General features: G+C 38.7%; 2 protein-coding genes and 1 long non-coding RNA gene across 8 annotated transcripts; 2 read left to right on the forward strand and 1 right to left on the reverse strand.

The window, feature by feature from the left end:
- Positions 1-40023: 40023 nt before the first annotated feature.
- Positions 40024-134784, reverse strand: ZDHHC14 (zinc finger DHHC-type palmitoyltransferase 14). 6 transcript variants are annotated; one of them, XM_033056535.2, is made up of 10 exons: positions 134229-134784; positions 132734-133270; positions 81389-81561; positions 71603-71761; positions 61704-61841; positions 57234-57282; positions 53507-53609; positions 51695-51804; positions 49171-49273; positions 40024-41264 (listed from the first exon to the last, which is right to left on the reverse strand). In XM_033056535.2, exons 2-10 carry the CDS (start codon positions 132982-132984, stop codon positions 40863-40865), a joined length of 1488 nt encoding a protein of 495 aa, XP_032912426.1. In that variant the 5' UTR covers positions 132985-133270; positions 134229-134784; the 3' UTR covers positions 40024-40862. The 6 variants fall into 6 exon arrangements, with proteins under 6 accessions (XP_032912426.1, XP_032912424.1, XP_032912429.1 ...); XM_033056533.2 differs by having other exon boundaries at positions 132734-133525; XM_033056538.2 differs by lacking the exon at positions 134229-134784 and having other exon boundaries at positions 40024-41219; positions 81401-81561; positions 132734-133525.
- LOC116994660 lies at positions 134138-142596 on the forward strand. Its single transcript, XR_004417544.1, has 2 exons — positions 134138-134194; positions 141992-142596. It is a non-coding gene; the product is annotated as an uncharacterized LOC116994660 (long non-coding RNA).
- Positions 142597-155669: 13073 nt separating this feature from the next.
- On the forward strand, positions 155670-179064 carry TMEM242 (transmembrane protein 242). The gene is made up of 4 exons (XM_033056540.2): positions 155670-155843; positions 157570-157670; positions 162276-162413; positions 177876-179064. The coding sequence occupies exons 1-4, from the start codon at positions 155714-155716 to the stop codon at positions 177972-177974; spliced, it is 468 nt and encodes a 155-aa protein (XP_032912431.1). The 5' UTR covers positions 155670-155713; the 3' UTR covers positions 177975-179064.
- Positions 179065-216609: the final 37545 nt, after the last annotated feature.

Raw genomic sequence — 216609 nt, forward strand, 5'->3', positions numbered from 1 at the left:
GATAGGAGCTGCCACATGCGTGAAACCTAGTGTTATCTGCACAGAGCAGGAAGGGAGCAGCTGGTGAATCCCATTTGTGCATTGCTCTGTTCAGCAATGTCCAGTGGCATCACTTGCAAATGTGTCTGAAAAATACATTTAACAAAATGCAAAATGTGTTCCAAGGAAAAAAAGCACTATTATTTTCCTTTCTTTTATGTTGGGAGCTTTTGGACACAAAGGACATGAAATCTTGAATCATATGGCATTTGCAGGAAAGCACAATTTTACTCTTCATTTACCCAGAACTGTGCGTGGCAGTTTAAAATGATGCTCAGGAGATTAGAGACACGCTTTCCAATCTTACTCTGCACCTGGTGCTGGAAGATCACTATCAAAACAGTAAGGCAGCCAGCCCTGAAATACTGTTGGATTTTAGGTCCAGAATTTCTTGGAAAAGCTGCTTTGGAAAATTCCACCCAAAATTGCACCCAAATTCCTGTGAGTTTTCAGCCTCTGAAAATCTCTCTGAATAAGCAGTTCTGAGAAAAACTGTGCTTCATGCATTTGATTGTGAATCAAGGATTTTATCTTCTCAGAGCTGATAATCCAATATCATTATTATCTGAACTGTGGTATATAATGTGGGACCTTTTCAAGGTAAGTTGTTTTTATATAGTTATATTTCTAATAAACACACAGCCAAGACTGGTTTTGTGCCACGTATGGATATGCTGTTTTCTTTACACTGTGGGAAAAGTGCAATGCCATGCTATGCCAAATTCTTTACTCTCAGGGTATTGGGGTGTTTTGGGGTTTTTTTAACACATCTTTGTGAAGCTAACAGTTTGAAGTCATGGTGGACTGCCTGGACTCAATTTTCTGTTAAAAATCTGTAAAAACAGCTGCTGGCCATTGAAGATGTGAAAAAGCTACTCTTAAAATAATCTTTAAAAAATTATGAAGAAAACAAGAAAAGGAAAGAAAAGAGAAAAAGAAAGGGTGTGTGTTGCAGAGACAAGATGTCATGATGTGCTTTCAGACATGGTGAAATTTTTGAAAGCACTTTTTTTCCTTTTTTTTTTCTTTTTCTTTTGTGAAGTTGATTGCAAAGGTCATATTTTGGAGCAACTTTGATCACACTCAAGGGAGAGGGAGATGTGTGAATTAAATACCTAGCACAGAGTGTTATGGATGAACACCATGGCTGCAACAGTTTGGAGCTTGCTTAGTCATAATGATCTGTTCTTTCTTTAGATAATAGTGGGGGAACCAGTTTTTTTCTCCCTTTTTCCCTTAACTGTAATCAATGTTTTGAGCAATTCTGGTATTATTTTTCTCACTTTTCAGCAGAATAATCAGTGATAGATGTATGTAATTTTTAGCAGTATAAGCTTTGAAAGAAATTTACAAAAATCATGCTTTCTTGTGCAAGGGATAAAACATTTCTCAAAACACCGAACACTAATAAAATTCTTACTTTTTTACATTCCCTTCTGAGCTGTACACTCTTGGTATTAGAGATGCTTACATGTGGGATAGGATACTTGTACCTGCATATATGTCATGCACTTTAGATGGTTTTATTTAGATTTTTTGTTCATACTTTATACTCGTTTGTGTTTCAATGCAAGGCCTGCTGAGATCAGTAGGTTTTGAATTCAGCTTTCCTGAAAAATAGAATACAATTTAGTAAAAAGTATATTTAAAAAGGGATAAATGCTTCAATTTTTCTTCTTGCTAGCTTTAGTAAAAGTGATATACCATTAGCACTATTGATTCTTACCACTACTGACCCTTTCCATCTGGAGTGCTGACTGCCTGTGGCTTATTTCCATTTTTCCTGTTATGGTGGAAGGGCTGTGCCCTCACATCTCGGGGGACTGCAGTTTCAACAAGCAAAGCAACAGGAGTGTGATTCACTATGCATTCACCTAAATGTACAAGTGCATAAGATCCTGTCAACTTTAATAAGCTTTTGCTTCTTAAAATTGCACACAAATTGCCTTCCAACACACAAGATAGCTGACTGTGCTACAGATGTAATTGATTACTTTCTGCTGACATCTTTAGATGAAGGTCCAGCTGTTTGTCCTCACTGAGTAGCGCACTGAGAAGAAAGCTACAGAAGGCTGCAGGACAAACATGGTCTGAGCCTTTCTGCACTTGTCTCTGAGTTTCTTTGGAGGGGAGCAGAGGCACACTCTGAGTCTGCCAGTGTAGCACCAGGCTGCAGCTTTTTGAGGTAGCTTAATGAAATTAAGATCAAATCTGTGGACATATATCTGTGGGCATTTATATCTAAATTCAAAGGGCAGTCAGCATCAAACCTTTGTAAGGTATTCTGCATTGTGACAGTGAGCATAGAAAGCTGCAGACCCCATGGATAAATGCTCTGTTATGAGTATATGCTTTTAAATGTAAATAAACTAATTTGTTTGCTCTCTTTATAAAAACAAGAATTATAATTTCACCTGACCAGCACAGATTTCAAATGTATTGTATCCCCGGTTTACTGTTTGCCTCCCAGTGTGCACAGCTTTCATTCACAATTTTCCCCCGTGATACAGACAGATGTTTTGGAGCGATACAACTATGACTTTTAAAATAGTTTGTGATTTTCCATTTCTAACAGTTTATTACTTTGTTACATTTTTTTCTATTTTCATCATGGAAATGTTGAGGATTTCAGGGTCTCTAGTTGACTGTGTTTCCATATACAAGGAATTCAGCCCTGTAGCATTTGTATTATGAGATCACCAAACAACTAAACCAGGCCTTGGTGTCCTTTAACCCTCAAATATGATTTTGAACCACTGATCCCTTTAGAAATAATTGACAGTGAAATTATTTCACAGGAAGAAGCTGCTCATCAGCAGCTTCCCCTGCATTCATAAACCCATCTTTAATGAACACAGGTCAAGGTGAAGAGAAATGCTTCAAGGCAAATGCACAGCAATATTACAGTAATTTCACGAATACAAGCCGCACGGATTATAAGCCGCACTTCCGGTGCCTCGACAATGTTGCTGTCTTTGTCAATAGATAAGCCGCACCCCGAATATTAGCCGCACTTTCGTTCGTCGCGAGAATCCGTGCGCAGCTTTCACAAATTGGCCAATTAGTAACAGGATCGCGGCATAGCGGGCTTTACTGGCTCGGGGCGGGGCCAGGCAGGCTCGGCCTGCTCATGGTTGCCGACGGGGCCGGGTGGCCCAGCTCAGCGCCACGGCTCGGCAGGGCTGGCCGGGTGGTGCTGCCGCTGCCGCCGGGCTCGCTGGCCCCCCTCTCCCGTCAGCACCGCCCCGCGCCGCGTTTGCTAGCCCTGCCGGCAGGCTGCCGCCGCCGCCGCCAGGCTCGCCGGCCGCCCCGCGCCGCGTTCGCTCGCCCGGCCGGTAGGCTGCCGCCGCCGGGCTCGCCGGCCGCCCCCTCCCGTCTGCACCGCCGCCGCGTTTCCTCGCCCTGGCCGGCACTGCAGGCCCCCGCACTGCTGGGCTCCCCCACGCTGCTGGCCCCAATTCTACTGGGCTTCCCCCGCTGCCAGGCAGCCCCACCCATCGGCCTTCCTGCTTCTGCCATGCTCCCCTGCACTGCTAGCCCCAGTTCTCCCGGGCTCCCCCGCCCTGCTGGCCCGGGCTCTGCCGCCCCCCTGCCCCGCCCTGCTGGCTCAGGCTCTGCCGCCCGCCCCCCACACTGCTGGCCCTGCCTCTGCCAGGCTTTCCCACCTCTGCCGGGGCCGGCCGGGCTCCAGCTTGGCTTGGGGCTGCCGCGGGCTCTCACTTCCGTGTTGGCAGCTTTTAGAATTTTGTTAATGTATTAGCCGCCCCGGAATATTAGCCGCACTTCCGGGTTTCCACCAAAATTTTGGTCAAATTGGTGCGGCTTGTATTCGTGAAATTACTGTAATTTCCACTAGCTGTTTTCTCTAGTAGGGTTAGGGTGTCCTGCAGCAGGAGAAAGAGCTATGAAGCCTCTTTCTAGTGCGTATATATTTCTCATTCGTGTCAACCCATGTTAGATCTCCAGTGCATAATCTGTCTTCTAGGCCAGAAAAGCCCAAGAGGGGATAAAACAAAGGGAGAAAGTAGAAGATTTCATGAATTTCATTATACTATAACTAGATGTAGTCCTTTTATAAGTTTATCCTGTCTTGCGGGAGGATCTTGGAATCTTAAGGTCCCTTTGACCCTTCTTTTTGTGATTTGTTTCTGAGCATTGTAGCCAATAAAGACCATGCTATTCCAGTACAGAGATAATAATGTAAGAAGAAGAAAGAGAAAAGCCTGTGGCTAGATGATGGGCTATAAAAGAGGCTTTTTAGGCTGCATATCTTGCATTACTGCTGAGTAAATTATGTGACTGTGGGCAGGTCAGAAAATTTCAAGTATCTAAGGAGTTTTTTTGTAAAACTGCCTCATATTAGGTTTTGAAGAAAAGCATTTTTCTTTGGTTGCAGGGTACAAGATCATTCATTAGAAGGAGTATTAAATAGTTGGCAGTTCCAAGATACTTTATACAATTAAGTATTCAAACCTTTTTTAAAAATCCAGTATTACTAGTAAAACCAATGAGTCTACTCAAGCATTTAATTTATTACCAGTGTTAAAATAAAAATGATACCTTAGGGGTTTAAGTGCTTCACTTCTTTCTGCATGAGAGATTTTAATTCTAGCTGACTCTTCTTTTCTTCAAATTATCAGAAACAGCCCTAGGGATAGGTCTTGCTACCCAGGAAAGGAAGATGTCAAAAACCCTACAACTATTTCCTGGAAATCTGACTCTTACACTGAGATTTAAGACAGAAGACCGAAGAAAGCAAATTCAGCTTCTTCCTTTTCCAGAGTACAGATTTTCTTATTTTTTTGATAGAGGGTAAAATTTGGAGCTTGCTTTGATGAGGAGCTCTAAACACATTCTGTAAAGTGAAAGTTCCTCTTTAAGTTTACAGAGTATTCTTTTTCGAACTGTTTTAACTGAAGAGGAACATAGCAAATGCAGCACCACACAGTCATGTGTCCTGTTTGTGGTTAGTCACACAAAGCCAATTTTCAGATGCTAAGCTCTTTTTTAAATAAAAAAGACTGAGCACAGCTGCTCTTGACATCAAAACCAGTCACTGAACAAATAAAAAACCCCACTATGCTATCAAAGTAACAGCTGAGATTTAGAAATTACTGCAGAGAGCTTACCCGAGAGATGCTGAAGACCTGCTATATGATGAAATACCTTTTCTCATTTTCTTGAACCCAACCTGTGTGTTTTTTCAGGATATCACATAATTCAGTTTGTCTCTGGTGATGTGTTTAGTGTTAGGTGTTCTTTATTGGGAGGTTGCTGTTGTTTCCTGTCATTGCTACATCAGTCCAAGGTGTTTAGAAGAATTAAAAATAGCTGCTTCAGACCATGTCACAAAATTAGTTTAAATTGAAAAGAGATTCCTTAAAATAATGATAACAGATGGAAGAGGAAATGTGACTGTAATACGACATTTAAAAAAACGCAAATATAAAACTGCTTAAGCACCGCAGTAAGTAATGAAACCTAATGTTTTCAGTCTCTTTTTTGAATCTTATATTTCCAAGCCTTGTTTTCCACCATAAACAATGCAGGATCCACCTTGCACCTGTGTGAGATAGGACTGGTGGCAGTCTCTGGCCATCCAATCTGGTGGCCTTCTGTATGAAGGACTGTACCCACACTGAACAATTTCCCCATATTTCTAAATAGTTGAATTGTCAGGTTTCCTGACCATCTCCTTCTTTGCCTTATAAGGCAAATTCAAAGCTTCAATTCCACATCAGATTCGGAGATATTTTTCCCTGGAATTTTTGATGGCAGTGAAATTGAAGAGTTTCCTAGCACCTTTTCAGACCCACAGTGTCTCTGCACAGAAGTGACACTGCAGACCACCCTCAAGGAGGGAGTTGCAACACAGAAAAAAATCTGGGCCTTACCTCATCCTGGTCCCTATAGGTGGTTCCTAACCTGCCAATAAGTTTTCCCCAGCCTACAGAAACTCACTTTTGAATGCATCCTCCAAGCCACTTCTCTTACTGCTAACCTCTTCACTGTTTTCCCTAGCGATCCCCAACCAAACCCTGCTGAGCTTCTGCTTTGACCCCAGCTGGCCACAACCTTTTCTTGGCTGTTTTTTTGTTTGGTTTTTTTCCTCAGGCTACAGCTGCTCAGCTGTTTCCTTGCACAAAAGTAGTTCTAACTGCAGAATTCTCCTCAAGGACAGATGACTTAAACTCTCCAGCCTCTCAGTCACATGATTTGGGGAAGGATAGGGACAGCCAAGGTGGAACTTCTGCAAAAAGACTCTTCACCTGGAGTTGAGTTGTTCCCTGACACAGGCAAACCTATATGTGTATCCTATGCCCAATGAGATATCCAGATATGCTCCTTTTAAACAAAAAGGATTGTTCTTTAACTCAGCCATCAGAATATCCTGATCTGATCCAGCAGGGATATCTCTCAACCATTCAGATGCCATTATTCCATTCATATGGGCTGACTGCCTGGAAACTTCTCTGCAGCCAAATCTACAGTAGTGTCCCCTGCAGCAATTGCTGCTGGCTCACTGTCCTCAGCCAAATGCCTCTGGCTGTGCTACAGCCTTGAATTTTGTATTCTGAGTAATTTCCTCTCATTTGTTTTACTGTAAGATGTTGAGTCTCCCTTAGGAGTGTGTTTTTCTGAAGGGAAGTCTTGACTCCTCTTATGTTTAATTACAGAACATGTGAGAAGGGACACTTCAGGTTGTTTTTTACTGGGTTCTTCTGACACCAGCCCTGCTTCAGGTATCTCCATTAACTGGCAGTTTTTGCCTCAAGTGTCTTTCCAGTATAAATGAGCCTGATAGCTGTTATTCCAACCAGTTGGCTTCTGGGAAATGAATGCCAACAGACAGTTCAGAGTAACCTAATAGCATTTATTATTTCTCCTACCTGCTTTGCAAAGTCCAGATTTCACAGTGTCAAAATAATTGGAATGTTACTATCCATAGAAGTTAAACCAGCGGATTTTGCCATGGGCTTTCAGTGAGCCAGTCAGTGGAGGAAAGAGGGTGCAGTCTTGTTTTAAAGCATTGGTAGATGAATTGCTGTGCAATGAAAGTCTCTGTTGGCTCAGTGACAACCTGAATCAGCAGAGAGCTGGGGCCTGGCAGGGATGATGCTGCCACTGCTGCTGCTGCACTTTGCTCTCTCTAAGGCTCATTCTCTGCCACCAGTGGCAGAAGTGTGTGGGGAAGCGTCCTGACTGTTCTATGGACTAAAGGTCATTTTAAATAAAAGCTGTATGTGTAATACCTTTTCTGTGCCAGCTTTCTGTTCTTGTATCATTATTTGGCCATTCTTTCTCTCAAGTAGAAAATTGTCTCCACTGATAAAGGATGTCACAGTGTATTCCTGTTTAAATAAAATAAGCATCTTATTTGTCAAGCAAGATGAGAGCCACTTGTTTTACTGTGTAATCCTCATGGCAGAACAGCTTGTGTGGTGCCCCATAACTTCAGCATAAGTGCTGCCAGTGACAGGTACTGATCCTCCTTTCTGATACCACATGGCCACAAAATCTCTGGCAGTGGCGCACTGCTGTTGTTCTGGACAGCCGTCCATGCAGGAGATACCTGTGCTAATGCCAACACAACAGAACCAAGTGTTGGCAGTACTGCTTGGATCACCAGAAATCCCAGCGGTTTGCTGATCTTCTGCGGCTGCTTGTATTGGTAGGATAAAGGCAGACACTGACATTGGTAAACCACGAGGTTTTTCTCTGGCTCCATTTTGGCCTGGGAACATCCCCAGGCACACTGGATTTCCTAGGGCATACACTTTACTGGCTTATACCAGCGTACACAACCTATGACAGCAGAGATGCTGACCAGGAAAACCCAGAAATAAGCTTGAGTTTAGACAAGGAGTAGGGTAAAATTCTTGAGTAGTCTTAGAGTTTTGCAAGAGTTTGAGTGGAACTGCTCACATCTTAGATGCTTCCTTGTTTACCTACTGCATTCTGACTACCAGAAATTCCTCTAGACTAACTAATGAAGACCTTAGCTGAAGAGGGGGAATCAGATTTTATGTTTACTGGTGAAGGAATAAGTGAGATTTGTCTAGTATGTCATTTGAATAGTTGGAAAAACAAAACTTAACTGGGTGCTTATTCTATGGGTCTTGATAGGGTAATTATCTTGAAAGTTATGGTGTGTAAAGACATGCAGAGGTCTTTCAGACTGGGTGGAGATTCTGGATTCAGCAGCTTAGACTTTAGATTTATGAACTGATGGATACAACTGACAGGAACAAAGTACGCAAATGAACAATAGGATTTAGGGCTTCTCAAGACCAAAAGTGACACAATAACTTTAATTAGCAAAGTGAATATGTGTCCTACAAAATGTCCTAGGTTAGAAAGCCAAAAAGAAATATATACTAACATCTATGCTTCCACAAAATTTCAGAAGCTGTTTGAAGTACTGTATATCTATTTTCAAACACATATAGTTCAGTAGATAAGGGTGTACTTGCCAAAGCCTATGCAAAAAGCTAGAAAATTATTTTGTAAAGTTATCCTCCTTTGAAATAAATTTAAAAGGAATAAATTTACAATATATTAAAAATGAATCAATTTGTATTAAATTACAAAGGAATGCTAATTGTCACATTTTTATTACAAAGCTTGGCTTGGATATGAGTACATGAAATAACTTAAAATAGCTTTTCAGTCATTTCTTTGGTGATCTGAGCTTTGAGACCTGCATAATTAAGTAGGAAAAATCTGAAAAGCTGATATATAATTTGTTTTAACTAAGACAAGTTCCATAAATTTGCAGAGCCAATTTTTAGAAGAAGCTAAGATTCTGAGGTTTTGGGGGGGCTTGATTGTTTTTCCTTGTTTTGGGGATTTTTTTGGGAGAAGTTTAAAAATACTGGCACTAAATTCTGTTAAATGAACGAAATATTTGACTTTTTTTGGTAAGAAAATATCTCTGCTTGTAAGATTTTGGAGACTTCTCAGCTCCAAATCCCTTATAAACCAAGAATTTCCTCATAACAGTCTTCCAAAATACATTCTTAGCTGAAGTTTTTGAATCTGTGGGTACTGTTGCTGGATTTACATTTTCAGAAGCTGTTCCACTGATAGAAATGAACAGGAAAGCTTATTATGCAGCTACTTACATATAGGGGGGAATATACTAGAGCAATAACAGAAATTTAATATTTGGGTTGCTGAGATAAACAGAGTAATAACAATATTTAGCATAAATGTGGAGGAAGTAATAGTTCAGAAACAAGGAGGTAGTATAACAGGGTAACAGATATGCCACAGCCCAATGGGAAAGGAAAAAAATGTTGATTCTTTACCATAAATCTTTGTATTTTTTCTTTATTAAACAATGTGCTTACACTCCCATAGCATAGCATTTCCTTTTACATGTGCCTGAAAGCAGCACAGGATGGGGATTGAGGTTTCAGAAGATAGGAAGAAAGGCTGTATAAGGCCAATTTTAAACAGAGGAAAATGGAGGAAGCAGATAATTATAGTCTTTTCAGTAGGAGGAAACCACTTGGAAGAGTCTTGGCCCTTTGGGAGAGACTGGGAAGCGAGGTAGCTGTCAGGACGGCTTTATGGAGAGTGCTCCCAGCAGACAAAGAGCATCTGTCTAGGCAAGGAAAGGAGGTCACATTTGAAAGCAAGGTATCTGGGGTAGAGACAAAGGCTGATCCTAATCTCTTAGATATGTTAAACCGTTTTAAGTAGCATTTATCATTGGTTTGTTTGGGGGTGGGGGTGCTAACAGCATGCTACCCACTTCTTTTTCAACATGACCTGTTTTCCTCATCTGGCAGAGACAACATGGAAAATTTTTTTTTGTCAAAGGGAAACAAACAAACAAACAAACCCCTATCAGGAAAACTGGTAATTTATGTCAGAAACAGATATTTTCTGAATGGTTTTTGGCTAAGTCTTTTAGTAACATATTTCAAAGAAGATTAAATATTTAAATATGATCATAATGCTTGATCTGAGAGAGTTCTTTCTGCAGAAGGCCAGGTGGGAGCACAGCTCAGAGACAGTAACTGGGCCTTCACCCAGAATATTTCACACATGGGAGGAAGTCTCCTGTTTGGGATTTCAGAGAGAGTATTATCAAAACTACTGAATATCACAACATAAGATGGGTGATCTCAATAGGTTCATCCAGTCATTCTGCTACCCTTCTGCAGTATCTTTCTTCTTGAGCTGCTAAGGTATTTTAGCTTGCACTGCTCATTAAGAAAACAAAATAATAGTATTTCCTAGTAGTTAACCCACGTGCAGAGATGTTATGTGCAAGATTTTGTGACCTTTGCTCAGCCTGGTGATTGCTCACTCACGTGTCTCAGCCAGAGTAGTCAGTGGGACTGCTCATGCGTTTTCCACGGTCATAACCATGAGTAAGGATGATACTTCCCAGCCTAAGTGCATGGGAAGTATGTGGAAGAGCTGTCAGAATGCTCCTGATTCCAGTACCTCTGCTGATCAAATAGGCAAAAGTTCATTGTTATTAAAGTAGGAAGTTCTCTACTATGGTAAAATCGATTTGCAAGTGGTAACATGTGAACACAAAAGAAAGAAAAAGGGACCTGTGGACAAGAATAGCCTAGAAGTATAGACCCTGTGTAGGGAGACAAAATTTAGTCCACAAAGTCCTTTCAGTGACATTAGTGGTTTTATTGGGTGGAGGAGCTGTTCCCACAAACTGTTCTGTGGCATCCTATAGCCAGAGCAAGACTTTTAGGGGCAGAGGTCAATGGACCAGGAGAAGAGAAATGGGATGGCTGGTTTTTAATGAATTAAAATGTAGGTGGATGGAGTCTATCTCTGAATAAAAATTCTTGGATTTGACCTCTTTAACTAAGCCTAAGAAGTAAACAAAGCCTAATGCACATAATTAATCATGTGATATTTTATTATAATATTGGATTAATATATTTCCCAAAGAAAAAGTGTCTATAGGACTTCATATTCTCAGGGACTGTGGAACTTGTAAGTGGGAGGAAAATACTGTAAAAGTGACCATATTTAAATTCAAAGTGCTAACAGATCAGAGAGTGGTTTAGCCACCAAGTTGTAGCTATCTCACTAAGTGCTCTCTACCAGCTGCACCCTTCCAGCCATTTCTTTGGACTCATGGCAGATAATTTTCCCCCACAAAAGATGATGCCCCCAGACCAGATCTGCTCCCCTCTTGACACTTAAAATGCTAGAGCAGGTGCTGGCGTGGGAGGCAGCAGCTTTTTATCTAAAGCCATCTCTAAGAGGGTGCAGTCAGCACAGCATTCTAACTTCCATTTTCCCTGTTCTCAAGTGCATTGGGTATTTTTAAGTTTATGCTAATGATTTCTTGAGCAGGCTTTTAAAACTCAGTCACTTTTTTGTCCAATGCCAGACTGAAACAAGGCAATATTATTTGTGAGATAAATGCTAATCATTCATTAGTAAAACTTTCTGCCACGTTCCAAACCCTTTTGGCTTTGCCTCAGCTGATGGAATGTGTACATTTGGATTTATAAAAGCAGAGAGTGTTTTTGACTATAGGAAATTTCTTTTAGCACTTAAATAGCAAATCAAGACAAAATAAAACTTTTTTACATTGTCTCAAACTTTAGGAAATTGTAAATTCATTTTTTTTCCCTCTCTCATTTTTTATCTTTTCATAATAGCATAAATAAAGCTGAAGTGTTTGCTGGGGTTTTTTTTGGTTTTTTTGTTTTTTTGTTTTTTTTTTTTAACAGAGACTTTACAGCCTGGTGAGCAAAGGAGTTCTTGAATTAACTCCATTCAGCAATCTACTGGCACTGACACTGCTCAAACATCACAGTCTACACTCCTCATGTTGCTTCTCAAAACTAGACACTATGTGTTCATTTTTGTAGCCAGAGAGCCCTTGCACAGATTTATCTCGATACTGGGAATCCTCACAGAGTTTTAGTCTCACCAAAGCTGAGAGACACCCCTTTACTGACCATGGACAAGTTTTGCATCAAGTCTTATGTTGAGCCACAAGTCAGAGCTGTGGCTGGGCAGACCTCTTTTCGTGGAAGGGAGCGTGACTCAGTACAATGAGCAGGCAGTTGTTGCCTGCCAACAGGCAGGGCTGTCCTTTTATAAAATTTAAATTGATTGCCCCTTAAACCCACCAGATTTGGAGAAGGCTGCAGAATTGGGTTGTTGCTGTCCATGTATTCTCCTACATGGCAATCTGGGAGGTGAAGAGGAATAAGTCTTTTATTTCCTGTCTTCTTACAGTTCCTAAAACAATGAGTAGCAGCAGTGATTTGTCAAGCTTTAATGCAGTTTCCCCCCACTGCGCTCCTCACCCAGTCCTTGCCGGGGGGAGAGACCTGGCTTGCTGCAGCAACAGCAGTTCTGCTCAGACAACAAACTTCTGTGAGCAATAAGGTAATAGAAACTCGTGACATCCAAACCCTCATTTCTAGCAATGCTGATGGCTGCAAGGTGCCAGCCCTCACTACAATTACAGCAGTGTCTGTCTGTCTGTTCTCCTGGAGCACAGGAGCACTGTTTATGCAGGGACAGGTAGTTTTGCTGGCTGTGCTAGCTTGTCTGTACTTCTTTGCTTTTTTGATAACTTATTTTTGAAGGTACTTACGCCATGACAAGATAACCTATTTTACAGAATATCCCAGAATTATCACAGCGAGCTATTGAGTATGTACTCACAGCTACCCAAACTTACCTGGTCAAAACGTCATACGTGCTTTCAAAACTCTGGAGCATATTAAGATTTCTTAGGCATTCTGCTCAAATACTATATTTTAAGGTGGATACACTGTTCTGTGATCACAGAAATATGACTGAATCCATGCTTAAGGTATTTTCATTGATTTTGATGGGTCTAGAACAACACTATATTTGATCACAAGTCTCCAAACCCAAAATCTGAATGTCTCTCCATCAGCACTTTGCAGTGACAAAGAAGGGAGAAAACGCTCACTTTTTTTTTTTTTTTTTTTTTTGTCCAGTCACTGCTACCTTTAAAATTTAATTTCGCTTCAGCTCAGGTTACTTTTCTTTTGAAGATAGCATGTATAATTATCATTTGTTGACCTAGATGCTAACAGCACCTATCTGGCCTCAGACATGTAATAGAGCTGTGCTTTTAAATCTTCACAAATCATTATTTAATCCTAACCTTACAATTAAACTCTACTTGTGTGCTCTGTGTTGCTGGCCCACTGTCTTTCTGCTTTAGAACAGCCCCTGATCCACTGTGCCAGGCGAGCTTGTTGTCTAGGTCACTTCCACTATGGCCAGCATCTCCTCACCTGAGGGCTCACACCCAGAAAAACACTCAGTGATTCATCACTGCAGCCTGAGAAGGCTGAATTATCCACTTAGGGATTCCTAAGACATGAGTTTGCTGCTCTTTCATCACGTGCTCTGCTCTGGATTATAGGCAACTTCCTTTTTCCAGCTCTTTAAGCCTGATGGGTCAGCAGGTGTTTAATACCCTCTGCTATTCATTGTTTACATATCCTCCCCAGATATGGCTGCACTCTGTGTGTGTGTGCGCGCGTGTGTTTTAATGATTCGCTGGCCAAATTTCTTCACAAAGTGAATCATGTTCTTTTGCCAAATCAGTCCTCCACCCATCAGCAAACAGAGCCTATCACACTGTTCTGATGCTATAACCACAAGTAAGGACCATGTGATGAGATTCAGGAAGAGATTGAATCAAGAAGAGATTCAGTGACAAGACTGTGTCTCTGAGAAGCAGCCTATGCTGGAGCAAGGCAAATGCACAGGGCTGGTGCCCCATACACATGCTAGTGCTGAACTTCATCATCGAAACAATGTTGGCTGTGCCCTATTTTTTCTCCAAGTTCCTTGTATTCTCACCCCTACAGACAGACCTGCTGAAGAAAATGACACAGTAAACATAAGCAAACCCAGAACTGGCTCTGTATAAGTTGCCTGTGTGGATTATCTGTCTACTTTTTACAGCATAGTATAAAATCTCTGAACAAACACAAATTCAGCTTACATGCAGGCATTAAGTGAGAATTTTTTTCTGAAGAATCTTGTACTCAGAGCACAGAAATCTTGGAAAAGCCAGCCCTTGATAGCTGCTATGATGCCTGTCACAAATACTTGGGAGGAAGCAGCAATTATTGTACAGAATAAGAATTTATATGATTTAGATTATAATTAGATTTACAACAGAAGAAATAGATTTAACACATATTCTTGGGCAAGACACAATATTTCTTTTCTACTAGATCATATAGCAACTATCAAGGTTGCATCCTGTAGAGGCAGTAAGAACATAAACCAACACAAATCTTGAATTTCACTCTAATGACCTACATACCTTTAATCAACCTTCACGGCTTTATCTGTATGCATCTGCTTCAGACTGGATTTATGCATAATTTAAAAATAATTTACAAAAAGACCTTCAAAGAACTTCATAGTATCTTAGCATATTTAAGTATCTCAGAAGTCCTGACTAGCAAATGACATAATTAGACCCAAACAGGAGCGAAATTCAGGATGCTTGAAAAAATATTTCTTTTTCACTAGCCTCTGGAGGAAATTCAGTGTCAGATGCATCCTGAGAAGATGGATGGTATCCTGCAATTAAGAGGCCTCTATCCTACAAAAAAGGCATTTCCCTTTCCTACCTTCTCCACTCACCAGAATGGTATTGCTTAGTTAGGGAAAAAGAATTGAGAGACAGGGTTATTTTTTGAACAATATCATGCTAAATTTAGGTTAATCTCCTTGTCTGCCTTAGGGTGATATGCCAGAGGGATCAGGAACTGTTATCACCACATTGCTACAGAGAGGGCAAAACATGCTGTGGTGACAGATGGATTCAGTCTGAGGCAATTTTTATTTTGCCATCCCCTGGCAGAGTGGAGGACATTCCTGTGTGTAATGGACTGGTTCACCCTTTCCCCAAACAAACTGGGCAGAAGCAAGGGCTGCTGTACTGAAGTAATTCCATTGTTTTGTTAGGAGCGTTGTGAAACCACTTCATGGTGAATCCAGGAACAATCCTTTTTGCTGTCCCACTACTGCTTCTGTCTAAAAAAAACCACACCATGGGTATCAACATACATCACCACATAGAGATTTTAGTTCCTGTACCCTTCTGCCCTGTGTCCCAAGCTGCTCATTGAATTTCCTGAAAACCAGTTCTTAAATCCAAATTTTTATCTTGCCACATTACACTGTAACTAGAAGGCATTCTTGCATGCTATGCAGAATTCCCTGTCAAGCCACCTGCCCAAATTCCAACAGATCAGAGTAATTCAAGCCATCCAACATCCTGAAAGTGTACTACTAATATTGCACTTTGTGTTACTTGCAAACGAAGTGCCATATCTCCTCTGAAGTAATTCTTGCCACTGCTTGCTATGCCCACTACAGTTTGGCTGTAATTACTGGATTCATTATTAGAAGCAGATGATTATTGATATGTAAATGGAGCGTATACCTCAAGAGTTAGATTTCCTTTTCAACTGATGAACTGAGATAGGTGGTTTTTTGTTTATTTATTTATTTATTTATTTAAGATACCAGAATTAGATTCTCAGATACTGTAAACCCTAAGAAGAATGGTGCTAGAAAGCATTTTCAGCCCTTTCCAAAGTCATACAGCCATGCTGATGCTGATGTGAATTTCTCTGGATTAAGCTACACTGGTGATTATGTTTTGTGTTTGATATGACATAATTTTGAGTTCTCAGATTTTATACTCTGTTAAAAAAATTTACACTTTAAAAAAAATTACACTTTAAAAAAATTTCCCATTGTTATGTAGAGTACAGATTACAGTGAAAACACTCCAGATAGACCTATATAAGGTCTGAAAAAACCTATCCAGTTGCACAGAAGGCCAGCTGGAAAGAAGCAGCTGACTTACTGGAAAACCGGCTGCATGTGATCTTGAGATAGACTGCCAGGGGAAGCAAGAATTTCCATCTTGAATGCAAGGAAACAAAAGTAATTTGGGATAATGTATTGTCTGTACATTGAAGTCCCATTAAATAGATACCAAAAGTATCAGTCTATGAGATAATAGATACTGACATATTTAAGCACATCCTAAAAAATTTAAGTTTCCTGGTTTTGTTCAATCAAAAAATGTCATAATTTATTTGGACTAGAACTCTAGCCATTGATGTTTTTAATCAGATGCACACAGCTGGACCAGACTTGTTTCAGAACAATATTTTCCATTTGCCTCACATTAGTCACTTTTGGGAAAGATCAGCTTTCTGAGACTTCAGACCATTTGTTCCAGGGTCATCTCTTACTGACATGGAGTCTGTTTAGACAAAGGCTTTTTGGACACAAATATTGCGTAAAGCATAAATATAGCATGACACTCTCAGTGATTGTCAGCTCCGTGACAGAGCTGGATGCTTCTGCTAAACAAAGCCAGGAAACAGTCAAAAGTATCTTGGAATAAAAAGGCAGGAGGTCAGTGAAGGTGACCTTTTAGTCACCTTATATTGGCAGGGCCAGGAATGCAACAAATCTAGCTTTATTTAATTCAAGCATCACAATATCCTCTGACAAGTTCACTAGATTTATATTAGACCTACATTAAAATTGTAGAGCAGTTAAGTTTTAAAATTTTATATGCACATTAAATGACACCGTAAGAAAATTATTTCTAATATTGCCATTCACTGCATTTTAAGGTCTATTGCTCTTTCCATGAGCAACTCCCTCAAGGAGAGGATAGATTTCATTTGTGAAAGTTCCAGTCTGGAATGAAATCTGGCACAAAACCATCCAGATTCCTAACTCAAACCATCTGGATTCATAGCATTAATAATACTGATCAAAAGTATGCAATGCTTTCAGAAAAGCTATTTTCATCAACACTGTAACACATTTGCCTGTGCTTGTCACGCTACCGGAGGTGGCCAAGGACAGTGCCCAGAACTGGGATGTCAAGTGGATCGTGGTATTTTGTAGGTTCCTCAAAATTCCCCAAATTCTGGAGGCTGGAGGAGCACCCTGCCAGCCACCTGCAGGTGCAAGTCCTCCTTGCCAAGGCAGGAGCCCTCCCTGGCCCCAGGGAAAGCTGTCCCAAGGAAAGCTGTCCCGGCGCTCAGCCGGAGGTGTCCCCTCCTGGCCAGCCGTGCCAGCCTTGGGGCCACGCTCCTCCGGGCAGCACAAAGCAGCTGCAGTGCAGGAGAGGATCTGGCTCTCCAGTTTATGGCAGGAGCACACACTGGACTCCTTCTCAGCGCCCAGGAGCAGACAGACGAGGTTGTGTTCGGTGGCGCACAAGCGAGTATTTATTCCGGCCTCCGCAGGCCGCCTCTCTCCCCGGCGCCCGCCTCTCGGCTTCCCGTCTCCTCCAGCAGGACAGAAAACACGGGAGCACAAGCCAAGCACTCGTGAGCTCCAGTTCGGCTGCTGCGATTGACTCATTGTTTGGCCTTACTCACTCATTTAACCTCTCTGTCCCTAGTTCCCTCCCAGGAAAAGGACAAGGCAGCTGGATTTGCCTGGCAGGCCGGCTCTCCCCGGGATACCAACAGGGTATTCCGGAGAGAGCGGGATCAGCGCTCTCCCTGGCACAGCCAGCCCGCAGCCGGGGACAAAGTGCAAGGGGCAGAGCCGTCCTGGGACTCGAGGTGTGCTGCTGCTAATCTTTAACCTCGGAGAGCCATTTTCCTGAGCTCCAGCAGCGCAGATCCCTGCAGCTGCTATAACATAATGTACAACGAGCTAAACTCTGTCCTTCTGACAAAGGAAAACATGGCTTATCTCTCTTACCAACAGCGTGATCCCCTCTGTCCAGACATGCTGGCTGGTTGCCACAGTCCCCTTGGAAAGAGAGCACACGAAAGGCTGCAGGTAGGACTAACAGCCCAAGCCTGGGACACAGAGAGGCATTTGAAGGAAGGGAATTGCTCTACCTTGGAAAGTACCCACATGTCCTTGCTGAGAGTGAGGGACCTTGTAGATACCAGCCATTACACCAACAAACCCACTGCATGAGAGGCAAGTAGTGCTGCCCAAATGGCTGAACCAATACAGCATGAAGATTTGTACCAGTGTGTTAATGCCTGGAGAATTTGCTCTTAGCAAAATTTTAAATTTCTCTGACCTTTGGTAAGGGTTATTCACTACCACATGTCTCACACACAATGCGACAAGCAGTGTAACATCATGGTTTTACTAACAACAACAAATAATGACTTTCCCCCCTCCCCCTAATTTCTATATTTTAAAATTCTGATGTGGTGGCATTTCTTTCTCAGCCACAAAAAACCCCCCAAAACCCAAGGCTACAGGTTGTCATTTATCATTTGGCTTCAGGAGCTGAAGCTTAACAGAGCAACCCAATGGCTTCTGACAAAAGTCAGAAAGCTGCCAACACAGGCACTTGCCAATATTAACAGATAAAAGAGATAGGAAAATATCTCAAAGCACCAGAGAAGATGTTGGAACACTCTTTAACTGAGAGGTGTCTTTGTACATTTATTCAGCCAGGATGAAGGCAGAAGAGGGAGCTGTGCAGTTCTGGCCAACGTATCTACTCTAAGCAAAGCTTGAATACTTGCCAGGGCACCAGCTGGCTGGCTGCTTTATAATTCCTTTTGCTCTTGCAAGGATGCAGCATTGAAGTGCCCAGCAAGGGGGAAACTTGGGCATGTGTGCACCCTGCAGATCCCACGCTTGCAGGGCAGGATCTGTAGGCAGGTGCAATGATGGGCTCCCATCCACCAGGCAAGGACTGTGCTGGGGGCTTGCCCTGGGGAGGAAATGCAGTTGGAATGTGCCAGGAACAGAAGACTTGACTTCCTTTTTCCTCTCCAGAAGAGGTCAGAAGGAGTAAGTCATTTGGCCTTGGAAGGCACGCTTCAACTCCCTGCTCTAACACAGCCTTACTCAAATGCTTCACAGCAAGTCTTCAAAATAATTTAAGCACCAATCTTATTTAAGTGCCTGCACTCCTAAAAAAACTGCCAAAGCAGGTAGCAGGTGCCAACTATCTTTGGAGAACTGGTCTTTACCAGCTGGGCATGACTGTGCTGGTGTAGAATCAAAGCAGTCCATCTCCAACACTCGAAAGGAGATTGTGGAAGAGCACAACCATACCCATCACCTCAGCCTGGGGCCACAGGCAGCTGGAGCATGGCTAAGGTGCAGTGTGCTATAAGCAGGTGCCAGCACATATCCTGGGCAAGTGCAGGACATGTGCAAAGTGCTCAGATGTGACAGCGACAGGTCCTGAGGCAGCACCTCAGATAACAGTAACAGCCCCATACTGATGGATAAATATGCCAAGGCAGCTGCAGCTCAGGGAGTTGCCATGGGGCAAAGCTCCTACACAGAAGCACAGAATCCTGCACTAGGTCTTGTAAGGTGCCAGGTTTTGCCATCCCTTGGGGAGGTTCCTATGGTACATCAGTTCCTGCCCCAGAAGTGCAGTCTGCTCACAGAGATTTTGTCCCCCAGCTCCCCCAGGCCTCTTTTTGCACAAGGAATGATCTGGTCCCAGGTAATGTTTTAGATCTCATGCCTTGGCAAAGAAAAGCTGAAGTGTGCTGCTTTGACTAGGAAGTCACATGTCACATGTCACACTCACTGTCTGTTTCAGAAGCAGGGTTTGGGCAAGCTGTTCTTCACAGAGGCTATACTGCACTAAAGGGATTTAATTAATACTGCTTCCACAGTAATAAGTTATGTGCATTAAACCCCATTAATTTTATATGACAAACTGTATACTACCCCCTAAGATCATATATTCGTGTCAAGTACACAGATAATTATGTGAAAGAACCTGGAACCTGCAATATGAATGTTGTCCAGCCTCATGCGGAAGGACATTCTGCTTCACAGTGGGTTTGCAATCTGTTAGGACTCAGGTTGGCTCTGAAGTGCTAGTTACTTAATAGAGTTTACCATTTGGGAAGGCAGGAACTGCAGCAGGAGATGACAGCACAAAGTTTGGCAGAAAAGAAAATGAAATTCCAGGTTCAAAAATAAAATGGGATAAACTAATGATCCTACTTTGTTAATCTGAAGTTCTTTCTTGTGAATACACCCTGAAGAGAAAAGACTGAACCCTTTTCAGCATCTACAGCTTGTCAACTAGAGAAGGTGGAATCCAAGACTTTCACCATTAGATAAATAAGCTCAGCTTTTTTACTGTCTCACAAGAACCCAGAGGTAGTTTGGAACAAGTCCTCAGACATACCTTACTGAAAGTGATAGGGAAAAAAGGTCACAAATCAGTCCTGGTAAAAGTAAAGCTGTTTCACAGCACATGGTTTTGGGTGCTTTGCTGAGGGAACACCACCTGCACAGACACTTGATTGAACTAACTTGGGAAAAAATGGTTGTATTGCATGGTTAGTGCTACACACAACCTAAACCACTGGCTTCTGCTGAGAATACATTGGGAGCACCCATTTATTCTGCTTCCATTCACCAAGAAAATTACTTGTTCAAACAAAACTATTTGGTTCACTGGATAGTGATGGAATTAGTCCAGCTGGATATCTGTGCAGAAGGCAGCAGAAGATACCCCTTTTAAAAAAATGCAATGCAAAAAAGCTGGCAAGTGTAATGCATAAAGGTTAAGAAAACACAGATTCAGGCAATCTCTTTGTTTTTTAAAAATTGCTTTGAGAGATCAACAACACGAGCAACCACAAGGCAGCCAAACTCTTCTTGCCCCAGTCTCTTTCTACCCTGGGAGGAAAGCCTGAGTATTTCTCCCAGAGCCTCCCAGCATTGGTGTCAGCCTTTCCTGCCCTCCTGATCACAAGGTCTTATTTCGCTAAAAACAGGCACCAGGGGGAGAGGAAAAGCATGGGCATAAAAAGCTCTCTGGAATTCAACTACAGTAATTTCATGATTATAAGCCGCACCTGATTATAAGCCGAACGTTACAATACAGAGTGTGATAAAAGGTATCTGTTCTATCACCATCTCTTGAGGGTAGGGGCAGTGATCCTTATCTCTGCAGCAGATATTCTGCTAATGGGCCATCCATTGAAACCAGACAGTGCATTGTTCTTTATCTTTTCACAACCCATCCTTCCTCAGGCGAGTCATTTTCTGCTAATGACCCACTGAGTCTCACTGTGTGACTGATAAAATCACTTCATCCCATTGGAAGTTGCTCCAGCTAGGGGGAAGAGTCCAACATTTCTTACCAAAATAAAAACAGAGGTTTTGGGACACTAAGGGAGCCCCTTTCTCTACTGGACCTTTAGAGGAAAACTGCACCTTGTACAGGAGCACTGCTCCAACTGAACCACATCTGTCACTGCAGGAGGATGCAGCCACCATTTAATGGGACTGCTACCAACACCCTGCCTGACAGGGTGTCAGGTTGTACTCTGACTTTGTCAGGGTTTGGAGTTTGTTTCTTTGTAATACTGTATTTCTATTTTAATTTCCCTAGAAAAGAACTGTTATTCCTAATTCCCATATTTTTGCCTGAAAGCCCCTTGGTTTCAAAATTATAATAATTTGGAGGGAGGGGGTTTACATTCTCCATTTCAAAGAGAAGTTCCTGCCTTTCTCAGCAGACACCTGTCCTCCAAACTAAAACAGCAACTTTTCGTTCTTTGTCCATATATAAGCCGCACCTGATTATAAGCCTTACTTTGGGTTCGGACCAAAATTTTAGTCAAAATGGTGCGGCTTATAATTGTGAAATTACTGTACATTACCGGCACCTCTGTGGATGTATGGAAGTGTACTCTGAGAGCAAATAACACATCTGAGGCTGAGCACAGGGCTCAGGGTGACAGATACCGGCTGTTGTCATCACTGCACAAATATCAGAGGGCCAGAAGTCAAAATGACATTTGCACGGTTTGTAGACCCTAATTAACAGTGCAACTTTCCCATGCAGGCACTGTGAAAGTGCATGCAAAAAGCCATCTGTCCATGTTAGGCTGAAAGATGTTCTATAGAGACATAAATGTATATATTCTCTCAACCTCTGCTGAAGAGAGCTTTGTACATTGCTACATTTAAATGCACACTTGGATGGTTAAAGCTCCTCAGTTACTTGTACTGCCAGGCAGCTGCACAAAATGAGGTACCCCAGTCCAGCTCCAGGGATTTAACTGGAGGCAAGTCCTGGAGAAAGTGGTTTCTGGAGACAGCCCAGGGGGTCCTGAGCTTTGCTCTGAACAGGAATGATCTGCAAGCAGTGCTGCTCTCCAGAACTGGCCCTGTATCTGTCACTATGTGCAAGTAAATCACAGTAAACCTAATGCACTGATGACCTTGTACCATAGACAAGCAATGCTCCTGTTTGCTTTGCCTCAGAAGGCAAAGGAGAAACCAAACCAAACAACAGAATATTTAATATGGGGATCAAAAGTAAGAAAAGTGTTTAAAAAATTATTTTTGGGGAGGAAACATGTATTGACTAAGCTGGGAAACCCATTACCACATGTATCACAAATTCCAATATCTAAGTGGGAATAAAAAGCATTGGAAATTTCTAGGGAAACACAAACACACTTTTTTGTATTTTTTTTAAATGGAAAAAAAAAAAACTAAACAAAAAAGCCCAAAACAACCCCACAAGAACACCACCATCCTGGATGTTATGAAATGGCTAAAAGTCATCAGGTTTCGTATCTTGGGCCTGCCCTTCCTCTGAGAGATTATTTCCTCACCGCTCATGGCAGAACATAGTGCATCTTCCCTCTGGCCATTGCAATTAAATGTGACTGGACTAAACAGATCAGTGACCTGTCAACTGCTCTGGTTCTATGTTATATGTGTAATTAAGACTAAAGAAGAGGCAAAGTTTAAATTTACAACTTGAAGTAACACTTAGTTCTACTTCTGAAACTTGCTCTATTTTATTAATTGTACAAAGACATCTCTAAATGATTAAAATAATCATGAATAATAAGGAAATAAAGAAGTCAACCAGCTCCAGGAACCTTTTTCTGTGAAACCAGTCCTGTCTGAATTAATCTAAATGATTTATTAGGACACTACAGATGCCACCCCTTCTGCTCCCAGGGAATTAAATATAAATAAATACTAAAATTAATTTCATGTTGAACAGATTTGCTCTGCTAGTGGATTTTTAGGGAACAAAACTGTGATATTAGTCAAAATTTTTTACAGAACAGCTTTTACTTTTATACTAGTGCTAGTGAAAAGGAGCAATTAAAGCTATTATTTTCCTAAAGTTTGTTGAGATGAATTTATACAGGTTCATCACAGTCTTCCAGACTTCTCAGTAAGAAAGAAGTTATTCATTTCTGTAAGATAATTTGTACAGAGCAAACACTTCAGAAAGAAATAAAACTCACTGAGCTGTTGGTATCTTGTTGATTTGGGCATTGGCAGAGCAGTCGCAAGCCAAGCAGATACAGCTGGTCCTCATTCTCCAGTGTTTATTGCAGGCATGTATCAGTACCTTTGCCTGACTGAAATCAAACCCCCTCCTCCTGTTGTAATCTATTGGCTTATCAAAATAACCCAAACAACCAAAAAACCACACTCCAACAACAAACCACAGAAACAAACAGACCACCCCAGCTGCAACCTGGAAAACAGCCATCCAAATCCCAGTATGATTTAATGATAAGCTGAAAATAACATATATCTACCCTTCAAAGGTGTATAATTTTAGCTAACGCAACTGTATCTGAATCATCTTGAAAAATGGGTTAAAAGGACGAAAGAAGGTGCAGAAGAAAGACTGTGCTATGGATATAGAACCATGCACTGTGTTGACATGCAGATCACAGAAAATGCTGGCTTACACACTCCTAGGAAACAATAACAAGGGTTGAGAAGGCTAATTAATAACAGGGGTAGCTACAGCACAGGCCCATAGTCAGTTCTGGATAACCACAATGGTAAGGAAGGGGTCATAGTTAATGGGATACTTGAAAACTTGCTGTCCATATTGGGGGTAGTGCTAGACTGCAAGGGAAAGAAGTTGGAAGGACATTTATCTTCCCTTTCCTATTTTGCATCCAGTAAGGACAGCCCTAGCATTGGGACACCGTTTCATCCCTGCTTCTCAAGTCTCTCAGCATACATGTCTGCCACAGCCCAAGTGTAAGAAGTTAGAAAATTTCCTCTCCCCTTCAACTCCATGTGCTTAAAAAGGGACTGGCCTAGATTCTGGCTTGCATGGTCACTGCTTTGAACTACCCTGGCAGCACTAAAAGGCTCCAAGGCTGATGTCATTGCAAGGTCTCCACACTGGAGAGTAAATCTCCAGTGGCACCATGACTGTGCAGCATCTCCACTGCATTCCTCTTGGATGAGGAAATGTGGATCCTCACACTCTGCCAGCTCTTTTCTGCTGCATTGGATTCCTACAGAAATTATCAGACAAGTCTGAGCTGCAGCAATTTGTAGGATACCAACCTGCTACTCAGAGCATTAGGAGAGCTCATAGCTGTTGCTGGTTGGGGCAGCACAGAGAGTAAAGAAATTTTTGTGCAGTCTCCCCCCAGAGCTGTACCATCCTGTCTATGACCAATGTGTAGGTTCCATAAATAATGACCCCATAAAAATGGTTTCAGGATCTGGAAGGTGGCAGGAATATGCCTCAGGAAAGTGCTTCTGTGATGCCTTGGAGAGACAGCTGAGGGAGGAAAGACACAACTTGGCATTTCAACACCTTGGCATGTCTGAACTCCTGCACAACTCTCGGAAATCGGAAGGACAGATTTATGATGAAGCAAACAAAGATGCACCAAGATCTTCTGAACCTGGACTGCAATCTGTCCATGCAGATTCTGGAAGAGCAGGAAAAGTTTTCAGCTTGGTACAGAATCATGTGGCTTGGCAGCCACTGCAGAAACATTGCCTGGAGAAGTCTGGCAGAGCCAGAGGTTTTCAGTTGAGTTCCTAGACTGAAAACGATTACTCTTCCTTCTGCTAGTGACTGATAACATCTTTATGGCAATAACAACCATTTTTTTCTTAGTGAGGCAACAAATTAAAAAAACAAATTATAAATTTTGGCTTCTGTCAAGTCTAGTACAGCAGCAACAGCAAACAAAAACAGCTCATTTTTAAATGGACTGCTAACCGGAAGTTCAACAATTGCAGGTAGTCTGAAAAACAGACTTTAGAAACTATTATTTTAGCAATCATTAGATACAGGGGTATAGCACTTAACAGATGGTCAAAGTTACCACAAGCTTTTGCTCAGCAGCATACCATAGGAAACAAGTTTCACTTTAACAAATGCCAATTTGCACTAATTAACAATATAGCATTTACTTTATTTATTGATTTATTTCTTAGTAAGTACATAATAATAAAGCAGACTTCAATTGAAATGCAACACTGTTGCATTTTCTCTCCCTATAGAACAAAGCATCCCTGAAGGGAGGCAGTTTAATATCTGACAGTAACTCAGGAAGGAGAGTAATTTTCTTCTTTGCTGACTGTAATGTGCCATGACTATCAATATCAGAACATGTTTATCTACACACAAATATAGCTATTATAATGTGTTTAGGTGTAGGTACATGTGTACATATGCAAGTAGTAAATTTATATAGTAAAGGTCTGTGTGAAAAATACTTGATCCCTGACAAGTCCATAATGTGCTATAATACACACTTAAAGCACATCACACTACAGCACATATTATTCCAACAACCTGGAGCACCTGGGGACTGCAGAACATGAGGAACTCAACTCCAGAATTTTCAAGTTCAAAATCACTGGTAAATATTTTCATTGAAGTAAGCAAATTTAAGTAAATACAATTCCTCTCTGGAGGGGAGGGAGGGAGCAAGAAACCACATTTTACGTATGAGGAAACAGAAGACTGTGAGAAATTGCTTTTCTGCCTGGGAACTGCATCTTTGTATTGTAACACAACATTAGTTCCCAAAATGAACTCAACCAGTCTGTAGAACATTTGGTACAGTAAACATGATGACAACAAACAACTTGCTTGAGATCACACAAAGCAAGTCAGCCATCCAGCTTCATGAATCCTGCGACTCAGTCGTGAAGCATAGATCTACATGGCACACTTGCTCCAGATGACTGGCTCTGCTGACTGAACATCAAGATTAATTAGCCTATGATTACTGTGCTGATGTGCCTTAAATGGTTCCCAATCTTACAGGGGAAAAAAACCCAAACCCCTTAGCGCTATTGCCTTGTATTCAAAAGAGGGCTTTCATCTCAACAAAAAACAATTTGGAAAGATCATGAGGTTTGAGTGTTTGTGAAGCATCAAATTTTCATAGCAATGACTATTATAGTTTTGTGTTTCCTACTTTTTTTTTGTTTCCAATTCCCTGTGAAAGTGATAGCTTCAGTGAAGTGGCCAGTTCAGAGCTCTGCTATTTCCAGGCCACTGATGTTTTTATAGGACTTCTCGATGTTTTTTGTGAGGACTGTTCTTCACCTCTGCTTGCTGAGATGCCAGGCTTCTCAGGAGTTTTCTGCCAAGGGCTGAACTGAACCAGAACCCAACATGCATTCTAGGTTCTACTTCTCTTTCATACTTTACTCTTCCTCTACAACTATCTCATCAAGCCATTTCTAAATAATAACTGAAATTGCTTTGGAAAAGAGCAAACTGTTGGAAGTGTAGTTGCGCGTTTAGGGCAGGAGGCATATGTAACCAAAATTTCTTGCCACACCCCTCACCTGCTCCTTAGAGCTCCCTTTCAAATCCTCTGAACACACTTAGAGCATGAGGCACATGCTACCTGCCAGTGAACAGTAGCACCCTTCTGGCCCTACACAGCCTCTCATCAAACAGCAAACATCAGCAATGCTGCCGCTGAGGTTCTTTATAAATAAATAGTTCATTATAAATGAATAAATAAACACAGCAGTAAATCTCTCATACAAACAGGCTGCATTTCAAGTATGTGAGAGAAGGGAGCTAAGGACCCCTGAACTGACCAGTCTGCATGCTCAGACTTCTGCTGGGGCAGCTGAGCCCCAGGATATTTCATATCAGAACAAGTGGACTCAGCAATTACTGCAGAATTACTGGGGAGCATTAGTGCTCCCCATGACTGAGAAGGGAGCCCGAGGGACTAAATGAACACTGCAAATCCACAAATGCTTTGCAAATGGTAGGTGGCTTCAAATTACACATTATGTTCCATTTGGTTAGGTATTTGCTATTTATGCTATTTTCTCTGGAGTGAGAGCAGGGAATGTGCTGCTTTTAAGGCCCTTTCCACAGAGCAATCAGGAGGCAGCTGCTGGAGCATAAAATTTGTTTACTCTGTGCTAAGCAAGCAGAACTTGCATGTAAAAGCAAAGCACAGACTCCATATGTCCGAATGATTTCATCAGAACACATCCTGAAGTGCAGAACTACGTACAAATAACCTTCTTATTTAGACTTAAACCAGTTTCATGCCTGTAGAAATACATGCTGTTGCTTTACTCCATTCCTTTCCTTCTCTCCCTCTCTTTCCCTATCCATCTTCCAACAGACCTCCATTTTTGAATGATCTGTGTTGTACCAAAACTTTATCAGAACTGTATTACAAAGACAAGTTTTCTTTCAAAAGAACTATACCAATTATATGAGGAATTTCAGATGAAATGGCATCAACAGACTGTCACAGTGCAACCACTGAAATGAAGTTATTTAAAATCTCCATTATCTTCCCCATGCTTTTAGGTAAGATAGTAGGATCTAAGTACTTGTCCAGATTTTCTTCATTTTTATTGCATCTTAAGAAAAAATATCAAAATAAAATCAAATCTAGTCAGATGTCCTGAATCTCCTGTAAGATGTCCATTGAAGACCTTCAGAAGCAGAACTAATAAAATCTACTAATAAATACCTACAGTTACTTGTTTTACAGAACAGCCCCAAGTGTCCCACGGAAACAGAACGTGGCTCAAGCAAGCAGAACTGGCGGGTAGCAATTCCTCAGTAAATATTAAGGGCTCAGAGTCTTTCTCTGGGGTTTCCATGGGGTTGCTGCTGGTCCAGTGAGAGGTGGGAGAAGGGGAATGAGCAAGGTCAGAGAGCTGGAGCCTCGCCAGAGCAAACCAGCAGCACCTTTGCACATGGAGAACTCAGGTGCCAGTGCCAAGAAAAGCACTGCCTGCCCAACATGCCCCCAAAGAGCCAAGAGACAATGGGAACCAGTCACCTTGTGGGAGATTTAATCCAGACTCTAAGAAAACATAATTTAAGATTTAATTTAGACCCTAAGAAATGAATGAATTCAGTGTCTAATGAATTCAGGCTGCTGAAGCAAAAGAAGGTAGAGCCTAGAGAGTCTCCCTCATTAAACATGATACAAGCACAAACAGTTGAGGTGTGACTGAGACAGGTATTTGTATGTTTTGGGACACAAACATGGACTAGAAGTTTTCGGGGTCCTTTCCAGCAATACTTCTTCTCAATAACTATTTCCGGAATTTGATCTGGGGTTTAACACTCAACCCATATATTTGGTTTTCTGGGAGATATAACCTACTGCAGTACTGATATCTGTTTAACGACTTGGCTGGGCTACACACCTCTAACTTAGTTTCCTCACTTAGTGAAAATGGGAGTAGGAAACAAAAAACACTCTTAAAAGCCATATTTCACTTCCATGTAGAGCTAAACTTTCCATTCCCAGAGCCTAGAACAAAGGTTAAGTTAGAACAAATGACACCAATTTTAAGACTGGAAGGCTTAAAGCAGAAAAAAAATCCCCAGCTAATTTCCTGAAAGACACAAAAGCTTCTTACTTTCTTGGAAATTATACGAGACAAATAAAAACTCCAACTCCCAGAATTTACCGAAGGCAACATTAAAGCAGCAAATGAGAGGATAACAAAATGTAATCTTTTTGCTAGGTCACACATGTATCTAACTCTAATCACTGCAGAGCACCACTGATTCTACAATTTAAAAACTGAACCCTGCATCGATGTAAACCTCTTTACTTAATTGTTCTTTTAAAACATTAACCTGAGGCAATGGTGACTCAAAGCTTGGTGGATAATGCAATAAAGAGATCAAATGAAAAGGGATTTTCTTTCCACTTAATCTTATTTAAATCTTAGCTGATCAAACCACTGGATGACGAAGTTTTGTATAATACCATGTGTAACTAGTTTCCAACTTTTGGTACATGCAATAGGTAAAACTATCAATTGCTTAGCCAATTTTGCATCATTACAAGTATACAGGAAAAGACTTTCAGATTATCTTGACTGCAGACAAAATTGGGAAAGTGGGGTCCTTTTTACCTTATGGGAATTATTACAAAACTCTTTCCTATTCACACCATTTTGCTAATTTTGTCTACATCACCTGAAAAAAAGCAATTATTTTGCTTTGATTGATAAATATATTAATTCTCAATGAAACTCCCATTTCAAGAACAAGGTCTTCACAACATAAAGACATAGAGACCACAATTTTGCACAGGTGCCATATGTGAAGTCACACTTCACAGTGGTTTTTCTTCAGTTTCACAAAAAACTACACTACCATCTTCCCATATTATTTTAAGTGAGCATAACTATTGCATGGAAACTTTCCTTTTTAAAAACACCCCAGCAGCTATAACTTATACTACAGTAAATTAATGGAAACAACACATATTAAGATAATCAGATAACACATTTGTCTATAGCACAGATCCCTTCTGCAAATATGTATTTTCACAGGAAAAGAAACAGTAAATTTTCTGGAGGACTGAAAGAGCACATCACTGAACCCAACTGCACTGAAACAAGCAGTTATTCTGGAAGAAAAAAGAACAAACATAATTTTTTTTATAATCCAGTAGGTTTTAAATGCTACAATTAAACAGGGCTGTTGTTGCTCCTGTTACCTACTAGATCTGGGTGCATAATCCTTACTTTATTTAATGTAGAGTGAGGAACATTGAACAATGATGGAGAAAAATTACATCTGAAAACAACAGATTTACTTTAATACTGGGTGAATCATGTTTCTTTTTGTATGTGCCTGTTCACTCAAGTGTTAAGTATTTTCTGAATTATAGAACACATAACCTGGCTTCAGCCCTTCTGGAAAGACAGGTACTAAATAATTTACTGGTTGAGGACTCCACCAAACCACTTCCACAAAGTAATCTGCTATCTTGAAGCTTTCAGCAGACTTTCAAATGAGCTCAAAGAATTACTTTAGATAAAACTCAGGAACACAGGGGAGTTGCAGAAGTATACTGAAAGAAGTTCTTCTCTAAGGTTTATATTCTTTGAACAGGAAAATAAAACCAGATATTAGTCAGCACTGCATGTGTGTGGATCAAAGTCCATGCTATGGTGGACTGACCTGTAAAGGAAGTCAAAGCACAGAGCAAAATTGAGCAGACTGTTTAGAAGAGTCTTCTAAAGAAAATCAGACTCAAGCACTCAGCCTTAGCTTGAGGGTGTGGATCCTCCTGAAACCCTTGAAGCTACCAGAGAAGGATGACAGCAAGCTGTTGTATGGGGGTGGAGATGGGCTTCTGCCAGTGTACTGAGGGAAGGGCTGCCTGAGGAGCCTGAGGCAGCGTGGAGGACTGGCAGCATCCCTGTGAAGTTCAGCAAAAGCCAACATAGAGCATGGCAGCCGGAGCACAATAAACCCCTGGAGCAATACAGGGAGCATGCATGTGTGTGTGTGTATCTATATCTGTATCCATACCTACATAAACATTACAAGGCTATGGGACATGGTCATGATGCTGTGGCAAGAGAATCATAGAAAATATGAGTCTTGTGCAGGAAACCAATACCCTTAAAGTGCAAAGAGTGAAGCAATATATTCTTTCATCACCTAGCTCAGAGTCAAAATTGTTGTGTTCCTAATTTAGAAAGCAAATGCAAACACAAAAATGAGTAGTGATGACAAGTGACTGTTAAATGTAAGTAACAAAGGTTATGCATCACTAGAAAAAAAATTCAATTTGCTTACTCACTTGATCATAAATATAATTGAATCTTTGTTAATCCTGTAAATTCCTATGTTCACTGAGGAAACAAAAAAAGATCTACACAAGCAGGGAAAAAGTCCCACATATAAATTCCTGTCTCAAACAGAAGACACTTGAGGCACAGTGGAAGGCTACAGCCCTCACCAGCTTCCAATCTAAGAACTCAACTTTTGAAACTCTATTTATAGCTAATTCCTCCTTGAAAGAGGTGCAACTAAAAATCAAAAGAGAAATACAGCTAAATGTTTCACTAGATTAAAGTTCCTAGTAGAACATCTTATTCTAGAAACAAATCATAAAAACAAGAGCAGGACAGAAGAACATCTACATTCCTAGAATAAGGAAGTGCAAAGTTAAGTATGAAACTCAAGTAGCAGAAAAAAAGCCTGAGAAGATTTCCTGCTCCTTGATAGGGGCACAACTGTAGGCAATTGCATTATCCATCAGAAAAAGTTTTAACATTGAGCACTAAATAAAGCAGAACACTCTCTAAACCTGTGAGAACAGAAAAAGTACCTCAGATCTACATGATGATAATGACCTGGGAAAACATCAGGCTCTGTGAAATCAGCTAAACACCTTACCGAGACATCAAACCTAGTTACTTGTTTGATTTTTGATATGGGTTATACAATATCAAATATAATAGAGTACTGGGAAGCTGTGTTAAAAAAAAAAAGTAAAATCAAACAGACTTTCTATACTCAAGAATAGTACACTGGTCTTTTAATCTATCTGGCTCATAATATATGGCTCATTTAATTACAAGAATCTGCATGTAAAGAATATTATTACACTAACAGTATTTGCCATTTATGTAACCCCTGAAATGATAAAACTAAAATAAATACAAAGCCTTTAATTATGTGAGGCTGCCTGAACTAGGTCAGGGATTTTGGCCTCTGAGCCATATTTTTCTTTCAGAAATTCCACTTCTTATCTAAACTTACCAGCACTCTCAAGACAAATATTCAAAACTGTGATTTCACATGAAGACATGCATGTGGTTATATTTCTAAATTCCTTACAAATTGTAAAATTAATCTTAGTCACTAATCATGTCACAGTGCATGTCCTTTAATTCATGTTAGTGCTCAAACATTTTGGTTATGTAAAACTGCCTAATTATAAACCTGGGGAACCCTTTGGAAAGGTTGTTTTTTGGTTTTTGGGTTTTTCTTTTCTGAAATAAACAAAATGTAGCTTCAGGAAAAATCAAGAAGCTGATGTGTTTTGAGACCGATTACTTACAATGTGCTTTGGTACAGAATTCTCAGTATGAACAAATTGTTTCAATGTAGATTTTCAAGCATGGATAACAGCAGCACACTGGGTCAAAAGCTAATCTCTAGATTAAGACAAAAGTACTAACCAGTTGAGAATTTTAGGCTTGTATGTGTGCTTGATTTGCACACAGTCCTTGTGAACCACGTACCAGGCTGCATGCAGCATTCGTCTCATTTCCTTTAATGAAATGGCAGCACATCTGTCACTGAACCGGTGCTATTAACCTCAGTGGAAAGACACTGAATTAAAGACTTTAAGGCTACCTCTTCACACTCACATTGCTTTCCCACAAACTTTAGTGTGACCACAGACAAATACAACTTTGTGTGAATGTGATACTGCTCGAATGAGACTAGATACAATCCAAGATGCCATGTTTTGTTTTCTCTAATGCTATTCAATATTCTTTCCTTACAGTCAGTAGGAGAAATGCACCTCCTAAGGAATTTTTAGGTATGTAATCTAATCAGTGTTCCTTAATTATCTTTAACATATGTGTCAGTAAAATTCTGTAGGATGCTACTGTCATTACAGCCAGCAGAAGCATGTAGGAAGAAAATATGCATGTCTTAAAACATGAATCCATTCCTTAATAATCAGGATCACTAATTACTATGTCAAGGATGTAAGATCAGAGCAACTGCCTATTGAGCAGAAACACAAAACTTGCCATAATTCAGCAACAACATAAATAGTTGAAATAATACATACTTCAAACTCTTCAAATAGAGTTGCATAAATTAAAGCAGAAGCTATCTCCTTATAATAATTCATGTCAAGGCTCACCAACTAACCAAACTGATACGTACCAGAAAAGAAGCCACAAGATTTCTAGACAACAGGGTGTCAGAGTGAATAGTCAGCTTACAAAGGAATATGATGCTACTGAAAGCTCATCCCTGAAATGCATGTGTTAGTCTTGCATTTGACAAATTTCCAGGAGTATTTTTTGGGCACGTTGTTCATGTATGAATTATTTTTTATGTTTTAAAGAAAAACAACTTAAGAATTTATAAAAGCTAATTTTGACAGATACTAGTTCTTGGGGTTTTCCTTTGGGGTTTTTTTTTTCAGCTAAGAAAGAACACAACTCAGCAGTATGAACCAGAGGAACAACACAAGTCAGTTGGAAAATCAATCTATGTTTATATCTACTTTCACGAGCAGTGAGTTTAATATGCATAGATTTCTGCAGCAAGACATTTGGTGCTGTTCACCTCCTGTCCACACTGTACTTGTTTTAAGGACAGAAATTCTGGACCAGCTCCAGTCTGGTCCTTTGAGCATTTGGATTACATTAGGTATGCTGCTGGAACTTACCTTCTGGTTTATTTTCTACTTAAAAGAAACCCAGCTTGTTTCACAAGACTGCTCCATGGAATGAGTCTAAGTGCTAAGCAGAGGTAACAGGAAGACAAATTTCCAAAGTGCATTAAAATACTTATGTGGATAGATACTCAACCAAAGGCCAGAACAAACTCAGTCTCAGGTACTTATATCCAGAACATTCTAATTAAGACTTCTTGCCCCTCCTCATCCATATATTCCTCACCTGTAACATATTTTAGGCTGTCAGTGCAAAGTATTTGTTTGCTTTTTTTTTCCCCAGTCTAGTTTCCTAATGTATGGCCAGTATGTGGAAACTAGAGCAAGTAATCTCATTTCAACTGCAATAATGCTATTGTAAAGTCTTGTGATAGACTTAATAAAAAAAAAAAATTATTTTTTTCCCTGATTTGTGTAAACTGTTTTTAGTAGTCCTGACTTATCCTATCAGAAGTTTATTAAATAATTAAAAAACCCAAAGTACAATGTGTTACAGAACATTCATTTACAGATGGAAGAAAATTTTAAATTTTCACGAGAGAAGAAAATATTCAAGAGTAAGACAAGAATATTAGAAAGAGCTGCTACACATGTAATTATGGAATAAATCATTTAAGCTTGTTTTCTTCTTCACGTATATCTGTAGTAAAAGTGTGTACTTGCTCATGGCAGAGGGTTTGGAACACATGATCTTTAACATCCCTTCCAAACCATTTTATGACATAGAAGAATTTTGAGATTATTTTTTAGTATTTCAATTTCATATATGTAATAAAATAAACATTAAACACCTACTGTTTATTTAAAAAATCAAACAGCATTTGTGTTCCAAAAGATTCTTCAGTTTTAGTCTCCAGACCCTGTGAAACTTTTTTGAACTTTATTGTTTCCATTTAGGAAGAAAACTAAGGTACATAAAAATATTAGGTATCTTGCGCATGCTAGAAAATTAGCAACAGCACTACAGAGCATGCTTTTAATTTTCTGTGACCAGCATAGAAGGAAACTTAACATTTCACTAAAAAAAGAAAGTTTGTCTAGCTGTGTCCTTCCCATTCCAGCCAACAACCATCATCAACTGCTCCACTACCACAAAGCAAGTAGCAGGGCAGACACATTAGAAATCCTGCAAACAATTTTTTGTTTATCACAATGAAGTTGTGGTTTGCCTGCAAAACCATGACATCCTTGAATTAGCAATTGTTTCCAGCACAAATCCAAAACTTAGCCTCATACTAGCTACTATGAAGGACACGAAATAGAGAACTGAACTTTCCTGTGTGAACCCATCATGCACTAGCACTCTCTCTGATGACAGAAGACTCAGGAAGCAGGTCCCAGGACTTCATATCTTTGCCACCAAATCCCTCACACTTACTGACACACACCACAGGAACTGCTCGCAGCCTTCACACGAACACTGCTGGAACTGCAGTGCCACCACACTTTGGGGTTTTGGATATTGTTCAGCTGAAGTTCTCCCTCTCCCCTAAAGCTCATTCCCTAGCAAGTCCAACTTCTAAGTAGTCCAGCTCATTTCCACCTCTGAGCTGGCAGTCCCCAGGGCAGTTGGATCCCTGTAGATTGCCATGGACAGACTACAGAGCACAATCCCCAAGTGAGACGCTTTTGAGCCTGCTTTTCTCAGTTGTAGATGGTGCTTTTAAGAGGAGCTAAAGAAAGGCTACAAGAGTTCTCCTCACATCATGGATCATTCAGCCAAGTTGTTTTAAGGTGGTCCTTTCATGTCCTTTCTGTAACTGCACCTAAATACGCACAGATAAGTTACAGCAGCTGTTACCAGCTTTGGGTTTGAGGAGATTTAAATAATAGTTGGATTAAACTTAGTTCTGTTTTTCCAGGTTTTCAGAAGTGGCAGTATAACTAAAGTTGGGAAGCACATAAAATACATCAAGATAACACTGTTATTAACATTTTGTTGCCAGTGGAACTGACTTCATTATTTACTGCAAACTAAATATATCTCTGTGGGACAGATCTTTCCAGTTTTCAAACCACAAACTTTATCTAGCCTATCGTCTTATATATGATTTGCACAAGAATCACAAAAACTATGAATTCCAGGCTTCATGTTAAATTGGTGAGACTACTGCTTAGGGAAACACTTCACTAAAGGATGAGCAAATTTGATGAAGGCATCACCAAGAAACACTAAACCATCCCACACCTTTCATTTTTCTAAGGCAATGGCACTTCTGGTATGGAAATACAGAATGCTAAAATGATTAACGGTATGGAAATTAAAAATGCTAAAGCAGTTGCCATTTTTATCATAGTCAATGTCCCTAGATTCCTGTCAACTTCTAAGGAGCTAAGACTTCACTGTTTTTATATCTCCAGATGTATTTTCAGAACAGAAATAGAAAAGGATGTTAAGGGAGAGGAGATTGAGGGCAATCTAACTTCTCACATTTTCTGTACCATCTTCCTACAATTACTTTCTCTCAAAAGTCTGACTTTTTTTTTTCCTAGAATAACTTTTAAGAAATTTCTCATTAAAAAAATATGAATACCAATGAGTAATTGTTGTTCTGGGTTTTTAAAAAATATTGTTTGATCAATATTGTCAGCTGTCCTAATTTTTTTTCCCATGAGGCTTTTTTGTTTATATCCCCTCCCTTTTCCTCCACAGCCTACGGATAATTCTTCTTTTCCTCCATGTCACCTGCTAATCTCTGTTCTGCTTTCACTCAGTCTTCTCCCTTTCATCTTCTTACTCTTATCCTCTCTGACCTACCTTAGAAACAAACTCCTATTTAATCTCCTTAGAACATCCAAAACTTGTTCTCCTCCCCAACTTGTCCTGTTTGTGGTGAACTTTCAAATTGTATAGTTGAATGTTAACAGACATCTGCCTTCTGGTGATGAAGCTGAATTGCTGCAACAGCTCGTAATTTATCTACATATCCACAGGTTTAAATAGCTCACTTAATCTTATGAGCCTTTTGGTAGCCCAGGCAGTGCACTCAAATGTCAAACAGCAACATCTTTGCAGGTAAGCAGTCAAAATCAGGGAGCCCTGGCCATGATGAATGCTGAAAACTTGAATTTAAGTAAGCTAAATCCACATGCAACTGTCTAAAACACATTTCATTCATATTTTGGGCATAGGAGTAATTGAAACTGTGTTGAAGTATACTACTTCGTTTTATGTCAGTCCCTGAAACAGGATCATTTGGGCAGCAACTTGCTTTTAAAACCAAGCTCAGAATGGCCCATGGTCAAGCACATCACGTTCAGCTTCAGAGCACCACTGCTGATAAGGAGGGGAAGGGAGAAAAGGAATAAGTCAACAAATATATGACAGTTCCCACATATCATTTAAACCAGAATATAACTAAAGTAAGGATTGGATCTCTCTACTACATTGTTGAGTTGTTCTTCAAACTGTACTGAATTTGGGAACTAAAAGACAAATAGAAGCTCATTTTTGTTGGTCCTCCAGTGAAGCCCCTTTGTTTAGGATTTTAAATATTAGGCAGCCATTTAGTTAATGTGAATTGTTACAATTACTAAATACACTGAAAAAAAAAAAAATCTGCATTACCACAAGTTGGTCATCACACTTTTAAGATATGTCTTGTAAATTTGTCTTACCCATGCCCTATGTCTCTGGGTTTATGAAATCAGTTTGCTTCTTCTGGGAGCATTCACTAGAATCCAACTGCAAAAGAGCTGATCTTCCATCTAGAAGATTGTTTTTAAGGAATGTAGAAATACATCTTCCTGTATCATGAGTTCACAGAAAGGGATGAAAAGTTGCCAAAGGATGTACTATAATACAAAAATACAGTCACGCTTGGACATTAATGTAATAAATGTTTAACTGTTGTGAATGTAAAACTCCCTTTCAAGACCGAAATGTCTTTGAGAAATTACAAAAATAAAGAGCTTTTAAAAGTTTTTATGAAGCACTGTATTTCATTCTACAAAGATTACATAGACAACTAGAAGGGGAAAATATTAGTTAAAAAAATATATATCCAAAGCAGAATAAATACTTTAAATCAGATAAACTAAGCAGTTTTTACACATTCAAAGATTTAAAGAAAAAAAATATTTATTATTCTGAAAATACCAATTTTTATTCTAGATTTATCAATCAAACATGGAAAGAGCCATTTAATAGTAGTATACTGTCACAGAAAAAAAATAGAAAAAGCCCTGTGCAGTACTCAGAAGGATTATAATTTTGGATCCTTAGTGTGCATGCTCTGTAATCATACTTCCAAATAGAAAATCAAGAAGCAAATCTGTAGAGAAGGTGATGAATAGTTACTTTGCTGACTCATTCCAGATACAAACACAAGTTCCAACGGAGGGAATGCCCAGGACTGAAGACAGGTGTGATGGGGGTGAGGGGAAGGGACCAAAACCCTGGTTAGAGGTACCTTTTTGATCAACCTGCTGCTGAATCACTGACTGCTGTCAGTCAAAGGCTGCATTACCGATCTGGATGGGTTAGGACTTAGTTCCGAAGCCTTCCAGCAGATGTCCTCGCAAGGCAGGCATGTCTGAGAGGTTCAAGATGTCACCATTCAAAACAGACAGATGGGGAGGAAGAGAGACTTAAGAATAAGGGTGATATAAACGTATAAATGAATTTAAAGTATTCACTGTATTCTCAAGAGCCAAATTTTAAAATATAGGCAGCACATCTAGAAAAAAGGAGTGTCATCTTAAAAACTAAAAGTCACCCGAACAATTACGTTTGAAGCAGCACATCTGTTTCCAGCAATGTTTTGTAATTCTTACACTTCACATGTAAACAAAATAGAAGGTTCAAAAAATGATGATGAAAAGTAGGAGCACAAGGCAAACAGCATAAAGACTCTAATCCTGTCCCCCTCCCGTCTCTTTCATGTTAAAACTGACACTGATTTTATTGTGCAGAGAGCCTTCTTCACTACTCCCTAGTGGCAGTGACATACAAATGTTGTCACGATGTTGGTATTCTTGGAAATATAAAATCCGTCAGCTATTTCAGAGAAACTAAAAAAGAACAGTTTCCTTAAAATAATCATTCTCATCATGACTTGTACAAATGGAAAGTTTTGATACCACATTAAAAATATTTGACTTGCTCTTCTAAGTAGTGAGTAATGCATTGACAGTTAACTGCCCACAGACACCTATGACAGAAGAGAATGATTCATCAAGCACTGGTCTACTAACCCAAAGCTGGGACTCTTTGCCCAGGTCTATCAGACCAGTATCTCCAGCCTTCAATCCACTGCCTGCTTTAATGCAGATGTTCATGGCTTCATACCCAAGAAGTTCTGTCAGGGAAAGGGGAAATCAAGAAGATGAGCATCACTGACTTCTTCAAGGCAGACATAGACACGCTGAAACTCACAGCTTACTGGGAGACCAGCCAACTGAGACATGTCAGTCACTACGCTCTGGCTGGTGGAAAGAACTCTAGACTGTCCCAGCTTCTGGAAAATGCTGGGAGGGTGGTTATAATAGCTGGGACAGACTTGTCTGCCAGACCTTCTTCAGTGGCTCAAATAACTGGGACAGTTTTGTCTGCCAGAGGTTCTTTGGTGGATCCATTATGGCACTTACAGACAGAAAGCATTGCTATGTTTTACACACTGAATTAGGTCCAAGATAACATCATCAATTTTAGAAACAGACTGCTCATGAAATCTTACAGGAGTAGGGATTTTGTCAGTATCTTGTCTGAACCTTCAACAGCATGGATGAATGATTTTCTGCAGGCTGATTGTTCACAAATTCAACAACAAAAGTTAAAAGAAAAAAGATTCTTAGCTTGGAGTCAGTGAATGACCACATTCAACAATACAGAACTATTACATTTCTTAACTGACGAATGCTCTCATGCCATAGAAACATCAGATAAAGCCCATTTGGCATGTAATTTGTCCTAGGAAAAGAAGAATCCTGGTTCCATACCTTGAAAAGCAGGTAAATACAGTATTAAAGCTATTACAGTTTTTTCAGCTTAACTAAGGTTCTCTTCAGCTGTCACAAAAAATACATTTAAAATTCTTTTTAGCCTCTTAGTTGTGCTTTACTTAAATAACCAAATGAAAAGCACAGAAGAATTCAATAAAATCAAGATTTCCATTTAAAATATCAAAGAAACACAAATGATGAACAATGACTGGGAAACAGTTACAGACTATTAATCATTTAAGATTATTTCTCTAAGCTCTTTGTCTTGAATCTTAAGCCCCTCACCCTTCAGCCACACTGAATTACAGTGCAAGCAGAGGTTAATTCTACTGGTTCCAAATAAAGACCTCCTATGCGAACAAATAAACAGCTCAAAAAAAAACATTAAAAAGGTGAAGCAATCCAAATTGTAACCAGCTATTCCTCCACAGCTCTAGTTTTATCATGTACACATATTCCAGTCAAGTCTTTATGAACTATGCCAACAAGTCATGATTTTCCCCCTCTTTCCCAATGATAACTGTACACGTCCACGAAATAGAGGATGTCATTTTATTGGAGGTCCACAGGTAATTGTATCACATTAGGGAGTGGAAGAATCTCGTGGTATGGCACAACACAATACCTCACTTAAACACTTAAACAGAAGGTTAAATGATATGCAACATGATCAAATCAGTAATTCATCATCTTCTAGGCACCACTGATTAATTTAAAATAAAATTTAATAAATTGAAAAAATATAGTCCATTAATTTGTTGTACTGTCTTTAAACGAAACAGCACTTTGAAAGTCACAAATAAAAAAGCAGCACTTTCTCTTAATACCAACACCACTGTAACACATACTGTAGCGTGGCATGCAAATCCACATCTGCAGTCTTTTGTTTTGTTTTGTATTAACAAATGGAATGGTAATTTTCTATCTCAAATATTGGTAGCATAACAGCATAACAATCTGTAAGTGCAGATCATTCTGGCCACAGGTGTGGTAAGCCGTAACAAGTGTGTATTACAAGAGCATAGAACACAGAGCATGACACTTACATCCAAGAATCTCTCTCTTTTGCACTGTACATGGTGTTTGTTACAGGCTGACTTCCAACTTGCTTCAGGAAACAAGATTATTGACCTTTTCTGGTTTTATTTGAAAGTGAAATGCAGTCACCATCAAAGCACAACCGTTAACAATCTGGTCAAAAAAATGCCATAGCTCCATTGAAAAAAACCCAACTTGTCCTTTTAGTAGATTCCATTAAGTGATAAAGTTTCCATTACAGGCATGTTACAAAGCCTTACAGTGGTACTGCAGTGTCATTCCTGTTAAGCACAGATTTGTATAGACACCAGGAAATGGTGTGATGTTCAGAAAAGCTGGTCAAACTGAGCTAAGCTTTACGAGACCACGCACTGAGTCTTCATGCAGTGAGTCCTGGCTGGCCAGACTCAGGACGTGCATTGTATGGCTGTGTGTAATAGGACTTCCACTTGGCAGCATCCCAGGGGGTGATGGAGCTTCTTCAGGAGTGAGAAACTGATGGCCTTCGTGCTCGTCTTTTAATGGTATGATGTCTGTCAAACCTGAATCTGATGTGAGATTTGGCATAGAAGATGGTGGTGTCGGCTGCCCTAGAGTCAGAGTTGCACAAGGGCCACTGATAGAAGTCTTTCCTGGTAAAGGGAGCTCTTCACTAGTTATGCTTGGCTCACTCTGTAGGAGAGGGGTGGCAGCAGCCTGCAAAACGAATTTAGTGCTCTGAATGCACTGATCTTGGTCACACTGTAGAATGGAAGGGTGTCAAAATCATATAAGGCAAACAAAACAGAGAAAAAAAAGAGAATATGGATAAAAAGGTATGGAAATGAATGGGATGTGAAGAGAAAAAAAGAAAGTCATTAGTATCATTCCATGGTTAGCCACCCGAACATCCCATTGCATGCTGCCCAGGAGAAAAAAAAAAAAGAAAGGCATGCATCAACTGAGCCAATGCTTTGGATTATTATCAAATTATGATATACATTCACAGTGTTCATTTAAAGGTTCTTTAAAAAACACTAGGCAATTTTCTTCTTTTAACTGGTCTTCACATGTAGGAATTAACCTACCACAGAGGTTTTCCAGAGCAAGAATTCTTTTGACATAGATTTTTTTCACCCTCATGATTTAATACATGATACATAAATTCTAGAGAATGTCCTATACTATACTCCATACTCCAGATGATGTGTAGAAACCAGGCACCGCTGCAGAAGCATCAAGATCAACCTTAATGATTTTTAGGCTGTTTCTTGATTAGTCCTGACAATGTGATGAATCAAGGCACAAAACACAAGTTTTCTGGCAACCACTGTCTCAGTAACAAGCCAAACTCAGCATTATATAAATCCAGTTAATTCAGTGAGTGTTACCAGAAATGGGTTTTTTTGGTTCTACACCATTCCTAAGAACTGTTTATAAAAATTAGCCCCTGTTCCCTGAGATGACAATACAGGTATGTATTTCAATAATGTCCAGCTAGTTAAGTGGGTAGTATACCTACTGCCAAATTAAGTTTCTTTAACATGAATTGGCATGATTTTTGAGAGCTTCTAAGAAAAAAAATAATCACTGATCAGTGATAAGCCTGATCAGTTATAACATTGCAGTTTTTCAAAATCTCATTAGATTCATTTGCCACAGTACTGTTCTGCTAGGTAAGAAAAACACTACAATCAGTGAATACAACTACAAATGCAATGAAGGACATTTGGAGGCAAGCAAGCAGAATAAAAGATCTATCCAAAGGTAAGACATCCTATTCACTGTTGTTATTTCAAGTATTCTGTTAAAGCAGTATATTTGGCTCTAAGACTAACTTCTTAGATTTTTATCCAATTACTACATAATACAGATCCATCATCTATTCAGATATTTCTGATCATAAGCATTGTTACTAACATTACAGCAATTCCCTAAAATGTCCATTTTAGTTTAATAAGCCACTGTGACACAGTCTCTGAAAACTTATGGGAAGAATTCTGCCTCCTTATTGCATGATGAAAACCATGATTAACAATGCTTCCTCTGTTATTTTCAGGTTCTCCAATTTCACCACTGAGTAGTTTAATGATGGATGCACACACCTAACATTCAGCAAGTGTGCAAGCAGACTGCTTGGTCATAACAGATAGGCAGTGTTTAAAATGCATCTAAGTGGTTTAGGACCCCTAGACCAACTACTTTTGACAGTCAGAAGTTCAATCCTTATTCAGGTACGTATTTCCAAGACTTCTGCTTTCAGAAAGATAAATGGACTGAGCTCTTGTTACATAAACTGAGTTCATAAAAATTGCAAGCAGTCTTCCCCCCATAAAATTATGAACAACCCCAGCCAAACAAGTGTGAAGTGGTTTCCCTATCATTTCAGAAGGATTACTCACAGGCTTAAAGCCAAAACCTTGCTTAAGTACCTTACTAAGGAGAAAACTGTCAGCACTTTTTAAAGTCAAGCTTTCAAATAGTAATTCAGTGTGAATAACACATTCTTGATTAATAAGCAGGTTATTCACACCTGCTTACTTAAATTAAAACTTCAACCAACCTTACTATTCAGACCTTAAAAATATGTTAACTGAGTTTTCAAACTTCAAAAAGACCCAACACAACCTATCTTCTCTGAAAGGCAGTAGTCAAAGAATAAGTTAAAGGACAAAGGAATGCTTACAACCACTGGGTACACTGAAAACAAATAATGTTAACAGCTGACTTATTGCTCTAGTGAACCTTCAGCTCTGATCTTCAAAAGGAAACCATTAACATGTTCCAGGCAGTACAAGTACACTGCTTTGTATTAGCTGAAGATAATTTACTTGAACTCATTTTATAGCCTGAATTAATTTTGTTCCTATAGAACTCTACTGCATTTCAGTTAAATTAGTATCAAAAGATAAAGTAGCCTCATAAAGCTCCATTAAACAGTGTTATAAACTTCAGGTGCTATATATCTCTTCATTTTCCATGCACTTGTCACTTCCCTAAAGCCTCTCCTTTCATTTAGATAAATTTCAGGTTTTCTTTTTCTTGTCTGTTCAACAGTGATCAGCATGAAATCCTTAGGAAAATACAGGCTGTAAAGAGCTTTTGAAAGGGAACTATTGCACGGTCTACGCCAGAAAAAGTGTATGTGTTCTATGAGGCTCTCAAAAACATCTGATTAAAACAACACGTAATATACAGGTAGACTGTTCTTGAGTCTAAGCAGCCAACACAAAACTAAACCAAGGAAATCAGATTTGTTCTAGGGTTGGCATGGTGCTTTTTCCTCGAATTCCTTATTTCACTCTTGACTGAATGAAATTTAGGGCAGGAAATCTTAGCTGCTATGAATCACATGAATTATCCAACACCAGAATTTCAAATGAAACTAAAGAGCCTATGATATTAAGAAAAAGGAAGCTAAGCATTGAAATCTAAACAACAAAAAACTACTGCAAAAATTATTCCCTCAGCATCTTCTTATTTCAGATATGTTGATTTTATTTTTCACTTAAAATTTCCACTGCTACAGAGAAATAGCAGATTCTGAAGATAGGACAAGTTTAATAAGTTCTACAAGTACAGAAGTTCAACTATACATATGCACAGAAATTTTTAGATATCTATTTATTTCCACATAAAATGGCACAAATCAAAGCAAATTGGACAAAACCTAGAATTCTGCATTTATTTCACAAATAATAAAAACAAACAACTACGGAAATTATTTTTCCTGAAGAAAATCTCCTTTTCTAAGCTACAAAGAAAATACATTATAACATTGTACATGGCAATATAATTGTCACATTTCTAAATGTGATTATTTTGAAATAATCAGAATTATTTACTTTCAATATTAAATACACTTAGTTTAAAATTTCCTAAATGCTGGTAACATTCAAGAATCATTACAGCTCTCAGAAGATGGAGAAAAGCAGGTAGAATAGTCTCACAATCTCTGAATAAAGTACAAACAACATGGAGTTCAGAGGACTTTACAGTAGTATGCAGATATAGGAAGGATGCTGAAATACCATATTCTGGATACAACAAATGGGTAAAGAGTGGAGGGACAGAGCTGTGTAACTGTTCCCAGCAGGTGCAGGATTTCACAATCAAAATCAATGTATTGCAGATATTGTTCAACAAGTGAGTCACAAACCCCAGCAAGTCAATGGCTTCACTATCAAGCAGTACAGTGCATGAGGAATAGATCTATGAAGGGAAACTGAAGCCAAATGGGAAACTACACTTGGCCCAAAGATTATACTTCAGATTGGAGACTGTTTGTTCTTAGGGACTGAAAATATGAGAATGCTTAGAGCAACTTGGGTGCATTCCAGGGGTGTATCTTCTAAAATAGATCTAGTTTATGTGCTCCAACACTGCTCTGAGATGTGCATAAAAATGCAGTAAACATGCACTATCAAAAGAATTGTTCTTAAAACATATCTCAACCCAAAGCAAAATGCTGAAATGGATTTATTTGCATGTGCCCATAACTGTGAAGTAAAATGCATTAATGAAAAATGACTGTGGTAATGTTGACTTGGTAAGAATCCTGAATTCTGTTTTGGGCATCTGGGAAGTACATCAGTAAATACACAAGGAAACACACTCGCAAAATTCCCAGCAAAACGGGGCTGAGGTCCTTGCCAATTCTGTTACTGTCATGATAGAAATACTTACTCCTAATCACGAAAATATGAAAAGCAAAGGAAAAAGTACACTAGGATGATCAGAGTTAATGTTCCCCGAGTCAGCTGGAGAGAGGAGTTTCTGCACTTACCACTGGTAATAAATGTTGTGCATGCACTGTAGTTCCTACAATTTTCAGTAGTACATACATCTAAGAAAACACTTTAAAGAATTTGCATCCAGGAAAAAAAATGGAAAATTAGAAACAAGGGAATTTGGAACTACCTATACATTGAAGAAGAGATGCCTAGGAATGCAGGAATATAAGCAAATTTCTTAAAAACAAGGAAATAAACGTGTCCTGACATAGAGTCAAACAGAAGCAAAGTCTATCATTTTATAAGGCATAAGAGAATTCCTAGAGATGTCATAGTAAATATAAACCAAACTAATTCCTCTAAATAATTTCATAGAGTGAGATTCTGTATTTCCTCCTAATGGATTACTAAAGAATAAAATACCCTATATCAAACCCCAATAATCAACTGCAGCTTTTAAGATAAAGTTAAGTACTACAGTGGTCCAGACCCAAGTAGTGGTAACTGATGGGTGTATGAGTAAAAAAAAACTTTTTTCAGAATGCAAAGAAAATAAACTTTAAAGTGAAAGAGAAAGAATAAATTACAGAGAAAATGATTATTTCATAATGGGCGAGTACTGCTCTTCATACAAAAAAAAATTCTTAAGGAAAATACTTGGGTAATCAAACCAATGATGAGCTCATAAAAATAATCAGCAACAAAATGCAACAGTACTTTCGAAATTACCAGATCTACAGATTATGAGCTCCAAGCGAACAGGGTTTTCATGTGGATAAAGATATTAAGAAGCTGGCTAATGAATTTACCAGACTAATTTCAAATTATACTGGAAAAGAAATTAAAAACACTGGGAATGCACCAGGAACATAATTATATGTGCTTCCAGCCTTCATGGAAGTAAATATAGATTCAACTTTTATTAAAACAAGGTAGATACTATGGAGAAAACATGAGAAAAACCTCTTCTATAAAGATCTAGAAAAAAAAAATTAAAGTGCAGGTCTATCAAGCACTGATTATAGCTAAAACTCTGACTTTCTGAGATTGTGACAAACTGGGTCACTACCACAAGTAGGGTAGATAATGCACAAAATATTCAAAGTCTCAGAGGCAAAATTACCACAAAAGCTGCTAAATACAGAAAGAGTGCCCCACAAATGGTATCCTGAATAACAGACAATGTATTGCACTGAAAACCAGTGTCTGGCAACCTTACTTAGCCGAATACTTATTTTGAACTAACAGCAAAATGAGACTGTGCTAAAAGATTCATTAAAATAAATGAAAACAGCGTATTATACTAAGTAACCCACAGAGACTTAATGAGGGACAAGAGACTCATTCGGTGTAGCACAAAGATTCTATTTAGAAAGCCACAAGTCACTGATGCCTGTGAGGAGTTGCTGAGGTTGTTTAGCCTGAAGATGAGGCTCAGGAGACCTCATGGCTCCCTACAACTCCCTGAAATAAGGTTTTAGCCAGGTGGAGGTTAGGCTCTTCTCCCAGGCAACCAGTGACAGGACAAGAGGACAATGTCTTAAGCTGCACCAGGGGAGGTTTAGGTTGGACATTTGGAAGAATTTCTTCACAGACAGGGTGACTGGACATTGGGATGGGCTGTCCAGGGAGGCAGCGGAGTCACCATCCCTGGAGGTGCTTAAGGAAAGACTGGATGTGGCACTGAGTGCCAAGGTCTAAGCGACAAGGTGGTGTTTGGTTATAGGTTGGACTTGATTTCAAAAGTCTTTTCCAACCTAGCTGATTCTGTAAAAGATTAGAGGGAAGAAAGGGAAATGAAAGAGGAAAGGAATAAGAGAAGACAAGTGTGAGAGAATATGCTCATTTAAATCTTTATTTTGTATCAATGGTGAGAAGAGATGTTTTAGCACACTGTGGATTAAGCAGGGTAACATCTAGACATGAAGACCTCATGCAATACATTCTGCAATAAAATCAAGAGAGACACACTACAAAGGTGTACTGAAACACACTTCAGACTTCTAGTAATTTATTTCTTGTAATCAAAAGCATTAAGCTTGCTATAATAGTATAAATATCTCTGATCATGTATAAATGGCCAATTTATACATCTGACATTTCAGAAGTACTGTGGTCTACAGTTATGATCTACACATACTCCTTTAAGTCAAGGAATTTCACTTTGTCTGTCTTTAACCAGCTTCAGTACCAGATATATCCCCTTTAACAGGGAAGGTAAAATAGTGTTAGAGAGACAGGTAAACTAAGCCAGTCTTTAACAGTTTACAACAAAACTCAAAGAAGAAATTTTAATGCTGATAGCCAGCAGTCCTTAGAAACCAATTGGTCTTGGATACAGACCAAGAGAAAAGATGCCCTGAGAAAAATGGCATTACAATCTTAAGAAATATTCCTTCAAACCAAACAAGACATACTAAATTTTTCAAGTTTTTTCTAAGAGGTCATTTTCAGGAATGAAATCTGCACATTTCCTAGTGACTCTGATAACTGTTAAAGAAACCAGGCTTTTCCCAGATCATGTGGTATAGTGTTCTAGGATATAAGAAGAAATTTTGAAGAATTTGTGTAATTAGAGATATTACACTCTAAAATTTTAACAGCTACCTGTTTGACTTAAAGTAATACCAGAACAGATTTCTTCATTTCTAGAGACAATTTTCTACCAAACTGGCAATATCTAGGAATAATGATAGTGTCTAAATTCTTGCAATGATAAGACAATTTAATGCCATGGACACATTGTGGGTTTATGATCCTCACAAATAAGAAGCCTTGACAGTGTCAGAAAGTTTGGGTAATCCCTGAGAGACTATTTCTAGTGTTTGCTTTCTCTTTTTTTTTTTTTTTAAACTCTCTGTTCTCTCTTCAGAGTTATAATATTTAGAATAAAATTTACACAGATCATTACCTTGTTCTGCTGAACTGCACCTCAGAAGATTTAGACTTAATACCATGTCTCTAATACATTTTCTTATTAATGAGACAAACAAATCTATTTAAGTCTCAAAACATTAAGTAAAAACAGCAAAATTTTTATACGAGTTTATCAGTGACACTAAAACTAATCTGTCTGGGAAGAGCATATCTTTTCTTCTTTTGTTTAAAAGAAAGGTTGAACTATGTCAGAAGGCCTCATGGCTTCCTCTTTTTTGGCAGAGAGAGGGTATCCACAACTCAGAACTTTTGACAAAGTATTAGAACCCACATACTATGAAGGTATGTGGACAATTCAGAAATAGGCACAGATGCAAGATGGTTGCCCTCAGAAAAAGATCTCTTTCCAGTTATTTTCTTCTTCTTGGCATTGGAAATCCTATCTTCCATTATGATAGCCAATGCTACCAACACAAAAACAAAGTAAATACTATTGGCACAGTTTCAAAGATGTTAAAAAAACTTTTGCTGTAACAATCCAGTTGCCATTTTTTGTTCAGCTTCAGAGTCCTCCTGCTCTTTCTTCAAAATATTTCTGCCCTATAAACTCCTCTTTGTTCATCTTTGCTTTTTAAAATACATTAGTCTATGCAAAACCACACTGTATAAGCAAAGTAGGAAATGGGAGTATGAAGAAAGTGCCACACAAAATAACAATTAGCTGGAAAATGATGAACCAGAGTAAGTCCATGATACTTGAATATTCCAGTTCAAAACACAGTAGGTGTCAACAGCAAAAGTCAAAATGCCAGTATATTTAATAAATCAACAGCGTAGAAAAGACTCTTTTTTTTAGAATCCATGAGCAATAACTATTACACTGTGTGAAGCGTTCATTAAAAAGAGCCTTGGATTTTGGTTTTTTCCTTTACTGTTATTAGACAACTCATTCCACCCAGTGTGTCAGCTGTATCCAGTTAGTTATTAGTTCACATGAAAGTGGAGAAGAAAAACATTCACAGGAATCTTGATGAACAACACTATGGGATGATTCCTACCATGTTGCTCTGAGATTGTGTGGCCCCGTACATGGTAATGCCATTTGATGGTCCTGCTAATTGCGGTGTATCTGGCTGTATAAATCCTCTTCTGTCAATTAAGCTACAGAATAACCACAGTAAAGGAAAAGTATTAGAGACATTGCTGATCAATAACTATCTCCTCTCAATAAAAAGACATTCTGCCATACAACAGACCTCAATACCTCACCAATACTTTCTAATGTCTCCTTTTAGTCAAATGCAGTACTAGACTTCATTTTCTACTCATCAAGGGTACTTGTTCTTTGTGAGACTTCCTGTCATATAATGACATACACTGCTACTTTTTTTTTATTTTTATCACAGACAATAGACTTAGGTTTTGTGGTACCTGCTGGTAAGCTTCTAAGAATTTTAAATCACAGGTGAAAAAACAAATTACAAAACTCACTCGGGGCACTTTGATTCAGTACCTCTTTTAAAAGTTCTTTTTTTTACCAGCTTCCACATCTGAATTGAAACTACTTAATCACACCGTTTAGCAAGAATGAAGAAAAAGTACGTATTTCTTTTTGACAGACAACTTGCCAGTTGTTTTATGACAGCTACTTAACAAGTGTTCCACTGTGCTTACCAAAGTGATACACTCGTAACATTTCTTATTTCTAAGAAAATACTCTGTGGAGAAATTACTAAATGTAAGTAAAAAAATCTGTGTAAGATTATAAACAAATTACATAGAATGAAATAATCCAATCTAGTACAACATTAAAGATGCTTAAAGAAGTTATATAATTTGCTGCACCAGAATACTGGTTAGATCTATGCTGACAGCCAAGGATCAAATTAAGATTTGAATGTAACTGTTGAGGACATGTAAAATACATTCTGAATTTGCTAGCATAGTTTTAAAAATTATAAATTATCTTTTATAGAAGTGAGAAAAGTTTTGATTAGTTACAGATCCTCTCTTCATCTGCACTTCATGCTCAAAGGTACTTGAATGTCTTGAATTTTGAGCTGAAATTGCCGGTAATCCACTTTTCCAGAATTTAGGGAAAAAAACTTAATATTTAGTTACCTGGGACACAGCTGAGATTAAAAGTAAAAGAAGCAAGCTTATATTTTACATGTTACAGTCTGTAAATTTTTCTGTGTGGTCACAAAATAACTCCCTGCAGAATCTCTACATATACATGTCAAAGTCTAAATAAGTAACGTTGCTACAGTGAATTTTGGAAAAAATGCACAAACTCCGCTAAAACACGGGAGCCAATGCCAGTCTGTGTGCTGCTACTTTTATCAGCCTAATACACTATTTCATATACTGAGAAACATAATGTACTTTTAATAAAGATTTCCATTTGGAATCAAAAGAATTTGAAGCGTGGCATTGTGCTTTTATGTCACATACTTTTATCAAAAGCAAAATGGCAGAATTAAAAGGTTGGCTTCAGGCAACATCCACACAGGCAGGAAGCAGAGACAGAGAGCTATTCACTCTCACCAGGGGTAACCCTGTATGTGGAAATCTCTATTCTGATGTTTCCTCTTTAGGAAAAGCTGTCAGTCTCCCCTGTTGAACTTTGACTGCTCATAGAAGATCCACCTCTAACATTCCTGACAGCAAAGCCAGAAATCTCACCCTAGTTAAACACCTGAGCCACTGGATCATAAAATCATTTACTTTCTTCTTGTTCAAATTCATAACTGTGCAATTCCAGGCAAAGTAAAACAGACCAGCCAAGGAGTAGGCCACAAAATTATCTACAAGTTTTTCTGTCCCTCTCTACAGTGAAACTGGGCCTCTAGTGTGTATATAGTACATGAGCTGCCTCATCACTGAGCACTGAAATAAGAAAATAATTACATTTTTCTGGCTGTCAGTTTTATTTCTCTATTCTTAGCTCTGTACTACATTTTCTCCAAGCTGGAAAAAAATCTCCAATCTCAAATATATAAATATTTCAGATTTCCAAAGGTGAAAATGTATTCAGCAAAACATAATCCATTACACGTTCTTTGGAATTGCTTTAGTGTAAGACCACCAAAAGTTTAATGTATTTGTTAACAGTATTAAATAAAAAAAAACCAACCCTGTCCATTTAAATACAACATTTCAGAGTGAAAAGACAAAAATCAACAATTATCAAGCTAATTGCAGATTTATGGTTCCTCAACTCTCCTCAACTCATGTCACACTTGTTAGGTATGTAAAAGTTTCGTAAACTTCCAGGTTGCAACAGCCAACTACTAGAAATCTTTTCTTGCTCTAAGCTATTAACTGCAGTGGTGAAACTTCAAACAACAAACAAGTTTATTTCCATTTCAGATGTAATTTTACAGGATTTGATCACTAACTTAGTTTAAGCACAATTTACCAACTTATCTCTTTACCACTGAAGAAAAACGTAAAGCTTCTAATGGACGCTAATCCAAAACTTTGATTTTGTTGAGTAAACTCAAATAATCAAAAAGAATAATTTTTCCATTAATAATCACATGGCTTCATTTATGCTAACAATACTTTTGATACTCTTACCTTGGAGAGAGGGGCCCACAGAGAGCAGCACAGCAATTAGTAAAGATGTTGCCATAACTGTAGGGATTATAGTTTTCTTTACCTCTTTTATTTGACCATGATCCTTTAATCTGAAGAGATATGAACAATATGTATCACATGTAATACAATACAGAAAATGGCTGTGAGAAATTAAGGTTGCAACATGCTACTTGCAGAAGAGACAACAGAAAATCCATTATGACACTTTCCAAACAATTTAAGAGTTTTGGATTTTTATGAAGACTGGACCCTACGAGCATTTGCTTTACCTCCATAGATGCAGACAACCCCCAATCTCAAGAGGTCAATATACTCTAAGCAGGAATTTCAGCATCTAAACATAATGGTCCAAGTTCAACTTTACAAATATAATACCATGTTTTACAGAAGAGGCTCAATTGCAAAATACGATTAAAGCCAGCAATAGAGCACTTGTTTTCCATACTCATGGGTAAGTTTTCAAGCTGTGCAGTATCACACAACATTATCTTCCCTGAAGTTCATAAACGGTTCTAAAATTGTAAAGCAAATGCAGCCATTGCTACCTTTTACTGCATATTATATTTTCCCATAGCTAGTTTGCTTTTTCTGTTTGTGAGATACTTGAAAGCCTGAGTAAAATATCTTGCTGTATTCAATTGGGAATTTATGTTTTAAATTAAATTACTGAACAGTTTACTTGATACTCAGACATGTTCCACTGCTGCAATTCCCTGCTATCTATCTTTCAACAATTCAGAAGAGACATTTATTTGAGGGAAGTGGGTGGAAGCACACTAGTCCATCTAAAGAGACAAACTTGGCATAAACCTAATAACTGAGGAATAACTGAGTATCTCATCTGTCTTATTAGCAAGGTAAATTTCTTCCAAGTCAGGCTACTTGCTCTGATACTTGATGCTGAGGCACAATTCATTTTCATCTTGCTTGGGAAGTGCTTTTCTTGTTGATTGATATTTACTGTAAAATGTATAATTTTAGCTGTGACCTTAAAAAATAACAAAACATATATGACAGCACTGAAGATGCTACTTTTATATCTACCAGATACCTATGAAAAAGGTACAATACAAAATTACAATAAAATAACTTAAAGTTGGAAGTGTTTTGTTAGATCACTTAATAAATTTCCGAAAGATTTCTATACCATTAGCTGCCTAGCTAATTTTATTTTCTCCTTTCATTCATTACACACTTCTTTTAGTTGGAACACATCAAGACTCCACACACAGTTAAGCATAATTCAACACCAAAACAAAGGAATCCTATATGCAAAATAGACAGCTGTAGAAATGAGAAAGTTGATCTTTAAACTAATGATGCCAGAGGTTTTGGACATCAGAATGGCAAAAAACCTTCAGAGGTAATTAATAAAATAAAGAAATTTTTCTTTAGAGAATTCAACACACTTTTCAAGTTTTACAGTAAGCAATTTTTGAGTTAAAGAATATTTACCACTTCCAGTGAAAAGGAGATACTGAAAAATACTTATTAATTTTCTACTGTATAAAATATACTTGTTTGTCTCCTCCCTCCTGTATATTACTATTTCAAGATAGAGATCCTATCCTATCAAGATATACATACTATGTGTATAATGAGCACATCTTCAAACCCAAACAAATATAATCAAAAAGATTTCATCTGATCTTTTGAATCAAGTATGACCTTTCCTTCTTTCCTACTGAGGTATTCACAAAATGATGGAGATACGCCTGACTTGAGAAAAACCTCAAAAACCTCCTCATTACTACTTAGAAATACATATGTAGAAATATACTACAAACTTACATCTTCATTTGTTGTTTGATTGGAGCTGATCAAATACGTATGAAAACCTGAGAGGCCAACAATGGACCATACTGAGAAAAAACACACCACAGCTTCCAGTACAGTAATTAGAAGTCAAGGAAATATAGGCAAATGGAAAAAAAAATCCAGTAACAAGTAGTTAAAATCACAAAATTCAGGGCAGTCCACAAGTCCTTTGAGATCTCTGGAATACTTCAAAGGGGTCAGCAATAAAATAAACTTTAGGCATCTGCCTAGCCCAGACACAGCACCACCCCAGGTAAACTGTGAGGAGTGTGTCCAGCCAGCAGACTGCTGGTATGAGGGGAAATGCATAGGGCTGCAGACCTGAGATACACAGATGGGAGCTCATGGGGTGCTCTCATGTGTGACTTACAGGGAACAGCACTGGGACATGTCCAGCAGGAGCACACTCACCTCCAAGGGAGCAGCTAAGGTGTGCACATGCACTGACTGGCATACTCAGAAAAGGTCAGCACTCAGCATTGCATAATTACTACAGTTTTTATCATTCCTTTAACTCTAAAGGAGTCATCATCTCAGAAGTAAGACAATAAAGTTGATTCTAAACTTTACAGAATCAAGCATGAGGAGGAACTTTCCAAACTTTCTGTAGGAGGCTTCCTTCTATAGCATTTATTTATTTATTTATTTGCACAAAATAGCCATGAACTCAAAATACATCTGCTTTGAGAATGCTATTTTCTATAATACTTCAATATTTTGTTTTTGTGTTTTTTTTTTTTCTTTAGGGAACACAAATCAACAGAAGAGAATGCTTTGGTTCCTAGAAAAATACATAAAATTCATGAGTAGGAACAAAATGATGAGAATAGGATAAAAATAATCTGTATATTAACCATATCAACCTTTAGTGAAGTCAGTTTCCAAGACAACGCAAACTCAAAATTTTCCAGAACAAGGACACAGCCTTAGAATACAGGAAAAACACCCTTATCACTGAACCTATATATAGAAGAAAAATACGACAATTCCTCACCCTTACACAGGGACACAGCCTGGAAATGGCATGGATGGACATAAATACTTGCAATAAAAAAATCCCAACATTAGTTACAAGTGAAGAGTTTTGCATTGCAGGGCTGCTCAACCCTAATGAACTGGGATACATGAAGTGTCTGTATAATCTTCCCTAAAACCTATTTCAATCAGAGTGGTTTAAAGCTAGAAAAGAGCCATTTGCATTCTGAGCAGATCTGCTCCAAAAGCAGCAGGATGGCCAAAGTGCACTGCTGAGCAGCATGGTCACTACTCTCTGCCTCTCATTTCCTCCTCAGGCTGTGTGAAGTCAAACCAACACAAGACAGAACTCTCACTCTCTGCAACAGCCACAGCCAAAACAAGGAGTACAATGGGTAAGGAAACAGCCTGTTTGCAGAGGGCTCCAAAATATGTAAAAGAAGGAAACAGCCCAAAACATCAAGTGCGATACAAACTGGGCTTTGAAAGAGCAGAAACAGTAAGGAAGGCTGCAGATGAGCACTGTTGGGTAGAATCTGCACACCAGAAGGAAGATTCACCAGGTCAGAAAAGAACCTCAGAGGGAAAAGAGTTCCCTGCAACCTGAACATACCACTAACAGGATGTTTCTCACTGCAATTTCATTCAAAAGGGTACTGAAAGGGAGTTTCTCCCTCTATGTTGCAATTCCTTCGGGAGGGGGGGGGGGGGCGCGAGGGGAGAGGGAATTTCTTTCAGTTCAAGACTTATTTTAGTTCTCCACAGGAAAGGACATTTTTCAGTTCTCCACACAATGATCCAAAACCAACTCGAGAACAGAAGGGGCAGTTTATATCAAATAAACCAGAATTCACTAATTCAACCTAAGTCCATAAACTATAAAACACACACAAAAAAGCAATATATTCTCAACAAACTGTAACATTCTAGTATATTATGGTATAGTATCTTACATGCAGTATAATTTTCCCTTAGCATCTTGTGCAGAGAGGGTTGTTAGCAAGATTGAAATGCCCATGCTCTCTGTGCCTGAATTGACTGACTCCAAAGCAGCATTCCCAACACTATTTGGAATATTTAATTTTTATTGTAATTAATAGCAACCAAACTTCTAAATTGTCCAATGTATCACTATCAAGCCAGGCATTTCTGCAAGATGTGCTACTGAGCCTTTTAAAGCAGCACATCTCTGAACACAAATTATGAATTATCAGCTCATTGTTTCTTTACAAAAATCCTCAAATGTATAAGCAATTACCTTTTGATTTAAAGACAATTGAAAGCAATTCTGTTTGAAAATAGTTTGAAAGAATTATCTTTCATAAGAATTGACTGTAATTGTTCTAATTGGAAGCTACTTTTGTACTATTTAGAACTGTTTTTTTGTGCTTTTTAAAATTACTTGTGAAAAAAAATCTGAACATGGCTTTGCTTAAGAAGGGAGTTTACAGCTCAGTGATTCTACCTGATGAAGACAAGCACACAAAAAAAATGCATCTGCAGAATCTGACGCTTGGGAAAATGACCTGGAAAGAGTCTGTGCACAACTATGAATGGTAGTTCACAACTATGAATGGTAGTTTTTTCCTCCTTTGTGTGGAAAAGCAAGCTGTGTGAGGCACAATGGACAAATGGGAAAGAATTCTTTTTATAGTGTCTTTGTGACAGGTGAGAACTGTTTATTCAGACAGGAAGCATTCAAAATGTATACATAAGCAATGAGAAGCTCACTGTCTGTATGAAACTAATCAGCACTTTCCCATTTTTTCTTTATGTTAGCTACTTTCTGACTCCATTCTCACTGAGTAGAAAATATACAGAAGGTCCCATGAAGTGAAAAAAAGTGCATGGAGCATTTACAGAATAGAACTACAGAATGGTTTGGGCTGGAAAGGATCTTAAAGAACACTTTCCACTAGACCAGGTTGCTCAGCCTGGTCGTGAACATTTCCAGAGCTGGGGCATTGACCAAATCTCTGGGTAACCTGTTCACATGTCTCACCACTCCCATTGCAGAAACTTTTTTATGGCAAATCTATAACTGCTCTCTTACAGCTTAAAACCTTGTTCTGTCACTACAGGCTCTGCTAAGAAGTCTCTCTGTTTTTCTTATAAGACTTCTACTTCTTTATACACTGACAGACCACAATGAGATCACCCCAGAGTCTTGTTCTTTTCCAAGCTAAAAAACAACAGTAGTCCCTGTGTGTGCAATTTACATGCTGCTATGCAACTTAACACAAGTTGCTATTTGAAAATGACTTCTCTAAAAACAAAGAATAATTTCAGAAATCGAGTTCTTCAAGGAAAGCACGTTGTGTCTGTTGTTCCAAAATCTACTTTTTCTGTGCCAAAAATAATCAATCATTTTGGATACCTTCAGTTGTAAAAGCAGAACAATTCTTGAATACTTTTAGTATGTCTTAGTGCAAAATGTATTTATTAATCCCATCACAAAACATGAAGCATATTTCATGATATGGAAACTACAGATCTTTGTCAAGAGTACTACTCTACAAAACACAAAGAAGAAAAACTACTCCAGGCTATAGTCTCTTTCCTACCTCCAACATGTGGCAATAAATCCTATTGTGCAGGAAGTGATGAAATCATTAACTGATAAAGTCTTTAAAAGGACACATTCAACAATAGCAAGAAAACAAGCAAAACCATCTCAAATGTTATTTTGCAACAAAATCTACAATATGTTTCAGTGAAAGGATATCTTGCAGGACTGTCCTTCAGAGCATTGAGGAACCCTGTTTGTTGAGAACCTGTAGAAATAGAACCCAAAATTACCAGCCAAGTAAGAAATGGGACTATGGGCTGTTTTTTCTATAGCTAAAACAATTAACATTTGAAGATAACCAAATAATCATAGAACAGATTTACTAATATGAATCTGAGAATATGATGCTCAGCAGCAACATCAAAAAAGCCCTCGAGCAACTTATCAGGTTTAGCATCTGCAGGATATTTTCTCAAGTCATACCAAATTGATGCAGGCATACTTTCCCATGAACAAGATTAGTGATTACCCCAGCTCTTTTCAGACCTAATATGGAAAGAAAAAATTATAACCTTCTGTTTCATTTTGAAATACTATTTTTCAAAGTAACTTTTTGACTTGGAAAATTTTTTTTATAAACTCAGATTCCCAACTTTCCATACTTTGTTTTGGAAGCAAATCTCTCTTATTTATAATTCTGCTCCTACTGTACCTACACAGAAGATTTTTCTAGCAGGTTACTGTTGCCTCCAGGCAAAAAGAAGCTGAAAAGAGCTCAAAAAAAGCATGAGCCCATCAACTAGAAATACAGAAGCATGCAAAGTAAAAAAGCACTTGGGTTCCATAACCATGAGATATTAATCAAAAAGGGTGATTTGACAATTTGTTGATTGCAACAAGTGAATTTGTTGTAGCTGACTTAATCTTACATAGCTACAGGCACATAGTTTGAACTTTCCTGTATAACATAAATTATTTAAATGCTGAAAGTTTTCCCACAGCAAAATTTTTCCACTTAGCTAAATTCATCTGAAGATCTGTATGCAGAGAAGAATCTTGTCTTGACAAGAATAAAGAAATATATGTGTAATTCTCTAGACCTATCTGGTCAATTTTACTGTTTATTGTTACAAGTGGGAACTTACTTACCTTGTATTTCCGAGCCTTTTCAGACTCTTAAAATTGGTTCTTAGTCTCAAGGTACAAGACTAGTGGAACTTTCCCTGCCTTCTTACTATTTTTAGCATCCTTAATGGCAATGGCAGCAGGTAGATGTGATTTCTATGCCCTACTGCTGGCACACTCCTCCAAGCAGCATCCAAAACATCAGAAGGGGCAGGCTGTTCATTGCAACAAACAATTGAAATACCCATGCCTCAAACAGAGACACGTGACTGTAAACACAGATACTATTACTGGAAGTGGGTTCAATTTGGGGAGAGGGAAGAAAATCTTGTACGTCAATACCTTTAGTATAACTGATTTACAAATTAGTTTTTTTATCTTCAATAATGTTATGTATAGTAATTTCACGACCATAAGGCGCACCGGACTATACGGTGCACTTTTTTTTTGCCGTGAAGATCTGTGTGGCACGCAACAAAGTAACTAATCAGTAACGGAATTCCGTGATCATGGAGTTTACTGGCAGGTGTTCAATTTGCAAACGTTTTTCACAGATTGGCGTAGCCTTTAAATGCAGCCCCAAGCGCCCTCCCCGTGTGCGGGGCCCAGCACTCCTGCCTGCCCCCGGTGCCAGCTGGCAAGGCGGGGCTCGGGGCTGCTGTGGTTCGCAGCTTCTGCGGCAGCCTGCTCCCTCCCTCCCCGCGTTGCCCCGGCGTTCCGGGAGCCGCTGCTGCCCCAATGCCGGCGGTTTTCCCCGGCTGCCCGGGCTGTACTGCTGCACTTTCCCCCAGCCGCCCGGGGCGTGCCGCTGCTGCCCCAATGCCGGCAGGCTCGCGTTGTGCCTCCGCTGCCCCAATGCCGCTGCCAGGCGGGCTCTGCTCGGCTCGGGGCTGTTGCGGGTTCGCCCTTTTCGTTTCCCCCGCACCTGGGCCAGGGCCGGTGCCGCCTGGCTTCTTGTTTCCCCCGTGCCCGGGCCGGGGCTGGCGGCAGCTCCCTCCCTCCCCGCACAGTTCCTGCCAGCCGCGGCCATCCGCTCCCACTCCATCTCGCGACTCGGTGCTCCCGCTGCACCGCCCCCCCATTGCGGCTCACACTTTCAGTTTGGCAAATTTCGCAACTTTGTCCATTATATAAGGTGCATCGGACTATAAGGCGCACTTCTGGGTTCGGGGCAAAATTTTAGTCAAAAGGGTGCGCCTTATAGTCGTGAAATTACTGTACACATATTCTTAAACCTAGAAAGAACAAATTTCCAATGTATGCCTCAGAAGGGCACAGAAAACAAAAATACGTATCTTACATCTCATCACCACTTAGGCCCACCAAAATTTATAAAACGCCACCTTGCAAGATGTATTATAAAAATATGCAAACTTTAAAAATTTCATCTAAATCAAGAGGCATTGAAATAAAATAATTTTGCCAAGATTTATGTGTGTCTCAAATATTGCAGGAGGTCTAGGTGTAACCAAGACTTCTTCAGCCACCCTAACAAAAAAAGCAGTCTATGCCAAGAGCAAAGGTTCAGATTAAGTAATCCTACTTAACAGTTAGCATCAGTTGAAGAACTGAAGAGCTACAAAACAGAACACAAATTGCTGAGTTGCAATTATTAGAAAAGTAGATAGGAGGACTTCTAGAGGTATGGTAGGCACAGAGTGAAGTGATAAGAAAACATTATTTGTAAAGAACTCTTTTTTGGACACTTTCAAGACTGTAGCAGACAAATTTCAAAGTTGGGCTTGAAGTTGCAGTGTATCAATTAAATATCAAGGAACTAATCACATTTCATACCTGCTCCCATTGCCTTTGAGGACTAATCAATCTTTAGAGTTTAAGGATGTTTTTTCTTGTCTTGTTCTAGGTAGATGAACCTCCATGGCAAGAATATTTTGCAACTGACAGGCAATTTAGCATTTAACATTTACTACATGTAATTTACGACACCTACAGAATGCTTAAGTGTTTCTCAACCACACAGGCACAATTAATTACTCCACCCTTTGTCCAAATCAGACTCAAGAGTTAGGTATGGACACTGTAAATTTAAAATGCATTAGAGAAATCCATTTAACATACAAAACAGGAAATACTGACATTATATTGATAACTCATATACTGAAAACTAAAGAAAAAGCACTGAAGTCCCTGTGAAACGAAGGTAGGGTAGTGTGAAAAATAGCTTTACGTTGTCAGACTAGGAATGTTTTCAAGTAATGAACACTAGCAAAGATTTCAGAAAAAAACCCATGTGTCTTTCTTCTTAAATGTAAAAGGTGTGTATGCTCATGTATGCCCAGATAAATAACAAGCACTTAAGTATTAATGGAAGTGATCTTTTTCTGATAATTTTCCTTTTTGAAACAATATACACACCTTATCTCTGCTTTTTTGAACTGGTATTGGAAATGCTGTATCTGGTAGTGTGAACAAGTTGTTCATTCAGACTCCCTCAAAATTCATATCCCAGTTCTAGCCTATGAACTAGATTCCTGAGTTATAGGACAGCCTCTCAGTGCTTACATCATAGTTTTGCAAAGAACGAGTAAGAGCAGGAATTTTGCTCTTTCAAATACAACTTTTCCCTGCATGTTGTAAACAATTCTAGAAACTGAGCACAATCTGACATGCTTTTTCCAGTAAAACATTCTCTGAATATTATCATTATCAAGTTAGCTTTATAAATGTGTCATATACTGAAATTATTATTTCTATCAGGTTTCTGTTGCAGTACAGAATACAAAGGAAAAAGGAGATCCCATTTCCAAAGTGGTTAAAGAAACACTCCTTAAGGTAATATCCTATATAATTAGTGAAAAATACAGAACATTCTTCTAGCGATAGTGGGTTTTTTTAAAAAGCCCAACATACAAAAGGTGTTTAAAGACAAGTCATGTAACCTGCCACCATAAATGTCACCATCATCATCATATAGGAGCCAGCAAAATTAGTTAGGGATATGGAAAAAAACTACAGTACCCAAAAGAGTTTTGACCTCAAACACAACCCAGAATACAAATAAAAATCAGTCTCAAACTCATTAGTATTTCTGATTCACTCTGTTATGAATTGTTTTCTCTCAGAATGTCTATGCAAATGAAAATAATGCATTAAAAAGAGGGTTGAGAATGGTGTAAAGCTGAACAGCAAACTACAAAAAGTATAGCTCCAATCTATTTTCTAGTAATTTACCTCTTTGTATGGATGGCAAGTGACCCATGCTTACAGTTAAAAAAGCACATGGAAGTTCTTCAGGTAAATGATATTACCTATATACTTAAACATACAGTATATGTGATGCTTTTCCAATGAATCATCCATAAAAGGACAAAAAGAAATTAAAAAAAATTAGGAGTGCATTAAGGTAAAGCCAGTGCCAGGCCAATGACTACTATGAGCAGTACCTACTATAGATCAGAATGAGACTCATTGGGGATTGTGAAGTTTCAGAGAAAAGGCAAATAAACAAATAAATAAATAAACCCTGAATGATCAAAATATTAACTTAAAAAACTCAAGCAAATGGCTACATACGTAATCTGATTTCACCAGCATACTTACGAAGGATGACGTGGGTGATAACGAATGCAAATATAAAGACTGTCAGAAAGGACAGAGATAAAATAAACATATAAAAAAATCTGTAGTTTCTTTTCCCCACACAGTTGCCTACCCAGGGACAGTGGTGATCAAACCGTTCTGAAATGAGAGGCAGAAGAAAAAAAAATGGAAAACAATTAATAAAATGCTGTTTATCTGAAAAAATGCTCTCTGAATAGTACATTAAAACTCATGATTTAACTGGCATTTACAAAGTAGCCACAGAGAAGTTCTTATTTAGAAAGGAACAAAAAATAGAAAAGAAAAAAAAAGGAATACTTTAATGAAACCTTACAATTTTTAAAGAAATCAAAGCATGGCTGAGGTGAGCTCCTATTAAACAGCCTTATTGTGACAAATCGTGCAGTCAGACCAGCAAGCATGTATTTATCCATTGTCACACAGAGCATTAAAAACCCAGATGTATCTGATTTCTTACAACAAGGTGGTTTTTTTCCCCTTCAGTGCATCTTTTATTCAAATTTGGAATTTTTGAGGTTCTTTCCTTTACATCTGTCATGATCACACCTCTGACTGATGCCTACTATCATATCATCCATCCATTATGGAGCATGAAATATTAACACCTTCCCACTTCCTTTTATTGCTTTGCTCAAGATAGTCTTCATTCTAGACCACCAATTTTTCTACTTGGAGTTGATGCTGTCATACAAGATCATTAAAAATAGCAAAATCATTCACATCAAACATTTTTAAAATGTTAAAATTTAAATACATCATATAAAAATGGGTAATCTGCATGATCTGTTACCCTTTGCACTATAGGCTCTCTTTACCTCCCTAAGAGAACTTGTTCACGAGATAGGAAAAGGTCAGGGTGAACCAGAAACAACTGTCCCCATCATGGGGAAATGCCTAAGTGCTGGAATGCAGCAGAGGGAATGGTGTACACTGCTTCTCCTCAGGCAGCCTGGATCCACCCTCCATGTCTCAGTATGCTGGGTAATGGAAACAAAGCTATTGCCAGGAAACAAATTTGCATTTCCTAACTTGTGGGAAGGTTAATGTAAAAATATTTGAGGCAAACACAGACAACCAGAACATTGGTAATGTCAACTCTTGTTAATATAAGCGTTATTAGGAGGGAAGAAGAAAGATGAACCACTCTATGGATAGAAACATTGTGATATATCATGATAAATCATCCTCCTAAACTCAAGTTTACACAAAAGCAGGTATTTGCCTTCTTGGTGTCACTGCTGTATCTTGTACCTACCTAATCAAGAACTACTGATAGAACAAATGGCCCAGCAGGTCTGTGAAGTCTTTTGCCTGTGTGTTCATGGTTCTCCATCCTTAGGCCAAGCCTAGTGCTCATTTTACCTTGCAGGGAGCAGGCTGACAAAGTCAGATGAACCTAGAACTATGGCTTTCTTTTGCCTATCTCCTCAGATAAGCCCATCCGACAAACACCAAAGCTGGTCCAAGTGAAGCATATCACGAGGCATATTACGAGGAGAAGTTAGCCACATTCAGGAGTTATTGCAAAAGCAAGATTGCTGAAAAAAAATACACAAGCCAAACCTGAAAACATACTGCCAGAGAAGGAATGAAATAACACCTTCAGAAGCAGCTAAGTGTTAATTCAGCCTAGCTGTGACACCAACCTTACTACAGTTAGCAGTTATCACAACTGCAGGAGAAATCCAGTTTTGATTAGTTTTTCAGGATCTGAGAACAAAACCTGAATCAAATAAAAAAAGACCAAAAAAAAATGTGTGAAGAGTTTATAAGGCAAAGTATCAACAAAAAGAGCAGAGGAGTAAATGGAGATGATAAATGCTGCTGTACAAGTGACAGAAAACCAAAGAGGTAAGAAATTTCAGGAACTGTCAATAACAGTAACAAAGACCATTACATTACTCTTTCTCAAATGATCAGCATCTTTGAATTTAAATTACAACTTCTGAGGATAGCCAGCAGCTCCATAACTAAATGCAAAGGATGACACGTCACAAGATAACTGAGCCAATCTAAAACCTTAGCAGCAGTGAAAGAGATGGTCTCATCCTGCCTTTCCTGCCACTTCATCCCACTTCCTTCTTTCATTGTATAAGCTGATGATGAATCAGGTCAGTTCCCTGCACGGGCAGGGAAGAAAAAAAAAAAGGAATTATTTTGCTCACTGATGAATGAGAAAAACTGATTTACCAATGCCTTTGTGTTACCAAATGCTTTGTGAAAAGGCACGAAGAAGAGTATCACAGAAATAATGAAAAAAAAAAAAAGAGGATGACATTCAAATCCCTTTGGAAGCAGCAAGCTGTCAGCATGACTCAGTGGTCTCATTAACTCTCACCTAAGTGGTCTGATTAACACTCACCTAATGATCTATGCTAACTGGATGATAGAAAAATGCTATACTTCATACTTTAGACATTCCTCATTTTTTACTTTCCCTGAAACATTTGTATTTAAAACTTGCATAGGAAACATTAGCTGTTGGATATCTCAGATAAAAACAAAACTAAGAACATTTCCCATTTTACTAAGCAATGGTCTTATACATGCAGCGTTTCCTTCAGAAGCCACACCAAAGCATGTTCCTTGCTGCTCAGAACCAAAGAGTCAAATCTCTCCTTTTCCACAGCCCAGCATGTAGACTCCTAAATACTTAAATGTTCTGCTTCTATTTTTCAATCACTACACTCCAGGAAACCATGCACAAAATGACCCAAATGCTTTCCTTCCCTGTTCAAAACATTTAATGAAAGCCTAATAATTTACAAGGAATGCAAAAGTATTTCTAAATGGAACATTTGTAGACCAGCTTGGCCCTTCAGTTTGCAGTATTTATGAGCTGTTTCCTTTCTTCTTTGCTCAACTGAATCACTGCATACCAGCATACATTTTCTAAAGCTCAGTGTGAAGGTAGGATTCAAAGACAAGAAGTCGACAGGTGCAAAAATATCTAGGTCATGTTACTAGGAGATTCCAGGGAACAGAAGTTAGAATTCACTTGGTAATTTTTCCACCCTGTGCAAGCATAGCATTGTAGGGCAAAGGCACAAACCTAAGGCATTCCCTGAATGCTGCCATCTTTATTTACATATGCAAACATGTATCCCATGACTGGAAAAGTCAAGGGCCCACTATACAAATCCTGCGTCAGTAAGAAGTGACATTACAGCTCAACCAACTGGGCCAGGATTACTCAAAATTACTTTTGATATTAGCAGTAGTACAACATAAGACTACAATGCCCATTGTCAAGGACTCACACTGAGTAATTATGTAGAGAGACTGACACATCTGCACATATTTACAATGATGACAATTAAAGCTTTTTGAAGGACTATGATGTCATGATATGACCTCATCTATTCAGGCTTCTTGACTTGCCATTTTGTATGACAAACGGTACTTCCAGAATTTGATTGTTCTTGAAATGTTTAAGAAAACAAATGAGGTTTCTAGAAGGCCATATAAGAAATGTTTTATTACAAAGTGTATTTATTTTCTTCTAAGATAAGCAGTCCAGTCCCTACTGCTGAAATGATGTACACGTGCACAAAAGCAAATACAACCATTACATGAAGTCCTTTACAGTAAGCTCAAAGTATCTGATAATAGAACAGAAAAATTTATATCAAATAGTCATAGCATATTCATAAAAGGCATCCTTAGCTCCAATATTCAGTTTCACAGACTGAAACCACACCTCCTAAGAAAATTATTTATTTAATAATATTTAAACAACCACTCCCACCGATAGCATTTGCCATCAACTGGCAACAGCAATCAAATACTTGGATCAATTCAATTTACACACCTGCCTGACAGCTGTGCCCCTGAGAATACCTTTGCTGTTATTTTTGTGGAATGAAATCTGAACAGAAATTTAAATGAAAAAAGCAATGAATAACAAAAGATCAATTGCAAGTTACATTTGTATGCATGCTGATGTTATTTTAGAACATCTGTTATGAACATTGTACAATGGATCCTTTAAATCACCGAGCTTCAGCACTTTCATACACTGATTCCAAATCAAAACACTCCATAAAAATCAAACAGAAAGTGTCTTCTGGCCCCATGTTAACATTTGGGAAATACTCACCAAAAGTTTACTCCAAATTACATTCTGGACACTAATCTCTACAAGGTGATGCAAACTGAAACAGTAATGTAACATTGGGAAAGATGGGCTTCTATTAATGAAACAAGTTAATAATGTGCATGAGTATCTACAACAAAAAGTCAATCAGAAAAACAAATACAAGGGCTACTTAACATGTATTTCACTTTCATGACTGTTTAAACTGTTCCAGACAGCTAAGCTACTTGGGTAGAGTTTTAAGAAAATAAGTTGCAATGACAACTTTTTGCATGCTAATCAACTTCAACACTTCCAGACCACTGCTATTCACAAAAAGAAAAAAAAACATGCTCAATTTTAAAAATAAAAAAAGCAATTGATTTATTAGGAAAACATCCAGCCACTGCTCTAGGATTGCTCATAGTCATTAAACTGTATTGACACATTGCACTTCACTGCACCCTCCAATAATTAATGTTAACTAATTAACAAACTCCTTTGACTGCATGCACATTAACGGTGACATTTTCAAAGGCAGGAGCAGCAGCAGTTTAGAATGGTTGCTCTTGGAGAGGTACAAAGAGTGCACAGTGAAGGACCTCACTGCTTAGCATTCTCTCTTTACATACCCATTCAAGTACATACACCCTGGCATACCCAGACGAGTGCCTGACACACACCCAACTGTGGACAAAGAGATTTTAAAAGCCCAAATTTGCCCCTAGAGGAAGCATAGTATCCTTACCAAGTAACGTCATCCACAAAGTTTATGGATTACAGTAATTTCACGATTACAAGCCGCACGGACTATAAGCCGCATCTCTGGGTGTTGGTAAACATTTTGTTCTTTGTTCATAAATTAGCCGCACCTGATTGTAAGCCGCTCTGTCATTCGCAGTGAGGACCCGCGTGCAAAAAAGTTGCCAAATAGTTACAGAATTGCGGCATGGCGAGGTTTACTGGCTCGGCTTGGGCTGCACAGGCTCGGCCCGCTCAGGGCTGCTGACGGGGCCAGGTGGCCCAGCTTGGTGGGGCCGCTCGGCAGCCGGGCGTCACTGCCATTGGGCTCGCTCAACCTGGCCCTGCGCTGTCCCATGGTGGCAGGCAGGGGCGGAGCCCTCCGGTACCCACGGCGGCGGGGGGGGATGGAGCCCCCCCGCTCCCGCAGCGGCGAAGGTAGGAGGGGAAGGAGCTCCCCCGCTCCTGCCGTGGCAGCAGCAGGCGGGGGCGGAGCCTGCCTGCTCCTGCTGCAGCAGGCGGGGGCAGGAGCCCCCCGCTTACCCCACGGGCCGCGGGGATGGCAGCACGGAGCCCCCGCCTCCTCCTTGAGCCATGGGGATGTCAGCACAGAGCCCCCGCCTATCCCCTGCCTGAAGGAGGGAGCTCCCCCGCCTCCCTCCCCCACCCCGCGCTGCCGGCACTGAGCTGGCCCCACCCGCCGCGCAACACAGTAACCAATTTGTAACAATCGCGAAATCCTGGGTTTTACTGGCAGGTGCTTGTCTCGGCACCCTGGTTGGCACTTCGGGGTTGTAAATGTCAGAAAATTTTTCACATATTAGCCGCTCCTGAGTGTAAGCCACATTTCTGGTGTGGGAGCAAAATTTTAGTCAAAATGGTGCGGCTTGTATTCGTAAAATTACTGCAATTTCTCTCTCTTCTACAGGAAAGCACATTATTTCACACACTTCCACTGCTGTCTTTTGCCAGAATTTGAGTTTTTTAACCATTCTGCAAGTTGTTACTGCACTGAATATAAATATGTGTTTCCTTTCTTAGGTTCCTAACTTTTTCAACTGGTAACTTCTCTCTTTAATTTTTACTCAGGCACCTTGAGATTCACAACATCATTTATGACAGTCAGATGTTCTGATCATCTCTGCATTTTTTCATATACAGACCAATGCATAAGCCACAACTTTTCTTAAGTAACCTATAATACGATTTTCTGTTTTAAAAAAAATATTTCAGTCCATTAGTTTAAGATTTAGAAACTGTGACACACATGCTGTACTCTCTGAATTTCCAAAGTACATCTAATTATACAAATGGCACAATCATAAATAATATATCACTTCTGTGAGTGCTGGTGTGTACTCCATTTGGTAGCTTCTTGTTCTACCTTTTCGGGGCACTCAAACAAAAAAGAGTCCACACCATTTCTCACCCTGGGAAAAATACATAAGAAAAGAAAGAAAAAAGAAAAGAATGGTGATAGCAGCCAAATTTTGTGCTTTTAACCATTCAGCAAAAGAGTAATTTCATGACAACCGGAGCTAAGTTTTAACAGGTTCAAAATGAAGTGAAAATTGTACTCTATTCACTGCAGGTAATGTAAGGAAAGAAATAAGCAAGGCCATGAAAAGGAAGTGAAGGCAAGAAAGGAAATAATAAGGTAATTAAGAAAAAGCGCTACAGGATAGAATGAAAACCAAGCAAACCAAACTCCTGACACACATTGATTATAAAGGACTACAAAGTCCTGAGAAAATTATTCTCAGAAACACTGTCTGTGTTAGAAAAGCCAAACTGCTACAATACCAGCATTCGGCCTGCTTTTGAAGTAATTGGTGCTCTTCAGGCTGGAAGACGGTGGTATCTGGAGTAAATACAGGGAAAAGCTTGTCCCCAGAACACACTGGTAATTCTCACTCTTACATTGTGTTATGTGTGCTTTGGAAATTAATTCCCCATATTGTTCAGATATAGCCACCTGCTTCTTGTTCACCTTTCATTACAGAAATTGAATTAAACAAAATAAAAAGTATTTATTAAAACCAAACAAAAGAAAGGGATGTTATACAGTTGTCTTGAAGGCAACACTCGTTGTTGCAATGATCAAAAATAAATTTAAAAGCTGCCATTAGGTCTTTCAGAAGCAAGTCCAACCACTGCCTTCTTTCTAGCATTACACAGAGCCATCAAAACCTCTTGTCAAAACACAGCAATAACTAGCTTGAGCTCAGAATTTATCTCTGGTTTGGTTACTTCTATTCTAAAGTCTTTACCTCTTGTTTTTAGATGCATGTTATGTTTAACTCATTTGTAATTCTTAAGCAATATAATGGTACACAAAATGCCTAAGGGGCTAACTTCCAACTGCCATTCATAGAGCCAGTAATGAAAGCAAATCAGGAATACACCTAAGGTATGTGCTTCAGGGAACACTTATTCAACCAAATTTTTTAAGATATTACATAAATGGAACAAACTGCATTTGTATGAAAATAGAGATTTTTCTGGACACTACTAGGAAAATACTGTAGAGTTAAAGGAGTCTGAAGTATTACCATGGCTAGAACACAAATTAGCTCTTTTTTTTTCTTATTTTAAGTTATTTGTTATTTTTATCTACAAATACTACATAGACATTTATAAAAAATAGTGATGAAACAAAAATCAAACAAGGTCAAGTAACAGATATGCTTACTAAACAATTAGAAAAACAAGAGTAAGTTTTTGTATGTACTTACATATTTAAAATGCTGCAATTGATTCCTTACAGAATAAAAAACCTTAATAAAAAACACAGAATGAACCTCTCTTTCACACTGCTTTCATTTGCCAAATATCATAAGACACCTTTAGGTACAAGTAGCACACTGTTTTTTCTGAGCAGTGAGTGCTGGTTTGAGGCCAGATTCCATTCTTGTACTACAGAGTCTCTGTAGCTGGCTTGTAACTGCAGCGAAACCTTTGGAAACTATGTGGTTAAAAGGGGTGCATGGCCATACTGCTGGTGAGTTGCTTAAATATCATGTTATGTTTAAACAGCCTAAGTTACTTAAATACCCATATGTGTGTGAATTAGGACTACTTGTGCATAGATTTAGTTAAATCAGTAAGGAACTAACAAATAGTGGCACAAGAACTCATTGCTATTAAAAGATTTATTCAGAAACTAAATAAAAGCATCATCATATAGACAATACTAACTTAAGAGTGGTGGCAAACTGCGTAACACACTCTGATTGTTAGATTCCCACAGCTACATGAGCCATCCAATTTTCTTGACACCTATTTTTAATAGAAAATTAGTTGCAGATACTTGTAGATTTCACTTTTTGCATTTAGTACACCTGAATACTTATACGACAAACATCTGTATCTAATCAGAAAACAAAGCTACTATACGGTGTACCCTGAAAAAGAAAATTTATTGTAATTCCCATTATAAACACTGAGGACAAAAAACACAGCAAATTCATTCAATTACTTTAAAACAAGTAACTCCAAATTAAAAAATGTGCAAGAGGGAATTACGATGATCATACCTATCTTACGAGCAGAAAAGACATCTCAGTTATACAAGCAATTTCTCACTCTTTTCTGATAAACATTCATAATAATTCACATCTGTTTTTTAATCCCAGACATGATGAGAAGAATTTATAAGTTGTTTCCCTGCCATCACTAGTTTTATGTTTTACAGAATAGGTTTTCCAGATGTGGTATGAAAAGGACACAGATGATACAATAACCTATTGGAAAATCCTTTATACCAGTGTATTAAAAAAACCAAAACATTAATTTTAAATAATCTTCAGGCTGTACACAGGAAGTTGCTCTTATTTTTGCTCTCTTGGTAAAGACAACAGCTTCTCAACTTTTATATATCCCAGTCAACCACTGTGTGTATTATCCAGTTTGTTGAGCAATATCATAACACTGCAATGTTCAGGTTACGCATTTGCTAAAATATTTTTCTGAAAAATGTGCCAACTGCAATTCATAAACATCCCTACTTGCTCAATAGCTTTTGTGACACAAAATTCTAACACATCAGAAAAATTTATTTACTGAAGGAACCATCTACAGATACCAATCAATTCTATAGGGCCAAAAGGCTAATAAGCTTTTCAGTCTGATATAAGTGTACTCCCTAAATGAGTATCATCTAAACATAAAACTTCAATACTTCCAATGACTGCTTTATATCTAAAAATATTACTGTTGAATGCTGCAATTACATTTCTCAGCTGGAGACATCTTTCTACATTATTTTCTTGAACGTGCAAGATCCAGGCTCAACAGTGTGCTAATCAACTGCACTAAACTGCAAATGTGATCTAATTAACTGGAAACCACTCAGATTTGACTGGTAGGGGTTTTTTGGTTTGCTTTTAAATCCAAGCATATTTTAATCACCTTGTCCAACCTCCACAGAAACCAGTAATTAAAAAGGACAAGATGTTCAGAGAGGAAAAAAACCAACCCTATAATTATAAAATATGCTCGATATGTACTTACTCTGAAAATATCATGTTTGCCCAGTAATTTCTTATGAATTCTGACATAAGTACTTCTAGTCATAGAACTGCTCAAAGGTTAGAATTACCTACAGTTTGTATTTCGGTCCCACAGACCTAACAATTTGAACTGTGTCTTACAGTTGGTTACTAATGAACTGGAGAAGCAGCTCCGTGCCCTCAATTTAGTTTGGTGAAAAAAAACAATTCTGAGACTCCCAAAAAGCTTGGAAAGGTCATTGCATGTTATATGTGGCCTTACTCGAGTTGAGTGTGTTCTTTGCCATAAGGGTAGGTTAGGAAAGACGTATGCATCAGAAAATAATTTCCTTTCTTGGACCAGCAACATCTGCTAGGTCAAGTCTCCTTTTCTGCCTCCTCTAAAATTCTTAACATTTGACAGATCTTGTAGGAAAGGAAGATGAACAGAGCAAGTCACCTCATGACTAATCTTGCCACTAACTGGTTTTTTTCTGTCTCCTATGAAAAGTATTCATAACAATATATAAGTGACTAAAGTGAACATATGCCATATCTTTTTTTTTACTCACCTACGCAGTTATCACAAAGGCTGCAATGTGAGGCACGAGGTGGGCGGAAAATCTTGCAAGTAAAACAATATTTTAGTTTCACTGTCTGTCCATTGATGATCACTTCTTTTGTTCTGGGAGGGGGGCGATATCCTCCTGAACTGGAGCCATTTGCAATATCTAAACATGAAAATACAAGACACGAAATATTGCACATGAGCTATGATGTATGCACAAAACTGTCCTTGATGGCAATCTACAGCATATTTCAAATTCTTCTTTACACATTTAAAATAAACAATTTTTCCCCTTCTAGTTCTCAAGTAATAAGTAGCAAAGAGATGTTTCATTGCAAATAGCAATTGGTCCAAAACCGATCAATCTGAATCAAAGAAACTATCCAAACCCAATTCTCAAATGCTGACTATGACCTTGATCCCAAAATTCTTGCAGTTTCATACCCCCAATAGATCTTACATAACATATAAAAGACAACTATAACTATTGGTGTAAGACAAGAAATTTTGAAAGTTACCTTTAGAATCTTCCTAATTTTTTTCAGAATTCCTGTAATAACAAAAAATCTCCCTAGAAGTGCTGCAGAAATTCTTCAGCCTAATAGAGAATCTGCACATTTACTTAAGCAACAGCAGCTCTGTCATCTGAACCTGGGGAACGTTGAGATCTCTTAAATGCTGTGGTACAATAGAGCACATTCGCAAGTACAATAATTTCACGATTACAAGCCGCACTGACTATAAGCCGCATCGCCGGGTGTTGGCAAACATTTTGTTCTTTGTACATACACAAGTTGCACCCAATTATAAGCTGCTCTGTCGTTCGCAGTAAGGACCTGCGTGCAACAAAGTTGCCAAATAGTAACAGAATCCCGGCAGGGCGGGGTTTACTGGCTCGGCTTGGGCCGTGCAGGCTCAGGGCCGCCGACAGGGTCAGGTGGTCCAGCTCGGCGGGGCCGCTCGGGGCCGGTCGCTGCCTCTGGGCTCGCTCACCCTGGCCCAGCGCTGCCCCGCGGTGGTAGGGGGGCACGAAACTCGCCGGCACCCACAGCGGTGGTGGGAGGTGGGGATGGAGCCCCCCAGATCCCACGGGATGCGGGGACGGGAACCCCCGCCTTCCCCCCGGGCCGCGGGGCCAGTAGGAGGGAGCTCCCCCGCCTCTCCCCACCCATGCTGCCTGCTCGGAGCCCGGCTCCACCCACTGCGCAAGACAGTAACCAATTTGTAACAACTGCGTAAATGCCGGGTTTTACTGGCATGTGCTCGACGTGGCAGTTTGCACTGACTCGGTTTGCACTTCCGGGGTTGGAAATATCAGAAAATTATTCACATATTAGCCGCTCCTGAGTATTAGCCGCATTTCCGGTGTGGGAGCAAAATTTTGGTCAAAACGGTGTGGCTTGTAATCGTGAAATTACTGTATTTTACAGCTTTTGCTGTTTAGAAGTTTGAACACTCAACTCTCAGTGTTACTTCCACACACATTGAAATTTGCTGCACAAAACCATTTTCCAACTACCTTGTTTGATACAAGTGGTAGAATTTTGGGTTTTGTTTCTAAGCTTCCTTTATTTTCTTTTATTTTAGGATATCATCAGTAATTTTTCCAGCATCTAAAGGACTGATTAGGCTAAATCATTCAAGCTGATTTTGCCCAAGGTGAGCTTTACTCTGAAAGTTCAACATGTAAAAGTGGTGCCTTTTTCTATGTTTATCTGTCCTTGTGTAATCACAATCAAATCAAAAAACAGAAGTGAAAAAAAATCACCCTAAATTTATTACACTTGGATAACAGAACAGCTAAGACAATAAGGAAGTAAAATATTTTCCAATATATAAATGAAAATACATTTCAAAGTCACAGTCAAGTCACTTGAACACCTGCTGCTTAAGATGTCCTCCTTTCTTGTGGGGCTTGTTACCAACCGATTTATGACTCGTATTTGAGCTCAAATTTTTAGAAATATCACCCACTATTTAGATTTCTGCCAATTATATAGCCTACAAATTAAATATTTTCCAAAAGGGCAACAAGAAAGTCTCCCACCTAACAAGGTATTGAAACTGGCAACAGCACAGTTGTGCTAGCAAAGGTGCAATTAATTAGACAACATACTGATTTGGCAGAAAATCCAACTTAAGGAGTTCTTATCTGCAACGGGCTCACCCATAAATATGATCTATAAATTGGCATCAATAAAAGTCTTTGTGGGACATCACTGTAAACGTGACTACTGAAACAACCAGACCTCAGAAAACTCTCATGGAGAAGAGGATGCAATGAAGGGAGCAATAGCTGAGATGGATAGAATCTGCATATAAAGCTCCTAAACATCCATTATGAGAATGAATTGGTGACTACTGAAGAAAGAGCAGCTTAGAAGTAGCCTCCTACAGCCTGATGAAGTATAGACATTCACTTGTGCTGCATCTAAACCAACTCCTGCAATGTGCTTGTGATGCTTGGCCAGGTCCTATAATCTGCACATGGCAGTATGGACTATCGTGTGGTTCCCATAACTAGCACTTACACTGATTTTGACCTCAAGGCCAATACACTTCCCAAATATTTTTGATTAAATGCTCCCAGTGTATTTCAGTGTATAAGCTGAAAAGATTTTCTTTAGAAGGCACAGCACAACTGTGCTTATATTATTTAAAGCATTAGAGAGACATGGATGTTACCTAAATCCAGAAGACAGGGAAGAATTTCTTAATTTTCACATCACATTAAAAAAGTTTCCAGTGACATTATAACCAATTGCCTTATAATAGTCATAGTCCTTCTAGAAATCTTTGGGCATTAAAAACCACAATGTTACACCCATTTCTGACCATATTTTGGTCAGTCAAGATAAGACTTAAACTGTGAACATAAATATAGGTCATTAGCCCTACTTATTTTTTTTATCAAATAAAGCATTTAACACATCCTGGCATGGCATACTTATTAATAAACCACAAATTTAAGTGCATATTTATAAAAACTACTACTAAAGCCTGAATTTCATCTAGGTGTAGTTTCATATGCTAGAAATATTGATGCATTGAATTTCCTAGCATAACAGTAATATTTCAGATTTTTTTCTTTTACAAAATCGTATTATTCCTGAATATGTACAAAATAATTGAAAGAAAATTATTTAAACCAGTCAAGTGGAATTGTTTAGAAGAAGAAGAAGAAAAATGCTCTTTTTCCGAGATAAACATTTATTTTATAAAAGGCACATTGACTAAACCCAGTATTTCCCCTCTCTTTCAAGGAGTTCCTAAAGTGCACCACAATTATTTTAAATGGGCTCTGGCACAATCTCAAAGGCAACTTTTGTCTTCTCTGGTGGAGAAATAAGACTACTGTCCAGCCCATTTTATTTACAACACCAGTCTTCTACGAGGATTTCCTCCCAAACATTTGCAGGGAAGTTCACAGGGACAGCAAATCCTAGCTCTCCAAGGCGAATTAATCTTGAAATCCAAGGGTGAAAGCTGATGCAAACAAAATCAATGTAAACAGTCTTGCTGACTTTCCAAGGAGTGAGAATTTGTCTCAAAAACCTAAATTGCATAATCAAACCTCAATGTTCCAGCCTTTGTGTTTACTAACATCTTTTTCCTGGAAACAGGCTGCAGAGTAAGGTCACATGTGCTTGGATTTAATACTATTTATCTAACCTAAATGTGCTAAACGTGTCCTGGTTTCACTGTGAATTTTCAGACTGCAATTTGCCTTCAATTCAACTGCTCACAATCAGGGCCTAACAAAGTTAAATCTTCAACATAAGAGGTTTCTTTGAGGAACAGAAAGATTAACCTTTATGGAATCACCTTCCCCAAATAAACTGTGTTTGACCACTGATTCGACCACATTTTGTTCATCCAACCTATTACTGATGTAGTAATGCAAGTTCTTTCACAAAAAAGGTTAAAATTTACCCACTAATGGAATTGTCATCCATCCTCTCTGTTCTGACACATTTTGTAACTTCTCTAGCAGGGTTAACTGTTCATGCATCAGATGGGGCTCCAGCATTTTTATTACCATAATTACAAAAACCCCATATATGCAATCCACGTGCTTGCAGGACCAAGAGACCCAAACTGCTCCAAGAAAGATACTCCAAGTACTTAATGGAGATACAGCACAGCCTAGCAACCTTCTATTGTGACAGCAAACTCCACTTAGATTGCTCCATCTATTATGCTGCAAACAAACAAACAGTGCGCACGAAACACAGAAGTTGCAAGTTTGTATACGTATCACTAGGATTCTCCTGCTCAATCAAGATTGGATTGTTCGGTCAATGTTCCTACAAACCTAAGACAAACAGCCTCTAGAAAGCAACCCTACATTGTCTCTATACAAGCTTCATAACCACATCATGCAACGTTTGTTGACAACTTTAAAAGAAAACAATTACAATCTTCACACAGCATTATTTGAGAAGACAGTACACTGAAACAATTCTAATGTTTCCAGAGGACTACATGAAAAGGTAATGAAAAGGATCTTTATGTATAACCAGTAACATCTGAAAAACAATAGGAAAAAAACCCAACCAAAACAAAACAAAGCTGCCACAATGCAAACTTCAAAGAAATGTCTTACTCTGTGTTTAAACTCTTAAATTTAAGCTACCTACAGTGGGCTACAAGACAAGAGAGTGATTTATTTTTTTGGAGGGAAGAGAACTTTAATAAAATGCTCTTGTTTCCAGACAGTAATCTCAGGAACAAACAATACTGGGAACCTGGTTTAGACTGAAACCAGCAGCTGCTAACTGCATTCTTCACATAGTTCTTCATCTGACAGCCATCATGAGATATCAACCAAATATTGCTTCTGATTTTAAGGACTTGCTGCCTTAGATTTTTATGAAATAGTGTATTTTCTTGAAAGTAGAATTGCATGATCTTCTCGATGCCTAAAATTTCATGTGAAAGGTATGCTCGTTCCCAGAAAGGTCATCTTTAGTGATTTGGTGTGGGAGGGAAGTATATACAAGAAGAGCTTTCTAAAACTTACCTGACACATGAAATAATTTCACTATATTTCTTTTAAGAACGTTGCTAAAAGAGTGCAGTGTCAGGTATATCTATAAGTCTAGCAAGCTAGTATTCCACCTTTGTAAAGAACACAAAATGTGATAGCAAATTGAATGTATTTGGTCAGGCCATTGCCAGTTCTATGAAATGCCTGTGCTGTGGCACAGATTTAATTTTGTAAGGCTATAATGAAATCAAATTGTGCATTTCAAAACAAGTGAAAGACAGGCAAAGAATTGTGAAGGAGTCTCAAATATGGTCTTGAGCATCAGTGTAAATTAAACAGTCAAGACAAACAATTTGCAGAGATGGTGTGCTGGTGTTGCTCATACATCGAGAGCTCGGAAAACACAAAAGCAAGCAAGCAGAAGCTGTCCTGTGAACTGGCCTGAGCTAGTTGTATGGATTAAATGAGAAAGATACACATAACTTAAGACAGCCTGAAGAAAAATCATAGTATTTTAAGGCTGGAAGGATCAATTACCATGACCATCTTTTCATTTATCTGGATCACCTATCTGATACAAATGAGATCAATATTGCAAAATAATTGTTAAACTTGTACACATCAACTGGACAAATGCTTTCCTACCTACAAAACCCATTCTCCTGGATTGGGTTATCTTTCTAAGCCTTTATATTCAGAAGGTTACGATTTTTTTACTTTAAGTGACTTAACAGCAACCTATTTAGAGGAGACACGCATCATAATTGCAAAGAGGCGACAAAATAAGGCTGCACTTAGTATTTGCGTTTCCATAGGAAAAAAAGCCCCTCTCAATATAAGATTTTGTGTGATTGCAGAAGTCATGCTTATATGCGCCATGGCAATAAATAATATTTTGGAGATAATTACTTTTCAATTTTAATATAGGTTATAATTGAAGTAAAAATACTACATTAGTAAGTTTATTGTTGCACTTTAAAAAAGAAAAAATCCTGCTGCATTTCAGTGAAATTACAGCACTTTTATAGCAAATAAAGTTACCCTCAGTGGTTTCATATCATACATCTAGTTGCTTTTGTTCTATTATGTTATATGAAAACTCCAGCAAACTAGAGTATTTCGACTTTTGCTTCTCCTCTCTCATAGGCCAAATGCACGTATGTATTAAATATTCTTACAGGTCCTGTTTTCTAGACTTTTCTGCTTAGTTGTCTTCCTCTTGAGTTTCTACATCGTGAATAGAGCCCTCATCACCACTGGGTATCCTAGAATGGCACTTCTGGTTCATGCAACCACTCTTCTAACATTTCCCAAAAAGGATTTCTCCCTTTTGTCATATCAGAGTGCTAATTCAATCTGTCTGAAAATAACACTCAAGTCTCTTCTTCCTGCACTGTTCACCATTTAAACCCCTTTCCATTAGTATTTGATTTCCACTTGTATTCATGCATTTTATGGTTTTTCCCTAACATTGCTCAAACTATTTAAAATACATTTTAAAAAAAAACAAACAAACCCAGTGATTGTAAATTTCTCCATCTCAGCACCAACTTCAGAGTTAAGCACATTCCTCATGAGCCCGCAGTCAGTCTCTGAAAGGTCCTATTTGAGCACTTATCATTTGCTCCTTTTTGAAAAGACACTTTGACTTATTGGCTCTGTGGCGATTTCATCTAGAGTTTATTTCCAAAACTTACATAAAAAGAATCCTATGCAGGACACCATCAAGATCTTATTTAGAGTGAAAAATTAAGCACATCTTCTGCTTTCCCACCAAGACAGTTACTCTTTCAATGAAGGGTATCAGAGCAGTTACACTTGATTTTCTCTTGAAATTCTTTGTTGCTTGTTTTGACACTGAAATAGGCACAAGCCCCAACCTTTGACAGTCCCAATTCTTGGAATTTGATCATGTAGCAGTGTACTCCATGTCTTTTCAGACAGAGAACAGTTTCTAGTGATAGAATTGACAGATTTCTATTAAAGCAGGACACTACATAAATCAATAAAGACACAGTATAGTAAATTAACACTTAAAATACAATTACTTTCTTTCTTCTGACCTGCTCTTTCTATCAGCTATCAAGAAGCATACAAGTTATCTTCTGAGATCAAAGCAGTGTTGAATCCTTCAGATTGCCCTCTGCATTTCCCACTTCCCAATTACACAGCATGCCTTCAGCTTTTCTTTCTTCCTCTGACCTCTAAAAGAACCTGTCCCTGTTGTCTTCTGCTGTTCCTTGCTGATTATAACTGACTTTATTCTCCTTTTGCCTTTCCCAATATTCTTGTGCCATCCTTTTACACTTAGAAACTTATACTTTATACTTATATTTAGAAACTATCTCCACTTTTGACACTAGTATCATTTTGGCTACAATCAAATACAGTGAGAAGGGCCTCTAATTACACTTCCCAACCTTCCTCTGTATGAGGATAGCTTGATGATCTGCATTAAACATAGTATTTTTGAGCAACAGAAGTTCATTTTGGTTTTTTTGACAATTTCCTTTTTTTTCCAGTTCTTTTCACTTTTTTGCCTATGAACACAGCAAATTCTCAAGAAATAACTGCTTTCCTTTCCTGCACACTGTGTGTGGAAATAGCAGCATCGCAGCTCTGTTAATCCCCCATCTTCACCTGAAGAAGGCTGATAGCCTAGGTGGAAACATTTTTCACTCTCAATATGACCATCCTGTTCCCAGAAAGTCACCTGAATGGACAAAGCAATTGTCAGCTTCTTTAGAAGGTCTGATTTTGAAAACCATTCTTCCTAATCAGCTCATCCTATTCTATGCTTTCTAGTGTAAAAGAATTAAATTTGATATGTTTCAAGAGAACTTCTAAACAGCATTCTTAAATCGCAAGTCTTGAGACACAACTGTTTCTCAGTGCATCTGTAATAATTTCTGGTAGGCTGATTCCCAAAGAGACCAGCAGGGCAGTGAAAGACTCAAATATCTGAGAATTATTTGAAAAAAGCAAAAGCCAAAGATAGGACAGATTACATAAGTACATTTTAGAAAACAAACTATATGGTAAAGGCATTATTTTTAGGTAAGTTATCTGAAGAATTTCCTTGTCTAAAATAAATAATTGTTAACCTTGCATCCCATCTTTAGAAGGCACTCAGTCGAAAGGCACAGCAAGTTACAAGGCAATCCAGCCTGAATGACAGTTTTGGAAAATCTAGTCTTCTTTTCAAGTGCACAAGCCGTTCAACTTTTCCTGCTATAGATACCACTCCTAGGACATACTTTTTATGGGCACATTACAAAAATATATTGTAATAGTTCAAAAATGTTTCTTTCAATTTTCATTGTTGAATCCAGAATCACAATTTTAGGGCAGAATGATTTCTTATAGCTACCTAGCTTGTTCCTCTATTAGACTTGCCATAAGCGCTCACACTTGAGAACTCCACATTTGCTGGCACTGTAATTCCTTGTTTTCAATATTCCACTGGCCCTTCTTGGAAAAGTACTGCCTTTGCTACTGCTGAAGAAAAGACAATAGCTTTGATCAGCTCAGCAGCCTCAACCTGTGAACATGTATGCACTACCATTTAAAAAGAATTATAATTTGTAAACACAAGTTCTGAAATTGTTGCACACCAGAACATTTTGAGTGTCCTCTCTAGTATTCAATTTGTATTTTTAGTTTCATATTTCACCAAAACTCTGACAGATGACAATATAAAATGATTGCTGTGAGCTGCTTATTTGAAATAATTTATTTCCTGACATAAATCAATGTTTCTGTAAACACAGGGTAAATAAACAATTCCTAGAATAGGAACCTGTGCCTGTGTTTTGGACTAAAGGTGGTACCTTATTCTAGGTAAAGAACTCCTTGAAGAAGATCAATAAAAGTAAACCGTAACACTGGTTAGAAAGAGGTGCTAAACAAATGCTTCATTATATATTTCCATATTTTTATGTACTTCTGAAATTCATATGAATAGCAAATGTTTTAATATGTCTATCATAAAAAGCCTAAGACTGCACTATAGTATTAAGCATCAAGGATGCTGCTGCAAGTACTTCTCTTGAGTTTGCACAGACCTGTTACTTGTCTTTACAATTACTTCAGTGAGCATTTCTCCGAAGCTGCTTAAGAAAAATGGGACTTTCACTGCCTATCATATCAAAGCAGATATAGTAGCACTTAGTAAGGTTGAGTAGCTTACTAAGCACACAAACCCACTATTTATGAAGCAGTTCTGCAAACTCATCCTGTGTTTTCTTACCCAGCTGGCAGATTTTAGCTATTCAGCATATTTGTACCTGTAGAAGTCCCACTTACAAAATTTAGTTAACAGTGCTCTTGCTAAGTGAGAATGGTTAAAATCTAGCTCTCTACCTTAATTATGCGGGCTTTACTGAAAAAAATTTAACACTTTTACTGTACATTAACACAGAAATTTATCTCTTTTGCAATATAAATAACAATTAAATTCAGTTAAACTCTGAACAATTGTAGATCTTTTACAGTATCAGCTTTCTTGCCAAAAACACTTGAAAAAGTATTCTCTTATGTACCACACAGAGATTTCTACCAGACTTGCGGAGAAGGATTTACAGTAATAACAATCACTCTAAAAGGCCAGGATTTTGTTTACTTTCTTGGTGAAGAATTGATCAATCCTCTTTCCACAGGAATCACTGCAACATCATCAGACATGACAGTTCCAGAACAATCACTGTGGCCAGGTAGGAGTAACTCCTCCCATGAGCAGAGCAGCACACTGCCTTCATACAGCACATGCACCCTCGGGAGGAAAGCGAAGAGACAACAGACCTTCAGTGTTACCTATTTGTCTCTCTAGATCTGCTGCCTCATCTGGTGTTGCGCGGGGGAGGACACCAGGATCACTGAAACTAGTACGCAGCAGGGTCCCCATCACGAAAAAGAAAAGAATCCCACCAATTGCAGGTATAGCAGGTGTAATCTTCTCTGACAAATACGGGCAACTGGAAAAAGAAAAAGATTCAGCAATCAACAACACATAAGGTAACTTGCTCTCAAAAACCGTTTACCTCTATAAATGCATATGAAGAATTCACTTTCTTCTCTTTATACATGACTTGCCTTGGAATGTTTATTGAAGCTGAAATTTCTGTTTATGTGTTCATGACACTTCTGGAATTTTTCATAATATGTTCAATATAATAAAGGCATAAGTAGCATAATAATGACCTCACTAATATGCAATACTCATTTACATAAGAAGATAAAATATCTTTCTCACAGGATAATAAGTTTATATATTTCTTCACCTGCTGCCCAATTATGTAAAAGTAAATTGAGCAGAGAGAGGAAAGGGGAAATAACCTAAAGCACATAACAGGAAAAAATAAGCCACATTGAAATACATAATTAAGTCTATGAAATATCTATCGTCCACCAGAAAGATGGTGCTCAAGAACATGCAATGCATTTCCTTAACGGTCTTGGTGTACATCAATATTCTAACACCTCTACTGATTTTCTTTCTTTAACTCATTTCTTGTAACTTCGTAAACTTGTTTACTCATTTACAAAGTAAGAATGCAAATGACAGTTCAACACACCTGGGAGCGTACAATCTAGGGAGATGCCTATGGCAACATCAACAGCCCTTGACCAGGGCAAAAACGGCTCTGTTTACCAGATTTTCAAAATATAAGCAGGGTTTAAGACTGGATTACAGTTTTAGCAAATTTTCCTCTGTGCTTCACATATGTTTAAATCAAAATGGACAGAAACACTGGAATCCAGCCAATACACAAATATAAGTATCTCTTTACAGCTCTGCAAAAAGAAGGGATATGAACACTTAGACATTACAGAAACACCGCAGCACCATCTTAGAAAACACAGGCTGAATACTCTCTTCACAACTCTTAAGTAGGTGTGGGTAGAAAACCAAGATGGCTCCATGTACTTCTGCTGTCTGTGTAAGAAGTCATAAAATAAGCCTTAAAACAGAAGTCAAAAACCAACAAGTTCTAGGACTTAAGGCTTCATCTAAAGTTTCTAGGTATCAATCAAGTTTAATTAATATTGTCTTCCCTATTTCTGCTGACTGCCTTAAATGATGATTCCGACATGCAAGCTTTTGCACTGCAAGTCAGTTAACCTCAGCAGAATGTTAACTCTGAGCAAGCTATGACAATGTCAGCTCCACTGTCCATCACTTCTGCAAACAGCACGGCAAGAGAATGGAAACACTTTTCATACCAGCTGCCATGTATAAAGCATTTATCTCCCTGCATAGTCTTGTTAAAAATACTTGGCTGTTTCATCAGACTAAGAGGGTTTCATAGATGCAGTGAGTCTATATGCATTACGGTGCATAGCATAATGAGTGGAAATCATCTCTCCCTACATGAATGCAATACTACAGGTGCAACAAGTAATGAAAGATTAAAAAGAACAACTGGGTATTAAAAAAAGACAAAGACCAAGAGATACTGTGGTTTCACATAACAGACTGTTGAAATACTAGGAAACATCCTTCATTTGTATGCTTTTAGGAAAATCTTCAAAACACTGATTTATGAAATCAGTGCTAGCTAAAGGAAGCAGCAGCAAGATGTAAGCCTTGGTAGCTATAAGCTTTGCTCCCCTCAGGAGAAACCAGTCAGAATGAACAGCCAAAAAGAGATGCTTTCATATCACATGAATGTCCTACTGCTCAATTTATTTCTTGCCACAAAGGATTACTGAAATCAAAAATGCTGTAATATGCTCAGAGAAGAGTACAAATAGGCTGCAAAATGTATTTTTAAAAAGATTAGAGGGAACGTGTACATTAATGAACACTAAATATAGCTCACTTCTCTCACTCTTCTATTGCATTATTCATTACGCAAACCCAAGAAATTGCAACTGTGCTGAAGTCTGTTGACCAAACAAGAGCTGTATGTGTGTGAAAGGTAACATGAGATAATCTCAGGCAAGCACAGTAGGCACAGTACAATTTCAACACTTGCCAACACAAAACCAGCAATAGCATTACATACACAAATTCTCACTGATACTCACAGGATGGAAACTAAGGGCCATCATGACCCTAACATGTTTCCTTTTAACAGTAATTTCATACAAAAGTGGTAGAAAGAACACACTGATGTGCTGAAATACAGCAGAATTAAGAACGAAATCCCAACATTGCTGAAAAGTGATGTTTTCAGTATAGTAAAAAAGCATTAAAAAATCTGCCTCTGCCTTGCTGAACCAAGTCCATCTGCAGTGAAAAAAATCCCGACTCTCAAAGCCCTGTACAATCTCCACAACAAACATGAGGTAATCTGCTTCGCCTAAAGTTATTTTCAAGGTTTAACAACATGTATTTTACCAACTTTGACTTGAATTAATTCAGCAATAATACAGAAAAGACTGAAGATGGCATCTTTGGGAATAATAAGCAAGTAATATTTCACCAATTAAAAAATTATTTCAAGCTGAGAAACCAGTCCTTGCAGTTCCTCACAGAGATTCAGACAGTAAGTCTGGGCAGGACTATTTCATACAGTCTGATTTATGTACATGGGTTTGCAGAGAGCTCAATGACATCTCTCCTTTAAAAACATCAAATTAATTTTTGAAGTATTTGTGAGCTAAACTAAAAAAACCACAAAGCAAACAAAATCCAGCAGATATTCTTAGACCACTTTTTCTTCACATTTGTTTTTAAAAAAAAAAGGGGGGAAAAAAACTTACTTCTCCTGAGTTATCATTAAAATCTATTAAATGTGAATTTGAATTAAAACCATGGATCTTAGCACAAAATTGTGAATAAATCTGTAGAAATACACTTGCATATTTATATATTTTATATTTGCATGCTTATATAATAAATGTATTTGTACTACTACGTTAAGTCAATATAACAGTAATTTCACGAATACAAGCCGCAGCAATTTGACAAAAATTTTGGTGGAAACCCGGAAGTGCGGCTAATAGTCGGGGGCAGCTAATATGTGAATAATTTTCTGACATTTACAACCCTAGACGTGCCAGCCAGGGCGCCGAGCCAAGCACCTGCCAGTAAAAGCCGGCATTCCGCGATTGTTACAGTGTTACTGTGTTGCCCTGGCTCCCTGCAGGCAGCACGGGGGGCGGGGAGAGAGGCGGGAGAGCTCTCTTTCCTCCTCTGCCGCAGCCCAGGGGAGGATGGGTGGGGGGGGCGCCGCCATTGCCGCGGCCCGGGGAGGGGGGGGGAAGTGCGCGCAGCCATTGCCGTGGCCCAGGGAGGGGAGGGGAAGTGCGCGCCGCCATTGCCGCGGCTCGGGGAGCTGACGGGAGCCCCGCGCAGTCATTGCTGTGGCCCGGGAAAGAGGCGGGGTGCTTTGTCCGCGCCCGCCGCCGGCGCCACGGGCGCGGGAAAGCTCCCTCCCTTCCCGCCGCCGGTGCCACGGGCACGGGAAAGCTCCGTCCCCGCCCGCCGTCGCTGCCGTAGGAGCGGGGGAAGCTCCGTCCCTGCCTGCCACCGCGGGGCAGCGCCGCCCCGGGGTGACCGAGCCCAGGGGCAGCGGCGGCCGGCCCTGAGCGGCAGCACCGTGCTGGGCCACCTGGCCCCGTCAGCAGCCCCTAGCGGGCCGAGCCTACACAGCCTTAGCTCAGCCAGTAAGCCCCGCCCTCCCGCCATTCTGTTACTAATTGCACGCGGGTCCTCGCTGCGAACGACAGAGCGGCTTATATTCGGGTGCAGCTTATTTATGGACAAAAACCGAAATATTTGCCAACACCCAGAGATGCGGCTTATACTCAGTGCGGCTTGTATTCGTGAATTTACTGTATTTTAAGCACTTCTAATGTTACTACTTTTAGACTTGTCAAATACTGAACACAGAAAAAGATTATCCCTCATGTTTGCTCAGACTCCTTAATTAATTTAATTGAGGATGTATCCCTTCAGGCAGCAGCTTTCCTCAGATATTACAAGAAGTATCTTTTTTGGAGGGTATTTTCAGAGAGTTTTTAAAGCAAACATTAGTGGGTATTTCCTGACAGCAAATATCAGAATTTTCCCTGCAGAGGGACTCCCTGTGCAGAGACCTGCCCACTGCCAGCAACACTTTGATAAACAGCTCCACGACAAATCTCTGTCCTACTGCAGAGCAGCAGTGAAAAACTTTTTCCAATTGGCACTTGGTAACCACTAGATGTGAACTGACATCCTCAGTTTACATCTTGGGGTAAAACAGTTGGTTTTAATCAACATCTGTAAGGACAGCAAGTACTGACCAGGTCTATCCCAAAAAACACATTTTTAGAAAATTATAAAGTCTATTACTAGACTACAGACCACATTAGAAATTGTTGTGAAAATAGCTTTTTCAAACAAAAATGTTTGGATCCCCACACGTGAACTGTAACATAACATTAAGTTTTGAATTAACTGACAACTTTGATGCCTTTAGCCCGGATTTTTGCTTGGCTTCTCAGCTGCTTTTTTGAAGCATCATGTGAAAGTTTGCATGAGTGTAGGAGGGAAATAAAATCTGGTGTAAGACTAGTCTGTCACAGCTCGATAAAAATAAAAACACCCTGGCACAGACGAGATAATTATCAAGCATCACCCCAGTGAACAAAGGATGCAGAAGTACAAAAGCAACTCTTACCACCCAGCCGCCCTCGTAACTGTGTAACCATGCTCCCCGTGGCTACCGAGATCAGCAGAAAAACACGGATAGAAATTGTGCTGGGGAGCATGCACAGTCAGAGTCCTGCAACTTTCCAGCATTGTCATTAGAAAAGGGGAGAAAAGAAGTCTCCTGAAGGCCTTTCCTGGAAAGATAAAGGCTTTCCTGAAAGGTTCACTGACAGTTATTCACTGACAGAGACTCAGTAAATAGCAAAAGATACCTCAGTAGAGGTATCTGGAGAGGGGTTGTGCCTGTATTTTAAAAAAAAAAAGAAAAAGAAAAAGGGGGGTTTTATACATAGAAGATTTAAATTAATATTTGCCCAGTTGGCAGGCAGAAAACAACGTACAAATTTCATGCAAAGATGAAATAGTCATCACACCTAATTGCAGTAATTAAAAAAAAAACCAAACCTACAAGCTTGGCTTACAAGACTGTTAAGAGGATACTCTGTCAAGCTGTTCATCAATATAAAACTCTTTGTAGCAGATATAAAATATATGCACTCCAGAAAAAATATAATATAAATAGAGTTGAGTGATGCAACATAAGGAAATAAAATCATTGTTCCTTTTCCTATAACACCAACTTCATTTCTGTTTCTGCACGTACTCCCTGTTTAATACACCAGTGGCTATTGATATGCAGGTGATGTCCAGCAGCAGAGAGAAGGCTGGCACTGTGCACCCTGGGTTCAGTTCCACATGTTACAAGTTAACATCTGAATGAGACTGGGCTGCATTCTTCAAACTAGCCTAAGGGGTTTGCTGTTTCTCCTTCCGCTCTCATTTAGGGCTCCTCTCAGCCCACCCTTCCTTTCAACTCCACTGCATCATTGCTCCAAGCCACTGTCGCAAACTTCTGCCCTTATGCCAAAACAAATCTTTGTCAGGTTCTTCTGTGAGCGGTTAGTTTATTAACATGTATGAAAACGACACCATTTTGTTGACTTCTCTTTCTGACCCTCTAACACACCAAACATGAACTTGAAAATGATATTGGCACAAAGCAAGGGAGAAAGAAGCACACATGAAGCGACGGGAGACGGAAATTTGTACTGTGGGAGGAGATCTCAGCTTCAGCAGCTGTCAGTAAGGTTTTCATTCAAACCACAGCCTCTTGTGAAACCATGTTCTAACCTTGACCTCTTCCAATTTAGAGATGGCAACAGAATACCCATACATAGACAGATTAAAGGCACAGCAAGACTCTGGGCTAGAAGAACAAAAATAGCTTATAACTTATTTTTCTAATGATAAGTTGCCAGTGCAAAGAAAGTAGACAAGGACATGCATGAAGAGCAACACAGGCAGAGGAAGACAAAGATGGGCAAAACATGAGGGCACAGCAAAAACCTTGGAGGCTGCTGCCTGATAAAGAATTTATAAAGATAAAAAGGTCAAAGAGAATGATCAGAGTGAAATAATTTCGCTATTGTGGGGTTTGGAGGGTTCATCTTTTTACTTGTTTTGTTCAGAAGCATGCTCCTGGCACATAAAAAATGTGGTATAATTTGAGCATAGATTAGTGCAAGTAATGTTACATGAAATTCCTAACAAGATTAGCTAAGGAAGTTTTGCATTAGTTTCCTACATCTGCCCCATTCTTTAGTACAGCTTTTAAAATCCCTATTGTATTGTTTTAAGGGACATTAAGGAACACAGAGACTAATTTCAATAGGATTTGAAATTTACTTTTTAAAAATTAATTTTATTTCATTATCATTTTTTGTTTTGAACATTCTTTCTAAATCATACACTCCCTCATTTTACAATCCTAAAGCCATTTCAAAAACTTGATAAAAAACACGACAAAAATCACTTTTCTAACAATTTTTTTCATTTCAAATTCAGGAAATCTGGAATGTTGCAAGCATGTAAAGACTATGGAAAACAGAACAGTTGTCAAACAAAAGGCAGAATAACAACAGGAACAGAAGCAATAGCCAGAATACTACCTCTTCATCATCTTAACTATCTAAAATATTGTGCCCTAATCAGAAAGGCATATTTATTGAATGGATTCAGATGAGAGGCATTTAAATATACCACTTAACCTTGCTTAAATGCTTTACCAGTTTATTCTCTATTTTACAGTATTAGATAAATCTTATTTTTTCTACACTTGGTATATTTCCTGGGGCTAACTCCATTTAAAATTAATTCTAATTGAAAATAATTTTTAAGTAGAAACATATATAAACTAACAGTAATTCTAGTGTGCAACTGCGGATCCTAGCCTCTACCAGCACATAAAAGCGATTACTTAAAACAAAGAAGATTAGTATGATGAAATCACACAGATTACTGAACCAGCATGATCCTTAAACCTAATAAGGTAAATGCTTTATAGGTTCTTTCCAACCTATTGCAAAATAAAATTAGCTTAACTTTACCCTGAACAGCAAAAGCTCAACAACTGGTCTTCAAACTTTCATGAAGAAACTGGATGCAGTTTGGTCTTTTAAGCTGTTCAAACCCGTGAGCAACTACTAAGAATGAGGGACTGCAGGGACCTCTCTCCTTTGGCTCAAAACCTGCAAGCATTCAATGGAACTCCTTGCAGCACTGACTCGATTAAACTGTAATGCATTACCATTGAAATAAGATTTACACTGGTTGGATTTGGATGCAGGAGTTTGGATGAAGCAGTGCTGATTATGACATAGAAGATAACCACAAACTCTCTCCCTACAACTAAAGATCTTAAGGGTTTAATGCTGCAGATACACAACAATCAAAGTAACAGCCTTGCGTGACCTCCCAATTTTTATTGCTACATGTTTGCTGTCAAACATCAAAGCTGGAATAAATAAAATGCATAATGCAAAATGAACCTGTCTGTGAAACAGATGTGGTTACTGAAGCTCCTGCCAGGGCAATTATTATTTACTGTGTTCTAGAGATAAGGAACAGCTTTGTTTTGCAAAACACTACTTTAAAAATTTTAATTCCATCAACTGTTGGCCAGAAATTTCCAAGCAAGGCAGTAAGAAAACAGAGAGTATCTACCAAACCGGTAGATACATAGAGTGCCTAAGTAAAATATATGCTCAGAAGACAAACTTAGAAAAGGCATGGCCTCCAAACATGCAGCAAATCAAAGTCTTGCTTTATTGCTACTTCTGTTCTCTGACTAATTACTTTCTTGAAAAACTAAAAATGTATTTGTACTTAAATTTACCAGTTTAGCATACGGTGCAATGTTTGGTTTTCATAGAGTAAAACTACTCATCAATGAATCCCACTAAATATATAAACTTGCAATTTCTTTTAAACAGCCCATACTTTCCTGTTGCGTGTCATATTGCTTCCTTAATATTTCTTATTATTTCCTGTTATGTGATTTTATAACTAAAACATCAGGTTAATCCCAAGATCTAATGAACTGAAATGAAAACTGGGACAAAACAAGCGGAAATGCCTTACGCCACAACTAAGTCCCTAAAGGAGTGTGAGCTCCGAGACGATTTTTCACAGGATCCTCTGGAAACTGAAGCACACACAAATAAGCTGCTGCCAGTTATTGGACTATGAGCTTTCAATGAGCCATCGTTTGTTTTCACCCTCCCCAATCTATAAGGTCTAAAGGCTAGATGTAAAGCCTAGCTCCTGCTAGGGGGCAAAGGCCTGTCAATGCAATCCCTACCTCTGGCCACACTCCACTGCCTTGAATAGCACAAAAGAGCTGGCTAATATCGAGTTAAAACAAAATAATTGTTCTTTATCTGTTCCCTTTTCTGAAAAAAAAACCCAAACCAAAACCATCAAACTTAAAAAAAACCCCAAACCCACCAAACTCAAAAAACTCCCAAAAATTGTTTGATCAATTTCCTAAACAATTTAATTCACTGTGCAATTAATGAGTGCCAGAGAACAGGCAGGAACACACAGAAGGCAGGATGAAGTTCAACTGTGATTTCTAGACCCATTCAGCTGCTATGTGGAAATCCCACCCATACTCATAATCTTAGCAATAGTGGATGCGGTGTCTTATTGTCATGATTTTACCTGTCAAATATCTAACCTGGTTTAGATAAACTGGCAGGAATCTAAATACCATACAGGTGTTCATTTACCCTGGATTTTGTTTTTTTTACTCTTCTTTCCTCTGCAGTTCTCCATATCACACATCTTTTGTACAGAACACACAAATGAACTTTTCATCTAAAATACAGGAAAAAATATTTACCTCTTAAATTCTCAGTGAAAGCTACTATAATAAAAGCCTGTGAATAATCATTGAAAAGCAGATACAGCACTTCCCAGGGCTCCTTGACTTACAAAAATGGATAATCCTACCCACCCTACATATCAAAAGTATGTATCACATTGTTATAAATAAAACAACCGGAAACATAAAGCAAGGAGGAGAATAAAACCAAGAGAGCTCAACCTCCTCTTCCCCAAAAGAAGCAGAGCTGAACAATTCAGCAACTTGATCATAAAAAGACTCAAGAGGCTTGTCTGTAGTAACTTCACAGCCATGGGTCTCTGCAAGTGCTGGAGGAGTTTCACCTGAAATGGCATCCTTTGCTTTCTCCTGCTGCCTCCTCACAGTCTCATGTGAATTCTCTTATCCCACACGAAGCACTCGTTGGAGAGGCAGACTGGCACACTGCAGGCTACCTCAGATTAAAAAAAAAACCCCAACAACTAATTTGCACTCATGATTCCAAAGCAGTGCCAGATCTCCACATCTAAAAATGGGTCAGTTTAAATATATCAACTTGCAAAGACCAGCTTGAGGCAAATGATTTATTTCATAGAAAAAATAAAGCACACAGTGTTTCCTCTACACAGAGAGCATCACCACTACAAATATTTGGATTAGCAATGTAATTGAAACAGCTAGGAATTGGCTTTTACTATTTTGCCTTAGAACTGAGATTTGGGTGCAAGTCACAGAAGTCCAGGCATGAAAAGTTTAAGAAATATCCTACAATAAAAGATTGCTTCTGAATCACCAGACTTTAGCATTGTCATAGCATTCAATTACCTTCAGGGATGTATGCAGAAAAGACTACACTGTTTGAGTAATGCAACACTTTTGTCTGAGTGCTTCCTTTTTTTGGAAGACATTTAAATGATCTTTATAGACTGTTACATTAAATACTTATCAAACCTAGATAAGCATGCTCAAATTGAAAATCAGTGGCTTTATCATACTATACTTTTCTCTGTACTTCCTCAAAGAAATCACCAAAGGGCACTTTTCTCTTGGGAAAGGCCACTGACTGAAATTATTAATTTCATATTCTCTTCCTGAACACTTCCATAATTCACCAAAACTTATTTCTACCATACATCAGTTCTGTGATTTAAATCACCTGTTTAAAGAAGAACAGCTACATCAAGACATACATATCACAGAAAAATACAATGAAAATTATCACAGAAATGTAACTTCAAAGATTAAAAACTAAGAATGAAAATCATCCCTGTTAATGGCTTAAAGTTAAGGGTGTCACAGAAGATTCTGTAGCAAGTGCAACAACAAAAAAATTCACACATTTAAAATAATTATATCCTTCACACAAATGTCAGTCCCTTAAGAACATTTATATGCTGTACAGTAACCAAATAATTTGGCTGCTAATGCATAAATGAGATCTGAATGTAAAATGAATAAAGAAATGCCTAGTTTTTAGTTTCTTAAAAATATTTTATTCAACATTCCCACTCAATTTTAATTTTTTGTCACATGCAAGTTTCCTTTTCTACTGTTTCATTGATACTTCAAGTCTTTTCCCGTCTAATACGCAAATTTGTCCAGTAATTATCATAACCCCTAATTTTAATGTAAACCAAAACAGGAGAGACTAAAAAACAGAGGGTGCTACTGCTGTTCTTCTTTGAAAGTGTAATTTATTTCTTCAATTTAACGTTTCTATTTTTGTCAGACTGCAAAAACTCCTAAAAATTGTCACAAGGTGAAGCACAGAAAAGGTTACATCCACTGTGACTGTAAATTTCATTTCTTCTTCTAACATTTCAATTATGCAACTTTTTAGCACCTGTATATGACACGATCTCCACTGAAAGAATACTTTTTTTGCCAGTATTTATGCAGACATCATTAGACAGCTTTGCAAGTGAACTCTCTCCCTAAGGCAAACCAGCCATGAAAATCAGAGAAAAGCTCAGTTACTTCATTGTTCCCAGAATATACTCTCTGGAATTGCAACACAAGATTTATTCTCCATCTTTCCACTGTCAAACATGTTCTGCTGTCCACCTTCCAGTTTCAGATGCTGGCATAAAAACAATTCCCACAGACACTCTCAACCATGCAAATACCACACCAACTCTTGGTCTTCACTTTTACATAAACAGGAAACCAGCAGAGCACAAAGCTAAATAGAAACAGAAATCTTTTGGATACCTAAAACAATTGCACAGAAGTTAAAATAGTACGAAGATTGCAATCAGCTGTAGAATGTGACATCACATTACAGCCTGTATCTCTGTAGTGCACCATCTCTAAATGTACATCAGCAATGTGCGAACTATTTCACTGAGTCCTTCACACACTAATAACATGAGCTCCACCTTTTGCTCTGGTGTTTTCTGTCTTTTGCTGCTTTGGCCAGTCCCTCAGACTGTGAGAAGCCGCCCAGGCCTTTTTCCCAAACCTAAATGCACATATGCTTCATGCTACAGCACCAGACGGGAGATGTAGATTTTATAACACCCCACCATTGTCCCAACTTATCTGAGGATATCCACGACTGAATTTAGAGAGAAACTGCTAACCTGGGGTTAATCAGTGGCTTCATATGCAGCAACACAAACAGACCATAATCAGGAGGAAGACCCAGAGTCTGGTAACTTTCTACAGCCTTCTTCTAACCTGTCTTCCGATTACATTTCTTCGTGGCAAAGCCTGTCTTTCAGGTTGGCAGAATTGGCAGAACATACTACAGCCAAAGACATGAGCTATATGAAACTATGAAGCATGCTAATTATGACAGCTACAAATACAAATAGCTACACTAAATGAAAGGATAAATGGCCAATGTGTTGCTCCTCCTTCCTTTCTGTGTCCCTTACATGACAACAAAGTTCAGGAGATTCCAGGTTTGTGTCCAATTTCTGAATAGTTTTTCTATGGAAAGGTGCAACACAATGGGGATTTATAGCATTTTCTTTCTGCAAATATTCAGAAAGCAGCAACCTTGGTGCATCTTGCTCCTAATTCTAAAAATTATGCTAAAGTTCACAGTGAATAAATGACTAAGCAAAACGTACATCCAACACTGCAGCAGAGTAAGCAATTTCTATTTGCAAATAAAGGACAGAAAAGGAGGACAAGCTTCTGTTTCTTCACAGGTAAACAAAACCCCTTTTTCCTAGATCACGTTCATTCTTTTCTCACATTGGACAGTTTGTCAGATACATTTCTATTCTGTTCATGAAGTCAAAGCTTAGAAGGATACAGGAGATTCTAATGAGATTTTGCTGAACAGATGAAAAAATCACTGCAGACTATACATCTTATAAAACCCCAAATTATCCTAAACCACACTCTAATCTAGAGAGAAACTTCTACTTCAAATTTATGTTAATTAAAATGCTAAACATTACATTTTTGTCCTTAATACAACATTAATAACCTCTACGTCCCAAATACATACTAACAACCTTGCTTAAAACATGCAGAAAATACTAGGGTTGGAGGGAAATAGAACTAAGCATTCAAGAGCTACGAGTGCAATTATTCTATTCAGAAAAGCTACAAACCTTAAAATAGCAAGCAGCATGGCAAATACCAAGTCGTTGGTACAGCTGTATTCATTCTCTCAAAAGATTTTTAATGCAACTACTCTTGAATTAAAATTCATAGCATCAAATTGATATGAGCCCTATTATCGGTGTCTGAATCCTCACCAACACTGAGAAATACTAAGATAAGAGCTCTCTGCAATTTTTCAGTCTGTTAGAACAGTAAAGAGCCATTAAAATGTAACAGTCCACATCTGCCAACCCAGAACGACTGCCAGGCTTGTGTTTCAGGCTCATGTACAATGCAAAGGGTATGATCATCTCACTGTGAGCATCCTCAGGACAGCACAAATCTCCCTCTTTGAACATGAACATGTTCTGCTGCTTCTTAACAGCAGTGATAATTATTCATAGCATCTTCAGCTGTATTTTGTTCTGTAACCTGAAAAAAAAAAGTAAACACTTGTTCTGAAAGTCTGTGCTACCCTAGGTAAAGGTCTCAGGAAAAAGATAGCATTTAGGAACATGATTAACACTGATTGTAATAGAACCTAGTGCCAATATGAATCCAGTCTTTGAGAGAGTTTTATTAATTCATACTTTATTAACCCCTTCTCTCTTGTTTATGGAAACATACATACAACTGACAACAATAATTAAAACATCTGTAAGCACATCATCCTTGACAAAAACTTCTCAAGGTACTTCTCACATGGTACTAAAGAGCTAAATTAAATATTAAATCTCCATGCCAAGGAAATCAGCCAAAATAAGCAAAGGGCAAACAAAGGCCCTGGTAGCATTACTGGCCAGAAGCAGTCCATTAAAGTCAAACTGGTATAGGGCAGTGTCTAGACTACAAAATAAGTACTGAAAATAGTTTTGAAATATATGGTGTAAACCCCCCAGTCATTAATAACCCCTCTACAGTGCAATAATCTCTATTTTGTATATGACATTATAATATTAATACTAAAATGAGCTAAAACTATATCTGCATTTCAAAACAACAAAGAAACATTCATTATTTTTTTAACTACTCCGCAGTCAGATACTTGCAGCTTAGCCAACCCTCTGCAGCTGCTTCGACACTGTGCCAATGCCTTCGCTTCCTCAGCCTTTCTAGGCTTAGGAAACAATCTCTGGAGACCTAAAGAGTATTGCACAAGCAATACTGTATCCTCTGACTGTTGCTAAATGCAAAAGAAGCATCTTTGCTTCTTTTGTTTCTTTTGAAGGACATTGAATGTGTGCATTGGAGTTAATTTTTAGTTGATGAAATAGTATTTATTTTCTTTTTTCAAAAAGGAGACATCCACCTAAGAGAGGTCCATTACAATAGAGGTCAGAAACAGTTCAGTGGATGGGGCAGACGACCAGGAATCAGTAAAGCTGGCTTCCTGGATCAGGCAGTATTCTGTTGCATGACCTTGTGCAAAGGCAATTCACCACACTATGATCCCTCTTCTTTTTTGGAGCAAACACCTATCCAGGACACATTCATTACAAAATTATGTGCCAAATCCTGTATGACTATAGAAATTCCCTTGGTTATTTATTTATTGGGTTTTTTTTTTTGCTGCCAGTGAACCCTGATGATGGTCATGGACGCTACTGTACAAAAACACTGTCTAAGCAGCAAGTAAATCATCTGGAATCTCTAGGTAAAACTGAAATACAAATAATTACTAACAGGAAACACTGCTTGGCTTACACAATACAATAGGGGAAGAAAAAGGGGGAGGAGAAGGACTTAAAATAGTAACTCCATATGTTACTAAGCTGATTATTAGTTGCCCCATTTAAAAAATACTATGGTTACAAAAAAAATTAAGAAAATTTATCAATCCCAAAGTGTTCCAGCTTCCCCTAAAGAGACAAGTGTTTGTCCTTTATGCATTTTAATCTTGCTTTATAAAATGACATAATTCAGCTTCAAATAAGAACTTTACTGGTTTTCAAATATATTTAATAGGAACCTGATGCTGACAGACACATTAGGAAGTTTCTTTCCAAGTACAGTCAGCACATCTTTGTCAATATTTTAGACAATAACTCCAAGAAAATTACTTCAAAGCTCTGGGGGGTAAAAGGTTTCTAGAGACACCTGAATTCTCCTTTTTTTCTGTCAAGTGAATGATATTGAGAAACAATGTTCCAAGAAAGTAATTTCATTCAAAAAAAGCCCCAGACTTTCAGAATGTCAGGATCTGAGCCTTGAAGCAATCAGACATTATCTATTTGCTACTGTGACTAGACCAAAGCAACTTCCTCCATCACCAACATGCTGAAAGTAACTTTTTGTTGAGACTCCAAATGAAGCTCCTCTTCCTCTCAGCCAGCTTAGTCATTTCCACTCCTGCCTTGTGCTGACACAAATGCTCCAGGGAGTAAGTGCTAGAGTGAGAAGTGAGATAGTTGTTTGTTTTAAAAATTGCTGTTTTTTATTGTTTAGATTTGTCTGTGACTTATTGTTAATTGTTAACAAATAGATGATCACCAATTTTCAAAGACCTGAAATAATATTCAGCTAAACTGTGAACACAGCTACAAGAGAGAAATGCTTTGAAATATTTTTAGGGAAAAATCAGACACCTCCATTTAATTTGAGGCACAGTACAAGATTGACTCCAGCAGAGTAAGTACAATGTAGTAACACTGAACTTTGAAGGAAAGCAACAGACATTCACACATATGAACAGGTACTATTGAGCAATACTTGCAGCCCATTATAATTGAGATGACTGATTAAAGAAATAAGCCAAATCACATAAAAATCCCCAGCCCTTTCAACATTTTGCTCTTGAACTCCTTAGAATTTTACAGACAAAAGTTTTTTGAAACAGATTTTACTCAGCCTCTTCAAAACACTTACCTAAGTCAAAATAGGTCATCATCTGCAGAGATATGAACTACATTTACAAAGCAAATTCTACCATTACCATCATAACAACAAGGTAAGTTTGACTTTGCAACTTTCTTCTGTTGTTGATTTTGTCATATAGCAGTTCTCTGAATCCTAGATAACAAAAAAGTGTTGGTATTATATGAGAGTTATTGCTACTTGATAAGAAATTTGTTTAATTTGCAACTTCCTCGTGTCAAACAAAAATATTTGTTATATGATTTTACTTAGTAGAACCAGAATCTTCAGATTAAGAACTGTTAAACTGTTAAATTGTTAGCAGTTTTGCTAACATACTACAACATATAATCAGTGAGAATACTTCAATAACTATATAATTTCTAGGCTTAAGTAAACTATAGAATAATCCTATGATTCCATGGGTAAAAAATCTCAAACATCGTCAAACTTCGCATATTTTTCACTTTCTTTCTTTAAATCCTGAAAACAGATATCAGGCATTTTCATACCTTCTGTTTGCAAGAAAAGCACATTTACCCATCAGTCTCTCCAGCATTTACTGACAGAAGTCTCTGCATAAGAAACTGGGCAAATCTGTATTTGTTCCCAGTGCCTGTATGAGTTGATGTAATCAACTCCAGCAAACACAGAAAGAATCACATGAGCTTAATCCAAAAGCCAAATGCTCGGTACCATGTGTAAGATGACACAAACACCTCTAAATTGGGAAAGGATTAACACTGGAACAGGGCTACAAATGGATGGAGTAGTGAAGCTCACTGACCATTTGAGCTGGGAAGCACCAAAACACCTTCCTTCAAAACTAATAGCTTCCCTTAATCCACAGCCCTTTCCTGTGAACAGATGAATCCCTGTGTTCAGCACTGAAGAGTCCTGAGTGTTGGTTGTCCTTCCACCCATCATGCATATTAGCCATGAGACACAGATAGCAGCCATAAAACAGTATCTTGTGTTCACAGCAAAATTAAACTTTTAGAAGACAGTTGTCCAGGGAAGCATCCTGATAAACTGTTCTTATAAATAAAAATCCAACCAATTTTTTTATTCCTACTTAGTAACAAGACTATCTCAGCACCTGACAAATACTTCAGTGTTCCAATACTGCAGACTCTGGAGAGAGGACAATTCCCTCTGCTCAGCAGTGAAATAACTACAGAGACTACACCTGAGAGCCTCTTTATACAGAAGGATGTTGTAACTTCGTGGTTTCAATTATCTCAAACTGGCAGAAAAGAGCTATATTCCAGTGTTATAAACCTATAATAAAAGAGAAAAGAATCATTTTGGGGGGAAAGGCATTTTCAATGCAGCACTGACTGAATAGCTTCATTTTTGTTCCTTTCAGCACTGCTTCCTTTCCAACAAAAGCAAATTTCGAGTGACAGGAAAGTACATTTCCCTCTCTGCCCTGCAGCTCACTCTGTGACTGTGCAATCAATGGCAAAGTCTGAAATGGGGAAAAAAGAAACTCACCAAAACCCAATAGTGCTGCAAATGATGAATGCCATACAAAAATATAAGTCCTTGTACGGCCTGGAGCTTCAGAAAAGAAAAGAAAGATCCCTGAAGAAATGCAAACATCTAAGAGACAGACAATCCTTAGTTAACAAGGTTTTTTTCTTTGAAGTATTCATACTAACTACCTGCACACTACCACTAATATTTTGTTAAGGGACCTGATATTGAGTAAATTGGGTCAACACAATGACAACAACCAGCAAATGCTATCTTGTTGACAAAATATGAAAATACACTTCATAAAAATCATCACATATATAATATCCTCATATATGTCAGATTTTCATATGTTATACAGGTGACACTTAAGACTAGAGTTGTATATTATTTCATCCAGCAACACTTCTTCTGGCACTTTTTTTTCACCTTGGTTTAACAAAGCACTATCAACTGCACTTTGCATGTAATTATGTCTCATTCACACTCAGAGTTGCATCATCTTAATTAAAAGCAGGACTGTAAGCAAGTTGAAGCAGCTTTATACTTTATAGGTAAATCACCAAATCCACTTTAGGTCAATTTACATGTAATTCTACTCACCAAAGCAAAAATGTCTAACAGAGGCATTAGGAAGGAAATACAGCAACTCTCTGTGTGCACAAGCTTTAACTTAAACTTGGTTTCACATGAAGTCAGTAACCAAATTTCAGATCTTGGAGTTCCAAAGAGTAATAATGGAGTTTTGGTTTCCACACCCACGTGAAAGCCGGACACACAGACACAGCACAGGGTTAAAGAATTCTCCAGCTACAAGGACAGCAGAGAAACCAATATGGATGGGAACTGTAGCCACCACAGGAAAGTTCAAGAAGAGGTGAATCTGAATGACTCTTTCAGGAGAGGTTAGAAGAGTAATAACAGACATTTGCATTCGAATATACAAAGCATGGAAGATACAACGTGAAACATCAGAAATAACAGTAATAATAATCCAGAAAACTGAATAAAACAGCATATTAAACCAGAAATTAAGTTGGAAGGTTTTGTAACAAGTCTAAGAAAGTAGTTATATGCGTCCATATGAATAGCAAGCAATAAATAATTTCATTTGTGAAACCAATTCTGACAAGAATTCTGAATTTGCTTAAATGACCATAAAAAGCACTTTAGAATACACTTTGAAAGACCAAACTGAAGAAAGTAAACCCTGTACAGTGAAAGTCTCATCTCCCACTATTATTCTTTCCACATTTAGTCGTCAACTGAGGTGAACTAATGATACTTAGAAAGCAATTCCTGCCTCTTGTCCTATCCAGAGACACATTGCCTAATTCGAGGTCCCACACTCTTTGTAAGAACACCTGTACAGTGTCCCAAACCCTTATTCTACTCCAGATCGCCAAAAACCTCCATCTCATTTAAATCATAACGGGAGCTCACAAAAGCAGAATAACCCATTAATATAAAAAACAAAGAGTAGAAAGGCATTTCAGAAGAACATAGTCCATTGCGTTTGCCAACACAATTACATTTTTAACGTAGTTGCTTTGGTAATTCAGATTTTCCACACAAGTCAAAAAGCCAACATGAAGTGCTTGACTCACTATTTGACAACTTGCTTCAACGATTTTTTTCTCAAATAAGTACACTTTTAAAAAGCAGATTACTGATCCTAGATTACTACTGCACTAAACAGTCCTAATTTATTAAAAGGGCTGCTATGAAGCAACACTGTTTTAAGAAAACATATTAATTACTTCCACTGAAAATAGCTGTTTAAATCCAATTTTCAAAGAATAGAATAAAAATATGTTTTTCAGAAAAAATACAAAATAATAAGAAAAAAATATAAATTAACTCATTCACAAGTTAAACCAAACCACACATAACAGTAAACCAATCTATAGATTACAGAAAGTGATGGACGCTGTAAATTTCTCCCAAGCAAAAAAACTCGAAGTCTGTATCTTTTATATATGTATAGCAAATAAAGTGAAAGTCCAGACTTGATTATAGTTATTCAAAATTACACTTTTTTGCTAAGAGATAAAAATATTCTTGATGAACTCCTGAAAACCTGGGAAAAGCTCATTTATATTAAATAATAATCTTCTTAATAATTATTAACTTGCATAAAAATACGAAAATTCTGTCTGTACGAAACTTTTAATAATAATGTTAAAGCTGAACATTTAAAGACTTTCAGTCAAAAGAATTATCCTCATCTAAATTGTTTAATTTATAGGAAACCAATACTAATCCCTAGATTAAAAGAAGCATACGATTAATAAAAAAGATCAACCAGGAGCTGAGGCAGAAAATTATGTTAACATTTTGTACTGAAAGTTTCACAAGAAAGGATTTGTGCAGTTTGTAAGAAACTATTTAAGAGTATTTATAAATTACAATAGGCATATTGATAAGATATTATGCAAAATATGAAAGCTAAAACAGCCAACCTCAGTAAAAAGAATTTTAAGTCACTGAAATGTGCAAGTGGGAAAAGATATGTTTAAAAGGTGAGGTCTAAAATCCGCAAGTCCTAAAAAAAAACCCCATGAGGCAGAGATCAAGGAAATCTAATCCCTTGCAGAGCAGCTTCGGTAGGACAAACCAGCAATATGGTTTTGAAATGTGCAAAATTAGAACTTGAATGTAGGGTGTATTTGGAAAATGACTGCTCTGCACATGCAAAAGCAGAGGGATGAGAGCCAAAGGTGGAACTCCATGTGACAGAAGGAGTCCATTAGTGCTGCTCTGCCCACATCCCCTGCCCTGCCCAGTGCTACTGCCCGCTGCCTGGGAGTTGGCCCAGCTCCCTCTCCAGCACAAGGGCTGCCAGAGGGCTCTTCCAGCTGCAGCAGCATCTGCACGACATCACAGCCTGTCCATGAAACAAAATCACAGCAGGTCCATGAAGCATTGCAACTGGAGCATGGCACAGAAAAGTGCCATAGCCACAGCTGTAGAAGTGGATTAGAAAGATCACGGCTCTCTTCTGCTAACAGTAACCTAACATCAGGCTGTCTCAGCTGAAGAAACTGCTGCCTCACTCTTTGTGAAACAGACTTGTATTTCCCTGAAACTTACTAAGTTTACTATTCCTTCCACACCTATTTTCATATTCAATCTTTGCCAAGGCTTTTTATAGCCACTCTAGCTGGCTGAGCATGAAATTCACCCCCAGCAGACAGCCAACACAAACAGTATTTAAGGTCTTTTATCCAGTACTACATTTGCTGCCTCACTCCTACTTGAAAAAAATCCTGCTGTAATAGCAGCTAGTATTGTAAAGTAGTAAGTCATTAAGTCATCATTTTGCCTCAATATTTCATTTTGCTTCCTCAAAACAACTTCAAAGTGTTATTTTTACTCATGGTATTGCTAAATACAACTACTAAAAGAAAAAAATGTTCATTATAAATAACACTAATTTCACTCTCAGCACATTACATCATGCCACTACCAAAGCAATCAGAAAAACTGGCATATACCAGATACAGTAACAAGATACATCAAATACTCCACAACACATCATGTTAAATATCATCCAAACTTGAAGATTTTTTAGCACAAAAACTTTAAGATTAGTCTTCTGTTAAAGCTTCTAAAGGTGAGGGTCAAGGTTACAAGACTTCCAACAGAGATTAGATACCTGAATTGTGTATATGAAATTGTAAGCATCTTGATTGCTCCCCATAATAGGCAAAACAGGGAATTAAAGATGTTTTGCACTACAATCCATCCCCTCATGCAGTCACAGAATTTTTCTAATCTCTAAACTCTTTTGAAATAGCAGCATGTGTAAATCTCACAAGTCCCTAGGAATATGTTAGACTTCTTCGCGTGTCCTGAACAAAAGTAAGAATCTAATATCATATACAAGTGTGTACAGACACATATTCAAACATCCTTATACATATGAGTGCACAAACATTCATACACTTGTATCCTGACCCTCACGGTCCCAAGGCACTTTGAAGTGCTTCCAGCGTAACTGTATCTAGCTATGGAGCAATCCAAAATCTAATTTGAAGTTTTATCTCTGAAGAACAAAGACAGGTGACACAGGCATTAGCTAGTGCAGAGGAATTTGAGAAATCTAAGGAAGGAAAATGAAAAAAGGTTCAAAGCAAAGGTTTAGCCTTAGAAGTGCCAGAGTCATGCTTGATTTAAACCAACTGTAAAAGCTGACCTAAACCTCTACAAAGGGGGAATTTGACAATCCAATGAAAAAATAATATATTAAAAGTCAATATAAAAAACCTTGCCACTTCTAACGTTTGCTAGTTGTAAGTCTGAACATCAGTGGAAGTCCATTCTGACAAGAGAGCTTTACAGTCGTATCTTCACACTATGGTACTACTAATCATAATCTATGCTGCACTCTAAGGAATAAAAAATATATCTGGTCTGAGCAAAGCTGGAAATTCTCTTCTCTGCCAGGACATCTGATAAAGCAAGCTCAGAAGAAATATTTCTGACATGATTTTCCTCTCATCAGAACTAACTATTCCAATTCAGCAATTGGTTTTAAAACCAGCAAGTCTGTTGCAGAGAAGCACTGACACGTGTAAGAGGAGGTAAAACTGACAGTGCAACTCCACAAGCCATAACAGTCATGCTATTCTTTAGCCTAAAACAATCCATTAAAAAGAAAATATTCTACCATAAAGTAAGACCATCTTCAAAAAAGAGTAGAATTAAATTTAGAATTCAATTACAGTAATTTCACGATTACAAGCCGCACTGTTTTGATTAAAGTTTTGCTCCTACACCGGAAATGCGGCTTACACTCATGAGCGGCTAATATGTGAATAATTTTCTGACATTTACAAACCCAGAAGTGCAAACCGAGGTGCAGAGTCAAGCAACCTGTCAGTAAAACCCGGCTTTACGTGATTGTTACACATTGGTTACTCTGTTTCGCGGCGGGTGGAGCCGGGTTCCATGCCGGCAGCACAGGGGGGGAGGCGAGGGAGCTCTTTTCTGCTGGCCCCGCGGCCGGGGGGAGGCGGGGAGGGTCCCGTCCCCGCCTGTTGCCACTGTGGGTGTCGGCGGGCTCCATCCCTGCCTCCCACCACCACCGCGGGTGCCGGCGGGCACTGCGCCCTCCTGCCACCATGGCACAGTGTCGGGCCAGGGTGAGCAAGTCCAGCAGCGGCGGCGGCTGGCCCCAAGCGGCCCCGCCAAGCGGCAGCACCAAGTTGGGCCACCTGGCCCCGTCGGCAGCCCCGAGCCCTCACGGCCCAAGCCCAGCCAGTAAACCCCTCCATCCCACGATTCTGTTACTATTTGGCAACTTTGTTGCACGTGGGTCCTCACTGCAAATGACAGAGCGGCTTACAATTGGGTGCGGTTTGTGTATGGACAAAGAACAAAATGTTTGCCAACACCCGGAGACGCGGCTTATAGTCAGTGCGGCTTGTAATCGTGAAATTACTGTATTAAAAACCTCCAAATATATAAAAATAAATTCTTATTAGTGCACTTAAACCCATTTTAACTTTGCAATAGGAATAATGCATTCCAGAACAAACCTCTCAATTTCTTTGACCATTTTCCAAAACAACACCAGGTTGTGAGGTAATTTTTTTTTTCTTGGCTAAAAAATCTGCTATGAATCATCAAGAAAACCATTACATTGCACTTTCTGATCTCTGCTAATTCCTTTCAGACAAAGAATAGCAGTTTTAATCCTTTCTGGAGTCACTTCCAGTAGGTTCAAGACACTTCAAAACATCATTACAATTAAATCTGTCTTCTGTACACACTTATACAGCAGCAGCATATGACTGTAAACTCACAACACCTTTGTAAAGCAATTTTCAAGAAAAGACTTTGTTAAATTGGTGCCAATTTTTTTTCTTTTACTACCAGTATCAGCACTATACAGGAAGAACAAAATTGCCAGGCTGCACTCTATATTATGAAAAACAAAAAAGAAAAAATGGCACAGAATATCACACAGAAGATGAAACTGGATGCAGACAGATGAAATGGTTAACAAACCAGGCAAAATTTAAAACACTAATGCAACACTAAGCATTATTGAAAAAACAAATAGAAGACACGCTTTAATCTCTATAGAAAAATGAAATTTTTCTTCATTGTGTTCTTTATTCTCAAAACGCTTGAAAATAAATTTTTTGCTTTTAAAACCATGCTCTTTTTTGAAAGCTTCACATTTTTGAAAGAACTGTATCAATAGCCTTAGGTCAAGGATGAGAGAACATTTCAAAAACCTTGTTACCTGCTGGTTCTACTCAAACAGTGAAAATAGTAAGAGAAGAAGCTAAGATGTTCCTGAATGGCTCTGCTCTCTGCCTGGATTTTTTAAGTGGAAATTTCATTTAGATTTCTTTTTTTTTTTAATTTATGGCAATATTGCCTGTTGCCATAAAATACTTCCCTGCAAGATTTATATTAGCCTACCAATTATATAGCAGGTGTTCCCTTACCCTTACCTGACAATGCACACTTATTACTTCATGGTTGATGCTCCATCCCTGGAAGTGTTCCTGGCCAAGCTGCATGGAACTTTGAGCAACTTGCCCTAGTGGAACAGGGCTGGGAAAAGATATCTTTAAGCTCTCTTCCAGTCCAAACAATTCAATGATTTTGTGAATTTTTGTGTATTAAAAGCCACATACTTTGCTTTTAAAGAAAATAAACTCATTCCTGTTACTTTTCCTTTAGAAAGAATATATTCTCTGCTACTACCTGCATCAATACTGATCAGATATTATTAAAATCTTGAGGAAAGGGAGAAAAAACTGAGCACAAAGGGAATAATATTGCTTCTTCACATTAATCTCTTTCAAAATTCTATTCCAAGAGTACTTCACAGGTATTTACAATATGCAACCAAATATTTTGCATCTTGACATACCTGATCCAAAAAAATCTCTGAAATACATTTCCTTTTGCTATGTGCAATCACAAGATGTTAACAAGTTTAAGAGTTGGAACTTGAAAAAAATATACTAAGAAAGCAGTTCTGACATAGAATGTGTTTAAAAATAGGGACAGGAAAGAGACATGACAAAGCTGGAGAGGTAGAAAACATTTGAACAGGAAAAATATTAAAACCCAGGTTGATAAATACATTGCATATTCTGACTTTGTTATGTAGAGCCTTCAAAGAGAGCACAGCACATTAGAGCAGGAAGGCCTCTATGAGAGCTCCAGTTTAAATCCTCCACACTCAAAAATCTCTGCTGGGAGATTTTTATCTGAAGAACTTAATTAACACAAGTTTAATATAGGGTCTCTAAAGTACACTGTTGGTTTTCAGTCAGAATAGCAAAAACAAAACAAAACAGACATAGGCAGCAAAGGGAATTAATTCTGTTTGCCTCACAAAATGTACGTGCTATCTGCCCCTTCCTTCCCACAGAGTGGAAGGGAGAGGTATGAGAAAACATACAGCCCTGCTGAAGAGAACATCCATCACACAGAGCTGACCCACCCTGCTGCAGGATGGTATCAGATACACTAGGTTCTTTTCTAAATACTCAAGTTTCTTTTTGGATGCCGAAGGAGTTATTTCGGGAATTATGAAAATTTTACAAATCTCTTCCCATGACCTTTCTGACATTCAAACTTTGATGAATAGCTCCCACACTAGATTGCTCATTCTGAGAAGAAAATTTCATGATCCTTTTCCTTAGTAGCAGATAAATTATGGATTGTCCACGGCAATGATTAAACACAGTTTACAAATACACTGGCATATCAGTCATTTATTCTTAACCCCGAAACGCCTGACCTTTTTTCTGGCATGAGATTTTTCTTTTCAACCTTACAATGGCCCTTGTCAAAATCCACTTTTAAAAGCTGTTCCGTCCCATATCTCACTCATGTCATAGGTTCCACAGGCTGTTCCTAGTTATATAGCTAGGAACAGGCACCGGGCCTAGAGACAAATCAAGCTGCAAAATCAAGCACTCCAAAGTCAGCAAATGTCAAAGTCATTGCCAGAAGCAATGGGCAAGATGCCTGGGAGCCTTGATCTGCCCTTGCCCTGTGTGCATGCATTATGGAGAAGTTTTATTTATAGAATTACATCCTACCACCGCCCACAAGGCTGCTCCCTGATTCAGTCAAAAAGAAGAATCAACACCCATTTACTGGGCAACTACTCAGTACTTTGTTTTCTTCTCAGCATTGGAAATACAGTTTGAGACCTTCTCTACTAAGCACTACTCAAGTACTTGTAAAAAGGTGGACTCCTTAGTTTCCTGGTATGCTATTCAATAAGGCTCATAATTGTATCAACTAAGCATCTCACAAAATACTGTCCTGAAAATACATCCCTAAAATCTATAAAGCATCTCAAAATTCGAGATGGAAGAATTCAGGCACAGAAAGGCAAAAAACATTCCAGATTTGGGTGTCAAACTGAAATATTCAGTAGCATATCTTCCAGACTAGGTGTACCTGCATAGTATTTTTATTACATATAAAAGTAGAATTTTGTATTCACTTAACACAAAATTACCATTAATTCAATTGCACATGAGATCTTGGAGCAGTTTTCTTAGTTAAATTCTAAATTCTTAAGTCAAACAAACAAACAAAAAAATCCCACAAGTAATGACTACAGAAATTCTGATTTTATGAGAATCACCAAAAGAAACCTGGGAAAGGTAGGAATACTGCCTGGATCTCAACACAACACTGAGCTCTACTCTATAACTAAACTCTAAAATAAAGTCAACAATATGGTTAGCAGTCCCAAGCTTCCCAAATATATATACTTGGCCAAAAAATGTAGGTCACCATATTAAAAATAAGAGGATTACCTACGAAAGGCTGAAACTTTATTACAAAATAGGGGGAGGACATACAATGTGACCAAAAGCAAACCAAACAATACAGAAAACTACGCTAATGTATACCAAAACATACATACTGAATGCAATTTTGCACTTTAATGCAGTAGCATGCTAGACAGCAACATAATGAAGGGAATGAAAAATAACACCATATTTGAAGGTCTATTAATGCTGCATGGGTCAGATTCTAACAACCCAAAACCTGGTTGAAAAGAACCCTCTCATAGGAGTCTTCAAAGCCATTAGGGATTTTGTCCACTGCCAAAATGCTTTTCCAGTCCCCATACAATGTGAGAATTGATGAATACTAGGAACATGAACACCTGAGACCAAAAAAAAAAAAAAAAAAAAAAATCAACTTTTGTAGAATGTTGTGGAAAAAAAAACTAGAAGAATTATAGATCCAACTAGCAAATGCTCAAAAATAAATATGAGACATTATTAAAGTCTATGGCAGATGTTTGTGCAATCCCATTTGGACGATGTTGTTTGACGAAAGCTCTGTACCACAAATTGAGAGCAAAGATAATAATAAAAAGCTGAAATAATTGTGTTAGTTTACAGAATTGTACAAAAATATTTGTACAAAAATATTTGTACTAGATAAAACTACAATAAAAAATGTGTTCAAATCAATTTGTCATTTTTGTACTGTATTCATATATCACATGTAGAAGACAAAGAGTATAGCAGAATTTTCAAACCAAAAAATTTATTAAATGAAATTAAGACAGAGCATATAGACCTATGCATACACTGTGTGCACGTATGCATTCCTATTATACAGATACAGCTGTTAAATACGCTATCAACCTGAAAAGTCAGGATCCATTTTATATCACTGCCATAATGCAGAAGTACATTTTTCTTCCTACAAACAAGGAAGTGAAGCAATCATGAGAGCAAAGTTAGCACAAAAAGTAGTGTCTTCTCAATCCCTTGACATCTTTTAATGAAGGGTGGATACACTTCTGGCAAATGCATTTTAGCTAACACAGACTGAAACTGCATTTTGGTCACTTAAGTCAAAAAGTTCATTATCAGGAGACCTGAATGAAAAATAAAGACTTGTTGTATATAAAGAATGCCAGACTTGGCAATTTAATGATCCCTTCTAGCCACAAACTCCATGAAGAACTCCCCAAAGAAAACCATGTAATAAATGCATTATTACAACCAATTTAATAAAGCCCATGCTCACTACCCTAAAAGTCCATCACTGTCCTCTTTGCCAGAGGTAAAGACCTCCTTCAGAGGTGTTATGCACAAGGTAGAATAGCAAAATGAATCTGCTACACATCCTCCTTCCTTACATTCAAATTCAATTTGTTACGTACTTGATCATATTTACTCCTCCATCTTCACCTCCCTCACACACACTGATGTTCTTTTTTAAAGAAGGTTAAATAGATTAGGAGTGTAGCTTTGGGTTGTTGTTGTTGTCTTGTTTAGGTTTTTTCTTTTTAAGTACGTTCTCAATTAAAATAATTTCTATCAGCAGGCAGTTTAATATAATATTCAAACCATGGCTATTTACCAAAGCAGTAGCTGTCTCTCACAGCTCCTAAAGCAAAGTCAAGTTAAAGGACAGAACTGTACAGCACTTTGGTAGCAAGCAAAAAAAAGTTTGCTTGTATATATAGATCTACATAAAATTTTTGAAATATGGTTATTCTTGCTGTGATCCATAGTTATCATATCAGCATCTTTCTCTTGCAAGAGAAACTTACAGTTCTAAACAATAAAGTAATCACTTTTAAGAAGAGTTCACCTAGTGATCACTTTAAATAACTATGATTAGACCTAAAAACCATTAAAACTACCGGTGACCAGGTTCCAAAATGTATTTAATGTGTCTCTGAATTTCTACTGATTCCATCAGGAAGCCAGGTATCTGAACACCTCTGTACAACCACTTGTACAATAAACCCATAAAAATCAACTTTATTATGAGAAAAATGTGATCGTTTATTTTTGCTGTTATATAAAAGCAAAATAAATAGCAGCATGTTTTAAGAGACCATTTTTTTCAAATAAGAAAACCTCATTAATACATCACAACCAGAAGTTTACATATCTGAAGTTACCAGAAAGACAGTCAACTATGCTAAAAATATATATATGAGCATCCTGTTTAGGCCAAGTGGATGACATGTATTTTCTGAAAACAAACTTGCCAATTCCTCTGTCCTCTACAGAGTTCAACACCATTAAAACTAAGCAGCAGTGAAAAACAAGTAGAAAAATCCATATGGCTTAGCTAACATTTAAATCATTTAACTACGTGTTATGCATGCAAGTTCAGAGGGTTCTCAAACTAAAACTGTGGCAGCTGAGAGGCATCTATCCCAGTCAGACACACACAAAAGCAGATGATGCAGCCAAAGCATTGCTTCTCTCTGAACTCCTATACAAGGAAAACACAGGTAACAGTATGAATTCCAAAGGAACACTCTATGCCAATCAGCTACAATAGTTAACTCTAGGAGCAGATCCAGCCTTTGCAACTGCCACAGAATCCCATGGCCAAGCAGGGCAAACAATTACTGAATTCTCTCACGCATTTTCTAGTAATTTAGAGTATATACAAAAGAACATCCAAAAGCAAACAAATATTTTCAAGAAAGAGGCAGATATAAACTATTACATGGCTTACTGCTGAGATTTTAAACAAAAGCCCTAAAGTATATCAGTGAAAAAATCCACATGATTTTGGGAAAAGACATGACAAACCCCCCTTTACACTTGGCCTGTTGTTCTTGTAAGAGAAAACTAGAATATACCCAAGACAGTATCACTCTTTCACTTCTATTACATTTCTTTGTGCATGATCTGCACTTCTAGGATTTTGTGCACATTGTCCCTCCATTCCACAGGCTGCGACCACAGGCCTAAATGGAGGGAGTATGCCATCTCAGCTCCGAGTTACCAAAAAAATTTCTAAGTTTCAACTGTTTATCGACTTCTGATTAAAAGAATTCATGAGAGAGGAAGTAAGGGAAACATAAAAAGTGCATTAATTACATTTTGCATTAAATATCATTTGAGTATTTTCACCTCACTTTAAAACACTGTGTACAGTGTGTACATGTATACAAAAGCACTTAAAATTCTCTGCTGGCCATTCCACCACACAAGGAAGGTGAAGAACCACCGAAATCCCATCTTCTCTCCTTTTTCCAGCTTTTTCCTGTAACTTTCAAAAGACTGGGACAAACCTTCCACACAATTTTGAGACAGTACAAAGAACTAAAGAATATTTAACAACGTGTTTGTTCTAATAAAAATCAAAATGTAGAGGTGACAAAGACATGAGTACTCTACTAAGTATCTTTCATATTGGAGATATTGTGGGAGGAGGGGAAGAGGGTGTTGGGGGCAGGTATTATATCTGAGGCTTTTCCATGGCACTTTCACAGAGAGGAGATGTAGCTATCTCAAAATTATTTTTACAGAAGATTAAAAAAGCAGCTTCACTACTTTTTTCTTATAAAAATAAACTTCTAAACAGAAATGCCTTTTTCCGAGTATATCTTTTAGGAGCAATGAAAACACAGGTTGACAAGTTCAAAAAGTTTATTAAATATATAACGGAAAAAATAATTGTGGTTATTGTGGAACTGGATAAATAAGATTGCATTTTCTGCTGCATTTCTGTTAAGTATGATGTAATGTAATTCCTTGCCTGCAAGGAAGGAGGAAACCAATTTTGATAACAAGGTTTATGAATATGATAACAAATTTATGAAGTAAGAAACTGCCAAAACAGGCCACTCTTTACTTACTCTGTAGAATGACTGACACACCCAAAACAATAATTTGGAGCAATTCTTACTTTGACGGGAGTTGCTCACATTTGTGCTGACTGTAATAAGGAAAAAATTTGCTTTCCCCTGTAAGCAACTATGCAAGAGTAGATTTCCAGTAATTACAGTATTGAGAAGAATCCCTGGATTTGGACTTTTGCTCTCTGAAATGCAACACTAAAACATGCTCAATTTATAAAAACTACAACCAGTCCACAAAATTGCTCTAACTACTTCATCTTTAAGTAGACTTGCTTTAACATCCTTCAGCGTCCTGACCATATATTACTGATTAATTCAGGACAGGAGACCACAACCAGATGTCAGCGTCTACAGACAGCCATGAAATAAAATAGTCCTAAATTAGTTTCCTTCATATTCAAAGGTAGCCTTTACACCCTCTTTCAGCAAAGTTCTGAAAACCACAGTATTCTCTATAAACATTTCTACAAATATAAAGCGTGTCATCTATAATAGTATTTCCTGTATACCTTTTCATAGTTTACAGCAGACATTTTACAAATCCTTCTTCCTCTGTAAATGTCTAAATCCCAGCAACATCTGGCAGGAAACCAAAAGTAAACCACTGTGCAAGTAGCAAGAGAGCTGGGGGCTACATATACAAATTACTCAAGTAATAGAGTATTTCCCACTGCCTACACACAAGACCAAAACCTACTGCTCTTACTGCCATCACCAATGAGAAAAGGTGAGTTAGAGAAATCCATTTGTGTCATTGCATGTCCAGTGGCCATCACTCAATGCTAGCAAGCCAAAAATCTATAGGAAATACATTTACTGCTACTACTGATCAAAGATGTGGAAAGAGGAGGCTGTTTTGTTTTAGTCTTGCTAAACCTGAGTTGACAGACATTTGCAATAAGAGGTCACTGAAAGAGGTTGAGAGATCAAGACTTGCACGGTCAGATGTATCCGAGTTGTCAACAAAAAGATGGCAATGGGCTTTACGCTATTATTCTGTGTCTTCCATGATTATATTTGTTTCTAGTCATCTCCAACTCATCAAGGCACATTGATTGTTTTGTTGAGGTTTAGAAATGAACTGTGCTTGTAGTCCGGTCTCTCCCTGCCCTTATCTTTGGATAATCTCATCCATAAATAAAAACTGAAAACAGACTGGCCTCTTTCCAGAAACGTTTTTAAGAGAGGCATGGCAGAAATGAAACAGTATTTCAATGTATACTGCTTATATTGTAAATATTTTGCATAAAAAATAGATCATTGTGAGAAGTCAACCTATTTTTCCACTGAGAAGGAAATCAGACTGGCTCATTTGCAAAGGAGATTTTACAGTTGATTTAATATAGTCTTCATTATCTGCTAAAAAGGAAGACCCAGATCTATTTAAACAAAATCCATACAATATAATCTTGGTTCAGCTAGCCAAATCACAGGATCTACTCAAATCCCAACTACAGCACATACAAGACAAAACAACAATCCATATTCCAAAAGATACCCAAAGCAAACTTCAGTTTAGATTTCCAGAATATCCTGCAGATACCCATTCTGATTAATTTCAAATTCTTTCATATTCCTCTTAAGTGTATAAAAGAAAAGAGAGTAATACAAAAGAAATTAGTTTAACTACTTGGCATGTTGCTGTATTAAATCAGCAACAAATTAGTAGACAACAAACTCCAGAAAAAACCTGGAAGAAAGCTTTACTTGGCACTTGCATTCCTTAACTTAGGGAAATCAGAGAAAGAAAATTTATGGACTCGGTAGCAGTATTTTATTAAGTTAGGAAAATGATCAGAAAGTAATTTCAATTTGTAATTTCAAGAAAGTTTTTTCAGATACTGAGAGGGGAGTGTACTACAGAGAAAAATCTGAAAAAAAACTTGTATTAAAAAAATCTTTTATAACATATGGAAGTGTAGAATAAAGCAAAATATTTAAAGTTAGAAAAGATCCACATAGGATTTCAAAAACAGGCAAGAACAGGCAGCACAGGATGAATAATGAACTTGTTCATCAAAAAAGTTTGTTTCTGTCTTGACTATGCCAGCAATTACTCAGTGTAAACCTAATGAAAACCTTAAAAGTTGCAAATTAAAGTTGTAAATTAAAAAAAACAACTCCCACATATCATTGATTTTGTGACCTTTCATCTTAGACCAAAGGAGTTTGCCACTGCCTCTTCACTAAATTCTGCAATTGGTAGTACTCATAGAAATTAGTATCTTTTGGTGGTAACAAAACTGGCTATTATTCTAGTGATGACCTATCTTCTCTTTCCCAAGAACTGTAAGAATTTTTTTAAAACCAACGCTTTAGGAAACACAATCTACTCTACCCACTTCCCAGAATCAAACTCTATGATGTTGGTAAACCTCACATAAAAAATCCAAGTACGTTAAGGGCTGCCAAACCAGGAAGATAAGTACGCTGGTGACTACGTTTTTGATTTAAAATAACGAAGACATAATTCATAATCATGAAATTACATATAAGAAGCAGACTTCCCAATTAATTTTACCAATTACACTTGTACGCACCTCAAAACGAGGCCTAAGTCTAACTTAAGTTAGTGTCAGAAAGAAACACCAACAAAATAGAGTAAATAAAGCAAACTTGAAGTGTACTCTAAAGAAAGTGCTCTAAGTCACACGCCTGTCCAAGCTATGATGGCTATTTACACAGTGCATTACAAAAACAAAAAAGGAGAATATATGAAGAAACTGCCTGCTGGTTTAAAGGCACTGAGATACCTAGGTCTCTAACACAGAAAGTTTTCATCTAATCTGAAGGTATACACGTGAAAATATCCACTGAGAATAATGATTTTGGGTCAATCTCACCGAAGTATTATAAATAAGAGGGGGTTCAATCTACTGAACAGGTAATTTTTTTCAAGCATTACTAATATTTACAAGTAGATTAACTTTTTCAATCTATGACTAAATATTCCTAGATTCACAGAAAATTGAAGTGCTTTCTGTCAAAAATCCAACACAATAAAATATATTCAAGCAGTTAATTAAAAAAAAGATTGTTATTGGTAAGCACACACAAACTTTATGCAAGCATAAGTATGAATTTAGAACTTAATCATCACAAGTATTGTATCTTTATTCTGCATGTTACATTATTTTCTAATCTTTGAGATACAAATCATTCTTTGTCAGCTATTATTAAAGGTTTAAAAATGAATATTTATCAGTCAATGGAAACAGAAGAAAGATGGCAAGAGAATTATGGTCCTATCCCTTCCACTAGCTAATTCTCAAACATATCCAAGTGGTAATTGCAGTACCAATTTCAATTGTAAATGTAAACTAGCTGATTAATATGAACAGACAAAAAGATCATGCTTCACCATAAAATTATTTTTTATGTAGTAATACTACAAAATACCATCTAATCGATTTGGCAACCCATGAAATTTTTAATGCCATACTTCATTAATTACTATTCTTAAGACATCAGTGCATATTTATCTGGATTTCTTCAGACATAAATAGTCTACTATGATTACTCTAAACTCTAGATTGCAGGTTCCTTTTAAAGTTCTTATGCGAGTCACAATAGCATCCCTGTTTTTGAAAGTTCACTTCTAATATCACCTCTATGTAGTAATAGTTGCAATGCATTAAGTAACTGACATAATTACAGTCCACTCAATATACGCACACTCCTTCTCCCAACCCCCACCTGTGCTGCTTTATTAATAAAGACATGAAAATCAACAGTTTCAAATAAAATCCTTCTATTATTTCATAGATACACTCATGAATAATGGCAGTGCAACCATCTTTGGAACTTACCCTTCTTCAAGAAAAGAGTACAAATCATTTCAGATTTACCATGCCTTGCAAACAACTTTTAATGATGACAATTCCACAATCTTCCTAGGAAATTTATTTCAGTTGTCATCCATACTTGTTCTTGGAAAAGGTTCTTTTCTCTTAATGTCTACTAAGTTCTAACCTGAATTCTTTGTCCTGCAGCTTAAAAGTCATAATGTCCTGTCACATCCTAAACAATCTGGAGAACCAATTTTTTATTGCACTCCTACATAACCAAAGGAATAAATGTAACTCTCTCAGCATCATCCTCTCTGATTAAAATAAACCCCAACCTTTTTTAAGGTATCTGGGGTCATGAGAGGGGAAGGGGAAGAGAAGGAAGACATTATTGTGATTAAGAAAATTGCCAGTTTTAGTGATGGGTTCTCTATTTTTGAGAGAAATAAAAGGGAAGGAGTTCAGGAAATCGAGACAAAAATATTCAAAACATCTCTCAATTTAACAACCTAACCTATCCATTGTTAGGAAAGCAATACCCAAGGGATTACAGCATCTTTCATTCTATTGCCTGTATCATTCCATGCACCATGAGGACTATTAGGAAGAAGAATAAGCTCTCCAGTAAAAGCAACATGCTCAAGAAATTAAATACATGCCACTTCTGGTCTACGGCAACAGTTTACACTGACACTAACAGGATTTAACAATTTTTGTACACATCATAAGTATTGCCTGTGATGTCTTCCAAATATGTGAAAATTTCACTTCACAGAAATCATCATTCAAATCTGAGAAGGATCATCTGATCTAATCTGGTTTCTGAATGGATTCCTAAAGTCTATTCCTATTTGTCATAGTTCAGTGTCCCTCATTAGTAACAGGTTTCTTTTAAAACATTTTTACATTGTTGTTTTGTACAACACAAAACACACCATTTGTTGAATTGCTATCCTGCATCTAACCAAGTAGTACTGCAAGGACAAATGTACTATTCTAAAGGGTTTGATTTGACTATGTTAGTTCTACTGGCAGAATACAAACTGAAAAGAGAGATTCTGAAGAACAATTTTAAGTATCAGGATGTGGGGGGGAAAAAAAAAACCAAAAAAAAGAAGTCTGTAGAAAAAAAAACAGGGAAGATACCATCTCAAAATACAGTGCCTTCCAAAAGATACTGCTAGTTGTAATAAACAAGAACTTAGAAGCTGTCTTTCAATTTGTAGCATAAATTGTGCTAAACACCACATTTCTAGAACACAACTACATGTCAGATATTTCTTAGAGAAGGATGTAGTTTGTCCCCAGTCAAAAAGAAAAGAAAAAAAAAAAGAAAATAAAAAAGCAAATATTGCATCTGCATCTGTTGCATCTGTCAGTGGCCATTTTCTTCTTTTCGTGTGTCAAACTCTATCATAAAGGTACAGATAAAAGGGTACAGATATACCTTTACTAAACTGATGACATAGCTGTGTTCACAACTATGAGATTAGGAAACAGATGCAGATTACTGGACTCAAGCTCTCCCAGCAGACAGTCTCATGTACCAAAGTCACAAAGTCACAAATTTAGTTGATGTCTTACCAGAAGAAAAAGACACCCCCTTTAAAACTCTGTTGTCACCAAATAAGAAAAAACGTTTATTTGTGCATGAATTTTTGCTTAAAGAAAATTCCAGAATTCCAGTGAAACCTGCCAATACAAGAATGTGTTGCATTCAGCTAACTTAACAGGACATAGTCCTCTTTAATTTCCACCACTGCTGAAATCCTTTCAGTGTCTTGTGGGTCCTTGCTTTAAATGAGGGCAGTCAGTGGCACAATATTATATATGAAGGGTCAGTAGCTCTGAAACGCATTTATTCCCATTGCTCAGAAAGACAGCTGGACATAGTGACCTTCAGAATAAGGTTCATCTTTTTTTCCCAGGCTTTGTGCAAGAAAAATAAACTCAAAATGGCAGGGAGCCTTGATAACTAGCTGAGGAAGCAGCCAGTGCCAATCTTAGTGCAAAAAAACCTAATCCAAGTCATAGTGGAATAATAAATAAAAACAAACAGCAAAGCAAAAGTAGTTTTGCTTCTCTATCCTGACAGCTGTTTTGTATTAACTAGGTTTTGTTTCTGCTATTCAACAGCTGAGAAAAATCTCTACTGGAGCAAAAATTTTCATCCACCACGTCTGTCACACACATGCACATACCTCTGAGTTGCCTGTAGTGTGATCAACACCTGACCCTCTTACAACTACTACTTTGATGTATTTATTCTTTTCTCATCCATACTACAGCAATGCTGTCACTGGAGAACCAAGCTCATCACCTCAGTTCCCTCCACTGGTAAACGAACTTTAGTCCACTTCAGTCAACACAAGCTATCAAAAGGTAGAGTCATCTTACAAACTGAAAATAAATTTAGAACTATGATATATGACCAAAGCTGAAGCAGAAAGTTTTCTGCACCTGCAAAACAACAACAAAAAAATTAATATTTAATGCTGAGTTATAAAAAGCACGAATGAAAGCTGATTGTCAGAATCAGAACACAAGAATTATGTTAGAAGTAATGACAAAAAATTATAGCAAACAAGAAGGTTCTGGAGCACTACAATATGAAAATCAAAACCAGCCAATATAGGGCTGGTGTGTCTTATCAGCAAACTATCCACATTACTTATGAAAAATAGTATCTTAAGCACATAAAACAGTCACAAAATGAAAACCGTATACGCTAAAAAACATCATGAAATGGACTTTGCTAACCTACATTTGCTACGAATTCCACGTCATCAAGACCTAGGCAGTTACACTGGTCACTTTGGTACACCACCTTTCTCTACTCACATGTACTTGAACACTGCACTTATGCAACTTCCTTAGAACTTTGACTGAAAAGTAGTATCAGTATTTAGGGTTACAAAGTGTAGTTTATATTTTTATTCCTATACAAGCAGCATTTAGCCACACTTGATCAAACATTCTGTACAATGCATTAGGTGCCACTTTAGAAACAGGTGATGCATCAAGCTACCTTGTTTCATACAGCAGAGCAGTAGCCTCCTGTGCAGAAGACCCAATTCTATTCATTCACAAATATCCTTTGTTGCCTGCAAAGAGTTATCTCCGCACCTCTCCCAGTTTATTTCCGTAACTACACTGTGAGAACTATGAAAGGTAACAGTGGCAAGTAAGTGCCACCTGAACAGCCAAATGCCTCCAAACTACAAAGCACAGCAACTTTTCTTTTCTAGTACTCTCATTATCTACAGTGTTTCCCTCCTCACTTAGAGGAGCACTGAAAAAAAAAAAAAAGAACTTTGACTTATTTGGAGGACTGGCAAAAAATGAGGTAAAAATATGCAAGACTACAACATCACTACAAAAATTAATGAAGCCCTTGCCTTTACCTTTCCCATCACTGAAACAGGTTCAAAAGCTGTCTTGAGCAGAAGAGACAGTGCTGCACCATTTATGGCTCTCTGAAAAGACCCTGAGGAAGAAGCATCACTCCACAGAACACAACAGTAAAGAGCAAGCACATGCAAGGTGTTAATACTACAAGAGAAGATGAGATAATGGTTTGGGAGGGAGTATGTGGAAAAGAACAGAAATACTGCCTGTTTGGGAACTTAGTGGGCTAATAATTACACACAGAAAAGCTACTCTAAAACAAACTGCAAGATTGCTACATTCAAGACTGCCAAAACGAAATAAAATGCCAGCCTGCCTGTAGAAGTTAAATTTGATACTCTTCTGCGAGGCTCCCCTTCCTCTGTCATATGCCTTTTAGTTTTAAGACCTTCACCTCAAAGCCACCCAGAGAATCCTGCTTCCCTTATAGCTTTAGGTAGGACAGTTCTGGAGATGAACTTAGAGTATACAAAAAGGTGACTTCTGCATAATAACATTGTATAGAATTCAAGACTGCAGAAACTGGAAGTCAAGTGTTGAATGAAGCAATTCAAAGAGTTTCTTCATAGTTGCTGCCTACAGCCACAGGTGAAAGCAGCCCCACAGAGCAGAGCTTAATTCCCAAAACCAGCTGTACTACCAAACTCGTGGTTAGGCTGGCATTGCTCAAAAATGTCATTTCAGTGAAGGAGTTCTGCCTTGCCCTCAGAGAGACATGTCCAGTGTAGCCACAGATATCAGATTTTACTAGTTAAAAATCAAGTTCTTGGCAAACGTCAGTACTTTTATGAAGACAACACAACACACATCTTTGAGAGCCCCCCCCACATGCAGACTCCTGCCTACGTATAACCAAGAGCAAGAATAACCCACTGTCTTTCTATTTGTGACCTGCAAGCCAGTCTCTCCCAGATCTTTTTCTCACCGTTACCATACTGGAAGTCAAAAAAAGAGCAATGCTGTTCAGAGCTACATAGCTTCCTGGTCCTGAAAGACTAGCAAAAGAGAAATCAAGAACAGTAAGAAAAGGGGAAAGTATTTCTGGACTGAAAAAAATAGCCCCACGAATTTGAAACCTTAAAGCACTACCAGTGTAACTGTCCATTACAGCTCTCTTTCCTGACCTCCTCTTAAAACAAATATATAAATAAACAAACTCCAAAGGAGTCAAATAACAAAGTTCTATGCCCCATGCTATCATTCCCAGCATTCTTAACTCTGCACTGATGAAGCAGGACTGTCAGTGTTTCATCACAAGTCTTGTCAACATTTCTTTTCATTTTTCAATATATTTATTTCTTACTTTCAGGCTCTGAAGTGAGAGGGATGTTGATAGGACATAACATGCATAAGCAACTTAAGAGTACAGTCCAACTATGTCTACAGTACTGGATGCAATAACAACTGAAAAATCCAGCATGTGTATCCCAAGCTATTACTGCCTTACCTATAGGTACTAATATGGAAACAAACAACTTTTCCTAGAGTAAATGAAATTCATTTCCAGAAGCAAATACTACAGTAGTTCAGTTCTTCTCCAGTACTTGTTCCCCCTCAACCCCCAACTCTTCTGCATGTATTGAACAATCTTCAAAACTGTTCATCTTTCCATCAGAATATGAGGATAAGTATAGCAGGCCTAGGGCTGCACTCATTCTGAATAACAGAACTATGCAACTCTTACCTGTAGGGATCAACTTCAGTAACAAATTATACGCTCCTTAAATCTTTGACTTTTACTGTGCAGTCAGAAGTAATACTTGCAATAAAACTGAAATTAAAATATTATTATGTGACTATTATTTCAATAAAATGTCACTTCTTTCCGATTGAACTAAGAAGCAACAAACTTTTGATCTTTCGCAAATGGCATTTCTTTGTTGCAATAGCAAGAGCTAGTGCCAAAAATTGTTTATAAAAGTTTCAGAACAAAAAATAAACTTACTTTCACCAAGAACACTGGGTAACTGCACCTTCAGACTATCATTTAGCAACTTGAACTGCTGGTTAAAGTTTTCTAGAATGCAATAATAGAAAGGTATGTCCATTGGGAAGGGCATGTTTACCTTTCAATTGAGCTGGATATCAGCCTGTAACAGTTTCACTTACTGGGACTCAAGTATGTCAGTTATTTTCACATATCAGACTGTTTGGATTTTCACATTCATAGTCACTTGGCAGTTTCCAAAACTCTTTGAGTATGAGCCAAGTAAAAAAGCAAAATTATTTTACCCCACCCAGTCCTTATAGGTTTTCCTCTGCAATGTCCCTCTGCCCCTCCAGCACACTACTTTTGATATACTCAAGTACTGGAAATGAGATTCCAGCTTTCAGAGGCTAGTGTTAAAAACCAATGCACAGTGCTGCTTGATCCTAAGAGTCTGTGGAGGAAAAAAAACCATATTCTACTCTAAAGATGAACACTGATCTCATCATTGATAAGTCCCAAAGCCTCCACATCTCAAGGTGAAGAGAGCCTTCTGAGCTTTGCGTCTTGTAAAAGAATGATTACCCTTTCAAGGTCTTATATAGAATGACATTAATCTCTGTCAGTTTTCAGTCCAACTCCTTCCCCATCTTCTGCTCTATAGACAATTCCTTTTGCTCTAATTAGCTTTAGGTGTCTTATTTAACAAAATAATTTTAAAGGCCATTTTTTAACCGCACTGTGAATAGAGACATACACTCCAACAGTCTCATGCACGCAGGCTGTCCAGATTTCCATTAATTGCTTTATCGTCCTTCCTTCGACCTCCTAAACTTAAAGTTTCAACATTTACAATAGTAAACAAACCAACAAAACAAAAACCCCACCCAAGCAAGTAACTAAATGCTATTTCCTTATGTTGTTTGTTATCTCAGCTGAAGCTGGGAGAAATGGCAAGAATTGACAATACTCCCTTCCTGGTTCAGTTTAGCATATTTTGAGCTAACTCAGCTGTTTTTACAATGACTAAAGTCCAGAAGCAATCATGGAGCTTTCCACAGGCTCTGCTATCAAAATGCAATACAATACATTGGCTCTGCAGCCTGGAAATGGGCAACACAGACTACCCCAGAAATTATGCAGGAAGAAACACTGCTTCAGTTATCGCCCTTGTGTTGTGTTACAAATTGGAGGTCTTTAAAAAAAATTGGAAAATCCCTAAGACATGAAAAACTAAAGGGTGTTATTTGAAAGATGCTGCAGTTCTACAAAATACAACCCAGTTCAACTTCAGAAATAAAACATGGTTAAAAAGTCAGAACTCTGTAGATTTCCATTAAGCAACTAAGATGTTCTACTTGCACTCTCACAGATGCAAAAGAGCCAAAACTACTTAACAAGTTCCCTAAAGTTGCAATACAGTTCGAAATCACAGCGATGATGATCTGACAACTTCCTGCCTCTCACTAGAAATAACATTTCTTCTGAATTTGTAGAGATTCAGCTCAGTGATCTAAAGCAGCAGAAAGCTTTTCTTTGTGTGGGCAGAAGGGGAGGATAGGCTTTGTGCAGGAAGGGAACTCCCTGAAGTGGTTCACTGTTGGGTGGGAAAAACAACAGAGCAAGACAAAAGAGGTGACATCTGAGGCCTGGAGAAGGGAAGAGGTGGGTCCATCCTTTTTAGCACTCTACAACTATCAGATTCATCTTCCTGCAAAGACGAAGTTTCCTTTCAAGAAAGGAAACTGAGATGCTCCTACAAAATAGTTTTGTTGGAATGTCAACTTCTGGCCTCTCAAAGCAAGAAGGCAGGCTTGCAGTCATGAAGTTCAGTCAAAACAGTGCTTTGGATATGTGGTATGGAAAGATGTCCCCCTTGGCTTTCACCAGCCTTGGAAAAAATTCTGATAGCTGCTATGGGACACAGAGATTCATATGCATATATATATATATATTCAATAAAATATACTCTGTATCATTTAAGCTTTCTTATTTTATTTCCAATTTTAATCCAGAACTGGACACCTGCCTTGCTGGAATTATTTACACATTTAATTTTAAGCAAATCACCCTTTAAAGGGAGTTTGGACTAATCTGACATATCTAGGGTGTTTTCCATTCCCCAAAGACAACTAATCCAGCTTTAGCAGCTTTTCAGACAAGCCATTTTGTTCATATCTAGGAGTTCAGGAGCTGTAACACACTATCATCTAAGGTATGGAAGCTGATCTGAAGTGGGTTTTGTCAAGCAGCAGGCTCAAGAAGGAAGCTGAACTGCAGGATCCGAAGGACTTTTTGACCTGATTCAAGCACTGGGAGACAGACTTCATGATTTCACATATCTGCATAATGATATAGGCAAACAGTGCAGATGACAGGCAAAAAATGATAGTCATTTTTTGTGACTATGGAAAGGGAAAAATTAATCACTTTACTGTCTTCACATCCCTTCTACAGCAACAGTGATCTAAGCCTATCAAAAGTGAACAAGTGTCTAGCAACGTTGATGGAAGGAGAGAAAAGTTCACAAAAGCAAAACAAAGACAACATGATGAACATATAACACTGCTGGAGCAACTGTTTACAGAGACATTCTTCTGTATGAAATTTATTAAAACTTAATGCTGCTATTTATAAGAAAAGAAAATACTAACTATAATTCAGCAAAAGCCAGATGAATAGTAGAGAGCAAAGCCTGGTGAGGAACAGCAGAAAAAAAGAAAAGAAGAACCTCCAAAAACTGTTGGAAAATGCATTTTGAACTGAGAAAGTCACATTCAACGTGAGAAAATAGAAGGGTCAGAAAGAAGACCTATGACTTTCACTTGGAAATTTTAAGTTTTGTTAGACTGAGACCTTAGGTTCATATTTTACAACTAGATAAAACTGAAGTTCTCATAAAGTATGCAGGTGATAAATGAGACATTAAAACAAGATTAAAATTATCTTGCTAGATGAAAACCACCATACTTTGCTGTGTTATCGTAAGTTGTCTGATTTTCACATACATCACAGAGCAGCTGAGGTAGGATAGGACCTCTGAAAAGTCAGTCTAACTGCTCCAGATGAAAGAAAGGTCAGAGGAGACTGCTCAGGTCTGCATCTGGCTGGTTTTCAGTATGTCCACAGCCTCACCAGGCAACCTATGCCAATGTCAAATCATCCTCACTGCAAAAAAAAACCAAACCCACAAATCAAAACAAACAGGTAAGCAGACTAAAAAACAAAACAAAACAACAAACAAAACACACACACCAAAAAAAAAAAAAACCAAACACAAAACGCAAAAAAAACCCACAAAAATCTCCATCCTTCTTTCTTCTGTTTTAATAGTAATTTATTTTGTGTCTTGTCATTAAACACAACTGAGAAGGGTCCAAAGCTCTTTTTTTCCATTCCCTCTCCCCAGTCGGTACTTACTAAATAGGATTCCCTCACAAGCTTTCTCTTCTCCAAACTTACGCAATGAAGCAAATCAGAAGTGAATATGCTCTTACAAGAGTGCACTTCAATCTTTGGTATCACACTGTGCAGCACACTTCATGAACCCATCTACCCTGACTAATGATAGAGCTTACTTGCTGTTCCCACACCCAGTACCTCTCAGCCCTGGAAAGAGTTCAAATCATGTTAAATAATAAAAGTATCTTAAATATTGTATTTTTTCTCATATAGAAGCACTATGAGCTCCAGCTCTAAGGAAACCACACTCACAAGAAGCAAGTTTATTAGTGAGTCACAATGCTGATGAGAGAAGTCACAGTATTCTAGCTTTTACTTTGCTTTGTAATACTTTTAACTGCTCTACAGAGTTCCAAATAAGGAACAATTGTAAGTCTTCCATATACTAACTGAACACTAGAAAACCCTTTTTGCTAGTAAAAGTGTTTACTAGGGAACATGCATAGATGTGCCATGAAAACCCACACCATGTGCACAAACAAGCATGCCAGCAAAATTTAAGTACAGGTTGGTCTGACACTTGCCTCTCTGCCCAGAATCATGGCATTCATAACCAGTGGGGCATCTCACAACTGTAATGGACATGCAAGCTCCTGATATACACATACTGATACACAAAAGAGAGGGGATACAAAATTTGTCAAAATCAGAGAAATTTTGTATTGGTACTCCTTTTGCAAGGTGGACGGAAGAGGAAGCTTCTAATTCCTGACCATGTTTTTAATCTACATTCATAATTTGTAGTATTATGCCGAATATTTATGTTAAAATACTAACAAATTCTAATATATCTGTCCCTTGTTCTTACGGCTGATATATATTGATCATATGTACAAGAAATGTATACTAATGCCTTCAGAATAATTTCATAGATTCATTCAACACAGACAGCGTAAAAATATTATCTTGCATTTAAACTATAACACAAAATTCACAAACTTCAGATTTTATGTACATCAGCTTCTGAGTTCAGGTTCTCTTTTCAAATTAATTTTCAGTATTTTGTTTGATTTGTTTCATAATTTTTTTTTTTTAAATCAGAGTAAAATTTATAGAAGCAGCTGAACTAACTGCATATTTACCACAACAAATGCACACTGCCAGTATTTATTGCAGTAACCAACTTCAGGGGGTGGAAAAACATAAAACAAAACCAGCTATGATCTCATTAGCCAAGCTCATTATGCAAGATCTCATTAGGCACTATCCCACAATAATGTGAATAAACCCTACGGACGCTGATGAAACCTAAGTAATCATATACAGAATTGCATAATCATATATAATCATATAGCAGTACAGCACACTGTCAACTTAGTAGTTGAAGTAGTTGAGCTGAAGATCCATCTGGATAAGAGCTCCACTGATGCACACTGCAGAAAGCCCACTTTGCCTATTCACTGCACTATGAGTAGGAGTTCAAATATGAACAGAAACAACAGAGTAAGGTATGTGTTGCCCAAAACTGAAACTTCAAAACAACTTCAGCATCCTTCCAGAAGTATGTTTTATGTTAGTACCATCTAGTACTACTGCAACATGAGGAATATAAACAGAATTTTATTTGGGGCTGTTACATAGAGACTTCATCTTGATTTCTCAATTTGTCTCCTCCTCCGATTTGTAAAAAATGTATCCGCTTTACAGTTTTGTATTAAGTTCTGAAAAACAAACGGGCTGTAATTATATGAAGTTGAATAAACTTTTGGTAGCTCCAGCTGATGTCAGGGGATTTTCCCCCTTTCTCCATCAGCTTTGTCACATGAAAGATGAAGTGCACTGTTATGTGCAAACCTTTATTGGCAGCCAGGACCTGAAGTCATCATCAGCTACTACAGCCTCACTTGCAAGAATCACCTGTTAGGATAAGAAAAATTTCCTAGATAGAGCTGTTCAACTTTTTAAGTAATTTTTAAAAATGTTCCAGAATTTTAAGCTAGTGTTGTGGGGTTTTTTGACTGGGCCGTTTTGAAACAAGCATGCAGCTTAGAAAGTTAAAAACATTCTCAGATTGCTCCTCTTCTGCAGCAATTTTTACTTTCTCATTAATTAATTTATGTTTGAATGCTACAGCCAACAGCTCAATGCTGCACTAGAACGGAGAGACTATTTCCATTAGAAACTTTATTTTGCTGGGGTTTTTAATTATTCAAAAAGTAAAACCTAGGTGTTAAAATCTACAAAAAAGCCCAGATATTTTTTAGTTCAGTATTTTACCCTCCCCTCACCCACACCCAGAAGACCATTTCTTGGTCATCCAGATGCACTGAGATACTTTGTTTTGTATGAAATGCCATTTACAAAATAATAATGCAATGTGACATCTATGACAGAAATCAAATTATGTAGCAACAAAGATATTTTTTGCATAATTAGTCCAATTTTCAATATGAATGACAAGAATACTTTACATGAACCTAAGCATGTAACATGATTCCTGAGAAACTATGGGAAAACACCTGAAAAAGACCATCTTTCCTTTAAAACACAAGTGAAAATTTCTGCAGAGTTGATATGAGAAGACTTCTAGATAGTCACATCACAATACCAGTCTTCCAAGAACAGATAGATGTCATGAGTGTAAATTGATTTAACATGACTACACTAGTCCCCAAAACATACTTCTTATACCTTTAACACACATTCATTCAGACAAAGGGACAACAGCACCTACTCAGGGAATGACAAAATAAAACAGGCATAATATGAAGATATCAACAATAGAAACCTCAAACTTCTGAGTGATACATTAAGATAGATTTTATCAAACAACTGTCACAAGATTACAAGTCATAACTTGTACTCTGGAGATTCAAGATGCAGAGAAGTATTTGCCACCAGCATTTGTACACATTTGAAGATACATAAATTCAAACATAATACATATATACATATGTGTGTATATATATATATACACACACACACACAAGAATAACTAAACAATGAAAATTACCTTTTTTCCCCCCTCTCTGGAATGAATATAAAATATTCCAGGTAAGGATTAACACCTATCTACAACACGTATGACGAGCCTAGAAAACACCCACTAACAAAACAACAGTGATTGAACTTCCCAAGGGTTTGGGTGGCATTAGACAAAGTTGACCACTAACATTCACATTTCACTCTGAAGATCCATGTTTATTAATGATCCAAAGCTACACAATTATTTCCTCAAGGTCTCTAAATGATATAGTATCTGAGAAGCCAATACCCCAGAAGCTGATATCCCATTATACCACTATGGTCCCTATTTTCATTTCCTTGCACCTCCACAACAAAAAGATGGAAATACGAGTAGAAAAAATTTTAGAAGTGTTCAAAAATTCTCAATGAAACAGCAGATAAATGCCATCAACTAAGCTGAATACAAAAAAAAAAAATCCCTAGCCAAAACAAAACCACCAAAAATCAACAAATCGAACACCCTCATAAAGAAAGAAAAAAGTTGTTTAACAGCTGTTTTGGAAAGCAGGTTAGTGTTACAAAACCATTAAAAGTTTCTGCAGTTTCAGGGGAAGTAAAGAAGACATGACTTCTGAAAACGAGACGCTACCCTTACTTCTGTTGTTCTCACAGAATTTTACTCTGAAAAATTAAGTATTCAGTCATTGTCAATTTCCATGTAAATAGATCCAGCCTTGAAAAACAGAAGTGTATGACCTAATATCAAATGCAATTAGCTAATCTCTGGGCAGAAGGATTTCAGTTTATATCATATAATTAATTCAAAGCAGGTTTACAATTTTATACTGACACACCTGCTCAGTGTTGTGATACTTTTGAGATATGGTAGCATAAAACTATTAGATCACTGAGAAACTTAGGAGATTAAGCAAACTCTTTTTGTAATGAAGAAAAGTCCCTCATCAAGAAAAAAGTACTAGATATACTTAGTACATGGGAGATATTTGATTCTGACAGTTAACATTTTCAGGGCAATTAAGTGCAAAGAATAAACATTCTGCTTGGAATGCATATGGTCCCTTAGAAATTGACAGTATCACTTGCTCAATACAAAGTGTAACCCTAAAGATCAGACTTACTGTATCCCACGTCTTTTTCACTAAGTTATCAGAGATGTGTAATATGACAAAATAAGGAACAGAAATATTCCTCTGGTTTAATTTTAATGACAGGTTTTAAAAAAAAGGCAACAAAGACTGGGAGAAAAGAACACCTACTGACCACTGCACTGACCTATGTCACCATGTACAATTAGGCAGGGACTGCCTTCCATGTAGAAAAGGATGCCGTTCTCTCATTGAATAATAATTTTAGTTTACATACTATGATTTTTGCTTTAAAATCTATTTTGACATGCTTAACACGAAATGCCCTATAAGCTTAGAACAGCCTTTAACAGTTGGATTGAAGTCAGATTGGTAGCATTTTCTTTTAAGGAACTCATAGTTTAAGGACATGGTCATCAAGATACACAAGTAACTTACTTAAGAGCAGAGGAATGACAGAGGAAATAAGAGGAAAGATAAAGGAGGTTATTAAGTGAACATTCCACCTACCTGGCACACAACCTCTTGCTAAGAGACCACCTCTTGCAAGAGCAGAAAACACTTGCCATAAGATGAGAAGGATTGTTGATACCACAGTGAAAATGCTCAGCTTACTGACATCAGTGTTTACACACAGAGGTTTGTCGCAGTGAGCAGCAAGTTACACCACTTCACCACAAAGTTCAATATTGAACAATCCACACACAGCATCAGAAACTGTGACTCATGAATGTCCTGAATGTTTTCAAAGTGGGAGGCACGGAACAGGCTGCCAGTAACTACGAGTGTATAGAAATCAATGGTTTGTACACGTATACACATAAACAGGCTCAGTTTAAATAATTTTCCAGCATACATCTTTTTCAAGAAAATGCAATTACACACATGCTAACAAAAAAAAATTAGAAATCAGATGTTAGCTAGCTCAAAACAAACTAAAAAACCCTCCAGCTTGCTGAATCAGTGTGCAAGCATCAAATGGCATCAGAAGTGATAGGGCTCTGATTCACATTTACAGAGAAAAAAGCTGCACTGCTTCAGCCCTTCTAGCATGCTACCATCTGCTTCAACTTTCTTCCAGAGCCACTCACCCTGCAAATAAGTTGACAGAAGAAAACATGACTGTGCCTGAGTCAATTCAGTTCAGCCGGCATCTTCACTTAAACCCACGTTCTTATAGAAAGTTTAATTTGCCTGCCTGAGCTGAAGCAGCTCAGGTGCAGACATGTTCTTTCCTGCTACCTGCCCAGCAAGGCCCAAGAGGAAAGGGAGCACTTGGAGGCAACTCACAGTAGCAAGATAGCCGAGGTCATCAGCCACCACTCTGGAACTCGTGATCTTGTGCATCCCCATGAGATTTGCCCTTTAACAACAATATGGTTGTTTCACAAATCCTACTGTGCTATTTATGTCATCCAGCCTCCATTTTGCTTTCCTATAACCTACAGAAACAGGACCCCAAATGACCATGAGCATATTGAATTTCCTTTGAATATGTATACCTAGTTAAGTGCAGCAAGTATGAAGTATGTCAGTTCTGCCTCTATTGCACAAATAAAGTACTTCACATATATGTAAATACAATGGTTGAACTGGCTACACACAGCAACAGATCTGCTCTTCAGTTACAGATGCTATCTTAGGTCTGTGGAGAGGAATTTGTTTTCTAAGCTTTAAAATAGCTACCTTGATAAATGAGCACTAAATAGTTTGGGAAAATATACACGTCTCTGTACCAGTGCAAGGCAAAGAAAAAAACCAAAATGCAACACAAGGTCACTTTTACAAGAAAAAAGAAAAAACAGCTAAATAACTCAAGGTTACGGTTAGAAAAAAGTTTCAAGGCAAAGTAACATACCGAAATTTCAAAGACAAATTCAATAATTTGTGGTGTCTCATCTTGAGCAATTTAAAATAGACATAGCTTTTAAGAACAACTCAGCACAGCATCTCTCTTAGAAGCCTAAAGTGTTTGCAATCATTCATGTTACATTTAATAAACAAGTTACAGAAATAAAACTGCTTATTATTTGCATTCTCTTCCTTTGGAAAGGGAGGGAAGCAGGACTTATAAATATTTTACCTGCTTGAAAACTCATAGTTTGTCATTTTTCTTTTAAGCAAATTCTGGCTTATCTCTTTGAAAATGAAAAAGAACAGTGAAATGATAAAAGGAAGAAGTGGTGATGCACTTCGAGTAGGTGAGAGATAAAAGTCAACAGAGAGAAAGGAATAAAACCAGCTGAAAGCAGGAGCTAGAGAAAGTAGGTAGAAAAAAGGCAAAAAAGCAAAATATAAAGAAACAAAGATTACAAAGGCATGACTCAATGTCAAAAGCTGTACAGGTCAAGATGCATGACATACGTATGCTTTTGGAGACATAAGATTTGTGGACTCCAAGATACGTATTTCTTGCCTGGAGAGTATTCCAAAGCACATGAGATACAGCTCTGGATGTATGGATGTCAAAAGTAAAATAGAAAGGAGGGGACTCGCACTGAAGGAACAAAGCTGAAGTATTTCCAAGGAATTAGCTGTCAAAGTAATCTTTCTGACCTCTCCCTGCTTCCCAGCCTGTAACCAGGGAATGACTTGAACCATGAGTACCCATTTTTAAATTTGCAAAACCAAACGGGACAAAATAATTTACTTCCACTGCAGTGAAAAAGAACAAACATTTCCAAGAACATACAAGGTACCTTCCTCTTCAATGGCAGCTTGACCTTACACAGACACACAGCACACAATCATTTAAATGCCACTTTGCTCCACAGGTACACAAAGGATTGAAAGACATTTCTGTCATATTCAATAAATGGCTGGTTTATGAGGAATGCCACAATCAAATCGGCCAATAATGGCAGCAACAGTTAACACTGAGGATGTTATCACTGATCAATAAATAGTAACTTCACACTACTAGGAACAGACACAAATAGAAACTGCTTGAAAGTAACACTCTTCAATACCAGACTCTCCTCTTTTCATAACATTAACAATCCTCTGCAGTTTAACCATCATGGATGTACTAAACACAATTCTCACAGGTTTTAGTTTTGGGTTTTAATTAGCCTTCAGAGGATGAGTAATAATTTTTCAATGCAAGTGCTTTCTAAAGACCAAAACCTACCTTATCATTATAAAAATGGGATACTATTGCCACCCTCTACTTTGATTTTCCCTAGGAGAGCGCAAGTGATACAAGAATGACTCAAGACCAGTACACACACAGAGAATTTACACTGTTCTATTACATAAAGATACCTCCCTGCTTCAAGACTGCCAGTAAGAATAAGTATCAACTATATATGAAAATCCTCGACTAAAAATCTTGTCAATCACATATGGTTACACTGTAAATATTCTCAAAGGCACAATGGAAGCTTCAGGATTCAACTCCAGTAGAGCATGTAGCTCACAGTAGTGATAAAATCAGGTGATGAATCGCTAGCAGCTCATCCTGCTTTAGCAGTTCTGAATCATGCAGCTGTAAAGAAAATTTATCTCTGAACAATCAAAACATACAAATAATATAAATTATTCATATAAATCTGAAAGATTAAAACATATAAATAAATTGCAAATGGTGGCTCAATAAATCTGTTTTACAATCCTGATTATAAAACATTATACTTTCAATCCTACATTTATATTCTGGTATCTGTAGGAAGTCCACCAGTATTCAGAGCTCAAGGTGATGAGACTGCAAACAGACAGAAGTGTCAGCCCACATAGAAAAGCTTTCCAAAAGCTTAATCATGGCAAACAGAATAGAGTAGTACCCAGTCCTAATGCAATACTATCAGGTTACACCTTTAATACCCGTTTATAACCAGGAAAGTAAACACACTTGCAGCATGGGTACCATCATTGTCTATGTTATTTCAACTACTCAAATGATACTCAAGTAGCTTCATAATGTCTGCAGAAGATTTATATTTAATAAATTCATCTGAAGTAACCTGGAGCCCACTAATGACAATTCATCTACTGAGCCCACATATACACATAGCCACTGGTTACCCGCTGAGCATTTTTACCTTCTTTACAGACATCACTATTAAGATAATCTGCATTTAACAGGTAGAATTTAGGGTTTGTTAATGTCCCTATCTTCTTGCTTGAAGACACCAAGTAATGAATGACCCTTGGCTTTCAACTGTACTGCTTAGCAAAACAATTTCTGGAGGCAGCATTGAAGTTTAGTTATAGTTCTTATTGCAAAAAAAAAAAAGTAATTGGAGGATATTTTCCAGACAAAAGTCAAACTACGGCAATTTAGAGCAGGTAAAGAAGCACTAACCCTTTAAGATAACTCAATTGTTCTTATAGGAAGTGTTCTTAGCAGTACTTGGTTCCTAAATAAAGCTAAGTAAATAAAAGTTACACTATATTGCTGACATCAGGTGCCTAATCCTTTACTGCCAATAGCTCATTTAACCACTACAACAAAAGAGCAAAAAATCAGTATATTTGATTTGCTGTCACTGTGTGTTCACTTTATATAGATGAAAAGGACTCCAGAGCTACAGAGAAAAAGGCCCTAGAAGGACACCAGAAACTTACATTAAAAAGATACAGTTCAAACCTCCAAAGCAAATGTATCTTAAACTAAGACTAAACTCCCATACAAGTTATCACAAAGAGAAAGTAATGCTGTTACCTAGTGGTGGAAAGCTAGGTACATGCAAAATTATACAGCTCTTTTTTTTGTCTCCTCACTTCGGATTCTCATCTGCAAGTTATTAAAACGATGTAAAAAAAAACCCAAAACAAACAAAAAACCATGCCTGATTCATAAACTAATGAAAACACTGCTTTCCCTGCATTCAGTTCTGTGACAAAGCATCAGTATTTTTGCATGTGCCAGTTTTGATTTTCACAGTAATTGACAGATGAGGAGCTTCATCATTTCCTGGTCATCCCAAACCTGCTGTTTTACACTCCTCATTCAACACCAGCAAGAGCTGGAAACCTGTGGTATTAAAGCAACTTCAACCTTGATTCTCATTAGTTTTCCACAGAGTATGATAACCCAAACTGTATTGTGGCACCCTTCAACATCTTATCAGATCGTATTTTCAATTACATAAATCAACATTAGTGGAACTCAGTCAGCATTCTCTCCTAAACAAGAATGTTAATTTTGCTTTCAGACAGAACATAAATAACTAGAGGAGGAGAAGGAATACATGAAGACTTTAAAGTCACTTACTCAAATGCAAAGAAGAGTCCACTGGTGACCAAGATGAGAACAAGAGTCAGGTAGAAGACTCCAGTCTGTCGAGCCATCATGATCCTCCCATTGCAGAAGAATTTGTTTCTTCCAGGAAAAACCTCCCATTTTCTCTTGGGAACTGATTTCTTTTTCTTATGGGGAGACTCCATGGGAGACGAAGAGCTGTGTGTGCTGATCTGACTGTATTCACAGTCTTTCATGGGCCCACTACCACCTCCAGGAGTCATCAAGAAAGATTAAAATGTGGGGAGAACCCCACCAAAAATGTATACAAATATATATGTGCAAATATTCTTCTGGCCAACAGAGTCCTCTCCACCAGCCCCAGTTAATAAAAAAAGCAAATGAAACGATGAAAAGTCTGCTACCAGACTAGCAATAGGTGTATCATGCAAACACCACTTAACTCTTCAGAAACCAAAGCTGTCACATCAGAAACGCTTGAGAGGGATCCTTCCTTCCTTCCTCCACCAGTTACAAAACAACCAGGTAGGACAATCCTTTTAAAAACAACTTATCATAAAACAGGACAAAAAGAAAAAAAGCAATTATAAATCAGTTAGGTTCTAAAAAAAAAAAAATCAGTCTTTTTTAATCAAGTTTATTTTCGAATGGGAAGGTCTTTTCCTTCCCACGCACACCCTGAGAGTTTTCTCCGAGGGTCAGAAGGTTGGTCAAGGCAAGGTTTAGCAATCGAGTCTATCATTCATAGAGATTTGTTATAATCCTCCTTTGCGCAGCAGATTCCACTGCTAAAAATGACCATTCCTAAGACGTTCCCTCCAGAGACACGCGAAACAAATCATTAAGGGGGAGGGGAGGAAAAAAAAAAAAAAAAAAACGAAAAAAATACACGGCCAAAAAAAACGACACCAAAAAGGCAAGTAAGGAACCAGGCTGCAACTCCAGCTTCCGAAGAACACTTGAAGCTCTCCTCTTCCTGAAGCCGCAGTCCAGCGGGAAGCGGCCGCCGCTCCGCGCAGACCTAGGGACGCAGGGCTGCCCTGTCACCACTCCACAGGAAGGGACTCTCCCGAGCCCGTGGCAGCCCGGGGCACGGCCGGTCGCCGACAGACACCAGCGCCTCGGGAGCAGGTCCTCCTCATCCTCCCTGCCCGCGTCTCCCCCTACACAACAGGTCCCCGCCGCCGCCTCATGCTCCCCAGCGCCTCGGCCCCGCGGGAGGGAGGTTGGGAGGCAGGGGACAGGGAGGCTTCGCCGCCGCTAGATCTGTGCCAGGACTTCTCCCTCCCCGCACCATCCTCGCCGCCCGGCTCAGCGCCGCCGCGGCCGCTCGCACCCTGCCCCGCCGCAGGCTCTCGCCCACGGCCCGCGGCGGTGCCGGGTCCCCCCCCGCATCCCGCCCCCTCCCCCGGCGCACAGGAGCGGCTCTCCGCCGGCGTCCCTGGCTTCGCTGTGCTCTGGCCCCGCAGCAAGGTGAGAAAAACGCCCGGCTTCCCCCTTCGCGAACCAGAGAGCGGCGACTTTCTCTTCAACCTTCTTTACGAGCCTCTATCCAGGCTTCCCCCCGGCAGCCAGACCCCGAAGCAGCAGCTGCCACCACCTCTTCATTTTCAGGGGGAGGCGGTAACCACCGCAGCGCCAGCCGCCGCCCGCCCGCGGGAGGAGCCGGCGGGGGACGGGACCACACAGGCGCGCACCCTCCGCCGCCCTCGGCCGGCCGGTCACTCAGCCGCTTCTCGGCGACAGGGCAGCAGGTCCCACGCACCGGCCGGCCCGGCCCGGCCCTCTCCCCGGCCACTTCAGCGCGGTGACTGCACTAACTCTTTTCCATCGCTACCTCCCCGCACGCAGCCGCCCGCCGGCCGGGCTGGAAGCACAGGGCAGCGAGTCGGACAGCGGGTGTCCGCCTGGAGCCCCGCTCCCACTGCCGCCGCCTCCCGCTCAGCCGAGCCTCCCCCAACCCACGCTCCGCTGAGCCGCGAGCAGTGAGTGCCGCCAGCCCCGGGCGGCAGCCGCGTCCTGCTCCGCTGCCGAGCCGAGGGCGGGCGAGTCCCCCAGCGAACGATGGGCACAGAGAAGCCCCGCCCGCGCAGCCCGACCTAGAGGGACTGGCCCCCGCCCCGTGCGGGTTCGGACACGGCGCTCAAGACACGCCCCTTGGCCCGCCGGGAGTTGTAGTTTCGCTCAGTTGTAGTTTTGCAGCCGGAGGGGGGACGGTGTCGCGCGGGACTACAAGCCCCAGCATGCCTTCCGAGCCGTCCTGGCGGGGCGGGGGCGGGCCGGGCCGGGCCGGGCTGGGCTGCCGCGGCGGCTCTCGGCGGGCGGAGACTCTGCCCGGCGTGGCCTGGCCCCGTCCGGCCCGGCCGTGTCCGGCATCCGTGGTCCCATGCGCGGCCCCGGTTTTTCCCGGGCAGCCCTACGTGCCTTCCCCCGCGGCGGAGGACTGCGTCCGGGTTTGTCTTTCAGTCAGGCCGGAAGGCCGGCACTGGAACTCCTGATCGGTCCCGTCGGGAGCCGCGCGGCCCCCCCGCGTTCCGGGTCATAAGTGCGAGGTGGTTCCTGTCCCACCTGCCCAAAGTGCTCGGCAGCAGCGGTGCTTGGCCAGGCGCGGCTGTCCCTGCTTCTCCTGCATGCCAATGCTTCACTGCTCCACTAGCGGCATCCACATGCTCCATTATGCTGCTGGAATCACGGAGTCACCTGGGTTGGAGAAGAGCTTTGAGATCATTGTGTCCAACCTATGAAGTAATACGATCTTGTCAACTAGACTATGGCACTAAGTGCCATATCCAGTCTTACCTTAAAAACATTTCTAGGGGTAGTGACTCCACCACCTCCGTGGGCAATCCATTCCAATGTTCACCCTTTCTGTGAAAAACTTCTTTAGAATGTCCAACCTAAACTTCCCTTGGGGCAGTTTAAGCCTGTGTCCTTGTGTCCTATTGCTGGTTGCCCAAGAGGAGACCAACCTCCATCTGGCTAGAACCTCCTTTCAGCTTCTTGTAGGCAGTGATAAGGTCTCCCCTGAGCCTACTGTTTTCCAGGGTAAACAACTCTAGCTCCCTCAGCCACTTCTAGGACTTGTGTTCAAGACCCTTCACCAGCCTTGTTGCCCTTTTCCAGACACGCTCCTGAATCTCAGCATCCTTCCCAAACTGAGGGACCCAGAACTGGTCACAGCACCCAAGGTGCAGCCTCACCAGTGCCAAGTACAGGGCAAGAATGACCTCCCTGCTCCTGCTGGCCACACTATTTCTGACACAGGCCAGGATGGTCACTGGCCTTCTTTTCCACATGGGCAACACTGCTGGAAGTATAAGGTTTGTCCACCAACGCTGACATATTCATTCAGACCCTCACTGTATCCTGACTTCACAGCCCAGAAAGGTATGAGCCATGAAGGGAGAGCTTTCCTAAAAATGCCGCCCTGCACCAAGCCCTTGTCACGTGGGCCCTGGTGGTAAGGGTGCCTGGAGAAAGCTCAGGAAGGCTTCCCACAGTTAAGACAGAGCCACTCTAAAAGCTGCTTTCTTTTGTTTCTGCTCAGTACGTACTCCATATGCATCCAAAGAAGAGCTATGAAGCTGGTGATGGGTCTGAAGCACTTTATGATGAGCAATTGAAGGAGCAGGGGTCATTCAGTCTGGAGAAAAGGGGGCTTGGAGAGAGTTCAGTGCTCTCTGTAACTACCTGAAAGGAGGTTGTAGCCAGATGGGGTTGGTCGCTTCTAAATAACAAGCAACAGAACAAAAGGAAATGGCCTCAAGTTATGACAGGGGAGGTTTAGATTGGATATTAGGAAAAATTTATACACCAGAAGTATAGTCAAGCATTGGAACAGGCTGCCCAGGGAAGCGATAGAATCACCACCCCTGGAGGTATTTAAAAGACTGTACATGTGGTGCTTTGGGACATGGTGAATTTGACAGTGCCAGGTTTACAGTTGAACTCAATGATCCTAAAGGTCTTTTGCAAATTAAATGATTCTGTAATTTTATGATCTGCAATGGGTAAGCAGGCATAAACCAGTGCTAACAAAGAGTAATTTTGATTCATCTTTTACAGTTTTGCGATTTACTAGCAGAGCTGTCTAAGCTATAGAGAACGGGCTACAGTAATTTCACGACTATAAGGCTCACCTCAAAGCCTAAAATTTTGATTGAAATAATCCGGTGCACCTTACAGTCGTGAAATTACTGTAATTTGGGACATGTGGTGGGAATCAATACAGTTCAGAAAAGCCAAAAGCAAACTTAGCAAACTTTTGTAAAAAGTTGTGGAAAAAAATTCATTACAATCGCCTGCATCTCTCATGGCTGGATGTTGTCCTAGGAAAGACAGCAAAAACATGTAAGGATGCAGCTGAGTTCTCAGGCAATGTGTTTTCTGTTTTCATAATTTCATTTTGAATTTTGAAATTGAATATTTATCCCTTTAATACAATAAGCTAATTCTTTATCCATAAACAATGCCTGATAACAAAGGGACTGTGGAACAGACTGACCAGCACTGGATAACTTCCCCTTCCTTGAAGAAAATTAATTACTTTGGTAACCAAATCACACAGAGTAGCCTGATAGGCACTCTCCTGGTGATTCTACAATCCATTTTATTGATACACAGAAATAATATTTGCAATATTAATGACACATGGAAAAAATATGGGGGTTATCTCCCTCTGCAAGGTGTAAAGAAGTAGTCCTTTGGCAGCAGGATGTAAAAATAGTTTCTGATATCATCTCTCATGAAAATGCATTGGCATCATTTTTTCACACATGTAATAGATGCTGCTACGTTATCCCTTCCCTTCTCCTCCTCCTAATGTAGTGCCTGTTGTCAACAGTTTGCCTGCAATCTCATAACTTAGATATCACAGCATTTTTTATTCATTAAAATGGTCTTTATAAACAGCTAATAACTTTACTTTTTCTTAATGAATACAGCACCTATGTATTCAGAAGGCTGCTGACAGATTTTTTTTTTGTTCACTGACAAGTATTTTTAGTCTTCATCAGGTTTCTATTATCATATTACTGGAGCTCTATCTTCAGTGCTTTGACAATATTAATGACTGTATCATGTCACATGGCACTGTACTCTCCTGAGATTATGGAATATTTTAGACATTCACAAATAGAGCAAATTGTTTATGCAAAAATGTCATTGTTGGCTTATCTTCACAGGTAGCACTCAGGCTAATTTCAGAAACACTTTTCAAAAGTGAAACATTTGTAAACAATACCAGCACCTCATTCAAGCTGCTGTCTCATGCCACAGTCTTTCCTTGGGTTTTAAGACGTCATAGTTGAGAAGTGAACCTCGGGCATATTAATTGAGAGAAATACATAAAGGAATTTGAGGAGTGCTGGGAAAAATAATTCTAAAAGTCAAACTCTGAGAACAAACACACTTTTATTTTCAATAGTGAATCTGTTTTGATTCTACCAGGATCATCCAGTCCTACACATTGTACTTTTCATGATGGCCTATTTTGTTTCCTAATCAGTACTGGTATTTCATGGGAATTTAAATTATATTAATTATATATAAATAAATATAACCAAGATAATATTTCATATAATAATTAATTTAATAATTAATTTAATAATTAATATAATGATTAATATATTAAATTATCTTGATTATTATATTGATCGTGTCTTTTATGTCAATGCCTCTTTGAAGTTTTCTTTCAAAACAATTTGAAAACTGCTACAAAAAGCACTAAATATAGTAATATTTCACATTATTCAACATTATTCCTCAAAGTATTTCTTGTTTATTCACATTAATGAAAATTGGTTCAAGGCACTAAATAGTCAAAATCTTACAAACAGGATTTTTGTACAAATATTCTCCTTTCATAAAACTTTGTCAGTTCATGTGTTACAGTATGTACTCTTCTGATTTTTTAGTTGTGACTCAGGTTGATCTCATGCAAAAGATGAATATGATGCAGCAATGTTACCTAGCTTAAAAGAAACCAAGACAGACTACCTTTCTATTAGGCAAATGCTAATGAAAAAGCTGTTGCTGCTGAAAATTCCTGTCTCTTACCCTGTCTGCAGAGTAGAAATGTCACAAGGGCAAGTCTTGAAACAACAGGGAAGCTAATTTGCTCTGATGACACGTCACCTTACATATATAGAATATCTGTTACCATGTTTCATGGCAGAATCTGCTTGAATGTGTTGGAAGGAATATCAGGAAAAGCATTTAAGTGGTTGAATGAACACAAACTAGGAAACTGCAGCATTTTGGACATAAGGTCTCTGTACACCATATATGATACACTGCCAAATTGCTTTTTGCTTACAGTCAAAAAAGGGGAACTATATAAACACATATCTAAAATACTTGAAGTGTCAAATATTGAACTGAAAGTCCTGCTATTCTTACAAATGGAAAGTAAGTTAGGCACTGTTGTGGACATGCTTTCTAGGCACATTTTAAGACACCTTTCACAATTAATTTTGAAAAATAAATGAAAAAAATCCAACAAAGTAGCAATAATACCATTGTGATGCAAGACACTGACAGTGTCTTGCACATTCTGTACTTGCTGAATGCCACAGTTTTCAGTACATCATACATGTCAGTTTACAATGTTAAGAGCAAATAATCCTGTTTTCTACAATATTCCTGTTTTTCTGAAGAAATATTTCTCTCCTTTTTCTGTGCCATCATTTTATAGTCTTACCAACTATTCATTTTGTGTAAATACTTAATTTCCTTGAAAAATGTTTTATGCAAACTAGAAATACTGCATTTCATAGGAGGTGGCAGGAACAGAGAGTGAGAATGCACATCAGAATCTCTCTAAAGAATAAAAAAATAGGGTTTTTTTGCTACAACAATGTGCTCAACTTAAACAGGTCCCAAAAAGCTGTTAAGTCTCTCTTAAGTCTTGCTTTTGAAAGACCAAAATGACTGTCATTTATTATACAGCCTTCTAACAAAATGTAACATATATTACTTCTCTGTAATAGGTGAGTTTATTATGCAAGAAGAGTTAAGAGAGCTTTTTCATGGCAAGTTCTGGAGACCAGAATCAATTTTGTATTTACATTTATCCACTACATGTTGAAATCATATCTCTTGATCTGGGTAGCTTTTTTTTTCCATTAGAAACACAGATGTTCGTTAGTTAAAAATCTGAAATTGCCTGATCATATAAAGTCTGGAATATTTCAGTAGTTTTTCAACTTCTGACTTTGGCCTTCTACCATACAACTTCATTGCTTTGGATAGAAATCAGAATCTATGGATATTTTAATTTATTCCAGCAGAATAAAATGAGAATTCTCCTTAAAATGCAATTAAAATCCAGAAGATTTTGGAATTGGCCATGCTTCCTTGATCAATGACTGTTTTCAAAGATTAAGGTAGACTGCCTCAAAGTCTTAAAATTTCAATGGAAAATGTAAAGATGAGCATTGCATGAAGTTATCAGTGTGGTATTTTAAGCCTATTGAACACTTTGTCTTGCTCTAAATTGACTGAAGGGAAAAACAATTTATTTAATTTGGGGATGCTGACACAGAACATGAACCAGCCAAAAGAAAGGGCCAAGAAAGTACAGATACATGAGGAGAATCCCCACCTTCTCTAGTTTTACCAGTCACATCGAAAGTTCCCTCATTGGAGCCAGGAAATTATTTTCCCTAGTTTTCCATCATGTTTTAGTAGAGTACACTGCACAAAGAGTGGAGTGAATTACAGTTTGTTTGATGCTTTGCTTTCCTGTGAAGAGCCTTGTAGATGCAGAACAGCATCTTTTAATACGTCAGTACTACGCATAAATTTCTAATATCCCAATCCCACTTCATCAAAACAGTTGTTTTTCTGCAGTGGGCTTCCTCTTTAATTTTTTTTTTTTCTTTTTAGGAATGGGAAATGAAGGTAGCACTTGAGACAAATAAACAAATTATGATGAATGATGGGTCATACATATCTGTACTCTTTACCGCAAACCTGCTTTTTAGTTTCTCGGTGTTTCCTAGCTGTTTTCAACTCCCTGCTGTTGAGCCAGGTCTCATTCTTTGCGTTCTGCACAATTAATATAAAGAGAAGTGTCAGTGTGGGCGGTGGATGAAGCAGGCTGGATTTCCTTTCCCCATCGCCTCGCTGTGCCCCATGATCTGCATGACGCTCCCCACGTGATGCCAGCACCATGCACTGTGGCTAATAGGAGCCTGCCCACAGGCTGACCAGGGGCCAGCTGGCTGCCACCACATGACCAAAAGAGAAGTGACAAAAGACAGCGAATGCTGACAGAGCTCGCAGCTCACCATCACCATCAGAGGGAGAGAGGCCGCTCTTGGTCCACATTTCCTTGTCCCTGAACCAGCAGTGAAGGGTGGCTGTTGCCTTGTCCTCTCCTCAGATCATTCCACCCTCTCCCTTGCAGTCTCACCACAGCTTATCAGATGTTTTGCAGAGCTGTCTTGGTACAAGAATATCAACAGAATTAATAATAAAAGAACTATTCCGTTTTTTCTTTTTCAGCAAGTTAATTTTCTGCTGCTTTAACATGCTGAAATGACTTGGCAAAGGACATGACAAAGTATGGCAAAGGACTGCAGTAAAGGAGAGGCAGGAACAGAATGCCCAGGGAAAGGGAAGTGAAAGAGGAAAGAGCTTTCCTCTTTAAAAATATCTATTATGTAAACTTGAGTATAAAGGAGCAGAGACCAGGACTGTAGACAGCAGCGGGATTGGTTCAGGCTGCTACTGAACTTCAGGCTCAACCAGATGTGCTCATGGAGGCATTCCATAGGATGCAAGAGCTGGCAAAACATGAGAGGACACAAGATTCAGCTTAAAGACAGAAAAGAGAGGAGAGCAGGACCTTGCATCTGGTAGTGATGGGCTATTAGATGAGCCAGCTCATCATGACTTGCCCAGGGTGGTAGTACATCACGCCCAAGTACTTTAAAAAGCATTTGCATCAATTTGTCTTTCTTTCATTGATTTTCTAGAAACTTTTAAAAAATATAGCTAAACTTGAAGTCTCTACTCTTTCCCATTCAGCTGAGCAAGTTTCAATTTATCCTCTGTGAAGTCCGACTGACACTTTAAACAATTGCCTTAGTCTGTTCCCATAGGAAACAAAACAAAGAGCAATAAAATACACACCTACAAAGGGTCATGCAATTAAAGGGATGCTGTCAACTACAATTATTTTAATTAACCACTTAACATAGTAAAAATGTCTTGATGCTGTTCTTTAACTAGTATCTCATGTTTTTAAAAATATCCCTTTTACAGGTTTTCCTTTTCCCTACTGTTTCCTGCTTGAGGCTATAGAAGGAACTGAACTTCTGGCTGACAAAACAACAATTGCAAATATGTTCCGTTTTATCTCATATACAACCCTTTTTGCCCTCCTCTGTGTATACTTCCTCATGCCTCTTCCTTCTCTTCTCTGCTACCTCAGAAAACACCCACTCACAATGCTGTGGGAAAGTAGGAACTTGTGCTTTGCTGTGGAGTGCAAGAAAGTGACTCTATCCAGCTTATGTGGAAGCATGACATGCATTTTGAGAAAAGCCTTCTTCGTAATACAGTTGTGGGCTGTCTCACTGTTTTGGACTACACATTTTGAGCATTTACAGAAGAACCATCCATTGCTGTCAGTGGAACACATCCATGATGGGTGCTTATATGGATTAACACAAAATATATAAAAGTTTTCCTGGAGGAATCAGGAAATTAGAGACTTCTGTGAATCCCAGAGTGGGGCTACCTGCATCATTAAACACTTAACTAAGCCATCTCAAAATGGAGCTAACTGCTTGTGAAAATCTCTCCGTTGTCACATTCAGCATCATTAACAGGGAAGATTTAGTATTATATCATTGCTTTTCTCTTGAGCCTTTCTTTTCTTTCCCTTCCCTGCCTTCCACTTGGTTTTGTGTCTATTCTAGACCTGCCTCACCTCATATACTTTATCTCAGCAAACAGCAATGTTGGTCTTTGGTTTCATACCAACCCCTCTTTCCCACCTTCCTGACGTAAAACAATGACTAAAAAGAATAAGGGAGAACAGGTCATTTTACACCTCTCAGAGCTATTGTTTTCAGGACAATAAGCCAGGACTGCTGCTCAGGGGTGCAGCACTGCAATGATTGAATTAATTTCAAATTTGGAAAGCCTGGTTTCCTTCGCTTCCCCCTCAGCAAACAGGATTAAAAGAAAATTAGTTAATTTACTTGGTAATTTATACTCTGTGGAATCTGAATATTCAATGAGCTCTATATACAAAAGACGAGATATGACTCATGAATCATATGGCTGACAACACTGCGGTAGAGAAAGGAAGTCTGACAATCAACAGAAATGTGATACTGATCATACACAAATGTGGTCAGAGGCATAAAACAAAAACATATCTTCTGCTATTTTTGTTCATGTATTTACTATAGTGATCATTCTGGTATTTCTGTGAACACTTAAATGGATGGGCTTTGCTCAGAAGTGTGTGCTCAACTAGGTATGTGTTCATGTTCTGCTACTAGTACAACATCTTCTAATGGAAATCTGATTTTCACTTAAATGCATATTCCATATTGAAATCAACATAATGGCTCACTTTTAAGTGTTCTCAGAAGTTTGTCTTCTTCAAATATGTCCATGTGGGTGTCATTAGATGTATTTCTATTTATTAACCTTAATTATTTTAACCAATAATTATTCTTTAAAAAATTCAAGAACTTTTTATAAGAAAAGCTAGGGCATTATTTGTATGGTCAAGACAATGTTTTGGCCAAGGTTCTGAGAATGACTGTAAATACTGTAGAACATATGCTTTTACACCATAATAGGAGAACGAGTTTATAAATCTGATTTTTTGTAGAGTTAGTTTAATCTAACTCTCGTGTTAATCTATTAGCATTCATCTAAATGAATTCTGATGAGCAAATGACAGTCTGGAGTATAATTACATTTTAAACCAATAAAACTGTAGCCAGCAAATCCAGAAAAACAATTCAGAATTCTAAAGAAAATTATTCATGCAATAAATAATATGCAAAGATTAGTCTTGGAGGCATTCTGAATTGGTATGTTTTATTTGATTAAGAGGAGTGTAGGTACAGAATACCAGAGGGAATAAAACAGGAAAAAAATGAACTTTGAGATGCAAACATAAATATTTATGTGCAAAAATGTATTAAGTGGGGTTTCATATAGAAGAATGAAGTCTTCTTCCATGAGGAGGGTGAGTCCTTCATGCAAACAGCATCAACCCTTGATGCCTCAGAGATGGGCTGGTAAAGTGGCAAAGCTGATGAATCTTCACGTACCTACTCAGAGCTGAGGACTAAAGACAGAGGACACTAACAGGGGAAAAGCCTGGCATTCACTGCCCGTGGAAGAAACTGCAGGTGGATTTTTAGGGCCACCATACTCAGAAGGAACACCTTGTGAGGGAAGACAATCTTTAAAAACCTGCATTTTTTATCACTTCTGAAGAAAACTGCAATTTGGAAGATTTCTTCCAGAGAGAAATTCTAACAAAAATCAAATTACTGGTGGCATGAAAGGGCAGCTCATGGGCATTTACGAGAACCCAATTAAACTTCCCTTTTTTTGTGATTCTTCATCCAAGCCATCTGGTGCAGAGTAGCTTTTGGCACACAGGTCAAAGCTAGGGCTTTCCTAGCGGACTGGCTCCATTCTTCCTTCACACTCACAGAGCATATTTTAGTGCAAAATCCATCCCACGCTGTTTTTATCTGCATGCCACAGCCCTGCCTGTCATGCATTATGCACAATGCTCAGCAACTGTCTGCCCTAACCACAGTCCCTAACCACAGTGTGTTGCTCAGAATAAGCCTAGCACACATCCGTCACCTTTGTGCAGCCTACACTATAAACACACCCCACCTCTTGTTATTTTGCTTTGCTTGCTGGCTGCCACTCTACCTGCTCCTTGTGCAACAGCTCAGGAAATCATGACAGCATCTCAGGCCTCTCCAGAGCCTGCCAGATAAGCCAACTCTAGATACCACATTTCAGTACTTCGCAAGAACTTCTAGACTTACATAATTTTTTTTTTCAATAATTTAACTTCATAACTTATGAGGTTTTGCATCTTGAAGACTAACATTCCCTGTGGCACTGTGTTATGGTCTGTATTTGGAACAAGCAGCAGATAATCAAAAGCTCTCTGCATGCCAGATGCCTGTCTCAGAGTTAGCACCTGCCATTCAGCAGTACTCGCATTCTGGGCAGCCATGCATATTCAGGAGGTATCTAGTACAGATGAGCTTCAGCAAATCAAAGGTGGGTCTGTTTTCAGTCAAGATCTTCAAAACTATTCTCCATAGCTCATATGCCTTCATAATCCTCAGCAACACTGGAAATATTGATAGCTCTTTGCCCAGTGTGGACTCCCCCATTGCCGGGAACAAAAGACAGGATTCACATTGGCTCAGAATGTGTCTGTGCAGTTCTTACAACTACACTGAAGAGAAAAAATATCAGTCATTGTCAGCTCTCACTCTCTACTCTTCCAGAGTGGGTAGCTGGCACTCTCTCCTCCACTGCAGAACCTCAGCTTCTGCAAAGCTGGAGAACTTGTGTTTATTTCAGGCATTGCTGTTTTTTTTATCTTGGATGAGTGTCCGTACCCAGGCAAGCTGCACACATGCTGTGTTGAGAGGGACTGTGCACTCACCTTGTTGACCACGTGGACTGCCAGGTTTCACGGAATGTCAATTTTCCAATGTTCTGTGAGAATCCCTGTGACTGGATACATCCCACACCATTTTTGTATGCAGGGTTTGGTGAACCCCTCAATGTGGAATAGCCTGGTAAAAATTATGTCTTTCAGGCTGTCTGTATCTATCTCAGCAATGCTGCTGCCTCTAGGCAATTCTGATCCCTGGGCTGGTAGGCAAATATGTTAGCAACAACACAGCTTCCACATGCACCACCTGGGTCTGTAGGGCAAGAAAGGCGTTACTTTAATGAATGCTTATTCTAACCAGAGCTTACAGGGCATAACTGTTTTCTTCATGCATATATGTATAAAAAAGTACTAATTTATTTCCTTCCTGTGCACCTCCTCAGGAAGACAAATGCAAGTTTCCTCTCTATAGAAAAAGACACACACACAAAAAAAATCAATCCTCCCACTTCCTTTTCCCACCTCCTTCCAAACTCATGAAAACCACCAGTTTATCTCTTCTCTCCACCAACCTTCCTGAAGGATACAGCTCTCCATCTCATTAAACTTTGTACGATTAGCTCCTCCCCTGCCTCTGAGGAGTTAGAATGCTCTTTTTGAAGATCAGTGATCAAGCCTGTATCTTGAAAGGCTCACACAAAAACAAAACCCAAACTCTTTGGGCAGATCAACTGTATCTTGCTGCTTTTTTCCTGCACCATATCCCCACCAGACGGAGGTTGCCCACATTCCCTACTCTCCCTCTCCAGGAGACCAGCCATGGAGCTTAGATGAAGGAAGAAAACATCTACCTTCAAACACCTCATTCAAAATGGATGGCAAGCAGAAAAGTTGAAATAAAAGCATGTTGTGCAATACATGTAGATCTAAGTACTTCTCACAAGTAGAAGAGTTCATTATAATTAACCCCCTTGAATTAAATAAACCCAAGTACTTATGTGTTAAGTCTCCATCTAGTGTTGCTATGCAGAGACCACTTCAGAAAAGAAATACTAGATTTGGCCAGCATGGATAAGGGATGCTCAGGCTGGAAGCTGCTTGGGCTAGTTCTGTTGCTTGTTGGGCTGACAGAACCCATGTGGCTCCTCCTTGGATGGGGTTTTCACAGGGTGAAAGTTGCTGTTAAAAGGGGAAGCTGCCAAAACAGGTTTTGAAAGAAACACTCTGTCATATATGACTAGCAGCCAAAGCCACCAGCAGTGCAGAAGCATGTCCTCTGTAGACACTCAAATTTCTTACACTGGAAGTGAGAGAACATAACTACTGCATGGCTTGAAGACACAAACACAGATGGGAGGAAATAATCTCTCACTGCTAGGTGAGGACTCAAACCAAGTTTTTATTACAATGGCATACAATTTCCTTTTTTGAAGAAAAAGAAATTTTCACGTCTCCTTCAAGAGAGGAAGGAATTACTGAAGTGACAAAAGATGTTGTCCAGATCTTGCAAAATGCAGTTAAAATAAAAATATCAAAGAGAAATGCTGTGATTTCTAAAAATCATAAAAATAAGACTACTCTTTTTGAAAATGCTGTCTTTGAGAGAGCATACTCTTTTTTCAAAAATAATTCAAATGGGAATACTAATTTTTAATGGTAAGACTTTTGAATTTTGAATATTAACACACTCTTTTGAGCTTTAATTAAAAAGTTGCTACAATTTATAATATTGTAAGTAAAAAAGCAAAGTTCCTCCCATCTTTAGGAATGCTGTTGCACTGTATTATTCTTTATATAATAAACTATTTGAAATTAATGGAATCAGTGGAACATACTACATAGTTGTTTTAACATTTGGGAAAGCAAAATAAATTGCATTGACCAACAAAGATCTCCTTAAAATCTGAGACAGCTTATCTCACTGGAAGAACACTGAGAAATTGTGCTTGTAGCTGCCACTGTTTTAGAAGGCCTGCTGGATCCAGTGGTAGTGATGTACTGCTTGGAATGAAGACAAATTAGATCACAACATACATCACAAGGGCCCATCATCTGCATGGCCAAGTGCCACTTTTATGCCCTCCAAAAGCATTTGCTGTCAGATGATTTTGTCATGTCTTTGTCCACCCAGAGCAATACATGTCACAACCCTGGTGTTTAAAAAGTTCAGAATTACACTTTTATTTTCTGTCAAAGGTGAAACTATGAAGACTTGCTTGACTTGCTACTTTCTTGTCTGCTTCATATCAGACAGTAATACCCTTTTCTGTCAGTTCAAGGGATGACAATTCTTCACCCACCTGAAGAGGAAGGGAGGAAAGAAAGGAGGGAGCGAGGGAGCTTTCCTCCACACCTGAAAGTTTCTGTGACTTCTTCTGAGCTGAAAGCATTTTAACTGTCATATGTTAATCAGAAACTCTAGGCTGCTTAGTAGCATCTGTGCCTCCTGGTTCTACCGAGTTGATCTTCCAGGTTCTGTTGATCTTTCATGTCCTCCAGGGGCTCATATACCCAGTAAAATGGCAAACCATCCATGTTTGCCCACTGGGATATTAGATTTCATAAAATCTGTGTGATATATATCCATGCAACATATGTGCACGTGTACAAACTCCATATCCCCGTGCACAGACAGATAGAGCAATGACCCCATCTGACATTCCAACCTGTCAACTTTTCATGGGGCTGCTAAAGCACCCTTGTGAGCTACCTCCTGACCCAAGGGTTTATTACAAGGTAAGAGTCATAGTCTAAACCAGGTATCAATCCTGACATAAGCAAGAATACTCATACTTTCAGTTCGGTGAATGTGACAAAATGTTCTTAAATGCACTATTCCCATTTATTTCTCTAGTCCTCTCATTTCTAGAGAACCAAAAGCACCCTCCAATGAACACAGAAGGAGATGAGAAGTCAGCTGTTAGCTTTAAGTTCTATTTCAGCTCTAAAATCAAAGGCGTCTTTAAAAGCCTAATACAATTATAGACTCAAGTCTACCATGGTATTAATAGCATGCGTGGCACCAGTTTAATAAAAAATGAAAATTCATTGTCCAAGAATTATTTATGAAGTCCAGTAATTCATGTCAGAGTTTCCACAATATTGTGTTTTTTAAAAAATCTCAGGTCCAACTAACTAACAGTGCTCAGTTAGACATTGATCCTTCAGTGAATGTGTGCACTTTACTGATTTTATTTTGGCAAAGTTACAAGTATGGAAGCAAGAGAGAGAGAAAGAAAAAGTGCATTAAATATTTCACCAATATTTCTAATCTGCTTTGTATGTGGTGTTTTTAAGACATTAATTCCATCTTTCTATCCTCTGGGATGAATGACTGTGGAACATGTAAATTTCTGAAAAAAATGCACAATTTTTAAAATTGAGTTCAGCAGATTATATTAAAAATAGATATGAAGAAGCAAAGATCAGATTTAAGGATAATTTTAATAACAGGCTTTATTTCAGATCCATAATATACATAATCTGTAAAAATAATGCATAAAAAGTATTAGTTAGCCTATTTTTGACCATTTGTGTCTCTGTAGTGCTATTCCTAGGGAGCTTACTGATTTTTTTTTTAAACAGTGTACATTTAGTTCTAATGGTTTGGCTCTTCTTCAGTCATCAATAGGGAGCCTTGTTACCATGGTGACAGACAGATGGATTAATGCAATGTTTAGGGAGATACAGCAGTGCCAAATTTTTATATATATATATGGTAAGCTGTAATGTACTGCATACACAAGAGGGCATGCATGCAAAAAATTTCAGGAACGATCTTCCATATGCACAGTGTCTTGACACAATAGTCCCACTCTCTTCTGCCAGAAAGTGGCCATCTATCTCCCAGTTTATGCTCTTGAAAAATACCTACCCCGTTGGAGTCACAGACTCCAGTTGCTCTGGAAACTTAAACTGAATATCTGATGAGGCCTGTTGGAAAGGGCAGCACTCAACACCTGACGTGTAGGCTGCATGTACTAGGCCATGAAGCTGCTGCTCGTCTGGAAATGACTGTCTATAATCCACTCCGTGACATGCAGCCTGACATCTTCAGCTGACACCTTTCCATTTGCCTGTTTACTTTATTCACTGCAGGTGTCATTAATGAGAAAGAAATGTGAGATATACAAAAATCTTTGGGTTTTTACAGAGCACAAACAGATTGTGAGTGGAGTAATCCTTCTTAAAACTTTCACACTTCCTTTGCTTTTAAACCTTTAGTGACCTGCACCTTCCTCACCCATCTCACTCCCTTCCCTAGAGCTGCTAATGAGCTTTCCTGTTTTCAAAGTATTAGATTAGCGGTTCATGTCTTGCAAACACCCTCAGACGGAGATGAAATTAATACAGGAAGAAAATGTGTGACAGTCACACTATGAATTCCTGTCATTCAGACTGAATCCTCCATGCTCCTAGAGCTAGGCAATTATGCAAGTTGCATTGTTTTATTTTATTATATTTTACTTTATTTGCTGTCCAACCTTTGAATAATTCTGTCATTGCCAAACATCTTTAATGCAGAAACCTATGGTAAGATGCTACTGAAAAGTTAAGTAATTTTAAAACACAATTTGACCTGCCAAGCGACATTCTGGCACAACCTTATGCTCTTATAAATATTTTAGATGTGAAATCAGAAGGGCTTTATCCAGAACACAATATTAATTTATGTAACAAGACTAATTTAGTAAGATTTTTTTTCCACCCATCTACACAAAGTGATTATTACAATTCATCAGGAACCTAGCCTAATATCAGTTCTCCTTACAGGCCTTTTTAGATTGTAATATTAAACTATAGCAATTAAGCTCTCTGAATTACTGTGAAAAGGGACTTTGGATATAATTGCACTGAAGCCAATTAGGAAAAATATACATCTCATGTTCCTGACAATTAATTTTAATTTTACAGTTGGCTTTCTCAGTAGGTGACATACTACTAGCATACACAAGTCAATTTTATAATGGCCACCTCTTCACAATAAATGAAATGCCAGTCCAATTTCTTCCTCTGCAGCACACGCCACTGTTGAGGGTCCCCAGACTGGTGTCACTGGCCACACGAGCATTGCACAGCAGTGTTCCCACAGGCAAATGCCACGCAGCAGCTTCTGAGGGACCCTCTGCTGCCCAGTGGTGCATGCCAGCAGCACATCTCTCCCACCTTGCAGCCACCATGGTGTGGAGTCTTACATCAGAGCCCATGAACATATTCGTGGACGAGTCAAACCAGATACTCAGGTCTTGGTGCAACCTCCTTCCCAAGGCAGGCTCAAGCTCTGTGCTCAAAGCAGCTCACTGCTTTATCCTCATGAAATCTTCCTTGAAAGGAAACTGTACAATCTGTCCAGGCAGTCTGATCTGAATCCTTGTGGGAACCTGTTTGAGTTACCAATAAAGTCATCTCCCAGAGTCACAGCAGGTAACAAGAGATGGACAACTCTATCTATTGGACTATCACTGAAAGAGGCCCTCTGTCTTCCCAACCATAATTTCGGAAGTTTCCAGTTCTGGCCATGTGGGCCAGGAGTATATTTTCTCTGTAGAAATGCTGCTCCCAGGTTGTCATCCAGTAGAACCCGGTCAGATAGTCTGGTGGTTCAGGATTCCTGCTGCTATCTCAGGTTGCAGCATCCAGTAAGAGTGGCTGAGACACATGTACCAGGCCATGCTCTAGTGACACCATGGAAATAATAATTAATTTTTGCTGGGTTTTTTTTGTTTGGTTGGTTTGGGGTTTTTTTTGTTTGTTTGTTTTTGGGGTTTTTTTGTTTGTTTGTTTGTTTGTTTGTTTTGTTTTTTCTTAATTCTGTCAGAAACTTTTTTTTCTGAGACAACAGTAAAAGTTTTTAGAATATGGTACAGGAAAGTAACTATTAAAAGTTCTATAATGAAACACATACTAAAACCACTAAAGACATGGTATCCAGTGCAATTAAAAAATAACTTGTAAACATATTTGCTAGGTCTCAAAGACAGTAGGAATACCACAAGAATTGGGAAGGGATCAGTGATTTTCCTTTCTAATAAATGTGCGCAAAGACAGATACAGGCATATTTTACTTGCCAAAAGAGACTATTATAAACACTGAGCAGGTAATAAAACATATAATTTAGTAAAGGATAAGAACAGAAGACAAGTAGATACAGGCATATGAAAGAGGACCCTCCTTAAGTGTTCTCATCTCTGCAGTGCCACCTGAATTCTGTCCAAGGCATGTGACAGCCTTGATAAGTTATCAGCAGCTCTGAAATCTGTAGTGCACCTCTGACCAGCCATAATGTCATCATCCACAAATGCTAATTTGGGATTTAGAACTGAAACTCTAGCCAGGTTGCCAATGGGACTTTTGCCATTTACTGAAACATGGCCAGGCTGTGGCCATAACAAACAATGCTGCTGTGGTGTCTCTGCAGCATGCCTGCACACCCAGTCCTGTCCAAAGTTATGCCTCATATGTGCTCTTGAATAACCAGATGTAGAAGTGAAATTAAAGAAGAGTGTTGCATATTCTGTAGAAGCAAGCTACAGTTCAGAAAAGCATTTTTGGGGCTGGGGGTAGGTGGCTGGAAATTTGAAGATCTGGCCTCTTGGCTCCTGCATTTGATGGAGAACCACAGCAAAACCTTGTGCAAAATAATTAATCTCCTCATCACCCCTGAAACAAAAAAGTATTCCTCCATAAGTGGGTGAAGCCAGCTCAGCCAGTAATTTTTATCTGTCTTTTGATTCTACAGTGCAAGGCTCTTCTTACAACTGTGAGTACATTTGACAAACGAGCACTGCCTTTTGTAATTATTACTGTAATTAAAGTCTACACATCACAATTCAGTGACCAGATTTTTGCTGCAGTGAGACAAGAGATCTGAGGACAGACTTTCAACATGGGAATTTCAGCCACCAGATCTTTAGGAGATGCACAACAGTAACTAGCTAATTATAAAAAACAGGTTTCTGCAGAAACCAAGTCATAGCTGCAGAACACTTTAATTCCTTGTCCAATCGACTAGAAAATTGTTTGGAAATATGTATCTGGTTTCTTCATGCCCCTGCCTACATGTACACAGTGCTGATGCTGCATGATGCTTTCAGGAATATCAAAGCTGCCATAAATAGAGGAAATGACCACAGCGAGTCAGGCAGAGATTAAAGCTCAGCTCTCCTGAGAGCCAAAGGGTAGCTCAACTGCTGCATTTTTCTCTCTTTCCAAAACCAGTGTTTGGCTCTTTCCCAAGTTATTTTACTTAATCCAGTTCAGTTACTGAACATGTCAGTTTAACCAGTATTCAAATAAACCTCCTCTATGTTTTGAATTGGATTTTCAAACTCCAAAGAGGATTCTGTGTCTCAGGTCCAACATTTTTTGCAGTGGCACTCAAGACTTTTGGCTATATAAATAAGACAGATAACTTGGTAAACATAACGAATTACTGCCTTTATTATGTCCCAGCCAGCTTATTGTCCTAGTGTCTGCTAAGAAAGGCAGAAGCCTCTCTTTGAAATGGAAAATGTAAACCTCCTCCCTCCAAATTATTATAATTTTGAAATTAAGGGGCTCTCAGGCAAAGATATGGGAATTAGGAATAACATTAGGAATTTCTTTAGGAATTTTCTTTTTCTAAGAAAATTAAAATAAAAATACAGTACTACAAAGAAACAAACCCCAAACCCTGACAAAGTCAGAATACAACCTAACATCCCGTCAGTCAGGGTGTTGGTAGCAATCCAATTAAATGGTGGGTACAGTCCTTTTACAGTGACAGATGTGGTTCAGTTGAAGCAGTGCTCCTGTAGAAGGTGCAGTTTCCCTCCAAAGGTCCAGTGATGATGTGGAGAAGTCTGGTTTTCCTCTGAAATCTAGTGGAAAAAGGGCTCCCTTGGTATCCCAAAATCTCATTTTTTATCTTGGTAGGAAAGGCTTGGCTCCTCCCCACTGGCTGGAGTAACTTCCAATGGGATGAAGTAATTTTATCTGTCACACAGTGGGAGTCAATGGGCCATTAGCAGAAGACACCTCCCTGGAGGAAGGATGGGTTTGAAAAGATAAAGAACAATGCCCCGCCTGGTTTCAATGGATGGCCCATTAGCAGAACATCTCCGGCGGAGATAAGGATCACTGCCCCCACCTGGTCTCAACAGTTGGTGATAGAACACACACTTTTGGTCACATCCTGTATTGCAAGCCAAGACACTTATCAACTAGCTTATTTGCCTCTGAATACCTAAACTGCAAGCTTGGTCCTTAAGTGGAACTCACTGTTAGTGGAGATGGCCATGTATCACTGCGCAGTCCTGAACTGGAGAGGAAGGAGAGCCGGAGACACATAGGCCAGGACTGAAATATCTCACAGCATTATGTTAAGAAGTTTACACACTGGGGTTCTGTTTCTTGATAGAGCTGCTTATTGGCAGCAATGCCATGTGTTTGCAAGGGTTATAAAAATCTCTTATGGAACTTGGTTTTATTTTAAAATTTATTCTCTTCCTTGTGCTCTTGCTTACTATCCACACTGCTCCCTCGTCAATACTGTACAAAAATATGAATTCCCATAGGAGAGGCACCATGTTACCAATTTTTCATTAAAACCCAGGGGTTGATAGAAAATTCCTAACCGTAACATCAGAATCACAAGTGAAGATTTACACATCCTTTGAAGTGGAAAACTTTGGTTCCCTCTCAGTCTGCTTTTGCTTGCAAGTTTTTTTGTAATAAAAAGGAAAGAAAGCATTATATTATATTCAGTTATACAACAAGAAGAGATTAATATTATAACCTAAATGAACACAATTCTGCTGAGTATCTCTTGGGTTTTTTAAAGCAAGTAAAATTTACAACACTAAGAATTTTAGGTTATTCAAAATGGATTTCATGGTTTTTATGCTCTACTTTAAGTCTCTGTGGATGATTAATAGAGACAGATCTTATCTGACTCTCTTAAATATATGTTCTTGGCATTGTTCAAACCAGGACTAAATAACACGACTGTACCTTTCCCTTCTCTTTCTCCCTGGTTCTGGAAAAATTTGAAAGAAAGTGCTATCTTGATTGATGTCAATTCAAAAAACTATCCTGAGAGGAAAATATAGGGTTATTATCATCAAAGACACAAAAATATACAACAGACACAATAACCTAATTGTCTCTCACAGTTCAAGGATTCCTCTATCAGATGCAGTTGATCTTGACACCAATTACAATCAAAATGACATGCATGCATGTTCCTGTTTTAGTTTTTATGCATTCTAATAAATATAAATACTTTATATAAAAGTAACTTCTTCTTTTCACATTGTCACTCTGCAGTTTTTCTAAGATGCCCAGCTCTAAACTTTTCCAGGAGGTAATTGTTTGTGGCAAAGTCTAAATCTATTCCAAAACACACACATGATTTGGGGGTACTTTTTCATGGGGAAAAAAGTAGACTAGAGGAAAGAAGGAGTCATTTGCCTGGTGTCCAGATTAGAAAAAAATGAGTTAGTGATCGGCTCTCTGTGTAAAATATTGTTTAATTTACACAGAACATGGACTATTAGGAAACGGCTTTGGATTGGTTTTTAGAAGTATCATGAACAGGAAGCTTCCTAAAATACTATTTTTTTGCCTAGCAACCCAGTCCCTATAATTAGATACATGGTATAAATTATGTTAAAAGATACACAGAAGGAAGCTGGGGAAGAAACGCTTGGTTTGGATTTATTTACATTCATTGTTTTCTTTTGAAGTACTGACTAAAATATATTCTTATAACTAAAAATACACTTTACCTGTCCATACTGAATCTTAAGTTAGTACACTATTTGATAAAGTGATAAAATTAGGTAGCACATCAATTTATATTCATCAGCAGCTGAGATTTGGGTTGGTGCAGAGATGAAAAAGCCCCAAATGTATGTTCTCGTAGTGTGAAAAACTATTTACATAACTTGAAAGAATGAAATTTGGAACAAAAAGATGTACTTTAAAGTAACACCGTTTGTCAAGATACAGCTTACTAAAATTCCTGGGAATTAAGAGTGCCTCTCAGTGTTATTTGGCAAAGTCCACTAGGCGTAAAAAAAACAAAAAAACAGACCCAAAGCAAAACCCTTATAAGGCTGCTACAAAGGCTTGATTTAAAAGAAGCTTTGTCAACTTTTCCCCATTTCCCCTCCGCTCGGTTCGCGCCCCAAGGGGAGGAGGCGCCGCCCGTCCCTCCTCAGGGGCGGCAGCTCCGCCCGCGGTGCCGCCGGATCCCGCCCGCCTGCGCGGCCGCGGACGGGGAGAAGGAGGAAAGGCGGCTGCGTGTCCCAGCCCAGCTCCCTTTCCTTCCGGGTTGCTGCTGCAGCCGCCGCCTCCTCCTCCCGTGCCCTGGGCCATGGGGGCGGCTGCCGGCGGGGCCGCCCACGACGGGGCTGTGGCCGCAGCGCAGCTGGAGCCCGGGCTGTCCCTGCCGCGGGGGGCTGGGAGCTCTGCGGCATCCCAGGACAAGCTCTTCTTAATCAAAGGTGCTGACAGCCTTCCTCTCCTCCCCTCCCCTCCTGCCCTGCACGGGTCAGGGACGAGCAGCAGCTTGTGCGACAGGCCCGAGACCATCCCAAGCCGTGCTCCCCTTGCCGTAGCCCCAGGTCTTGCCCCTCTCTGCCGCCCCTGGGTAGAAGGCGAGGCGTTTGGGAGTGGCCTCACACAGCGAGGAAGCCCCTGCAGCGCCGGCCGCCTTTTCCCTTGCCCTTGGCAGTGGCGGCGCCGGACACCCTTCAGCCGCCCTCCCCCGGGGCGCCGGCCGGGACTCGGGACGGGCGCCGAGCGGAGCCGCCTCCTGCCCGGCACGGAGCTCGGCGTGAGGGGCTCCGCGCTGCGGGCCCGAGCGGGCAGGAGCCCTCGGGAAGAGGCTCCAGGCAGCGTTACGGATTCCCTGAGGGAAGGGACATGTGTCCCCGGCTGCATCCGAGCCGGGAGAACCGCAGCCAGGGCAGAGCCAGAGTCTCCGCAGCCGCACACAGCTGCAGGGCAGCGGGCGCAGGGCTGGCGGCGCTGTGCGGCTTTGTGTTTATATTCTGTTGTGATTTTTATCCCTATCTCCGGGCTGCTCCCGGTGTCTGCTCGGTCTCCCCGCGCCCCCCGGCGGAGCGGAGGCCGGGGCTCAGGCGGCCCCGTCCCAGCGCCGCCGGTGGGACATCCCGGGCACGCCAAGTATTGTGTCTGTCATCGGGGAAATGTTGTTTCCCAGACATGTAAAACTTAGTGGACTGCATAAATCGGCCAAGATGAGAAGTCTTTGTGTCCCAGGCAGAGGAGGTACCTTATAGGTTTCATTGACACGAGTACAGGACACTTCTTCATCGCAGTAATCAGATCAATAACTTTAAAAGTGAGACTTAACTGTATTTTTGCTTACTTCCTTTTCAGACCATTTTTAAATTACCTACCTGATATTAGGAAAGGGAAAACAGGATGGGTATGAGTACCTACAAAAGAACCCCCTGAAAATTTCGAATTTTAATATGAATCAGGTTGTTTTCTACAGTGCAGTAAGTCTTTGTAACCAGCTTTTCCTTAAAAGTGGGCAAGTATGGCTACACTGCCTTTGGTACAAGAGCTATAAAGAAAGGATCAAGATACCTCAAATGACCTTGGAAACACTGAAAGGACTGAAAAGCAAGGGATGCTTTCTTTCTTGGGATAGTTTTTGCTCTTTTCTTTCATTATAAAAAGCTCATTTAATTAAAAAAATAAATGTAAATAGAGCATTGAAACATAAAGCTGAAGAACAAGTGGTGCTTATGTAGTGGTCTTCAGAAGAACTGGTGGTGACTATTTTAAGTTGGCCATTTGAAATCACAAGTGATGCAACAAAACCAATTGCACTTCCCATTTGGGGAAGGGTGAGGCATCACCATAGAACAAGATGGTTTTAGTTGGCTGGCTCTGGAATAAGGGAAATTTTGAAGTGCTACAAAAAAAGCATCCTGGGATTTGTACTTTTGTATTGCTTTAAAATATACACACATGCCATTGTTTTCAAAATGCCCTGTTTCATAGAACTAATTCTTTGTCTTGCTATTTTGTCATACTGAGTTAGCATAAAAAATATAGACAACTGGGCCTTTCCCTTCAGTATATGCTAACATATCTTACATTTTCAGGTTTTATTTTCTAAACGGGTTGTTTGTTTTTTTTCTTCCTCTTAAGTAACAATGTCTTGATTTTTATTTCTTCAACTTTTCTTGGCAGGTGGAATTTTTCTAGGTACTGTTGCTACAGCTGGAATGATAGCAGGTTTTGGCACTACACTTGCAATGACAAAAAAGAAGAATCCAGACTGGTTCAGTAAGGTCTGTTCTTTTAATCTGTTTTCCAGTAGTGATGTGCAGGAAATAAGAATGCATTGAGTGCTTATAGACATGGTGATATACGTGGAACTTGGCAGAGTTGATGATAAGAGCACTAGACTTAATTGAATTTGGTGCAGGCGTAGGATTAATTTAAAAATCAATTCAGAGTTGGCCCTGCTAAATACTTTAGTACTTGAGGTTAGCTGAAATACATAATGCTTACACTGTTTGCTGGAATCATACTTCTGTATGGTGAAATACAGTGACTGGTCTCTTTTGATTCTGTGATGTGAATGCACCTTAGACATGAGCCTGTATCACCTCAGAGATTCAGTTCACCATGCAGTCTCACAGTGCTGCAGTGAGTCTGGAAGTGAGGTGACTGCAATAAGGATGGAATGGAATGAGGAGGTAGAAGGTCTGTAAGCTGTGGAATAGGTAAGTGGGATCATTTAGTCAAAATTAAGCTCTCCACTCCCATCCCACTGTGTAAGGGGAAGGATGAGAATGAGTACTGTGAGATCTCATGGCCAAAATGAAGTTGAGCTCAGGCAATTACTAACTGGATCCACTTGTGCATTCTGAAGAAAAGAACTGCAAAGCAGAGCAGCTGTTGGTGTATTAGTTTGGAACACAGCACATTTAATTGAAGGATGCTTTTTCCCTCACCAATCCTTTGTTATTGCTGAAAGTATCAAAAATAGGCCCTTAAAATTGATCAGTCTCGCCTCCACCAAGCTCTTAAAATGCAAGATGTATTACAGATATTCTTAGGGAATTAAGAACTGATCAATTGTGTTTATTTTAAAAATGATGTTTCAATAACATAGCAAGTTCATTCAATGCATATCAAGAGAAAAAATTCTTCCATTGTACTTTATATCAGAACATTCATTTCTGATCACTCATAATCTCCCTTTCTGGTCAAAGAGCATGAGATCCTTCATTTGCTTTCTTACTTTTTTCTGTAGGCTCCTGTGTCATAACTCATCCATTGCCTTTACAGAAACAATAAGCATGAGTTTCTTTTTTGAAATAGGCAAGACAGAAAACTTAACGAGAAGTTATTTCACAAGCTGTGGAAATACATTACAAAAAGGAAATTATCTCCTTTACCATCTTTTTTTTTTAAACTTCCTTTCTCTTGAGCACATTTTTTCCAGTTTGCACGTATTCCTGGGTGTCTCAGCTGTCCTGTTATCAGTGTGAAATTTATCAATAGTGACATTGCATTGACATCCAAGAATATATATTCTAGAAATGTCATCAAGTGATATATACCATTTCGATATTTGCTGAAAACTCTATCTGCTGCTATTAGTGCAGAGGAATTACAAGAGTTTGCTAGTAAAAATCTGTGATTTCACGGACCCCTCGAACTTTAATACTGCAGAGTACAGAAAGGTACTTTTTTGTCAAGGTAGTTGTCAGTGAGCAGTTTAAAAAAGGAAAGACTAGACTCTGAGAATGGTTTAATTCTCTATATAAACTGAGGTACCAATGAGGTTTTGCATTAGCATTCTTACTTAAATTTACAGTGACTTACTGCAAGTAACTTTTAATAATACATCATGCATAATAATAACTACAGAAGATTGCACATTTTTTAGATGTTCAATGCCTAAATATTATTATTAGTCATGTTAAGGTGAGGCCATAGTTTGACAGGTACTTTAAGCCAATATCAGCCAGCCCTCAGTTTCTGGCGATTTATTCCTTTTCCAGTGAAGCCACCAATACATGTGCTATTGGGCTGATGATATGATCCTGGCTAATTGATGGGGTTTTTTTGTTAAAATTAAATGCTCAACTGCAGCAGCCTGCTTTTGAGAGGTGTCCAGTTTTACTAGCATTTATCCAGATGTTTAATTTCACAATGGATTAGGTCACACAAAAGAATGAACACACTGAATACAATCAACCAAAACAGTTGAACACACTTTATTTTAGGCACTGCTTCCTTTTAGTCATGCTGTGCACACAAGGGGGCAGTTACACGATCAAGGCCTGTGTCTGAATAAAAAAACAATGTGATTTTTTTTCCTTCTCCCACTTCCTGTTTATGTCTTCCAGTGGAAAACAAAACAACAACAACAAAATGAAAAAAGCAGCATGTATTTGGAAAACAAATCAGCTAATTCTGCCCTGTTTTTTTCTGGCCTGTTTTTGGAAAGACTTAATATTGTTTAAAAGCTCATTTTTTAAATTAAAGAATGTTTAAAAAAATGCAGATGAATAGTGATGAGAAAACAACTTGAACATAAAATAACAGGTTAGTGAATAAAATTCAATTTTGTTGAAAATTTTTCTCCCATGCTATCATTGTTGTCCTTTTTAATTTTTTAGCATTTCATTAATCAGCTTTCTTGATGCTCTGAACAACATATCTGATAGTAATTTAATCAACTGTCCTGTTTACAGAAACCCTTATCTGTGTACTTAAATATGCTGAGGAATCAGCCTGTAACTGAAACCTGTTAGACTGCAGTCAGTAAAACCAGATCAGTTGTTTCCATTTACCACTATTTTTCTGGGACAATCAAGCATTTAAATAATAGTCAGTTAGAATTTTTGCCAGCAATTTTCACAGATAATGACTCCTATTTAAAGATTCTGTGTAGAAGATATTTTTGTCCATTAATTTCCCATCTTCCAAATGGGACCATTTTTTTCTCAGTGTTGTTATATATGGTTAGACTATGGAAGCAGGAAAAATGTCAAAAGCAATCAGCATTTCAATACTCAGAGCAATCTCTACTGAAAGAGTTATAATAGTTCATTATCTGTGGTAAGGAGATAATAGGACCTGATATTATAGCGTGACTAGAGATGTCTGCTGTTTGTGTGTGTGTATGCTTACAGAGCATTGTTTTTGTTAACAGCTTCCACTTTGGGATGTCCAAATTGGAATAAATAAGGGTCAAGATATGTTTTGCATGTGCCCTTTCCAAGTGCATGTTTGTCCTTGGGTAGCTGTTACTACAGCTAAATCTGAAGGGAAAGTATCAATGCTGAGGACTGTCTGAGGATCATTTTAGCATTTCAATAAATACAAAGGCAAGAGGACAAAAACTACTGGTGCTATTTGACTGACCATAGTGGTAGACATTAAATATGTTTAATTGTATCAAAGAAAAAAGAGAAACATATAAAAAGAAGTTAAAAATGTAAAGCTTTTTTAAAGCAAGAATATGTAAGATTTCCCCCCACACACACACTTTTTGTGATGAGTTAAAAAGAACAGTTCTTTGGCATGTTTTGGAGAAAAGTTTTTTTTTTTCTTTCCACAAGTTAATTTTACTTTTCAGTATTTTAGACTATAAATTAAATAAATTTTTGTAATTTTATGTATGCAATCTCATTTATATTACCCCTGAGCAATACTTCTTTTTTTTTTTTTCCAAAATACCCAGTTAAGTAGAACTGTTGAGTTGTGTAAGAACCATAAATGCCAATCTTTAACAATTTCCATCTAAAATCTGTGTTTCCATGTGAACAATTGAACAGTGATCCTTTGGAGAGGAAAAAAAATCCTCTGAATGACAGTTGCTACTATGAGCAAGAGAATTCTGTCTGTGCCACTGCTGCTGGGGCAGCAGAGGTTGAAACTTTACTATTCCAAATAGGTGCAGTACGGTACGGTGGGCATTGTGAGACGAGAACAGCTGGCTAGCAGGGAGTGTGGGGTGCACATGGATTGATGCCACCCAGCATGTGCCTGGTGCCCCTGGAAGCTGCAATGTCCTCTGACAGAGAGGTTTCCTCATGGTTGGGACCCCATAATAGCCAAGGCTGCATTCTTGGCCTGAGGTGGCTTTTCCAAGTGACAGCATTTTCAAGGTACTTGTGTTTTCAGGACATGTCTCATGGCAAACTTTTATGCAGCAGTGTCTTAAAACAGTCTACTCTTGTAGGTGTCTTCTGACAAAAATAAGAAGTGTGGAGACCACACAGCATTTTCAGTCTTGTTGCTTAGTGAACTCTGCAGGGGAATAGGTTCAGCGTTGTTGTTTGCTTTTACAAAATCTTCCTTAATAGTTTCCAGAGCTTCTTCAGACTTGTAGCCCTCTGAAATTAGTCTCTAGGTCACTGCAATACGCTTTCCTTGTCCAGATGAAAACTGTTTGTGTTCTTGCAGGTTGCCAGTGAACTGTTCCAGAAGTGCAGATAAAGACCTATAGGCCATTAGTTGCCCCCCATGAAAAAGTACCAAAATCAATAAATCAATGCCATACAATGATTATGTTCAGACGTAACTGGCATAAAGGCTTGTGAATGGTTTGGATTCAGTTTTGTGTTTTGACTGGTGAGATAACTGAGTGTTGGATTCTTGTGCCCATGGAACAACTTACTGGTATTTCTGGGCAATGAAGGTCATCCCCAGGTGGCACTGGTAACTGCGAAATCTGCTTCTGGTATGAAGGCACTTCATCTAGCCCCTTTCTTGGCTCTTGAGGTGTGCTGGCAGCTAACAGATTTTCTGTGGCCACACTAGTGCAAGTGGCAGGTCACGAAAAAATCCAAATCACCAACATCCTTAGTTTTTTTTTTTTTTTTTTCCAGTTATTGTTCACTTTGTCATGATCTTTTTGTCTTTGGTTCTAGGGGATTACTGCCACAGCTGCATTGCCGGAGAGTGGTTCATCCTTGGCATTACGAGCCCTAGGGTGGGGCTCACTCTACGCATGGTGTGGAGTTGGATTGCTGAGTTTTGCCATCTGGAAGGCTCTGGGTGTGCACAGTGTGAGTAGCAAGTATGGTTCCCTCAGCTCCATGTTTTTCTTTGGGTAATGCATCTGGCGATGGCATCGCTATGCTACTTCAGCCTAAGAACTACACCTGCATTCACCACTTGTAGAATGACTAACTAGAATGTGTGCAAACAGGGAAGGTGTTTTTTCTTCTGCCAAAAATGGCATGCTGTGGGAGAAGACAATTTAGAGAGAGGAACAGTTTTGTCCTGTTTTATGTTTATTTGCACAGATGTTTCAGATACCTCACAAAAGGGCCAGTGTTCTCATTTAGAGACTAAAATAGTAGCTGCAAACTTCCTATATCCTTTGCTTATCGAACTGAAGGCTACCCTCACTGAATCCTATTTTTAGAGCAATACATTTATTTGTCCAAGTTCTATTTTTTGCATCAGGGCACAGAGGATGTAAGAAAAACTGAAAGGAAACCAGCTTGCCTTCTAGAAGCAGCAAGGGGACAGAAGACTGGGTATCCCGTACATTAGAATGGTGGTCCTTGGCAAGGTCATGCCAAGGCAAAGAAGCTTGGGAAGCATTTGTACATCCCAGGATACCAGCTACAGCTATCTTTAGTAAATTGATTATGTTCTAGTATTTCACAGTGTTGAGTGTGAACACTAAAGTGAGCATTTTTGTTTGCCCCTAGTAATGATCCATGACTTAGAGTCCCCTGCAGCTGTAAGTAAGAGAGAGATGTTTGCATCCTCTTTAGGACTAGGAATGAATAGAATTCCTTTACCGTACATGGTAATTATTTATATATATAGCAAAGCATATATAAAGGAGACAGATGATACTACTTCATCTTAGTAGTGTTCTTATTGATACCTTTGAGTTCTCATTTATTGTCTATTCTGGTGATGTATCCTGTAGCTCACAATTTGAGTCCCAAATACAGCATTACGCAGTCCTTTATTTCTTGGCTTTCAATGTTGATTCTCAGTAGGAACAGGTAAAAGAAGGCTGAACACCAAAGAAGCACGGTAGGACATAGGAGGCACCCACATAAGCTTGAGATGGCCAAGCCCCAGGACGTGTCTGAGTCTCATGGGGCTTCTGACAGCAAGGACTCTTGTGTCAGGAGCAAACTGCAAGCCTTTTAGAGAGCTGTTGAGTGTTCCTGGTCAGAAAAGTTATTATACTCTGTGATGTGTTAGTGTTGAAAGGAGATGGGGGAAACTGTATTTGAAAAGGCTCTTGCAAATATCTGTTAGTATTGTTTTCTGTTGTGGAGTATTTACGTTTCACTGTAGTGGTGCACAGTGAGAATTGCAGATGCTGAAGGCAGTAGATTTCTGTCAGGAGATGATTTGGAACAGCTCTCTATGCTTTCCACTGAGATATTTATTGCATTCACTATAGACTTTTAAATTTTCACTGCAGAAAGGAAACACATACAATAGTGTTACTCGTAATTGCAGAATCAAAAATCAGCAATTTGTAAATTTCCTGTCACTATATAGCTGTTAAAATCAAATATATACATGTTTAAAATTGCTGGAGGTACGAAAGAAGCAGCATGTTACAAAAGGAAAATTCTGACCAAAGAGGTTCATAGCAGTAAAAATAAATTAAACCCTTAAACATATGCTCATTTTCAGAAGGGCCTGTTTTTATTTGATATGTTTTCCTGAAATTTCTGGGGAACATTGTGATACTTCTGGTGCTTTCATGTAAGCAGAGGTAATAATTAACAGTAAGTTACAATACTGATTTTTCAGTAAATTGCAGTGCATATGTTATGTCTAATAATTATTAGATGCCCACAAAAATAAATAAAGCTTAATTTTTAGGAAATTTATGACAGAGTGAAATAAAGTTTCTTTCCACATAAACTGTTCAGATCATGGAAGACACTGTACCTTTTGCACTAAGCTTGACATTGTCAAATGAACATTTTAATTTTAAACATTTAAAAGGAGGCTTTTAAGATTTACCTGAACAAAATGTCTTAAGTCTTCTGGGTACTTGAGAACTGTGAATTCACTGGCTCTGTAGTCCATGCTAGTTTTCAATACCTGTAAAATTTCAAGTCACAATTTCAAATCTAGCAGCAGGTATCAAGATTTGAAAACTATGAACTCAAGGCAGACTACAGTTTCTCAGTGATGAAACTTGAGGGGAAACTTCACTCATTTTGAGATCAGGAACCTGTGTGAATTTAATATCTGAAGTTTTGGCAGCTGGACAGAGAGAAGAGGTCATGCCCAGCCTCTTCACACTAATGAGCTGCCCCTGGGAGTTACTAATTAATAACCTGGCCCTGCTGGGCAGGAGCTTCATCTGTTTAAGAGCAATATTGATAACATTATTGACAGCTCATACAGTCTCTTGATCTTAAATTGTTTCTCAGTATTAAATTGTGAAGGATAGTAAAATTCTGATTGTAAGCAGTGCGGGTGTTTCATTTTGCAAACAAGAAGGATGCTTCAGTTGTATCTAGGAATACCTCAGCTCCAGCGTTCTCTGAAATCCTTTGCCAGCTCAGTCCCTGTGACTCTCTAGGTGGGAATAAATTCGTGGTGAATAAAGGACTTGACTTCCACTTGCAGGGTTTGAAGGGGAGTTCCAAGTCAAGTAAGACTTGTTAAGTGTTTAATGGCTCGAGTCATCTGAAAACGTACTTGAAGCCTCAGTGGAAAATGAGATGTGATGGATTGGCAGAAGTCACACCAAAACTGGTCGCAGCCAGCAGCTGTTGAGGCGTGGCCGGGGAGGCCATGGGGCAGTTCCCGTCCTGGCCGGCCCGCAGCACGGCGGGGCAGGGCGGGCTGGGCCGGAGGAGGAGAGCAGAGCTGCGCACTGAGGTTGGAGAAGCGCAGTGCAAGGTGCCACGCACCGGGAATGCCTTGTGAGCGGCCTGGCCCGGCAGAAAGCGGTGAGCAGCCTCTCCCGCACAACTGGAGGGCAGAAGGGAGCGAGGCAGGCGCTGCTGCGCCCCAGTCCCAGTTGCGTTCCCGGTTTTGTGTTCCTACCCCGCTCCCCCGGGACCGGGCGCGGCCGGGGCGCCGCCACTGCCCAGCAGCGACACCCGGTGGCGTCGGCCGGAACTGCAGCGGCCGCGCCAGGGGCCCGGCTCATCCCTGATCCCGGGACTGCGGGCTGTGTCCCGCCGCCAGCCCGGCTTTAGGCAAGCCGTGCTGCACTGCCCGCCCGTGCTGCCCCCAGCCGCAGCCCAGCAGAGCGGCCTCAGCGACCGTCGCTGCCAGAATGCTTCTAATGCTGGGGTACGTGTTTCCTGTGAGCGTGAATTATTGATGGGACAGCGAGTGATTGATAAAGTATGCATTACCCTAAGCTTTGTGGCTGTTTAAATTATCTTGTCATCTCTCCCAAAGTCAGAGATGAAACGACAAGAGCAAAGTGGAGTGATATTTCCTTGATGAGTTGTAATCAATCTGTATTAATGTTGCGATTGCTCAGCAGTTTGTGTGGTGGAAGGAAACCGAAACCACAGTTCAGGGGTGTCTCATCCTCACACCTTCTGGGACAGCCTGTGCTTGCCCTGGAAGCAAGTTACTGTTAAGATTCCTTCCGGGCACTGAGGTGATGGACCAGATTTGGTGATTCTAGATTTTTATTTAACTTTCATGGTTTATTAGTTCTTAAAACAGTGCTGTGACAATGCCTGCTCTCAAATGGCTTTATTGTTAAACGTGGTTCCCTATAGCTTTACAGTCTGCTGCTTTTAAGCCGGTTTCAAAACCCAGGGGTGAGAGTAACTGATCTTTATGTCTTGGTAAAGAATATAAAAGATTTTACACTCTCTCAGGTTGGGTTGTAAACATTCTCTGATTGCAGTTACCACTGTTGTAATTTGAGGACAGGCTGATAAGTAATAAACGCTACTAAATTCCACCCAGCACTTTTTCTGAAGTGAAGAAGTGATGATTCAATGAGGACTTAGTTTGATAATGGTTTAAGTTCTATTTTTCAGTAGCATAAAAGAAATCTTTTTTTAGAACCTAGGAGAAAGTGCTTATATACCTTATAGTGTACCTTTTGCAGAAAATAATCAGGTGTCAGTGATAATCAGACTTTTTAAACTTGCTTCCTGCAATCACTCGGGTAAATATTTAAATTTTCCCCACCTTTGATTCTCTCTGAGTACAGAAACTCTGTCTGTATTAGTATCATCGACCAGCAGCACAGGGGCAGTGAAACATTAGCAGGGTGAGGACCTGATATCTACCATCATTCCAGGAATTTTCAAAATTTGGACTGACACTGGCCTTGCCCCGTAGCTTGACTGCCTGTTGGCAGTTGGACTATGTTGTGTGCACTGCTAGAATGCTTCTTCAGATTTGTGTCACTCTAAAAAACTGCTGGTTGTCGATTTTGAGACTGTTCAGGAGTTAACACACACTCATGCCCAGGAAGCATGGACAACTGGGAAATTGGCTTCCAAAGAGCACTCCTGATCTGAATCTGAGACTCATCCAGACATACCTACAGCCTTCCTCTCTGAGGCACCTTACAATGTGGAAAGATACATGCTGTGTTAAACACAAGCTTGAGATAAGTCCAACTTGAAATAAAATGTCACCGATGTTTTCAACGAGTTCATTTGCTATTTAACAACTTCCACATCATGGTATTATCTTCCTTGGCATTACCTTACTGGTTTTGAACTTGCAGCATCCAAACCATGTAGGTGACCACTCCTGGTGCAGTGGGATGACTGTTTCCTGATACAAAACACAGAAGTATTGAAATAAATTTTGTAGAAAAGGTTGGGTTTGGCCAATTTATCATTTCAGACTTACTTGGAAGTTGAATAGCAGTTGAAACATCTTATTTCAACATTCTGCATGTGAGCTGTTCAATAAAATTTAAAATTTTCAGTTAAAGAATAAATGGCATTTCACTCAGTAGAAAATTTTAAAAGTAAAATATTCAAAATATCTTAAACCTGCTGTTTTACGATTGAACTAAACAAGTATTTTCATCGAAGTTTCCAAAAATTAAACCTTTTTTTTATTTTATTTACCTATTCTGCTAGTGTTATGCTCCACTACACCTTTTTATTACTGGGAAAAATTTTAGTGTCATAGAATCACAGAATAACTAGGGTTGAAAGGGACCACTGGAGAAGATTATGTAGTACAATCCCCCTGCTAAGGCAGGGTCACTACAGCAGTTTTCTGTAAGTTTTCTAGAATTTTTTAGAAGTTAACTTTGGAGTTATAAACCTTTATTTTAAATTAAACTTGCAACTACAAGAGTACGTGGCAGATGCTAAAACATACCTATTAATGTCTGATGTTCTATTTCTTTTCTTTTTTTAAGCTGCTAGCAATTATGAACCTTCTTTTAAAAGCAGAGCAATGCCCTCAGCCCTAGTAGACTGAAGTGTATGCCAATTAAAAAACAAGATAAATTATGCTTTAAAAACCCTCTTGTCCTCATGTCTTCAATAAATCAAGTTTAATTCCCTCAAAAATGAAAGCATTCTCTGTCCCATAGGAAAAGGGTCAGGATGATTCATATGTACGTTTGTGAGATTCTGATTGTTGCTGTTCTTTGGAAAGATGGAAAAATAGTTAGAAGAATTGCTTAGCGATTTGTGACTAATATACTTATATTGGTTTATCACTTTTGTGGTGTCTCCTAATGAAATATCCTGTTTTTCACTGATCTTAACCTTTAAAATATGAAGAGTCTAAAACAATTGCATGGCCATAAAGAGACATCTAAAACAATTAAAAGCAATGCAGAGAATATATGCTTGTTGTGGCTCTGATGGTAAGAACATTTCCTAAGTGAACCGCTTTTCTACAGGAAAAAACCTAACCTCTGAATCACCATTTCAAGCATAAAAATAACATCCCCCTGCTTATGTTGAGCAATATTTGTTATAATTTTGTGAAAGTATAGTCACAGGCAAAGTATAAATACAAAGCAGTATTGGCTTTAAGGATGGATTAATTTAAATCAGAAGATGCAAGCACAGAGACATAGTCTTTAAATATGGCATCTGTAAATTGTACTAAGATTTATAAATCCCAATGTAGGCATATTGCAGTGGCTGAAATTTTTACGCTATTTCATAAATGAGCAAATGTTGCTATAAAAGCACCATATATCCTAAAATAATTAGAGTAATCGTAGTGTAATTCCTAAATATTTTAAGTTTTTAATTTTTGTTGTATTTAATCCTCACAAAAATATTATTTATTGAATTTCTATTCCTTATTGTGTCTGATTGTATAACAGAAACCTTTTTCTTGATATTTCATAATCACTTACAGTAATTTCACGAATACAAACCGCACCAATTTGACTAAAATTTTGCTCCTAAACCGGAAATGTGGCTGATAATCAGGAGTGGCTAATATGTGAATAATTTGCTGGCATTTACAACCTCAGAAGTGCCTGCCAGAGTGCCGATCAGCATTTTGCGATTGTTACAAATCGCTACTCTGTTGCACCGTGGGTGGAGCCTGGGGGCGGGGAGAGAGGAGGGAGAGGTCTTTCCTTCCCTCCTCTGCCACAGCCCGGGGAAGAGACAGGGGGGGCCCTGCGCCACCATTGCCGCGGCCCGGGGAGGAGAGGGGGGACCCGGGCCGCCCCTGCCACGGCCCGGGGAGGAGGGGGGGGACCCGGGCCGCCACTGCCGCGGCTCTGGGAGGCGGCGGGGGACCCGAGCCGCCCCTGCCGTGGCCTGGGGAGGAGGGGGGGGACCCGGGCTGCCACTGCTGCGGCTCGGGGGGGGCGGCGGGAGGCTCCGTCTCCGCCTGCCGCCGCGGAAGCGGGGGGGGCTCCGTCCCTGCCTGCCACCACAAGGCAGCGCCGGGCCGTGGTGACCGAGCCCAGTGGCAGCGGCAGCTGGCCCCCAGTGGCCCCGCTGAGCGGCAGCGCCGGGCTGGGCTACCTGGCCCCGTCAGCAGCCCCTAGCGGACCGAGCCTGCACAGCCTGAGCTGAACCAGTAAACCCCGCCCTGCCGCCGTTCTGTTACTATTTGGCAACTTTGTTGCACGCGGGTCCTCACTGCGAACGACAGAGTGGCTTATACTCGGGTGCGGCTTATTTATGGACAAAGAATGAAATGTTTACCAACACCCAGAGATGCGGCTTGTACTCAGTGCGGCTTGTATTCGTGAATTTACTGTATTTCTATATAAATCAAATCTGCCCTTTTTTTTTAAATGTTCTTTTACTTCCTCAATGTTTATTTAAACTCAAGCTCTTAGAAAGGATACGGAGTAGTAGTACAAATTAGCACTTCCTCCTCCTTTTTATACTGAATTTTTCTCTGCTGCTTATATTGCCTAATTAGTTTGGTTTGGAGAAGACTTGTTTCCACATGTATGTACTGCTAGTATTTTATTCAAGAAAGAAAAAAAATGAAAACAATGAACTTCACTATTTACTTGATCAGGCAGAATGCTTATTCAAGGATTAAGATCATAATTTTCCTGCTGGAAAGCTGCTACATCTGCTTTATGAATAGGGACAGCTGTAAGGGAGTATTTCAAGAAATGGAAAGGCTGCAACTGTAGCTGTCTTGAGGAGTTTCGATGTTGTGTTCTGGGAGAGGCTCGCAGCTGTTGGCTGCCACCAACCCAACTGTTGGGAAATCTGTGGTCTGAAATACCTCTGTGTCACCCTACATGGACAAGTGGTTGATCCAGGTCTTGGCCACATGTAACTGTAAACTCTGCATATACACATAAAATTTGAGTCCAGGTTTCTCTGATGGGTGAGTTATTAGTGCTACATCTTGGTCCCGTGCCATCATCCTGTGTGTTAAGGGTGGTGAGTGGCCATGCTTACTGTGCCCCTTGTGGGCCAGGACCCGGCTGCTCCACTTGCCTGGGGACATCTGGCTGTCACTGCCTGCCTCTGTGTGTCACACTGACTCTGACAGCTTCCTGCCTGGAATTCAACCCCAGTCAAGACAACACAGCTGAAGCCTCACCAAAGAGTTTGGGTTTTTTTGCTGTCCCTTTCCTCTGCCTTGAATCTCACTTGTGCATGATACATGCAATTAATTCCTGGATATAGAGAGGGAAAAAAGTTACTTAGATTGCTCTTTACAGGAACTGCCTACTTGCAGACAATCCATATTTCTGAATTTAATTCAGAAATCCAAATTACAGCACAGAAGCATTTATAGGGTTGGGGCACCCATCCTGAGATTTTGGGTTCATTAGCCAGCTAGCTTTATAAATTTGGATATTTAACTACTTTAAATTTAAAATTATTTCAAGATTAATTTTTCAAATTGCCTAGGGTGACTAAGGGGCAATGACTAATACACCATAATAGACTAATCATGTGGATGTCCTTTCCAGGCACCCAGATTTGAAAGTAAGATTCTGCAGAAATAAATGGCACATTCTTCATTGATATCCATACTCCATTTTTCTGCATGGCACAAAAGCGTTTACTTTAAAATACCACATACTACAAAAATTTAAGTCCCTGACATTTATTTCAGAAATACCAACTTGGAAATGTATAAAAGGGAAAAGAATACTCCTTTATTTCTGAACCTAAGGAAATTCCTTTTTTTTCTTTTTCCAAAATACAGTTTGCAAAATTACTGTCTGTAAATAATACTAATAAAAAAAAGAGAACATACAGTAATTTCACGACCATAAGGTACACCGGACTATAAGGCGCACTATTTTTTTGCAGCGAGGAGCCATGTGGTGCGCAACAAAGTAACGAATTACTGGCAGGTGCTCAATTTGCAGACATTTTTCAAAGATCGGTGTAGCCTTTAAATGTAGCCCCAGGCGCCCTCCCCATGCAGTGGGCCCTGGCACCGTCTGGCACGGCTCCCGGCTCCCATCGCACGGCTGCACTGCGTCCCGGCTTTCCCCCAGCCAGCGGCAGCAGCGCTTCTCGCCGTTTCTCGTGGCTTTCCTGCGGTGGTGCTTCTCGCCACTTCCCGTGGCCGGCGGCGGTGGCGCAGCTTCTCACTGCTTCTCCGCGGCCGGCAGCTGCACTGCTTCCCCCCGCTTCTCCCCGACCAGCAGGCATGCCGCGTTCCCCTGGCTGGCAGCCGTGCCATGTCCCAGCATCCCCCCGCCTGGCGACCACGGCTCCCACGGTTCCCGGCTCGGCTCACGGCTCACACTTCCGGGTTTGCAAATTTCACAACTTTGTCCATTATATAAGGCGCACCGGACTATAAGGCGCATTTCTAGGTTCGGACCAAAATTTTAGTCACAAGGGTGCGCCTTATAGTCGTGAAATTACTGTAATTAGCTAACCACATCCTTTTTTTTTTTAATTCAAAATAGTCTAGCCTTTACCCAGAACAGTTTTACTTTCTTTAGGCTTTTCTACTGGAGTAGAATCTTCTTTCCACTTTGGGATCTAAGTCAGATTTGCGCAGAAATTAAACCAAAATGAAGCTGGTAAAACATGTTTGTGATGAAGATCCTCTCTCTTCCCATTTATGAATGAGCAACATGAATTCTGCACTCATGGAGGAGTAACACGAGGAAAATATTTCATGTCTTTTATCTCTTCATATGACCCAGTAATTGGAAAAGAGGCAGCTTGACCCCTGTGACTTGACAGCTCTCTGTAGTTCACCAGTAATTCAAGACAGAATATGGAGTAGCTGTGGGAGGCTACTACATATTTATAATCGTTTGGGAGCTGTGGCAGCTTCAGTCTAAACAATGATGGTCCTCTCCCCCTCTCCCTGTAAAGTTCACTTAGCCTGTTTTCATGTTGTTTTTCTTTTAAAAAACACGGGACATGTTTTATCCACTTACACAGGATTTATAGAGATAAATTTGTGGGAAAATATGTCTATGTGTTTGTTTAATTTTAGGCACTGTAAGTAACCCTCTGATTTCAAAGAGGGTGCTCAACACTGTATAAGGTTAAGGCAGGTGTGTAAGCTTCCATGAGACAGAGGGCCAGTATAAGCTCCTGACTTCTCTAGATGGTGTAACATAATTCTGCTGCAGCTTTTCTCTATGTAAACCTGGATTGCTAGAATTAGCAGATAGGCGCTGAACGGGGATGAGAGTACATCAAAAATGGTAGGTTGTTTACTGCTAAAATTGACACTCTCAGGGCCATTTTCATAGACTTGTAGTTCTGCATGGTCCAAACGTTCATGATGCCTTTGCCAGTGAAGTGCAAGATGTAAGAATGTGAACCAGAGCTCTATTTTCCATGTTATTCCAGAGCTGGCACAGAGTGACCCTCAGTGAGTGCCCCATTTTACACTAAGAGAAGGACAATCACCTTCAGCCGCCAGGCTGGCTGCACTGTTCCTCCAGTCCTGCAAGGGCTCAGCACTTGTAATTTTCTACAAATAACTTTGCTATTTCTGTATGTGGCCCTTGGTAATCATTTGCTAACAAGGGCAACACCAATCATTGTGAGATTTGGGAAAAAGGTGGCAAGAGCAATCCTCAGATGCTTTTAAATCCAGGGCAGCCTGCCTCATCTTCATGCTTTATGAAATGAATGGTAGTGAGCAGGGCAGAGGGCATGTACGTACTGCATTCTGTTGCCACTTGATATTCCAGTTCAGGGCATCTAACCTCATTTCACTTGGAAGCTAATGTAAGCAGTTCTTACTGATACGAGTACTAAAATAGGAAACTAATAATTCCTGGAGTCTGCGTTAGCCTGTTATGAATGTCAGACATTAAGGAGAACATTTCTTCCTAAAACTTTCATTCTAGGAATCAAATAGACTCTTTTAGCCCCTCTTCCATTCATTTTAATATGAACGGCCATGTAAGTGCTCTCAGTAATAATGCTATCCCAATTTTTGTGTGACATTCTGTCAACGATGTACATTAAAAAGAGATTATTAAATGGAAGATGCTTTTAGGTCCCCATATTTTTGCCATCTGAGGCAGGATCATTAGGTTAAGATAAGAAAATAACAGTGATCTGTAGCTATTACAGATTATTTAATGCAGTAAGGTAGATGATACCCTTTTAGAAAGAAACCTGACAGAGGTAGAACAGTTACTGTAATTTATTTGGCAAGAAAAAACAGCGTAAAGCTCTGTAATATCTGTGACAAAAAAATAAAATTCACTTGAGTGAAATTGACTTCAGAGAGTCGCCTGCAGGAATGGAGCATGCTGGAATGTTAAGAAATGTGTTACAAATCGTTCATGTACCTCTAGGTTCAGGAGCAGCATTTGAGAGTGGCCTGTGGTACTGAAGGCAGCAGGAAGAGGTAAAATATATTGAGCTTTTAGTGCTTGGTTTACTGCACTATTAATTGAAGACATTATCACAGTTGAACTGAGTACCCCAGTGCCAGTGTGGCTGGCAATAATAGAGGCAGCTATTGCAGTGAGTTATTCAAAACATTGCTCTGCTTAGTACATAGCACATTATCTCTTGTAATTAAATTAATACCTTTTGATTTGAGACCACTGTTCAATCTGGAGGAAATACAAGAGTAGATTTCCGGAAAGGAAGGAGAGAGGAGAAGAAACCTCTCTCATTGCACATCTGCTGAAAAGGCAGGGCAAGACACAGATTCCTAATTGCAGCATGTCCCTCATCAAGATGTGTGTTTGTCCCAGGAGTTAAAGCAAGTAAAGACGAGGTCCCAATTCTCACACCTCAAGTGTTCAGTATTAATAGAACATAAAGCTGATTAATTATCTTCACAAGAGCCTCACCACACTGCTGGAGGACTGGACACTGGTAAGCCCAGTTTGTTGAAGGACTAACTTAAATGTTTAGAGGACAAATTTTACTTTCAGTGCAAGAATACTTTGAAGTTGCAGTGGGCCTAGTACGACAGTGTCATCTAAATGCCTGCAAGAACTACCCAGAAGCCAGTGTGAGGTACTTTGGAGGCCAAATTTAGTCCTGAATTTAAAAATATGTTCAACAGAGTTTGATCAGTCAAGGCCCAGAAGACTGAGCTCTAAGACTCTGACAGAAAGAGTCAGAATCATTTAGACTGGAAAAGACCTCTATCATAAAGTTTGTCCATTAAGCAATTACAATCTAAAATAGGTATTAGAATGATTCGTAAGCAGGCACACATTGTCAAGTGGGAGAGAAGGGACAGGAAATTGGGATGTGATTTTCACGGTTGTTTCTGTGGGTATACACCAGATCTGTGACATCAGAGAATAGTTCTCTTTGAAAGCTTTCTCCCTGGTTTAAGGTAAGTGAGTTTTAGAGGAATGCTGTGTGCAGGGAAGACAGTGACTGGGATTTGGAAGTGCATTTGGGAGAGCACCAAGCACAAGTGTAGGAATGAAGGAAGAATCTAAAAAACTGATGTTATTAGTGGAACAGGAAGGAAAGGGGAGGATACCTTAGAAGTCGAGATGAAAGCCCTAATGAAACATTGGACTGCACTTTTTGATTGGGATGAGAGAGGGAAAATAGGAGTCCATGACTGGTACTAATCAAGTTGCTTAATGTCTTACTAGTGAGAACTCAAAAACTGTTGTGGAGAGAAAAAAATCGGGTGCCATATCTTCAAAGGGCTATAGAAATGAAAACTTCTAGCAGGAGTTGGTAGCTGTGGCATTTGTACAAATTGGCCCTGTTTTAGACATACTGTGAAGTCATGTATTGATGAGGCCTATGCCAGTCACTGCAGATAATGTCCTTCTTAAAGAGATGACAACCTGAAGTGTTACACTGAGAAAGAGCTGACAGCCCAAAGTATTACACTAAGAAGACAACGCATGGTAGTGATCAGCTTGGCATTACAATTTATTGGAATAGATCACTGTCCAGGAATCACAAAGGGAGAAAATGTGCAGAAAAGCATAAACATCAAAAGTTGTGAATTGCAATGAAAACCTAGTTTTGTGAAGAGTGGGCTTGTGGAAAAGGGCAGGTGAGAGAGGAAATGGCAAATGAAACACTGAATCTGGCATCACTTTCAAAGTGGTTTTACAAATAAGCATCAAAGTCTGAGAAGACAAGGCTGAAGAAATTTCTTAGGGAGATACATTGAATATTTCAGATCTGATCCACGTGTTAAAGAAAAGTTGCTTTTCCAGGAAATTAGTTACTTTTACCTGAAGAACATAAATTAATTTCTGAGGGGATAGAAAGCTATCTAATATATCTGCAGCTACTAGCAGCGTTTCAATGCTTTCTAAATAAATACCTGTTTTCTTTCAGAACCGAGTTGCAGTGTTATATTTCCCAGACAAGACTGCTTTTTGCATTCAAGAGTTAGGATTTGGCATGTTAATAATTATGGGGTGGTTGTAAGAGTGAGGAATCACTGCAGCTTTCTGACTCACTCCACCCATCATCTTCTTTTTGGAGGCTTTATACAATTGCTTTTAGTTTCCCTCTGGTTTTGTGCATCTTCAATGGGATAACGGAAGTTGTCTTCTAGGGCTTATGAGTGCATCATTCAAATTTTACACTAAGAGAAATTTAATTCTGTGTTTAGAAGCAGCCAGAAAATTCACATTGCACCAGATCATTGGCTGGTGCTGAATGTTTTATCTTTGGTTATATCAATAGAGCTACAGCATTTTACATCAGGTTAGTGTTTGACCATTCCTGTATTCCAAACACCCAGAAAATACTTAGAGTGAGATGAAAGAGTAGAAGAGTTGAATCACTCTTGAGGAAGCAAAAAATGTTAAGTAAATTGAATACTTTCCGCCCATCAGCAAACTGGGATAACTTAATTACATATGAGTGGAAAAAACAGCTAAGCCAAAGCTCCTAAAACATTTCCTACTGTAAATACTTGTATTGAATTGGCAGCAATTGTTTAATATAATTTGGGCTACTCCTCTACGTCAGCTCTGATACTGGTCTTTATTATTCTTGGAAACATAAGCTGTCTGTGAGAGCTTCTTGGTTTTAAATGAGAAGCAAAAATGTTAGTTTAGGAAAAATTGTGTGTTGATGGCCAAGATTTTTAAAAAACAATTAATCACAATAACTATCTGATCAGAATAAAGTATAAAACAGAAGGTGAATTAGTTTTATTTAGGAACAAAATCAGGAAAAAGGAAAAAGGATAATTTGGCTCTGAATTTTTCTCCTACTTTATATAACATATTTCTATTTGATTAGCAGTACCCAGGCATTATTACACAAAAACTGGGGTTCTGAAATGCTTTCATCCATCATAGTTAGCTACTGTCTTACTGAAGGACTGGTAATTTCGTTGTAAATGGTTTCATTCTTGTATCAGCTGTAACTTGAATAATTACATTTCCGTAGCATGTCTGTAAAGAAGTCCCAATTCTTTGTCAGAATTATTCATACACAGAGGGACTTGAAAAGTAAACAACCCAGAGGTATTTGTATAAATCCTGATGACCTGTAACACACAAAACGTAGGCATATGAGTGTAGATGCCTGTGTGACTGTTTGGAATATTTAGATTTCCTGGAACCTCTCTGTGGGACATACTGCCTGAGACAGCATTTGCTCTTGAAGGGATCATTGCATCCAGTTCTTGAATACCACATCCTGTCTTCTCTATGTGAATGTCATAGATCCTGTCTTAGAGCTTCCTAAAAATAGTGGTCCAAAACTTCCCCTGTACATCCTGCTGTTCGTGTAACAGGATTTTCACTGATCTGTTTTTTCCATGCCTATCCTTTAAAAATATATGTAAAAATACATGTACAACTCCTGGAAGAAAGAAACTCACTAAATCTAAATATCCTGCTAGAAGGGATTTTTATTTGAATGAATGTTTGGTTCTAGTATTCCAGGACTACTGAATCAGACATTGGTGATAAAATTATTAGCATAAATATAAATATGAATATAAATATAAATAAAAGATAAATATCATCTATATCTATATCTGTATTATATAGATATACTTCCTCTTCCACAGCATTTTAACAGCAGTGGGAAAAAAAAGCTTGGTCCCATATATCGTTATGAATCTTGTTTTGTTCCCTACTGTTGTATACATTTGAATGAGACTTTGTTTTGTCACCCTTATCCATATGGTTGGGTAAACCTAAGGTGTCAGAGCTGAACAGTATTTTTCTTTAGTCCTAAACTTAAAATCCTTGAACAGACTACTGGACCTTTCGTGCATTGCAAGTGTAGAAAAATGAACTGCAGTCAAAATAGGGGCACATTCCATGGAGGTAATTTTCCTCCAAACAAAAATATTTTAAGAGAGTGTGTGTGTGTGTGTGTGTGTGTGTGTGTGTGTGTGTGTGTGTGTGTGTGTGTGTGTGTGTGTGTATAATAATTAATGTAACATCAGTGGATCATTCAGGCAAGTATTCTAAATCAGTCACCCCAGTGTGGGGCATTAGAAGGGGTGATTATTGTGGGTCCCTTCATGTTTCTTTTCTCTTTGTTAATTGAACCAACATAATCAGAGGGAAAGTCCTAGTTTTATATAATTTTAAAAGCTTTTTACTTATTCCTTACCTCACACAGCTTGTTTTGTGGGATAAGCCTGGGGTTTGTGGTGCTACTTTATTTGTTCCTTAGTAGCAATTAACTGAATTTATTTTAAAATCTCTTTTATAGATGAAAGAATTCCGAAGTAAGATGCAGTCAATCTTTCCAGCAATTCCTAAAAATAGTGAGTCCAGTGTTGAATGGGAAGACTTACTTAAATCCAAATGAAAGACTCAGAGCTATTTGGAGATGTCTCTTCCAGCAACAGGAGCGGAAGTAGCACAAGTGTCGCCTCTGGAAAACAAAGAAGACTCAGACTGAGCAAGCTACTGACTGAGTGCACTGAACTTGGGAATGCCAGTTAACATCCAGGAGCAAGGGAATTCAAACCGATTTATACTGTGCTTTTCAGCATGTTTGGTATAGTTTATTTGTGAGAAAATGAACCCTCCAAGATAAGTTGGATTCAACTGGAAAAAAGGCTTTTTCAAAGACTTAGAGAAGAAACTAATCTTGATTAGTAAATATATGAATATAATCCCAGAAAACTCCTGTCCATCCTGCATTTCAAGAATAATTTTATGAAATTTCTCTAGGAAACAAGAACAGTACTTTCAATGACTTGTCCTATTAGGAATTATGATTGACATCAAGTCAGTCATAACAGATCACTAGCTGAGCCTGAGGATAAAGCATATAGTGCACTCTTCAAAAATAAAGGACATATTTGAATTTGCAACAAAGTATCTAAATAATTTTTATATGTCTGAAAGGTAAGTTTTAAACCCAATATGCAAGTAGTGACCTATGAGCTCCTCTGCAGAGCATCAGAAGAGATCCCTACAAAGTTCGCTGTTTTCTCAGTATTAACTTTTAAAAATTTGATCCCACAATAATGCATCTGATTATATATATAAAAGTCTCTACTATATTTGTATATCAATTGAAATAGTAAGTGGAAAAGGTATAAAACAGTGAGACACCCAGTCAGTCCTACGCAAATGTTTTCAACTAAGAAAGTGTATGGGCAGGACTAATTTTGTGTGTTCCAGTCATTTCTGTGGCTCTTCTACCAGGAGAAGCAATGTGACATTTTCCACACTGCAGTAATCTCATGAAGTGTGGGTGTAAACTAGAAAGAGTAATGTCTTACTCAAATGTTGTATTTGCAGAACTGAAGATATGTATAACTGCAGAAATAAAAAAAAGGTGCTATCAGTGAACTGTCCTTTTTTATTCACTTATCAGATTTTCTTATTAATTGCACAAAGTCCAGTTAGTAAGTTGTCAGATTTAATAAAGTCCTTTTAAAACTTGACTTTTGTGATTTAAGTCTTTGTATTCCTAGGAAAGAATATTTAAAAAAAGCTTTAAATGTTGGATGAATAGTAGAGAATGAAACATGACACTAAAATAATACATTTAAAACAATTGAAGTGTAATAGTTGACATCTTTTCCAGAGCTTGATGCTTGTAATTCAATATTAAATAAATTGTGGTGAATACTGCCATCATACACACATGAAAAATTGTACTGTATTTTGTATTTTTCTTTTAGTTTCATGTGAGTGGTGATACCTGTTTTGCTTACATTTAAGCATATTAGTACTACTTACCAAGTTTAGCAGGTAGCTGAGTCATTATAGGTGGTCAAATACTGAAGTGGAGTAAATAAATGCAAATTGCGTTATTTCTCTAAGGTGAGATTTAAGTCGTCTTTATCTGGGTTAAATAACTCACCTAAATTAGTCATTCAAAATGCCTTGCATGTTTAATGGAGAAAGGCCAGAGGGTGGCTTGCCCTGTACTGAAGTGGATGGCTGTCCCTGGCATTGTACAAGGCATCAGATCTGTCCTGCCTGCCCATTGCCTTTGGAGAGAGCTGTTCCTACTTTGCTTAGCCCCATCAGCACAGTGTCTGCACATGGACACAGTTCAGGAGAAACACAGAAGGAAAATGAGTGGTCTTATAGCACTATGGAACTCTGAGGATTAGGTAGGTGGTGAGTCTTGGCACAAGATAACTTTCTCTTCTGGAAGTGGTTAGCCATTGGATTAGTGTAACTGTATTATAAAAAAAAATTTAAAAATCATATTAATTAAATCTTGGGGTACCCGGGAACAAGGACATACCCAGATGATGCTCTTAAAAAAATGCTAACAGTGAAATAGACAGATCTTTAAAATAGAATCACACTTACAGGGCAAGTACAGAGTGATGAAATAAATCCATGTTGAGGTGTAAGGCTGAACATTAAACATGTTTCAAAGAGAGAGGAATTTGTAGATCATTGTATTCCAAACTTTATTCTGTGCTTTTGGCTGGAAATGGATTTTCTCTAGATAAGGGTTTGTGTGAAGGGATGTAAACCTAAATCAAGTCTCAGTTGACATGAAAAACACAGGAGATCTTGGATATTTGTTGCTGCTCTGTGCAGCTCTCCACTTGGTGAACATTCTGTTGGTTTTGTGATGGGTCACTTTTTCTTTCTATGAAACTATTCGGCAGAGTTACTGGAAACCAAACAAAACATTGAAGAAATAGAGGGAAAAGGACTTATATATAGTATACCAACAGCAGCTAGATACCACAATATATGTAGCTATTGAAACTGAGCAAATAAAATTTGGTAAAAAACAGCAATAGACATTAAAAACCCCCAACCAAACAATTTTCAAAAGTTACATAGTAGAACTAGATACTGGTGCAAAAAAAGTTAGGGGATAAGTGACCTCCTATTTGCTTTCTTTTATTTAAAAATGGCTTACTCTCCTCTTTCCAGGGAGTGTAAAAACAAAACAAGTTTATTTTCATTATCAACTTTTCCTATGCAAAAAGTTTAACTGAAGTAAGGTGATGTTTGCAACATTGATATTCAAAGTGGATAATGCAGAATAGCCACAGTGAGTTCAAATTGTTTCAAGTTACTCTTCAGCTGGTCTCTGTTTCATTTCTGGTGATTTTTCTCAACTTTCTGGTCACATTTAGTTATAGGAATATCAGAGGGCATGTATGATCCTATGATTAGCCTGTAAGCTAATGCTTAATAATCCATGAGCCTCCTCCATACTCCTGTGTTGCTTAGAAGCAAAAAGAAAAAGGAAAACAAACAGTGATGAGAAGAGATCAGCAGCCTGCCCAGCCCTGCCGTGATCGTGATTACAGAGGGAGCCCCCACAGTACCACCATCCCCAAAGTCACTAACAGTGTATTTGCTCTAGAAGGTAGAAAATTAAAACAAACTGGGAATGTTTGTTTAAATTGGTCCACTGCCCACTCTGGCAAAAAAATCTCAGGGGCTTTTGCTGTGATTTTTGTCACCTACGGCATCTGCTGACTTAAACCAGGTTCCTAAGAGCTCATTGTTTTAGAAAATTCAGGTCACCTAACATGCATGCAGAACGGAGTAGCCTTCAATATTTAGGCTGTCAGTCAAAACTCTCCAGAGGGTTACATGCCTGAAATGCAATTAAGGATGAAGAGCTGAATCAACACTGCAAGAATCTGGGCTGGTGGTTGCGGAATTTCTAGATGTTTCGAACCTGATAGGCCAGAAAACAATCCTATCTGGGCAAATGGCCTGTTTTAGCAATCAGGATTAGGCTGACAGAAGTTTTCTGTAATTTGTCTATTTCTTTCATAGTGTGGACATATTGTTAAATTAGTTAATGGGAAGAAAAAATGTTTAACAGCTAATGTGATCCTTTATATGGCATGCCATCTGTGTATTGTGTGCTGAATGTCACTGGCTGTGGGAGAGAGGAAACCATAAAGAATTTCAGCCTTGTCTTCTTTACTGTCATTATCTTGGGCAAGTATGATAAATAATCATATTTATGTTTGGAGCATATACAGTTTAAATCAACCTATTAACCAGGAAGACATTCTTCACAGAATTTGAAAGGAACAAAAAAGACATCATCTCATCATAAGCAATCCATTTCATGGGTGTTGAGCACTAGAAACTTAGAATGGAGTGAACATGATAAGTTATTTTTCCTTTCACGTTTAAATAATTTGCAGAGACTATTTGCAGAGACTTTATTCAGGCATATTTGGGGCTTATCCTGAGGTTCTGGAAGGGAACAAATCAGATTTTGTAGTCTGTTATGCAGACAGTTATAAGAAATTTTTAATCCTCTGTGTCCCAAAATCATCCATTTTATTTAATTGGACACATGTTTCTATGAATGACTTTTTGCTATTAATTGGAGCTTCAGGAGAATCAGTTCTGTTATTCATCAGCTTGACAACTGTGGATCCTGCTGTCCTTCTAATCTGAGGTGTTACTCTGATCATCAGCAGAGCAGGGAGGAGGTAGCTGACAATGAGCAGTTTGGGTATGGGTGCAGTTCTTGCCCTGTGGCTGCTGGCCCTCGCTCTGGCTTGCCCTCACTCACATGCTGGCACAAGGCTTTCCTCTCCCGAGGACAGAGGTGCAGCTGTAACTCACTCACTCACTCACTCACTCACTCACTCACTCACTCACTCACTCACTCACTCCAAAGAGTTTGAGCAGTCAGTGCCAGTTGCTCTGCAGCACAGTCCACTCAGCCAGAGGAAAGTTTCCCAATAGACCAAAAGCTGTATTGCCACATGTATAGTTTAGAATAGCATCTCCTTCATTAGCTCCTACTGAAGGTGTATTACACTGGAGAGAAAGGGGAAAAACCTGAGAACCTGTCTGCTTGGGTCTTCCTTAAAAAAAACCAAAAAAACCCCAAAAAGCCCAAACAAGCAAACAGAAAAAAAACCAAACCAAACCAAACCAAACCAAACAAACAAAAAAAACCCCCAAAAAACAACAACAACAACAAAAAAAACCCAACTCAGAATGGGAACATTTGCTTTCATGGTTGATTGGATTTTTCCAGTACAGAAACATTTTCTATATTCTTCCCTACAAGAAACACTTTCACCACAAGACTGAACTTACTTTTATTGTGCACCACTGGACTTGATTTGCATTTGTCTTTTCTGTAAGGCCTCTGGAATTCTTGCAAGCAATAGCAACTGATTAAACTCTATAACTGATTGCTATCCTTCCCGTTAGCTGTTGGACTATGACTTAAAATTGATAAAATGTACTGGACAGGTTATTGTTCTTTACTCTGCTTGGCTACACAGCTTATTTATTATTTGGTATGACTTATCTCAAGAGTACTGTGGAGATGATTTGCAGAAAGTCTGGGATTCACTCATATATCTGGGTCTGGTTCATTGCTTTCATACTCTGTTGTTCTACAGAGACATATGTAGATCCATACCAGTTCTTTATTACTTTTCCTTCTCTTTTCATTTAGGTCCCTTTTTTTCTTTAAAAGGAATGAAGAAAAAAAGACAAGTGGTTTTAGGTATGTGGATTTTAGATGCTCGCAGTAAGAGCTTTATTGATAATACATAAAAAGACAATACTCGCAAGTACTTTTTTTGCAGCCCTTTAGAGGAGCAGGATTTTCAGATTGGGCACACAGAGTTATCTACCTTTTTAAAAAAAATTGCCTCACTACATTATGCATTTGTATTTGTAATGTCTTTGTATGTCCTGTGGGATCATAGTGTGGTTATAGAAATCTGTTCTTATGGGTCACAAGTTTATTTTTTATGTCATTTATTAGAACACATTATGAATTAAAGAGAATTTACTGCAGTGATCCTGTTGAAAAACAGAAGCTCACATATCATGGATGACTTACTTAATGCCAAACACTAATCTGATATCAGAGTACATAGCAGTCAAAAACTGTTTTGCAGCCAGTGCTTTTCAATTAATGTACTGGATTTCTATTCCCAATTCCTATAGATATCTGCAGAAGCATATTTCAAAATTCTCCATGTTAAAACATTAAAGTGAAAAATAAAGTGCACGTTAAAAACTGTACCACAAATTGTATAATAAATTCATCTGAACTTTTAGGCCAATTGCTACTGTATAGTCACAAATGATAATAACTTTGCCAGCAGGCTGACAAGTCAAAATAGAAATTCTTGTTTTGAGTTAAGCAGGTTTTTCCCTCTTTGTTATTAAACAGCATTCTTTCCCTCCAAAACTTACAGCTCTGGACTCTACTGTCCAACAATTTTCTGGTTGCCAGCTTTTGCTACCAGATAGAGAATGTTGGAAAAGAGCTTTTTGAGTCCATGTTGGAATCCTGTGGTCCTTGGCTGGCCTGACCTCAAACCAGCTATAACATGGTGGGTTTTGCTAGGGTTTTCTTTTGGGTTTTGAGTTTCTTTAAAGCTGAAACTTTGATGCTCGAAATCCTCAGAAGCAACAGAAAGAGAAACCTCATGCAAACAAATACCACTGATCTTTACAAAGCTTTGATCTCTTATGTATCTATAGTGCCTTTCATCATGAAGAAACCCAGTAAAATTTATAAACTGCCTTCAAAGGGAAATATCTTATCCTCTGTACCACAATGTGCACACTGCTGAAAACCATCTTCAGAGAAGATGACCTATACCACAATGAGCGCACCTGGAGCATAATGCATATTAACCACCAGTAGGGCAATAATTAGCAAATACAGAGGAAAAACATTATTTGGCATGATCTGCAATGCCAGAGAAAATAGTAGAGACCTCACATTTTAATGTCATGTTTATCTTAACAGAACAGACTTAATGAAACCTTTCAAACTCCTGGGTGGAACAACCCCTGCTGCTGGGGATGGCTCAGCAAGAGTTTTTGTTGCACCTGTCAGCAGATGCCAGTTATGCCAACCCATCTTCAGCACAGGGGCTTCTGTATCTCCGCTCAGCATGCACTGGTGCCCCACAAGACTTTTGCACAGAAAATTTTGCAGGCACATTTCTCCTCTCTCTCCACCTCTCTTGAAAGTCCTGGCCTTAGGGAAACCAGCTGAAACAGCTCTTCTCCCTCCTTTCCATTAGCCAGAATCTTTGATTAACTGAGCCTCTGACTGTCTGAAAATTGCAGGCACCCTTGAAGACTTTCAGGTAATTGCAGTGTCTACTGCGTTTCAAAGCTAAGGCTTAGGTTGCTAAGCCATCTCCCTAATGTCTGATCAATGGAGTGATCAATTAGGAATGGGAAAATGAGCTGCAGTGCAGCAAGTGGAATGGCTAATGACCCATCATGGAGAAGTCTTTTAATCTCTGGGTCCCGTGACTGCATGCCAACCTGCTCCCCCACAAAGCTGGCAGGGTCCTGGAAAGTTGAAAATTACCATAAAAAAGAGAACAAACGGGGACTGGGTAAAAATCAATTAAAACTAGTGGTATTATAAGGACCTAGAGTGGACTCAGGAAAAATTCTGAGTGTTTGTTTAACGGATATGTGAGCTTGTTTGCCCTAGTAACTGTGTCTCTGTTTGATATGTATGAGCCTCTGAATATTTCATAACAGTGATGGCTGTGTTCACTTAAAGGCAGCTGCTTAAAAAAAATTAAAATTCCAGAAAACACTTTGTCTTTCAACTCAGCATTATGTAATGTTTCAGGCTTGATACCCATTTTCTTTGAAGGCTTTTCCTACTGATAACATCAGAAGTGTCACCCAGGAAAGATGTTTCATCTGAAAAAAAATGAAAAAAAAAAGATTGTTGGGTCTTAAAGGTTTTGTTTTGTTTTCTTTTTTTTATTTCACTGACAGATAATGAGTGTTAATGCTTCATCTGAAACAAAAAAATGATAGCTGAATTGGAAGAGTGCTGGAGAGGAGGGCACCAGGGAACACATTTGTGAGCCATCACACAAATTCTCTGAGAAGCCCAGGCAGAAATTCAGAGCATCACATCTTAACAGAACATAATGTATACTCCAGAAAGAGTAGAGATAATGTATCCTAATGTATTCAATATTTGCCTTTGATGTAAGCTTAAGCATTATTCCATATGTTTTACTCCATCACTATATTAATTTTGGTTGGAAACCATCACACATTAATTATCAAATGTGACTAAGCTCCAGCTCACTCGTTTTCCTAGGTTAATTGATGTCTGCTGTGAGACAGTTACACTGCAGAATTTTGTTTATAGTAGCTGTGGCTAACATGTTAACAGAGACTCCGCCAGATTTGCCAACCATCAGGCACAAATACAGCTCAGCTGTCCAGGGTGGAGGGTGCAATAGGAAGGGAAAGACCTGAGCCTCAGCAAAGATTTTGCAGATGCATGCATGGGGTCTTCTTTGAAACAAAACAGAATAAATTAAAATCAATTTTTACAGGGAAGGAATCAATTCATTTGGACCAAAGATTTTATATATTGCATGGCAATTATCTCAAGCCAATGCTTGAATAAAGAAGGCAGAAATGTATTTAAATTTTTCCCCACTATTACAGACCACTCCCTGACCTAATGCTTTACTTTGTTTTGAACAGCTATTATGTGAATTTTCAAGAACATTTTAAATAATAGATGTGCCATAATTACAGCCTGTGTTTCTTATGAGAGGGAGTTTTACTATTCAGATCTTGTCATTTTAAGATCAAAAGATTTCTATTTCAGAACTCTTTTCCTTGCTGAGCTCTAGACAGACAGACTAGTTCGTGAGTTGCCAGATCTTTAGCACTTGTGAGCTCTACTGCCATTAAACTAAAGAAATGTTCCTGAAAAATCCTTTATTACAAAAGTGGCTTATTGCAGTATTGCCCACGCTTCTTTAATAGAGACATTCCCTTTGAAATAATCTAGGGACTATCTTGTGTAAGTGGAACCAGAGTCTTTTATCATCTAAAGAAAACTATTAAAAAAGTTGAACTAACAGTAGAATTTCGTAGGGTTTTTTTCTGTTTGCTTACTTAATCACGGTGGTGTGCAGTTTTTTGCAATGTTTTATCATGTCCTGTTGGTCATCAGAGATCCCTGAGCTACATGGCAAGAATATGTCTCTATAGTCAGGGAAACAAAGGGGAAAATGATACTGAAGGTTTTCTGAAGTTGTTCTTTGCTTATTCATCGTCATAAACTAACATATAACCTTTTATCACAAGCTAAAGTTCATAAATCTAGACTCTGTTGTACGAAAAACAACTCCTCCAGTCTGTTCCAGTGTCTGTACCTACAGGTGGGGGAGGCAGAAGTGAGGAGGGAATGTACACAGCTCGTATTTGGCTCTTCAACTTCAAGGCTAAATGACAAAAGCAGTCTGAGTACAATAATGGTAAAAATCACACAAACTGCAAAAGCTTCAGCCCAACTATTTTCAAGGGCAAAAATCTCTCAAGAATGATGGGCTTTTTCCTACTATGTGTCATTTCAAATGTTGTTAAGAAAATAGATTGTTTCTAGGTTAAGGCTCTGACAAAAGAGATGGTTTGGGCTAGAGTGGGGATGTATTTGTTCTGCTTATGACCTGTCTCTAGTGATGTGCCAACCTTGAATATTTGCTTATTCCTATTACAACTGCTTCTAGCTTCACTTGAGGCTTTAATGGGACATTTATTTGAGAGGATACTGTTGCATGAAAAAAGAGCCTGTAAGTCTCTTTTTCCCGCAACCATGTCCTTTGCCATCCCCTCAGCTCAGCTAGCAGTATCAAGCTGAGTGACAGTTCAAGCTGAAAGATGATTTCTCCCAAAAGGATTATTTCCCAGCTGCTCTGGTTCCCTGACCTACTGCATCACATTTCCTCAGCTTGGGTTGACACAGTGTACAAGATAGAGGTTGGGGTAGAGTTTGGGGCAAGCAAGCCATGATCTTGGTGGAGATAGATCTGTGACCTTTTGTTGTAAAAATCATGACCTTAACAAACAGGAAAACTCATTACAGTTACTTTCATATCAAACTAAATTCTTCAGGCTTTAATCACTTTTTACCAAAACTTCTGCAGTCAGTGGAATCTCACCAAAACACAGGCAAAACTTGAACCAGTGAAATATGAAACTTTAGAGGAAGGGTAAATGGCAAGAAAGGGGGAAAGATATAAGAATGGCAAAGATACAATAACTGATTTTTAGAAAATGTTGAAGAATAAATCTGACCAAAATACTATGTAATGAACACCAGAATCTATTCTTGTAAGACGATGTTTGGAATCCTACTTTTTTTTTATTGTCCCACTGGCCATCTGTTAGCATTATTACACTTTCCATTTAAAAAACCATCTCATCTTTAACAGATGTTCAGTTTGTCTACATGTATATTTTCTAATTCCTCTCAACTCTACTAATGGTCTTTGTACTCTCAGAACTACAAGTTTTCTTATATTGCCTCCACAGTCACTGTAACATCCTCTTAAAATTTGAATAGAAAGCTTCTATTAACATCTCCCTCCTTTGAGGAAATAGTATTCAAACATCTTCACAAAATAGCCTTTGCAGTTATCCCTAATGCTGAGTAGCTGAAAACTCCAAAGTTCCTATTCATTCTGAAATATAAAATTGAGAGCCTTAACTACCTCTTCAGCGCTGAGTTGTCACAAAAAGAAATGATTGTCTGTTCACAAGGTAGTGAAGATTTCTGTGAAGAGTATCTACTTGCCCTTGGACTGAAACAGAGCTTTCCCACTATTTCGCATCCCATATAGAAGTCAATGTGTGTGGTTAATAGTAAAATAGGTAAGGGAAATATCACACAGGGCCTTTTTGTGTCCTTCCAGCCAAATGAACATGAGGGATGTTTGCCTTCTGTTTGGTAGGCAGAGGTACAAAAAGTCAAATATTTGTATGGCATATATTGCAGTGCAACTTCCTGACATTCACAAGTTTTTCATGTTCTAAAAGAGTCATGTACCTGTCTCCTTTAATACATCTGTTAGCATTTTCTCTTCCCCATTTCTAAATTCTCTTATTTTATGAAATAGTTGTACAGTTAGGGTTTGTACCTCTGGCTGGTAAAATAAATCAGGGTAGAAGCAGCTGGGAAAGGAAGAAAGGGATGTTTGCAGTGGGTGAGGAATGTGGACTAAATGTAAAATGAAAATTCCTAGCAGGGCAGCAGGTGAATGTGAAAGATGATGAGACTAGGGACACTGAAGACTCACTGAAATAATAAAAGGAAAGGTGTGAAAAGGTTGCTGTTTCATACCAAGCTACCTGAAACTGATACGTTCAACAGAACAGCTACGCGAGTGGGAGTCAATTATTAGATCTGCAGATTTCTACAGAATACTGCCTCCTTGGAAGGAATATTCCATGGGGTAAATTTGATCACAGCCCCAGAAGCATGGCAGTCTTCCATCATTGCTGACTAACAAGTTTCCTTTAAAACAGCTTGCTTCCAGCCATCTGGAGTTCTTAGCTTCCTTATCTTTGCTTTGTGCTTCTGCTTTCCCAAACAGACTTCGTTTTGATTGTCTCTGTAGCTAAAATAGCACAGCCTAAAACATGGTTGGCATATACAAGCTCTCTCTGCCCCCTTACTGCTAGAGGGTTTCAGCCTTCCCACTTGTTTCTGGATCTGTTTTTATCTCCACTGTCACTTCCAGCAGGAGCATGAGGGAGGTGTGCAGCCTGTGCAGAGCTGGGCTGAGCACTCTAAGAGAAGTGATGAGGAGAGCAATTTTAGCCATGAATATCCTAATGAAGCTCCTGTGCTGACCTTACACACTTCTGATTAAGCAAATATGCAAATGCAAAGCAGTTCAGAACTGGATTAGCATTCAAAGGTTTTTAAAAAGCTACTGTGGCTACATGCAGAGTGACCTTTAGGCCTGCTCAAGTCTGCTAGAATGCAGATGAGGAAAAAGAAAGACATTATGAATACAGTAGAACTTGCAGCCACCATAAAATGTGCCACAGGAGGAAAATAATATCCAGAACAAGGTTTTACAGCTGATCTGGTTATGGGGCAAGAGATTATTTTGCATCATACTTGGGGCAGTTTCTTCCAGCACCTTCCAAAACCAAAGTTAGCTCAACAGTTGGTTTGATCATAATCCTGCAGGTTTAATACTTAAGAAAAAAAAAAAAAAAAAAAAAGGAAAGCTGATAAAAAAGGAACCAAATCTGTGTCCCAACAGTGCTGTAAAAATTCAGGGAGGAACAAGAAATCCAGGGCAAAAAGGAGACAGATCTCAAGGCAACAGGAGGGTCAGGAACACTTGGGAATCTGCTGTTTCCACCAGTCAATGATCAGAAGGTGAACATCAGGAGCAAAGCCTTCAGTTCCCTTTAATTAAAGAAAAATTGTGTAACAAGAAGATACTCCATTATCACTGTCAGATGCTACTCTGGACACAGCACGGTTCAAAATCACAACCTGGGCTGTGGTTTGAAGATTGGGTATCAAGAGCCACAGATGCCTGAAGGTTGTTCTAAGCTTGTGTTTCTAAGAGGAGGGAAAACCACTGGAAAGAAGTTGTTAAGAAATATTGGCCATTTGCAGTGAACTGCTCCCTGTACAAATACACACTTTATTTCTAGGGACACAGCACTGGAAGAGGTTCTCAAGACTGATTGCATGGACCATGTTATATTCTTCACAAGTTGATGGGATGTAGTTGCTGCTGTTGTGACTAAACTCACTGAAAATCTGTTCCAGAGTGAGCTTCCCTTGTAACTGAGAACTTCCTTCTGATTTTTCAGGCTAACTGTATTTGTAGCTACCTTTCCCCCATTTTTTCAGAAAATGGACTTTGCTTAATTAATTCCTAAGGTATATGTATCAATATCTTTATTTTCTTGTTCTTAGAATACTACTTGAAAAACTATTTAAACCATGAAATAATGGAACAGGGAATAATGAAACAGGAGGATACTATAAACCACATAAGATCCTCTACTGGTACAAACTAGTTTAACTTTCATGCTTATGTGTATGGCCTAGGAATTTAAAAGAAACTTATCATGTGATATTTTTTTCAGGTTATACAAGATAAAAAATATCTGTGTTAAAATGCTATGAATACATCCATAGCAACCACACTTTTGGGTAATACATTTGTCTTTTTTTTTCCTAAGTATTCTTTTACCAAAAAAAGGGAACACTGAAAGAAACAAACAAGCAAAAAGTTTTCCTATTGTGATTTCTTGATCATCTTGTATCCCCATATCTTAATGTAGCATTTCTATTTCTGTTTATTTTTGCATCAATCAACTTCTTGATTTGGGAGGTATTGTCAAATATATTTGTTTGCCCAGCACATACTTGAGGTTCCAGAATGTCTTTATGCAGATGGCAGCAAAACATTATAATACATTGCTTTATTTCCTTGTTTCTTTGAGATAAACAATAAAGATCAAAATTTGCCACAGCTCAAATTACTATAAAATGTTCACAATAATTTGTTTGAGTTACAGCTGAAAGGTATAAACTTGTTTTATATCTTAGAAACAATCACTTACAATTTTTGAATCTACTGATGCTTTGCATGAGATGATTATTTCGGAAAGGTTCAAGAACTTGTTTTTCAATAATTTTCTAAATCGACAATAAGGAAAAATTTTGGTAAAGATAACAAGAACTCTTAAAACCAATATAATGAAACTATACAGGAAAGTGGCAACAAATCTGTTTCTAAAGAGGATAGAACACATTTTGCCTGTGATTTAAACCCCATCAGGCTGTATTTAGAACTCAAATATTAAAAAAGCTTCATATTTTAGGTTGGTTTAAAATGACAGGCTTCATATGGGCTCTAAGCAAACACTAAAATAGTGCAGGCTGGTTCAAAATCAGATCTGAGTCCCCTGAGAAAGCTGGCTGTTCTGTGCTTACCACAAAATGTAAAACTGAATTTTGTACCTTTACATGTAATAACTCTTCATACAGTAAATATCCTGTTTTATTTCTGCCCAATAGCAGGATTACATATTGCAGCACAAGGGTAAATATGGCTGATTATCCTATGAGACCTTCTGTTTATGCAGCCTGCAAACCAGAATCAAATCTTCCTTTATGAAAACAGCCTAACACTTTAAGGAAGAAAAAAACAAATCAACAAAGCTTTATGAGACATAATTGGGATCAAAGAAATTACTGTAATTCTGAGATATATTCTACAAGTTTTTAAACATCCTTTAGTATTCTGTACTAAAGGCATGATTATACATTAAATTATAGCAGATGGCATCATGTAAAAGTATCATTTGTTAATATATTCTACTGGGCTTAGCCATCAAGGTAGTACAAATTGGCATAAATTACACTTTCTTTTGGCTCTTTGGCATGTTGATTGCATTACATTACGTTATTTCACAGCTGTATTCTTACCCTCTAAACTATGGCTAAAAAAGTCATCTTGAATAAACTAAATTCAGGAAGAGCAAAATTTTTGAAGATCAGAACTACAATTCCCAATGGCTGGTCGTAATCTTACAGAAAAATCCAGTCAGCTCATTCTCCTCCTGAGCTAGACAGTCACCCTGAAAAGGATAGGTTGCTAAGAAGACAGACAGAAGACAGGGGATAGATTTCAAAATAAAAACGAAAGCTGGAGGTGGAATTAGACCCAAGCAGATTGTATCCATGCAAGTAAAGAAAGATGCAGGGAAGTGAGGGTTTGGACCAGCTTCTTGTGTGGGTTCAGGGCTGAGATGAAGGTAAGGAGGGCTCTGTGCAGCATCACTGTCACATATTAGGAGAGGAAATTGTGCCTTGCTTTGTTCTCAGAGCTTTGCGGAGAAGTCAGGGATGCCTCTCAGATGTATTTTCCAGGGGGAGAGCCAGGAAAATACTGTAGCTGCTATTTAGAGCAAGCAAGACTGTGAATCAGGACAGCAACCTGATTTTGCCTGTGTCACCCGCAGAGCCTGGGATGGGTCACCCAAGGAGTAGCGCTGGAGAATGAGGTTGTAGGGCTGCAGTGCTCCAGCAGAGAGCAGCATCCGTATGTGGAAAAATGCTGCTCTCCTCCAGCCTGCGCGTCCTGATCCCTCTTACAGAGCCGGGAATGGCACCCTTTCCTCTCTCCGTAGTTCACAGGTAAATGAACTCATCACTCGAACATGAACACTTAATAAAACATGATATTAAAAGCGTTAAGACAAGATTTACGTTTACATTTTAAAAATAAAATCGTCAGCAATTAAATAATTCAGATTCCAGAAGCAAAGTTGAACTCCCTCCATGTCTTACATTCTGCATGTTTTACATCACAGACAGTACTATAACATTGATTACTGTGATGATTAAATATGGATAATTTAGGAATGGATAAATAATTCAATCTCAATCAGGGAGTAGAACCTCAATTCAGAAGGTGTTGAATGCAGAATCACAAAATATTCTGATTTGGAAGGGACCCCCAAGGATCATCGAGTCTGAATGGCGCATACAGGGATCAAACACACAACCTTGGTATTACTGGCACCGTGGTGGACCAAGTGAGCTAATTCCTGTGTGTATGTGTGGGTGTGTGGGTAGGTGGGTGTGCACAAATAAAATCAGCAAGTTCCAGCAGACACACACCTCAGCAGCTCTGTTAAGCACTTCCAGCCTCCTGGATTTTAAAATATGAGATGAAAAAACAGTCTGCCCATGAAAAAACAGCTAAATTAGTGGTTCTTGGAGTCTAATCTTCTACATTTTTTTAAATCGTTGCAGTTTCATTGCCTCAGTCAGTTATTTTCATTGCATTAATGTAAGCTGCAGAACATTTGCCCATGTTGAGAGGCTGAGCCACACTGGGGCTGTTCTGCTTATCTGTGCTATTCCTTCCTTCTAGCTGTCCTTTTGTCTGGATTTATGTTTTTACAACATGATACTGCTTAGCTTCATGAGCAGGGTAGTGTGACTCACTACAAAGATGCTGAAAGACCAGCAAGTAGTTTGGATGTTCCAATCACTATTCAGAGGTAATCAATCTAAAAGGCTGCTACCCTTTCTCAAAAAGATGACAACTGTGATTAGGAGAAAAAGAGCGAGCTTGGGAAGTGATGCTACATAAACAGAAGTTCAAGAGACTGCTAGAAGAAATTAATCTCTGTACTTCTAGAGTGCACCAGCAACTGTGGGAGACACCTGCTCTTCGTAAATGTAATTCATGGTAATGAATAGAAAATGGCTGAGCAGGAAACAAATTTGTGATTTTTGTGTATGGTTTGTGTGACATTGACTATCAGACTGATCTTGTGGGTTTTGCCATGCTGAGAAATGATAAACCACATAACATGGAAATAAAAATATGGCTTAAGACATATTTCTGCTCTATGTCTTTTTTACAAAAAAGATACTCACATGAAAAACCCTCAAAAATTAAATTACCTGTGCAGGCAACCCTTCAGCATTCAGAAAAATAAAGATCTACACACTTCTAGTTTATTTACAAATTTTTCTTTGACATGAGAGAAAAAAACCAAACCAACCAAACATAAGCAAATAAACAAACAAACAGAAAAACCCAATCATAAAACCACAACCCCATAAAACACAAAACCAAAAAAATCCTCAACCCCCTACAGAAACAAATTAAACTCCCCACAAATCAAAACAACAGTAACACCCACCCAATTAATTCTGTTGAAAAACAAGGGTTTAACAGTAAACCAGTGATACTTTCTTCGTAGTCCTGCAACACTGAATTAATGTGATAAAAATACAGTTGATTTTAATGTGAACAGTTTTTTACAAGCTTTGAAAAGTCGGGGTCGGAGGATGTATAGAAAAGGGAAAATTGGAAGCTAATTGAAAAGAAAACAGATGTTAGAGAAAGATAGGCAACACAAACCTGCAGAAAGAAAATGAAAAAATAAAGCAAAGTACTAAAAAGTAGAGAGAAAAAAGGATAGAATAAAAAAAGAGATGAATTTTGACTTAGTACATTGTGAAATGTAGACATTTATCATAAATACTTATATCTATCTATGTAACTCAAAAAAACCACATCCATTTCATTGCATTTTTCAGTTGAAAATGATTATGGTTTAAGTGTGTAGTATTTGCAATCTAACGTTCAAAGTAATTTTAAATCCCTCAGGAATGATAAAAGTAAAACACTGCCTATTTGCTTTTTTCATACCTCAGTGCTCCCTTCCTGTGCCTTACTCTTTCTTGTACAAAAACTTCAGTTAAAAATCCAGAAAAATTATCATGTTAAATGTCAGATTTTTCAAAGCTGCTCCTGCTTCAAGTGCCACAGAAAAGCATACCCCCAAGTGCTCATCTGACTTGGTCCATTAAAAATTGTAATTGAAATTGGCTTCACCAAAATACCTGCATGATCCAACATGACCTTCCTTTTTCCTCCTTCTGCATTTCAAAGTCTCTTACACTTTCCCCAGATCTTCCAGCTGCCCCAGTGACTCCATTCCTTGCTGACACTTGTCTCCTCTCTCATCTACTCTCAACCTGGGTAAGACTGACCACACATCCCAACTGTAGAAAACTCCACAGATGTTTGATAAGCTTGCCGTGTGGAAGGCCTATCCAAATTTTTGCTAGGTAGGGGATAATTTTGAAAGGCTAACTCCTTTAAAAGAGGCAGAAATAACATAGTGAAAAACAAAATTGTGGCACTTCAGTATACATGCAGAAAAATCGACACCAACAGAAAAGGAGAGAAAAAGAAATTAGAAAAGAAAGAAAGTAGATTTTGATAAATCTACTAGGCATTCTTATCAGAATACTTTGCAAGGAATACTGGATATTGTGCTACCCACAGAGGCTCCATACCCTGTGAAGGACATGGTCTTATTGATATCTTGTTTTTACTTTCACCTCAGTAATGGCACAGATTGTATCAGAAAGTTTTAAAAGCAAAATAGAGGTTAGATCCATTTTCGATACTCTAAATTAAAAGAATAAATGAATCACCCAACTGTAGTTAATGGGCAATTAACATAATTCTGGTCCGGTGTAGCTGAAAGATAATGAAAAAGCTGATTGCAAATGAACCAGCAGTAATGTGGGAGGTCATAATAGTCCCATAACTCTGAATGAGAAACCAATTTCTCCTCTAACACTTGGTGCTTTGATTGGTGAAGGGCTTTATCATACTATGAAATTTACCCATGATAGTATGAGACATTAAAAAAAAGGTTCTGCTGTGTAAATGGTGGATGGCTGACAGAACAGGTACCCTGAGCTGCTGCAAGAGCCTGTAGCAGCTATCATAAACTAGAGGGTAATTAGAAGTGCAGTGGTGAATAGAGAGGAGAGGAGCATATATCTGAGTAATGAGCTCACAACTGTACTACAGCAGGGCAACAACCCACCAGGGGAAATACAGCAGGGCGTCAGACTCTGCTCCAGCCTGGAGACTGGATGTGTTGATGCCCTCTAATTCAGCCCACCTCCTGCATACAGTGTAATATCTTCTTTGCGCTCAATTTGTTCTTACTTAAAGAAGGGGTAATGGGATGGGATGAATTCCACCCACAATGCTTCTCTCCACTTACCATCTATGTCCTTATCCTATTAAAACTTTAGATCTTGTTCAGCAAACTGTCATCAGATAAAGTAAATTACATTTAATGCCAGTGGTAATGCTCTCAAAATCAAGAGAACCATTGTGTCTAAGGCAAAGACCATGTCTTTTCCTAGAATTTTAAGTAAATCTATATTTAGCCCCTTTGTGGCGTTTGAGGGGGGAAAAAAGGTAATCATGTTAGAACACTGTAATGGTAAATGAATCTCCATCCTAGCAGCAGATGGCACATTAATAGAGTACAGACACATGCACACAGAAAAGAAATAACTCTTAAAAATGTATCTTTTTCCTTGGTATATTTCATCACTGCTTCCTCTGTCTTTTCTACCAAGCAGAATACAATGATGGTAGATTTAACAGAGAGGACTTATTCCTAGTGCTATATTTATATCATGACAAATCAATAGGTTATTGCTGCATTATGCAAAATAGAAAAAGTAAATGGATAAAGTGACAGTGCTTAACACTCATAAATATTTAGCATAACACTTTAGGTGCGTGGATTACAAACAACCTTTTTGGGGAGATTTTGACATCACCTTTGTCACCCCTGTCCTGTTACTAACGTGAGTGACAGAAGTTCCTAAGGCATTGAGATGACTGGATCTTCTTGCTGTGTAGAGACGCGTGCAGCTCTGACACAGGACACCAATGCAGATGCCTCCAAGCAGTGAGTGCTGTAGCAGATACCTGTAGTCCCTTCACACTGAGTTAAACATCCATCTTTGTGGTGTCCCTCAAATAGGACAGAGAGTTCAGCATGGAAAAAGCACATATGCCAGGGAAAGTATTGCTCCTGTCTAGCCATTAAAAAAAACACTTCCCACATAGTGTTCCAAGAAACATTTGTTGGAATAATTCTGAAGATATCATATTTGCCAGCTTATAAAATTATTGATAGTCTAAGAAAGAGCAGGTAATAACTTTGACAAACTTGTGAAAGTCAACATGACTTTATATGGACTTCTTGTCTTCCAAATTTACTGGAATTTTCTGAAGAGATCAATGTGTATAGATGGTGTTAGTTTAGTTGGCATAATTTACTTGAATTTCCAAAAGTCTCCTAAAAAATCCTTTATAAAAAGTTTATAAGAAAACTGAGCTGTGATGGGATAAAGGGAAAGGTCCCCACATCTATAAGAAACTGTTTAATGGAGAGGAAATAGAGGAAAAGTGAATTAATAATTTCTGCAATGCAGTGTGTTTCACCCTTGAAGTTCCCAGTGGGATCTGATCTGGCAACTGGAATAGTCACTGTATTCATACGTGATTTGGGAAAGTAGGTGAATAGGGAATTCAGGAAGTTTGATGCGGATACAGAGCTGTTCAAGATAGCAAGGGCAAGCAGCAACCAAATAAACCTACAGAGGAACCTTATGAGTCTGAGTGACTGGGCAATTAAGTGACAAATGAAATTCACTGTAGATAAATGGAAAGCAATGCACATGGGAAAACCAATTCTAACTCCACATATTAATATGATGGAGTTGATCATTACTACTTAGGAGATAGATCTGGGGTTATGACAGATAGTCCTACGAAAATGTCAACCTGATGCTTAATAGCAGTCACAAAGGCAAGTCAAATGTTAGAAAACATTAAGAAATAAATGAAGAACAAACCAGAGAACATCACTGTGCTGCTACAGAAAACCATCACTCAACCCCACAGAGTAGTGTGTGCTGAATACTGTCAGGTCCTCTTTTTTTCAAAAATGATATAGGTAAAAAAGAAAATTTCAGAGAAAAGCAACAAAAATGATCAAAGCAGTAAAGCAGCCATCATATTAAGGAAAGCTACTCAGCAACTACAACAGGAGCTGCTAGCACACGTTATCCTGGAAAGAGGGATGACCTGCAAGAATATGACAGAAATCTGAGAAATTATGAACACAAAGAGAAGGTTGGATCTTGATCTTTCCTGCACGAAGACTAGTGAACATCAAATGAAAATATTAAGAATCATATTTAAAACAAACACAGTGGTAGATGTGTAAAATAATTTCCTGATACTGCGTATGCATAGACTAAAGGGGAAACTAAGGAAGTAGATTGGTCATGTGCTGAGAGTTATGAACATGCAGTGACCACATCTCTCCAGGATGCTCATAGCTGAAGTCTGGAAAGAGCAAGGGCAAGTATCATGCAGAAATAGGTGCTGAGCCTTTGGCCTTACTAGTAATGGCTCTTAATATTATCTTACATTCTTCTAAAATATCTCTTTACCTGGGATGTTCAGAATGGGGTTGATTAACCAGAGGGAATGAATAACACACGTGTTGTACAATTCAGACAAATGGTAGGCATCTGAACTTCCTGTCAATACACATTAAGGCTAGCTAGTCCTGGAAGAAAGCAATGCACACATTTTATAGAGGTAGGCCCTGTAAGAAAATTATATAGTTTCAGATATTTCTTCTTGACTCACATGAATCAATTTATTTTCTTTGATTACTTTAACAGGACATTTCTTATGCAGGAGGGAGAGACTTTTCCTCCTTCTACTCTCAAATGAATTATGACAGAGATCACCTTATCTAGTGATCTGGGACTATTTGCAAGGATCTCCAATATTCTTCCAGTGTAGTCGCTACCTTAAAGAAATATCTATACTTTGTTCATGACAATGAAATCTGAATTATTTCAGATAATGATGCCAACTGGGAAAGAAGAAAAGAATCTAAATTTGAAAGAAGGCTGGGAAGGCAGGGGGGCTATATAAAAGAGACTTAAATAAATTGCTATAAAGATGGCATCAGCAGATGGAGCTGTTACTTACACTCTTCTAAATTCTTCTTCTTTGCATGCAAGGACCCTCTCAGTATTAAGACTTGATATATCACAATAATTTCTGTGTTCCAGACTACAGAAGGTAGCAGGAAAGTTTGCTCTCTGTCCTCTACCAGAGCTGCAATTCTGGGAACTCTTTGGTGCTTTTTCAGGTCAGAAGACATCACCTGAGCCCCTACCGCTCTTTATTCTGAGACTATTACATGACGGTGGAAATAAAGTTTCCTGCACAAGGACTACACCTTGATTTCACCCTGCAATGGTAAACTCCCCTGCAGGGCTCTAATGCTGAAGGTTGCTTTGGCAGAAAGACAAGCAGTTACAGCTGATCCACACATAACCTTATCGATTGTATCTCTCCTCTCCCAGGCTTTCCAGAACTGTGCTTGAGATGGGAGCATCTCTGCCATTTTTCTTGCTATAGATCTGCTTATTCTTTCTGTTATCAGTGCTCCCAATATGCATTATCTCTGTACATTATCAGCCACAACAAACCCAAAAGAAGAAAAGCGTTCCCTGTCCCTGTAAAATATTTAACTTAAACCCCCAGTTATCTGATTAAACCTTTTGCTCTGTCCCAGGGAAGAGAGCAACCTTCAGTTTATTGCCCATAAAGGAGACTATTCTTATTAATCAAGGCACCTCAGCACCTTATTCAGTGAAAAGCCATGCTTGGTGAAACTGGCCTGATTGCTGCCTCTGTGGCTTGGTGTGAGGGAGACTGTATTTAGAGGGGCTATCACAACCTTGGCAAAAATTGTCTCCTCTTTATAAAATTCTTCCTGTACCAGACGCTATCGCAGGGCTTTAAATTCTATTTTTAGAGCTCAAGTGGGATTTATATGGTGCTCTGACCTAACTCGAGCTCGCTGCACAAGGCTGAATTTAGGCTTGCATGCACTCACTGCTGAAACTGCTGACTATAATAAACTGAGAAGGGCTTGCTCTACATACGTCTAATAGGCTCCTATGTGCCTGAAAATTAGGACTTCCATGATGGCTTTAATTTCACCAAATGCTTGTAACAATGAAGATGACAGATTATGTTTCTAAGTTCACCTTTCCTTATCAGTAGTGACTGTACTTCTTTATTAACTTTTATAGAAAAATACCAAATCTTTGTTTTAAGAATAAGTGAAATAACATTCCCAAATTTTTTACAGCTAAGGAAAAATTGCCTTTTCAGCCTGGTCTATGATCATGCTATAGCCAGTCCTGTCTCCCTTCACTTGCATAAATTTTGAACTGTTTGCCAACTTAAACAAATAGATAGAAGCACAGAGGGGAAGAGGTCTCATGGATATTACACTCCTTTGGACTTCATTAGGTAGAGGAGAGAGAGCACTAATATCCCAGTGACAGAAATCTACTGAACCTGTATTAGACAGTAGAGAAGGCAGACAGGAGCAGACCAAGACATAAATATAATAGAAAATTAGATGCTGTTGATTTGGTTGCTCATGGGTAACATATTAATGTGAGGGAACAGATACACAGGAGCTCAAGAGCTATGTGCTCATAGTGTTGTTAATATTGTGTGTTTGGATGTTTGTTGCTTCAGCTTCAGGTGCAAACTGGGCAGCCATAAATGGAGCCCTTTAATATAAAAATATGGATTGAAAAATCAGTCCTGAGTGTCTTGCCCAAATTCAGCCAGTAATGGGAACAATTATATATGTTGCTTCAAACTGTCTGGCCCTGATAAATTTCTGTTCAAAGCCTGGGCTGGGGTAATGAAAAATATTCCCAAGATGGTCTCAATTTCATAACTACACATTAGCTATAAGCAAAAAAAAAAAAAAAAAAGAAAAAATCCCAAAACAAAACACCAAATGAAGCCAAACAACTCACAGTAGTAGAATAAAGCAATGAAGAATGACAAAACAGATGAAGAAATCCACAATGTATTCGCCTGTGCCTCACAGTAATTAATGCTTTTTGAGATATTAGATAAACTTTTCTTTGTTGTAATAGAAACAGATTTCCCAGATCTCCTATTTCAGCTCTCAAGCTCCACCTTTTCTCAGCTTTGTCTGAAATTAGCCACATTTTCTACCACTTTAATAAACGTGGAATACAATTTGGAAATTATCTGTTTGCATCAGCACTGTCAAAGAACAATAGCTCAAATTTTGAGAGTCAAGGCTTCAATAATAAGGCCTGATTTTCTTCGCAATCAGATGCATCCACACGCGTACACACACACACGCACGCACGCACACCACATGTCTTTGTGAATAGGGCCCAAAACAGCTGCAACCTTCCAGAAATTAATTGGATTCTGGATAATTTGCATTTTTATATAGTTTACCAACAAAAGATGGAGATAGCAAGTTTATTAACGTGAAAAACGAGAGACAAAGAGAGAGAGGGAGGGAAAGTGAACATTTTGGTTGAGCCACTAATCCAAATTTTAATACACACAGTGTCTATTCACCTTATAATACTGCAGCAGATCCTCCAAGGTGGAAATTGATATGCAGGCCTAAACTGCAGGCAGCTGTTAAGGACTCCTACTGATGCCTAGGGCCTTTACAGTTCCTCATCTGGGTAGACATTATGATTTGATAATGGCCATATTCAGACAACACCCAAGGCAATTCTAGGATTTGCTGTCACAATAGACACACTGAAAATAAAGTCAGTGTAAATAGATTAAGAAATTGACAGAATAACAAGGCAGAAAGAATTAGAATGAATACACAAATGGCAGATGATGACTCAATGTATTGTGATGCAGAGATGGGATAAGGAAAGTGGAGCTGGAGGATTTATCTGCTTCCAGTATGCCTTCAACCTGCTTCCTACCTGCATGGATACTTATTTCACTGAGAAGTGAAATCTTTATTAGAAGATTTCTTATCTCCCTTGCTGCCCACTGAAAAACTTCCTTTCTGTTCAGTTGAAAGTGAAAGCTCCTGAAGGCTCCTGATCCATAGGTGTCCAAGACATCATTTCCCTAGGGAGTAGGAAGAAAATATTGACTCGATATTCAGAGGAGAGAGTGGCTCTCAATTCCTATGGATGGCAAGGTTTTAACCAGAACATAGTTCTATGTGATTAATTTGCAAATTTCTTAGAATTGTGCTGAGGTATATGTGAGGTTTAGTGCATGAACCCTTCTGTGGAATCCCTTATTAGATGCTTTTTCGGGTCGCAATAAATTGATGTAATTTCATTTATTCACCTCTATCATGATTCAATTGCAAATTTATCTCTGCCAAAACCAGCTCCTAGTTCTGCTCAGCCCAGTCAGAAAAACCAAATCATACCAGAGTAAAGAAGGTATCAGACCAATTCCTGAAACATGGAATGTGACTTCATGTGCAGAATAACTGTGAATAGTGAATGGTTTATTGGCTGGTCTCTGTATGATAGGCCCAGAGCGTGTGCAGAGATGGAATATGAGCAGTGACATCTCCAGTAGGCTGGTGAGTGAAGGGACTAAAGCTGCTGTAACACTGAAAATGAAACACAGTGCTGTGTTAGTACTCAGCTGGATAAGGATTCTATGAGCTTCAATTCTGTGCTCATGCAGTAAGGGCTTCCTGAGTCTTTTCTCTGGAACATAATCTGAGTGGGATCACACAGGAAGGCAGTAGCATTGCACAGGGCTGGCTGTAGCAGCAGGAGGCTGGAGACACCATTTAGAGGTAAAATGTCACCTGCTTTGACTGTGTCGGAACTTTGGGCAACGAGTTTGGACACCAAGGAGACACTGGAGTAAAAGGTGCTGCTGGCAGGAAGGAGTACCATTGACTACCCAGCCCAGCTCCACCTTTTCCTTCAAGCCCTTTCTTATTTACTTATTTTGCTTAAATCATTGAGAAGCTGTGAGATAGCTCTTGTGTTTGAATGACACAAATCCCAGACTCTCGGTGCAGAGTATTCAACCAACACATCTTGAGTAATCTGGAGAGAGCTTAGACTCATTTTAGTAAAATACTTAGTTTTGCTTGACTTCATGGGAATTAACCCTGTGCTTGAGTGTTGTGTTGGATCAGGGACAAAATTATGTGTCTTGCTGAAATAATGATTAAATATTATTTTATACATGCCTATAACCTTGTGTGGATATTTTGAATATAATAGTTCTATTTCAAAATAGTTCAGTTTCAGAATCTGAAACACTATGCAATGGAACAATTTTGAACTTTAATTTCCTTACCTCCTTTTCCTTCCTCCTACCACATTTCTTTTGCCCAGTAAGAGGTCTCCATGAGTTTCCTACATTTTCTCCATGATTTTTCTACATTTCCTGCATTTTCTGTTTGTTTTTTTTCTGCATAAATTTTGACCAAGTCTTCTGTATAAACTTTGATCACAGTCCCCACTTTAAACACTTCCTTTTTTTTTTTTTTGCTTGTTCATTTGTTTTTCTCTTTGCTTCCTTCCTTCAGGTGTTATGTTAATTCTTCCTTTGGGTGTTATCAACCACTTTTGTTTAATAATCTCTCATTCTTTTCTTTTTCTAACTAATTTACTGAGCATCTACTGCTTCTATTCCTCTCCCATATGTCCTTCAGGGTTAGAGAAAGAGATAAGAGAATATCCAGAGGAAGGAGAAATCAGCCGTCAAGAATAAAAGGGCTGAATGCCACAGAGCCTTCAAGTGCAAGGAAGAATGAGATGAAATAACAAATATTAAAAGAAGAGGAGTGAAGGGAAAGTTTCCATAAAGAACATGGGAAAGGGATTGAAAACAAAGGTAGTGAGGGAAAAACTGCAGGGCTGTTACTTTTATTCACAAGTTGAATGTTCCCTGATTTTTGAAGGACCCAAAGCTGCAAGGAATAGAGAGCTCCATTTAGCCCTAAATCAATCCTGTTAAAAGGAATACCTTGATTACTGTCAGCTTGCCAGCATTTAGAAATGAGACAGGAACATGGCCAACATTCTTCTAGCTGAATACACAGATAAAGCAAGACACATTATGGAATGATAAAGTATCTAAGTGCACCAAGCCCTTATTTATCTAACTTCTGTTAACCTTTGCAGGAAGCCTGACAAAGTATTCTGGTAGGAGTGAAAAGCCAAGCAAGCAACAGTCGTATAACCAGGCTACATTTTGTATGGCACAAATAACTGTATTTGTACTGCCTAGGGACTTAATTTCCTGCTTTTGAGACAGTAGAGAAACGTGAACATTGTAAGAGTGAAATACTGGCCTCACTGAAGTCAAAGGCAATATATCCACTTAAATTCTAGTAGTGCAGCCACTTTCCAGCTAAAAGGGTGCTTATGGAATTTTGTCTGTGTGAATGTACCTAATTTAGATGGTTTAAAAAGGCACCAGAGGAGAAAATGCAGAAAGCTGATGAGTATTAGGGCAGAAGTGAAAGAGAAACTACAAGTAGAGCAAGATCATGAAAAGATTAGGGCAGAAAGGGTGGAGAGAGCATGTCCATAAAGGACTAAAAGGAACAGAGGAGCATCAAAATTGCCAGGGACTTCAAATGAAGTGGAAAGGAGGACACAGACAATGGGAACTTGGAGCCATTATAGGCAAAGAAGAATTTGTTGCTACCAAGTGGGCTGAATTTTCTGCATGAGGCTCAGGTGTGTTTATGGAAAGAGAGAATTGTCCTGTGGTTGTGTTTGGAAACCCAGCAAAATACACTGTAGGTTTGCATCTGTTTACTTTGTAGCTATGAAACAGATTTTGTCTCAAGAAAGTGCCAAATATATATACTTCTTAAATATTTGGGATTTATAGTACTCCTCTTCCATATTTCAGGGGTGCCACACCCTGAGCTCTGCCTGGAGACTGCCTTCTCCAGAATGAGAAGGCAACACCAGTGGCAGCTCTTCCATGTGAAAAGATGTATTTTACCTGTTAAATATCTCGCAATGCTTCTCCAAGCAGAAATACAAATATTGGACTGCTGCTTCACTAGGCAATAGAAATATTTTTTTTCCTCTCTGTGGTAAGAAAATACTAATGAACCACTTATTTCATTCCCTGAGAGGAAGGAAGAGGGAGATGTTGTTACATCACCAAAACCAAAGCCTGATAACAGACAACAGTATTTGATAATTTTCTACTGTCTCATCAAAACTTGTTTAAATTCACAATCGACAGGTCTTCTGCTACTCTTTTGGAGATTGTACTCTATTGTACTCCAAAACTAAAGGAGTTTTCTGGATTCTGTCTTTGCTTTGCAAAAAGGTAATTTTTCTTTCTCCTTAGTATTCATACACTCTAAAAATTGAAAACTTGTTATATTCCATCTCAGTTACTCTTCCACTAAGTTGCCTGTTCTTGACTGGTTGGGGTCTTCTTTTTAATGCAAGTTCATCTTCCTGTTTCCATTCTCTGGATTCGCTTTAGTTCATCAGTTGCATTCTGGTGACATGATAAATCAAAAACATGCCTAGTATTCCATCCAGGCTACAACAGAACTACACAGAGAGGGCTATTAAGTCAGGACTCAGTGGTGCACAGCTTTTGCACAGGCAGCCTGAAACTTTGCTACGCTTCATTGCAACTGTGTCACGTTACATATGCATGCTTAATTTTCTGTTCACTATTACCCTTTTAGAATATGTAAGACAGTGGCATAAAGCTATTCAGCTGGTTTACTCTTTTTCAGTACTGCTTGAATGCTAATAATGATGTCATTAAAAAAAATCTGAAATCTGAATTGGGTTCCTGCTGGCTTTACCCAGAAATTACAATTTTATTTAATTTTCATTTTAAGTTGTTGTATTATGAGAGGTCTGAGGTTTAGCAAAATATTTTCCTTTTGCGGATAACAGTTTCACTTTACAAAAACAGATTTTTACTTTGCAAAGTTCGAAGAAAGCCCATTTAGTACTTTACTTACCCAAAACAACCATTTTGCTAATCAGAAAACAATTCTAATGCTCCAATGGACATGGCTAATTCAAAGAGTACTTGAAGTAAAAGACTAAAATCAGAATAGTACATACTAAGGAGGTTATACTGCACCCTCCTGGGACATCAGCAGCAGTACATCATTGCTTGCAGAAGTGAAACTTGTGGTACTAAATGCCTACATAAGATCTTCAGAAATGCAATTTATCAGGAAAAAATACTCTATAAATAAATAAGTATAAATTATTTCAAATAGAGTACTGTCGTTCCCTTACACAGTAGGATCTTCCTGGAACAATCTGAAGGTGGGAAACCACGACTATAGTGTAGTATTAGTATTTCATTAGTAATTGTAAATCATTCTGGGGTAAAAGATGAGGAGGGGATGAGAAAGAGTATATCTATATTACTGCTAAATTAGTTTCCCTCAACATCAGGAAAAGCATGAGCTACTTGGGTTTGCCTGGGTCACGTGGCATGTAGGGAGAAGGCTGGTTTACATGGAAGCCTAATTCACATTCCACTGCACTTCCCTGCTGTTATTAAAGTTACGGTTGCTCAGGAAGCAATTAGCTCTTCTTGTTGCAATATGGACACCGCAAGGCATAGAAAGCAAAACACATCACTTGATCAGTCAGACCCTCCTCAATTCTTGTCACACCCGCTCCTACACTGACTTTGTACCTTGGATGTTATGGCAGGAGCAATTCCTTCCAGTTGTGCATTCTCTCTGTTCAGATAAAGAAGATAGGATCAGCTTGAGACACTGCAGATCAGAAACCTACAGTACAATATCAGCTAATTCCATAGTGTTTATAAATGAATTTCAGATAATGGACATCACGGAATTCAGATTATTCTTAGTTCTTTAATCTGCTTTGAAATTAGTAAAGTTAACACAGTTTCACAATCCGAGCCATACTGCCCACAGATTTAGAATCTAAGTTTGTATAAACTAAGCTTAAACCAAGTTTGACCCTGTATTGGCAGCCCAACCCACATTTAAATCAAAACTGCACGGAGTAGTAAGCTTTTATGCCAAACTAATAAAAACTGTAACGAGACACATACATACACACATCCCTGTCACAACACATACACATTGTGTCCTAGGCATACTTTTAATCTATATCTAACTTTTTTAGTAGCAACAAAGCCTTTCAGTCATTACTAGAACCATTAATTTAAGTATCAGCATTGTCTGGATGTACTGTTCTCCTACAGTGCCTAGGATGTCCACGCAGCCATTGATTTAGGAGACAATATCACTTGCTTCCAAGTTTATGAGGCAATAAACAGCTCCCGCATATTGATGAATGCGGAGGTGTTTGCTCAGCACATTTGCAGGGGACGTTTATTACCCAAGTGCTGTGCTTTAAAAGCAAATGAAATTGTAACTATTCTCACTTTCTTTTGTTAGGGGGAAGGGAGAAAAATACTGTTGTGTTTAATTTGTTCCTGCACTTTCCCTCCTCCTGTGACTCATTAAAATGACTGACACAGGCACGGACGTTTCCCTCATCTGTGCAGTTGACGACTACAGTAATTTTTTTCTTTGGTGGCTTTACATGAGACTGCTTTAGAACAGGGTGCATTTGTCAGAATACCAGAGAGACATGACTAAGATTATTCCTTCGTGCTTTATTACCCTATTATCCCCTTCCAAAGGATTAAGTTAGCTCATCAGCATAGCCACTTAGACTTACTAACTCTACAATAATATTCATTGCTCTGCCCATACATTAAAATAATGAAATAATTTTTAATCTGCAGAATTGGATCATGCGAATGTAAGGGATTAGAAGACAAGTCTTTGGCTTGTACACCTGGCAAAACACTGCTTGGAATCTAAACGCCTTTGAAGTGTATTATACTGGGAAGGAAAAGACAGAGGAGGAAAAAGATGAGATTGCAAAGCTGCATGCCAACTGAGTTGTTATGAGGATGCCAGACAGAGAAAGCAACCCGTGAAAAATGTATTAAATTATCAAACCCACAAAGCTGATTTATAGCTGCCGTAATTTCTCCTTTCCTTTTTGTTCCCATATGAAGAATGTCAGGGACAACATTTACTTACAAGAAAAAAATGTTTCTAGATGTTAATAAAATATATACAAACATATTTTAATTTTTTTTTTTAATCTAGGTTTGGAATGAAAACAACGACAATTTAAAGAAAAGTTGGAATACGAAATGTAAGATGTAAGCAAATATTTTCCAAAATTCTTGAGGTGAATGAATCATTGATTCTTCTGGCTTGTATGAAAAGTCTTTAATCTAAATAACCTATTTGTTGTTTTAAAAAAATATGTTTGAAATTTATAGCAGAGCAGATGATTCCTTTCTTACTATTACAATATGAGATTAGGGAAAAAATATTAACTTGAAATATTTCATAATGCTCATTAACTTGCCTCATTTTTTGTCTGTTTTCTAATTTAAGACTCAGATACGCAATCTTGCATTCATCTGAGTAGTGGCATTAAAATTGATGGGACACATTCTTTGGACAAGCCAGTCCTTAGCAATGTTATGCCAGTAGGCTGTAAAATGTCATAGCTTTCCTTCATGTTTGAAAAATGCCTTCCATCCACCAAGGACTAATCCTTATATTTAATAGTGGAAGAACTTTAATTGGTTGTACCTAACTAGGTCTCAGTACTTTGCACTGTTAGAAAGGAATTTTCTACCACACCTGCTTTAATCCATACGCTTGGACTTTTCTGATCCTTTCAGTCATCCTGAACTTTCGTTTTGCCTTGATTTTTGTCCTTCATTCTTATTTGATAGAGTGATTTTTTTAATGGGAAATTGAGGGGTGCTAACGGGGATACCAGGTTATGCTGAGATCCATTCAACCTTCGTGTCCTATGCTGACTCATTGCAAACAGCCAGACCCTGGTCCACTCTTATTGTCCATTGCCCTCTTGGTGCTGCAGGCTAAAGGGAGTGAGTGGATGGGAGCAAGCTGGACAATAGCAGCACCCCTTTCATTTGCAGTTCAGTTGGCAAGATTTAGTTGGCATTGTTATCTTGTTAATATTAGGTTACCATAGATTTTGAATATGGACATCAGAAGGCACAAGTCTTCTGACAAGTTTTGACCACCTCACTGACTGCTGCTTGGGGAATTTATTTGGGGCAGCATAGGGCTGGATGGTTAAAGCCACACATTTAGATTCTGCCTTAATTTATCTGAATTCACTGCAAAATGTATATTCGAGAAAGTCAAGAAACTGAAATTGACATTTTTCCATGCTTATAATTTTAAATAATGGATGTGTGGAATTTTGAAATTGGAACTACTTTAAAAAGAAGTAATAGCAATAATGGATGGAGCCTGTGCTTCAGTCTGGGAAGTAAAGTGAAAATGTGTCATCATAAAATAGTTTAAGCTAGATCTAGTTACCTCAAGTGTGAAACAAAGTAAAGGGAAAGAATGTTTGCTATACAGAGGTTTTATGTATCCTCTTCTATAACAATTGGACAACGGAGAATAAATATAGGAAGCAGGTTCAGTTGCTCAGTTAAGTTTACTACATATTTTGTTCAACTGTTCCTAATTTCATCTGGATGTTTCTAAAGATGTTCATAGCAGCCTTGACTAAAGTCCATACATGACCCCATTCTTTGGAGGTCTGGGTATGACAAGAATCTGCTACGAAAGAGAGCAAGAAGAAATGGTGGCATAACCAAAAATGAGACATCTTGCTGATTTAATGGAGCTCAGAAACAAAAGTAAATAGCAATATCTAATGGCTATATTGCCTAATAAAGAACTTTTAAACTAAAAATATAATATAATTCCCAATCAAAATAGTAAGAATCAAGCCCAACAGTATGTACAGCTGATAAAATGGGATACTTATCAAAGACACAGAATTAAAAGAGAGTATGGTGTTTTTTAAAGAAAAAGTTTAAAAAAATTATTTCCTTTATTCCTTATTTAAGCTGTTATTGACGAAGAAAATGGTGTAATTTTGCTCTTCTAGTTTTGGGGTTTCATCTTTTTAAGTTTTTATATACAGGAAAGCTCAAGAAGAATTACCTTATTTTCAAAAGACATTTTCAAAATGATTAGTGCATCATTTTTTTCTTTCTAGTAACCCTATTTGATTATTTTTTTCCAAAATAATATGAACACAGTAAGGTTACCTCCAGGAAGAATAACAGAAGCTTTTGACACCACATGCCTGAGAGAAAAGTTAACAAAAAGCAAACGGGGGCCGTGACTAGTCTTTGTAAGCCAGGACAGTTATCCATATCCCATGGAGGGAAGTGGCTGATGACTACTTTGGAAAAGACATTCTGAGTGTTAGGGCAGGTGTCTCAGTCTCACAGAAAAGCTGGGACATGGCAATGATTTTGAGAGAGGTTCTATTCTTTTGATGAGTATGATGTGCCAGCTTCTGCAGGAGGAAATTTCAGAAGTGTATGCCAACAAATAAGACACTTTTCCTTCTATATTTTCTCTGCTAAGGGTCTCAGATACAAGCAATACTTACTGTATTCAGTAAACTTTAATTGCCTGGAAAGTGAAAGCTTTGTGTGAAGACTTGTGTGAAGCTTTGTGTGAATACTTTGTGTGAAGATTATTAGGGGTTCCCCAAAATTCTTGTGTTGAGTGACTAATTGCTAGTAGCAGACATATTTCTAATTAATTATGACACAAATTGTTCAGATACTCTCTTTCATTGTCTAAAATTTCACAAGTAAGCTCTGCTATTTGCATATGCTCTTTAGCCCAAGGGATATGTTAGTGCTGGCAGTGAAAGGAAACCAAAAACCACTTTTGTTAAAAGGAGAAAAGAATGATGCAATCAGGTCTATTCTCTGATGCAGTTTAATTGAATTACTGAAAACATAGTAATCCTGTATCTCCAAACACAGAACAAACCTAGGTGATATTGACATTCACAATTGTCTAGTTTGCCTTCCTAGTCTGTTCTGTGTCCTATGAAAGCCAAACACCTTGTATCTCTACGTGTAGTTGGTGAACTTGGACTTTCAATCATTCCCGTACATGAAGACTTTTGCTAGTGAAGTGAGCTCCTGATCTTTCCAGCTGTTTCATTTGTATGAAGGGCCTTAATCAAACCCTCCCTTTAGCTAGATTTAGGGGTGTTTAGCACCCCTAGATAGAGCTGCAATGGCCTGGAGATCACAGGCTTACTTGACAGCAGCCTTCTAACATTTCCCAACACAGCGATATCATACCCAGGTACAATACCAGATATGATTTAATTTCAAATCTCTTTTGTTCCTGCAGGGGTCCTATCAAACAAAGCATACACTCAAAGTGTAAATTCACACAAAACATTGGCTCCCTATGTGAATAAAAGATACATGGTAAAGGGGGAAAATAAAAAGGAATTGTATCTGGCCAGCTGCTTCTGTGTGATTTTCATATTTATTAGCATAATCAGATTTACATTATTCTTATGTGTCTCTTGAGAAGCAGAGTTGGCAATTATTTAATTTTTTAGTGGTAAAGAAAAGCATATCTCTTAATCACCAGGTGACAAGGACAGGAGAACTTCTCTGTGAGAAGCACATATGGATGGGCCAGTATCCATGAAAATATGTATATACTGGAGTACCTTAGACATCCTGAATGGAGACCAGTTCTTTCCTTAAAGAATCAGTAGAGGCAAACTTTGCATGCTGGATTTATTTACTCCCTCCTTCCCATAAGAAAAACACCACCACACACCTTCTGAAAGCAGCTGCATTTTTGATGTGTTCTAATCCCATTTGTTACTTCCTGGGCAAAACTGAACTGTGGCTCACCCTCCAAAAAAAAAACCAAAAAACCAGCAGACATAGACCTATAAAAACTATCTTGCTATAAAGGACTCTATAAAACAGTATGTTTTAATTGCTTCCTGGTTTCATCAAACTGTTTTATATTCAAAGTTAACATTAGGTTGACACTTAACTTCCTTGGGCTTTTTATTATTTTAAGGCATAAATTATCAGAAGCTATTTATTTTAGCATTTGCTTTCATGAATGGAGGTAGCATTTGTGTGACTGATTAAGCACTTAAAAAAGCAGCATAACCCACCGCAGATTTAATTAGTTGCACAAATTATCACCGAGCACCGTAAATCTCTTTTACAATTAAAAAAAAAAAAATACTGAGCAGGTAATAACACATTTGTATGGATGAACGGAGTATTCTGTGGGCAGGTTACTTATATACATATATATATATATATGTATATACACTCATATATGTACACTCATTTGGGATACAGGAAGATGGGATTGAAGGAGTCGCCCCAGGGTGATGTTCTCAACTGATGTTTTGGGGTCTGAAGTGGGGAGGCTGACAGTGCAGGAAATAAGGATGTTTGGATTTGTGCAGACATGACCAGAACTACCCTGCCACCCACCTACAGAATAGTTTAGGAATCACAAATATAATCAGCTGAGCAATTGCTACATTTCTTGGGAAAAAATACATGAAGCATTCTCAGTTTGCATTGTACATGTCTAACAATGTTTTGGTGCTCAGCCAGGTAAGTCTTCTCTTAATAACCTGTCTTCTCACAGATGCTGAGCCTGTAATACGGCTACTAAAATGTATTTAAAAAGTTTATTAACTTTGAGACTCTTCAGAAATCTCTCACAACAAACCGATATAATTCTGGAAAGAAAGATACATAGTAGTTTCTGTAGTGAGGCTCTGGCCCTGTTTATCTCTCAAATGAGATATCAGCTCATAAGGTTAAAAATCAACCAAGTGAATTTTTACATTATAGACTCTCACAAGAATCAGATGAAAACTGGTGACGTGCAGGGAACTGAAAGCATACCTGGGATTACAGCACAATTTAGTCATTAATAACCTGCTCCCAGGTATTGTGTGGCGTCATGGCTGATCTGTAAGGACAAGTGGGCCACAAATGGAGTAGTTTAAAAACATCCAGTTTGTAAAAAAAGCCATTTCACATTATTCCCTGTGGAGGATAGGAATGCACAAAGCAAAGCAGTATGTTACTTAAAGGTAAATCAGCATCCTATGAGAAATTGAGACTGCACAATCTGACGACTTAACTCTCTTCTTGGAGCAATGAAAACTTTCTAAGCCACAGCAGAAACAATAGAGAAACTCTGCATCAGTGATAATCTTTTTCTATAATAAGCACTCTTCCAAGGTCATGCATTTAAGGGAGCTGACAGATGAAATCTGACAAACCTAGTTGCAGCAATTTGGGATGTTATTCCCAATGTGTCCTGCATTCATCTCTCCACCATGAATTACCACAGAACACAATGCATGCAGCTGCTTCAGCCCATCTCAGCTTTGTGACTGAGTCTGTGCTGCAGTGGCAAACTGCGACTGGAGTTGGCTGCGGTGCAGCCCATCCCACTGTTGTGCTGCCCCTGCTGCATGGGCTGCAGCCTCTGGCACAGGAGCAGGACAGCCTTGCTCTCCTTGGCTAGCTCTGCCTCAGCCCGCCTATTGAATTCACTGGGGTGCACTGCAATTCAGAGCTTAACTGCAACCCCTGCAGGTAAGAGCTTTCAGCTGCCAAATATTATGCAGGATCCCTGATGGGCTTCTCAGCCTATGTCAAACCCTGTGAGGTTGTAGTTGCCATCACACTGCAATCCTGGATCTGAACTGCGGGCTACAATTGCACCTTGAGAGGAGCAGCACTGAGAGAATATAGCAGAAATCTGTCTAGCATGCAATGCTATCTCATAACAGCAGATGCCTGGAGCACAATATAGGAACATAGGTACTTTTAAAGCCAGAGGTTGCATCACAAATTTCTCGTGTACAAATCTAGCTAATTGCTTTCGGAACTTGTATAAACTTCTGATTTCCAATCTAGGAGATCCAAATTACAACATTTCCTTAAGAAGCATTTCTTCTTGCTGCTTTCAACCAGCCATTTCCTAGTTCCAGTGGCAGCATCTGTTTCTTGGGTTGAAAAAAGCAATAATTCCTTGTTCACTTCCCCATATATTTCATAGATCTGGATTCTCAACCATGACCGTTGTAGTTGTTTCTCATCTGGAAGTGATTCCCTAACTTCTCTTGCTCTTGTAATTTTTTTCCATCCTTCTTACTCTGCTAGTTAGGTGTGGGTAGCACACTGTCATCTTTGTGTCAGGAGTCAGAGTGGCAGATGTGAGGAACAGCTAAATCAGAGCTAACTGCCTGGCATGGGGGATGGCCACCAGCCGAGCATCCCCAAGGACAATGTGCCCATCCACCTGTGATATGTACCTCCATGCTTCCCATTGCAATCATATGCTCCAGACTCTGGGCTCATGAAAGGTTTTCTACTCCTCTCAGGCCTCTCCATCTCTTACTTTTTGTGAAGACATGAAAGATCTTTGCAGAGATGGAGAGTCTCGGTCAATAACACTGCTCAAGCTAAATTGTAAATGTGTGCTGATATCAGATTTATCAATAGTCAGAAAAATTCTAAAATAAAACTGTAAGTACTTATTCTGCTCTTCTGCTGCTTGACCCATTTGGTTAAGTTTACTAAATTAACAAGATTACTTCCACTCAATTGAACTATCAAACAGCAAACAAACACAAACAAACAAAAAAGCAAAGCAGAAGAGCAAACAACAACCACAATAACATCCAGAAGTACTAGGCTGGGTTCCAAGAAATGATGAAACTTCATTACAGATTATGAGGTTAAGAAAACCCTGAATTATCTGGGATAAATATTTTAGTAAAAGTAGGGATTCTGTTCTTATGCTCTGTCAGCAATTGTAAGATGAAAAAGGTTACTTTTTACAAAGAAAGCTGCTTATCTGATGCCAAAAGCCACAGACTGAAAAGAAACCATTAAAAAATAGTAAAATCAGTGAAGAAATTCTAGGTAACGACACAAATGATTCCAGCCAAGGTCCAAGTCGCATGGGATTTCAGTTGGCTTAGCATTTTCAGTTTGTGCTGTTAAAATTCACAGATTCAGCTCTTTACTGTAAACTAGTGAAGCAAGGACAGTTGTTCAGTGTATTTTATTGGTTCAGGTAACAGATATTATTTTATATTCACCTTCAATATATTTCATGTGTCTTCTTTTCTATATCCCCTGCCAAAAAAAGGAGAAAATACTTTTTGAGACTGGCAACACTCATTCTGGGAATGACTGTGCCTTCATCTTAACAGCCGCAAGAGGAAACTGCAGCTGCCAGGGAATTTGTATCTAGTAAATTACCTTTTCAGAAAAAGAAATGCGATCAGATTCCTGCAAAAAAAAAGTACAAAACAATTTCACTACTGAGAATAAAACAGAAAAACCCTAACCAAACAGCCACCCAACCAACCAAAAAAAAATAAAACCCAAACCCATTATTTTAGCAGTTTTCATAGTCATTATTGATCATTAATTAGCCTTGTCTGATTGCTAATATATTTTAGTGGGAATTCCTTGACCATCACAGGTGAAAACAAGTCCTTACTTGCCACTTTTGTAACATTTCTAAATTAATAGAGATGCACAACCTAGAAGACAGGGCATGATCTGTCATGAATATTCAAAATGTGTCACACCTTTTCTGTGTCAAGAATATATTTACTTTAAAATAAGAACTCAACATTGTCAACAAATTTGTATGGGTCTCCTCCATTAGTCTGAAACTGGAAAGAGCAGTGAATCTGCACTGTATGCGATTGACATATGGAGAAGAAATAAGATTTGCTGAATTTCTACCTTTGCCAATGCTATGAAGAAACACAAATTGAGAAATCTCTACCTCCATCTTTCTCAAATTTCTCCAAACATTACAACAATCTATAAAATAATTATACAACAAATAATATTAACCATGGTACCAAACTGTATTATTGCTTCTAAACAGAACATTTATTCTTGTCCACAGAAAACATATAATATTTTTCATTGGAACTGAGAGCAAACTGTTAATGTATAAAATACTTCTGAGTTTGTTAATTACTGAGGGAGAAATACAATTAGCAACAATAAATCTTGGGATCACTTTATAGTCAGTCTTTCTCAATTAAACTTGCAATCTATAATTTTCCTGGAGGAGACACTGAAATGTCTCAGAACTCAGCAGGCTCAGTTCTGTGTATGAAAAAGCTCCATAAAAGGTTGTCACACAGCAAAGCATGGGCTCTGTTTAAACTGAGTAATAGTCATAGCTGTAACTATAGTAATGTTCAGGTTTTGCAGTTTGCAGTAGAATAACTTTCCTGGAGATCTTGTGCAAATGTTCTCCTGCAGTCTCTGCTAGCTATAAAATAGACTTGAAGAGGAAGTGCAAAAGGAATATTTTGACCCCCATCCATCTCTACCCCTTGATCTCTGTGCTGGTGGGCACTTGTCTCTATACGTAGTTGCCTTCCTGGGCTGCTGATAGCCTATGCTGGAAGAATTTATTGTTTATATATTGCCATCAGTTCTAAGAGGAAGAATTCCTTTTTACTGCAGGAAAAGCAACTTCATAGTGAATGAAAAAATAAAGTAAACCATGCTGGACTATGGATCATGCTGTTCTACAAAGGCATAGAAGAATTAAACCTTGTGCAGCTTCGATGAATTTGGAGGATGTGTTTTTTATTCTATCTTATCTGTAAGGTTTGTCCACCTAACCAAATCCCTGGAACATATACTAAACTGCATTTTATCCAATACCATATCTAATAACTTTTTTTACAGATGTGGGCACTTTTAAGAGTAATGCAGATTAAATTACATGTCTGTTAATTCTCTTAGTTCAGCATCCTAAAGCATTGACATGTGAAGCAGGAAGGCAATATTGTCCTCCAGATGACATACAAGACATTTAATAATGTCCAATAATTAAGACATGCATGTTTAACTGTACAGTATGGTCAAAGGCAACTACAGATGGGGTCTGAGTTGGGGAACTATAGACACCATTTATAGGTGACTTTGTAAGTATTTTAAATATGCCTGGATTTCCTTTCAAAAATTTTATAGTAACTTTGCAAT

This window comes from Catharus ustulatus, chromosome 3 (genome assembly GCF_009819885.2).
Source record: "Catharus ustulatus isolate bCatUst1 chromosome 3, bCatUst1.pri.v2, whole genome shotgun sequence".
In the NCBI taxonomy this organism is placed as follows: domain Eukaryota; kingdom Metazoa; phylum Chordata; class Aves; order Passeriformes; family Turdidae; genus Catharus; species Catharus ustulatus.

Excerpts from the sequence above, each read along its gene's own strand:
- ZDHHC14 (XM_033056535.2), bottom strand. The coding sequence starts at position 132,984 with ATGACTCCTGGAGGTGGTAGTGGGCCCATGAAAGACTGTGAATACAGT. Across the intron at positions 49,274-51,694 it reads TGTGGGCCCCTCTCTCCAAG|CTTAATTGACAGAAGAGGAT; the intron begins GTAAGAGTATCA and ends GTTATTCTGTAG. Across the intron at positions 41,265-49,170 it reads CACAATCTCAGAGCAACATG|TGTGACCAAGATCAGTGCAT; the intron begins GTAGGAATCATC and ends TCCATTCTACAG.
- TMEM242 (XM_033056540.2), top strand. The coding sequence starts at position 155,714 with ATGGGGGCGGCTGCCGGCGGGGCCGCCCACGACGGGGCTGTGGCCGCA. Across the intron at positions 155,844-157,569 it reads CAAGCTCTTCTTAATCAAAG|GTGGAATTTTTCTAGGTACT; the intron begins GTGCTGACAGCC and ends TTTTCTTGGCAG. Across the intron at positions 157,671-162,275 it reads ATCCAGACTGGTTCAGTAAG|GGGATTACTGCCACAGCTGC; the intron begins GTCTGTTCTTTT and ends CTTTGGTTCTAG.